The sequence below is a fragment of the Daucus carota genome, chromosome 2 (genome assembly GCF_001625215.2).
Source record: "Daucus carota subsp. sativus chromosome 2, DH1 v3.0, whole genome shotgun sequence".
NCBI classification, from domain to species: domain Eukaryota; kingdom Viridiplantae; phylum Streptophyta; class Magnoliopsida; order Apiales; family Apiaceae; genus Daucus; species Daucus carota.
Genome location: NC_030382.2, coordinates 57344045 through 57628415, shown reverse-complemented (window position 1 = coordinate 57628415; position 284371 = coordinate 57344045). Strand labels below are relative to the sequence as shown.

General features: G+C 33.1%; 41 protein-coding genes and 3 long non-coding RNA genes across 67 annotated transcripts; 22 read left to right on the top strand and 22 right to left on the bottom strand.

Moving 5' to 3' along the window:
• The first annotated feature begins 1754 nt into the window (after nucleotides 1-1754).
• On the top strand, nucleotides 1755-2905 carry LOC108208606 (uncharacterized). Its single transcript, XR_001804337.2, has 5 exons — nucleotides 1755-1901; nucleotides 2014-2134; nucleotides 2217-2414; nucleotides 2529-2600; nucleotides 2747-2905. It is a non-coding gene; the product is annotated as an uncharacterized LOC108208606 (long non-coding RNA).
• A 3503-nt stretch (nucleotides 2906-6408) lies between these two features.
• On the top strand, nucleotides 6409-7100 carry LOC108207876 (14 kDa proline-rich protein DC2.15). Its single transcript, XM_017378305.2, has one exon. It carries the CDS (start codon nucleotides 6480-6482, stop codon nucleotides 6927-6929), a length of 450 nt encoding a protein of 149 aa, XP_017233794.1. The 5' UTR covers nucleotides 6409-6479; the 3' UTR covers nucleotides 6930-7100.
• A 1230-nt stretch (nucleotides 7101-8330) lies between these two features.
• Nucleotides 8331-9015, bottom strand: LOC108207875 (14 kDa proline-rich protein DC2.15). The gene has a single exon (XM_017378304.2). It carries the CDS (start codon nucleotides 8908-8910, stop codon nucleotides 8530-8532), a length of 381 nt encoding a protein of 126 aa, XP_017233793.1. The 5' UTR covers nucleotides 8911-9015; the 3' UTR covers nucleotides 8331-8529.
• Nucleotides 9016-9695: 680 nt separating this feature from the next.
• Nucleotides 9696-10397, top strand: LOC108207874 (14 kDa proline-rich protein DC2.15). Its single transcript, XM_017378303.2, has one exon. The coding sequence runs from the start codon at nucleotides 9745-9747 to the stop codon at nucleotides 10213-10215; it is 471 nt and encodes a 156-aa protein (XP_017233792.1). The 5' UTR covers nucleotides 9696-9744; the 3' UTR covers nucleotides 10216-10397.
• A 2401-nt stretch (nucleotides 10398-12798) lies between these two features.
• Nucleotides 12799-14768, top strand: LOC108205949 (uncharacterized). 3 transcript variants are annotated; one of them, XR_010289321.1, is made up of 5 exons: nucleotides 12799-12961; nucleotides 13274-13472; nucleotides 13577-13745; nucleotides 13819-13914; nucleotides 14489-14768. It is a non-coding gene; the product is annotated as an uncharacterized LOC108205949 (long non-coding RNA). The 3 variants fall into 3 exon arrangements; XR_001804031.2 differs by having other exon boundaries at nucleotides 12800-12961; nucleotides 13819-14768; XR_001804030.2 differs by having other exon boundaries at nucleotides 12800-12961; nucleotides 13577-14768.
• An 883-nt stretch (nucleotides 14769-15651) lies between these two features.
• Nucleotides 15652-16325, bottom strand: LOC108207873 (14 kDa proline-rich protein DC2.15). The gene has a single exon (XM_017378302.2). It carries the CDS (start codon nucleotides 16217-16219, stop codon nucleotides 15836-15838), a length of 384 nt encoding a protein of 127 aa, XP_017233791.1. The 5' UTR covers nucleotides 16220-16325; the 3' UTR covers nucleotides 15652-15835.
• A 6538-nt stretch (nucleotides 16326-22863) lies between these two features.
• On the top strand, nucleotides 22864-24990 carry LOC135150872 (uncharacterized). 3 transcript variants are annotated; one of them, XR_010289319.1, is made up of 3 exons: nucleotides 22913-23735; nucleotides 24635-24707; nucleotides 24785-24990. It is a non-coding gene; the product is annotated as an uncharacterized LOC135150872 (long non-coding RNA). The 3 variants fall into 3 exon arrangements; XR_010289320.1 differs by having other exon boundaries at nucleotides 22916-23523; nucleotides 23636-23735; nucleotides 24635-24990; XR_010289318.1 differs by having other exon boundaries at nucleotides 22864-23735; nucleotides 24635-24990.
• Nucleotides 24991-25215: 225 nt separating this feature from the next.
• On the bottom strand, nucleotides 25216-26166 carry LOC108206784 (14 kDa proline-rich protein DC2.15). Its single transcript, XM_017377191.2, has one exon. The coding sequence runs from the start codon at nucleotides 25980-25982 to the stop codon at nucleotides 25599-25601; it is 384 nt and encodes a 127-aa protein (XP_017232680.1). The 5' UTR covers nucleotides 25983-26166; the 3' UTR covers nucleotides 25216-25598.
• Nucleotides 26167-26795: 629 nt separating this feature from the next.
• On the top strand, nucleotides 26796-27176 carry LOC108207872 (14 kDa proline-rich protein DC2.15). The gene has a single exon (XM_017378301.1). The coding sequence runs from the start codon at nucleotides 26796-26798 to the stop codon at nucleotides 27174-27176; it is 381 nt and encodes a 126-aa protein (XP_017233790.1).
• Nucleotides 27177-28154: 978 nt separating this feature from the next.
• On the bottom strand, nucleotides 28155-28839 carry LOC108207870 (14 kDa proline-rich protein DC2.15). Its single transcript, XM_017378300.2, has one exon. The coding sequence runs from the start codon at nucleotides 28735-28737 to the stop codon at nucleotides 28357-28359; it is 381 nt and encodes a 126-aa protein (XP_017233789.1). The 5' UTR covers nucleotides 28738-28839; the 3' UTR covers nucleotides 28155-28356.
• Nucleotides 28840-29463: 624 nt separating this feature from the next.
• On the top strand, nucleotides 29464-29841 carry LOC108207869 (14 kDa proline-rich protein DC2.15). The gene has a single exon (XM_017378299.2). The coding sequence runs from the start codon at nucleotides 29464-29466 to the stop codon at nucleotides 29839-29841; it is 378 nt and encodes a 125-aa protein (XP_017233788.1).
• Nucleotides 29842-39399: 9558 nt separating this feature from the next.
• On the top strand, nucleotides 39400-41957 carry LOC108208827 (protein NRT1/ PTR FAMILY 6.3). The gene is made up of 5 exons (XM_017379389.2): nucleotides 39400-39602; nucleotides 39709-39886; nucleotides 40026-40065; nucleotides 40154-40719; nucleotides 40813-41957. The coding sequence occupies exons 1-5, from the start codon at nucleotides 39488-39490 to the stop codon at nucleotides 41693-41695; spliced, it is 1782 nt and encodes a 593-aa protein (XP_017234878.1). The 5' UTR covers nucleotides 39400-39487; the 3' UTR covers nucleotides 41696-41957.
• A 9679-nt stretch (nucleotides 41958-51636) lies between these two features.
• On the top strand, nucleotides 51637-55718 carry LOC108208828 (protein NRT1/ PTR FAMILY 6.3). The gene is made up of 5 exons (XM_017379391.2): nucleotides 51637-51827; nucleotides 51962-52139; nucleotides 52306-52345; nucleotides 52446-53011; nucleotides 54666-55718. The coding sequence occupies exons 1-5, from the start codon at nucleotides 51713-51715 to the stop codon at nucleotides 55537-55539; spliced, it is 1773 nt and encodes a 590-aa protein (XP_017234880.1). The 5' UTR covers nucleotides 51637-51712; the 3' UTR covers nucleotides 55540-55718.
• Nucleotides 54691-64477, bottom strand: LOC108208826 (oxysterol-binding protein-related protein 2A). Of its 7 annotated transcripts, none has more exons than XM_064088424.1 (11): nucleotides 63973-64475; nucleotides 62561-62920; nucleotides 61456-61558; nucleotides 60366-60799; nucleotides 59424-59579; nucleotides 58738-58905; nucleotides 58500-58640; nucleotides 58139-58359; nucleotides 57913-58033; nucleotides 57309-57495; nucleotides 54691-56840 (listed from the first exon to the last, which is right to left on the bottom strand). In XM_064088424.1, exons 1-10 carry the CDS (start codon nucleotides 64315-64317, stop codon nucleotides 57319-57321), a joined length of 2226 nt encoding a protein of 741 aa, XP_063944494.1. In that variant the 5' UTR covers nucleotides 64318-64475; the 3' UTR covers nucleotides 54691-56840; nucleotides 57309-57318. The 7 variants fall into 7 exon arrangements, with proteins under 7 accessions (XP_063944494.1, XP_063944493.1, XP_063944496.1 ...); XM_064088423.1 differs by having other exon boundaries at nucleotides 54691-55072; nucleotides 63973-64474; XM_064088426.1 differs by having other exon boundaries at nucleotides 54691-55072; nucleotides 57913-58026; nucleotides 58138-58359; nucleotides 63973-64472.
• Nucleotides 64478-65524: 1047 nt separating this feature from the next.
• LOC135150222 (protein MAIN-LIKE 1-like) lies at nucleotides 65525-68907 on the top strand. Its single transcript, XM_064086366.1, has 3 exons — nucleotides 65525-66219; nucleotides 67656-67751; nucleotides 67838-68907. Exons 2-3 carry the CDS (start codon nucleotides 67656-67658, stop codon nucleotides 68372-68374), a joined length of 633 nt encoding a protein of 210 aa, XP_063942436.1. The 5' UTR covers nucleotides 65525-66219; the 3' UTR covers nucleotides 68375-68907.
• A 4265-nt stretch (nucleotides 68908-73172) lies between these two features.
• Nucleotides 73173-77222, top strand: LOC108208218 (beta-ketoacyl-[acyl-carrier-protein] synthase III A, chloroplastic). Its single transcript, XM_017378726.2, has 8 exons — nucleotides 73173-73463; nucleotides 74605-74753; nucleotides 75380-75516; nucleotides 75692-75797; nucleotides 75910-76028; nucleotides 76170-76234; nucleotides 76324-76546; nucleotides 76683-77222. Exons 1-8 carry the CDS (start codon nucleotides 73285-73287, stop codon nucleotides 76902-76904), a joined length of 1200 nt encoding a protein of 399 aa, XP_017234215.1. The 5' UTR covers nucleotides 73173-73284; the 3' UTR covers nucleotides 76905-77222.
• Nucleotides 77223-84950: 7728 nt separating this feature from the next.
• On the top strand, nucleotides 84951-88938 carry LOC108209529 (acid beta-fructofuranosidase). 2 transcript variants are annotated; one of them, XM_017380484.2, is made up of 7 exons: nucleotides 84951-85449; nucleotides 86013-86021; nucleotides 86945-87804; nucleotides 87894-88055; nucleotides 88158-88393; nucleotides 88479-88566; nucleotides 88673-88938. In XM_017380484.2, the coding sequence occupies exons 1-7, from the start codon at nucleotides 84999-85001 to the stop codon at nucleotides 88874-88876; spliced, it is 2010 nt and encodes a 669-aa protein (XP_017235973.1). In that variant the 5' UTR covers nucleotides 84951-84998; the 3' UTR covers nucleotides 88877-88938. The 2 variants fall into 2 exon arrangements, with proteins under 2 accessions (XP_017235973.1, XP_063944492.1); XM_064088422.1 differs by lacking the exon at nucleotides 86013-86021 and having other exon boundaries at nucleotides 84959-85449.
• A 7514-nt stretch (nucleotides 88939-96452) lies between these two features.
• On the top strand, nucleotides 96453-100810 carry LOC108209904 (monocopper oxidase-like protein SKU5). The gene is made up of 9 exons (XM_017381111.2): nucleotides 96453-96805; nucleotides 97136-97245; nucleotides 97323-97593; nucleotides 97694-97832; nucleotides 98209-98575; nucleotides 98740-99105; nucleotides 99202-99280; nucleotides 100135-100334; nucleotides 100446-100810. Exons 1-9 carry the CDS (start codon nucleotides 96668-96670, stop codon nucleotides 100546-100548), a joined length of 1773 nt encoding a protein of 590 aa, XP_017236600.1. The 5' UTR covers nucleotides 96453-96667; the 3' UTR covers nucleotides 100549-100810.
• Nucleotides 100811-101733: 923 nt separating this feature from the next.
• LOC108208139 (protein YABBY 4) lies at nucleotides 101734-104866 on the bottom strand. Its single transcript, XM_017378631.2, has 7 exons — nucleotides 104534-104866; nucleotides 104244-104414; nucleotides 103947-104070; nucleotides 103191-103239; nucleotides 103036-103111; nucleotides 102546-102644; nucleotides 101734-102403 (listed from the first exon to the last, which is right to left on the bottom strand). Exons 1-7 carry the CDS (start codon nucleotides 104651-104653, stop codon nucleotides 102347-102349), a joined length of 696 nt encoding a protein of 231 aa, XP_017234120.1. The 5' UTR covers nucleotides 104654-104866; the 3' UTR covers nucleotides 101734-102346.
• A 3468-nt stretch (nucleotides 104867-108334) lies between these two features.
• Nucleotides 108335-112168, bottom strand: LOC108209024 (hsp70-Hsp90 organizing protein 3). 2 transcript variants are annotated; one of them, XM_017379707.2, is made up of 7 exons: nucleotides 111039-112167; nucleotides 110117-110405; nucleotides 109934-110019; nucleotides 109607-109830; nucleotides 109448-109514; nucleotides 108752-108811; nucleotides 108335-108652 (listed from the first exon to the last, which is right to left on the bottom strand). In XM_017379707.2, the coding sequence occupies exons 1-7, from the start codon at nucleotides 111951-111953 to the stop codon at nucleotides 108539-108541; spliced, it is 1755 nt and encodes a 584-aa protein (XP_017235196.1). In that variant the 5' UTR covers nucleotides 111954-112167; the 3' UTR covers nucleotides 108335-108538. The 2 variants fall into 2 exon arrangements, 1 of the variants encoding a protein (XP_017235196.1); XR_010289315.1 differs by having other exon boundaries at nucleotides 108563-108652; nucleotides 108752-109347; nucleotides 111039-112168.
• A 1280-nt stretch (nucleotides 112169-113448) lies between these two features.
• LOC108209026 (FAM10 family protein At4g22670) lies at nucleotides 113449-120257 on the bottom strand. Of its 7 annotated transcripts, XM_017379712.2 has the most exons (18): nucleotides 120104-120256; nucleotides 119713-119773; nucleotides 119360-119509; nucleotides 119189-119276; nucleotides 118767-118847; nucleotides 118620-118684; nucleotides 118064-118204; nucleotides 117738-117839; nucleotides 117366-117569; nucleotides 117197-117284; nucleotides 116731-116811; nucleotides 116563-116627; nucleotides 115950-116090; nucleotides 115605-115721; nucleotides 115412-115511; nucleotides 114835-114892; nucleotides 114243-114446; nucleotides 113449-114019 (listed from the first exon to the last, which is right to left on the bottom strand). In XM_017379712.2, the coding sequence occupies exons 1-16, from the start codon at nucleotides 120142-120144 to the stop codon at nucleotides 114885-114887; spliced, it is 1533 nt and encodes a 510-aa protein (XP_017235201.1). In that variant the 5' UTR covers nucleotides 120145-120256; the 3' UTR covers nucleotides 113449-114019; nucleotides 114243-114446; nucleotides 114835-114884. The 7 variants fall into 7 exon arrangements, with proteins under 7 accessions (XP_017235201.1, XP_017235199.1, XP_017235202.1 ...); XM_017379710.2 differs by having other exon boundaries at nucleotides 114243-114892; XM_017379713.2 differs by lacking the exon at nucleotides 114243-114446.
• A 923-nt stretch (nucleotides 120258-121180) lies between these two features.
• On the bottom strand, nucleotides 121181-126669 carry LOC108209634 (plastidic glucose transporter 4). Of its 2 annotated transcripts, none has more exons than XM_017380638.2 (14): nucleotides 126437-126669; nucleotides 126088-126314; nucleotides 125575-125686; nucleotides 125330-125397; nucleotides 124969-125101; nucleotides 124783-124882; nucleotides 124596-124708; nucleotides 124338-124431; nucleotides 124046-124199; nucleotides 123269-123415; nucleotides 123114-123187; nucleotides 122379-122467; nucleotides 122184-122298; nucleotides 121181-121592 (listed from the first exon to the last, which is right to left on the bottom strand). In XM_017380638.2, the coding sequence occupies exons 2-14, from the start codon at nucleotides 126299-126301 to the stop codon at nucleotides 121410-121412; spliced, it is 1596 nt and encodes a 531-aa protein (XP_017236127.1). In that variant the 5' UTR covers nucleotides 126302-126314; nucleotides 126437-126669; the 3' UTR covers nucleotides 121181-121409. The 2 variants fall into 2 exon arrangements, with proteins under 2 accessions (XP_017236127.1, XP_017236128.1); XM_017380639.2 differs by having other exon boundaries at nucleotides 126088-126317; nucleotides 126437-126651.
• A 2154-nt stretch (nucleotides 126670-128823) lies between these two features.
• On the bottom strand, nucleotides 128824-129898 carry LOC108208669 (non-specific lipid transfer protein GPI-anchored 7). 2 transcript variants are annotated; one of them, XM_064086365.1, is made up of 3 exons: nucleotides 129522-129898; nucleotides 129212-129232; nucleotides 128824-129114 (listed from the first exon to the last, which is right to left on the bottom strand). In XM_064086365.1, the coding sequence occupies exons 1-3, from the start codon at nucleotides 129838-129840 to the stop codon at nucleotides 129032-129034; spliced, it is 423 nt and encodes a 140-aa protein (XP_063942435.1). In that variant the 5' UTR covers nucleotides 129841-129898; the 3' UTR covers nucleotides 128824-129031. The 2 variants fall into 2 exon arrangements, with proteins under 2 accessions (XP_063942435.1, XP_017234691.2); XM_017379202.2 differs by having other exon boundaries at nucleotides 129212-129229; nucleotides 129522-129895.
• Nucleotides 129899-145059: 15161 nt separating this feature from the next.
• On the top strand, nucleotides 145060-151818 carry LOC108208294 (21 kDa protein). The gene is made up of 2 exons (XM_017378813.2): nucleotides 145060-145165; nucleotides 151253-151818. Exons 1-2 carry the CDS (start codon nucleotides 145060-145062, stop codon nucleotides 151816-151818), a joined length of 672 nt encoding a protein of 223 aa, XP_017234302.2.
• A 1144-nt stretch (nucleotides 151819-152962) lies between these two features.
• LOC108206837 (geraniol 8-hydroxylase) lies at nucleotides 152963-155249 on the top strand. Its single transcript, XM_017377252.2, has 2 exons — nucleotides 152963-154104; nucleotides 154369-155249. Exons 1-2 carry the CDS (start codon nucleotides 153160-153162, stop codon nucleotides 154981-154983), a joined length of 1560 nt encoding a protein of 519 aa, XP_017232741.1. The 5' UTR covers nucleotides 152963-153159; the 3' UTR covers nucleotides 154984-155249.
• A 1848-nt stretch (nucleotides 155250-157097) lies between these two features.
• On the top strand, nucleotides 157098-157980 carry LOC108208323 (uncharacterized). The gene is made up of 2 exons (XM_017378840.2): nucleotides 157098-157250; nucleotides 157338-157980. Exons 1-2 carry the CDS (start codon nucleotides 157191-157193, stop codon nucleotides 157923-157925), a joined length of 648 nt encoding a protein of 215 aa, XP_017234329.1. The 5' UTR covers nucleotides 157098-157190; the 3' UTR covers nucleotides 157926-157980.
• Nucleotides 157981-158126: 146 nt separating this feature from the next.
• LOC108206531 (uncharacterized) lies at nucleotides 158127-161496 on the bottom strand. The gene is made up of 6 exons (XM_017376860.2): nucleotides 161296-161496; nucleotides 160268-160419; nucleotides 160040-160149; nucleotides 159858-159943; nucleotides 158739-158843; nucleotides 158127-158625 (listed from the first exon to the last, which is right to left on the bottom strand). Exons 1-6 carry the CDS (start codon nucleotides 161403-161405, stop codon nucleotides 158484-158486), a joined length of 705 nt encoding a protein of 234 aa, XP_017232349.1. The 5' UTR covers nucleotides 161406-161496; the 3' UTR covers nucleotides 158127-158483.
• A 546-nt stretch (nucleotides 161497-162042) lies between these two features.
• On the bottom strand, nucleotides 162043-168422 carry LOC108208039 (deoxyribodipyrimidine photo-lyase). 2 transcript variants are annotated; one of them, XM_017378513.2, is made up of 9 exons: nucleotides 167992-168422; nucleotides 167368-167708; nucleotides 167017-167257; nucleotides 166582-166739; nucleotides 166464-166500; nucleotides 166136-166194; nucleotides 162907-162988; nucleotides 162755-162826; nucleotides 162043-162540 (listed from the first exon to the last, which is right to left on the bottom strand). In XM_017378513.2, the coding sequence occupies exons 1-9, from the start codon at nucleotides 168301-168303 to the stop codon at nucleotides 162364-162366; spliced, it is 1479 nt and encodes a 492-aa protein (XP_017234002.1). In that variant the 5' UTR covers nucleotides 168304-168422; the 3' UTR covers nucleotides 162043-162363. The 2 variants fall into 2 exon arrangements, 1 of the variants encoding a protein (XP_017234002.1); XR_010289314.1 differs by having other exon boundaries at nucleotides 162475-162540; nucleotides 162907-162996.
• Nucleotides 168423-173649: 5227 nt separating this feature from the next.
• Nucleotides 173650-176693, bottom strand: LOC108205729 (uncharacterized). The gene has a single exon (XM_017375768.2). It carries the CDS (start codon nucleotides 176398-176400, stop codon nucleotides 173974-173976), a length of 2427 nt encoding a protein of 808 aa, XP_017231257.2. The 5' UTR covers nucleotides 176401-176693; the 3' UTR covers nucleotides 173650-173973.
• Nucleotides 176694-180894: 4201 nt separating this feature from the next.
• LOC108206019 (methylsterol monooxygenase 1-1) lies at nucleotides 180895-184221 on the bottom strand. The gene is made up of 5 exons (XM_017376178.2): nucleotides 183713-184221; nucleotides 182874-183196; nucleotides 181903-182050; nucleotides 181775-181807; nucleotides 180895-181389 (listed from the first exon to the last, which is right to left on the bottom strand). Exons 1-5 carry the CDS (start codon nucleotides 184040-184042, stop codon nucleotides 181309-181311), a joined length of 915 nt encoding a protein of 304 aa, XP_017231667.1. The 5' UTR covers nucleotides 184043-184221; the 3' UTR covers nucleotides 180895-181308.
• Nucleotides 184222-194892: 10671 nt separating this feature from the next.
• LOC108206295 (ATP-dependent Clp protease proteolytic subunit-related protein 2, chloroplastic) lies at nucleotides 194893-198529 on the top strand. Its single transcript, XM_017376543.2, has 9 exons — nucleotides 194893-195101; nucleotides 195205-195248; nucleotides 195358-195430; nucleotides 195799-195919; nucleotides 196406-196543; nucleotides 196674-196790; nucleotides 197427-197495; nucleotides 197617-197712; nucleotides 198253-198529. The coding sequence occupies exons 1-9, from the start codon at nucleotides 195019-195021 to the stop codon at nucleotides 198388-198390; spliced, it is 879 nt and encodes a 292-aa protein (XP_017232032.1). The 5' UTR covers nucleotides 194893-195018; the 3' UTR covers nucleotides 198391-198529.
• Nucleotides 198530-203398: 4869 nt separating this feature from the next.
• LOC108206340 (DEAD-box ATP-dependent RNA helicase 41) lies at nucleotides 203399-206468 on the bottom strand. 3 transcript variants are annotated; one of them, XR_001804089.2, is made up of 4 exons: nucleotides 206138-206468; nucleotides 204068-205682; nucleotides 203916-203965; nucleotides 203399-203813 (listed from the first exon to the last, which is right to left on the bottom strand). XR_001804089.2 is itself a non-coding variant. In XM_017376603.1 (2 exons), the coding sequence occupies exons 1-2, from the start codon at nucleotides 206292-206294 to the stop codon at nucleotides 204148-204150; spliced, it is 1692 nt and encodes a 563-aa protein (XP_017232092.1). In that variant the 5' UTR covers nucleotides 206295-206468; the 3' UTR covers nucleotides 203972-204147. The 3 variants fall into 3 exon arrangements, 1 of the variants encoding a protein (XP_017232092.1); XR_001804088.2 differs by having other exon boundaries at nucleotides 203399-203798; XM_017376603.1 differs by lacking the exons at nucleotides 203399-203813; nucleotides 203916-203965 and having other exon boundaries at nucleotides 203972-205682.
• Nucleotides 206469-210325: 3857 nt separating this feature from the next.
• Nucleotides 210326-211651, top strand: LOC108208480 (aspartic proteinase CDR1). Its single transcript, XM_017379014.2, has one exon. It carries the CDS (start codon nucleotides 210326-210328, stop codon nucleotides 211649-211651), a length of 1326 nt encoding a protein of 441 aa, XP_017234503.1.
• Nucleotides 211652-213219: 1568 nt separating this feature from the next.
• LOC108207022 (ACT domain-containing protein ACR8) lies at nucleotides 213220-215701 on the bottom strand. The gene is made up of 7 exons (XM_017377488.2): nucleotides 215526-215701; nucleotides 215218-215263; nucleotides 214987-215101; nucleotides 214831-214898; nucleotides 214170-214733; nucleotides 213985-214086; nucleotides 213220-213876 (listed from the first exon to the last, which is right to left on the bottom strand). The coding sequence occupies exons 1-7, from the start codon at nucleotides 215570-215572 to the stop codon at nucleotides 213505-213507; spliced, it is 1314 nt and encodes a 437-aa protein (XP_017232977.1). The 5' UTR covers nucleotides 215573-215701; the 3' UTR covers nucleotides 213220-213504.
• Nucleotides 215702-226259: 10558 nt separating this feature from the next.
• On the top strand, nucleotides 226260-229490 carry LOC108206562 (ATP-dependent Clp protease ATP-binding subunit CLPT2, chloroplastic). Its single transcript, XM_017376901.2, has 5 exons — nucleotides 226260-226550; nucleotides 226650-226688; nucleotides 226778-226887; nucleotides 228016-228195; nucleotides 229101-229490. Exons 1-5 carry the CDS (start codon nucleotides 226318-226320, stop codon nucleotides 229256-229258), a joined length of 720 nt encoding a protein of 239 aa, XP_017232390.1. The 5' UTR covers nucleotides 226260-226317; the 3' UTR covers nucleotides 229259-229490.
• Nucleotides 229491-232663: 3173 nt separating this feature from the next.
• Nucleotides 232664-233860, top strand: LOC108208096 (AT-hook motif nuclear-localized protein 26). The gene has a single exon (XM_017378579.2). It carries the CDS (start codon nucleotides 232807-232809, stop codon nucleotides 233680-233682), a length of 876 nt encoding a protein of 291 aa, XP_017234068.1. The 5' UTR covers nucleotides 232664-232806; the 3' UTR covers nucleotides 233683-233860.
• A 10161-nt stretch (nucleotides 233861-244021) lies between these two features.
• LOC108207866 (blue copper protein 1a) lies at nucleotides 244022-244861 on the bottom strand. Its single transcript, XM_017378297.2, has 2 exons — nucleotides 244632-244861; nucleotides 244022-244464 (listed from the first exon to the last, which is right to left on the bottom strand). Exons 1-2 carry the CDS (start codon nucleotides 244792-244794, stop codon nucleotides 244145-244147), a joined length of 483 nt encoding a protein of 160 aa, XP_017233786.1. The 5' UTR covers nucleotides 244795-244861; the 3' UTR covers nucleotides 244022-244144.
• Nucleotides 244862-246141: 1280 nt separating this feature from the next.
• On the bottom strand, nucleotides 246142-247043 carry LOC108207865 (blue copper protein 1a). Its single transcript, XM_017378296.2, has 2 exons — nucleotides 246791-247043; nucleotides 246142-246600 (listed from the first exon to the last, which is right to left on the bottom strand). Exons 1-2 carry the CDS (start codon nucleotides 246951-246953, stop codon nucleotides 246281-246283), a joined length of 483 nt encoding a protein of 160 aa, XP_017233785.1. The 5' UTR covers nucleotides 246954-247043; the 3' UTR covers nucleotides 246142-246280.
• A 7243-nt stretch (nucleotides 247044-254286) lies between these two features.
• LOC108208551 (blue copper protein 1a) lies at nucleotides 254287-255178 on the bottom strand. The gene is made up of 2 exons (XM_017379080.2): nucleotides 254927-255178; nucleotides 254287-254785 (listed from the first exon to the last, which is right to left on the bottom strand). The coding sequence occupies exons 1-2, from the start codon at nucleotides 255087-255089 to the stop codon at nucleotides 254466-254468; spliced, it is 483 nt and encodes a 160-aa protein (XP_017234569.1). The 5' UTR covers nucleotides 255090-255178; the 3' UTR covers nucleotides 254287-254465.
• A 2168-nt stretch (nucleotides 255179-257346) lies between these two features.
• LOC108206436 (uncharacterized) lies at nucleotides 257347-265231 on the bottom strand. Its single transcript, XM_064088418.1, has 10 exons — nucleotides 264884-265231; nucleotides 264711-264794; nucleotides 263495-263628; nucleotides 262974-263059; nucleotides 262611-262699; nucleotides 262461-262521; nucleotides 260937-261097; nucleotides 260781-260851; nucleotides 257903-258017; nucleotides 257347-257754 (listed from the first exon to the last, which is right to left on the bottom strand). Exons 1-10 carry the CDS (start codon nucleotides 265043-265045, stop codon nucleotides 257572-257574), a joined length of 1146 nt encoding a protein of 381 aa, XP_063944488.1. The 5' UTR covers nucleotides 265046-265231; the 3' UTR covers nucleotides 257347-257571.
• A 1366-nt stretch (nucleotides 265232-266597) lies between these two features.
• LOC108207864 (uncharacterized) lies at nucleotides 266598-272010 on the bottom strand. The gene is made up of 6 exons (XM_017378295.2): nucleotides 271725-272010; nucleotides 271241-271569; nucleotides 269201-269372; nucleotides 268719-269043; nucleotides 267118-267332; nucleotides 266598-266968 (listed from the first exon to the last, which is right to left on the bottom strand). The coding sequence occupies exons 1-6, from the start codon at nucleotides 271885-271887 to the stop codon at nucleotides 266655-266657; spliced, it is 1518 nt and encodes a 505-aa protein (XP_017233784.2). The 5' UTR covers nucleotides 271888-272010; the 3' UTR covers nucleotides 266598-266654.
• Nucleotides 272011-277674: 5664 nt separating this feature from the next.
• LOC108209980 (glyoxylate/hydroxypyruvate reductase HPR3) lies at nucleotides 277675-279520 on the top strand. The gene is made up of 2 exons (XM_017381206.2): nucleotides 277675-278210; nucleotides 278747-279520. The coding sequence occupies exons 1-2, from the start codon at nucleotides 277776-277778 to the stop codon at nucleotides 279269-279271; spliced, it is 960 nt and encodes a 319-aa protein (XP_017236695.1). The 5' UTR covers nucleotides 277675-277775; the 3' UTR covers nucleotides 279272-279520.
• A 143-nt stretch (nucleotides 279521-279663) lies between these two features.
• LOC108209979 (glyoxylate/hydroxypyruvate reductase HPR3) lies at nucleotides 279664-280869 on the top strand. The gene is made up of 2 exons (XM_017381205.2): nucleotides 279664-280117; nucleotides 280214-280869. The coding sequence occupies exons 1-2, from the start codon at nucleotides 279668-279670 to the stop codon at nucleotides 280736-280738; spliced, it is 975 nt and encodes a 324-aa protein (XP_017236694.1). The 5' UTR covers nucleotides 279664-279667; the 3' UTR covers nucleotides 280739-280869.
• Nucleotides 280870-280879: 10 nt separating this feature from the next.
• LOC108207862 (F-box/kelch-repeat protein At3g23880) lies at nucleotides 280880-282058 on the bottom strand. Its single transcript, XM_017378292.1, has one exon. The coding sequence runs from the start codon at nucleotides 282056-282058 to the stop codon at nucleotides 280880-280882; it is 1179 nt and encodes a 392-aa protein (XP_017233781.1).
• Nucleotides 282059-284371: the final 2313 nt, after the last annotated feature.

Here is a 284371-nt window from a genome sequence, read left to right as displayed (position 1 = left end):
TTTGTAAACGGGAAAATAAAGAAAAATCTGCTCATACACATCTGTGTTCGTGAGCTGTCGAGCACATAATTTAAGCGAAATTTGGATGTTTATCTAAAGTGGGATCAAAATATTGAAATTGCCATGTTCAATGCTCGAGAATGATTTCGAGGATTTCTTCCTTATCTTAATTTGTCTTACATACGAAACGAATATATATATAAATATTCTAAACGTGGATCTTCTGTTAATGTATACTCCCTCCGTACGCCGTGGTTGTTTACGTTCACTGTTTGCATGCATTTTGAGACTCCTATAAAGTACATTTGTATAACTTTTTTCTAAAATTTTCTTTTTTTAATAAAAATTTAAATATCAAATTTTTATTCTAGAAAAAAAATTAAAAAAAATATTATGGAACTATATTTTAAATGAGTGTGGAAAAACGTGCCGAAAAGTAACATAAAGAAATGAGAGGGACAGAAGGAGTATATATTATTATTGCAACATGAATGCTCACCGTATTTTTGTAAGTTTATAGAATGTGCGAAATTTATTCGGATACAAAATTACACATGCATGGTACAAAGTACAAGTTGATCGGGGTCTTGCTACATTACTTTTGTATACTAAGCTATATATGCATATCTTGTTTTTAATTTAAAATCCAATAAATCCAATGGACCGTAAAAATTTCTTAGCAGGATGATTTGCAAGTGAGTGACCGGCTGTATATACTTTCTCTCATGATTTTTTGAACTACATAGAAAACTCAGTTTAAGCTATACGGTTAAGATTATGTAACTTTCAATACAACAACTTACGGTTCATGTACAGGAAATAGGGTCAGAGCATCAAAATTATGACAGCCCGATCTATATATATATATTGTCTAAGAAATGAAACAGGTCCGTCTTTCTGGTTCTCTAATATTATTGTTAATATTTGCAAAAAGAGAATGTAAACCTAATATTTAGGTACGCTGCTTCTCCACACCCGATAAATGATATATATAATTGATTAATCTTTTTTCTAGGAAATCCTAAAAGTAAAGAAAATTCATAGAGCTGTTGCTGAACAGAGAAGCTACATAACACCATTTTTGAGGAAGAGTTATACACGTCACAAAAATTATGACCAATCCTTCAACAGATATGGTATTATGTTTCATAATATATAAGTTTTGTCATTTTTTTATGATTAGTTGTCTATTAATTAGGCCATTAATAAATTTGCGTATTCACCCTCTCGGAGAGGTACCAGTTAGAATTATTTTAAAACTAAATAATTAAAAACTACCTTTGTATCTCTTAATGGTACTTTTTAATGTTTTCGTTTTGTTTAATTATTGATAACTGGTATCAATAGATTCCTAATCCCGCTAGCCGCTAGCGATAACTTTTTCGATTTACAATAGATTAGGTATATCTAATGGCTATGGTTGGAAAGAAAAATGATGATTTTATGACTCATTGTGTTCCTTCATACAGCTTATGTGATTTTCACTCAGGACGAGGTTTTAAACAAGAGAGAGCCGAGAAAATATTGTGCTGTAAACAAGGATTTGGTCAGTTTTTCTTTTACTGCCTATAGCTACAATAATGAAAATAATATCTCTGTCAACTAAGTTTTACTAGGTCTTCATTTGTATCGAATTAATCCAGAAGACAAACTGCTAATCTAAAGGTCATAATCTATAAATTATATTCAGCTCTTATAGAGATAATCAAACTCCAACCATTTTAATTCATAATGTATCTCATACATGCTGAGTCACTTTATGCGTGCTGTCAAAATTACCAATGTGGAAGAAAATGAAAATTGGGGGTACATAAGCTGCATAGGATGCGTAGAAGAAGATTGTAAACAGGAGGGTAAATACAATGCAATTGTGGTTCTAACAGCCCGGTGGCAGGAAAAAGGTTTGACTTCTTAAATTTTGAAATTGGTATTGTTTCACACATGTTACTTATAGGCTGCATGATTTCTCCATCTGATATTAATGGTTCTCTGTTCTACAATTGTTTGTCTAAGGTACAAAATTGTGGTTCTCTCTGGAGATGAAATAGAAGCATTGAATTTTGTTCTTCTGGATAGGTCTGCTAGGCGCATCGTTGGACAGACAGTAACCAAGCTGATTTCTGATAATCTGCAGGTCTTTTTGTAACACTGCAAACCTGGAGATGAACTGATATTAGCTTCATTTTAAAACTAACATAGCTTTGTTGATTCTGCAGAATAGTTCAAGTTCTGGATACCCTGCAAAGATCAGAGACATGATCGGCACAGAGTACACCTTTGATATTGAGATAAGAAATAATAATGTCGTGGAGATATTCTATTTTAATGACGCTTTTGATACTTCTAATTCATCTGGAGCTTCTTTATCATAGGATGCAATAAGATCGGGTTTGAGTAATTCAAGCTTTGCTGAGGTTGGTACTGTATCGATTTGCATCCAACATGCTCTAACTTACCAATAATGCTTAAACGTTCTCTGACTCTTCCATTACATTCTGCAATCATTTCTTTGAATCTTTTCTTTGTAGAGCATGATCGACTTATCCAAATCAGGAGACACTCCAACTTCTGATAAATCAGTCTACAAAAAGATTAAGATTGTACGTGAAAACATTCATTTTGTTAAATATAGTGTTCAATAAATCAAATAAGCCACATGTCTTTACTCAAGAATGACATAGAAACTTCAAGTGCAACTGGATATTATATATCACTAACCATTTTGTAAAATCTTTTCACTTGGCAGGAAGGTTGAAGAATACTTACTGGAATGATCTACTGGAACTTTGCACTAGGATGTAATTTATTAAGGATGTTATTTAAATTCTTTTAATACGATGTAATTTATTAAGGATGTTATTTTTCCTAAAAATATAATAAAGGCGGTGAGACCGAGGAACTATTATAATATATTTTGACTTGATTTAATTAAAAATATTAAAATTAATCAATTATTATGAAGATAATATTGTCGTGAATAGCATACTTGATCTTTAATATATGATGCAAATGATCAGTTCTCCGATATCTCCTACAAAAATATAGTATACAAATTACTTTTTCATCTTAAACTTCATTACTTTTTTCTTCAACCATTTTTAACTCATCTGTAATTCGTTTCCTTCACAAAACTCAAACTGTTCATATTATAATAATGATAATATAATGTTTGAGTACATAACTATAATAATTTATGTGAAAAAACACCTGCTATAAATTCAAAAAGAAAGCACAAACATAAAAAATAAACTAATTTAATGATATTATAAACAATTAAATATAATTAAATAAATTAACATTCCCGTGTGCGAAGCACGGGCCAAATTACTAGTTACATAGAATGTGGGTTAAGAACGACCTAGCTACAGTTTGTACTTATCAAAGGTTTATCTACTGTGCGCCTCCGTGCACATGCTAAATGTTAATTTTATAAATTTGGAGCATTTTGATTGTTGTGGTTGTTGTATATGCAGGAGTCATCATTGTTGAGAAATAAAATTCAATCAAAATAAGTCAAATTTATCATTTTTGGTGCTTAGCATGTGTTCATGCATGTACACACAGTAAAAAACCGCTTATCAAATATTAAAATTACGAATCAAAGCGTGACCTAAAACATAAAACGCATAAGGCAACGATCCGGTTAAAAAGGAAAAAAGAAGAAGATGATAGTCCGCTGAAAACCTAAAACCAGTCCATTTAACACGAATGTGTCTAGAGATGAGTAAAATCGAACCGGAAACGAAAAACCGAACTTACTCACATAAATTTGATATGATTGGGTCTAAATTTTCTGAAAATTCGATCCGGACGTTACGAACCATTAAATCATTTTTGACCAATTGTTGAAGTTGCTGTGGATATTGTAGTCAGATTTTAACTCTACTTCTTGTAGTGTTTGTAGCTAGCCCGCACATGGCTCATTAAGGAATGGAACTGATTATCACACGTATCTAGTCACGTATAGTTAGTTTTGATTGCATCCGCACTGATCAATCGCTTAAACTCCCAAGCATGCCGAAACTAAATAATTAACAGACCTCGTTATGATCATTTAGAATTTTGTTTCAACAAGTTAACACTGCACAATGGGGCCACATGCCAACGGACAAATCAAAATTGTCAAGCTACGTACTGTCACTACCTATGCTGATTGATACGACCACACTCCTCTGCGAAATAATATGTAGCAGCCCATTAGCTGTATTTGGTTCGTTCTTGGTTTAAAATATGCTGTAAATTGTTTATAAATTTGTCTGGTCCGTGTCTATGAATATGTGGTAAATATCAAATTTAAAATAATATAAGATTTCATTTAAAATATGAAATTTATAATTTATAATATTTTTCTGCTTATAAATTACTCGTAAAAACCAGCATGCAATTTAGTTTCTACGATGGTAATTACACTCTGCGAAAAGGTGGCCAATACCCACTCTTGCTGGGCTTAACCGCTTAAGTCTTAACAATCAATAGGAGCCCATCTTTTTGCCGGATAATTATATTGAAATATCCCGAATAGAATCATTCTGTGAGGACTTGTTTTGCTTATTCGACATGATAATTGTTGCATAATGAGTAATTAGAGCTTAATTATTTATTTAATTATTTTGAAAATAATTTATTATTAAATGTGAGCGAATAAAGAAAATTAAACGGAATGACTTGAATCTGTCTATTTACCACATTAACGATTAACCAGATATATTCGTCTGGCTGAAACAACTACGCGTCTTCTGAACACAAAGGACCACGAACAGATAAGCGAAAATGGCATTTTTGGCTCTTTTGTTTCTCCAATTTGTTGTTTTCGCAAATTCCTATGGTTACAAGTAATTCTACTTCCTGGGTCCATTACTCCATTATATTCATATGCTCCTTTAGGACATGTCAATTTATCGTTTTAATTGCTGCAGAACAGGCACCACTCGAATTTTGTGAAAATGTATACATGATATGCTTGGCGTTTTTTGAATTTAAAAAATAATCATAAAACACTATATATAATAAACATACTATATTAAAAATGAAAATTTTAAGTTGGTATTTTGTTTGACTAATATTGAATTACGGTTGTTTTAGGAAACTAAACTATAATACTAACAATAAGTTTGATAAATTATATTAATGATGAAACTAAGTTATATAAAGAAATACAATTTTAACAAATTCTAGTTTCAGAAATGTTCTTGAAACATAAATTTGGAAAAAATATTAACAAGAAGTTTGAAGAACCACTCTTGTTAAAAAGTGCATGAGCGCTGCTACGTTTTGCCAATTTCTTATTAAAATTCCAATGTTTCGTTATTGTACTGAACAGAATTTAATTAATTAAAACCAAATTGGATTTGCTGCACAAAAGGGAATATTCGTCACTGCTTCTTCACCAGCACACATTTCAGAGTACTCAATTATGAGGTGGATGCGGTTATATAAAAAATTCTTCTTATTCGTATCATATATGTACGTTGTGTGCATGACTCGGTCTAAATAATTTCTATACATGAACCCCGCCAATATTGATTTCTTAGTGATCGATAGGACATGCAACATCGAACAAAAATGTCGTATGATCAAAAAGGAAACTAAAACCGTTGCAAAAGAGCAATGAAACATATAACGCTTACATAGTAAGCCCTCCGTTTCAATTTACATGTCCACTTTGAAGAAATTTTTTTGTTTCAAATTAGTTGTCCGCTTCAACTTTCAATGCAAAATCATATTTCCAAAGTCAATTCTACTTCACATATTTCTTGTTTATATTTCCCAAATCAATCTCATTCCACATATTATAGTCATTTAATGCCTCTAATTTGTCAATATTTACTTTTTTTAAAAGTGGACATCTATTTTGAAACGAAGGGAGTACATATTATCATTTCAAAAAAATATTTCTTCCGTTTAAATTATACGTCTTGTTTTAATTTTATTTATTGATTTAAACAAATTTTGAAATGTCATGTATTACATAAATAAGAACAATCAAATTATAATATTAAAAAAAATATACGCATTTCATCTTAAAATTTATTTTCCAAAATTTTTAAATCATACAAAAATAATTTATGAAATTCAGCCAAAATTGTGTCTATTTAATTTCAAAAAACGTCAATAAGTACATAAATTTTGAAAACGAGGAATTGTATAATTAGATTCTGCTTATGAAATAGAAGTAACAGTAAATGTATATGTTGAGCACGTCCCTCGTACGTGGTTCTTAAACTATCATTTATAACCTTGCGTTATCGCAATCTTACGATTCGGTCTTCGCAATATTACGATTCGGTCTTCGCATGCACGCATCAAATGTACTATGCATAAGACGTCGTGCTAGGGTGTTTTTCTAAACAACCCTCACCCCTAATGGCAGAATGCTGTAAAATCCTATAAGTAGTTTTAAACTCTGTAGCTAGACACCATCGGCAAGAAACATAAGCAATTCTTTCTCGTATATCGTTAATCACATTTATCCCGTAGAAATGAATTTCACGAAAAATATGGCAGTTACCTTGTTTCTATCAGCAAACCTTCTCTTCTTTAGCCTGGGCAGTGCATGTGATGACACTAACCCTAGCCCTAATGTACCGAAGTCACCTCCTCCTGCAACGCCGATTTCCAAGCCGCCGCCTCCTTCGAGTCCGGCTTCTAAGCCAATTACTCCAACTTATTCTACAGGAAAATGCCCTGATCCGCTGAAATTAGGAGTATGCGTGAATGTGCTGAATTTAGTTGATATCGTTGTTGGATCTCCTCCGACCCTTCCATGTTGCAGTCTCATCCAAGGCCTAGTTGATCTCGAGGCTGCTCTCTGTCTCTGCACTGCCATTAAGGCCAATGTTTTGGGAATAAACCTAAATGTTCCGATTGCACTCAGCTTAGTTCTAAATAACTGTGGTAAGAAAGTACCAAACGGATTCGAGTGTTACTAAAATCGTATAGTCGTCATGCGCGCATTACACCGGGGGTTTCATGATACTTCATTGTTAATTTCTTTTATTTCAATTTTCTCGCTAAGTGTAATTGTATTCATTATTTCATTCGTCCTTGCTATATGACAATAAAGAAATTTATGTTCATTATCGAGTGATATTTTAAATTAATGTTTCGTTATGGATAGCCTGCACCGTTCAAATTATAACCATAATTCTAATTGTTCTGATATATTGCGAGTAAGCTCTTATGTGTATTTAATTAGAGCTCTTAAGCCTTCTGAGGAGACCTACGAATTAAAAATCGTATTACAGAGACTTCCGCATGTAAATTTGTCGAAAAATATTGACTTATGTTACGTTCCAAATAAAACGAGCTTAATTAAGTATTATGTGATACTCTTGAAAAAAACATAATTCTTTCGTCAAAAAGAAAACCCCCCGATGATCTTCTGGCTAGCTAGCTGGTAGTGGTCGATCCGTATTTATAATGTGTCTGTTAATGATAAAATAGTGTATAGAAATATATGAGTTCAAAAGATTAATGTATCTGCCATTTATACAAAGAATAGATAGCGTATAAAAAATACTGTAACAGGACAGAAGTAACCTCTTTAAGTCGTATCATTCTTGAATTTTAACAGTGATTTTTAACCGTAGGTACATAGTTTCAAGGAGATCTTATAGTTTGGACCCTCCATGCATACTAAACTTTAGGAAGAAGATAGTCATATTAATTGTTGAAAAATAACATAATCTACATGATGTATATAAGTTGTTTAGACGTAGGAAACATTTGCAGAGAGGAAAACTAAAACTTCTTATATATATATATAAACTAATATAGACTGATTACATGCAACCTTTTAAATACTAATGCACATCAACAGTGCCTGCTACTGCATATGACCAAGTCCTAATATAAATTAAACACTACAGCTAATTTATTCAAAACTAAATAAATAAACAAATACTTAAATAAGTTAACGATTAAATTCCAACATTAATATATTTACTTTTAAAATTAGATGATTGGTAATATAGGAAAATTAAAATATCAGTGCAATAAAACTTGTCGATATCAGTCATATAAATATGATCACCAAAGATAGTAGGTGTTCCAAGTTCAAACCGTTGATTATAAGTTTAAAACCGACCAAATCGTATGCGTTACGAGGAGTTTGTCGGCATGACGAACGTAACAGGCTACAGTATAATAATAATCGGTTTCATGGTAATTCATAATTACAAATGTATATATACAATCAATGAACATCGTAAACACTACAATGTTCGCATGTAAACAATGAGTCTAGGCGACAGTTGTCTCTTGATTACGAAAACTGTGCACATTATAATTATAAGAGAGGAAGTGAATCTATTAGTTTTTCACTAAAGATAGATTATGAATATAATTTTCATTGATACCGAAACTTAGACCAAAGGCCTCACAGACCCAAACCAAGGGGATTGACGAGATGCCTTTAATGGGAAACACACAATACATTTCGTTTACAAACTGTAAACGTCGTTTAAAAAATAAATTAAGAATTTGATAAATTAGACATGCGTATGTCGCGCGAACCACCATGAAGATATCCTAGTAACATTCAAAACCACTTGGAACTTGTTTGCCGCAGTTGTTAAGAACCAAGCTGAGTGCGATAGGAATATTCAAGTCAATTCCCAGAATGTTGGCTCTAATGGCAGTACATAGACAAAGAGCAGCTTCAAGATCGACAAGTCCTTCGATGAGACTGCAGCACGGCAGCGTTGGAGGGGATCCAACAACGACATCGACCAAGTTAAGCACATTGGCACATACTCCTAACTTCAACAGATCACATTTGCCTCCAGGATAATAAGACGAAGTTGCGGAACCAGGTAAATTAGGGACAGAGTCAGTGGCACTGACCACAGCAAAGAAGAGAAGGTTGAGTGAGAGAAGAAGGGTTAATGAAGCAGTGTTCTTGGATTCCATTTTCGAAAACCTGGTTGGAATTCCTTTAATTAGCTTCTAGCTAGTAACTAAATATGTTGCTCTGAGAAGATTGTATGTTTGTTTGCTGATGACTTCGTAGCCAACCTTAAACACATATTTATAGGGTTCAAATGCAGAACACTATATGTTACTCTATTTTTGTTTGCTGATGCTAGAAGATTTTGTAAACATGGGGATCTATAAAAAGCAAAAGGTTAGCACGTCCTCTGAGTAGCAACTATAAGCAGCAGAGTATTCATTATGAAAAAGCCAGAAATGAATAACTAGTTTAATATCATGAGGAACATGTGCATTGACTAGTACTTCTTCATTAATCCTCCAAAGAATTCCATACAGAATCATACAGGACGTACTTAATTAGCCTGATAAATTAGTTAATTATCAGAAAAAGACTCTCATCAGGATATTAGCGAAGTGATGTGTGATAATATACATGCATGATTTAGTAATACGATATATAAGTAGATTATCATTAATTAATACCGGTGTGAATAGTATAATTTCAACGAATTATATAATTAGCTAGATCCTTTACAGGGAAAAAACTAATTATACATAAATGTAAATGCAGAGCACGTCACGTTGTTATTCTTGATTAAGCAGTTAAACTATCATTCGTATGATTTGGTTATCGCAGTATTATGATTCGGTCCTTACATGCACCCAATTAAGACGTGCTTGGGACTTAATTCTAAATACATAGTTTCATGGTTCTCAGAAAACCCTATAAGTATGTGTTTTAACAAAAGTAGCTAGACACATCGGCAAGAAACATAAACAGTTCTTTCTCATATAGACAATTACTTCGTAGAAATGAATTCCAAGAACAATGTTGTAGCTACCTTTTTTCTGTCAGTTAGTATTCTCTTGTTTAGCCTGGGCATTGCCTGTGACACTACCCCCAGCCCTAATGTACCAAAGCCAACACCGATTTCCAAGCCGCCTCCTCCTCCGACTCCAACTTCCAAGCCAATTCCTTCTCCCACACCAATTCCTCGTACTCCCGCTTCAACTCCAGCTTATTCTACAGGAAAATGCCCTGATCCGCTGAAATTAGGAGTATGCGTGAATGTGCTGAATTTGGTTGATATCGTTGTTGGATCTCCGCCAACCCTTCCATGTTGCAGTCTCATCCAAGGCCTAGTTGATCTCGAGGCTGCTCTCTGTCTCTGCACTGCCATTAAGGCCAATGTCTTGGGAATAAACCTAAATGTTCCGGTTGCACTCAGCTTAGTTCTAAATAACTGTGGCAAGAAAGTACCAAACGGATTCCAGTGTTACTAATATCGTATAGTCGTCATGCATTACACCGGGTGTTTCATGATACTTCATTGTTATTTTGTTTATTTCAATTTTCTCGCTACGTATAACATAATTGTATTCATTATTTCATTCCTCATTGCTATATGGCAATGCAGTAATTTATGTTCATTATCGGAGTGATATTCTAAATTAATGTTTTCCCATGTTCCAAACAGCCAAACAGGTTCGAGTGTTTCTAATATCGTATAGACCCCGTGCATTTCACCGATTGTTTTATAACATTTTGGTATTATTATTCAAAGTCTTTTATTTCATGTTCAATTATCTCGCTACGTATAATTGTGTTCATTATTTCATTCCTCTTACTATATTGCCGGTAATTATTAAGGAATAAATTAAATGTTCTCTCACGGAGTGTGATTTACACAATATTTTGCAATGCGTTAATTTATATCTTATGCACATCATTTCCTGTGACAATTAAGCTGGATGTTTGTATGCACACAATTGTGTGTTTTGTCACGATTAGCCCTGCAGCGTTAAAAACTTAAAATTGTGATGAACATATATATGGGCAACCTTTACTTACGCCTTTTGAAGAGATCTGACAAATAAAATTCGTCCTCTAACAATATAAGGCTATTGCGAATGCCAACTTGATCCGACGGAGCTCCTTTCAGCATATAACATTTGACGCACAGAAACTACCACTACAAGAATTCCCGGAATTACCAACAAAATTTCCCAACGGAACTAATTCCGTTACAATTTCCCAACGGAATGCTGACCACTTTTTGTACAGGATGAGGTCAAACAGTCAGCAACAGATTACCAACGGTTCACCAACCAATATTTACCAACGAAATATTCCGTTGGGAAATGGAGGCGTTGTGACAGAATTCTCAACGGATTACCAACGGATAATTTAGCATCCGAATACCAACAGACTTGTTACAGATTAGCAACGGAATTTTCGTTGGTAACTTGGTGCTTTGTAGTCACCATTTCCGTTGGTAATGTCCGTTGTTAACTTGTTACGGATTACCAACGGAAAATTTAGCATCCGAATATTAACAAACTTGTTATGGATTAGCGACGGAATTTCCGTTGGTAACTTGATGCTTTGTAGTCATCATTTCCGTTGGTAATTTCTGTTGTTAACTTGTTACGGTTTACCAACGGAAAAATCTAGCATCTGAATACTAACAGACTTGTTATGGATTAACAACGGAATTTCTGTCGGTAACTTGATGCTTCGTTCCGTTGGTAATTCAGTTGCTAATTTGTCCAGAGTCAATATTTGTTCCGTTGGGAAGCCGTTGCTAAAATAGAGCAACCGTTGGAAATCTGTTGGTAAAGTAGATGAGTCATCTGATTCCGTTGGCAATCCGTCAGTATTATAAACATATTAGAAGTTTTTTTTTGGCACAAAATAAAAATAATTTTCATTAACCAGAACATAATACAGTTGGACAAACCCCAACTGACCATACATGTTGGAAAATAAATAACATACTAAAAACAATTTGATAATTTGTATTCTGATCGTTTGACATAGAATTCAAAAATTCTTAAAGCTGAAAACGAAATCAACGATCTTCCGAGCGATTCAAATTGCACCAACATCACACAAAGCAGCAACATTACAATTGACTTTATCACATAATAGACATTGTTAGAGCATTCAATTTTTTCTTTCTCTCTTCAGTTTCTAAACTTCTATCATCATAATTAAAACTCGCCCACTTGTTGAATCGTGTCAAGATGAGATACCTATACACTTAAACATGATTACTACAGAAGATATTCATACACGTCTAAATGATGACGAAGAAATAATAAATTTAGATGACTGTGAATGGTTGCGAGAAGAAGAAATAGAGTTTGATTCAAGATTCGGTAGAAATATGATCATCAAGAAGTGATGTTCACTCTGATTTCAATAATGATTCTTATAATTAGGTACATATTTATTTTAAATTTTATATATCTAAATACTGATATATTTTAAATTCGTTTAAAACAACTCCAACCATTTGCATCTGTTAGGTAAATCTCCCTAGCTCGCAACAAAAAATAAAAACTATAGATATTCTTCTCCTATTATCCAACACCAATGATACTCTCTTGTTAGGTATAATTTTACCTATCGAATTCTGAGATGTTATATTTGTTGAATAAGAAATCGTTTTTTATGCCACGTCTTCTATCCCTCTCGTCTTCTTTGCTTGCATTCTACAATTTAATAATTATATAATATGTATATATTACTTTTAATTTTATATTTATATTTAAATAAATTTCTTTAAAATTTTTTTATTAAATTAGTAAATTTTTTTATTGTTTGCGCTACAATATAGATTTTTTATGATAAATTATAAGTTTATAAGTCCTTGTAAATCTGGAAAATATTGTTTATAAGTTTTTTATGATAAATTATTATTTGAGAATATAGCCATTAAAACTTGATAATAGTAATTATTAATAATTATAGATATCTCCTTTCGAGATAGTCTTATGTAATTATTTTTTGATTATAAATTATTTATATATTAAAAATTTCAGGCACCGCCAAATCAAAAAAAGAGCGGCTTGAGGGAAAAAAAGAGCGGCATTGTGAAAAAATGCAGCACAAAGCGCGAGTTAGGGTTTTATTTGTCAAAAACTCTCTTTCTCAAACGGCAACAAAGCTCTCTCTGGTTGGCCATTTTGCTTTTGGTATTCTGCTTGCAAAGCTCTCCTTGTTCCTAATTGGGGTTTCAATTAGGTATTGTTACCTGAATTTTAGTTTTGCTTTTGGTTTACATGTATTGTTCCTAATTGAGAAGAATGCAATATTCAGATCTGGGATTTGTTCAGTGTTAGGTGCAAGGATCCATCTTTGTTTCGAATGCTATGCTAGTTTTGTTCAGTCTAATTGCTATTGTGAGATTGTTATCCATCTTTTAATTTACACATGTTCATCTTATTTAGCTAGTGTTTTTTATAACCAGGTTGTGTACTTGTGTTTATTTCTTGATCTTCCTGATAATTTGCTACTGCCAACTCATTAATCTTTCTACTATGTTTGATGATGTAGTTCAATATCTGACCAATGGTGATGAACTTAATAAAACCTGAAGCAGGAGGCACTGGAATCAGGAGCTTGTGCAATGTGGAAAGTGATCATATTTCGATGACCAAATGTGTCAAAAGACGTCGAAGATCTCCTTCACTTGCTCAAGTTGTTGAACCACAACATAGTTAGCCACTTTTTCACGCAAACTGCTAAATTCTTGGTATGATGTCATCTAATTAATATTTATTGATAGTAATGTCCATCTTCCAAGATAAAACTTTTAGTAAGATTATCCATAAACACGGTGGTCTACTGATAATACAGAGGAAGGAATTATCACCCCAGAAAGAGGCTAGTAATTCCATTAATGCCATGGAAGCCTCAAAACCTGTATATCCAAGGCTCATAAAAACAACTATTAAACAATTGAGCATCGAGGAGACGAAAGAAATAAGAAGACGAGGATTAGCTGTTCCCACCTTGACAAGACTTGGTACATAGACTCTGTGTTGTTCATATTGTTATTAATTCTAGCAGAGACTCATATACTTTTTGTTGAGATGTAGCAAGGAATGGCTACTATTACAGTCTTGTAGCTACGGTCTGTGATGCTTTTCTTGTGGAAGAGCTGATTCGTGTAGACTGTAAAGGCCTTGAAATGGGTAATTATGCCTTGCTCTTGTATTGTACTTTTGTCTTAGTTTTATTGCCTTTATTCATATATATATAACTAATTAATTCCAGTCTCCCCCCTCCTACCCTCAGAACCATCTCTGTCGATTTTTCGGTTTGGACCCTTTTGACTTTACAACACAATGTATCTTCCTATTTTTTATCTTCTTAATTATGGTTTCTGCTTGCTGGAGTATCTCAATATGGTTTGTTATGCACCAGTTAAGTTCTGTTCTAAGTCCATTTAGACGTGTCTCTACAGTTTTGTTTCATAAAAGTTTAACTAGTTCATCATTACTTGTTTTGCTTGGATCAGGGGTTTTGATATGCATTAGAATGGTCAGGGATTGTCCTTTGATTATTGTTCCTATTTCATGTCTTTTGCTCAAGAATGTTATAATAATTGTCCTTTGATATCTAAAATACTTATAAGAGCTTGTTGTACTCTGATTAGACGATTTGAGATCACTGGTCATTTGCTTTTGCTGGCCTTGTGCAAGATTATTGTTTATGATAACTTATTTGCCAGTTGATCCTAATAAGTCATCTGTGTACTGCACTTAGCCTCCTTCTTAGGTCAGGGTGTTTAAAGAACTAGCGGAGAAGAATTCGAATGACGAAGCCGCACACAAGGGAAGGTGATCAGAATTCAAATGAGAAGTCAAGAATTTGAAGAGATGAGAAAGTAGATGGAAGAAATGAAGAGCTGACTTGCAAATTAGATATTGTGTACGAGACAAGCTAGCTTTTTTATATGTTATGTATGAAGTATGTGTGACCTATGAATTATAACCTCGGATGTTTGGATATTGCTTTTGCTTTTAATTTATGACTTTTTCTTTTATTTAATGAAGCAATTTATTTTATTAATTGTATAATATAAGGATGTCAAAAAGATTTAAATGTATCCATAAAAATAAAAAAAAATTATATTTATATCTTTACCAACCGTTTACCAACAGAATGGAATTATAAATAATTAAAATTTAACCTTTATTAGGAAGCAAAATCTGTAGGCATTCTGTTGGTAAAGTGCTTTACCAATGGAATGTCATTTTGTTGCTAAAGTTTTTTGCCAACGGAATGTTGGTTGGCAATTTTTGTTGGCACATTACCAACGGTTTAATGTCCGTTGGCAAGTTACCAACGGAATATCCGTTGGTAGATTGGATTTCTCCGAAAGTCAACAGCCTCCCAATCTGTTGTTAATCCGTTGTAATATTACCATCGGAATACATATTCCGTTGGAAAAATTTTACCAACGAGGTTTTTAGTAACAGTTTTTTCCGTTGGTAATTCGGTTGGCATTTGGTTTTAGCAATGGGATTTCATGTTTACCAACGGGAAATTCCGTTGGGAATATCGGATTTTCTTGTAGTGTACTGACATATCTTTAGCTAGGTGTTGTTAGAAATATACTGAATTAAAAAGATTAAAAAAGAACTGCCATTTACCCCTGACAAAGAAGAAGAACTGACATTTATATAAAAATAGCGTATAAATAATAACAGGAATGAGTAATCATGAATTTAACTTCTTTAATTATGATGATGGACAATATATAAAAGCTACAGTACACATGTATATTTTCTTTTCAATGTAAACAATACATCATTGATGTACATGTGAACAATGAGGGCAGGAGACCTTTGTCTTTCGATTATGAATCAAAACCTGCATATAGTAAAAGGAATTACTGTAGCTAGTAGTTTAATTTATAACTGAAATTTATGGAAATAATTTTATTGAAACTCACGATCAGACCAAAGGAATAGCCCAAAATGGCACCTCAGAAGGAACCGAACAAAGGGAAACAAACAATACATTTCTTTTACAAATTGTAAACTTCAAATAAAAATTAATTAAGAATTTGATAAATTAGACATGTGTGTCAGACCACCCCGAATATGTCTAGTAACACTCAAAGCCACTTGGGACTTTCTTGCCACAGTTGTTAAGTACCAAGCTGAGTGCGATAGGAACATTTAAGTCAATTCCCAGAATGTTGGCTCTAATGGCGGTACATAGACAAAGAGCAGCTTCAAGATCGACGAGGCCTTCGATCAGACTGCAGCAGGGCAGCGTTGGAGGGGATCCAACAACCACATCAACCAGGTTAAGCAGATTGGCACATACTCCTAACTTCAACAGATCACATTTGCCTCCAGGATAATAAGACGGAGTTGCGGAACCAGGTAAATTAGGGACAGAGTCAGTGGCACTCACCACAGCAAAGAAGAGAATGTTGAGTGAGAGAAGAAGGGCTAATGAAGAAGTACTGTTCTTGCATTCCATTTTCAAAAACCTGGTTGGTAGTATCGCTCTAATTTGTCACTAGTAATTATGTTGCTCTGTGAAAGATGTGTTTATGTTTTGCTGATGGACTTCGTAGCTACCTGAATCGCATATTTATAAGGTTTTGAGAAATGCAGTGCGTACTGTTGTTCGGAGATCCTAGAAAGGTATTATGAATATACTTTATGTAATTAATTATTAGCTACAATAATTAAGGCAAGGTTAGCACGTCTATATGATGGTAAATTAGCAACTGTGATATACTAAAATCCCAGGAAACATTAGTGTAAGAATCAGGAGGAACATGTGCATTGTAAAATACGTACCATACAGAACATTAGTATTAGTCTTGATTTCGCAACTGCCTTTGAATGCATGCAGCAAATGTATGTATAATGATGCATAGACGTGCTGGGGAGTAGTGTGTTTCTTGGTTATTCAAATAGCCAGCTCAATATCCCTAATCTAATAAAGGTTTTATTTTTATAGTTGAAGAGACCACTGAAATGATCTTTGTACGATGTGTTCATGAGAATTTCTTAAGTTAGTACTTCAGAAATTATTTATGGAATTACATTATGTAAGGCCAACATCCTGATATTATATAGTCCGTAATCTACTTGATAAAATACTTATTCGAGCGGGACACGGTTTTAAACAGTTTAAAAAAAAAATTTAAGTGGTGCCTAAAATAATGGGTCTTAATAAATTTTAATTAATATATTTGAATTAAGGAGCATATGAAAGCAGGGCCTTAGAGTAACTTTTATTACAATTTTTTTTTTATTTTTAGAAAATTTTAAATATAATGTTATGAAATGAAATTAAAATTAAAGAAAAAACAAATGATAGTGACAGAGCATTGAAGGGGCAAAAAATTAATTTCGTATTATTTGATGATTAGAGAAAAATTAAATACATTTATCATCTTGATATATATTTTTAAAACATATTGAGTTCTTTTTAATCGTTGGACAAATATACGTCCAACGCTTTTTAACCCTATAATTATATGATTATACAAGTCTTTTTCCATTTCAATTTATATATGTTTTATATGCTAGTTTTATATTAAAAAAAGTTTAAATTTTTATAATTCTTGTATATTTACTCCTTTTTATATTAAATATATATTTAAATTAGAGAGGACACATAATACTTAACACATATGTTTTTTTTATTAAAGGACAATTTAGATGAAAATAAGTGAGTAATTTATAATAAACTACAATAAAATGAGTATATGCATAATTTATAGTTTGGTCAATGACTTACCCTGTACTTTGTCATATTTTGGAAAAAAAACAAATGGCAAAAATTAATATGTAATTTCTTATATTTAGTAGGTTATATTAAAAGACAAACACATATTGAAACAGAATAATAATATCATTTAACTACCAAAGGACAAATAGAAATATGAATAATATGATTTGAATTTTAGTGTAAAAGACAAAAAAAAAAAAGAAGAAATAAACTATCATCATTAATACATATTAATATATGAAATAATTAATCAGTTACTAACATTCAATCAAATTTCAACACATTCTCTCATAAAACAACATGGACGTCCAATATTATTATACCACTAATAAAATGTTATTAAAATTCAAATAATTTATAATTAATTTAAAATTATATAGTTGCACATTATTTGCACAAATTTATCACATTATGTATGTTACTTATAGTCACTTGCAAGAAAAACAATATTTTTGTTTTCAGTTTTAATTACCTCTAAGAACGCAAACCTACATCTAATTTAGAGTTAAATAAATTAGAAATTTATCATTTATTATATTTTATTTTAATGTATAATGTGTGAACCAGTTACCAGATTCAGCCTCATTTCATAGCTAAATTATGATTTTTTGCAGGTGACTTGATTTATTTTGGGAATGTGTGAATACTTATCAGTAACACCAACTCAAAATAAAAAATCACAGTATGAATACTCACTTTTGATGCTTTTAAGTCGAATATTCATATTACATAATTTTTTACCGTTTCACAACATTAAAAGTCAAGTCCACCATAATTATAATGTTCAATATCAAAATAATAACAGATAAAAAAAATTAATATACACATATATATTATTTACCGTTTCACTCCTGTATAAGAATTATTTCTGTCATACTTAAATATGTCGAAGCCGGCAAGACTTATTTCCATAAACTCGATACATTCCATATCGATTCTGTAACATTCATCGTGAATCAAGAGCAAGTACATACTGTAATCATCATAATCATAATTATCAATGTCGCCCAACTCAAAGGAACTTGGAGCTACTGTTAAAAACATCGTCAATGCAGTAAGTGATCTTTTTTCGAGACAAGCTACGCAATAATAATAGAGTTTCATGACCAAGAACCATCGTCAATGCAGTAAGTGATCTTTTTTCGAGACAAGCTACACAATAATAATAGAGGTTCATGACCAAGAACCAACATTCCATTAAAATTTGGAGTTCCTGCAAATTATTGTCATGGAACACAAAAGTCTCTACACCTAGAAAGTCAAATGACTAGTTAATAATATTATCTTAACTTACTGGAAACTGACAATTATCTTCCTTTGTAGTGTCATTAAATTTTGGACTGAAAGATCATTATGTACTTAACAACTTTGTCAGTACTTGAATAGCCTGGGTTGTAGTAGTATCTTTTATGAGTAATTAACAGTTTGCATCCCCTAACTTAGGTGGTTTTTGCGATATGGTAACGTATTTATATTGTTGGCACTATGCCCCCCTCAGCTTATAAAAGTTAAACAAATTACAGCCCAGCGTGCTCTCTCCGTCAAAAGATGACGGACAACGTTATTGACCAGTGATGTAGCGTCTGTTGTAAGAATGTAATCTAATAAAAAAACAAATAACTTGCTTGATTGATCATTCCCCCGCCCAACATCATCCCTTCAACTCCCCACTACAAGAAAAACCGGGTATTTTTGACCAGCTTATTATTTTTGACCTCTAGCAGTCAAATTTAAGGTCAACTTCGTATGATATCAAGTCAAAGTTAAAATTGACCGACTATTTTTGACCGCTTTCATATTTGACCAAAAACGGTCAAATTTAGCACCGGTCAAATTTATTCGGTCATATTTAGTATGCGGGTCCCTCAAAAAATAGGAGGGAAAATTCCCTCCAAAAAAATTAGGGCTGACGTCATTAACTTTGACGGCCTTCGGTCAAAAATGAAGTCAGTCAAATTTAACTTTTGGCGGCAAAATTTCTCGCTTGAAGTGGTGGAAATTTTTTAAATATTAATTGACTAATTTCGGTCAAATTTCTGTCAAATTTATCTTTCCCATATCTAATTACTTTCATTACATGTTAAAATTTATTTGGTTTAAAATTAAAATATTTGTAAATTTTTAAATATGAATAGAAATATATTTATTTTGTGTGAAATAATTTAAAAAATTTAAAATTTTACTTGCATGACTTTGTAAAAGAAATATCCAATAAGAAGTACTACTCCTTAAAATGCGATTCATTCCTAATTAATATAATAATTTTTCGAAATAATTTAATCAACGATCGAACCGTACGAATGTTAACATATATTAATTATTAAAATGTTTTTTTCAACAATCCAACTTTACGAATGTTATGATATATTGGTTTTAGTCATGCGAAAAAATAATTAAAAGATTTGAAATTTGACTTGCATGACTTTATAAGAAAAATCCAATAAGAAGTACTATTCCTTAAAATGAGATTCATTCCTGATTAACGAAATAAATTATTAAAATTATTTTTTCAACGAACCAACTTTACGGATGTTATGATATATTAATTTTAGTCATGTGAAAAAATAATTAAAAGATTTGAAATTTGACTTGCATTACTTATTTAGCTTGCTGTCTACATTACTTATTTAGCTTGCTGTGACGAATAAGATTTGTTGTGATGGAGAAGATGAGCCACAGGGGTTGTACATAAAAATTGTTGGCTTTGTATTAACTGTATGGTACTGTATTATATATTCTATACATGAATTGCCCACTTTACCTTTGCACAATAACGTCAACCGTTACTGTCTTAACGAAGAGAGCACACTGGGTTGTAGTTTGTTTAACTTTTATAAGCTAAGGGGGGCATAGTGCCAACATTATAAATACGTTACCAAATCGCAAAAACCACCTAAATTAGGGGATGCAAACTGTTAATTACTCTATCTTTTATTTCTTGCATTACCTTCAAACCACACCAAGGAGCTGGCGATATCCACACCTAGATATTGTGCAGCACGCGGTACTGCAATATACAATTTGATAAAGTAGACGTATGTAGTGGTGGCCTAATACATTGAAACTGTTCTGAAGAACTTGGAATCTTTTAAAGAAATTTGTATAATCTTTTTAAGAAAATTTTGAAAATTTTCATTTTCGAATAACGGGACAGGAGAGCGATGCAATAATTTGAGGGACAAGTTGTTTGATTTTTTTTGCAACTTTAGCATTAGTTGATGAAGTTAAAGTTGTAGGACACATGAGTAATATTACTAATAACCCTATACCGGTTGAAAGTGGGAGAAATACTGGTTGAAAGTCGGAGAAATACAAATGACCTATACTATGAACATTTCACATATTTATAAGTATAACTGGAAGAAAGTATGGTCATAAAAAAATAGGAAGTTTTATATGGCGTGCATGTCAAGAATGTCTTCCAATCGTAACAATTCAACTATTCTTATGACATTGAGAATATCAAGTAGGATTTTATCAATTTTAATTTTGAAAAACTTCTTTTCAGTAATGCATCGGTAACCGAAAATTTGGACTTTTTTAATTTTGGACTACTTTTGAAGCCCTCCCAGAGTTCCTTTTTGATAGATAAAATTGTAAGACTATTCAATCGTTCGTGTGATATTGAGAATCTCAAGTAGGTTTTTATTAACTTTGAATTTAAAAAACTTCTTTTTGCTGATGCAACGGTAACTGAAACTTTGGATCCTTTATAATTTATTATCAATCAATTTTACTATTTTCTATCTTGACAAAAAAGATATATTATAATTATATAACAATAAAAATTTGTGATCCCTGTAGGTATGGACCATGGGTCATTGCCCCTTTAATAAGGGTATAACAACTTGTAAAAACATTGAAATTATGAAATTTCTAAAAACTAACTTTAACATTATGAAGCACCTATATTAAAAATATACTTTAACATTTGAAAATTAGTGCCGTAAAAATTTACAAATTCAAATTTATTATGAGCATCAGATAGCAAAATAAATCTGGTTCATTTTTTCATTCAATCCCAAAGTGAGTAATACTTATATATAAAAAAATATAAGAGCGTAAAATTATTTAGATATCCCATAATATTTGTTTTATAACTCACTCGGTGTAATTCACATTACTTATTTTTACGCATCGTGATACTTAATCGTAATACTTAATCATATGCATATTTATATATCTTGCTTAACACTATGTTTTACTAATAATTAATTATCAGTTGGATAATATATCGATTATTCAGTCGAACATTCATTATTTTATTATTGTTTTAACCATCAAATAGAAGAAGTTTATTTGCAATTAACAACATAATAACTTTTTCGACAATTTATACTATGATTATTTCTTCTTCTTTTCATTTATTAGATTTGCTAATCTAAAATTTAAGCGACTCGACAAATTACTCAGACCACAATATGAGTTAATTTTACATTACTAACTCGATGGGAGTCTAACTCGGGTCAAACTCGACATAACTCGGATAAAATGTAAGCCAGTTCAGATTCGAAACACATAAAAAATGAAAAAATAAATTAAAAGCTAAATATTCAATATTATAAAATAATATGCTTAATACATATAGAGTTTAATATAATATTTATGACATGGAATGCCTATAATCTATCATGTGTGTTAATAATTTACCTTCCAAAATTAATTTGTCTGATACATCTCATTTTTTTATCCGAATATTAATTATGGACACTTTCTAATTATTACTCGATAGACTAGCTAAACATCATGTTACTAAATGAGTTCTCTGCACGGTGGTCCTCTGACAATATATGCATGCTTTATTACTATTAATTTTTTATTTATGTTACTATTTGTACAAGAATTGTACGTGTCCGTGTTAAAAAAAATTCAAATAATAAATATGATCAGTCTAAAATTTCATTATGCTATCTAATTGATTAAAATTAATTTTAAAATAAAAAAAATTAATTTGTTAACGGAATATGATAAATATTAATTGACTGATTAAATGAATAGTATATTATAATAAAAGACATATAAATAATATTTATTTATTTTCAAATAATTTTTAATTTATCGGGAAAAAATTTCAACCATCCCTGTGACTCACTGAACATCAAAGTCAATGAATAATGAATATTATCGGTTTAAAATTTAGGAATTATTTCTAGTTGGTTCTAAATAATTTTCTATTTTTTGACTGGTTAAATGAATCTAGCTAAAATTTAATAAAAAGAATGTAAGAGAAAGAATATTTTTGTTGTAAAATCTACAAATAGTTTCTGATTGATACTAAAATAATTTATTTTTTTTATTGGCTAACTGAAGACCCGAATAATTCGGATATAAAGGATAAGTAGATATATCATATAATAAAATAAAAAATAATAAAAATAATTTTCTAATCCGGATTGGGTTCTTAATCATACAAATCCATTTCGGATACCTAATTGATGTTGATTGGTTTGCAGGTATATATATACCCCATCTGTTAATCGTTCCATAATATATACTCGTAGAGAGATTAGAGGGAAATCGGGCGGTGATGAATAGCAGGAGAGTAACATTGTTTTTACTACTGGTTGTCGCATGTTATGTCCATCAAGGAATAGCTTCTCTCTCTGACGCTGACCGTAAGGTGGATGAGACACAGATAGTTTACGATGAAAGCATCCATGCTTTCATCCATGAACCATTGGATTCAGAGATGACCGAGGATAAATTGCCAATCGAATATTGGATTGGTCTACCGGACAGACCTGTTCGCTGGGATGATATTGACTCATACTTCATATGGAGAGTTAATCAGACCAAAAATTTTCTATTGTTTTCAAGATTTGATCAATAACTCTTTTATTATAAGTATTAAATTTGTGGATTCTGATAAAGAAAACATATTTAAGTTCGTATTAATGATAAAAAAGAATTGTTTCTTCTTTGTATTTATCTCTATTGTTCAATATGTGCTGCGAACTTGCAGTTCTGGCTTTATTACATTATATGCTTTTGCTTACTTGAGGGAGGAAGTTGTGAATGGGTGGATTATTAGCATGGAGGTATATCTTGTTTCAGATTGATTTTTGTCAAAAAACATTGTAACGATATTGTGGCTCTCTCTTGATTTATTGTGAGTTAGCCTTTCTGACAAACAAACAATTGGTACCAAAGGTGATTTTTCGTTCAGACTTTTTGTCGAGCGGATGGTGTGCACTCCTGTCTGTGTACAATGCAGCTTCATTGGCGTTTATCGGTGTCTGCATTTGATGAGGTTTGTTGTAATTTTTTTTGAAATTTTGATGTATGCATGTGTGGTTGTGTAAAGTGATAGACAAAAGTAGGGTGTAGGAGGTCATTGGTTTATCTATTTTCGGAAGACAATGTGAATGCAAGAATGCAATTTTTATCAGTGGTCAGGCTTTGTGTATATGAAAGTGGGTTCAAGCCAATTTTTGAAATTCAGTCAGTATGTTGCCATACCATGCCATCCCAAGTTCTGCTCTGTGACTTCTGTCTAAATTATCAGCAATTGGCATAGCTGGGAATTGAGAGTACAAGCTTAGGGGGATGGTCGAATAAGGTCTTTACTTGTTTAAATGCATTCTGTAAAAATTAACCAAAACTGCAATTTTTAATTTCAACCAAATTCTGAAAACTTTGTTTCGGTGATATGGCCAGTTACTTTGGCTGGAGTTCCACTGACATGTAGTAGACTATCTTTTATGTTACTTTCCCCAATTTAAAAGAGATTAAGTTCTTTTACCTGTACAAAAGATCAGCGAATCAAAAAGAACTTATTTTTTCTTATCATTATAATTACTTGGGGTTTCGGGTACGGTAACACATCTTTCACCATTAGAGTATAAGAATAAAAAGCAATAACAAGTCAATGCATCAATAGTTTGATCTGGGTTAATTATAGACGTGTATTTTGCGTATGACGTGCACTCTATCACATATTTACATGTACAAATCACAGTCTTTTCTTGAGAGACATTAAATTGGTAAAATTCTATGAGTCACTTATCCTGCCATAAAATACCCAACACTGGTAATAACTGAGAGGATGTATCATAAATTTTACAAGTACTTCTATAATTTACTATTGTCAGGTTATTAAATGTTCTTTTGAACGATAAGCTTGCTTACGTTGTCTGAATTCATATGCAGCTATATGCTCGGAGAAACGTATATTGAAGAATACAATGATCGTGTGATGGCTGTTGTACGTTGTGAAGCTCAGGTATGCTTCACTGTTCTCAAGTTATGCAGATGTTTAACTAGAACTCAAGATTTGAAATTGTTTGCTATTTATATTAGGTTGAAGATTGCAATTCTCATTATTCTGATAGTCAGAAGATTGATGGTAGGAAGCTTTAAATTACCATTATAAAAGTCAAACAAGACAAATAAATTGGGACGGAGGGGGTATATCTTAAATAGGGCTATAATCGATATTTCACATGCAATTTCTTTGAAAACTTTTGTCCTTGGTTGCAATTGTTATTTTTTTTTTGTTTTGTTTTTGAACTCAGGTTGCAATATAATATATATAAGTAAACTAGATAGATAAGTAGATAAGTAGATTTGCTTACTGTATTCATGTGGTTCACACTGTGTAAGACCACGTACGACAATCTTATTTCCTGAGTCTTATTGTACAATGCTTGGGTGATGATAAATGATGCTATTGCCAGCAATGATAGATACAGTGAACAATGTACATCTTTCATATCCTGGCACATATATTCGACCGGATAATAGAATAATGATTTGTCAGTCATGGGGCTCAAATTGGATTCTGGCGAGGTGTAAGATGGTTAATTGTTATTTAAACAATATGAGCTTTGGATACAGTTGTCACTTGATGAGTGAAACCTTCACATTAGTAAAAGGTAGTGAAACGATTAGTTTTTTACTTAGAATTATGAACTTAAATTTTGTTGGAACTCAAACTCAGACCAAAGTAATAACCCGATGGCACCTCACAAGAACCCAAACAAAGGGAGTTGATGAGATGCCTCAATGGGAAACAAACGAACAAACCATACATTTCGTTTACAAACCATAAACATCAAATAAAAAATTTAAAGAGAATAAATTAAACATGCTTATCAGACTCCAAGAAGATGTTCTAGTAACACTCAAAGCCACTTGGAACTTCCTTGCCGCAGTTATTAAGAACCAAGCTTAGTGCGATAGGAACATTTAAGTCAATTCCCAATATGTTGGCTCTAATGGCAGTACATAGACAAAGAGCAGCTTCAAGATCGACAAGGCCTTCAATGAGGCTGCAGCATGGCAGCGTTGGAGGGGATCCAACAACGACATCAACCAGGTTAAGCACATTGGCACACACTCCTAACTTCAATAGATCACATTTGCCTCCAGAATAATAGGACGAAGTTGTAGAACCAGGTAATTTAGGGACAGGGTCAGTGGCAGTGACCACAGCAAAGAAGAGAAGGTTAAGTGAGAGAAGAAGGGCTAATGAAGAAGTACTGTTCTTGCATTCCATTTTCAGAAACCTGGTTGGGTAATGTCGCTCTAAGTCGTTTCTAGTAATTATGTTGCTCTGTGAAAGATGTGTTTGTGTCTTTGCTGATGGACTTCGTAGCTAAATTGAATTGCATATTTATAAGGTTTTAAAAAATGTAGAATATTTGCATACTGTGGTTTGTAAATCCAAGAAGGTATTATAAATATAGCTATGTGATTAGTATCTACGATAATTAAGGCAAGGTTAGCACGTCTTATATGATCTTTAGCAACTGTAAATCTGTAATATACAAAAATCCCGGAAAGTATTAGTTTAAGAAACAGGAGGAACATGTGCATATATATAATTAGATAACTACATGCAGAAGATTGATATTAATCATAATATTGGCACTCTCTCTTCAAATACATGCAGCGAATGTATAATACATGGACGTGCTGGGGACTATAGGCTGTTTCTTAATCATTCATTAAGTAATAGCCAGCTCAATATCCCTGAAACTAAAAAAGAAATGGTAATATTTCTATAGTTCTAGACAACTGAATTGATCTTTGTGTAATGTGTCAAGGAATTTCTTAAGCTAGAGAGGATTTATGATATATCAATGCACATGTCCCTCATGTTTCTATTATACTTACTATTACTTAGACGTGCCAACGTTATCCGGCCGGGCTTTCTTGCTTGGAAGACTCTAGTAAGGAAGACCATAAAGACTATAAATATGTGTTTCATCCTAACTACAAGATCCATCAGCAGAACACATACACTAATCCTTTTCTACAAATTTAATTACCAGAACCTGATAAAAGAAACATCAACCAGATTTCGGAAATGGAATCCAAGAACACTTCTTCATTAACCCTTCTTCTCTCACTCAACCTTCTCTTCTTTGCTGTGGTCAGTGCCACTGACTCTGTCCCTAATCTACCGGATTCCGCAACTTCGTCTTATTATTCTGGAGGTAAATGTGATCTATTGAAGTTAGGAGTGTGTGCCAATGTGCTTAACTTGGTTGATGTTGTGGTGGGATCACCTCCAACGCTACCATGCTGCAGTCTCATTGAAGGTCTTGTCGATCTTGAAGCTGCTCTTTGCTTGTGTACGGCCATCAGAGCCAATATTTTGGGAATTGACTTGAATATGCCTGTTGCACTCAGTTTAGTTCTTAATAATTGCGGGAAGGAAGTCCCGTCCGGCTTTGAATGTTACTAAGATAGTTCTCTGCACGGTGATCCTCCGGCAATATATGCATTCTTTATTATTATTATTTTATTATACAACTGTTTGTAAAAGATTTGTACGTACTGGGTGCGTGATCTATTATAATCGAAGTACTCTTCTCCCTGTATTTACGAAGTTCAATCCTGTTAATTTTTAATTTGTTAGAATTAATATGGTCTGGATATCAAATTAAAGACGTCGATCGATCAGGTAAAACAAGTCGAAATATAATTGAATGTCATGCCATTCCATTTAACAGCGATCCAGCCCAAGTTTCTTAAAGATTTCTGGGATCATTTTTAATCAAATAATATTTTTTTTAATTAAAACTAGATAAAATATATTCCAAATGAAAATATAAAGAATATTCACTCTAACGATACAATTTTTAATTAAAATTAAAACAAGATTTGATATTATAAATAAAAATACGAGCGAATACTATACGTAAAAAAGAATACCGACTCCGATGGATTGTTTTCTCAACTCAATTGATTGATAAAATCTATCTCGAATCTTCAGGATAGTGAACTGTTTTGAAGAAATTATGTAGTTTATTTAAACCCAAAATAATTATAATATATTCTATTTTAAATAGAGTCAGTAATTATCGTCCGGAGCAAATCAACAAATTATTTAAATTTATTATTTTAGTATTATTGTAGCCAACTTGCGACAACGTCAATGTTATTCTTACAACGCCAGAAAAGATGTTCTTATCAAACATTCAAACCATGTTTTCTTACTCCAATACTCCGGTGTTTGGGTTTTGCGGTTAGAAACTGAACTAAACTTTACTATTTCTTTTTTTTTTTTGGTAAGAAAACTTTACAATTTCTAGTTACAAACGTAAACAACAAAATGTTCGCATATAAAAAATGAGCGTAGGAGGTAGTTGTCTCTTAATGACTAAAACCTTCACTTTAGTAAGAGGAAGTGATCAAACGATTAGTTTTTTACTCGGAATCATGAATTTAAATTTTGTTGGAACTCAAACTCAACCAAAGGAATAACCCAAAATGGCACCTCAAAAGGACCCGAACAAAGGGAATTGATGAGATGCCCTCAATGGGAAACAAACCATACATTTTGTTTACAAACGGTAAACATCAAATAAAAATTATAAAGATAAAAAAATTAAACATGCTTATCAGACCACCAAGAAGATGTTCTAGTAACATTCAAAGCCACTCGGGACTTTCTTGCCGCAGTTATTAAGAACCAAGCTGAGTGCGATAGGAACATTTAAGTCAATTCCCAGAATGTTGGCTCTAATGGCGGTACATAGACAAAGAGTCGCTTCAAGATCGACAAGGCCTTCGATGAGACTGCAGCATGGCAGCGTTGGAGGGGATCCGACAACCACATCAACCAGGTTAAGCACATTGGCACATACTCCTAACTTCAAGAGATCACATTTGCCTCCAGAATAATAAGACGAAGTTGCGGAACCAGGTAATTTAGGGACAGGGTCAGTGGCAGTGACCACAGCAAAGAAGAGAAGGTTAAGTGAGAGAAGAAGGGCTAATGAAGCAGTGTTCTTGAATTCCATTTTCAAAAATCTGGTTGGTATTGCTCTAATTCGTTTATAAGTAGTTATGTTTCTCTGTGAGAGAGTGTTTATGTTTTTGCAGATGGGCTTCGTAGCTAACTTGAAGCGCATATATATAAGGCTTCGAGAAATGAAAGTATCTACAAGACAAGGTTAGCACGTCCCAGAAAATATCCTAAAATCCCAGGAAGCATTAGTTTAAGATTCAGGAGGAACATGTGCATTGTAAAACACGGACCATGCAGAAGATTGATATTAATCATGAACTGCGAATCCGTCTTTAAATGCCTGCGGCGAATGTATAACACATAGACGTGCTAGGGACTCGGGTGTTTCTTGATTATTCGAATAGCCATCACAAGATTTCTAAAACTAAAAAAAGGTAATTTTTATATAGTTCTAGACAGCTAAAAAGATCTTTGTGTGATGTGTTTAGGAATTTCCTTAGCTAGCTAGAGACGATTCAAGACATCTCAATCCACATGTCCCTCATGTTTATTAAACTTTTCTCTTCGTAAGATTTAATTATAATTATTGCGTTATACTTGCTATTTCTTAGACGTGGTAGCGTTATACACAGTTCGGCTTTCTAGCTTGCTAGGAAGTTTATAAAGACTATAAATATAAGTTTCATCTCAACTACAAGATCCATCAGCAGAAAACATACAGTCCTCTTGCACTATAATCACCCGAAGCAAATAAAAAAACATCAACCAGATTTCGGAAATGGAATCCAAGAACACTGCTTCATTTGCCCTTCTTCTCTCACTTAACCTCCTCTTTGCAGTGGTCAGTGCCACTAGCCCTATCCCTGAGATTCCTGGCTCCGCAACTTCGACGTATTATTCTGGGGGTAAATGTGATCTATTGAAGTTAGGAGTATGTGCTAATGTGCTTAACTTGGTTGATGTTGTGGTGGGATCACCTCCAACGCTGCCATGCTGCAGTCTCATCGAAGGCCTTGTCGATCTCGAAGCTGCTCTTTGCTTGTGTACTGCCATTAGAGCTAATATTTTGGGAATCGACTTGAATGTTCCTGTTGCACTCAGTTTGGTTCTTAACAATTGCGGCAAGAAAGTCCCGTCTGGCTTTGAATGTTACTAAATTATTTCTGTGCATGCTGATTCTCGGGCGGCCAGCGACGGATGCTTGCTATATTTATTTAATTTTATATTACTATTCTATTTCTACTGTGTGTAAAAGAATTGGACTGGGTGTCTGTTTTCAATTTTAATCAAGTCTCTAATGAATTTACAAAGTTCAATCCTGTGATTTTTTTTAAATTGTTAGAATATAATCTGGATATCAAATTAAATTGATCGATCGGGTGAGAGAAGTCGAAATATATTAATGAAGTTGAATTTCATGTCTTTCTTAACGTACTACATCTAATTTTATCACCGATCCAATGGTCTTAAAGAATTTCTTACGGCGTACTTTATTTTTTACCGTAATTGTTTGGGTGTTGCGGAGCTAGTAACAAATGCTAAGTTCACTTTCAATGCAACTCAACTACGACAATAAACAAAAATTAAAACATGTGTTAAAGTACTAGAAGTATATCCTAATTGCATGAAGTGGCGTGTTTTTTCGGATTTAAGCCACGTGTTTATAGATTTCGAATGTAAAAATATATATGTGCAATAAATTAGAAGTTAATTTTAAGTAAAAGCACATTTGAAATCATATGTTGGTCAAACATATTTTATTCAGCAATACATATTATCTGATTTCACAATGAAATGCAAATTATCATGCTTCATTATATTTTAATCGTTTATAAAAATTATGTACATAAATTATATTAAACTATTTTATAATGTAAATCACTATTTTATTAGTTCTAGATCGTCAACACATGTTCAGGTTTCATTCTGTTTTGCAGGGTGAAGAACAAGAGACAGCTTTTTTCAGGTCAATTCATAAAATATTTATTTTTTGCTAAATTGTCAATTCATAATTGAAGACGAAGTAGATTAACTGATTAATTAATTCAGAAAGTATTGTAGTATGGGCCTGGTGTTATGGGCCTGCTTCCCTCTCTTACTTCTCGTTGGCTTTATATTTAATGCTCAGTCGCTCCTGATGAAAAATCGATTTGGGCTGGATGGGTACTTCCTTGACATGATGATTGGGCTCATATTAATTTGTCCCCGAGTAGTAACGTCTTTCCAAAACCGGGGTGATTTTTAACTTTTATAACAGGAATGTTTGGCAGGCAATTTTTATAAAAAATAAATTTTATCCGAGAGAAATAATATAATTACATAATTAATGTTTATATAATATTTTTTCATAAATAAATACACAATTACATAATTTTTCAGAAAAAAGTAACTTATTTCAAATATATATATTAAACCAAACCTGCAGACTTTTATGTAAGTTCAACGATATATCAACTCAAATATATTTTGATCGCATATAAAAAAGATCTGAAAATAATTAATCTAATCGGTTGGATTATGTATTAATCTAAAATTTAACTTATAAAATGAAAATCAATTTAAATAATAAAAAAATATATTTGAACTGAAATAATCTAATATAATTGGAATGCATCGAGTATATATGATAACAGAAAATTGATATACATCAAATAGTCCGATTCAAAAAAATAAATTAAAATTATATTATTATATCTTTTTTCTACACTTCGTATAAGAAGCAAGTGATAACTATGAGCCGGACCGACTCTCTCACAAAACTCTTGAAACACTCGTCATTAATTTCGATTCACCCGGTTTTGGATGAGAATAGTTCATAATCCTTTACTGCTTACTGGGAATGGGAATAGTATGGTATAAATTTGAATGGTTTTAATTATATTATCTTCTTTTATAATGATGGACCTCCTGCATTTATAATAAGCACATCAATCAAAATCATCCACATCCATAGATTTTAATGCTTAACATGTGGTCATGAGCACTGGACAAACTCTTTCATTTAATGTAAGTCGACTTCTAAATTTATGATTGAAAAATTGGTTATTTTTTTATCGTGAAAATCTGGTAAAAAAAGGTATAATTTCAATCATAAACGATCGAAAATAATTACATTCAGCCTTTTCGTTACTTGTCAAAATTAAGCAAAGTCAAAAATAAATAAATGATCATCCAAAATTAGGAAAAAATTAAAATTAAATATAAAAAAAAATTCTGTGGTCGAAATAACAATTTTTCCTGTCGTGATCAATCTTATTCAGAATAATTATTATCGACATGTATTTGAGGTTAATTCGTATTTTATTCTAAAAACATTTTAGGGAGAGGTCGCAATTTACAAATTTAGAAAACATGAATTTTACATATTTTCAATAAAAATTCAACAAATTAAGTACTAAGGTATTATCATCCACTTCTTGCTCAAGTGCTCTAAACCATTCACCAACATTATGAATATAATATTATTATTATTCTGCGACGTGGACAAGAGTGTGTCAAACAGGTTAAGGATCGATAATAATGATTCTAATCTTCAAAATCTTAATTAATGCGACTGCACGACCCCTTCGTATAAATTAAGACTAAGCTATTCTACTGACACCGTCATTTTGTACAATATTATTTTCAGTTCTCACATAGCTACTAAACACTCCTACAAATTACAATGGCAGCAATAATGCAATTAAAAATATATATTTGAGCTGCGAAGGGGCAATTAGTACTTCAAGTCATACATACAGCTAGGAAAAACAAAAAGATGTCAATGTAATACGTATTATGAATGTGTTGGAAAGACTTAAGTATGATTTATATATAATCACATTAAGAAGTATATTATATGTTTAATCAAAAAAAGAAGTATATTATATGTAAAATTACAATTTTTGATTTAAATAAAAGAAATGTATATATACTTCTTTACCACAACCACATACGTTATAAGCTGTGAGGAGTAATTGTCCTGAATTTAAATTCTCTTATAAATATATATATTATTTTTATTTAGGATGTTTTGTGAATGTATGAAATGTATAAAATATATATACTATGTAGGGTTGGTCACTGTGCCAAATTATTTATATTTTTGAAAATATTTATAAAAATATTAATTTTTTAGAAAATATTTATAAAATTATGACCTGCAACCAGATGCAATTTTAGTTAATTGACCCAACGGGTTTGCAAGTATGATTGCATGTGGTTGCAAGTACACGTGATTGCAACGAGTTGCATACAGTATTTTTGCGGATATTTTCAAACGTTTGGTATTTTTACAAAATATTTAAAAAAGATGCAATATTTTTGCAAAAATATTTTGAATTTAGATATTTATAGGAAAATTCCTGAGAAGTATTATCAGTGTGTCATTTATTGCTCTTATACATAAAAATGATTTTTTATCTTAAAATATGATACTTGTTGAAAACTTTCATTTGTTCTCCGATATTTTAAATATAGAGTTTGAATTGTTGTTGAATTATAGGGTTAATTATCTAGTTGGTCATTGAAATGGGATTAATGTATGGTCACTCAACTGGAAACGGTATCAAGATCACTAAAGTCACCATAAATATCAAACAAGTACCTTGAAATATGAGTTCAATCAGTAAAATAATTATCTATAAAGTTTTACACATTATTTTTGAATGTTACCATAACCAAGTAAAATATTATGACTTATGGTATTTATGATAATATATTTAAAATTTATCAAGTTTATTTATTATTTATTTTTAATTAAAACAAAAAAATAGTTATATAATGAAAAATATATAATAAATAAACTTGATAAAATCTAAATATATTATCTTAAATACTAGAAATCATAACCTTTTAGTTGATTGTGGTAACATTTAAAAATAATGAGTATAACTTTATAAATAATATCTTTACTGCTTGAGCTCATATTTGAAGGTACTTGTTTGATATTTTTAATGACTTTAGTGACCATCTTGATACCGTTTTCAGTTCAGTGACCACCTTGATACATTAAGCTCACTTCAGTGACCAACTAGATAATTATCCTTTGAATTATATCAGGACTGTCGTGAGATTGTGATAACAAAAACACAATTTAACTTGTATTTTGAAAATTTACTCAAAAAATAAACTACAATATTTTGAAATTTTTGGACCGGCGCAAGTTATTATATTTAAAATTTAATGTACCAATTCATCTTAGATGAAGGAAAAGGAACTCCAAATTAGGTGATAACCAGATAAGCAGACATGTGCGCATAAAATAATACGAGTCCAGCATAAATGCAGACATGATCGTGTGCACTTCATATTAAATCTTGTTCTTTGTTCATGTGTGACTATATACCTTCACCGATCAAAACCTCCTTTCTCCGATAGCTGCTGTGTTTTGATCAGCTCAGAACCTTCTTTGACAAATACCACCTCTCACTCCCTCCCCTGCATGCATAATTGGTGGGTTACAAGCATGATCTATTTCTTCTTCTTTTTAATGATTTATAAATCTTAACTCATTTATTATTTATAAAATTATAATCCACATTTTCACATTAATAATTATTAATCTTTTTTAAACTTAGCAGAGAATAAAAGTTTAATATGGGAATATATGGGAGCTTAGCATGTATTTTACATATAAGCAGATATTCTCTTCACTAAAATAAATTTATTATCTGTTTCGACTTTCGAGTAATTTAACTTCATTTTTTTATACATTTTTTTTGAGGATGCTGCTCAATTTTATATTAGAAAACTTTCTAAAAATTATAAATTTATATAATATAAAAATTAAGCTCATTCTCTTTCTAATTCATTAATTGATTATTAGGAATTTTAGCATTTCACACTATTTTATATACTACTCTATATAGTACTTTTATAAATTTGTATAACCAATTTTAATATAAAGAATTGATAGGAAAGTTTAACAACATCACTCATCACTAAGTTATCGTCAAAATTTTCTTTTATTCAAATAAAAAAGATAAATTCGAAACTATCAAGAAAAATTTGTCTGGATAGTATATATACAGGAAGTCGAGTTTTACACAAATATCAAGTCCATATTTTTTCTTCCTTCAATTGTTAGATAAAACTTTTTCACTAAGAAAAATGGATATGAAAATATAAACTTGTATATGCCTATATCGAGAAAACAGAATAATTAAAGCATTAAATTAATTAAAGCACTCTAATTTCCTTTTAATTTCTTGACGCTTTGTAGACGAATCACCTAAAGATAATATATACGCCAAATGCCGTTATGCTAAGATACAAGGAGAATCAAACAAGCTGACGTGCGTTAGTTTGATTACGGTTATTAGCATAAAACAATGCGATAAAAAAATATACACCTGTCAAGTCATGTATGGTTGAAATTGTCACTTGAAGATCCCGAAAAGGCACAACAAAAATGGAAATTATAATGGGCAATAATAGACTAAAAATAGTAATACTTTATCCAAGATTCTCTTAGTTTAGTCTTCATCGGTGTTTATCTGTAACATATACTTCACGAGTATGCAATTTCGAGATTGCATGTACCGTAGTAAAATAAGCATGTCAACGCATCAATTCGTTTATAAATAGAAATGTTCTAGTTAAGTGTATATATTTAGTCCGAAGTGTGCATTCTATTATGACACTGCTAACGTTGCGATTCTGTGAAGCTCGAGATTGGGGACGCTTATCCATGATACAAAAGTGACCCTAAATTTATAATACTTTATATGTTCTCCGCATACTACAAGACTTGTGTAGAATTTTTCTGGCAATTTCCATTTCCTAGTTATCATTTTTATACAAAGCCATTTTCTGAGAAAAATATATAATATGATGATCGGTCTTTATAGAAAAAGAGGTGACATCGTTTTTTTAATGTGACATGATTTAACCCGATCATCAAGATCGTCGGTTATAAATTTAACATGATATGTTTGTTATGATTTTCGATATAAATTCTGTTTCTAAAACTTTTTGAATAGGATATTTATATTATCATTCTAAAAAAAAAGGATATTTATAAGAGTAAAGTGCAAGATGTGTACCTGAAGTTACACCTTTATGCACTTTGTGTACCTCAGTTTTTGAATATAGCAAAGTGTGTATCTCTAGTTTCAACATTCATACATTGCGTGTATTTCTGTTAAAAAATTTTAACAGAGTTAGTGGTGAGGGGCAACAGTGACAATTACCTGACTAACCGCGTGTCCATGTGGCATGTACTGCATCAGTGCATCTGCTCTATCAACCAAGTAAGCAAAGCAAAATCAAGGTTTTCTTCTTCGTTTTTATAAATATTTAAAAACTAAATTTTGTTCAGATTTTTCTTTGACATAATTTGTAAAATTATTTTTTTTATAAAAATCCTATACCAGTTAAAGCTGTCCCACTATATAAACAATTAGGATGACGGAATTATATTTTATAGAAACATTAGATTACATGTCGAGTGGTGAATAAAAAACATATAAAAATTAAAGTATGTACCAAGCAGTGAATAAAAAACGTATACAAATGAGGAGGACACAAGGAGTATATTATATTAGAACTAGAAAATGGTATATATTTATTTTATAGAATTTTTTGATAATTTTATTTTTTTAGAGTTCTGAAAATAAAAAAATCATCAAATAATATAAAATCTATTTACTTATATCTTTGACGACCTAACTTGACAAATAAATTATAATTTAAAATATAATCTTCTTTAATAATATATTTAATTAATAAATTAGTGTAAAAATTATTAGATTTAAGTGTATTCAATATTATTTTTTCAAAATTCTCTCATTAATATAATAGATATCTATATAAATTATTATCATACATTTCACAAAATAATTAATGTTTGGAATTTTTTTATGGAATACATATTTGTAATTAGTAATTGGTATCCACAAGTATAATATATATAATTATTACTCCCAATGTTCCCCTAATTGTTTATCTTGGTAGACGAGATTTAACATGCATTTTAAAACTCCTATAAAAATAATTTCACAAATTACGTTAAAAACATTTTTAATTCAATAAATTTTTTGGCTAATTATTTCATAAATATAATAGGTATTTATATACATTATTATTTATCATCATAAATTTTACAAAGAAGTTAATATTTGAAAATTTTTATGAAATAAATGTTTGTACTTAGAAATCAGGATCCAAAAATATGATATACATTATTAATTACTATTTCCTCCGTCACTCTAATTATTTATATTGTGGGGCATATTTAACACGCATTTTTAGAATTCTTATAAAAAATAATTTTACAAATTGTGTAAAAGAAAAATCTGAATAAAATTTAGTTTTTAAATATTTAAAATAAAAAAAAATGAAAACCTTGATTTTGCTTTGCTTGCTTGTTTGGGAGAGCAGAATAGCAGATACACTGATGCAGTACATGGACAGGGCGCTAGTCAATTACCACTGTTGTCTCTCACCACTAACTCTGTTAGAGATTTTTAACGGAAATACACACAATGCACGAATCTTGAAACTGTAAGTACACACTTTGCTATATTCAAAAACTGAGGTACACAAAGTGCACAAAGGTGTAACACATCTTACACTTTACTCTATTTATAATACGTTTGATCTTGGACGACTTATTTTTGTTGCATCTTTGACCCGACGGTCTAGACTGCCGATCGGTTATTTACTTTTTGTAAAAATCAGTTTTGTTATTTTGTCGTTTGACGAGAAAGGTGTAAAATTATTATTACTTTTAAGAAAGTGTGAATAAATACATTCAATATTCTCGTATATAGTAATTTTACGCATGTCACTTTTCATACAGGATATAAATAAATTAAATTAAATTAATTAACTTATAGAATCATCAATTGAAATTTAGGCAAAATCATTCGTTTCCTCGTGACTATTTGTGCTTAACATGATTCAATCATGTAGTTAGATTAAGGGCCAAATTTGTGGATTGTGATCACATTAAAATTTACGCTATAAATTATATTTAATTTGCCACTAATACAACTTAACTACGTAAGCACTCACAAGAATAATAAAACAAACACAAAGAAACAAAGTCACTATGAATAATTAAATTCCCTTTTGTAAAAAATGGCGGTGGCATCACGGGACAAAATCGATAGTGCTTATCAAGTGTGTTTAACAAGAGATTGATTTAATTAAATTAATTATCATTGGCCTGAGTTTGTCAAGGGTTTAAGAACCATATATTGCATTTGCGGATAGGGTTTCTGCATGGCCTGCGGGTTTTTTAAACTCTCGAAATTAGAAAAATATTCTAATTTTTTACTTGTAATTGTAATATTCTCAGAGTTTCTTACCATTTTTATATACATAAAAAAGAAAACTTACCATTTTAGTTTTTTTATGCGTAAAGGCATATAGCTCATTCATTTCTTCTTTTTTTTTTTTGCCACGCTCATGCATAATTTTGAGGCAACAATAATTCAACTATTCAAGGTAAAACGGATCAAGTCTGCATGGAGTAGTACTAGCAAGGAATATCTAAAATTCCCTTTACTTTATTTTTCTTGAATGTATAACTAGAAAGACTTTTTCTTGAATAAAGGAACAAATAAATTGCTTCAATTTTTTATATTTCAAAGTTATATAAAAATAGTGTAAAATAAAAACTGATCTCATCTTCTAGTTTTATATATAATTCACTATCTAATAAATTAAAGAATATTAATTTCATTATTTTATATATTTTTTGATATAATGTTCAATATCAAGTTAAGAATTTGATCGACAAAAGGATTACATGTAAGCATGTATCAACCACTCAATTTTGTGTTTTGATCTGGACTAGCCCGTTAATGAAATTCAATAATGTATACTACGCATTATTCTATGTCGTTTGAACCACCAAAGGTGAACAAACTTTCACCAGGGATTAAGACTTCTATTGTTGCTTTGTCTCAGTTAAATTTGTTTGTCAAGTTAAGAGGATAAAACTGTTACTATTGTTGCAATTATTCTATGGATAGACATCCAGTTGTTAGAAGACAACATATATGGCTGTCCATCAAACTTTCTGCAATTCTATTTTATTAGCTGTGAATTATATGATTGTGTACCCTCTATAATGCACATGGATCCTTTTAACAAGTATACAAATGGTTCTACACAGGAAACACAAACAGACTGTTTTAACAATTACACAAACCAGTTGGCTACTTACTCTCATTGTTTCCAGATATTCCTCTCTGTTCCCTCCTCTCAGAATCAAATATTTTCTAAATCGTAATCTCAGTTCCTCCTCTCTTTCCATATGTATACCAAGATACATACATGTTTATATGCATTCATGTTCCTCAATTAGTATCATGCCGCGATTAATGTTTAGTAATGTATTGTGGAACCTGATATTTATCGACAATTCTAATGGCATTTCTATCGCTCCTTTTAGAGGATGTCGAGTTTTCAGATCTTGCCGGAAACGGGAGACACACGTGAATATGTTTAGCAATAAAAAATATGACAATTCAAATAAAACGAAATTTCTAAATGTGGACGAAGCTCGAAATTGAATAAATTTGACCCTTGGAGTATTTTGAATAAGCACCGGTTTGTCAACCAGCCAGTGATGAAATTCGAAAATAGAATTGTTAGCCGAATTAGTGGAGTGGAGATGATGAATCGAGCTTAATTTTTGCTTAATATAATAGCATAGATTAATAGATAAATCAACAGGGTCACCCAGCTAGTTCCATAACCACAGTATAAAAAGCACACTTCATAAGCTCAAACGTCAAACCTTGTGACTCATTTGTCTATACCCCTTAACTACAATTTCCCACTTCTCCATAATTTCTTGAGTCCAACCGATGGCATTACCCGAAACTCAAGCAGACAAAACTCTCCAAGATGCGTGGGACTACAAAGGCCGTCCCGCCGTCCGGTCCACCACCGGTGGCTGGACCGCAGCTGCTATGATCCTAGGTTCATAATTAACCTTTTTCCATTTAGTTCTAATCCGTCATTCTTTTTTAGCAGCAATGTTGGATAAATATTTGCCTAATTTTCGATATCGTATTGTTGTTTACAGGAGTGGAAGCATGCGAAAGGCTGACGACGCTAGGCATTGCGGTGAACTTGGTGACATACTTAACAAGTACGATGCATTTAGGCAGCGCTAGCTCCGCCAACACCGTCACGAATTTCCTCGGGACTTCCTTTATGCTTTGTTTGCTTGGCGGCTTCGTTGCTGACACTTACCTCGGAAGGTAACTCGTTAATCTCACTGTTACATATTTTAGAAGTCACTTAATTATTATTTTCTAATTTAGCAAGTAGTTTATGTCTATTTGTTAATCTCGCAGATAATTAATAACATGTCTTTATACTTGTTTATATCTACGATAGGTACCTCACCGTTGCCATATTTGCCACAGTTCAAGGAATTGTAAGTCGAACTCAAATTGGACTAATTTTTATGAACTGACGAAGTTACAATATTAATTAGTTTTTTCTTTTTGGATTTAATTATTTAGGGTGTGACAGTTCTGACGATCTCAACCACAATCCCGAGTCTCCGTCCTCCTAAATGTATACCGGGTTCACCATCATGTGAATCTGCACACGGCATGCAACTAGTTGTTCTCTTCACGGCCTTGTATCTCACTGCACTCGGAACCGGTGGATTAAAATCTAGCGTTTCGGGGTTCGGTTCGGACCAGTTCGACGAAACAAACAAAGATGAGCAGAAAATAATGACAAGTTTTTTCAGCTGGTTCTTTTTCTTCATAAGTATTGGCTCGCTAGCCGCTGTGTCAGTGTTTGTTTACATCCAAGATAATCTCGGGAGGCGCTGGGGTTACGGTATTTGCGCTTGCGCAATTGTTTTGGGGATTTCGGTGTTTTTATCAGGTACGAAAAGATACAGGTTCAAGAAACTCGTTGGCAGCCCGTTAACTCAGATTGCAACCGTCTTTGTCGCTGCCTGGAGGAAGAAAAATATGGAAGTGCCTTCCGATTTATCACTTTTGTTCGATATTGATGACATCGAAAATGAAGGATCCAAGAAGAAGCAGAGGCTCCCGCATAGTAAGCAGTTTCGGTAAGCAATTATCAATAGACAACATTTTTTCGCGACAAGATATTAGATAAAATAATTCGATAGACTGAACAATATTGTGTATTCTTGATTCAGCTTCTTGGATAAGGCTGCCATCATAGACACCAACAACAAAACGAATGCAAACACGTCTAATGCGGAAGATAAATGGTCTCTTTCGACTTTAACAGACGTCGAAGAAGTAAAAATGGTGATTCGAATGTTACCAATTTGGGCTACCACAATAATGTTTTGGACAGTTCATGCCCAAATGACCACATTTTCAGTGTCACAGGCCACAACTCTAAACCGTCACATTGGGAAATCTTTCCAGATTCCCCCGGCAGCCATGACTTCTTTCTTCGTCGGTAGCACCCTCTTGACTGTCCCTATTTACGACCGCCTCATCGCTCCTTACGCCAAAAAAATGCTTAAAAATCCCCAAGGCTTAAGCCCGTTACAGAGAATCGGGGTCGGCCTCACCCTCTCAGTCCTCGGCATGGTTGCTGCAGCATTGACCGAAATAAACCGATTAAACATCGCACGAGAACATAACCTGGTTCATACTCATAACGCCGTGTTGCCCGCAACTGTTTTCTGGCTAATCCCGCAGTTCATCTTGGTGGGTGCTGGAGAGGCGTTTACGTATATCGGGCAGCTAGCTTTCTTTCTCAAGGAGTGTCCTAAAGGGATGAAGACAATGAGCACGGGTCTATTTTTGAGCACACTTTCACTAGGGTTTTTCTTCAGCTCCGTATTGGTTACGATCGTTCACAAGATTACAGGGAAAAACAAGCCGTGGCTAGCTGATAATCTGAACGAAGGAAAGCTCTATAACTTCTACTGGCTGCTGGCGGTTTTGAGTGCTTTGAACATGGTGCTATTTTTGTTTGCGGCAAATTGGTATGTGTACAAAGACAAGAGACTTGCTGAAGTGGGAATCGAACTGGAAGAGGAAGAAGCTATTGTTCACCACTAAAAATAAGTTTTAAGTTTTATTTTTGTATTCGTCATAAAAAAAGTTTTATTTTTGTATAAACTTAAAGAATTTACTGTTTGTAAGATTGTTTAGCAATATTGTACAAATAATAAGGGAGTGTAGTTGATCTCATCCACCAATGGAATGGGAAGGTGAGAGATGGAATTATGCAGGGATATACACGTACGTATCCTTGATGTAAAACTTTTGTGCCGAATAATTAGTTGGGCTTCAGGTCCAGGATTAGAGCGTGTTTCAGGAAGTTTACACTATGACATGTGCGACTTAATATATGAAATATGTAATTAAAAGTAATTTTATATTATAGATAATTTACGAGTTGTTAAAATAATAATTAAATTTATTTTTGTAGTTGAAATTAATTTTTACTACAGATACATAAAAATAAAATAAGCTAATTAATAAATTTTAACAAGTTTATAACTTGTTTGTAATTTTAAGTAGCTTATTAACACAAATAATATTTTTTTACTTAAAATAAAATAACTTAAAATCGGGATAAATAAACGTGACAAACAAGCTCTTAATCTCAATCAAGCGACTTGCTGCATTTTTCCACATCAAAGTTATGATTTAAACTAGTCTATTCTTTTTATTTTGTATGATAAATTTTAATTTTAAATAAAATAAGAAAATTGGTCTCACGTGGATTTCAAATTGTTGTAGAGCTTATTCGTCTGAGTTTAATTTTTTTGTGATTTTAAATTAAACAATATTTATTTATAAAATAAGAAGCTGAATTAAAAATAAAAATAATTCAGAAACTGAATTAAAAACGTAAGTTGTTAGGATATATTTCTTTAAACAGTTTTTTTTATTTTTATAAGTTTTAATGAAAATCAAAATCATCATTCAAATCAGTAATTTATAAAATTTATTTTTATTATTATATTTTTAATAACCTATAAATCACTAATAATACAAAATTATTGATAACTTAAGCATTACACTTTTCACATCAAATCATTATAAATAAATCCTAATTTAAATATATATCAAATGGGCTCATATTGTTTGTTCTGTTTGACGGTTGATAAATATGGGCTCATGTGGCTGTTTAGTTTACTCCTAAACTGGACTCTCAATATCGCTGGTTGCTAGGTTTCAGCATTATCAACATCACAGCAAGATTTGTTGAAATTTCTGAACAATCGGGATGTTTGTATACCTTCCGTTTTATTTCATAAATCACTTGAACTTTTGACGCATATACTTAGCACCTCCTCATAAATTTTTAGATTTATTTAATTTTATAATCAAATTAATCAAATTTTGATTAAATATTATACATAACATAAAAATTGAGATGTAAAAATCTTGTACCACTAAAAGGTTTATTTTATTTATTTTAATATGTATTTTACAAATTTTATAATTATAAATGGAAAAAATAAATTATAATCAACGGATATTCTAGTGTGGGGCACACACAAACAACCACTTTTGTTGGGGTGGAAGACTTTTATTGGCCAAAACCTCATTAATAATGATGGCCCCGCATATACACAAAACCAGTAAAAACCCTTCAACTCACCAAAAAATAGTTTTTAGCGTGCTAATGGCATACACTACAAAGACCCTATAATCAATATTCGGTTAATTAGTAAAAAAAATTAACAAAATAAAAAACTTCATTAAAACGTAGCATGATCTTGCTTACTTGATTGCCGGCTGCGTTCGTTATTATTGCCTTAATTAAAACGAATAGAAAAATATTCTGCGACGTGGATAAGAGTGTGCTAGCTGCTCAGTAATGGTAGAATATATCTTAGTATATACATTCTTCAAATTAGTGCGACTGCATCTGCAGACCATCTCTTTTTACAATATCTACTAAATAACAGCAATAATGCAATTAAAAAATGTTAAAGTAATACAATACACCAATAATACATCTCAGGAACTGGACATCTTAGCTAGGGTTACAACATTCGTTGACTAAACATCCCGATTGTGGGGTGTACTATAATTCAGTTTAACCAATCAAAACCTCTCTTCGCCGATAGGGTTTCATAAGATCCTGAGCTTCTTTCACACATATGTAGCTTATTTTATCCCAAGTGTTAGTATACGTGACAGATAATATGTGTAATCACGTCAATCAGCCGGTCTGGGTTATTTATATATTCCTTCCGCCCTATCAAATTTTTTCTCAGAGATTAAGAAACATATTAATCACAACATCATGAATAAATAAAGTGAATACAAAAATGAAACCAATATTTTTAGAAAAAATGGATAAAAGATTGAGTTTTATTGATATTTAATTAATAGAGCAGAAAATATCAGAATTTCTTTTACATGTGTAGCTTACTTGATACCAAAAATCAAACAAAGTTATTTGATATATCCCGTTTTCGGTTTAAAGCAGCTAACGAGAGAAAGATAAGATGTAAAGAGTTTCAAAAAGACCCCTGTATAGTACATTATTATAATATGCTAGTGACAAATTCACATATAATAGATAAATCGAATAAAAATATATACTTGTAATATTTATTTTACAAAGTACATATGTTCCAAAACTGTGTGAAAATATAAATGATAAAACATATTTTAAAAATCTTAAAAATAATTGTTTTATAAAATAAATATGTTCCAAATTTGAAATTAAATATATGTTCCATTCAATATTAGTTTCATTTATATATAATAAGTGAGAAGTTTGAGGAACTAGACTTCCTACATTTGCGTATAACAGGCGGACCATTTTATAGAGAGATGGTTTGTTCTGAAACCAGAGTACGTGTTCAAATTTGACTGCAATTTAAATGGAGTATCAGAATAAGTGAATGGGACAATTAGTTAAGGTTTTTGCGTAGAATTTAGAAGAATGTGGTTTTCTATTGACGTTCTTTAGACTTTAGTAATTGTTCATATATTGGGTTCTCTCTTATCGAGAGATTTAATTCAACATTTAAAAATTACACATATGACAAAGATATAAATGGTCTCCACGTTTTAAAAAAATGAACTTTACTCGTATATATATATATCTGAGAAATAATCTTTATAATCATATATCATATATCACGTCACCACTAAACTGGATCAAGTTTGAACGATCTTATTGACGTGTCATAAAAATGATGTCAATTTATGTTATGCTGCCCTGAAAATTTACTAACTATTTTTCATCAACTTTAGTTCTCACATATTAAAATGGTTAGATTATGTGTCATTGATTGTGATCTTTTTTGTCCTGCACTGTCGTACGTGTATATTTGTATTTATAACGTTGATGCAAATATAGTAATTCTTCCCCAAGGCTGGGGCCGCTTATCCCCGGTACAAAAAGTGACCCAGAGTTTATAATATTATAATCCTTGATTAATTTATAAATTATCTCGAATTTTCACCAAGACGAACGTAAGCACAGACTCAGAAAACGAGCACAAAAAAGAACAAGACAAAGTCACTGTGTATATATTCTCTTTCGTGAAATTGTGACCTCACCGGAAGTCATGATCTTTTTAAAAAATATTTTTAAAGATTAAAAAAATTTGTAAAAGAATATTAATTACCTTCATCATTAGCGTGCCCAAAGTATATGAACCATATATTACGGATAGGGTTTAAGCAACGTGTCAAGATTTTTAAGGGCCTGAAGGAAATTACAATTTTCGCACCGCCTATAAGATTGACTTAATTGTTAAATAGATCATAAATATTTTTTTTAAAGCATTTATTTTGTGTAAATTGTAATCCTTTTTCAATCATTTATTACAAACGCATGTACTTCAAGTTAAAGTGCAACCTCAAAGTTAATAATTTATAGTGTAGGATAGATGAGTCATCATCATCTTTGATTGAGCACTTGTTTAGTTCATGTTCTTATCTCGGCTTGTTGATAATTCAATAACTCATAATATTTAATTAATTGTATTTTGATGTGTAGAGAAGACAATGGTAGCCGGATGGCCAATTGATTACTTGCATGTCTCGATCCAGTTGAAATTTGCTCCACTAAAACGGAGTTTAATCATGTCATTACTTTTGTATTCATTCCGAATTCATGTGTTTTATCTCCTTTCTGTCTATATCCCGTCACTTTTACGTGAATATAAGTTGGGGAAATTTTGTGGAAACTTCTTAGAATGCATGGTTCATAATGTTAGAAAATTGAAGTGGTTGAGATTGAAAGTCTACCACCGAGGCAATTACCTCTTGTACATACTAATTATCTCGTTTTGTTACTGTATATATTTTATATAAAGAAAATGTTAGTTTTTTCAAAAATTATTTTTATTTTTTAAATTTTTTTTTAAAATTCTAGTTAACGATTTTTGGCTGTTCCATTTACATTAATAATAATGGAATCTCCTGTATGCATAATCATCTAATTAAAATTATTAATTTATTTAATACATTATTTGAGAAAAATTAGAATAATATTTGAGTACGTAGTTTTAGTCTTGGAAAATAGTAAATATCCTAAAAAGGGTTCCTAAAAATATCTTAAACCTATGACAGATGATGTTACAAATTACAATCACTAATCCGCGGTAATATTTAGAGCCTGCAAGAAATATTTTAAGCCACTTGAAAAAACCTAATATTTTTAAGAGGTAATTGCATATCGCACCCCCTAAGTATCATTCAAAAACGATAGAGTACCGATACTTTAAGAAACTCAACTCGCACCCCTTATCTTTACTTTTCAAAACCGATATGCACCCCCTGCCGTTAACTTCCGTTAACTCAGTGCACTCCGTTAAGTCAGTATATATATAATTGCAATTCGGACCCCCTAACTTACGTTCAAAAACGATATTGTAACCATATTTTTGAAAACTCGAATCGCACCACCTATTTTTACATCTCAGGAACGATACGCACTCCCTCCGTTAAATTCCGCTACCTTCCGTTAAAATTCTCCCCCGTCTCAATTTACATGTCTCTTTTGCTTTTTGAGGAGTTAAATTGACTAATTTTTTACCAACTATTTGAAAATATGTATTTATTATTTTAAAAAATAGAAATTTACATATTAAAATAGACTAGATACCTCTATTAAAACAGGCTAGAAAGTATATTTTAATATGTAAATTTCTATTTCCCAAAATAATAAATAAATATTTTTTTAATAGTTGGTAAAAAATTAGTCAATTTGACAAGGGACATGTAAATTGAGACGGAGGAGTATTTTAACGGAAGGTAACGGAATTCAACGGTGGAGGAGGTGCGTATCGTTGTAAAGATAGGTGGTGAGATTTGGGTTTCCAAAAGTACAGGTATAATATCGTTTTTGAACGTAAGTTAGTTATAATGTGCTTTTTATATAAGCCTCTTGTCGTTTAATCAAAAAGTAAATCTATCCTATTTTGATAGAGGTAAATAGTAGGGGGTCCGAATTGCAATTACCTCTATTATTTGTGAAATTCGGACCCTCTATTATTTGCGAAAACAAATAGACTAGATTTACTTTTTGATGATATTTTTTTTTAAATTTTTGTTTAATTAAGTTATCCCCAAGTCAAAATGATTTTACATATTGAATGATTTTAAATTTTTAGTGACATGTGTATTAGGTACTTAAAATATACACTATTTTAAATATAAAAAATAAATATCATGTGATATTTATTATAAATAAATACATAAATTTATTTATTGATTAAAATATATAAATTTTAATTATTTTGTTTGGAAAAATTGATCAAAAAAATTTAAAAAAATATCATCAAAAATTAAATCTAGTCTATTTTAATATGTAACTTTATATTTTCTAAAATAATAAATACATATTTTCAAATAGTTCGTAAAAAATTAGTCAATTTAACTCCTCAAAAAGCAAAAGGGACATGTAAATTGAGACGGGGGAGAATTTTAACGAAGGTAGCGGAATTTAACGGAGGGGGTGCGTATCGTTCCTGAGATGTAAAAATAGGTGGTGCGATTCGAGTTTTCAAAAATATGGATACCATATCGTTTTTGAACGTAAGTTAGGGTAGGGGTGATCGCGGTCCGGTTTGGTTCGGGTTGGAGGTAGAACCGGAACCAAACCATATATTAGCGGTTTTTTATAATCTCAAACCAACCCGCGACCCGCAAACCAATTAACCCGGACCAAGCGGTGCGGTTTTTAATGGTTCGGTTAAGCGGATTGATCGGTTTATGACTAAGGCTTATAATCAGAAATGAGAATTCATGAATAATACTAGAAAATAGAGGATCATTTTGTCTCAATTTACATAATTTCACATAGTTAAATTAAAATACAAATTTTAGTCTAATAAAATGCATAAAGTTGAACCGAAGTCGTGGAATACCAAATTGATATGACTTGTAGTTGGTATTGATAAGGTAAGCAACTAGACAACCTAGCAAGTATAAACTAAAAAATTAATATATTTATGTAAAACTAATATTTTGTATATATATAATATTAAATATTTATATTATATATATACACATGCGGTTCGGTTTTATAACGGGTTGGTTTAATATAAAACCGAAACCAACCCACAAACCACGGTTTTTTAAATTAGTCGAACCGAAACCGTAAACCTCATTTCGGTTTCGGTTTGGATCGGATTAATATCGGATTGGTTTATGTGGATTTTGCGGTTTAAACCAGACCGTGATCACCCCTAAGTTAGGGGGTCCGAATTGCAATTATATATATACTGACTTAACGGAGTGCACTGAGTTAACGGAAGTTAACGGCAGGGGGTGCATATCGGTTTTGAAAAGTAAAGATAAGGGGTGCGAGTTGAGTTTCTTAAAGTATCGGTACTCTATCGTTTTTGAACGATACTTAGAGGGTGCGATATGCAATTACCTCTATTTTTAAATTTGTGTCGGAATGTATATACAAAATGTAAATTTATGTAATAAATAAGAAAATGACGCTGTATAAAATATAGCTTAATCTCACAAGTATATTGAAAATAATTTGTTTTAATTTAATATTTATATGGTGAAAGTTAGTATCATCGCTCGGCCGCTGGACATGTGTTATTAACTTTTTATGTGATAAAATAATAGCATCGCTTTACTTAGTAATTTATCAGATTTATTTTTTAATATTTTATAAGTTTTTTTCTTGGAAATATAATATTATATAAGTTATTTATAACTTAAAATTATCTAACCAAATACAAATTTTATTTTATTTTCAAACTAATCATAATAAGCAATTATAAATCAGCTATAGATATTACTATTCTAAATTTACATCGCTGGCAAATATTTTTAACTTTGTTGATTCGATACCTAGCAAAAAGACTTTGTTGATTCAGTGCTAGTTACCTGGTAGAAATATCTGCGGTCGATCCTGCTGGTAAGAAGACAACATATATAGGCTGTCAATCATAATATCTGCAAATTGTATGTATTAGTGGGAATATATGATCGTGTACTCTGTATAATGCACATGGATCCTATAAGATTTTGCTCATGTCCCGATCATTTTTTACAATTTTTCCAATTGTCTTATCAATTTCTTTTTATTTTGAAATTTATCAAAAATAATAAATCTCATTATTTTCAATTTTTCTTCTTTTTTCACGCTATTTCTATTATAGTATCTTTTATTTTTTTTATACATTAAAAATATCAGAAGGAGGGAGTATAATTTTATACACGAAGCACAGACTGGTTTGGCAATTACAGGCACGGAGGCACCTGTTGACGGATTACCCTTTCTTTGTGGATATTTCTTTTCTGTTCCCAATCTTGATATCATAAAGTTCACTCATGTTCTCAGGTACTCATCGCACGTGCCGCAAAGATCGGATAACTGTATACATATACATACAATTATATTTTCTTTGCAGTGACCCCGAAAATTGAAATTCTTTGGACGCGATAAGATGGAGTTCGTAATCCACGTTCAACTGAAAAAAGAGATTTTAAAAGGAGATTGTGTTGAAATATAATATAAAATATATATGTGTGTGTTTTTTTAAATAATTTAAATTTTTAGATGAATTGATTTACAATAAGATCGATTGATCACTCCGCAAACAACAGGTTATGTGAAACATGTGGGTTAGTTAAAGTTAAGATGGTAAAGTTAGAATGATTGAAGAAATAACAATTATAGAAATGACAATTATATACATTTTCTTTAATCAACATTATTTTAGAGTACAAAATTCATTTCATTCACCTTCCATTCCATTCACTCCAAGTGAAGACAACCTAATAGAATATCGGTGTCACGGTGCTGTGGAAGTGTGGATGTATATATAACGGTTAAAAATAGCATAAATTTATGGGTTATCATTGAATAAGTATACGAAGAATATATTCATGTGTAATAATAATAATATATAAAAACTTCAATTAAACCAAGAGGTCAACATAATCCAAAGGAATGTAGGCACATGTCACCGTTGAAGCGCTAGTCGCGAAACGATAGCCACCTATATTTGTCATTGATTCCGTGTCTTGGAACCTTTTGAATCAAGGTTGCTGCTGATCTGTAGAACTTGAGGAAACGGAGTATACTAGGTTAAGTACGTCGCTGGTGTTGTGTGAGGGACTCTTCCTAGTTCAAAATCAATCATCAAATTTGACTCAATATCGTAAGAGGCCGTTTGGAAACATGCATTTCATTTCAAATAATAGATTTCAAATGACAGGATTTGAGTTGTCATTTCAAATTCTCAGAGTTATACCAATATTTGAATGTCTGGATTTCAAATGAAATCAAAATCTAAGTTCCCAAACAAGTTATTTAATCAAATCCAGAATTTCAAATGAAATCCTGGTTCCCAAACAGACCATAAGCGTTTTCAATATATTTGTCAAGGGGAAAAAAAGCATGATATGTAAGAATTCGGTAAATAATTTCAGTTTGTTAGTTTCTTGATAACTTAACGGATTCTTAATGAGTAATCTGCAATATTTACAAATGAATCACTTCCATGTGCCATTTCATACTTGTGTAGTTGCAAATTTTGGCTACTTAGGTGGTATCTAGACCGTTGATGAAAATGAGAACTAATAAGAACGGGAATGATATAAAATAATAAATATTATAATATAGGCGATTCAGTTATCTAATAAAAGTGAGATTTCTTTCTTACCAAAGAAATTACTCATTCGAATAATTATCACCACATTAGTATGAACCCCGCAGTTCCTTGGTTCTTCATGTTGATTTTTCATGATTGCTTGGAGGTGTAAGAACAAAAGTTCTAATTGACAAGTATAATCATCACACTAGTGAATTTTAAATTAATTACAATTATGACATGATTATCGAATACGTGTGGTGATTAAGGATTCAGACTCCATTTGATATTGCTCTTACATATAATAATAAATATATTTTTATCAGAATATGATAAAAATTGTTTGACATATCTAAAAATAATTTTTTCGACAATAGATTTCAATGATGAAAAGGTTGATTTTAGAAAAAGCGGTTCCTCCTTACTTTCGTATATAAAAAAAAAAAAAAAACTTTTTTAACTTTTACGATAAACGTATAGATTTTACTATCAAGTCTTAACAAAAGTATTATATTTTTAAAATTATAATCCAAAATATATAAATATCAGTAAAATATATTAAACAATTGAATACATTTTATAATAATACAGTAATACTTCTTTTACTAATAACTTTTATAACAGCTTTATCAACAACATGATACGAACATCACTATGTTAGTAATAGTCATCTCCGTGGGTCACGAATAATATGAGCCGAGAAGTATCTGGTTAGACTACAGTGATAGACACTGTTTTGTCAACCAGCTAATTAATAAAAAGTTTAAAGGCAACCTATGAACTAAAGTTCAAACCAAAAGAAGAAAAGAACGGCTAACTACCAAATTCGTGGAGAGGATGCATCGACAATAAGCCTGTAATTTTAATTTTATAAATAATATTATTAAAATGACAATAATAATGTATGGGGTCACCTAGTTCCACAGCCACAGTATAAAAAGCCCATTTCACAAGCTCAAATCTTGTGACACTTTTGTCTACACCCCCTTAACTACTATCCTCCCATACTCCATAATTTCTAAAAGCCAAAATGGCCCTGCCCGAAACTCAAGCCGATAAAACCCTCCAAGATGCGTGGGACTACAAAGGCCGCCCCGCCGTCCGGTCCTCCACCGGTGGCTGGACGGCGGCGGCCAAGATTCTAGGTTCGCCATTTACACATTTTCATCTAAATATTTTGTTGATCATTAAATTATTATTTTTTTGACGGGTTAATGACCCGACGAGAAATTTTTAGAAGTAAACCCCGAGTGCGGACCTAACGTATTTTCGATGACAGGAGTGGAGACATGCGAAAGGCTGACGACGCTAGGCATTGCGGTGAACTTGGTGACGTACTTAACGAGTACGATGCATCTCGGCAGCGCTAGCTCCGCCAACACCGTCACCAACTTCCTCGGGACCTCCTTTATGCTTTGTTTGCTTGGCGGTTTCGTAGCTGACACTTTCCTTGGAAGGTAGCAGCTAGTCTCAGTAACATAGACATAGTATATTTAGTTTACGTAAATTAGCTAGCTAAGTTTGTCGTTTATTTCTGTTTAGTCAGTAGATTCCTTTTCGTAAATTTAGTAATTAAGTCGCTAATTATCTATTTATCTTTCCACTTGTTATTATCCACGACAGGTACCTCACTATTGCCATTTTCGCTGCAGTCCAAGGAATTGTGAGTAGAATTTTCGGATTAATCAAATAAATGTGTCGAAAATCTCGAATCATTATTTTGACATGTTATTAATTTTATTTTTTTTGGTTGAATTATTTAGGGTGTGACAATTTTAACGATATCAACCACGATCCCGAGCCTCCGTCCCCCAAGATGCGATCCGGGTTCGCCATCGTGTGTTTCTGCAGACGGCATGCAGCTAGTTGTTCTATTTACCGCCCTGTACCTCACTGCACTCGGAACCGGTGGACTAAAATCCAGCGTGTCGGGTTTCGGTTCGGATCAGTTTGACGAAACACACAAGGAAGAGAAAATACAAATGACGAGTTTCTTCAACTGGTTCTTTTTCTTCATAAGTCTCGGGTCCCTGATCGCCGTGACAGTGCTTGTTTACATCCAGGATAATCTCGGGAGGCGCTGGGGTTACGGCGTAATTGCCTGCGCGATCGGTATAGGACTTGTGGTATTTATATCGGGGACGAAACAATACCGGTTCAAGAAACTCATGGGGAGCCCATTGACGCAGATCGCCACCGTTTTTGTCGCGGCTTGGAGGAAGAGAAATGCCGAATCACCGTCCGATTTATCACTTTTATTCGACATCGACGATATTGAAAACGAGGGATCAAAGAAGAAGCAGAAGCTGCCGCATAGTAAACAGTTCCGGTAAGTGGTTAATTTAAGTTGATTAAGCACATGATTAACCTACTAAATATGTTTAATCTTTGCATGACCTACCTTAAACCTTTTCTATAATCATGTACTCCATATACGTGTCAATTATGATAGTCAAATTATTGGAAACTACGAGAATATACGTAATTCGAGTCCTGTAGTGAACGAACTTATTAAATAGGTGGGGCCGATCGATAGGTATATCAATAGTAGTATCATGCTACTATCATCCTTAAATACAAAAATAATAATTGAAATATCGTAGAATATATATGGATAAACAGCCAATAAGATACTACTATGATTGATCTTGTGTCCCCATTTGCCAGCCTACCTCTACGAGGTGATTCATGTGGAGTCACGAGTCCCTTATATTCTTATTTCCAGATAAATATAATTTAATTATTTATAATACTACTACATATAAAATATAAATATAAATATATTTTTAAGATGTTTGTATTTTGTAATGAACATATATTTTAAATTATTATTCTCCAAAGTGCCAAATTTATTTTCATATAAACACAATTTTTTGTTATCCCGTCTAGATATTCTTACACAATTATCTATGCACGTAGCTATTTGAAGTTGACAGCACTGTACAAATTTCGAGTCCAAATATAGAGTACTTTTCTTATGTTACGAAAGCAAAGGCTTGGTCAATTGTCATGGCAATGCCAAAACAAAAATGACAGAGGCAAGTAATAAGTATTAAGTAGTACGAAGATTCAGTGTATCCAGAGTGGGGGTGCATCTGCCTGCAATAATAATTCACCGTCTTATAAGCCGACCTATTGTTACTTGTATTGATAATAGCCAACAATCATTATACGCTCCAGCTAAAACTTGGATAAACTTGTTTGGACACACAATCTATGTACACGGATCTAGGAACATGGCTTGCCACACTTATGTTTCAAATTTTGGTATTATTGAAAGGATATATTATTAATATTTATATATTATGCTGTTTAACCGTTTCGATATATTTTATTTCGTATGACTAAGCCAGGTTTAAAACTCCCAAAATAAACATATATTTTTCCAATTGTCTACTCCCTATCCGTCCCACTCAAATGTTTACATTTGAGTCGGTCATAGTAAATATATAAGATAAAAATGAAAAAAAAAATAAATAGAGTAGTGGAACTGATTTTTAATATATAAAATAAATATAAGAGAGAGAAATACTATATACTATATTTAGAAATGTAAGAATCGGAAGAGACATCCAAAAAGAAAATGGTAGAAAAATAATTAAAACAGATGGAATATATTTTACTATTTAAATAGTTAATAGTACTGAACTAGTGTTTTATATAAATGAACCTTCACTACCTCCGGCCTTATCTATGTGATCCAAAACCAAAAGGAATCAAAGATCACGAGTCATGGATCACGAGTGTATAGATCCAGACTGTCGGCAAGTGGATCTTCACGGCTCTGTGACACCTATTCAATTATTTGGAATCTTGAATGCGTACTACTTATAAACTTATATATATGATGTAATAATTGCACTATTAGTATAATATTCATCGAATATACACCCTATGTATAGAAATGTGGATGATTCCAGTTTTATTTAATTTGGCCGGTTTATCTTGCTGCTATAACGGTTATATGTTTTGTAATCTTGCAGCTTCTTGGATAAGGCTGCCATCATAGACACCAACAATAAAATGAATGCAAAAATGATACATGATAAATGGTCTCTCTCGACTTTAACCGATGTTGAAGAAGTAAAAATGGTGATCAGAATGTTACCGATTTGGGCTACCACAATAATGTTCTGGACAGTTTATGCCCAGGTGACCACATTTTCGGTTTCGCAAGCCACCACCATGGACCGTCACATGGGTAAGTCTTTCCAGATTCCGTCAGCATCGATGACAGTTTTCTTCGTTGGCAGCATCCTCTTGACTGTCCCTTTTTACGACAAAGTTGTCATTCCGATTGCCAAAAAAACGCTGAAACATCCACAAGGTTTGAGCCCGTTGCAGAGTATCGGGATCGGCCTTGTTTTGTCAATATTTGCCATGGCTGCTGCTGCATTGACAGAAATCAAAAGATTAGACGTTGCACGAGAACATAAACTGGTTCATAATCATAATGCTGTGTTACCCATAAGTGTTTTTTGGTTAGTCCCGCAGTTTTTCTTAGTGGGCGCTGGAGAGGCGTTAACTTATATCGGGCAGCTTGAATTTTTCCTCAAGGAGTGTCCTAAAGGGATGAAGACAATGAGCACAGGTCTATTCATAAGCACACTTTCACTAGGGTGTTTCTTCAGCTCCATATTAGTCACTATCATTCACAAGATTACAGGAGATCATAAGCCATGGTTAGCGGATAACCTTAACGAAGGAAAGCTCTATAACTTCTACTGGCTGCTGACAATTCTAAGTATTTTGAACCTGGTGCTATTTTTGTTTGGTGCTAAGTGGTATGTGTACAAGGACAAGAGGCTTGCTGAGGAGGGAATCGAATTGGAAGAGGAAGAAGCTGCTCACCATTAAAGACAAGCTTTTTTTGGCCTATTTACAGTTTGTGAGCAATATTGTACAAATAATATGGTAAAATGTATTAGATCTCATCCACCAATGGAACGGAAAGATGAGGTGTAATTACACGAGGATATATGCAAAAATATCCTTCTTGTAGGACTTAAAATAATAAATTAATAATTAAGCATGCAGTATTAGTGACTTCAATTAATTAGGAAATATTATATCGACACAACAAGATCTCTCAGACTCGCGCTATGAGAAATACTTTTACATAATCTCTCACCATTACTACTATTCGTGTTATATTCGAGACGCCAGCAAAGAACTACGGATGTTGGCCATGCCCGATAGGCGATAGGGGGGACCCGCTGTAAAAAGACGACATCAAAATTCTTTCTAAGACTCGAACTAATCTAGTGACTAAGGTTGTGCTGGAACCTCCAGAGGTCATACCTAATAGGGCTGTTCAATAAATTGTTGAAAATTTATAATTTGAGTATAGGACCTAAACTCACAAATCTATACCAGACGTATCTTGAGTATGAATGAGCATAGCTCTGTTGGGTATACAGGCTAACTCAAGATACAACCCATATTCAAGTCTATTTGAATTGTACATGCCAACTTTAATATATGGCCCCCAGTCAAGTCAAGTTCACTCCGGTGTTTGAAAGATTTGTTTCTGTCTTTCAAAATTAATGAATCACTGATGAGTGAAGTACATTGTGATTGTTGTTCTATGTTAAATGCAAGTACTCCCTCCCCTCCGTCCCCTCGGTTCTTTACTGGATGGATTCCACAAGCATCTTAAAACTCACATAAAATATAGTTTCATAAATTATTTTTTTTTAAAAAATCAGAATAAAAATATAATGTTTAAATTTTTTAGACGAAAATAAAGATTTTAAATTTAAGTTAGTGAAACTACATTTTATAGGAGTTATAAAATGCGTGTCAAGCGATTAAGAAAAATGGTAAAGATATGAGAGGAATGGAGGAGTACTAATTAAACTACTTGAAATGAAAGATATAAGAAAAGGTTATTCCTGTCAGAAACATATAAATGTTGTTCATCAACAGACCAAAAACAATCATTCTCCTCTATATATCTTTCCTTGCAATGTTGTAATAGCCTCTTTTGAGGGCCAAAAACATGCAAAACTTAAAAATATTGTAAAAGCTCGATACTTAGACACGTATCTGTGCTTGATATTTCCATCCAAGTCAGTGTAACACAACCCATGTATAATGTTAACAATGTTCTACAGCACAGACACAGCCAAAAAGAAATTCAAAGCCCCCAGATTTATCTGTGTTTCAGTCAATAGCAATGCAAGAAATTACAAGTTATATTATTACATAAATGAATAGCAATGGCTAATGTAGTACAAAGAACTATGATCAGTGATGGAATCAAGAAGGAAGAAAGTATACAAACATCATTGCAACAGAAACTTGTTAAAGAGATTGAACAGAATTTTGATCTCCAGTTGACCAAGTTATGTCGATCTAAGGCAAACAGTTAGGAATCATGGATAATTGGGCTCCGATATGTGAAAAGTTTGCTCTACCAACCAGACATAGGTATTTTGTTTTTCTGTGTCCTGGTTCTGGAGAATATTTATGTATATGCAACTTAGGACTCTAAAACTCTAATGGCAATGCATATAAATAATTAAATTGTCCCACATTTAGTTTTGATAAGAAGCATATGCATTCTATAGACTAGTTGCAGGTCAGCATTTAGTGATAAAAGATTGCCAAGAAATTATGTATACCTCACAAAAATTAAGACCCTTTAGTTGAACTAAGATCTTCACAGAACTGGCCAAATATATCAGCACAGTCATCCCATTTTCTTTTCTCTCTTGCTTCCCAATATCCACCTGCATAGCGGAAGGGTCCATCCTCACTTTCTCTATTGAACCATCTGGCCCTCCAACCATTTTCTTGTAACTTTCTGGACTGTAATAAATGACACAGATGTAATTCTTAACAGTAATACACATACCAATTTTACTATAATCCATCTATTGACTGAAGCAATTCTTATTGTTAGTGGCTCTGAATTAGAATGAATAAAAAGTGTTACTCAAAAAACAACATGTGTTAGGAAACAACAATATACTTCAGAAGCTACATAATAGAGGCAAACATTGACTGTGTCTTATCTAATATATTCAACCTAAGAGTTATGTGTTATCTTTTGAACATATTCACATGCCTACCTTAGCAAATAATGTCATCTTTAAACATGTACAGCTGATAATGCTGCCATGTAGTCTGTCGAGTTATAAATTTCAAAAGATGGCGTTAGGTCCTAAACTTAAAAATGCACTAAATTATCTCATCCAAATGTTTTAGAAGAGATGTTATACGTACCATCCTTTGTCGTGTCTCCAATCTTTGTTTCTCTTCGTTTGCTTTGTCGTACTCCCCGTTTTCCAGATGTCGTTGATCTGGCCTGAGTCTTGAATCCGTAGGTGGAAGCTTCTCCTTAATCCGTGATCAAATATTTGGGATCAGATAAAGCTATAGAAGACAATTAATAATGCATAAGAAGAAATTGGAGATGCATATCAAATCATTTCAATATGCCATCTCTACCTTCAGTCCTGGTGCAATCTCATTGAGAGTGATGGCAAATGGCGTCAAATTGTATCGAGTGAGATTAGGAGGCGTCTCGCTCCTTTTCCATAACAAAGATGCAGAAGAGAAATCTTTTGTCTTACTGACTCGATCTCCAAGTGTATAATACATGTGCTCATCCCACTTCCCGTATAGGGTAGCAACTTTTTCCCCTGTATCATCTTCAACAAATCCATGAACCTGTACATCAAATACGATTTCATGAATCCTTCAATCCTTTTAATTTCAAAATAACAATCCAGCAAAAAAAAAACTCACCCTACTGCAGGCAAAAGTATAACACAAAAGAATGCAAGACTACAACTGATCTCCTTACATACCTGTCGTGGATTGCGATCTAGGATAGACTGTTCTTTGAACTTGAGTGTACATGAATATTGGCGATTACCACATATTTGCATTGTTCCATGGTGATCGCAGTATAGTTTACCAAGTATGAGATTATAAATTGTGGTTGTAACCTATGGACAAAATTTAGAAGTTTAAGAGTACAGTCAACCATAGAAACGAAAACACTGCACCAGATGAATGGAACCCAGCAATGAAATGGTATAACACCTTGCTCCACTGGAAAATCTCGCCGTCGTCAAATTCCAAGGTAAGAGTTCCAAGGGGATCGAGCTGTATTGATCTTCCCCAAAATTTTGATCGCAGATTGCTGTCCCCCCAAAATTTCCACCCTTTACCTTCGCAATGGCAAGCAATGAGGGTTGGATGGTGACTTACCTATTTGTAAAAGTTAAAGTTCAATACAAATAAACAAGTTCATGACAAAATGCGAAGTAGAACATAGCTGAAGTGGTCCTTGTGGATGCTCCTCTTAGAGATTACTAAATTATACATGGTGGTACAGATATAAGATAGCGCTCCCAACTTACTAGGTTCCAGGCAAAAAGATATATTCATGAGAACAATAACGAGCAGCAACTGAATCTTCTATCTTTCAACTTTGTAAATACAGCACTTCTAACAATTTCAGGATACTACTTACATCATGTAAAAAAAATTCAAAAATTAATATCTCAATCAAAAAGCAACTAAGCAAAATTCGGTTCAAATAGTAATTCTTCAGCAAAGAGTCCATCTTAATATCACTTTCAGGTTTTGAGGGAAGAGAATATGGTGTTCTGATTAATTAACCTTAAATAGCTTCTTCGTATTTATTTATGTATTTTGCTGTATTATGTAAAGGTGGGTTGCTGCAAAGCTTTTGTTCTTGCTTGTCTAAGGCTCCAAGTACATACCTTTTCTGAGAAAAAACGCACTCCTTTTTCAGGATAGTCAGCTTCATATGTTTCCCCTAGCATAGGATTGAAAGGTTTACAATGTCGACCATCAGTGGATGCATATCCAGAAACCGCAAATGCAGCAACACTTAAAATTCTCAGGAGACTGTTGCCCTTCAATAATAATACACAACCAAACAGATAGCAAGGTTAAAAGGATGATAAAAAAAATAAAATTGGAATGATAACTCCTACATATACACAAGGAAATGCAATGTTTGCTCTTTCGTCGGGCAAAGTCTTTTCAGAACAAATGTATCACAAAATCCTTTTCAGACTAAAAGAAGCATGTATATAGCAAGTTGTGGTTTACTTTGGTAAAAACCAATGCATAGCCATTGAGATTAATAAATCAACAAAATTTAATAGAGAATTTGCTTCGGTTATTTTGTATCGATATCTTCAACTAGAAAATATGTTATAAGCGAAAAATCACATCTCTCACAAGTATTCATGCATGCAAATCTAATCACATTCAAAGACAAAAATATTAACTTGATAAAATAATATTGATGTATAATTAATATTCCAGAAACAGATACTGCTAGGTAAATAATATATAGGAAGATGGCCTTCTTTTGAGCTGTAAAATTTGTCCCCCAAAATGAGATATAAATATTTATTAAGTTTAACAGTACCAAAAAGTATTTTGTGAATTGAATGACAATGTGGTTACTTTTCAAAGAAGACCCTACTACCAGATTGTATCTTCACATGTATTCATTTTACCAGTAGTAATAGTTATGGATGTTTGATCTACAAGGCTATTATTATAAAAGAGTCTTAATTAATCATGCTCAACCAAAGCAAAGGACACAAAAGAAACAGGAAAGGTATCAGTACTTTTCTTTTTGCATCAGTTATATACAGAAGAAAGAGATGTCATTTAGATAGATATACCTCTTTCCCATACTCATATGCCTGATCTAAAAGATGAGAGTATTCTAATTCCTCAAAGCATTTCTGAAGAGTTGATATCGGCTCGTTGAAGTACACAGGCAAACAGACTCTACTAAGATCCTTTCCTACCATGTCTTTTATCATAGCCCATAAACTGACACCTTTCTCCTTTTCAACAGGATCCGGGAGCTTATTCCGCCTCCTGAACGGTGGATATCCAGAGGCATTGATATCCATTTTGCTACTCGCGCTGCCAATATTATTGATTTGACAATCGATACTCTTAGCCATGTAATCTACACCTATAGACCCAGAACTAGTTGTTGCTTCAGGAAAACACTCTTCAGTGTCAAAAAATTGAGCTTCCTCTTCATCTGACACTTCATCAAGCTCTTGCTTCCCAGCATCATCAGATGATTCGGTTGTGCTGTATCCTGTCAATTAAAATAATACATAATGAAAACTGAAAGGTCATGAGAAGAGAGGAAAAGAGTTAATGCTTAGAAGTAAAGAAGATAAGCAACCAGACCCCATCCCTGCACCCTGCCAGCATGAAAATGCTTAGAAGCTGGCTTGGAGAGTTCAATTTAATAGTTAACTGATTAACTTTTCCTTCATTCTAATCAAAACACCCATAGTCGAGAGAGTATCAATGTTGGCTAATCCTCTCCTATATACAACAGGACCGCAACTCCCTATTTATAAAACTAAGATGTGCGTGTGTGTACTAGACAACAATAAATTTGCAAGTATACATGACCTCTTTAAAGTTCCCTTTGCCTTCAACTATACAGTTCCTACACTTGTTGAGTCAAGCATGTGTAAGATTAAAACATATATGTGTTTCTGTGTTTTGTGTGTGTGTGTGTGTGTGTGTTACTTCTGTCTTCCAGTTCACTACTTAATAAAGGAGTGTGAGCAGACAGAAGAAAGGGAGGGTGTTGTGTCAGTGAGTGTGTTGATTCCATCTTCCAGTTTCAATACTTGATAAAGAAGTGTGAGCAGCCAGCAGAAAGGAAGGGGGGAACTCAGCAAACCATATAAAACATTAGCACCTAGTTAACAAACCATTAAAATATATAGCACAAACCAGCAAATTTTCCACGCCCTAGACTTGAACTTGAATATTCAAACTTTGTCAACTGATAATCACCATCAGTAGCACCTGAGGTTTCAGCTTCAAAATTAGCCGCCTGCAATTAAATATTATACATGCTTAGCTAAGTGCCATATTTAGTGTATTTAAGCATAGATTACGGATCCATTTATCATCCGCAACCATAACAAGGTAATTTAACTACTATAAGTACATGTCTATTAAGCATTTGAGCATTGTTCAGTAGGAGTCAACCATGTCTTGTAAAAATGAGAATAAATAAGGTCAAAATATCCACTCGGATGTCTACGTTAGAAGAGTCTTGTGGGTTTAACTTATTTATGTTCCACCACCTGTGTCTCGTGATATGCTTAGTTTAGTCCCTACTCTGACAATGTGACTGTTCAATATCATTTATATACCACTATCCATTTCTGATCATATATATAGTGTGGATCCAAGAAAAAACATTCTGGAGTTTGAAGTGATTTAGCAGGTCAGATACCAAACTGGCATAGGTAAGACAAGTAAATAGTAAATTTTCCCCGTCATACGGTACCCGTGTGATATAACATCATGTCTTGCATTATTTTGATTTCTGAGATTCTCTTCCTCTCTACACCTAAAAAATTAATCTGTCTTATTAGTAATTTCGCTACCAATTCATACCAAACTATCCAGTGAGCTGGTCGTATTAGCTACCATGTTACCAATGGAAAAGTATCAATAGTGGTGAAAGTTTAGCATCTCTGCTCTCTAATCCTGCATTTACAGTAAGCAGCCCATTCTCCACCTATACTTTTTCTCCAGGAAAGTACTAAACTTCTTTAATATCAAACATATTATGTTATAATACCTTTATGTGCCATGTATTCTATAGAAGATTAATTTAAGGCAAGCACACATATCGAAGTAAGAAAAGATATATACAGTCCAGTAGTATGAATAAAGCTAACCAATACCATAATATTAATTACCAAGATATGAACTAGTTGCCTCGAAAAACTTACTCTACAGTCCCTCAAAAAAAATATCTTGATATATATACCAAGTTCTACAACATTCAATTACAAATCTATTCCTTGAAGCAAGTAATTACCTCGAGCTGCCTTAATGTGTCCAGCAAATTGGAGCGCTCCTCACAAAGAACTTTAACTTGACCTTCTATATCTGAAAATTCCGAGATCATAATCTGCTCACAGTCCTTAACAAGTACCTCGCTAATGCCATTCTCAAGCAAACAATTCTTAAGTTTCGCAGTCGATAGAGATAAATTGCTCGGTACAAGTGAGAGATTATCATTCAACGGTCTTAAAGAATAGAGACATCTAGTTGAAACCAAAGCTCTTATCCAAGCCACCCTCTCTTTCTTCGAATGTGTTCTCAAGTGAAGAGTCTTAGTCGCCGTAAAAATATAAAACCTCCTATTGTCCGACCTGCTCTCCCTAAACGAAGAGATCTGGAAAAACAAAATCACCCGAAAAAACTCAGTTTCATCGCCAGCATCATCAAGAACCAAAAATCCCCACAACCCTAAACAAATCCACACAGTACATATAACCTCCCTAACATTAAAAAAAATTGATACAAAATTGACCAAACCCAGAATCCTATCCGAATATACCTTAACTCAACATATAGCAAAGCCCAACAATTCAAAAAAGTCAAAAATTTGAATAGAGCTATGAAGACTTCAGATCCACCGTCTGATCAAGATTCCACATAAACAAATACTATTCTGTATAATACTACTGTACAAACACAAGCTTAGCCAATCCCTCAACTTTAAAATTTAATAATATAAAAATTAATCTAATAAAGAATAATTAGACAGCTAAAGCTTGCAGAGGAAAATATAAAGACCAAAGGATAATAGTATAAACTAAAAGAAGGCTATATATAGATATAGGGCACCGTGGCATACAAATGCACTTGTTTGATGTGACCCACTTAAAGATAAACACCCAGTTTGAGATTATTCATAAACAGTATAAATTCAACGGAAGAAAAGGTAAAAGTTCGTTCTAATAATTACTCCCTCCGTCCCTTTTTACTTGTCCCTTAATGTTAGGTGGATATCTTGTTTTCATACATATCCCTAATAAATGTAATGATGTTAGGTGGATATCTTGTTTTCATACAAAAAGTTGCTTTGAAAAGAGAAGTGGACAAGTAATTTGGGACAAATTTTTTTTTTAAAAGGACATGTAAAAAAGGGACGGAAGGAGTAAAATTTACTGCAATTAGGTACTGCAGCTGAGTAACATAGACATCTGAAACTATTTGATAACAGCTTCATTTACAAGGTTAGGTAAAAAGATGGAACCTAGGGTTTATTTAATATTTATCACTGTTCCGTTCCTATTTACCTCCTCCGTTCCTATTTACCGTTTCAATTTGATTGCGCAACTTATTCGCCGATTTATTGCGAATAAATCGCGTCACATGTTTTAAAGTTATATAAAATATAGTTAAAATAAATTATTTTCCGTGTAAACAGTAAAGAATTACCTTGAGATGGATTATTCCAGATTGTGTATTCTTATGTCTACTAGTGGTGGTGGGATTGACGGAGGGGACGGGGCCGATGAGGCTGACGTCACTTTCCGGCGGGGGCGTGGCGAAGTTTTCGAGGCGGTGAGTCTTGGAGTAAGACAAAACGCCGTGACGTAATACGAACCACCTGGATCTCCATCCCTTACTGTAATTGGTCCACTTGGACAAAACTCCGGCGAATGAAGAGGATGATTCAGATCCGGCAATGCCGGAGGTTGAAATCTCCGGCGACTGGTTTCCGATCGCGGTGTTTTCGAGCGGTAAACAACATAGAGGATGATACATTTGCTTAACTCGCATTTAATTTAGCGCAATTAATTAAATTAAACAACCAAAAATTACAAAAAATAGTAATAATTTAAGTTGACGAGTGAGAAATTGAGAAGGAGAGGGGACTGAAGAGAGATGTGAGTTGGTTTGAAGAGGTTTGGTTTAAGAGAGATGGTATGTTGTGATTAAAATTAAATAAATGTGTTAAATGTGAGGATGGCATAAGTGTAAATTTAATGAACATACTTGTCCGCCATTAAAACTACTACGAAGATGAGACTTGAGAGAGACCAATTTATTCTCCAACAGAAGCTAAGATATTTATTCACCGGCAAATTTAGAATAAATTAGTATACAAATATGTACAGTTGTACACGCAGAAAATATTTATATATTATAATTTTAAATTATTTCTAAACATACACAATAATAAAAAAAACATATATTCAGATCTAGATCCTAAAAATTTATTTAATATTTGGAGTTCAAAGGTTATTTGATTTGGTGTTATGGGAAATTAGATATGAATATAAAATCTGCGAAATCCAAGTGAAGATGTGGGTTATCATAATTAATGTTCTTTTTTATTTTCTGAAAAAATATTAATAATTAACAAAAAAATATTCACATGTACAAATAAATGCTATTATTAATAATAAAAATATTTATAATTTATTATCTAATAAAGTAATTTAATTTAATCAATAGCATGATAATATTTTAAATTAAATAAATTCTTTCCAACATTCAACCAAACATCAGATATAAAAAATGATACCTTATTTCCGTACCAACCCGTCCGATTCTTGATTGCTACCAAATATTGTTCCACGAACTAAACGACCTTAACGGTTATTCTATTCCAAGGATAGGTTCATGTTTTGAGTGTAACCCTCCAAATATAATCATATACTTTAAATAATAAGTGTTAATCTTTAATTATTGAGATTTTGAATTAGATTATTATAAAAAAAGGGACATTTTTTTGAAAGTTGTTTAAATTCAATTATTAGAAAAAGAAATATCATACCATTTACCTGAATGCACAAATTTAAGTGAAATTGAAGACGTTTGTTTTTTCTCTCTTGATAATTTTTCTTTTCATTTATAATTATGTATAAACTCATTAAAATAAAATAATCAGTGTGCAAAATATTTTTACATATATAAAAAATAATTTATTTTATAATTTAAAAAATATAATTTATATATTAATTTAATATCGCACGGAGGTAAATTTAGGTGATCGACCAAAAATATGTCTAGACGATCTCTGTCTAAACGATATGGCAGCCTCATCTATTTCCTCAGTAAAATAATTTCAGTCAAATTCAAATAAACGGTATATGAAATTAAAATAATCAGTACTACTTCAGATTCAAATAAATAATATTACAATCGCCAGATATAAACACTACTCCCCAAAGATAATTTGTCAGCGCTTTGTGAGACAGAAACTATCTGTGTAATCAACTGCCCGGCTCCCTTACAAAAGTAACCGGTTTGAACGTAAAGTTTTCAAAACTAACCAGCCTACGTTCAACTTTTCAAAACTAACCAGCCTAAATCAAAAAAAGTCGGGCGACCCTTACCTGTTTTTTTCCCGAGCACCGGTCGCCCTCCTCAGGGGCGTCCCCCATTGGAGTTCATCAAGCACAGGTCGCCCTCCTCAGGGGCGTCCCCCCTTGAAGTTCTGTGACGTGGTCCGCCCAATCACGGGCGACCACGTGTGACACTACCCCCTTAAAACCCCCTCCCAGCCACACAAACACACAATTACACACACATTTGCACACACTCAGTTTGAAAACAACACTGCAGCAGCCACAGCAAGGAGCCGAAAGGGGAGATTTTGGTAAAGGAAGGAAGAAAAGTGGGAGAGGATCGCCCGAGCTAGCATCAAGGTCGCCCACCCTAGCAAAAAATTTGAAGGTACTACCTTATTCCTCCCCTAAATATTAGTATATAAAGCCTTGATTTGTAATTTATTATTTGATTAGTTTGTCTTGCATGTTACAAATATCGATTATGTTCATGATTATGGCTAATTTATAGACTAGTGTTATAATTACCGGCTTGAGATTAGTGTTATAATTACCGGATTGAGATTTGGTACATTATGATTTTTAAATTTGTTAAAAAATTTAAAGATTTATAATAGAAATTAAGGATAATTTATAGATTTGATATGTTGGAATTTAAGATTTTATGCTTTTTAGATTTTGTAGGTAGTAATTAAATTTAGTTGGAGAGAAAAAATATAATATAATATTCGAATTAAAAAGATATTGAGAATATAATATTCGAATTAAAAAATATTCGAATTAAAATATATTAAAATATAATATTCGAATTAAAAACATAATATAATATTCGAATTAAAATATAATATAATATATATTCGAATTAAAAAATATTCGAATTAAAATATATTAAAATATAATATTCAAATTAAAAATATAATATAATATTCGAATTAAAATATAATATAAAATAATATTCGAGTTAAAATATATTCGAATTAAAATATATTAAAATATAATATTCGAATTAAAAAATAATATAAAATATATTGAGAATTAAAAAAATTAGAAAGCAAATAAAATATTCGGATAAAAAAGATATTAATAGCTAATATTAAAAAAATCGATTTATATTAATATTATTAGCATAAAACAAAATTATATTAAAATTCGATTTATAATAATAAAAATTCGAAAAAAAGCAAAATAATCGAATTAAAATAAAATTTTCGAACATATATTAATAAAAATCTTAATTATATTAATATATAATTCGAATATATGAAATTTCGAGAATTAGAATATTTATGAAATTAAGAGAATTAAAATAAATAGGAAATTCGAACAAAAATTAATTTAAGGTACGCTCTCGATTCTCTCTAAATTAATGTGTATATATATATAATGACTTGATTTGGATTATTGTTGTTTTATTAGCTTGAGTTGCATGTTATAAGATCGGTTAGTTTATTGATTGTGGCTTGAGATTTGTTATAATTGAAATTAAGGCTAATTTATAGATTTGATATGTTGGAATTAAGGCTAATTGAAATTAAGGCTAATTTATAGATTTGATATGTTGGAATTAAGGCTAATTGAAATTAAGGCTAATTTATAGATTTGATATGTTGGAATTAAGGCTAATTGAAATTAAGGCTAATTTATAGATTTGATATGTTGGAATTTAAGATTTTGTGCATGTTAGATTTTGTAGGTAGTAATTTAATTTAGTTAGAAACAAAAGCTTTGAATTCGAATTACAAATATTATGTTGGAATGAGATTTTGTATATATACAAAAGCTTTGAATTCGAATTATAAATATATTTGAAAATTGTTGGCGCAGATGGATCCTGCAGCTTATCTTCCCGGGCCGGTCAACGGCACTTTGTTGACATTGCAGGACACGCATAGGTCCACTTTTGTGTGGAACAGTAGTACGGTAATGACTTGATGGACTGTTGTTTATTAAAGTTAATGTTTGCTTCACTATAAACTGCTGACAAGTTCCTGTATTTTTAATTGCAGGACATTCCTGATCTTAGAGTTAGGACGAACTTCGGTGAGTACTGGAATGTAGTTGACCAAACCAGGCCGCCTCAGGCGATAATAGATGCTATTAATGATGCGGGCTTTGAGTGGGTGTTCAGGTTGGGTCAGGTCAAGCATGACAGGGGCTTGATCACTGCTTTTATCGAGAGGTGGCGTCCAGAGACGCACACTTTTCATCTACCTTTCGGGGAGGCCACCATTACACTGGAGGATGTCCATCACATTCTCGGGTTACGAACCACTGGCCGGCCATTTATTCTACATGGCTTCACCACCACAGCTCGCGAGAGATTGGCCATGATACGCGATGTTCTTGGACTGACTCCCGAGGCGGCTGATGTGAGGAAGAACTGCTTGAGGGTCGGTTGGTTGATTGATAACTTTGGCGACTGTGCCCGGTTGGACGAGGCAGCGGAGGATTTTGATGAGCAGACTATCTTTCACATCAGGGCACACCTACATATGCAGGGGATGACTACGAGGGTGGTCCACGTGGCTTTACGGTCAGATTAGAGGATGACCAGGACATGTCTGCTGAGGGTCAGTCGCAGGAGTCATACCAGTTCCAGGATGCAGATGCTTATCGTCCTGACATGTCTTTCCTGAGGGATCAGTACACCACACCTCCGCCACAGGTCCCGGTGCCGTCATTTGCTAGCCAGTCCTACATCTTCGGGGCACCCGCGTTTCCATTCGCACCGCCACCAGAGAGGTCCACTCCCACTCCTATACAGATGTCCACTTTTGCTTCGTACACTGGTCAGAGTAGTCCATGGGCGCCCCCCAGCACAGCAGTAGCAGGGCACTCCGAGGCCGAGGAGCAACCTGAGGATGAGCATCGACAGCAGCCACCTAGAGCTGCGAAGGGAAAGGGTCGAAGATGTCACACTGGAAGCCACATCTTCGGCCATAAGAAGAAGTAGGATTTCCCTCGTATGTAGTTTGTTTATGGTTATGTACCTGACCATGTACTCGTACGTTTTTATTTCTTGATCTGATTATGTACTCTTAGTCTAGTAGATTCGTTGTTACGTTATTATGCAGTTCATGTGCTTTTCTTCATTCTTATGTCATAATGTTTTATAATGATTCAAACATAACATAATAAACGACAGAACACTAAAACACATACACATGTTGATTTTTCTCGAAACCAGTCAAACTGACTTTATTTTGACTAAACTTTACATATATCAAATAACTGAAAAAAATAATATAAAATTTGAATTACTTGAACAACAAAAGTTGAGACATTACATATAAGATACAATACATATAGTAATGGGGGTGATCTTTTGGAGAAAATACCTAACTCAAAGGGATTTCTTCAAATAATTTGAGATGGGTCAGAGCTTCAAGAATCTGTGTACTCTGCTTTTACAAGTACAAAGTGGGAAAAAGTGAGACATAAATAAAATGTAGTGAAGTATTTGAGATGGGAGAAAGTAAAACTAACTTAATTTCATATTAATATTGTGAAGATATTAGCATAGAATGATAAATATACATTTCTACTACCCATTTATAAAAGAAATATTATAAAATATAAAACTCTACGCTTTAAATTTAAATTGTTTTAAGTTGTTTTCTATTAAATTATTTTCCCCACAGGGGAAAATAATATTAAATTGTTTTAATATTATTGTTTTATTATTATTTGATTATTAAATTAACGAGTACATAATTTGTAAAGTTTAGTGCTAAGATATATATATTATTTTAATTTTATTAATTATATTAATTTCACAAAACAATTAAAATTTGATTTTAAATAAAATATTAAATATATAATACAATAATATTAAATGGCGTATAATCAGTGTTACAGAAATCGGGAATCGGACCTAATCGGTTGAGCTACCGATTCAGGGATTAATCGGAAATCGGAGATTAATCGGACTGAAAATCGGATTTATTTTAATATTAAAATATTATTTATTATTTAATTATTATTATATTAGGTATCTAGTAACTAATATATTTACTATATTCATAAACTCTATAATTATTCATATTTAAAGTAATATAGTATTTTAATTCTAATAATTTATCACATATACTTCTATTAGAAAATATGTTATAAGGATTAATCGGATTTTAAAAATCGAATCGGTGGACGACCTTGCAGGAGATTAATCGAGGATTAATCAGTTAAATCGGGGATTTTTAGAACATTCGGCGTATTATAATACAATTATATCAAAATTTAAAAAAAAATCAGTACCTCAGTTTGGGTATCGGTCAGCCACCTAGGACAAGTGAATGAGTGAAACCGCTACAAAAAATGTAGTAGTATGGGTCGCCCCTGTCAAGGGCGATCCTAACTGTATTTTGTAACAGTATGGGTCGCCCCTGACGAGGGCGACCTGAACGGGGAAAAACTTCAGCTTGGGTCGCCCGACTTTTTTTGATTTAGGCTGGTTAGTTTTGAAAAGTTGAACGTAGGCTGGTTAGTTTTGAAAACTTTACGTTCAAGCTGGTTAGAAATGTAAGGGAGCCTCAACTGCCCATGTGTGTCCTATGCTTGCTAGTAATATAGCGTGTACACTACATTTTCTTCTATTATAAATTTATTTTGAATTTGAATATTATCAATAACTGGCTAACTGCCATTAATAGTAGTACTACTTTTCTATAAATAACAATTAAATTTAGAAATTAGAAGGTACCATAACCTTTTCCGGTTTCCCAAGTACTACTCTATTTCAAATCTAAGCGGTCATATGATCTTCGTACCTAATTCTACTTCACGTGCATATGATAAACAAATACTCCCTCCGTCCCTCCCAATTCTTATCGTTTGGGTTGGGCACGGAGGTTAAGAAATATGTATAAAGTAGTGGAAAAGAGAAAGAAAAGTGTGTGAAGTGGTGGGACCCATTGATTTTTAATGTATAAAAAGAAGATAGTGGAGTAAAAGTAGTGGGAAAAGGAAAGAAAAATGAAGAAGTGGTGGGACCCATTAACTATTTTGGGTAAGTTTTGAAATGTAAAGAATTGGATGAGACATCCCAAAAAGGAAAGTGTAAAGAAATAAGAGGGACGGAGGGAGTGCAACTGACTTCAATTGAGCATCTGTGGAAACCGGAGTGATGATTAATTTGGTTTTGAATAAATATAAAATCGTGCGGGAAACTTTTAATTTCTGACATTTTAAAATTATTATGACTTATTTATTTATTTATTTTTCATGCATATTTTTTTCGCAAAAATTGTCATAACGTCAATTATTCTTTATTATATCAAATTATCTTAATACCGCGGGTCCTTTGTTTTAAAATATTTTGTAGCCTACTGGCACCGTATGGCACTGAATGACACAAATATAAAATCTTTGTTTCATAGGTTTATTAATATAGATTACAGAAGTGAGCTTTTGGACCATTTTAAAGGGAAAATATGAGTGGTGATCACATGATCATGTGTTGAGAAGAGAGATGCGTGGCTTAACACATGCCAGTGCAGACGGATGTCATAGCTAGCCAATCCTTCTTTTCTGGCCGCATATAATTCCTCAGTCCCAGCCCACTAGGTTTTTATGTTAATTACTTACACTATTTTGAGATTCTTTTAAAATAGTATAATTTAATAATATTTTCAAATTTTTTTATTAAAATATTAAAAGTTTAAACATCAAATTTTTTTAAAAAAAATTTTAAAAATTATATTTTATAAGAGTCTCATATACGTGGAGTATATATCAAAGTCTTTTTGGGCATATAAATGTGATCAGGTGATGCTGAATAGATTTCAGAGCAGGCTCATAAAATATTTTGGCTGCATAGTTCTCAGTAGTTTTTATAGGTTTTTAGTTTTAGCTATGCAGTGCCCTCCTTTTGGTCTTTGTAGGAACCTCCGAAACTTTATAATATATATTCGCTATTCAAAAAAAAAAAAAAAGAAAGAAATTTTCTCCTCAGTGTTGATCCAATGCTGTGCAGCTTGCTCAATAGGATGACTTTTGCTGTTTGAGACCGAAAAATCTTATTGATTTAGATAGAGAATAATTCATAAAAAAAATTTCACTAGAAACAATTATCTTTTTTTTTGAAAGATAGAAACAATTATCTTATTACCATCTATCATTTTTGACCAAACCATGGCATGATTTAGAAAAATATTAATTTACTGAGATTTTTCTATATTAGCTAGTTTGTTTTTTTTAGAATGATATTAGCTAGTTTGTTAATTTTTTTATAATAATATTAATTCAACCTGCATAATGTTTGGGTAATTTTCGAAAATATAAATTTATTTTAATAAAATAAATTATGGGCCTGAGAATTCGACATAGAGGGCAAAATTAAGAATAAATAAAAGAAACAAGGGAAGAACTCATACTTACTCTGAAATGAGATGCTGGGCACAAATATTTGAGATGGGTAATATATGTTATTATTATTAAACGTGATTCTTAAAAGGAGATTTCCTCCTTTCTCGAGCAAATTGTATGTAAATTTTAATTTCATGTTAAAATTATTTTATACAGAACATTATTATTTCTGCATACCATATTTCTGTTGTAATAGGAGGTAATAACCTAGCAAAATAATAATAATAATTGAGATGAAAGTGTATACTATTATAAAAAGTAAATTATTTCTATAAAAAGATTTCTTCTTTTTTTATACAGAATATACAAAACTCAATTCATAAATTGAATGATAACAAAATTAATTTTAATACCGAATGTTACTGTTACGTTGTACAAGGAGGCTAATACGCGACAAAGTAAACTCAAATTTATTTCATGGTACTATTTCCGAATTTGTAATATTTATTCCGTGCTTCGGTGCTTCCACAGTGCACAGCGACAACTTACCCAAGGCATTGAGTAAAAATATAAGTTTTTTTTTTGAAGAAAAGTAAAAATATAAGTTAAAACTGATCTCGAGCAAAAACAGATTAAATATATTTCATGTTATTATTTCGGAATTTGTGATATTTGTTTTATTAATGATGTGGCACACAATTTTCCTAAAACCAAAATTTGGCTAATCATTTTTTTAACATAAAATTCATTAAATTTTTATACGTAACTGATGACATAATAATAATAATAATAATAATAATAATAATAATAATAATAATAATAATAATAATAATAATAATAATAATAATAATGTAAGTAATATGATAACATAAATTTAAGACAGGAGTTTCAGTGAACGAGAAGAAAAAAAAACAGCAAGGTCTCATCTGTCTATCTGCATTGGAGTTTCCTCTGTTTGGGCTTGCCATAATCGCCATTTTGTCCGCTTATCTTCGACTTCTCCGAAGGTTTAAAAAGGTTACTTGTGATCATTTTAGTTATTATATCTACTACATTTCATACATGGCTTTGATGTCCCCTCGCTTGTCCCACGTACTAAGCTAGACATTTTATTTTCTTGTTGAAAATCTTGACACTTCTTGTTTTATACATGGCTAATGCGTATGGGCTAGTTGCGTCTCCAGCTCAGGCTGTGAGAGGGAAGAATCATGCATGTACAAGTATTTATCGATCGACGGTCATTTCTACCAGGGTGCATTGTTCAAGCAATGTTGAAGGAGCGGAGACACTTGGGGCTGGAGTTGCTGCTTCTGAATCTCGTGTGCCGAGGTAAGCCATTTTTTTATCTTCCTTTTGAGTTTTTTTGAGTTCGTTAATTGTCTCTTCTTCTTTTTTTCGTCGTGTACTATGAATATTGATTTGTTTGTGAAGTGAATGTTTAGGTGCTAATGGGGTTGAGCAAATATCGACGCATGAACCTAAACTAGAAATATTTTTTTGTTCGTATCTCCATCTTTACCGAATTTGGAGACACAGAATTGACATTTTTACGGACACAACGAGAAACCCAAAATCATAGTTAGAAGGAACTTTAGCACACAGCAGATATAAGTTGTCACTGATTATGGTTGGTATTTAGTTGTGAATTCTCGTGAAATTGCTTTTTTGGCATAACTGAACTAATTTTGTGATGTATGTATTGTTTTTGGGTTTTTTCCTGAACCATCATTCCCCGTAATAATTAGAATCCTTAGCTAGACTAGTGTGGTCAACTCTATTAGCCAGACAATACCAAATGAATATCTGGCAGTTAAGAATTTAAACTCCTACCGTCACTAATAATCAGTGGAAACGATGAAATTAAAGGTACTTTTTTGGTTTATTATTATCTTTGTGGTTTTCTGAATTTTGCAACTCAATTGCTTCGTAAGGCCTTGAATGCGGATAGATAGGAACCTCTGAGATAATTTTCGTATTTAAACACCTAACTTTGAATATCTGACTCTCACTAAGTAGAAACACAATAATCAAGAATTTTCTTGAATTGCTTGTTAGTGTGTGCTACAGAAAAGCTAAGCCGAACTACTAAATGATGGGATCTTAGAGCTCTTATAATTTTAGAAAAATGTTACCAAACACCTCAGCACCTGGATGAGGATTAATCAGGGAAAAATTGGAGAAATGAAAGAAATTTTACGCAAAGAGTTGGTGCATGTCCTTTGTACGACTTGTTATGTAATGACTGTTATCTACTCATTCAACAAAGTGTGCGTGTGTCAGTATGCGTGCATGTGTGTCGCTGTGTGCTTGCATACACAGAAGTCAGAACTGGCATGTGCTTTAGTTAGTGCTTGTACATAATGCTTTCGAAGCTAGTTTCCTGCTAGCATGATGCTGTTTAGATTTGATGATGTGCAATAGAGTATCTCTTAGATCACAGTGGTTTCAATTTAGAATATAATGTTTACAGATTACTCAGTAAAGGATGCAAGCTAGTTGGATGCGGTTCTGCAGTACCTTCCCTGAAAGTTTCGAATGACGATCTTGCAAAACTTGTTGATACAAATGATGAATGGATATCTGTTCGCACTGGAATACGCAATAGGCGAGTTCTTTCAGGTACAATTCATTATGTATGATGCTCACAGGAATTACCAGATGAACTACCCCGGTATTATCATTGCTATCAATGTGTCCTTAGACCTTGACTCTGGAGCCTACTGGAACATTTGCTAAAGAGATTTCTAGCACTTGTTTTGCATTCTTGCTAAAAAAAAAATTTGAAACACTAGATACACTTAAAAATAATTTTGTTTGCAGAACAGAAGTAAACCATGATGTTTATCTCAATAATTAAATGATACAGCCAAAACTTGGTGATCTTCGACAGCTTCCATGTTTTCTTTCTGTTACGCAGCAGATTTCAGTTGAATTTCACTTTATAGGCATATATGTTAGTTCCTGACTTTATGTAGTCGTCACAGGAGAATTTGTTCTGTCTGTCACCAGGTTCTAATTTTGTCCTTAAAATTTGATATTGGAAGTCTCTAAAACTGTGACATGGAATTGATAAATGAGATATTGAAATTAATCCATCATATATTTGGTGCTGAGGATGAAGTATGATTATTTGTGGTTGAAAGGGTATTATGCTCTAAGATATTGGTCTATATATTGTTTCAAGGAAAAGTAGACCAGCTTTATGCTACATTTATATGTTGTCAGTCTAAAAAACTAATTCACAGGGACTGATAGCTTGACAGCACTGGCTGCACAGGCAGCGAAAAATGCTCTAGAAATGGCGAAGGTTGATCCTGATGATGTGGACCTAGTCCTGTTGTGCACATCGACTCCAGAAGATCTATTTGGCAGTGCTCCTCAGGTACTTTTTTTTTCAAAGTGCTTTCACTTGTTGAAGCCAATGGTTTTTATTTATCAAGAGTATTTCGACCTTGTCTATGGTACAGAGCAATGCAATGTGGTTGGACATGAAGATATCATAAATTTGAGAATAATAATTAAGGCTTTCTTACATTTCTCTTAAAATTATATGATAGATACCGCGAGCCCTTGGTTGCACAAAGAATCCCCTGGCCTTTGATATTACTGCAGCTTGTAGTGGCTTTATCTTGGGTTTGGTCACAGGCTCTTCTTATATTCGAGGTAAAAGATTTTTTTTAATAGCTGTCTTTGACCTTAATGATGGTTGAAATTGTCAATAATTTAGTTAAGCATATTATATTTTGAACAAGTATCACAACCTTAAATGTTGCAGCAATGGGCTTTAAAAATGTTCTTGTGATTGGTGCTGATTCGCTCTCTCGTTATGTTGATTGGACTGATAGAGGAACCTGTATCCTCTTTGGAGATGCTGCTGGTGCAGTGCTGCTGCAGGTAAAAATAAAATCCGCTGATATGCTGTCTTAATAATAGTTGTGTTCATGGTATATCAGTTTAGGATAATAGAGCTTCATTAACATTCTGATAGAATAATTTTCAAAGGTAATAATTTGGGAATCATTCATGTGTACGCAGGCCTGTGACAGTGACGATGATGGTTTATTTGGTTTTGACGTGCATAGTGATGGTGATGGCCAGAGGTTTGTATCCTCACCTTGTGCAGTAGAGTTATGTATCCCTGTTCGAATGTTGAAAAAATTAATAACAAATTAGAAGCTTTTTTTGGCAGACATTTAAATGCCACAATGAAACAGAAGGAAATGGAACATGTAGCTGGTTCTAATGGTTCGGCTTTAGGGTTCCCACCAAACCGTTCGGCTTACTCATGTATTCAGATGAGTGGCAATGAGGTATTTCGGTTTGCTGTTCGTGCTGTGCCACAGTCAATTGAGTATGCGCTACAGAATGCTGGTCTTTCTGCATCTAGCATTGATTGGTTACTGCTCCATCAGGTATGCCCGGTTTTCTGTAAGTGTCACAATAAAAAGTTTAGGATAACCTGCACGGCTTCCATGCAAGCCTCAAGTATAGTTATCGGATTATGAGTGGTTGTTCTTCAGAAAAAAATGAATGATTTCTGACATGCAGGCAAATAAGAGGATCCTGGATGCAGTTGCCACGCGCTTGGAAGTTCCATCAGAACGTGTCATATCGAACTTAGCAAATTATGGTAACACAAGTGCTGCATCTATTCCATTGGCATTGGATGAAGCTGTCCGAAGTAGGAAGGTGCAACCGGGCCACACTATTGCAACAGCTGGTTTCGGAGCTGGTCTAACATGGGGTTCTGCTGTTGTGAGATGGGGATGAAAAACAAGAATTTCCTACACACCTCCATATTTCACAACTTTTTCTTGTTTTCATTTTAATTTTAAGGAAATTTTAGGAGGTCTCGATTGCATTATCTCCTGGGGTCATTTTCTCTTTATCTATTTTTTCCATTTTGTTTTGTTCTTACAGAAACTACATAAACAAGATATTCAATGTATCAAAAGTGATCACTATATGTAAAAAAGTAAACCTAGTTGGCATAAACTATGTTTCTTTACCCTTTCTGAAGCTGCAGAGAAATTGACTGTCCTAATTAGAACAATCAGTTGAATCCAAGTTCTTCATTTAAGAATCTCATTCTGTCATTCTGTGCTTTCACTGCTTCTTAATTAATCCCCCTTTTCGCTGTCGTTTGTTCCTTTAAACCAAATTTTAAATCGAAAAAGTCTATCTGCAATAGAATCAGATACAGTAAGGATAAGATTTACATACAGCTTATACTTGATTCGGTTGTCACAGTCCTGATCTGATTCAATTACAAACATTAGAGTCGAAAATGCTGACTAGGAATTTCAATGATTCGGCATTGTTTGCTGAAGTATCCTTATCTGTAATGCATGTGAGTGGTAGGCTACATCAACATGTCCACATGATTTGCTCCATTCATGTGATACTGCAGCTAGGAACATGTGTCTTTTGTACCTCTGTGACTCTGTCCACTTGTTACGTCTTCGCAAATGCAGAGAGTTTTATCAGTATTAGAGTGTTCGTGATACTAATTTTAACTTCAGCCGATTACACTTCTTCGCAAATGCTAATCATATCCAATTTTGTGTAATTGGGTCAGATCTTCTAGCCTGAACCTAGTAACCAAAGCGGGGCTAGCCAAGACTCCCGCTCGGCTGAATTCCAAAATTCAATGGAATTATTTTCTGCAAATCCTAGCTTTCAGTTCAAAATTAGTAACAAAAAATCATTATAAACCACATTTAATATGAAAAAATTGGCAATATTTAAGATTAAACTCTGTTTTTCCAATCCGGGTTCCCTCACCGAACGAGTGTTTAAATCTAGGGATTGAAGTAATAATTTTTGCATATATGTAACCATGTGGAAACATCAAACATGCATGGATGAGTAGGGTATATAAGTTGCATTATTGAGCTTACGTGGCACAGGACATAGCGAGGTAGGGTATGGGCTGCAACTGGGACAAGTGTCTGTCCGAAATTTGTTTGGTTCTATCATGTATTCTTATGATTAACCTTATAGTCAAGTGAATAATAGATGATCCTGGTTCAAATCACTTCGCTAATCTCGGCCACATGCATCTCCTAATCTCTGCAAATCAAGTGACTAATCACCTTATTCTCTTCAATTATAATGCTGCAAAATTCACAGACATGCAAGCAATCTAAGATAACTCCATCCAACCACTCCTAACCGCAACGCTTTTTAATTAAATCCCGTAAACAATATTCTCGCTATCAACGCGAATAATTAACCGAATTATCCGGATGACTCATCTGCCGTCAACTCACTGGCTCGCTACTCCCTCTCATTTCTTTACATTTATTATTTTGGGATGTCCATCTCATTTTTTACGTTATTATAAATATTAAGTTTTTTCTATCATTACGCTCACTATCTTCCCCTACTATCTCATAATTAACAATAAAAACTACTATTACACCACTTTATCCATTTTTCATCTAACTTTACTCATTTTTTATACATCGTCTTGATCTCCGTATCCCCCTCTAATGTAAACAATTGAGGGGACGGAGGGAGTATAATTCTTCAGACAAACAATCCCAATCTGAGGACTTGTAAAACTAGGATGAATTATTGTCACGAGCTACCGAAGACACGTATGACTGAGCGGGAATATAGTAATGAATTATTGCCAAATGGGCCAAAAAGCATTTCTCTTTTGCACTGATTGGAGCAAGGATTTGGAAAGTGTGGGACACTATGTGCCACATCTTGTGCCAGCTGGAACAACTGAACTGTAGAACATTCAAGTATGACTCCAATAATTGGAGTTTGGTCGGGAATAAGATAAGACTCGCTTGTCGCTGGCCAGTTAAGTTAGTTAACCAGTACACCAGGTAAGTGGAGAACTGTTTAAAGTAGACTTGTGGTTCCTAATAAATTTACATGTATACTTGTGATAAATAATTTACACGTAAGTGAAAGTTAATGATTGTGTTTTTTCTATAAACGTTTTGCGCAAGATGAATTTAAGTTTTAGTGGGAAGTGTGTGGTAGCTGGTTTGATACAGAATTCAAATATTTAAGCGTATGTGCACAGGTTCGTTGACAAATTGAGCTGTGCCGGGGTTTAATATAAAAAGGTGAATATAATATTAAAATCGATTCATACTTCGTCCCCGTGTGTAGAAGAGAAAAGTGCACTTTGTGTACATGTACTATGGTCTATACAGCACCTGCAATACTGTAGTTTCAAATCCTGCACCCGTGGTACTGGACTATCTAATTTTATGCAGTGAGTGTATTATCGTCAGTTTAACACTAACGCCGTGAGTGTAATTAGTTTAAACCATGGTTATTTCAGTCGGCGTCAGGTACACAGAAAGTAGCAGATATACACAGACACAGTCGACGCAAGAGAAAGAATTGGGGATCGAGCCAGTTAGGGTTTCTCTCGTCCCTTTCAACTCAATCAATTCGATCGATTCAAACTAGCCGCAGGGAAGAATTCGAGTTGTGTGGCATCTGTATGTATATTTATGTGTTGTTGTTGATTGAGTTGCGGTATTTCGAAACCGAAGGTTGGGGAGGCGGCGGCGTTGCAGCCATTTGGAGATGGTCTGGGGTCGAGGAGAAGGTGGCCGCCGGGGGTTGAGACGGAGAGATGAGTTGAAGCCGGGGTGGTCATATCGATCGTTGTATGGTGGGGTTGAATACGGAGGTCGCCGTTGTTGGAGGTGCGACGGTGACTGTGAAGACAGGCAGCGGTGATTGGCCGCTGGTGAGTTGGTTCCCGAGGGCTGAGAAAGTAAGGAGCCAGGCGACTGGAGCTTGTTCAAGTGGTCGCGACCTCCTGAGCAGTTGTGGGTGATGGGCGACGAATTGAAAGGGGAGTGGCTGTTTGTGGGTATGGCGACGGAGGTGCGTGGGTTGATTCAGAATTGGGGTTGTAACAGAGGTGCGTATTGTAACTACTTCTTGCTGTTGATGGAGTGTTAGTAGCTTATTGGGGCAGCATCGCCGTTGACATAGGACAAAGGGAGAAGGGGGTAAGAAGCAGTGGCAGAGGGTTGTTTTGTTGGTGATACCTAATTAAACTCACGGCGTTAGTGTTAAACTGACGGTGATACACTCACTGCATAAAATTAGATAGTCCAGTACCACGGGTGCAGGATTTGAAACTACAGTATTGCAAATGCTGTATAGGCCATAGTACAGGTACACAAAGTGCACTTTTCTCTTTGTAGAAATTAGGTTTCTTTCCATTAAAAACAAGATCCGACTGTTACTTTTCTCCACGGTTTGTATAAAGAGTTTGCACGTAATTGTGTACAGAAAATTTGTAGTGATGTGATGGGTTTTAATTGGAGTGGTTGGTGTAAATGCAAGAGCCCATCTAATTAAAACCCGCCACATGTCATTATGTACATGTTTTTGTAAGCATTTTCCTTGTATAAAAAAGTATAAGTAATTTTAAGTAATTTTTGAAAATGAGAACATTTATATTTTTTTCCCCTTTTACAACGTCCTATATCCTCTTTATTAAAACTCTATTTTTTTAAATTACGAGATATTTTAAATAAACTTATTTAAATAATTAAATAAATTATAAATTATATCATCCAAACACTTGAATAATAATAAGTCATAAATCACTTATCATTTAAAATTTATTTATTCATTTTAGAAAAATAAGTAATTTCTGTTAATATTAACTAAACGACCCCTTAACCTACCCAAATTTTCACCGAAATGTATTTTAAGTCGAGATTAACGTCGAGTCCAAATTGAATGACTTCAAATTAATACGCGCGTTTTGATGTTCAAAAGCAAGCTCAAATTTGGAATGTGCTTTAAAAAAAAATCCGCGTTCTGACAGATCTATATATCTATACTATAATATAATAAGCCAACATAGGTTTAATTGGTAGTCGTACAAAATTTTGGTTTGGTCATCTCTTTTATAACTACAAGTCTGTCACATGTAGACTTCTTTTACTCTTACAATATTAAAGAGTTTTATACCGTTCAAATTACAAACACTTGTGATGTAATACAAGATAAAAAACTCCACCATTATTCTTTTAGATGTAATTTATATATTATTTATATACTATATTATAATAAACCGATATTTGTATAATTCGTAGTCGTCCTAAAAATGTAATCAATTGATAAATATAATCCGGTTAAAATCTAATTCATTAATACTACTAATAAGATGATGTTAAAATTTAAATTATAATTAATAAATTACGATACTATACCCGTCCGTGCTTCGCACGGGTTAAAGGCTAGTATTATATTATTAGATTAAACTAGTTGAGAAGCCGCGCGCTGCGGCGGCCTATAAAAATTATATTAATGATTCAATATTAATATTTGTAGAATAAAATAATTTTGTGGCTGTCTATGAAAACTATATTAACGTTTCAAAATTAATATTTGTAGGATAAAATAAATTTTATATTATAAAGATCTTGATGTAATACCAATATTAATATATAAAATTGCAAAATTGGACTATAATTCATGAAGAAAAAATGAAAATAAATTTATATACATAATTAACAATTTAAAGCACGACGAATTTTAATTTTATTTGTGTTTTTTTGAAAAGTAATCATGTTCTTACATTGTCACCTTCCGCCAATTTTTTTGGATTGATTGTGTACAAAAATATCTAACTTAAATCCGTGAGGTTGTAGTATTGAGAGAGAGGAGGTTGTGTTTAGATGATCCAAAACCTTACTATCTATAGGGATATTCATAGGTGGAGAGAGATTTGTGTGCTACTCTTTCCCATAATTAAATAATCTGAAACAAAAACAAAATCAGATTAGAACTTTCAAACTACTATATTCCATAAATAATCTGAAACAAAAACAGATTCTGAAACTTGCTTCTAATATACCCGAAACTAAAATAGGTAGTTCCCAAATTTTGATATTTTTCATCCAAAAATTCTAGAAAATTAGAAAAATAGAACGGAGCGATGTGAGAGGTGCCACCTACACGCCCTTCGCTTCTCCACCATATTTTCCTATATACAAAGTAAATCATATAAAAATTAACAACAACAAACATGTCCGATGAACAAAACAAATATTATAAAAGAATAACCAACAAACATACATCACTAATAGTTATTTATTGGTATCACCCATCAATATCATGTCAAGACTATATTCTTTTCCCGTGTTTGAATTTGTCGACTCCCACATAGCAATCTATAACTACCTTTGTTTGCAACAATTTTTATTTTTTTTAATACTATATAAACCATCTTCACTTATCGTTGCAGAAGAACGGCACCACTGAGTTAGAAATCAAGCAAGAGAACTATCACCAGAGAGGAGGGGAGTTGTGGTATTGAGAGAGAGGAGGTTGTGTTTAGATGATCCAAAATCCTACAATCTATAGGGTTATTTATAGGTGCAGAGAGACTTGTGTGCTACTCTTTCCCATAATTAAATAATCTGAAACAAAATCAGATTAAAACTTTCAAACTATTATATTCCATAAATAATCTGAAATAAAATCAGATTCTGAAACTTGCTTCTAATATATCCGAAACTTAAAAAGGTAGTTTTAATTTTTGATATTTTTCATCCAAAAATTCCAGAAAATTAGAAAAATAGAATGGAGCGATGTGAGAGGCGCCACCTACACGCCCCTCGCTTCTCTTTTATATAAATAAATTAAATAATCTGAAACAAAATCAGATTAAAACTTTCAAACTACTATATTTCATAAATAATTTGAAATAAAATCAGATTCTGAAACTTCCTTCTAATATATCCGAAACTTAAAAAGGTAGTTATAATTTTTGATATTTTTCATCCAAAAATTCCAGAAAATTAGAAAAATAGAATGGAGCGTGTGAGAGGCGCCACCTACACGCCCCTCGCTTCTTCTTTATATAAGTATATTGATTTCAGAAAATCTTTCCCTCAAAGATGCTACATAAGGTGTGTCTAAGTTGACATAAATCCTGCTATTTCTAGTCGTGGAGAAGCCAATGTTATCTGCATAGAATAAATAATTAAAAAAAATAGCACAAATATTAATAATAATAAAATATTTATAGACTATAGTTCAAGATTATTGTCATCAGCTATCGTGGCATATTAATTTGTAACTATTGAAATCAATTACAACGGAAATCAAACCATCTGACCCTTTTTCTCCGAAACATGGAATCTGGTGTAGTAGGAATACTGTATCATATGGTGTTCATTGTAGACACAGGGTCAGTCATAGGGGCCGTTTGGGTTAGCTTAAAAGAAGTGATTTCTTACTTAAATTAGAAAAGTAGAGTAGAAGTGAGAAGTAAATAAATTAATAAAGTGTTTGGAAAAGAAGCAGAAGCTGTGAGAGAGAAGCTAGCATTCTCAACTTTTTAAAAATGCTTCTGCTTATTTACACAAACGGGTCAAGAGAAGCAGAAGACGGAAGCAGCTCCTACTTCCGGGAAACAAACACCCCCATAGTGACTATTCACTCGACGAATTAGGTGGGTTCTATTGACATAAACATGGCAAAATCAAGTGCGGAGAACTTGGAAATCATACAAATTTTAAGAACTGGTTAGAAAAATAGAATAGAATCATCTCCATTTTTTTTTAAAGAAAGAATCATCTCCGTTTAATAATTTTCTAAAAAAGAATTATAAAAAATAATAGACGATATGGAGAAGACAAATAAGCTCAAAATAAATTCCGTGTGTTAAATTTTATGATATCTGGCCTCAATTTACAGAGGTTGATTTGAAATAGTTTAAAATCCTGATTTGATTTTGATATTTTGAAAAAGGAATACTTTCTGTTTTTGATATACATCTTTCTTAAATTAGTTTAAAATCCTGATTTGATTTTGATATTTTGAAAAGGAATACTTTTTTTTTAAAAAAAGGAATACTTTTTTTAAAATATTTTTCATCCAAAAATTTCAGAAAATTAGAAAAATAGAACGGAGCTCTCTGAGAGGCGCCCCATGCTTCTCCTTTATATAAGTATATTGATGATTTGTAAGAATCTAGTAATTGATTTATAATCTGGTATAATATAATAACTGGCTTACTTAATAAGTTGATGAGGACCGTTAGATTGAATTTTCTATATTGATTATATTTTAAAATTAAATCACGTCAATAACGTATTATAATAAATTATTAATAAACACACATAATATATTATTGATTATTATATTACATATGTGCATCACATCGAGCGAAGCTAGACGCTAGTATAAATTTAATTTAATTATGACAAAAGATTAATTCGTGACAATTTAAACTACAAATAACTAAAACTAAAATATTCTAAGGAAATTTGGATCCGGAGCAGTCCCGGGTACACACCGCATATTCTTATAAGAAACTACCCCTTCCATCTCAAATTAGATGATCTCGTTGACTTTGGACACACAATTTAAGGTTCATTAACCGGATAGCTACGTGACTTATTTTTAAAATTTTAGTTTTGCAAATAAAAATTTAAATATGAAATTTTCATTTAAAAAAAATAAAAAATAAATTTCGGAAGTAGATGGTCAATGCACCTAAAGTTACTTGCCCAAAGTCAAGTAACTCATCTAATTTGGGATGGAGGTAGTATTACATAATGAAATAAACGATACTAATTACTTATTATTGATAGAATTATTGGAAGTTAATTAATTCAATTATGCCGAATACTATAGATAGCGTGAGTCTCTTTACAATTACCAAGAGGCTCTCTATAATTCACTTACGGAAATACAATGCCGACAACTTTGACGATGTAAAGATAAATTTGGCACTAACGCAAACTTAATTAACATTACTATATTAGTATTATTGGAGAACGTTGGCATGAACAAGCATGTAATAATAGGATAGTATGATCTCTACATCCACATGTACCTCTATATATATAGATGCTCTTTTGTAGTGTTAATTCACATTATCATACACACATTCTTCATATAATTAAAATGGAGCATCCAATCACCATTTCTCATTACACTCCCCTCCCGGACGGTGAGCATTCACCGTCATTAACCACCACTAATACGGCTGAGCAATCCAGTCGGCGACGGTCATTAACGTTTGTACTTTTGTTTAGTTCAATATTGGCTGCTTGTTTAGTCATGGGTACGATGGTTTTGTTTCCAAATAGCGGTAACGAGGCTGTTGAAAAATCTACGGTGGTGCCGGAGGAGACGGTGGAGGTGGCGCCACGTGGGGTGGCGGAAGGAGTGTCGATGAAGTCGTTCCGGCGGCCGGCATTGAATGCGGAGCCGCCGGCTAATTTTCCGTGGAATTCGAACGTGTTGTCTTGGCAAAGAAGTTCTTTTCATTTTCAACCAAACCAAAATTGGATGAACGGTACGTGTACAGTAACTCTACATTCTTTTGTTATTTGTGGCGTCTAAATAATGTACTTAAAATACATGTGTATGCATTCTAAATAACAATAAGGATCTTGGTCGTTCTTAACCTAATTTTAGTACTCAAATGTCTGAATGATAGCTTGGTTCATTTTCATAATCCATTTTAAGAAATTAGATTGCATGACATTAAAATTGAGTAATGTTATGTATATTAAATTTTATATTTTTATCAAAAATATAATTTGATTTTAATTGATTGATTTATGTATCAAAAATATTATCAATGTGGATGGAACCAATTATACATTAACAATTAAAATTTGAGAAAAGAATTCAGAAATAATTTTTGGAATAAATAATATTTTTCAACAGAATTTGACTATAGAATGATTTTTTTTATGTAACAAAATTTAGTAAGATATTTGTGCTAATTAATTTAATTTTGTATTAGGGTGATACAATTTATGTTTCTCAACTAATTAATTGTTTCTATGTTGGGCATGGATGATTATCTGTTTAATCTCGGTGCTAATGAATCTGCTTCATTCTGCTGGCCAGATCCTAATGGTAAGTCAACAAACTCTTGTCCCCTACAAAGATGTGACCTCCTGATTTGTTTGAATTGAATATTCCAATAATTAGTTGTGTACATATTCGAAATCCTAGTCACACTCGACGTGGATTTTGAATCCTATTGAATCTGGACTCATGTTTTTAACACATCTTTAAAACGGTACTCGAGTAGCTCAATAATAGCACTATTGTATTTGCTGCTAATATAAAATAATATTTAAGTATTTTATTGGCTTGAGAGTGTTGCCATGATATCAACGGCGCATGACCATATAAACAATAGGAGAAAGTGAACGCCTTTTTGTTATAAAAAGGTATAGGCCACAATATTCTGAATTTTAATCTAAAATAAAAATCATTTTAATTATGTACACATATTATAACATTCAATAAAATTATTTTCTAATTATTTCCTGAATAAAAGCGATATTGGACGGAGGGTGTATTTCTCGGAAAAGTGCAGCTATCACATGATTAGACTCCATTAGTCTCGATGCTTATGAGAAAGTGTTACTGTTAAAGTTGTTTATTCATGATTTAAACGTGTCACTCGTGCATGGCTAATCATCATCGAAATAGAATGCAGGTTTATTTTTAAGACTCGCAATTCGAGAAAATAGAGAACCATATATTGTAGTTTACTATATGACCCAGACATAATTTGAAATTAAACCAAAATGTTCAATATATTTTGTAAAAAAAAACATAAACTCCTCATTCCTCGGTTCCCGATTCACGTCCTTGAATCTCCTATCCTATGAGACTATACTCTGATATTATAATAAGTGATCAATTTTACTAAAATCTCGATGTGTGGGAGAAAAAATTTATCAGTATTTCATTTCATTACTTTTTATGCTACTTCATTCAAAATTTGGAAACTTAAATATGAAATGGTTCTAATTTTTGATTAACAGGACCTTTATTCTACAAGGGATGGTACCATTTATTCTATCAGTACAACCCTGATGGTGCAATATGGGGAAACAAGATTGTCTGGGGACATGCAGTTTCCAGCGATTTGATCCACTGGAAACATCTTCCAGTTGCCATGGTCACTGATCACTGGTACGATGTTAACGGGGTCTGGACCGGGTCCGCGACAATACTCCCTGATGGTCAGATTGTAATGTTGTACACAGGATCAACTAATGAATCAGTGCAGGTTCAAAATCTCGCGTATCCCGCTGACCCTTCTGATCCTCTACTCATTGAATGGGTTAAGTATCCTGGTAATCCGGTTCTGGTACCACCTCCTGGTATTGATTTTAAGGACTTTCGTGATCCGACGACAGCCTGGAGGACGCCTGAGGGCAAGTGGCGTCTGATTATTGGATCGAAACTCAACAAGACCGGCATTTCATTGGTTTATGACACGGTGGATTTTAAGAATTTTACCCTTTTAGACGGGGTGTTGCACGCGGTCCATGGGACGGGTATGTGGGAGTGTGTGGATTTTTATCCGGTTTCAAAATTCGGGGAAAATGGATTGGACACATCGTTTGATGGGGTTGGAGTGAAGCATGTTATGAAGGCTAGTCTCGATGATGATAGAAATGATTATTATGCGATTGGAACTTATGATCCTGTTTCGGGAAAATGGGTCCCTGATAATCCTGAATTGGATGTTGGTATTGGACTGAGGTACGATTATGGAATATACTATGCTTCGAAAACGTTTTATGATTCGAATAAGAAGAGGAGAGTGTTGTGGAGTTGGATCAAAGAAACTGATAGCGAAATTAGTGATGTCAGAAAGGGCTGGGCATCAGTCCAGGTACAACTTTTATCCACAATTCTGATACTACTTTTATAAAAACGCGATAATAAGAACTAACAAGAATTTATGTTGCGCTTACTTTACAGGGTATTCCAAGAACGATATTGTTTGATCCTAAAACAGGGAGCAATCTACTACAATGGCCTGTTGAAGAGGTTAATAAGTTGAGATTGAACAAAACGGTATTTGAAAATGTGGAGATCAACACTGGTGCAGTTCTGCCGCTTGAAATTGGCTCAGGAAGTCAGGTTTGTACAGTTCATGTTAAGGCATACTAATAATTACTGTGATACATTTTTCAACTATCTCGACTGTCAATTATAATTGTATGATATACAACAACATTGCAGTTGGATATTACGGCTGAATTTGAGGTCGATAAGGAAAGTCTGGAGAGAGTACAAGAAACAAACGAGGTGTATGATTGTAAAAACAATGGGGGTTCTTCTGGGCGAGGCGCTTTAGGACCATTTGGTTTGTTAATTCTTGCTGACAAAGATCTTTCGGAGCAAACCCCTGTCTACTTTTACATTGCTAAAGGTTCTGGTGGAAATCTCCGTACCTTCTTCTGTGCCGATCATTCAAGGTTTGTTTTTCAATTTCTTATCGTAACTTTTCTGTGCCCACTTATATACGATAAGATAATTTATAAATGTTGCTTGATTTTGCAGGTCTTCCAAGGCAGTCGACGTTGACAAAGAGATTTATGGTAGTGTTGTTCCAGTACTCAGAGGTGAAAAATTAACAATGCGAATTTTGGTAAGTTAAATATCTCAGTGACAGATGTCATATTAAGAAACTTATGTAGTGTTTGGTCGAGGAGAATGAAATGCGATGACTAAATAAAATTGATCTAAATACGCAGGTGGATCATTCTATTGTGGAGAGCTTTTCTCAAGGAGGAAGGACATGTATAACTTCCAGGGTTTATCCAACCAAAGCCATATACAATAACGCTAAGGTTTTCTTGTTTAATAATGCCACGGAAGCTAGAATCATTGCTTCACTGAACATCTGGCAGATGAACACTGCTCAAAGACAAACACATTTTGCAGATCTTGTTATATGACATGTATATTTTAATTTAGATTCGTATATGTTTCAATGAAAATTTTCCATTCAATTTTTCAACTTACTTCTTGTGAGTTTTTTGTCATGTTATACAAAGGCAAAAGAATCAAACCGTGTCGATGATAGAGAACAAGTCACATAGACTTCGAAGATGATGAAGAAAATTGAGAGCATCTCTCGCTTGCCGGTTTAAGAAGTAGAGCATAAATTTCATATTAGTACAACTCAGATTTTTCTTTGATAGCCTAAATGTGAACGAAACTAATACTAATTTGTAGTAACATACTTCTTTCTGAAGAATTTTTTTTAAACTAAAACTGTGTCACATATGTCATAAATGAAGATAATAAATGACATTTGAAAATTTCTTTAATTCATTGATACAATTTTCAAGCTAAAATCCGAGTCGATAGAAGTACACATATTTCTTGCCTAAAATTTTACCGGACAATTATATTATCAAACTTTCAGTAATCATTATTATAATATTAAAATAATATATTTTTCTTAATTTAGGTTTTATTATATTAATTTAATATATTATATATAAAATAACTTATAAATGATGATAAAATATTATTTTTTAAAATATAGTTATCATTATAATTAAGTACATCAGAGAACACTTATATACATTTTCACTGATTATAAAAATTCAAAATGTAATAATAAACAGGACATTACTATTACTATTACTACAATAAGTGGGGAACGCTTTGAAGAAGAAATTACTGGGCCAAGCTGCAGCAAGGATTTGAAATATTGAAATGTACATGATTGGGCTTATTTGTTTGGGGACGATTGGGCTTTTGCCAGCTAGTGGTTCCATTTCATAGCTTTTCCTGTAACGGATAATTATTAATTACTGAATTAGAAGATAAGTTATTTGGTAACAAGTATCCCATTCTTTTTTTATAATTTTTTAAATTCTAATATAGAAAATAAAATTTATATTTATAGATATGATATGTTGGAAGGAAATTTATAATGAGTTAAAAAACATGACATTGAAAAATCAAAACTATCATTTTTGTTTATGAACTTATTCATTGGAAGGAAGTCTCCGAATAGCATGAATGACAATATGAAAAAATCTAAATTACCTTTTTAACTTCGAATTTATTATGAAAAAGTATATAATTGATAGAAAAATTAATAATAAAGTAATAATAATAACTAAAAACTTATTTAAATTAAGTTTTAAATAACACTAATAGTTCATTTTAAATAACCATCGTAGAATATTTGTATGAATTTTAGTTTCGAACTTACTAGAACCAAATTTCTAAACTGTAATAAAGACAAAGAACACAGCGTAAATGGCAATTCCTGAGGCTTACAAGGGGCCATTCCGGTGTGTTTGGATTTTGTTCAACAGCCGAGCCGAAGCACCCCTTTTCCACTCATAAAGAGATCTAATTGTCAAAATTTATAAAAGCCCATCATAGAGCAAGATCCAAACGGATCAATACTCGAAAATATTTACTCAAATGAATTATATTTTCAAAAAAAAAAAATAGTATGAATTACAATATAGCAAATTTATTACTATTTTCTTGATTTGAATTTAATGAAAGAAAGTTTCAATTGATTTGTGAGTCAATAATGAAAATTAAAAGAAAGAACTCTTTAGATTAAGCTAAATAATATTTAATATTTTATCTTAAATTACACTTGTAAAATAGTTTGTCGAGTTTGGTTTACTCAAATTCGATTTCATTGTCATATTATGTTACATAAGAACAAAATTATCCACTAAAAATATATAAATATATTGAAATATATAAATATATTGAAATATATGATTTATTCATATAATGATATTTAATAATATATTATTTTGATTAATTTATGTATACTATGTATAGCATAGCATGATTTAATATTTTTTTATTTATGAATTTATTTGATAAAATTAATATGATATTGCTGCAAAGCCTGGCGCATAAACTAGTTTGTCACAAAAGTAGATATTTTTGGTACAGGCTTAATTATTATTTTTCTTGTGCGCATGCTAAACTTTGGTTGATAGGTTATTTACGATTTTGATTTGTTCGGTATTCAATAAAGAATAATAGTAAGTATTCTAAATTATTTTTCTAAAGAAATTCTCATATGAAATGAATGGGCGATTGTGTCAATAAAGGTGATCCACGATTGTGTGTCACATGCATGATTTCATGAATTATAAGTGAGTCGGCTAAAACTACTTGGGTTTTGATTTTGGTCAGTTGTGTTCATACATTATTTTCAACAAATTACAAGCGTTATTCGTTGCGTAATTCATTTCATTGATTGATCCCTAGTCACATTACAACAGCAAGTCACTGTTGTACTAATTGTCGGTCTTAGAGCGAGTTTTTATTATATCAATCATTCGTCGTTTAACATAGATCATAACGTGGGCCTACTTATAAGGGTTTTGTTCTGTAAGAACAGTTTGTTATGAAAAGTTTATTCAACGCACATTTTCAGATTTTAATAGTCAGGATGAAAATTTTTATTTTTATCGATCTGCTATAATTTTCCGTGGATCGGAATTTTTCCGTTCCGCGACGTTCCTGATAGTGTATGTTAGATAAACGATCCCGACAAATCAGGGACTAGGACACCGATTTATAAATAGTAATTTGCAAGCGAGTTTTTTATTTCTATGTACTAACATACATATATTTTTTAATATTTGATTAATTTGATTATATATATATATTATGTTATGATTGGAACAAATAAAAATATTATATCGTTGGAAAATATATTTAATCTATTTTAAAATTAACTTTCTATTTTCTAAAATAATATATATTTTTTTAATATTTAGTCAAAAATCACTTAATATGACTTACTAAAAACCGAAAAGGACATTAAACTTGGGACGGAAGAAGTATCTTTCACTATTTTCTAAATTAATAATGGATTAAATCTATATGCATCAAATACCTAAAAGTATGTATTAAAATTAAAATAATATATAGAGAAGAAAGGAAAATTGATGGAAAGCCAAATAAGATTATTATTTTGAGGAGGGAACACGTTTGTCAATCTACATCCAATCACATAATATTTTTGTTTATCAAAAAATTGAGAATTTCCAACTTATAAGAAGTAGATATATATGTGTGTTAATTCATCATTATTATTTATTTCCTAATATATATATGTATATATTTATATAAGTCATATAAGAAAATTATGCTTTTTATATATTTTATAGCATGGTTTATAATTTTGATATCATAATCTAATAAACAAATATATAATTTAACTACACAATTAAAAAAAAAATCAAATGAGTATAAAATGCGAAGGGAGCAAGCATTAAGTCTGAAATGCCAGAAATTGAGATTTTAGATCTCGAGAAACATAAATGCCTTCATTTGATTAATGTCAAATCTGTGTCACATCTTTGACCCACCCAAAATTCACTCAAAGCTCACATGATTAATTGATTCTCATCGATAGAAGTTATAAAATCCTAGAAAAATCTTAATCGAAACCTAGAATTGTGATTAGATTACTTAAAGCTGGATTGTTCTGAAAGCAAAGACTGTTTTCTTTTTGTCTCTCACGACAAATCCTACGAGGGAGAAAAGTGACGGTGTGTATGATGACTAATTGTAATTAAAGAAATCAAACAACTTTAACTTTCAATTAAAAGGATTGAGTGTTAATCCCACATTCCATAGATTTTATACTTGTCGTAATTGAGGCTTGAGGATTTCCATCACTCTGCTTTAACAGATACTCCCTCCATCTCAAATTAGATCAGTTCATTGATTTCGAGCACGCACTTTAAAATTCATTGACCGCATAGCTATATTACTTATTTTTAGAATTTTATTTTTGTAAATAAAAATTTAAATATAAAATTATCGTTTACAAAAAAATTAAAAAAATAAATTTCAGAACCAGATGATCAATTAAACTCATCGATGATGAGGTTTAAGTGTGCTGTCAGCTGTGAATTACAAATTAACATGTATTCCACCAGTTGCTTCCTATAATTTTAATACTGATTCACATTTTCAAATAGTCTAACTCGATAACCCTAGTTTTTTATAAATTAAAATTTTAGTTACATAGATTTTTTCTAAAATGAAAATTTAATTATACAATTAAATTCTAAAAGTATATATAAAGTATTAATATATTATATAATAGAAAACAATAAAAATACTGATCAATAAATATAATTTTACGAATTTTTACTACTTGTCATGATGTCACTTTGTCAAAGTTGAATTTGAAATTTAGGGGCTGGTATTGTATCAGGATTTTTAATGATTTTTATTGACTTTTAAAATCTTGGTGTATTCAATTAAGACTTTTAAATACTCCTTAAAAGTAAAGAGGTATTGTATCAGGATTTTTAAAAAGTCTTTCAAAGTTTGAGGTATTGAATTACAACTTTTAAAGAGTTATTAAAAGTCAGTTGTTATTCAATATATCAATGACTTCGGTGGAAAAATATAATTGATAGACTTTTAATGACTTTCTATAGAAAATTGCATATATTTTTTCAGAAAATTGTCAGGCCATTCTTGAAAAGATTTGACATGACTTTTTCTTCCCTCAATTAACCGGTCGCTCCAACCTAGGGTTCAACCTCTGCGAAAAGTCTCCCCAATTCATCCTCTGTGAAAAAGGTTCCTTTTCTTCTCTATTATGATTCTCTATTATCATTATGTGTTTTTAGATATATATAGATCTACTTGCTTCAGCTAATAATAATATGTATATGTTACTTGTTTTTTATTTTTTCTGCATATACACATATATGTATCAATATGCACAGAAAAATGGGCGATGCATGTCAAGAGAACGACAATCCGAAAGGAAAAACTGCTGGGTATAAGACTTGGACAATTGAGGAAAGTAATGAGTTATTGAATCTCATGGTTGATGCCGCAAAACGTGGTTGGCGAGATAGTAATGGTTTATTCACGAAGGTTACCGTGGAGAAAAAGATTCTTCCTGTTCTGAATGAAAAGCTTGGTTGTCAAAGAACTCATCTCCAATATGTTAGTCGTTTGAAGTGGTTTAAAGCTAGATACACCAACTATTCAAAATTGATGCTGTTTAATTCTGGATTTGGATGAGATCCTATAACAAAAAAATTTACTGCTCCAGATGAAGTTTGGGAGGAGTATTTTAAGGTTATTTATTTATTTATTAATTTATTAAAAATTGAGTTTTCGAAAGTGTTCAGGATCCTCATTTAAAACACCATGAATATATTCATATCCTCTTGAATTGACAGGTCGCCTAGTTAGTGAATGTGGGATGCTTTGATTAGACAAGGTTACCGTGTGCTTATTGAGCACACGAAGCACTTCTTCATGTACTGTCAACGAAGTTTTTAAAATTTCCTGTCGTTGTTCTTTCCTTTCTTCCTCTTCAGCCATCTCTTTTTCATCCTCTTCTTGGTTTTCCATATCCATATTTATGTTCATTTTAATAAGTAACTTTGGTGAGGGTAGCTGATCTTCTACAAATTAATAAAGCTAGATCAAAAAACACAAAGTGAAATAAAAAACACATAAGATATTATAGTAATGGAAGGGCTGCAAAACAGAGAGAGATTATGTAAACATAGCATGATAATAATAGTGGTTACTGATATAGCTCTTATAGCTCTGCATCATTATTAAATATGAAGAGTGAAAAACACATAATTCTCGAACCCTAAAATCCGTTAATTTATGGTATCAAAAGTGAATACAAAAATCTGATACAAGGTCACAATTAACATTTATGTTTATAAATATGATTTAGTAAACAGTATTACAATATCATTGTATATATAATACAGCAATAATACCTTGTACTCGATTTTGTAGTCGCCAGATTTGTGAACATACACCCAACTTGGGTATAGCAGAAGATCGAGAGGGTATAGCAGAAGATCGAGAGGGTTTCAGATAGGCTATTTATGATTTTTTAAAAAAGTCTATTAAAGTATTTCAAAGTCATGAATTTGTAAAAAAAAGTCTGTTAAAGTTTTTAAAAGTCATTGTCTCGGGAGTCATGAATTGTTTTTGGAATCTTTAAGAAGTCAACGAGAGTCATTAAAAGTCTATAAAATCCATCAAAGTCATCCTCCCAAAATTTGTCATTAAAAGTCATGATACAATACCAGCCCCTTATTTTTCAAAATACAAAAGTATCTCTAATAATACTAAAACACCGCCGGTAGTAATATTAGTTAAAGTAATATAAAATACCAATCACCTTATATTTATAAACTTGTTGGACACATGTAATGATGAGACTGATTATAATCGTATTTTAAAATATTGAAAAAACTGATATGTGTTATTTAATATAAAATATTACTAAGGAGAAATTCTATATTCGACTTTTTATCAAAATATATAATATCAATTATATACTCCCTCCGTCCCCTTCAATTGTTTACATTGGAGGGGGACATAAAAAAAAAAGTAAAGTTAGATGAAAAATGGGTAAAGTGGTTAAACCTATCAATATTTAATAATAGATTTGAGACAACGGAGGAAAGTAGTGAGTGTAATAGTAGTTTTTATTGTTAAATATGAGATAGTAGAGGAAGATAGTAGGTGTGATGATCAGAAAAACTTACTATTTATAATAACATAAAGAAATGAGAGGGACATCTCAAAATAATAATGGTAAAGAAATGAGAGGCACATAGAAGGATTTTATATTTCAAAAAACAAAAACATACTCTAAATTCAATTCCGTTTGCATTTTTTTTTTTTTAATGGAATTCCGTTTGCATTTCAATCACACGTATTCCTGTTGGCATTTCAATCACACGTAAAAGTGGGTCCAACTATGGTGCTGGCAGCTGGCAGTCATGTGGTTTCCAGGGAATCATCATATGTAGAGTGGTTATTTGCCTTCATTTTATATCTGTCATTTATCCTCACTCACACTATCTAAATACCAGTAGGTGAATCATTCATGGCTGTAATAATTAATACAGTATAACGCGAAAGGAGGACAGAATATAAGTATTGAACACTTGATACTCCAATGTGAATATAAACTTTTAAAATATATTTTAAATTATATACTTCATCCTATAATTTCAGTCTTCTTTTCAAAAATAAATTATACATAATTAGTTTAAGTTTTAAAAAATATGTCATCAAAAACTTTACAGAATCAGCTATAAGAATTTAATTTATTAATTAATAAAATTATAATCAAATATTTTTAATTATCAATCAAAAATAAAATAATTTAACTTATAAAAATCAAATAAAGACAAAAATAATGGAACAGAGCGAATATACTCGTGTATACATCTTTTGAATATTATCAAATTCAATAAAAACAAATATTGAGCCCTTTTTAGTAGATTTTGATTAAAATATTTTGATTAAAATCTTATTATAAAAAGACCCGAGACAGCGGTTTTCCTCCTCTTTGCTGGATTAAAGTATTTTGATTAAAATATTATTTTCTGAAAAAGTAAAAACAACACTCTTCCTGTCCTTCTGTAATCGCATGCTCTTAATGATGCCGCTGGTCCACACAGACAAAAAGTTTAAAATATTAAAAAAACCCTTTTTCTTTTCCTTTATCTCTTTTAACCTGCGTGCCTCACAAAAATTAAAAAAAAGAAACTGTTACAAATCCAAACAAACTGAGCTGTTCTGCCCCATCTCTCTCCTCAACTTTCCAGACACATATTCATCTCTCTCTCTCTCTCTCTCTGCTGAATGCTGATAATGTAAACACAAAAAAGCTACTACATTTTTGCTTATTTATCTTCCTCAACTGTCAAATTTAAACTACTTTCATGGCTTCTTTTACCTCTCTCTCACTTCTCCTCTGCATTTCTCTCTTCTTGAGCTACTCTCTTGCTGAAGATGATACTATTACTTACAATTTTGAGGTCTCTTACATAACTGCTTCTCCTCTTGGTGTTCCCCAACAGGTATATAATCACTTCTCTAAGTTTCTCTCTGTATGTACATTTGTGTATATGTTAATGTGTGTGTATATCTTGTACTTTGTTGAGTTGGGTCTGCTTAATTTTCAAGAAAATCAGATGGGTTAGTGTTAGATTCTTGAAATTGTTAGTCTTCAAGTTCAGATCTGTGAAATGTACTTAGATCTTTGTTAAAGGTGCTTACATGTTGAGTTGTTTGTGTTCAATGTACTGGGCTAGTGGGCTTTATGGCTATAACTAATTTTGAGTAGTTTTCACACTATATGTGATTTTATTTTGTGGATTCTTGTTGGAAGTTGATTTTTTGATTTGCAGGTGATTGCTATTAATGGCAAATTTCCAGGGCCTGTTATTAATGTTACTACAAACAACAATGTTGAAGTTAATGTTAGGAACAAGTTAGATGAGGAGCTACTAATGACTTGGTAACTATTATACCGAAAGTTTTTTGTAAGTGTTTGCCATAGTAAATAATTTAATTTGTGTTTGGATGGTGTGACAGGGATGGTGTTCAGCAGCGGCGAACATCTTGGCAAGATGGAGTGCTGGGCACTACCTGTCCAATTCCTCCAAAGTGGAATTGGACTTACAATTTTCAAGTGAAAGACCAGATTGGGAGTTTCTTTTACTTCCCTTCGCTCAATTTTCAAAGGGCGTCGGGCGGTTTTGGTGGCATTATAATTAATAACCGGGCTGTTATCCCAATCCCTTTTGCCACCCCACATGGAGATATTCCAATTATGATTGGTGATTGGTACACTAGCAACCACACGGTTAGTGGCTGGTGATTTGTCTATATCAGCTACTCAAACATGTGTGCTCGGTATAAAGAAGTTGTGATATGATTTATTCTTTGTTTTGTTTGGATTATAGGCACTGAGAAGGACTCTTAACGGTGGGAAAGATCTTGGCATGCCAGACGGTGTACTTATTAATGGAAAAGGACCCTATAGATATAATGATTCACTAGTGCCTGAGGATATTGACTATCTAACAATCGACGTTCACCCTGGTTAGTGGATACAGAAGTTATTATATGTTATTGCTGTTCTTGTTTATTCTGTTAAAGACCATACTTGTTTTAGAGATTTTGACATTGATGTTGTTAAATGAGACATTGAGACTAGTATGTTCATTTAACTTGGTTTGTAAAGCACCAGAGCTTGTTTAATTATTTTTTCCACCGGAGGTGTGAGGAAGATCCGTCATTTGAATTGGATAAAAAAAAAGAAAGTTATATTTGAGTTTTCTTCAGACTACATCTTATAAAAGCTTCAAAATACCATGGAAAAAGTCAAAACTTAGCCTTGACATATGTTTTTTGTTTGATATGAAAGTGCTTGTGTCAATCTTTTCTTATAAGCTAATAAGTATATGTTTTTGGGCAGGTAAAACTTATCGACTTCGTGTCAGCAATGTCGGGATATCAACTAGTTTGAACTTCAGAATTCAGGGCCATAACCTGTTATTAGCTGAAACTGAGGGATCATATACAGTACAACAGAATTACACTAGCTTAGATATTCATGTCGGACAAACATACTCTTTCTTGTTAACTACTGATCAGAATGCAAGTACTGATTATTACATAGTGGCAAGTGCAAGATTCGTAAATGAATCCGTTTGGAGAAGAGTTACTGGTGTTGGCATTTTACGCTATTCAAATTCGAAAGGAAAGGCATCTGGGCCCCTCCCGGAAGCTCCACAGGATCAGTTTGATAAAACATTCTCGATGAACCAAGCTAGGTCCATCAGGTTCGTTCGAGGCTCCTAAATGATTTATCACATGAAACTATATCTTGTTTCTATGTACTTCATTTGTCAAACATGTTAACAAATTCAAGAAATTTTTTAGCCACTTTTTAGTGGTAACGAATCTTCCCAAATTAATTAGCCCATTTTGTCACATGCATATATAGGTGGAATGTGTCTGCCAGTGGTGCTCGTCCAAACCCACAAGGTTCATTCAGATATGGCTCGATCAGTGTGACAGACGTCTACGTACTGAAAAATAAGCCACCTGTGACCATTGATGGAAAACGACGTACAACACTCAATGGACTCTCATTTGAAAATCCTCATACACCAATCAGACTTGCTGACCGATACAAAGTGAAGAATGTTTACACGGCTGATTTTCCCACTGGGCCAATTACAGGACCACCGAAGATGGAAACAAAGATTATTAATGGCACATTTAGAGGTTTTATGGAAATAATTTTTCAGAACAATGATACTAAGATGCAAACTTACCACATGGATGGATATGCCTTTTTTGTGGTTGGGTAGGCCCTGCTTCTTAGTAGCAACATCTGTCTGCTTATTTTTGCCCTGATTCTTCGCTAGTAGTCATAACATATCAATTGATTACTCAAATGCAGGATGGATTACGGTGAGTGGTCAAATAGCAGTAGGGGAACATATAATAAGTGGGATGGAATTGCTCGCTCAACGACACAGGTACCTTTTGTAAATTTTTGCCATTATTGTGATAGGCTTTGAGAATGCCTACGTAAGTACGTATCAATGCTTATATTTCTTTTCTAGCTTGTTAAGCTTATTAAGTTGACTAAGTTCATTGATTTGAATAATTTAGGCAATTGTAGCAAATGTTGGATATGGACATCGTGTACAATGCTGACCGGCATGCTGCAATATTTTAGCAGCATTTTTCTTATTGTTTAGATCTAGACAGCCTTAAATATCCACTGTCGTCATATTCAGATATTATCGATTTCATCAAATATATCATAAATCTCAAATATATGACCTGTAAAGTGTTAACAAACAAGTATGACCTGCATTGGCATCCTAACAAGGTGATTAGACATACACTTGTTGCAACAAGAATTTTTTTTTTTCCTGCATCTTTATTAACTAAGATTTAGTTGTCAATGTCATAGTCTGTATCTAGAAACTAGCTCCTATGCCTAATAATCATTGTCAAAATTATTGACTCTGCTGCTTGCTTGATATGCCCTGGGTCTTTCCTTAGTGACAAATAAAACACAAAGTTTCCATCAGAATATATATATTTTTAAAATTTTCATTGCCTTGCTTTGCACCCATATAGGAGCAAGTTATTTTTCTTTCAAGTGTTGCAGTCTTGGTGTAATTAAGTACCTCCGAAACATTTCGAGTAAAAAGAGTAGAAATTTCTGAACATGATACTAATCCATGTCACTAGCTTAGGGTCAATGTGACGTAGAGTTGAATGAGTTGTTTTACTCCTTTCTAATAAATTTCTGTTGTGAACATTGTTGGTACTATGTATATATATGCTATTAGATCTATTTTTTCTTGTGATATGATAGGTTTTTCCTGGCGCATGGACAGCTGTTTTAGTCTCACTTGACAATGTTGGAATTTGGAATTTAAGAGCAGAGAACCTGGATACATGGTATCTAGGCCAAGAAACGTATGTAAAGGTTGTCAATCCGGAACCTACTAACAAAACAGAGTTGCCCATCCCAGAGAATGCCCTATTTTGTGGTGCTCTTAGCAAACGACAAAAGTATGTTATATGTACTTCAGGAAACTTTATTCTTTACGTTCCTTTCAAATGTCCTTTTGATATAGTTTTAGAGATTAGCATTAATTTTTGCACTACCACTTGATTTTTCAGGCCACAAGACATTTCTTCTGCAACATCAGTCACAAGCACCGAGTCAAAGATTCTGATCACTCTGCTGCTGTTGATATGCACATTTGTATCCATGTTCCAGTAAGCATTTTCGTGCATTATGCAAATTTTAAGTAGCCGCGGGAGCATCACTTGCTTATTTTGTACTTGTGAGTGTCATTTAGGTTTTCAAACTTCTGGCTTGTTGATAGCAAACTTAAATTAGTTCTTTTTTGTTCCCATGCACTAACAGCTCCCGGGAATCTGTCTATTTATTTGGATGATCATTCTTTTGTTGCCCTATTTATTTATTTATTCTTGTAATGGCTATTCACCAAATATTTATTACAATTTCAAATTGTGTATCATTGTATGATCCTCATCCTCAGTGGCGGAGCCACGCTAGGGCCCAGGGGGACACGTGCCCCCGTGGCATTGGAGAAACTAGTGTGGGTCCTACAAATATTATCACAATCATACTCGAGACTGACCTGTAATTACTTGCCTATTTGCCAATTCTCAAAACAATGACAAAGTCAGCCAGTGTACTATTTTTTATTGAAATTAATTAGACTGGAAACTAACACCAGTACTTCAATACCAATACAATCATACATGCATAGAACTTAAAATAGTCCACCAGGTCTGCAAATAAAACCTGTATACATTGTTGTGGAGAAATTTAATTGTATCCCTCTTATACTTGCTGCAACATTTTCAAAACATGAAATCCTGTTACAAAATGTTACCCAGCAATTACATAGTATTATTTCCTATTTCATCATAGTTCATGAAGTGCCCCCCTAAGTTTTTGACTCTGGCTCCGCCACTGCTCATCCTCATTACATCTACATCTTTCTTCGAAGTCATTACAACTACTCGATGTTTATATATATATTTGATTTCGAGAGTCTTGTCATTCACTTTATACAGAAGCTGTTGTGTTGCACAGCTGCTGCAGTTTCTTAACTTCTAAATTTATATTATGTGACCATATATAATTTATGTAAGATCACGGCCTTAGCTGAAAACAGAATGATGCGGAATTAGACTAGACACCGGTTAAACAATAATGATGCGGAAATTGAAATTTAAAGCTTTTCCAAGTTTCTTTTCCCGGAAATTGCTTGATAGCTATGAGCCTATCGTGTAAGATGTTGGATTGTTTATAAATTATATATGGCCAAGTTATAGACAAAAAATTGCAATAATAATTAAAATTTGTATGAAAGATGAATAAACAAAAAAGTTATTGACAGAAGTGCATAATTGATCGGAATTAATTCTTAAAATTGTTCACTGAGACATCAAAGCTAACAACATTCTTAACCCAAAAATCTGGGACTTTGGTTGGGCCAAGCTTGACGAGAAGGAGAAAACTCACTATGCACGCACTAAAACAACTCCTAGGCCGAATATAATATCTGAATATTTGTAAAATTAGGCCTCATTTTGATATTCGCCTAAAACCACAAAACTTCTTGAGCCCGCCCTGTGTAGTGAGCATGCTTAATGGTAATATGGGTATTTGAAAGATAAATGACAATATGCATGGGGATGATTTTTCCAAGATCCAAGGGATCAGAGACAAGTATAGTCATGCCAAAGACGGAAGCTCAAGAACTTAATCAGCAACCTTTGGTCGACCTCAGCTCTGAAAAATAGTTAAAATAACAAGAGAAGTAATTAATATGCAAAGAAATTTTAGACGTGCATTTAGCGCTAGCTCTTCAAAATATAAGTGAAAAATACTACCGCTAGTATACACTTAATACAAAGCATCTAATTAAGATTTTAGCAAATTTTGAACTTTTTCACTTCTGCATAATTCTGAAACTCAACAACTGAAATTGAAACTTGACAGCTTCATTGTTGTCGACTAGTAATAAGGAGAGACACCGATGCTATATAGCTGGTGTTGGGAAGCAATCCTTTGCAAGAGTAGTATCATCTGCATTACCCTACATTATACAAATCCACAAGTCATTCATATATATATATATATTAACCGCGGATCAAAATAACTAATTAAGGATCATATTCTAAATCATGTTTAGTTACATGGACTTAGCAGCAATCCATCGAGAATTCGTATATATGTACCTGCTGACGCACGGTTGAGGTCGCTGTAGTCTTCTTGAAAGTAGCCTGATCAGAATGCATGAGGTTGATACCGAATTGAATGTGTGGAAAGTGTGCCCACTGCATCCAGACATATAACAGTAAAACTAAAACCCCAAAATTTTGACAAGTGTATATTAGCTAATTATACATGTAGGAAAATATTGAAATATAACATAAGATCTATTTGAAACTTTTTTCTAACACTTTAAGGCGTACGTGATCCCCTCTTCAACCCAAAAAAAGGGATTTCAAGCGAGGGAGAGTGTTGAAATATAACATAATCAATCTGGAACCTTCCTCCAACACTTGTTTTTGTTGAAATATAAGTATAAGATCCATAAAAAACCTTCCTCTGACACCTTAAGGTTTTAGATGGAATGGTTCTCTACATGATATCAGGTATCAGAGCTACAGTTTTTAGTTTTAGATGGCCCAGTTCTCAAAAAAAAAATCTAATCAAGTGACTTACATTCTTGGCAGCAGTACTGAAAGCTTCTCGGTGGCTGATATCCGGATTTCCAGCTTTGATGCGTTGGATTTCATCCCTGCACATACAGCTATATAAGAGCGAACTTGCAGGAAACTATATATACATTAATATTGGTAAGAGCTTGGCCAACTGACTTGATGAATCTGTTGTAGGCCGAGGGAACTCGTTGTCTCTTCTCCGGAGCTGAATCAAATAGATCAACATCAGTAGATCCACTAGACATATATCTTTAAGTAGTGTAATTAACTGCAACATACTCAACTTCACTAGCTAATTAAGGTTTACAGCTGGTTCAAGACAGCTACATAAATTTAAGTCAGCAATTAAGCAGAGCAATATCTAGGGTTTCATCAAGTGCACGTACATGCACATATATATATAAAAGTGGACGGTTGATTAAGAATGTAAGTACGTGATTTGATGTGATGGTGAACTCATATGCATCCATTATACAATATAATAATATATTTATAGAACAATTCATGAAAGTACAATAAAGTCGGAAATTGGAAGCACGCTCTAAAATGTCTTTAATTGCTCAAAAAAGATTAGCTACCATTCTTCTTCTTTCTGGTCTTGCTTAGCTAAGCTGAATGTGTACTAATTAGTTTACTACTCCTTGTTTCTCATTTTATTGTTTTCTCGACTTCTTTTACATATATCTTATGATGTTAAAAATCGGATGAACATAAACAATTATTTTTAATAAATTTTATATCAAATAAAAGTTTAAATCTAAACTTTAATTTAATATAAGAACCGTGCAACTATTATTTTCTTACATCTCTATATACATGTCAAAAAGTAAAAACATCAGTTAAAGAGAGAAGATGTATGTCTTTTGAGGCTGATGACAGTTAATTAACTACGAAAGGATATAATGAACTCACGTCTGTTAATGGCTGGAGGTCTTGGATGCTCGTCAAATCCTAATCCAATTCCAGATGACGGAGAAAAGTCACTGATCGCCAGCTGATTGCTAACAAGGTCTGGAGCCGTGTTCCTAATCTCGTCCTGCAAACGTACATAAAATCATCATATATACCCTAGGTATAGAAAATCAGAAACAATTCATTTTTCATGTTATAAGTACTTGCAAATTTTCTACATTAAATAATTATCATAAGGCCATATAATATTTAAATTTCTCGACAGATACTTTGTGTGTGTGTGTGTGTAAACTGTACCAGGAAATTGTGATGAGTGGAAGGAGGAAAGAAGAAAGAATGAGGAAACTGAAGCTGATCAGGTGCTGCAGCTGGTAGCAGCAGCCCTCGCATATTAGCTGGGAGGAGATTGCTGCAGTGGCCGCATCGTACTGTCACCGTCTTAAACAAGCTTGAACACGGAACACTCACCTACAATTACGACCTCAAAAAAAATTAAATTTTAATCAATGCTCAAATTTAAAGCTGATTAAAATGTAGAAATGTGGAAATTGATTAGAGAGACTGGACGTAAAAATGTGCATATGTACCGCGAGGACGGTGTCACAGATGTTGCAGTGGACATAGCAGAGCTGCTCGGAAGAGGAAGAGGGGAGGTGGTGGTTTAGTGATGAGGGTACACTAGGAGAATTGGAGTTGGGAGAAAACATGATTTTTTTTGAACTTATTAGCTGCGTTCTGATGTGGTGGTAGCACTTGAAGCTCTGAGATTGATTTTTATGTGATTGAATGATAGGTACATATGATTTGACAGTTCATCGAACACCAACTTTTGGATGTACTTCACTAAGCTACTTTTCTTGTTTATTCACATTTTTTTGGTATTTATTTTGTAAGTTAAAATTATGTTTATTGTGTTATGTATGTGAGAGAGGGAAAAGAGACCTTTGCATGGGTTTAAACTTTAAATTTCCAAAACTCAGAATTCAGAATGATGGAGCTCTGCCAGAATCATTTCTTGCATCTTTTAGTTGATGCTTGGCAATTAGCGGTTACTGAATTAGAATGACGAACCGTTTTGACTAGCGGATTGAGTTACTTCTTTTATTTAATTGATTTTGTTAGTTATTTTGAATGAATTTTTTTGATAAAAACTGTATGTATTTTTATCAATACAGGTTAATACTGAAAAGTCTCTTCCAACCACTATTTCAAAACTTAATTCAGTTCGATTCTCTGCCTTCTTTTCAAACCACAATCTTCCAAACATGAACTATATATATCAAGTATTTTACATAACTAAATTAATACTTTTTTCTAATTGCAAGAAACAAAATAGAGAGTTTTCTGTGAATTGGTAAGAGAATTGCATAGCTATAATGATTTGACTACTCATTATCGATCTCCCGTCTTTATAACATATAGCAGATACGGTTTATAAGTCAGTGCCCAGTAAAACATCTCAGTTTCGCAGAATGATTCCTCGTGCTTACCACCTTCGTCTTTTTGCAGATAGTTTTCTCTAACTTTTTCGTACGCATAGGAACATATTTCTCTATGTTATGTATAATCCAGTTCCACCGCACATTTTCACTCTCCGTGCCCTCGGAGAGTACCTGATAACTTAACATGATATCAAGAGAGGTCGGATATAAATAAGTTAAACAAACACCATCTATCTTTTTAAAGCAAATTTGCTTTAAGGCTACCGTGCGAAGACCACTTCTTGACTGATGTATTAATTTTTCACCTATACAGTACTCATTGAATTGAATCACATAGAGGGCTTTTGAGCAGTGGGGGAACTGTGCAAGTCTTGTGAAAATAGTATGCTGTGTTTCCAAAATAGAAAAAGGTGACAATAGTTTGTTTGCCTTTAACAGACCATCAAAATGGCAATTTTTACATCTTAAAAGATACCTCAACTTTCATGTCATGGAGCAAAAGTGAATCGAGAGCAGACATATTTGACCTAGACCTAGACAGCGGACCAAGTATTATCAATTTATCATACCGAGTTCAACTTTTCAAATTATAATGCAACTTTTCCCAAGATGTCTATGTAGTGATATGTTTGGTCGGAAAAATATATAATTCGAAAAAAATCCAATTTGGATCACTGACTAATAATCTAATATTACTGTAATTAAGGGGATCCAGGTATACAGTGCATGTACGTTGAGTTCACAGCACATCTAAGGAGTGATCAGAGAGATTAAGGCTGCTGTGTGCTGCAACATAGTGAACAGTGTTTTCATACGGACGAAACTTTAAAGTTGCGACTAGGACAAAACTGCAGTGCCCACGCTCACATGGGGATAGGGTTTTGTAGTAACTTTAACCACTTATTCTCATCCCTCTCGCCAAAAGATTGCCATTCAACGGACCAGCGAAAATTCACTGTCAACTCATTCGTACTACTTGTAAAAGTGCCGGGGTTAGATTTTGTTTATTTTAATATTTTCGATTCGATGATAAATTGAGGGCAGCAATAATGTTTCTAGTGTTCTCTATTTGCCCTAGTTTTCCTGTTTAATATCTCAGAGGCAGACAGGGATGCGCATACTGTTAAAATTGAGCGTTTACGTTTGGGAAATAGGGTTTTATAACCTGGCCATGCGTTATTATTAACGGTTTGTCTAGTGTGTGCCCATGGGCACATGCTAAGCGCGGAAATTTTTGTATTTGAGAGATTTTGATTGGTGTGGTTGGTGTATTTGCAGGGGGGTCCACCATTATCAAGAGAGAGGAGCCAATCAAAATCTTCCAAACACAAAATTTTCCGCGCTTAGCATGTGCCCATGGGCACACCATAGAAAAACCGTATTATTAATTATTCTCTACGTTTTCAAATATTGTTTTCACACGTGTTTAATTGTATTGAACATATATTTTAAACTAGTACTCTTAATCTTTTTTTCCGAATAAAAATATCAATCATATATTTTAGTTCACAAAAAAGTTTTAGAATTATCAATTTTGAACTATAGGATGCACTTAATATATGTGTCAAAAAAACAGACGTCAAATATTTAAAAACAGAAAAAATAGTTTATAAGCCACATTTCTCAGCAGTATTTTAATGTTTTTCTAAAATAAATTCGCAAATATATGAATATTATATGATACTATACTATATATAAACTATATATTGATTAATCAGAACTAATCAGAATAATATATTACAAAATCTTATTATATGAATAAATCATATAATTCACTGTATTTGTGTTTTTAGTGAATAATCATATTTTTATGTAATATAACATGAACTTTGAAAATGGAATTGAATTGGAATAATCCAAACTCATAAAAAATATTCTAGAACTGAAATTTAAAATAAAGTATTAAATATTATTACAACTTAAGTATTAAAAATTAAAAATAAGAAGAGGTTCATGAATTAACTATAAATAAATACTCTATAAGTAAATCTTAAGATATGCGAGCAACGACAACTAATTTTCTGCAGATGCTTCTGAGAAGATCCAAGCGATCAGCTTACCTTTTCAGTGATCCCATTTGCAATGTCAGAAGAGAGATCCTTTGCAGACATAATTATACAAGGGAGCAGTAGAGTGTAACGGAAAAAATTATCGCGAAATTCTACGTAGTAGGAAGAAGGAATTTGAACAATTTAACAATCAACATAATTTGAAATTTCGTCACACTTATATATTGATTTCTTTTACCAAATATTTTACATATAAACATGTTGTTCACAATATATTGTTTATTAACTAATGTTAATAGCGATAATGAATTAAAGTTCAAATGAGAACCGAATTTATTCATTTTGAAGAAATTTCTCTAAAAAAAGTCCAACTCACCTTAGGCAGCTAGGCCCGACCTAATAATAAAAACGAAAAAGAGTATGTGACCTTTCAACAGTATACTAGCCCAGCCCAGTCCATTTGATAACACATTCACGTTGCTATGAGATATGAACTTATTTGAGAATTAGCGTTGCTATGAGTTATGACCTTTGAGAATTAGCGGTTAGCGGATTAAATTAGATGTTTTGACTAGCTGATTCAAATAAATGTTTTGACTAGCTGATTAAATTAGTGCTTTCTTGTAAAACTGTTTGGTAAATAGCTGTTTGATGAGTTTTTTTTGACACATACCAAACTGCTAACCCAAAAAGCTCCTCAAACTAGCTTTTTGAAAATTAACTTTTTGAGTTCAAACATCTGTTTCAATCCGCTAACTACCAAACACTAACATTAGCGGATTGAAATGGTCAAACCTCTAAACCACCCCAAACCTCTAACTTCCAAACACCCCCTATATAATCCAATAAAAAAACATGTTGAAAAGTCCAATAAAAAAACATGTTGAAAAGCATGTGTAACATAAACTAATAAAATAAATTTAACTGGAGACAAGACTAAAAACAAGCTGAGAAAACAGATTAAATATAAGTCTCTTAGGACACTGTCTGAATTACAGCGCAAGACAGAAACTCTCAAGTCCAAACACAAGCCAACAAGAAGCTCATGCCGCCACGAGGCAAAAGCTAAAAAAACTACATTTCAACTTGTTCCACAAGAAGTCAAGAAAAAAATCCTCAAATCTCTTTGACTAATGTGTATCTACCTGATCTGCACAATTCCTGAACTTATCAACTTCTGAATCTTGTTCATCACAAGTGGATTCTTCATGTGCTCCTGTGATGCTTTGGGATTCTCTTGCAAGTCTGTCAATACCTGTCAAGAAAACATTCATTATGCAAACTGAAGAATGAAAATAAACAGAACCCAAATGGGTTCAACTAACAATACTCTTCAATCCTCATTATATCTTACCTGTCCCATAACTGGGTCTTGGAGAATGTTTTGAATCTCTGGGTCTTGCATTGCCTTGGCCTGCACAAATTTTTAAAGGGTTAATAATCAAGTGAGTCACTAGAGTGGGCTCAAAATATCAAGTTGGTCACTGAACTCAAAACAGTGTCAAATTGATCACTCAAGTCAAGTTATATGTATCTGTAAATATAAGTTGAAGGGGTAAATATATTATTTATAGAGGTTTACATATTATTTTTGAATGTTACCAGAACTAAATATAAGATCATGACTTCTGATATTTATGGTAATATATTCAGATTTATCAAGTTTATTTATTATATATTTATAATTAAAATAAAGAAAATAACTATATAATAAAAAATAAATAGTAAATAAACTTGATAAAATCTAAATATATTTTCATAAATACGAGAAGTCATAATCTTGTATTTAGTTGTGGTAACATTCAAAAATAATATTTAAACCTCTATAAATAATATCTTTACTCTTTGAATTCATATTTACAGATACATATAACTAACTTGAGTGACCAATTTGAGACCGTTTTGAGTTCGGTGACCAACTTGATATATCAAGCCCAATTTGGTGACTCACTTGATTATTAACCCAATTTTTAAATATTGACATGAGATTCCTAATTTATAAAAAACAGACATGCACAATCTGTGTAACATAACAAAATTAGGCATATACCTGCCGCTCCTTCAATTCCTCAGGAGTTAAATCACCGCGGCTGGCCTTATTAATTTGAGCGACACACCTGGGAAACAATTGATGCAGCAATCAGTAAATGTTCAATACAGTTAAAAAATGATGATGCACTTTCATCAATAGCCAAATACGATAATATACCTCTTAACACCATCCAACAATTCTTGGTTGTGTGGATCGTGTTTCAACCCTGCTTGATATGTTTCCAAAGCTTTATCATAATCTTTCATGAGAAACTGTGCAGCACCTTTTCTGGTATATCCCTTGGCAAATGTGGGATCAAGCTCAATACACTTTTCTGCATCCTTCAATCCCTCAGGCAGTGCGCCAAGTTTTGTATAGCAAGCTGCTCTGTTACTGTAAGCCTGCACAAATCAGTAACATGTTGGGGTCAAACATACATCAAAATTATTTCACATACTCCATAACTCATGAACAAGAGTAATAATGGAATTCGTTATGACAAACCTTGTGATCCTTTGGATTTCTTCTCAGTGATTCTGTGTACTGCTTAATTGCTTCAGGATACTTCTGCTGTTTGAAAAATTCGTTGCCTGGTAAAACATGTAATCCGTTAACCACATGCAACAGATCATAATTAAAAGTAGTATACTGTGAGTAACCCCACGGTAAACAGAAATATAATAGTACCTTTCTCACGCTCCTCGTCTGCTATTTTCGGATCAAAGTACTCCTGTTGCTCTAGATCTTTCTTTGCTTTCTCAGCATCATTAAGTTTTTTTAGAGTATCTGGGTTACGATGCTCTGTCAAAGCTTTCTGAAATGTCTCAATAGCAGGTTCGTAGTCCTTGGAGCATTTAGCCATTTTCACCAAGGCAGTTCCTTTCCTTGTCAAAGCCTTTGCAACCATCTTGAAGTCTGATCTGAGTTCTCTTCCCCTTTCAACAGCAGTGTCACAATCTTTAATGCACTCCTCAAACTGGTGGCATTAGTTACCAACTAGTTAGATACAGATCTTAATTGTAAAGTGAAATATATGCTCTAATATCAGCACATAAATGAATATGTCATATTGAAAAATAAGATATATAGCATATAAATATATATATAATATAATAGTAGACAATAATCAAACAAAAATAAAATGCACAACTTAATCATATATATAAGACAAAAGAATTGGATCCAAAATTTTCATTATGTAGTAAAGCGATCAAAAGCATCAACTTCTTTTGCAAATGACCTACTCATATGTTATGTCGTAATCTAGCTACAAAGAAAAACTTGTATATCAGGATGGTCCCTGTAAAAGTCATGCTAAATTATAATTCTTCCCCAACATTCCTAACCTTTTAAAATTCAGCTACTTTTACCATTATCCTAAATTACACCTCTGCATACATGAACACAACAGAAGAGAAAATAATCCTACGCTAAAGACAACAGGCATCACAATCGCAAAATAAACATCAAATTAACCTGTGGAACTTATATTAACTTGAATTATCTCAATATCAAGTAAAGGATAGCACCAAAACACATTCAACAAAAACATGCTGTACAATTTTTAATACATAATGTATAAATAAAGATTGAAGCATTAGCAACATACCTTCCCCATCTCCAGATAAACCGCAGCCCTATTAGTAACAAACGAAATATCCTCATCATCCAACTCAATCGCCTCACTATAACACCTAATCGCCGTCTCGAAATCCTTCTTCTTATACGCCACATTACCCTCCTCTTTCGCCTTCCGCGCCTTCTCCTTCCTCTCCTTTTTCTCCCTCTCCTCCTCTGAAACCTCCACCTCCTCCTGCATTGGCTCCGCCTCGCGCTTCTTCTCCTTCACATTCACCGGTTCCTCCTCCGCAGGCCTCTTCCTCTCCGAGGATACGTCATACATCTCTACACCCTTATCATCACTTCCTCGTGTCGAAAGCTTGATATTAAGCAAAACTCCTAGCGCTTGCATAACCCTGGGATCCTTCAAGTACAAATTCAAATTGCTCGGGTTCTTCTGAAGCTCTTTCATCATGTTCACGAAATCAGGCTGCTGGAGGAACGCTCTCGTCGTCGGATCCGCCGTCAATTTCGCCCACATCTCCGGCCCGAACGCGTCCCCGAACGGACTCGCCCCGGGCCGGGTCGGATTGCCAAAACCGGGTCGGGTCCTAACCCGGGTCTCCGCGTCGGATAACCCGGATTTCAAAGCCTCATTATTCGGATCCAATTCAAGACCTTTCTTGTACGCCTCGATAGCTTCGACATAATTGTGGAGTCCGAGATGAGCCGAGCCGAGCCGAGAGTATCCCTTAGCCCAGTCCGGTTTGATCTCCACCGTTTTTTTCGCATCCACTAAAGCTTCGGAGAAATTGTTAATCGAAGCGTAAGCAGCCGATCGGTTGGAGTAGAGAACATGATTGGCCGGAGACAAGGTGATCGCGTCGGAGAAGTGCTTGATCGCGTCAGAATAGTTGCCGGCGGCGAAAGCGGCGTTGCCTTTGGCTTTAGCTTCATCAGCCATCGATGATTAATCAGTAAAATTGTTGCCGAGCGTGGTTTATTATTTGGATTTTAATTGATTTCGTGGGGAAGATGAAGATAAGTGTTTTTATAGTGAGGGACTGAGGGGCTAGAGGGTTTTATTTCTGGAATGTTCTAGTTGTGTTTAGATTTTGGAATTAGAATTCAAATTGGAAAAGGTAAAACTACTAAACAAAGAGAATAGAGAGAAGAATGTTCTAGGGAGAGAAAGCACAGTGATAAGTTTGTAAGGTTATTTATATACAAAAATTATATTGATATAATATTAAAATTAAATTTTCTAACGATGAATGCGCTTAATAATGAAAATATTAATATGAAGAAATAACAAATCTATATGTAGTTGAAATTATAAGAAAATTATAAATTGTGATAATAGTAAAATTTAGTTTTAAATTCAACAGGAATTCATATGTAGTATTATATCAATAAGATATAAGTATTGATCTCATATAAAATATATTAAAATTTACATGATTGGATTACTTAAATAGTATCGAAATTTGGAAATAAGATGGATTTATTGGTAAGTATTGTGGAAGCTCTCGTTCGATTAATAATCAACAAATTTTGTATATTGAATTCTTTATGTTTAGATATTATTTTATATTATAAAATTTTAATCTAATTTTTAATGTAATAATGAAAAAAAATCGGCGTTAAGATCATTAACAAAAAACCATGGTTAAGAGAAATATATTGGATTAGCTTCTTTTCTGAAAAAAATAAAAATGTTCGCTTAAATTTTGTAAAATAGGTTCTCTATGCTAAAATTTAAGTGGGCAAATCCTGACAAGAGAAAATTTTAGGCGGGAAATATGGAAGATGCATCTCGCATATAATCAACTTTTATCACTTACGTGTTTAAAAAAAAAAAAAAACTTTTATCACTTACGAGTTGCAATTTCATGTCCTATTTGCTTACTACAAACACCTTTGCATGTTACAATTCCAAGTCAGTTCTCATATTCTCAGAAGAGTGCAAAGGTTTCATAAAGAAAAAGTATTGCACTGCTATCTAAACCAGTCTTTTTAAACCTATGGGGTGATCGTATTGTAGAAAAAGGTCGAGCTATTTGGATGTTTTATCGAGCCGAGCTCGAGCTCTATTATTTTTTAATTTTTTTATTATAAATATATTTTTACAAATATATTTAATATTTTATTTATAATTTATATATTTAATCGAATCGAACTCAAGTCGAACCGATCATATTTCGAATTTTTGTCAATATTTGATGACTCGATTCGAGCTTTCGAGCCGAATTCGAGCCTACCAAACTATTTAGGAGTCGAGTTTCGAACTTGAAATTAAAGGCTCGGTCGAACTTGAATTCGAGCTCGAGCTCCGAACTTTTCAGTCGAACTCGAGCCGAGCCTAACAGTGTTCGACTTGGCTCGGCTCGATTACACCGTAGTCCCATGCACACTTGAGTTGAGTATCAGCCGTGTGTTGCCACTTATTCAGAAACTGCTAGCAAACCAAAGACTATCGAACAAAGATTTAGGATACAGGAACTTTTAATGGGATCTTCTAGTATCTACTCAAGACTACCACATTTTTATTAATTTTTCTTTCTACTACCAGTTTACCATGTCACTGTGACAGTTCACAATAATGAAGCACAAGTGCATGATATAACAGACTGTAATGTGCGTCTCACTTTAACATAAAAACAGACAAGCAGCATCAATGCATCATGCACCCATTTTCTCCCTCTCCTTTCCAAGAAAAACCAGGGATCACACAGAATTACGGCAAGGAAGATCTCGATAGAGTATAAACATGACTTCAAAGACAATCCACTGTATGACAAAAACTACATGCCACAAGTAACTTGTTCGATCAAACTTAACAGAGAAGTTTTGAAAGAGAACCACTATCCCTGTTTAACTTTTCTCCCAAAGATTGGACTCATCATTAACCAATGTATCTGAGTCTGAAAAAACTGATCATATTAGGCCTGTAAACAAGTTAACAAATTTCCTAAGCACTGTACCCACGATTATGGTAATGGTCCTCAAAATCCCCTGAACCGTTCGCAACTGCAAGGAAAAATTGCAGAAGTTAGAGGACATTTGCACAACTTTCAACAAATGTAACCAAGACAATTGAGACATGCAACAAATTAGACGTTAACATTATAATTTGGAAAAAACAAGGTATCAATCTTGCTGATTTAATCAATATAGTGACACACCATAGTTCCATACTAAATATTCTAAAAGGGAACATCAATGGTCAAGGTTGACATATTATTCACATTACCTGAGACTCCTTACATCCACATTGTTAGTACCCAAAATTAATGCTGCATCTGAAATGATACTATAAACAACAATCACTTCTGACCCTCTTTTTGATAACAAAGTGTTCCATTTAAATATTAAAATAGTTTGAGAGTATGGTCAACAGCTTGTTGCTTAAAGTGCATCCCCTTTCCAATAGTTGCACTTGCACCACAAAATGATACTGTAATAGACATGAAAAAGATATACTCCCTCTGTTTTCAAATACTTGACGTTTGACTTTTTGGTACACAATTTTAAGAACTTTGACTGCATACTTAAAATTATTATATTTAAAATTTTCTTTTTCTGAATAAAATATTAATCTTATACTTTAATTCACAAAAAGAAAATTTTAAAAATATTAATTCTAGCTATGCACTCAACGCACTTAAAAGTATGTGCACAAAATTCAAACGTCAAGTATTTGAAAACAGAGGGAGTAGTTAGATCTTCGGGCACAGATCCGATTCGAAACCACTGAAAAGAAACGTTGTCCGGGACTTGACGACGTCTCAGTTCATTAATGACTTGGATGACATTCAAAAATTATTCAGAAGTATAAAATGTACCTTGTTGAGTAACACCAATGAATTCTGGGTTCTTCATTGTCGCCATTATCTCAGGATCCTAGTCGAATATTAAACAAAACAAAAAAAGAAAAAGAAATTCATGTTAGCAATAGAGAGTAGACAATTCTGCAATACAGTTCAATAAACATGTAATATCGTGTTCTAAACCATGTTATATAATCAATCCGACTTGCATTGTCAATTGCAGGGAATATTTTGCAGTAGTCAATGACACCTGCCCCACCCAGGGACGGAGCGAGGCTAGGGGCAGTGGGGGCACTTGCCTCCAGTAGCTTTTCTAGTGGTTAATATTTTCTGTTATATAGATTTTATCAAGTATAGTCTTGTCTCAATGGTCGAAGCATAAGATTTTTGCTGAGTTGGCTTACTTTTGATGCATGCCTACTGCACTTTTGTTTTTGATTTTTTTTTATTTGTTACCCTTTTTGATTGTTTTTGATTTATTACCCCAGGCTTGTGTGATTTAGGAGCCATTTTTTTTTTTTTTAATTTGTTGCCCCGGACTTGCCCCTGTCCCTGGCCCCACCCCCAGCTCCAGACATGCCTCCTTGCATACCCCCTGCCCCAGGCATGTTACCAGGAAAGCCTCCGCGCATTCCACCAGATCTCTTACTTGATGATGCCTTCTCTTGCCTCTTAGCCTTTTTATAAGCAGCCTGTTCAATTAGTGAAATTTCTTAGCCACAAGAAGTAATTAAACAAACGAACCTTAAAACTTGACAAATAAATCCAAATGTAAAGACAGTTACCTGAGCTTCAGCTTTGCGGCGTTTTCTTTCACTTTCGGCCTTTCTCTCCTCTCGCTCTTTGTGCAGCCTGTCATATTTCTGTCGGTGCTCCTCGATTTTGTGAGCATTGGGTTCCACCTGCATGGACCAAAATTGAGTTTTATAAACATCAATAAAATTACTGTTAACTGTCTGTTAGGTGTAAAACAATATACAATTAAGTAACCTATTAATATACATATACACACACGAGAGAGCGAGATGAAGTATTGATCTTCTGTTGACATCTCATTTAGAAGATAGAAGCTGCACAAGCCACAAGTATTTAAAAATAGGTAAATCTGAATTGATGTTACATGAGCCAACCTTCTTCAATGCGGCACTTATCTCCTCATCATGGTCTATGCTGGAAGCTACATGAAGATCCTTTACAGCCTCCTCCCACTGGCCAAGCATTGCTCGTGCCATTCCTCGAGATTTGTGGCCTTTAGCAGAATCAGGATTAATCTGCAACACAAAATTTCTAATTCAAAATGGTCCTCGGATAAAAGTGAAGTATCTCAACCTGCATTTTTTTTCATATAGAAAATGAAAGACCTGGTAATCAAACATTGTTGTTGAAGAAGTGAAAGTACACAACACTGTATGCATTTGAAAAAGGATTTTCATATCATTCATAATTAGGAAGGTTTAAGCTTTTATGTAAAATGGATAAACTAAGATAAGACAACTACAAAAAGAAGTATAGTTGTAAGGACAAATGGTAACAAGGACACGGATAATTACCAATGAGTTTAATATCTCATGAAAACTGATACAGAGAAATTTGTATAAATTAAGCATACAAAATATAAGAACCAGTTTGCAGCGGAAATCTTCATCAACAATTTCAATTTAGAGAGATTAGGCCTGTCATGATATTGATTATATTATAATGGTGGTGGTGACCACAGAGCACATCAAGAAAGCTAGGAACTACCTCTAGAGCAGCATGGGCATCTTGAATAGCAGCATTTGGTTTCTTCATCTTTATATACACAGTGGCTATAAAAATGGTTAACAGGGTGGGGTGGGGGGGGGGGGGGGGGGGGGTAAGAAGCTAGTAAAGATGACATAATCACAGTTTTCAAGCAATCAAGATATGTACCTCTTGTAGCGTACATCATAGCTGATGTAGGGTTGAGCAAGATAGCCTGTGTAAGGAGTTCAATTGCTTCCTCGTGATTGCCTGGGCCAACACATAACCATATTAGATTTCTTGATTGAATGTCCAAATTTCTAGAGTTCTGATCATTACTCAGCTGCATGTGTAACTAATTAATATATATCAACAACAAAATATTTAAATTCTATCTACTACAGCATATTTTGATGATTTTTCGTTTCACATATATTACAAAATTTTATCCTTCGTCATTTGAAAAAACTATAATTGACCTTTTTAATTACAGTCAATACACAACAACTATAGAGATACTCGTTAGATTCGGAATTTTCTTAAATTAAATGATGAAGTCTAATATTACAAATATTCGGCAGCTACAAACAGATATAATTTCCATAGCTTGTCTGAATTTGCTCAACTCACAAACACAAAACCAAAAGCAGTATACCTTCACAGACTGCTTCCATTGCCTTCCGCTTGGCTTCTTGAGCAGCATCACGGTTTTCCTCATTGACCTCAATAGAAGGATCTCCCATCTGCAACAACAAAAACTTTAATCTCAACATCTAAAAACAAAATAAGCAATTAAAAAAAAACAATATTAGTAAGCAAATTACCTTCTGCAGAGGATCATCATCAGGCTCGACAGTTTCACCTTCGAGCTCAATATCGGATTCAACTATCTCTTCCTCCTCCTCTGCATTCAGTGTCTTATGTGTAGCTTCTTCAACCTCCTCCACTTCATCGATGTCATTCTCATCACTATCATCCTCATCAGCATCATCCTGATCCTCATTACTATCATATCCCTCACAAGCCTTCTGTAGACCACATTCAGTATATATACACAAAGAGTCGGTCAAACTACAGACTTACAGAACTTTCTGACTATTCACACACCATATAATATGGGCACAAAAATATTTATCAAAAATAAAGATAAATATATTGTTATCGACGTGTCATACTATAATAGTAAAGACATTTACCTGAGCTTCAGCGTGACGTTCAGACTTTCTGTCCTCACTCTCTTTACGCAGCCTGGCATATCTCCGCTGGTGCTCCTTGATTTTCAGAACAATGGGTTCAACCTGCATGGAAAAAAAGAACACGCAAGACACATAAAAATTAATAAAATAGTGTCATGATATTCATCCTCTAAAAAGTAATGATAGTATCTAATTTCGTGTATCAAACAATATACTATTAAGTATTGCTTTGTTGTTGCCTGCTGACACCTTATTTTGAAGATACAAGCAGAAACAAAGTAACTACATATTAGTAGTGGATGACAACTCAAGTTGCCTGAGCCAACCTTCTTGAGTACAGAACTTATCTCCTCATCATAATCTATGTTGGAAGCCACATGAAGATCATTTGCAGCCACCTCCCACTGGCCAAGCATTGCTCGTGCCATTCCTCGTGATTTGTAGCCTTTTGCAGAATCAGGATTAATCTGCAACATGAATTGCCAATTCATTTGATCTTCGGATAATTATGTAACATCTTGACTTGCGCCATTTTTTTCTTTTAGCATAGCAACTGAAAGTCCAAGTAAAGGTATATATTTCATACATAGTTCTGGAACAAGTAGAATTGCACAATCCCATATAAGCCCCTTTAAGTTTTTATGAGAAATTGGAAAAATTAAGAAAGGGCAGCTACATATAGCAGTATAGTTGCAAGGACAAGTAATATTAAGGACAGTGATGATTGTCAATGAATCTAAAAAACAAATAACATTACTACCGGGAATTTGTTAACTATGTATATCATGCATACTGACCAGTCTGTAAGGGGTGAACTTCATCAACAAAATTGCCTTGAGAGAAAATTACAGTGGTGAGCACATTTAGAAAACTAAGAACTACCTCTAAAGCAGCATTGGCATCTCGTATAGCAGCATTTGGTTTCTTCATCATAATGTACACAGCGGCTGCAAAACATGTGGAAAGTGAAAAGTAGGCAATGGGACACAATCCGGGTCATCTGAGATAAAGCTTCAGCTTGGCACATACCTCTAGTGGCGTACATCATAGCTGATGCAGGATTTAGGAGGATAGCCTGTGTAAGGTGCTCAATCGCTTCCTCATATTTACCTTGCCAACACGGTACCATATTTAGATACTAAAATGTATTCAACCTAGCATAGAACTTCAATTGCTAATTTCAGTTTGGCATTTCCGTAAAAATAAGAATATGTTCTATCCTTATTAGGAGAAGGTATTAAGCAATGCTTTCCAATTAATTATAGTCAATACCAAAACATAGATACTTTTTAGATTTGGATTATTTTCAAATTAAATTCTCATATAGCAGAAATAATTCTCATACAACATCTGAATCTGCTCTGCTCATAAAATTCTCATGTCAAACACTCCACTCTACACAACACAACACAACACACTCACACACAAACGCAAAACCAAAAGCAAGATACCTTCAGAAGTTGCTTCTACAGCCTTCCCCTTGGCCTCCTGAGCAGCAATGCGATTCTCCTCACTAACCTCAACAGAAAGATCTCCCATCTACAACAACATAAACCACAATCTCAACTTCCAAACACAAATTTCACTCAACAATAGGAAACATAATGTCATAAACAAAATACCCTATGCGGAGGATCATTATCAGGCTCAACACTTCCGCCTTCGACCTCAACATCAGATTCAACTATCTCTTCATCCATATCATCCTCCACGTCATCCATATCATCTTCATCACTATCATCCACCTCACAAGCCTTCCGTAAAACGTATATCTATCGAGTCATGTACACCAAGTACATACACATATAGATAACATTTGACATGTATTTCGGAACAATAATCTGGCTCAAAATTCATGAACTCATCAAACAAAATTCATTAAAATGCAAAAACTAATAATTACTACAAATAAGTTCAACAAATATGCAAAAAAATGCATATATCACACTTAGATTCCAAAATATATAAGAATTACCGATTCGCAGTCTCCAAATTTGGAAGCAGACTGAGGAAGCTCACCACCAATAGGTCTAGTACTGATACAAAAGAAGAAAATTAGGCAAAAACAACTCAACAAAATCTCAAAATTTTCCGTACCAAAATATTTCTCGAAACAATATTACGGCAAAAAATCGACACAAAAAGTCAGAAATCAACGATATCAAGTTAACATTCTATTTTTATTTTTCGTATCTGATATTTTCGATATACAATATTTTACCGCAAACAAAAGAAACATGAAGTCAAAATCATGAAAATGAACACATTATATTTATATTTTCGATATCAAATATTTCCGAGAGACAATATTTTGTGACGAACAAACAAAACGAAAAGTCGTAAACCAGTAGAATGGAATGACAGACCTTTGGACCGAGTCGTTTACATCTTTTCTTTTTGCTTCCATGGCTGCTACAGTAGGGTTTCACTTCTACAAGTTTTTTGTGTAGCAGTGTAAGAAAGGGGTTTAAATACAGAATGATTTATTGTTACTCTATCTTGTTGCCCAAGTTTTTTTATTTGATACAGTACAGAGAGGTGTGGAGTCTAGAATGTTCGATATCAGTAGACTCTTGTTTTTTCTTTACAACGGTAAGTTAACGGACTCATTTTTACTTTTTACTGCTGCTGTTGGTCGAAAGTAACGTTCAACAGGGATGCAAGACTTCACTTATCTCCCTGCAAGCTCCCGTTCCCGTTTGGGCTGGTATACAACTAATACAAGTGAGTAGTTAATAAGTTTTAATTTTTTTAAACTAAATTCATTAATAATTAAAAAAAACCCGCTCTTACAAGTTACACCCAACCTCGAACCTGGACCTAGTTTTCAAAAGGATCCACTTTTAAGTTTTAACATTTCACTTAAACATAGAAGGGCAGAAATTACCTGAAAAATAACTCAGCTAGGTGATTCATGTAATTTTTGTCAACTTATAGCGGCTTATAAGCCGTTCCAAACAAATATTTTATCAAATTCACAATTTGTTAGACTAATTTAAAGATGCTTAACTTTCAAATTGTAATGCAGGATTTTAGTTCTAATTATGTCATTATTTTACGAATTATAATATGGTCCATTATTTAGCGACTCAAAATATGTTTGAACTCATGGAACGAGGAATCAGGAGTTGGGACAAACGAACTGATACGATAATTGTAGATTTGATTATTAAAATAATTCATCGCACAGTAATTTTTTTTAGGGGGCGTTTGGATTGAGGTCGGGAATGGGAATCGGGAATGGGAATGGGGGGTATGGGAATGGGGGTTAATGGGAATAGGAATGGTATGGTAACCCAAGGGGTGGGAGGGACATGATTTAACCATCCAAAAGGATTGGGGTTCCCATTCCATCGCACCAAATAACTAATCCAAACACTTGTTATGGGATTAAGGTTCCGATTCCCGTTAACCGGGCTCATTAACCATGAACCAAACACCCCTAGTGCGATTACCCGAAGACAACCATCATACTGATTTTTCCCCACTAATATGACGCAATTCACAGTGATGAATAATGGTGGAAACGTGCGAGATTTCAGTATAACTTGTTCCAAAGAAACAAGATCTGCTACATATATTTAACAAATAGACAAACATCCTCAGATCAAAATTCCCAACCAGAAAGCTACAAACAATCTCCGTCTTTGCAGGCATTGTACTTTAATATCTTCATACTGCTGGGTTTAGTTCACGTTCAATCTCCTCCAGTGATCTGCCTTTAGTCTCTACAACATTACCGGATATATACAAGACAGCAAGTAGACAGACGGATGCAAATCCAAGGTACACTTTGCTGATCCCAAACTTAGTTACAACACTCAAGAAATAGAGGCCAATAACGAAGTTTGATACCTGTTCATAAGTAGGAAGACAGATATATTGTAAGATGAACATATAACATGCAGCATGCCCGAAACCGAAAATAACATGCCTTCAGTGTGCTAAGCAGGTTTCCAAGTTGAAGAGGGTGTTCTGTGCTAAAATATAATATGGTTTTAGGAAAACCTCCACCAAACACCTTGAGGTCAGAGCTCTTGATCTGGAGAGGTCTCGAGTTCTTATTGTCACACCCCCAATAATCTCAAAAAATTTTATGGAAACAAAGGGAAACTATTGCCCCAAAGATTGGAGCCTGTGATCCACTCTTCAACTTAAAAATGGTGTATCATATGTCCATGCATGTATATATCTACTAAATAAACTACATGCATAATTATTCAGAATGCAGCGGACGAAGTCGGGTTATGATAACTGTGGAGGTGAAAATTGCCCAATGCTGTTCCGGATTATGGAGGTGCAGTCACCCCCCCTCTAATTTTTAATAATATAATACCTCGGGGTAAAGAGCCTATGAAATATTGACCTTGCAATATTTTGATTTAGTGCCATAACAATTGCCATGGTAAATTCTTAGAAATCTAATATTACTTCATCACAGCTTACCCAGTGCATGCCTAATGACAAGGCAACTGCTTTCGCTCTGATTCGGGAAGCAAATATCTCCGGAAGTAATAGGGCAGGGACAGGACCAGCACCAAGAGAAAAGGACAACACATATCTAAAACATATACAGCAAAGCACAGATTAGCTGTTGCACCTAAGAAAATCCATGAAGTATAAGAGAGTTGCACAACTTACAGAACAGTGCCAACAACAGCTAGTGTGCCAGAGTATGGTGCAAGAACATTCCAGGAGAAGGAGAGTGAAAGCAGCAACATTGAAGCAGCCTTCAAAATAAAATTAGAAAGTAAATTACCATAAATATGTGGTGTATCATTGAAGTTGAACTACAGTTGCAGAACTAGCGAAATGCAAGACCAAAGGGCAATGTTCATCAATAGAGATATATTGACCCTTTAGGGAAATACTAGTAGAATTACACTTTCGTGACCAACAAATGAGGAAAAATATATAAGCATCATCACAAAAAATTTATCTACTTTAGTCTCGTTGCATTTGTAGACTATCTGAAACAACACAGGACATTTTATCTATAAATAGACACACATGATATGATATAAGCCATTTTCCCCAAAGTTGCAATTGAAGCCTGATTTGACCATGACAGAGAAAAAATTGCAAGGAACCTTCCCCCAGAGCAGAGGGTGGACCTAGGCTAGTATTATCAATTCTAGCTTCCCCATATTGATAAAAATTGTGTACACCAAGTAAACGTTAAATCAATAATAGCAGTTGGGCACAATACTAATCAAGGAACATAGAGTAGATGCTAAAAATACAATGTCTGTCCGAAGTTAAATATAAACATTCTTTTAACAAACCAGATTGAAAAGCAAAGACTGTGTCACTTTTTATTAACTTATAAAGGCTTATCCTAAATATGTAAAATTGATGCTTGATAGGCAACAATACCATTCCTGTGAAGCTTATAAGAAGTAGACTTTTTCTTCCTTGCTTGTCCATCAGAGAAGATGCCACAGTCGTGCCTGCAACATCATTGCATATCAATCTCATTAATCATTAAATCATTACCACTTATTTTTAGGAAAAAACTTGCAGAAACTGACCGAAAACGTTTGATGCCCCAACCAGAGCACTGGCTGCAACATCAGAGACTATTCCAGCACTCCGAAACACAGAGGTAGAGTAATATACGACAGCATTTATGCCAGCCAACTGTTGGAACAGGAAAAGAGCAGCACCAACATTGACAACTGCATTAAGACATTTAGGTCAGAAAGGTGTCTTCTTAACCTAGTAGGCTAGTACGAGATACTAAGGAACATTCTAGATTGAGAATCTAGAATCAGAGAGTCACCTACTACTTAGTCCTATTATGCTATATTGCTCAAGTTTACTTTAAGTGGAATTCTCTCCCTATTCTTTCTTTTCTGCTCCATTCATCCCATATTACACGTTCTAATTGATTTTAAGAAAATGTAAAAACATACTTGTAAACATTTCTTTATGTTTTTTTTTGTATAAAAAACAGGAAGTTCAATATTTAAATGAAACAAAAAACATGAGAAAAATAACATCTACAAGAATGTTCAATATATGCATAGACATGCATGAAAAAAACTTGAAATATTAGGACGCTTTTTGTGGGACTGAAAGAGTATTTAATTTGGAAGAATGAGATAGGGTGCAGCGGTAATTTGGGGGGGGGGGGGGGGGGGGGGCTGTATCGGGGAGGCGAACTACTTTTTTATGTTCATTATGCTTTTATACATATGCCTCAATATCGATTAGGGCCTATGATGTCAATAAGCAGTATTAAGGTCTGATTCCCAATATTCCCACCATACTCTAATACGTCAAGCTTCCATTCTCTGATCTTTTACCTTTCCAGTATCGGCTACTGAACAGATCAAACCAGCCAGCTTCTGGTTCCGTAGTACCTCGACTAGATGCATCTAAGTCATCCATAACCTCCCTGACCTTTTCTTTTCCAAATAATCTTTTTATAGCTACTTCAGCTTCAGCGATTCTTCCTTGCTGGAATGCCAAAGCAACGTAGTCACATTTCAATCATCTAATGTTGTTCAGTTAACATGCTAAAGTGAGACTAGCAGCTGATCACACAATCTGCTTGTATCAGAAAACCATACATGAATAGAATTTTGTGAACAAAACCTGATAAAGCCACCGCGGACTTTCTGGAGAGACTGCCATACCTACTGCCAATAGAACAGAGGGAATGCCTGCGATACCAAACATAGTCCTCCACCTGACACAAAAATCATAATGTCAACAAGAAGGAAATGTCAGTAGAAGTTTAATGCAGCAGGTTTAAATAATTGATTAATAACGTCATGTTTCAGCATAATCCCATCACCAGGCGAAGATTTCTATGTCATCTGAAACTTATATAACACATGCAACAGGAAATACCATAGAGGGTTTGATGCTAATGGTAATCCAGCAACCAACGCTGCAAGAATTCCCACACAGATAAACAGCTGGTTCACTGATCCAAGTGTGCCACGTATCTCGGTTGGTGAGATCTGACCCAATATTGAGAGGTTAAAGAACCAAAATATTATAGGCAAGATAGAAAATGCTCCTAAGAAGTTATTACCTCAGATATGTAAAGTGGCACAATGGCAGATGAGATGCCGATACCAATTCCAGCAAGTAAGCGGCCTACTATCATTGTCTGAACACTCTGAGCTGTGGCACTGAAAAGTTGGATCATCTAAGACAAGTGATCTACATTAAGTAAAAAAAAAAAACCCAAATTCAATTTGCAAGAAAAGGAACAGACCACAGAAATGCTCCAACTGCAAGTGGGATTGCATCCAATTGAAAGGTCTTTGTTCTGCCAAATTTGTCAGCCAATGCTCCTCCAGTAAATGAGCCCACGGTGGCACCAGCAAGAAGTGTGCTGACAACCCATCCTGTTCATTCATCAAATATTATCTCAGAATCTTATTCATATCTCATGTGGGTGTGGGTGTGGGTGTGGCCTTACAGTTCAAGACTTAATAAAGGGAACTTTTGCATAGCTGTAAGACCTTATTCTGGTCTCAGAAAAGGTACTAAAAATTTGCACATGGTGCTGTAATGGTAGAAAGTGTCCCTTATCCTTCAAACAAAGGGCCCATAACAAGCCAAGAAATACTTACCTTGTAAAACAGCATTTTCAGCAATCCCAAGATCCTTAGAGAGGTACTCAAGAGCGCCATTAACCACCCTGAAGCGAATATGGAACTTTCTTAGGGAAACTTATGCTTGTTTACAATATGAAACTGGAAAAAGTGGACAAGGAGAAGGTAATATGAATCATCGAATTCAGACACTGGAAATGCAAATGAGCAGTTGCAAGCATATAGAGAATTCAAGTCTAGACAGCACGGAAGAGTGTTATTACCCTAAATGATATCCAAACAAAATGGCTCCCAAACAAGCAACTCCCACATAAGGCAGTACTGAACTAGAGGATTTCTCTTGAACTTTTGTAGGAGCAACATCCTCCGAGTCTCCTTGTACAATTAAAATTTTGACGTCAGATGAATATATAGCCGGATATGTAAATGTATCAATTGCTGGTAAACAAGAAACCGGCATAATTGTTTGATTCGCTAAAGGATGAAAATGATTGCAATTACATAAATAGTGTGTTTCATGTTTTAATAATGCTCACTACGACTACAATCTACCAGGCCAAAGCAATCATATCTATTCAGACCAAACATTAATACAACACAAACAAAAGCATCCCATAACTAGTAACACGCATCTACCAAAAAATTGACGGTTTCACCAAATTAGAACAAGTCAAAGTCAACCAAAGCCTATACAAGTCAATTAGCAAACTAACAATTCAATGCTCACAAAAATTGTAACAGCAGCATCTCAAAAATATTCGAAAAGCGGAAACAACCTGCAGCTTGAGCTCTAACTAATCTCGACTTGACCGATGTTGAGAGCAATGAGTTACTAGACTTCATCGCAACAGAATTGAAACGCAGTCCAAACAAAGCCTTTCTCGAAAGCACAACACGAGAGTTTGTTAAGTTTGTTATTGTTCTGTTAGTTGAATTTGTTACAAGTCGAAAGTCAACGCCGGAACGACCGATACAACTTGTAGCCTGCATTTTGATAACCTGCCTGCTTCATAGACAATACATACATACACAATTACAACAGCAGATCCATTATTCTTTATGCATTGCAAACAAATCAACAATAAAATTAATAATCAAAATCATGATGAGATTCAGCGAACTTACGAGTGAATTTTATTAAGTAGAGTGAGTAATCATGGTTTTGTGATGATTTTGATTTGTATGGAGATTGTACTGTACGGAGCTTTGGAGGAGGAGGTACCGAGAGTATCGAATGAGGTGTCTTCGTAGAGTACAAAGCACCAGGTGGAGATCTCAATCTCTTTCTGTGTATTATTATTTTCCCAAAACCTCATCTATCTGCTCACGTTCAAGATGATTTGGATAAAACCTTGCTGAAAATGATTAATTAAATACGTTAGGAATATTTTATTTCAAAATAAATATAACAAAACCGGCGAGAGATAGATTAAGAGGGTGGTATTGTATTATGATTTTTAATGATTTTTATTGATTTTTAAAATGCAGGTGTATTCAATTAAAATTTTTAAATACTCTTTAAAAGTAAGCAGGTATTGTATCAGGATTTTTAAAAAGTCTTTCAAAATTTGAGGTATTGAATTACAACTTTTAAAGAGTTATCAAAAGTCGGTTGTTATTCAATGTATCAATGATTTTGGTGGAAAAATACAATTGATAGACTTTTAATGACTTTTCATGACAAACTATATATATTTTTTCAGAAAATTATCAGGCTATTATTGAAAAGATTTGACATGACTTTATCTTATCTCAATAAACCAGTCGTTTTTCCTTTAAACAAAATCAAACCCAGAAACCCGTCCTTGTTTATCTTCTTTTGTTTCCTTAACTCCTTTCTTCTTTTACTGAAACTCTACACCACCACATCAGTAGCCTGGGAACTCTTACTTCTAGCTTCTCAAGATTAACTACTTGGACATGATATTCATCAAAAAAAATGCAATCTTATTTTATTGGTCATTTTCGATCTGAACAATTGCTTGTATCTGATATTAGTTACCTGATCACAAAAATCTAAAGTATCTGTATTATGCAAGAATCAACAATTAAATAACACAACAACTTGATCCACATGAAATAATCACTGAAGTACCAAAAAAGTTACTAGTAAAACAAGGACATCCAGCTTTATAATTATATCAGATTATGCAGCATAAAAATTCTGTAAATTACAACACGAGCAGTCACAAAGATATAGAAAATATAGAGTACATGAAACACAAATTAGCCAATAAAAAGTATAACAAAAGGTCGAGAGAGGTTATTTATGATTTTAATAAAAGTCTATTAAAGTATTTGAAAGTCATGAATTTGTAAAAAAAAAAGTCCGTTAAAATTTTTAAAAGTCATAGTCTTAGGAGTCATAAATTTTTTTTGAAATCTTAAGAAGTCGACAAGAGTCATTAAAAGTCTATAAAATCTATTAAAGTCATCCTCGCAAAATTTGTTATTAAAAGTCATGATACAATACCAGCCCCTAAATATATACACAAATATAATTATGATCATGTAATTTGTTTCAACTTTTAAATGAAATTCAGATATAATTTGATTCTTATATATATCTTTTTAACTAAAATTTAAGGTCCTAAGTTTTAGTTATCGATTATTATTCTAAATATCATTAGCATAAAAAGATCATAACTAAATTACTAATATTATGATTGATGATAAATATTTCTTTTAAGTCATGTGAGGGTATCATCAAATCTTAAATTATATTATGAATATTTGAATATTATTAAAACAAAATTTAATTTATTTTTATTTGAAAGAAAATTAAAAACATTGTTATTTGAAATTTCAAAAAAAATTATTCAACATGAATCAAACATATCACATAATTTAATATAAGAAAAATATCCAAAATATTTGTTGTGATTGTTAACTTATCCAAAATATTTATTTTCAAAATATTATCCAAAATAACTGTAAATTACAATACTGAACTATCGACTCCAAAATAACACATGTTTAGATGACTCACTGAGAGTATCTAGTGGTTATTTCGGTGAATATCGATGTTTTGATCAAATATTTGTATTTTGGATATTCATCTTTTCATATATTTAATATATTTCAAATTATTAAATAAATTGTAATATTTTTATAAGAGATATATTAAAACACCAAAATATTTTTTAAATTTATGTCACTTAAATATTGATTTTTCTCCAATAAATATTATATTATGAGACATTTTGAGAAATTTAAAGAAAATAATTTAAGAGGTATGTAATAAATCTTGGTTTAGCTAAAAGCTGAGTGGGGCACTTCTCCGTACTAAACATGTGTGTCCGCCCATGCGTTTTTCTGTAATATTGTAATTTTGCTAGAAGTGTATCTATATTCTTCAGACGGGATGAAGTTAGACTTTGCAAGAATTTTGCTGGACCGAGCCGCGGAATCAAGCGACTAGAGAGGGTCGGTCTAGAATAAAGTACCAGTTGATCTTAGAAAATTAAAATCATATTTTGGTGATATATTGTTTACTGGGCTCGGACTACAAATTTAACACTAAAATCACAGATGCGTGCTGAAAATTAAAGAGGTTAACAGAGATTACATGAGATTAGATAGGAAAACATGATATTACTTGAATAACTTGACACATGTAAATAATACAACAAAAACATGAAAACATCGAAGCTGATCCATATCTTATGCTTCCGCTACGAGTACTCAAACTGAAGAATTCTCAGATTGCGAAAGTGTTACTCAAAAGAGCATTGCAGAGACCAATATCATTACTGAGCTAAAGAATCCTGTAGCCGCGATCTTGCCGACACTGCTTGAAGGTCCTGCGAAGCGAAAAAAAGAGAGAGTGAGTGGAAATTATTAGCTCGGATCAGATTGTAAAGACATTGCAGAATCGAATAATGAAACCACATTATTTACCTGGAGACGGAGCTGATGCTGCTAGAAAAGAACAAAAAATAAATTAGAAATCTTCGGACAACCCAAATTAATCGAAACAACAATAATGATTTCGAAATATAGTGTACCGAATAATAACGTCACAAAAGACCATTTGATAAACGAGTTTATCCATGTATACATGGTCCAATGTTGCACAATATATATTTATCCGGTAATATTATCTGATTTGGGATATTGATTTATTTTCATAAATAATGAAACAATACTCACACACAAGCGAAATTCTTAAATATATTTATATTAGGATTTAATTTTTCGAATTACTAACCCGTGCATACATCGAAACTGACACTGATGCCACACCGACCAGGCATCTCCATAGCCTGCGTAACATTAATATTAAAAGACTTGAGCAAATCAGTGTTAGTGTAGAGTTTACACAGACAAGGAAGCTCATTAGTTAAAGCTTCTTTCAACGGTGCACAACAAGTCTCCGGTGGCGTGGTTGTCGTGTTGAGAGAATCAGCGCAGCCCATCAGCTTCTGAACACACGGTGGAAGGGTCTGAGCTTCTGTTACGAAACTCGCCGTCATGGCCACCACTATCACAGCCACAACCAAGCTGTTCATTCTTGTTAAACCAGCCATTACTGAGTTTAATTAATTAGTTTTGCTGATGTTTATCTTGATTTGAAAGATGTTTAAGCAATGTACAACAAGTGCAGGTGTATATATAAGTTCTTGCTGCGGTCTCTACTATAGGTGATTTGTCACTTTCTTGCATGTGTTTATTCTTATGCTGCAGCCTGCCGCAAACAAAATGCCAACACTCTACTTCATAAATTATACAGTAAAGAACAATCATTGCTCCCGTTAAAAACAGCTTTTTTTCGGTGATATATGTTTGATAAATTTGAAAATAAATTTGTACAAACTTTTTTTCTTAAAAGAGTATGTTCGTATATATTTACAAAAACTTCAATTGTCAAGAATTTCATTATTAAATTTATCAAAATTATTATTTTTTGCAAGAATTATTTTTTAAATTATATTTTAGTCTATTCATTCCAGTTTTTGATTATGCGTTTAAAAAAGAGGTTCAGAATACTATTAATATTATGAAATTTTAAGATTTACCATCTGCTAGCCTCTGACCGTATGATGAACGAGTGATTTTTAATTATTAATAAAAAAATTTATATTTAAATTAATAATTTATTTTATTATATTACTGACGAGATACGAACTTAATAGTATCATATTGAAATATAAAAAATCAATTTAGCGATTTTAATCAAATTTAAGTAGTCTAATGATAATAAATAAAAACAAAGGATTAAATTTTTAAATATTTATTTTTAATAATATAATATAAATTTCTAATACGGCAAAAATTTTGTGAAATATTATTATGAATGAATCAGACTAAAAACAGAATACATAGAGACCGTTAGGTTGCTACAAAACCAAAGAATATACTATTATAGTTTGCTCCGCTGACAACCGAAAGATGAACTAGCAACAATCTTGTAGAAATCGATATTATAAAATGGATTAGTTTTCTGAGTTTGTGCTGATTGATTAATTGACAGTAACAGCTGATTCACAACGTTAGTGCAATTACACAATGAAAGAAATATAAAATACAGTAAGGAAAATTCTAGGGACCCCAAATATTTATCCCAAAATTTTTTCCCAAATGATGTGGCGAAATTTCATTGGTTGCATTCATTCTCATAATAATGAGGCCCCCCTGCAGATTCATCAATCACCCAATCAAATATCGCCACTTGTTATCCACGTCATTTGGTAACAAATTTTGGGGAAAAAAATTTGGTGCCTCTAGCATTGCTCATACAGTAATATGCTTTCGGCTAAATTTAGTGCAGCAAAAATTTATAACTCCTATAAATATCCGAAATTGAAGAACAGTCTAATTAAGTTACTTGAACGGGTATCCTCAAATTTAATAAATCATTACATTTTAATATGATAAAAATTAAAAAACCAATTTTAAAATTAATTAGGTCAGATTAATCGATTTTTTCAACAATCAACAAATGATTAGAGCAAAAAAAGTTGGTTAGAGGAAGCGAAAAGCTTTTCTCTCATAAATTATCTTTTTCCAAATATTTTAGAAAAATCACATTTTTAAGTTTAACCAAACGATTTCAGAAACTTTCCCGTGAAAACACTAAGTTGATAAATAATTACTCCCTCCGTCCCCTTCAATTATTTACATTGGAGGAGGACACGGAGACAAGACAATGTATGAAAAATGAGTAAAGTTAGATGAAAAGTGGGTAAAGTGGTGGGACCTATCAATATTTAATAATAGATTTGAGATAGTGGAGGAAATATTTAATAATAGATTTGAGATTGGGATGCCTCCTTATGAAGCTCTTTACGGACGTAAATGTCGATCACCAGTATATTGGGATGAAGTCGGAGAACGCAAGGTATTGGGACCGGAATTAGTACAGCAAACAAAGGAAGTCGTTGAAATTATTCAGAAACGACTAATTGCAGCACAGAGTCGTCAACGAAATTATGCAGATCAATTCCGGAAGAACGTAGAATTTGAAGACGGAGAAGCAGTGTTACTGAAGGTGTCACCATGGAAAGGACTATCCAGATTCGGAAAGAAAGGCAAGCTTAGTCCCCGATACGTGGGGCCATTTGTAATCTTGAGACGTGTAGGCAAAGTAGCGTACGAATTGGCGTTACCCCCGCAAATGGAGCACATTCATAACGTCTTTCATGTATCGATGCTTAAGAAGTATAATCCAGATTCGAAACATGTGATAGAGTATGAGCCGGTAGAACTCGAGGCAGATTTATCGTATGTGGAGAGACCAGTGGAAATTTTAGATAGAAAAGAGAAGGTGTTAAGAAACAAGGTAGTGAAATTAGTAAGAGTGTTGTGGAGAAACCCAAAGGTTGAAGAGTCAACCTGGGAATTAGAAAGTGATATGCGTGAAAAGTACCCTCAATTGTTCACCTAAGTGATTCTGAGGACAGAATCCTTTTAAGGGGGGAAGGATGTAACATCTGGGATTATCCGTGTAATTATCTGAATGATTAATGAATATTATATGAATTTTATATGAATTTCTGTGAATTAATTGGTTCCTGTTCTATTAATTTAGTTAAGTATTGTTGATTAAATTTGAGGAATATCAATTTTTATATGTTTAGTACAAAATATAGTTTATTTAGATATTTTCATATCGATTTATGTATTGTCAGATGATTTTATATTGGATTTACGGATTTAATTATGTATATTTTAATTAATTATTAATTATTTTGATTTCTTCAAAAACCGTCAACCTACAACGGTACCGAGATTTTACTTCCCGAAAATTTCAACAAAATTCACCTTTAGCTTAATTTGAACATTCCGGACATTTTTCATGTTTTGACTTTTTCGATCCGGAGTACGGTTTGTTCCGGAGTCGGTCCGGCGGAGTTTTTCGGTATTAGATAATTATCTAGTTGTCTCGATAAACGTGAAACACAATATTTTATTCTCATCCTTATCTTGTAATAATGACGGTGGGACCCGCGTATTAATGACGGATTAAAAAGCCCCGTTTGATGATTATCTCGAAAACCGGTACCGATTGGACCCGTTTTATTAGTATAAAGCTATTAAACAGTGTATTTTCCTGCCATATATGATCCAAAGGGGTATTAATTATTCTTAAGTATAAATATACTTAACTGTACTTTATTTTATTACGAAAATCATAAAACCAGTTAAAACCGAGAAATTCCCGAGAGAGTTCTTCGTGTTCTTGAGATTCAAACGAGGATTTGGACGCGTTATCGGACTCGGATTTTGGTGTTCAAGGGCTCAAATTGAAGGTTTTAACAAGTAGAATCATAATCTAGCATCAAAATCAGTGCAGCAACATCAGGTGGGTATGGATTTTGAGATTTAAATTCGAACTAAATAGGCTTAAATTAGGGCTCTTTGATTTTGAAGTTGTTTGTGTGATTTGATGATTGTATGTTGTAGATAATGTTCTCCTGATCATTTTGGTATATCATATGCTTGATTTGGAGTTCAATAACATGTTCAAAATTGAGTTTAATTGTTCGAATTAGAAACTAGGGTTTATAGCCGTTTGAATGTTTTCAATTGGAAATTGGGGGTTTGTTATTCTGGAGGTACATGGGTAAATTGAAGTGTGGAATGGATTGGGGAGGTTTAGAGGAGTCGAATGGTGGTCTCAAAAGTAGGGTGAGGTTCATGGTTTGGACGAATCGACGAGGAGAAGTTTCGCCGGCGACGGCGAACTTCTTCGAGTTATTCCGGCCAAATCACGAACCTATTGCTTAATTGGTTGGTTGTAACAAGTTCCTGGCATCGAGTAGGTCTGATCTGCAGTTTATGGTGAAGTTCTGGCATCCCTGGGGTGTTTTCCGGCGATCGGGGGTGACAACGGCGGCAAATTGCCGTTTAGTCACCCAAGTTATGGGGGTGGTAAAGTTTTCCCACCGTAGTTTCGTTTCTGACATTCTGAACCTTCTATTTTCAAAACTTTGCAGTTTAAACCCTGAAGTTTTAAAACTTTTAAAAACTGATTTATTTTAAATTATTTTTATTTCGAAAATGATTTAATTATTTTCAAAAATAGTTTTTAAATATTTATTAATTCAAAAATAAATCTGATTTAATTTATTAATTAATTTTAATTAGTAATTAATTATTATAATTAGTCAATTAATTTAATTATTAATTGATTAATTGTTTTAATTAATTATTAATTGATTTTAATTGATTTATTAATTAGATTTAATTATTTTAAATAATTTTAAATGATTTTAAAATTCTGAAAAATAGTTTCGAGCTTTAAAATATTATTCTAAAATATGATTGAAGCTCGTTAATTGATTTCAAATGATTTCGGACGTGATTTCGAGTATCCAGAAATGGATTGTTTATTTATAAATGGTTCTTTGACCCGTTTTAATTCCGAAAAATGTTTAAAAATTCATAATAAATACCAGAAAAGTCCGTTTGACTTCAAACCTCTTTTGAAAAATATATTTTATTAAATATTTTATGTGATATGTGCTATGTGCTATCTAATTGACATGTTATGTGTCTACGTGATTGATATAAAATTGTTTTTGACATATCTTTTGATCCGTAAATCGGATTTGGGTGAAACGAAGGGTAGATAGAAGCTTGTTTCGAATAAAGGATGATGAGAATAGTATGAGATCACATATTGATAATTAGTTGTGATGATTAGCAGAGAAGCGAGGCGTAATAAAAGGGAAAGCAAGTGGATATAGAATAGTATATCGAGCAGGAGCGATTGAAATTTGAAATCGTCAGTATAAGGCAAGTTTCCTTGATACTTTCCTTCAATTATATATATATATGATCCTTGATGTGATTGCTTTGCTAGCTTTCTAATTCACTCATGGCATTTCTTGAGCCATATCATGAATTGTTTAATTCACCGATTCTTAAACCATCAACCAGATTCTTTGACTATCAATTGAACTATTCATTCATTAATTCTTGAGCCATTAACTTGATTCTTTGATATTTATTTTGGAAACCTTATTCAATTGTAAACCTTCAAACCTTGAGATTCTTGGATAACTACCATATAAACCTTATTTCAATGTTTTGACACACCTTTGATCTTCAAACCAATCGACTGGAAGTCAATCATACCTGGGATATCATACACCCCACAATTGTTGTTCCTTTTCAATAACTTAATTTCCTTGGATTTGAAAATACCCTTTTTACCTGTGAATTCTTTAATAAAACCAGAGACCTTCTTTCATACAAACCATGATTATTGTTCACTTGAAATCCAGATATGCTATATCTGATTCCTTGACTCGTGGAATTATTCCTGATTCTTATTTTGGAATATCCTTAAAATACTTCTGAAATGAATACGGTTTCTGCTCCAAAATTTAATTATGTTCTTAATGATTCTGTTTATTGCATTATATTGTTATTCATCCTGATTTATAATAGAATTGGATAGTTTTTTTAAATGGACCAAATGAATGGTCAGACCAGATGAGTGGTCGCTTTAGGCCAATGTGTGCCTTGGATCCAGTAAACGAGCATGGCGGGGCCTGCTCGGGGTTAGTGTCTGACTGATCAGCAGCCTAACCTTTGGTTTTTAAAAATAAAATTTAATATCCAATTCTAATCGAAATTCTAAAAAGAAACTGGATATTGAGATTGATTCTCTTAAATACTGATTTCCATCATCTTTTGATAAATGTTTAAATGGATATTGTTATACTTGCTGAGCTTGTTAGCTCATTCTTGCGAAACTCTATGTTCTTTCCAGTGAAAGCAGAGAAGGTTGGTAACGATGATCCGCAGGCTAGTGGTAAGGCCAGGATTCCATGTTGAGAGATGGAGAGAGCTATCGGCAGCACTTGGCTTTTGATATATGTATTAGTTTGAATAATGAGACACAAATGACGTGTAAGCTTGTAAGATTTAAGATTATATTTTGGGATTTGGGTTTGTAATAATTAAAGTTATGTTGTGGCTTGTTTTATACTTTAACCTGTTGCGATCCATGGACAGTTAAGGGTCACTGCATATTTTATATTATTAATTACAGGTAATGTTATGGTGTGGACCCCAAACTTCTGACCCGGGTTTGGAGGGCGCCACAGGTTGGTATCAGAGCGACAGGTTTAAGTCAATGAAACAAGCCTAGATTGTTAGGTTGGGTAGAAGTTTAGGACTAGAAATGAGTGATAGGTAGATAGAACGTTGAGAGGTTGAGGATTATTCGTAATAGATTTAGGGTTGATGTTGGTAGCGGATACAGATTCTCATACGAGTTTGTTCATGTGATTCTCAGACTATCAGGTATGTCAGGCCCCAGTACCCCGGTTCATTCTGATCATTCAGAGTCGACAGTGGAGGGACTTCCACCCCGTCCAGGAGTTGTACCTATATCCCCACCCAGGGCACTTACACCCCCACCTGTAGCTGGACCTTCACGTCCACCTGGATACCCTCGTAGTGGACAGACCCCTATTGCAGCTGTACCGCTTAGGGCTATACCCCCACCTGCACCTGAGATGCCCCCACCTGCTCCTATTATGCGACCTCCTATCCGTGGACCCCCACCAGAGCATGAGTCTTCAGGATTTTCAGGCGTTGGACCCTCTTATCCGTGTTCCCCTCTTTCAGTACCCTATCACTACTATCAGGCACTCTTGATGGAGAGAGATGAGTTGTTGGGCCAGATTGGAGAGCTGACACAGGCGATGGGGGATTTAGACCCTAACAGGGCGGAGCGACAGTTGAGAGAGGAGATACGTGCTTTTAGGACAGAGGCAGTAGAGAGGTTATGTGGGATCACCGCACCACTTGGTACCCCTGGAGATATTATAGACTGGGCTCGTTGGGTCTTGGAGCGGCTGGATGTTATCGGAGGACCAGACTTTCCATAGGTCTGGAGTGTATTAGATGTTGGAGATGATCAGTACTATAGTGAGTAGTGTGTATGATGCAGCATAGTGAGTAGTTGTATCAGGTCAGCAGATTTTGACATGTACATATAGACTAGCGGAGCTGGCCAGATGATGTGTATGTTATGGTCATCAGCCGATTTTGACATGTATATATAGACTAGCCGAGCGGACTAGAGGATAGTCTTGCTGTTGCTGTTGTTGTACTTTACTTTTGATAAAGCGCTTGACGCTTGTATCTCCAGCACTGACTTATATATATCAGCATCTTTTACTTTTCAGTCTTGTCCTTTACTTTATCGCACTTGTTTTACTTTACTTTACTTTCAGTACCAATCATAAACTCTTGTAATAGTATTACAATCTTTCTTTCAATGTTTTACATTCTGTAAAGAAGCATGCAATTTATTTAGTTAAATAATCTCAAAAATGTTTTCAAAAATGTATAAATCTGTTTTCTTAAAAACCTTTTATAAAAAGAGAATTTGATTTAAAACGACTAAGTAAATTGTTTCTTCTTTACAGAATGCCTCCAACAAGACATACTCGTGCCAACAGTGATCCTGAAGGCACCAACAGCATCAATGATAACAATGATAACCAGAATGTCAACATAGGCCCAGTAGATCCTGCTGTGGCCCAACTAATTCAAATTTTGGCTCAGCAAACTGCTCATCTTACCCGACAACAGCAACATCAAGAGAATCCTAGGGTAACTTTTAAAACTTTTCAGGCAGTTAATCCTCCAGAGTTTAAGGGCTCAGCAGATCCTGTTGCAGCCCAAACATGGTTAAAAGAAATGGAGAAGTGTTTTGAATTAGTTCCAGCAAGTGAGGAGCAGAAAACAAAGTTTGCCAGTCATTACTTAAAGAATGAAGCAACGTATTGGTGGGAATCTGTGAAGAATATGGAAGGTACAGTTGAGATCACTTGGGAGAGATTTAAGGAAGTGTTTTTAGAAAAGTATTTTCCTAGGTTTCTTCAAGATCAAATGGAGTTGAACTTTTTAGAGCTGAAACAAGGAAATATGTCTGTGGTGGAATATGAGAATAAGTTTGCGGAATTGGCTAGGTTTGTGCCAACTTATGTAGAGACAGATAGGCAGAAAGCAAAAAGGTTCCAACAAGGTCTGAAGCCTTGGATTAGAAGCAAGTTAGCTATTTTGCAATTAGAGACGTATGCGGCAGTGGTTGAGAAGGCAATGATTGCGGAGGCTGAGAATGAGTTGTTTCAGAAATCTAAAGAGGATAAGAAGAGAAGAGGAGGATCATCTCATCAAGGAAAATTTCCGAAGAAAGGGAAATTTCAAGCAGGAGGAAGTTCTAATTTTAAGAAAATAGGCAGTGGTGGACAGGGAGGACGTTTTCTTACGGGAAGTCAGGCCAATCAGCAAAGGTCTTCAATGCCGGAATGTCAAACGTGTGGCAAGAGACATGGAGGAGTATGTAACAAACTGAATGTGGTATGTTTTAAATGCAACCAGAAAGGACACTACTCTAGAGAATGTCAGAACCAGCCAGCAATAAAAGATCAGACCAATAGAGGCTCAACAAGTAAGACTCCAGCCATAGGATATACATGTTTTAAATGTGGAAAGCCAGGACATATGGCTAAGGACTGCAAGACACCAGCCCCTGCTAGCAATGCACTTAGAATCATGGGAACTGTTCCAGAAGTGAATGAACCTCCTAGGGCAAGAGTTTTTGATATGTCAGTGAAGGATGCTATTCAGGATGCAGATGTGGTGACAGGTACGCTTAATGTAAACTCTATAAATGCCAAGGTGTTAATTGATTCCGGAGCTACTAGATCATTTATTTCTCAAGCTTTTGTTGATAAGTTGAATTGTCCAGTTGAATTGTTGAATGAGGTTATGAATGTAGAACTAGCTAATCAGGATCGTATCTCTGTTAATCGAGTTTGCCCTGATTGTGAAATTGAGATTTTAGGAAATAAGTTTTGTGCCGACTTGATACCTTTCAAGTTGGGGGAGTTTGATGTAATCCTAGGGATGGATTGGTTGTCTAAACATAGTGCGCAGATAGATTGTAAAAATAAAAAGGTAATATTAATATCACCAGACGACGAGGTAATAACATTTAGAGGACAGAAGCAAGTAAAGAAATTTTTAACCATGATCCAAGCAAGGAGGATGTTACGACAAGGATGCGAAGCCTATATTGCTTATGTAATTGATAAAAGTCAAGAACCATTAAAACTTGAAAATATTCCGGTAGTGAATGAATTTCCAGACGTGTTTCCGGATGAGTTACCAGGACTTCCTCCAGATAGAGAGATAGAATTTGCAATTGACTTAGCACCTGGAACCGAGCCAATATCCAAAGCCCCGTATAGGATGGCACCAGTAGAGATGAAAGAATTGGCAAAACAATTACAAGAGTTATTGGAGAAAGGAGTGATCAGACCTAGTGTATCCCCATGGGGAGCACCAGTGTTGTTTGTGAAGAAGAAAGATGGAAGTATGAGGTTATGTATAGATTACAGAGAGCTTAATAAGCTTACCATCAAGAATAAATATCCTTTACCCCGTATTGACGACTTGTTTGACCAGTTGAAAGGAGCAGAGTATTTCTCTAAGATTGACCTTAGGTCGGGATACCATCAGCTCAAAATCAAATCTGAGGATATACCTAAGACAGCTTTTAGAACAAGGTATGGTCATTATGAATTTCTAGTAATGGCTTTTGGATTAACGAATGCACCAGCAGCTTTTATGGACTTAATGAATAGAGTCTTTAAGAAGTATTTGGACAAGTTTGTGATTGTTTTTATAGATGATATTCTGATATATTCTAAGACAGCGGAGGAGCATGCAGAACATTTAAGAACAGCCTTAGAGATATTAAGAAAGGAGAAGTTGTATGCAAAGTTTTCTAAATGTGAATTTTGGTTACAAGAAGTTCAATTTCTAGGGCACATAGTGAGTCGTGAAGGAATCAAAGTAGATCCAGCAAAGATTGAAGCTATAATGAATTGGGAAAGACCAAAGACCCCCACAGATATCAGGAGTTTCTTGGGGTTAGTAGGTTATTATAGAAGATTTGTACAGGATTTTTCAAGAATTGCAACCCCACTGACTAAGTTAACTAGAAAGAATGAGAAGTTCATATGGAATGAGAAATGTGAGGAAAGTTTTCAGGAGTTGAAGAAGAGATTAGTGTCAGCACCAGTATTGTCCCTTCCAGATGAGCAAGGAAATTTTGTGATTTATAGTGATGCCTCGTATAAAGGATTAGGATGTGTATTGATGCAACATGATAAAGTTATTGCGTATGCGTCTAGACAACTTAAACCTCATGAACAGAAGTACCCCACTCATGACTTGGAGTTAGCAGCTATTGTATTTGCATTAAAAATATGGAGACATTATTTGTACGGAGAAAAATGTGAGATTTATACAGACCATAAAAGTTTAAAGTATATCTTTACTCAGAAGGAGCTGAACATGAGACAAAGGAGATGGTTGGAGTTGATTAAGGATTATGATTGTACGATTAAGTATCATCCAGGAAAAGCCAATGTTGTAGCGGATGCTTTAAGTAGAAAGGAAAGATTAAATGTATTGACTGTGCCAGAGGAGTTATATAAAGAGTTCCAAAAGTTGGAAATTGAGGTAAGAATTCATGAATCATCAAAGATAGCAATGTATACCATGACCTTTCAACCAGAGCTATTAGAGAAGATTAAGAAGTGCCAGGAAGAGGTAATGGATCAGGATGTAAACAAGTTAGTGGGAGAAGAGTTGTGTACACAGAAAGATGATCAAGGTATTCTTAGATTTTCTTCCAGGATATGGATTCCACCAGTGACAGAGTTAAAGAATGATATATTGCAGGAAGCACACAATTCTAGGTATTCCATTCATCCAGGCAGCACTAAGATGTATAGAGATTTAAAGGAGCACTATTGGTGGCCAGACATGAAAAGAGAAATTGCAGAATGGGTAAGTAAATGTTATACGTGTCAAAGAGTGAAAGCAGAACACCAAAGACCAAGTGGATTATTGCAACCTTTAGAGATTCCAGAATGGAAGTGGGAACATATTGCTATGGATTTTATTGTAGGATTACCAAGGACTAAAGCAAACCATGATGCCATTTGGGTTATAGTGGATAGACTAACCAAGTCAGCGCATTTTCTTCCGATCAACGAGAGATTCTCTTTGGATAAATTAGTTCATATGTACCTGAAAGAGATTGTAGTTCGTCATGGAGTTCCTGTATCCATTGTATCAGATAGAGATCCACGATTTAATTCGAGATTTTGGAAAAGTTTTCAGGAATGCTTGGGCACTAAATTGAATATGAGTACGGCATATCATCCACAAACAGACGGCCAAAGTGAGAGAACTATTCAAACGATCGAGGACATGCTACGTGTTTGTGCAATCGATTTCAAAGGCAATTGGGACGAGCATCTACCTTTAGTGGAATTTGCATACAATAATAGTTATCACGCAAGTATTGGGATGCCTCCTTATGAAGCTCTTTACGGACGTAAATGTCGATCACCAGTATATTGGGATGAAGTCGGAGAACGCAAGGTATTGGGACCGGAATTAGTACAGCAAACAAAGGAAGTCGTTGAAATTATTCAGAAACGACTAATTGCAGCACAGAGTCGTCAACGAAATTATGCAGATCAATTCCGGAAGAACGTAGAATTTGAAGACGGAGAAGCAGTGTTACTGAAGGTGTCACCATGGAAAGGACTATCCAGATTCGGAAAGAAAGGCAAGCTTAGTCCCCGATACGTGGGGCCATTTGTAATCTTGAGACGTGTAGGCAAAGTAGCGTACGAATTGGCGTTACCCCCGCAAATGGAGCACATTCATAACGTCTTTCATGTATCGATGCTTAAGAAGTATAATCCAGATTCGAAACATGTGATAGAGTATGAGCCGGTAGAACTCGAGGCAGATTTATCGTATGTGGAGAGACCAGTGGAAATTTTAGATAGAAAAGAGAAGGTGTTAAGAAACAAGGTAGTGAAATTAGTAAGAGTGTTGTGGAGAAACCCAAAGGTTGAAGAGTCAACCTGGGAATTAGAAAGTGATATGCGTGAAAAGTACCCTCAATTGTTCACCTAAGTGATTCTGAGGACAGAATCCTTTTAAGGGGGGAAGGATGTAACATCTGGGATTATCCGTGTAATTATCTGAATGATTAATGAATATTATATGAATTTTATATGAATTTCTGTGAATTAATTGGTTCCTGTTCTATTAATTTAGTTAAGTATTGTTGATTAAATTTGAGGAATATCAATTTTTATATGTTTAGTACAAAATATAGTTTATTTAGATATTTTCATATCGATTTATGTATTGTCAGATGATTTTATATTGGATTTACGGATTTAATTATGTATATTTTAATTAATTATTAATTATTTTGATTTCTTCAAAAACCGTCAACCTACAACGGTACCGAGATTTTACTTCCCGAAAATTTCAACAAAATTCACCTTTAGCTTAATTTGAACATTCCGGACATTTTTCATGTTTTGACTTTTTCGATCCGGAGTACGGTTTGTTCCGGAGTCGGTCCGGCGGAGTTTTTCGGTATTAGATAATTATCTAGTTGTCTCGATAAACGTGAAACACAATATTTTATTCTCATCCTTATCTTGTAATAATGACGGTGGGACCCGCGTATTAATGACGGATTAAAAAGCCCCGTTTGATGATTATCTCGAAAACCGGTACCGATTGGACCCGTTTTATTAGTATAAAGCTATTAAACAGTGTATTTTCCTGCCATATATGATCCAAAGGGGTATTAATTATTCTTAAGTATAAATATACTTAACTGTACTTTATTTTATTACGAAAATCATAAAACCAGTTAAAACCGAGAAATTCCCGAGAGAGTTCTTCGTGTTCTTGAGATTCAAACGAGGATTTGGACGCGTTATCGGACTCGGATTTTGGTGTTCAAGGGCTCAAATTGAAGGTTTTAACAAGTAGAATCATAATCTAGCATCAAAATCAGTGCAGCAACATCAGGTGGGTATGGATTTTGAGATTTAAATTCGAACTAAATAGGCTTAAATTAGGGCTCTTTGATTTTGAAGTTGTTTGTGTGATTTGATGATTGTATGTTGTAGATAATGTTCTCCTGATCATTTTGGTATATCATATGCTTGATTTGGAGTTCAATAACATGTTCAAAATTGAGTTTAATTGTTCGAATTAGAAACTAGGGTTTATAGCCGTTTGAATGTTTTCAATTGGAAATTGGGGGTTTGTTATTCTGGAGGTACATGGGTAAATTGAAGTGTGGAATGGATTGGGGAGGTTTAGAGGAGTCGAATGGTGGTCTCAAAAGTAGGGTGAGGTTCATGGTTTGGACGAATCGACGAGGAGAAGTTTCGCCGGCGACGGCGAACTTCTTCGAGTTATTCCGGCCAAATCACGAACCTATTGCTTAATTGGTTGGTTGTAACAAGTTCCTGGCATCGAGTAGGTCTGATCTGCAGTTTATGGTGAAGTTCTGGCATCCCTGGGGTGTTTTCCGGCGATCGGGGGTGACAACGGCGGCAAATTGCCGTTTAGTCACCCAAGTTATGGGGGTGGTAAAGTTTTCCCACCGTAGTTTCGTTTCTGACATTCTGAACCTTCTATTTTCAAAACTTTGCAGTTTAAACCCTGAAGTTTTAAAACTTTTAAAAACTGATTTATTTTAAATTATTTTTATTTCGAAAATGATTTAATTATTTTCAAAAATAGTTTTTAAATATTTATTAATTCAAAAATAAATCTGATTTAATTTATTAATTAATTTTAATTAGTAATTAATTATTATAATTAGTCAATTAATTTAATTATTAATTGATTAATTGTTTTAATTAATTATTAATTGATTTTAATTGATTTATTAATTAGATTTAATTATTTTAAATAATTTTAAATGATTTTAAAATTCTGAAAAATAGTTTCGAGCTTTAAAATATTATTCTAAAATATGATTGAAGCTCGTTAATTGATTTCAAATGATTTCGGACGTGATTTCGAGTATCCAGAAATGGATTGTTTATTTATAAATGGTTCTTTGACCCGTTTTAATTCCGAAAAATGTTTAAAAATTCATAATAAATACCAGAAAAGTCCGTTTGACTTCAAACCTCTTTTGAAAAATATATTTTATTAAATATTTTATGTGATATGTGCTATGTGCTATCTAATTGACATGTTATGTGTCTACGTGATTGATATAAAATTGTTTTTGACATATCTTTTGATCCGTAAATCGGATTTGGGTGAAACGAAGGGTAGATAGAAGCTTGTTTCGAATAAAGGATGATGAGAATAGTATGAGATCACATATTGATAATTAGTTGTGATGATTAGCAGAGAAGCGAGGCGTAATAAAAGGGAAAGCAAGTGGATATAGAATAGTATATCGAGCAGGAGCGATTGAAATTTGAAATCGTCAGTATAAGGCAAGTTTCCTTGATACTTTCCTTCAATTATATATATATATGATCCTTGATGTGATTGCTTTGCTAGCTTTCTAATTCACTCATGGCATTTCTTGAGCCATATCATGAATTGTTTAATTCACCGATTCTTAAACCATCAACCAGATTCTTTGACTATCAATTGAACTATTCATTCATTAATTCTTGAGCCATTAACTTGATTCTTTGATATTTATTTTGGAAACCTTATTCAATTGTAAACCTTCAAACCTTGAGATTCTTGGATAACTACCATATAAACCTTATTTCAATGTTTTGACACACCTTTGATCTTCAAACCAATCGACTGGAAGTCAATCATACCTGGGATATCATACACCCCACAATTGTTGTTCCTTTTCAATAACTTAATTTCCTTGGATTTGAAAATACCCTTTTTACCTGTGAATTCTTTAATAAAACCAGAGACCTTCTTTCATACAAACCATGATTATTGTTCACTTGAAATCCAGATATGCTATATCTGATTCCTTGACTCGTGGAATTATTCCTGATTCTTATTTTGGAATATCCTTAAAATACTTCTGAAATGAATACGGTTTCTGCTCCAAAATTTAATTATGTTCTTAATGATTCTGTTTATTGCATTATATTGTTATTCATCCTGATTTATAATAGAATTGGATAGTTTTTTTAAATGGACCAAATGAATGGTCAGACCAGATGAGTGGTCGCTTTAGGCCAATGTGTGCCTTGGATCCAGTAAACGAGCATGGCGGGGCCTGCTCGGGGTTAGTGTCTGACTGATCAGCAGCCTAACCTTTGGTTTTTAAAAATAAAATTTAATATCCAATTCTAATCGAAATTCTAAAAAGAAACTGGATATTGAGATTGATTCTCTTAAATACTGATTTCCATCATCTTTTGATAAATGTTTAAATGGATATTGTTATACTTGCTGAGCTTGTTAGCTCATTCTTGCGAAACTCTATGTTCTTTCCAGTGAAAGCAGAGAAGGTTGGTAACGATGATCCGCAGGCTAGTGGTAAGGCCAGGATTCCATGTTGAGAGATGGAGAGAGCTATCGGCAGCACTTGGCTTTTGATATATGTATTAGTTTGAATAATGAGACACAAATGACGTGTAAGCTTGTAAGATTTAAGATTATATTTTGGGATTTGGGTTTGTAATAATTAAAGTTATGTTGTGGCTTGTTTTATACTTTAACCTGTTGCGATCCATGGACAGTTAAGGGTCACTGCATATTTTATATTATTAATTACAGGTAATGTTATGGTGTGGACCCCAAACTTCTGACCCGGGTTTGGAGGGCGCCACATTAAATATGAGATAGTGGGGGAAGATAGTGGGTGTAATGATGATAAAAACTTACTATTTATGGTAACGTAAAGAAATGAGAGGGACATCCGAAAATAGTAACCGTAAAGAAATGAGAGGGACAGAGGGAGTATATAATTTGAGGTTAAAAATTACTCGTTTCAGCGTATTTGGCTAACCTTAAACATCTAAAACAAGGATTATTTCAAAAAAATAAACTTCATATAAATTTATATCTATATAATATTTTTAAATATCAAATATTTAATAAGTATTTAATAGTTTTTATTTACATTAAATCACTTATTTCTCATTTCAAAATAATATATTTACATTTTTTTAAAAAATCAAACCAAACAAGAATTGATCGAAAAAGTACTAATTTGGACTAGAGGGTTGTAAGTTTGGGTTGAGATCACGAGTTGCGGGTAAATTATGAGGGTTTACGGTGAGTATATTAATAATTAAAATTTTGGATAGAGTTTGATTTTAGACATAAGGACCTATTACGAAGACCCAATACTCCAAATCGCGAGCACGAATTGAAGAGATTGTAAAAATAATTGAAATTATATCTATCAAGTTTCAAATGAGTAACAAAAATGTTACTCCGTATTTTCTACTTAGGAAAAGAAATAAAGTCAAGAATTTATAAGTATTGAGCAGGTCTCTGTCACCTACTGAGATTTGAAGCTAAAGTTTGATTAGTTGAAGTTTGATTTAACATTAAAAATATATACAATTTTCTTTAAACTAAAAATATATACAATTAAAAGGCTCAATAAGAATAAACTGATGGCGTGGGCTAACCGCTATAGGCTATAAACTCACACTTTCTTTATTAAATCTTTTCGGCCCAGGCTATTTTCAAAGCCCAAACGGGTAGGTGGCTGGCTTTGGTGAGAAACGAGAATATCCTAAACTAGTGTCCTAAACTACAATTTTAAGACATTTTATATAGATAAATACTCTAACTATACGGTGTCTTAAAACATTAGCTCTTTCCCTCATTTTCAAGGCATCTCTATTTCACTTCTATGGCATATATTCTCTTTCATCTTTTCACCTCCCGATATATTATTGAAATTCATATATAAAAATCATGTGTCACTATATTATATTATATTTATAATTTATAAGATATACTCTCTTCGTCCCTCTAGATTGTTTACGTTCACTCTGTTTACACGTATTTTGATAATCCTATAAAGTATAGTTTCATAATATCTTTTTCAAAAAAATTTTTGAATAAAAATTCAAACATTAAACTTTATTCAAGAAAAAAAATTCTTAAAAATATATTATGAAATTACACTTTAAACGAGTTTTAAAAAACGTGTCGAAAAGCAACGTAAAGAAACGAGGGGAGGGGAAGAGGAAGTGTACAGTAGGATGTTGTACTTGCTCACAGTCACACATCATATCTCAATTCTCAACTCAACTTTATAACATGGAGCTGGTTTGAGCTTGTACAACAATAAAACCGCATAAGTTTTAAATTAAACAAAATAAAGTCGGGGAAAATTATGCTAAGATCTGATAGCATAGATATATTTAAGTCAAATCAATATAAATAATTCTGATAGCTATATAATTTAACAGATCAATAAAAAGTGCACGTCATGACAATAATTTTTAATAAATTTATGTAGGGTCCTGGTCCCCAGCAAGTGACTGCTGGGAGACCTTTATCTAACATATGGTTTTTCCACCATTAGATCTTGTCATGGACGGTCTAGATTAGAAATCAGATTTTATATGTCTAGCGGTTTTTAAGCGCTAAACGCTACACGTCTAGCAGTTAAAAAGAGCTAGACGGTTCCGACGCTTAAAAAGCGCTTGATAACATACATACTTTAAACACAACGGGTCAAAAACAACAACACATCACACGATCAAAATACTCCCCACGTTTACACTGCAAAACTCTGTGATTTTAACTTTCCAGCTGGTTTGTGCGATCCATTAACACTATTCAATGGAATACAGACTTTTGTCGAGCTTTATTTTTTATAAGATCATGATTTTGATAAATGATTTTCATTATATGATTTGGATGGTTTAATATGCATTATTGTGGGTCTTTAAACATTGTGTAATCACGGCAAAAGAATTAGAGGAATTATGAATAACTGGGATCAAGCTTGTTTTATTTGTTGCGGCTAACATATTTGATGAAATGCCGAAATGAGTCATGTCCTACCAAAGAATTTTAAGCGCTAGATATGTAAAATTTGATTTCTAATCCAGATCGTCCATGACAAGATCTGACGGTGGATAAATCATATGCCAGATAACGGTTCCCCAGCAGTCACTTGCTGGGGACAGGACCCATTTATGTAAGTGTTTTTAGTCTCATCGATCATGACAACGATTTGCATCAAATTTCTAAAGTATTATAAATTTTGACCGATTTAAGTGGGTATCTCAAGTAAGATAATATTATAAATTTAGTGTTTTTTAAAAAAATATCAAATTATAATGTATTTTATAAAAACTCAATGAAATGCTATAAAATAATTTATTTAGTTACTTATCTACAGATTTTGGAAATAATTTATTTAATTGAACATCTTAAAATTATAAAATCTTCAGAATTCTAATTTAGTTCCCTTATATTCTGATATATTATTCATAATCCATTTAAATACATTTAAAATTGTAAAAGTCAAATATTGTTTTTAAAGTCGGGTTAAATACACACCACAAATATATACTTCTCGATTGTCCTAGTGCTCAAATAGTATCATATTTTCTTCAAGAAAAAATAGTATTATATTGGACTATAAAGTCAAGTCAGTTATTCCGCAAAACTGAACTTAAATTTCATTTATTAGAACCTAATAAATCACACTGGTGTTCGTTCATTATTGACATAAAAATTCCCATTTTTTCCTGAAGGAATACGGTTGACTATGAGTTTTTTTCGTTAATTTTGTTTTCTTGTTGACTAAAGTGGAATTTAACAATCATGCCAATGTTCTTTGTGAGCCGATTTTCTAATGATTTGTCCAGTTTGACAAAGCTTTCCTACAGCCCAGATTATTTCGCTACTTATGGGGTTTGTTTAAAAAAAAAAAAAAAAAAAAAAAACTTACGTATGGGGTCCATTGATAATATTATATTACGCGGAAGCAATAATTAAAAATAGTAAAGAGGGTGATCGACTTAACGATATTTGCACATCCAAATGTGGACCTAAGAGCTAATTAACCAATGTTTAAAGATAAGATTTCATGAATTAGAATATTGTTATATGTTATCGTAACCCTCCTAGTACGAAAACAATAATACAAAAATCCAGCAACTAGCAAGCATGGTATATAAAATTATAATTTAAATGACGAATAAAATATCATATTATTATAATGGGCATAAGATTTGGATTTGCACAACATGGTCAAATGTATTGTGCATCAGTGTATGTACATGAACATGTTATAGTCAATAGTTTTGAATTATTTTGTTAAGGGAATTCTACATTTAAAAACTTGTTTTTCTTGTTGCCCATAATTCATCGAAAAGGATAGTCTGCCGCCTCCCAGTAACGATATTTTTATATATAATACTCCCTCCGTCCCAGCCAATTCTTTACGTTTGGTTTGGGCACGGAGGTTAAGAAATATGGATAAAGTAGTGGGAAAGAGAAAGAAAAGTGGGTGAAGTGGTGGGGCCCATTAATTTTTAATGTATAAAAGAGAGTTAGTGGAGTAAAAGTAGTGTGAAAATGAAGTAAAAGTAGTGTGAAAAGGGAAGAAAAGTTGGGAAGTGGTGGGACCCATTTACTATTTTTGGTAAGTTTTGAAATGTAAAGAATTGGATGGGACATCCCAAAGAGGAAACCGTAAAGAATCTGCTGGGACGGAGGGAGTATATTTTTAAATTATCTTGGTTACAAAATATATTTCACAAAGAAATTAAAAATTTAAAATATTTTATCTAATCAAAATATGTTTAAATTATGTATCACAAAATCAAAACAAACGGAAAATTGATTTTATTATAAAACATTTTTTGTAATAATATTTATGAATTATTTTTTAAAGTGAGAACCCCGGAATCCAACCCAGAAGCAAGTAGAAGAATTGAATGTAATGTCACTGAAGAAAACGAAAGACCTGGACTGTAGTTCATTAAAACATAATTATAAGTAACTGGATGACAAAACTTATTTATTCGTTCATGTGTCTATCTAGCCTATTCTCTTGGTTCTTTCTTGTATGTGGTTGGATATTAAATCGACTTTTGAAATTACGGTTTTTCTCTGGTGTGCTTAAGCACAAAATTTGATGATTTTCTTTTGTTTTGATTGGCTTACACTCTTTTAATAATGATGGCCTCCCTGCATTTATACCAACCACACCAATCAAAACACACCAAATTTATGAGTTTTCGTGCTTAGCATGTGCCCATGAGCACACACTAGACAAACTCTTGAAATTAAAGCTTTTAGAGAGTGATAGATAATGATGTAGTCGTAGATTATGTGCAGGCAAGTCATTTACTTTGCATTTGTCTGTAATTAAGAGCAGGATCTATCGCACACTTTTCTGAGTTAAATCACCTGTAAATATTCTTGTCTGGCCTCCAAACTCAATAAATTGTGGTTGCATAGAGCCAGAGGTGGCTGGACGCAGTCGGGTTTGAAAGAGTACGACCCAAATTGTAAATTATTAAATACTAATTGTTGATCAATTTTTCAATTTTAAATAAAAATAATTAATATTAATATTAATCAGACTTATAAGTATCGATAGCTGAGGGGCTCGTGTGGCGTTTTGAAGTCTTAAACGCTATTTTATAAAAACATTTCACTCAAAAATGTCATATTGTATTATGTTTTGTAGTAATTTTTAGAGCTAAACATAATATTGTTTAATGTTTTTTCAGAAAAATCAAATTATTAGATTAATTAATAACATTTGAAGCTATTTTAACAATTCTGATATTTTAAATATGATCGAAGAAATTGTGACACAGGAAACTTCTCTATTCCACGCCCACCCAAGAAAAACTAACGTGCACATAAATACATAATGTATGTCGACCATCCCCGTAAAATAGTGTACAATGCATGTCGACCTTTGTACTCTCAAGTCTCTGCCATCGATAGACAATGATTTTCTCTGATTATTTTGAAAAACAGGATTTTCTAATGTAAACGCCGAAACTTCTAGTTTAAAGTTTAACGATAAAAATTCCCCCCCGCTGCAACTAGTCCTGCAATTGTAGGACCATTACCCTCGAGAAATTTTGTTCAAGCTTTGTAAGGTTCACACCTAGATGTAATAACTCCACTAGTGACCAATCGAAAATTTCTAATTTGTGCTTTTGAACGTAGAATATAGCTTATAAGCTTGGAAGATCGAAACGAATTAAATTACATCACTTAGTATTTGGGAACAAATTCGAGAACAATTTTTCTTATATAGATAACACAAAATTCCGGGAACAAAAGATGTAAACTGCCTCACTAAAATGAGGTAGGATAAGATTTTACAGGCTACAAATTTCTTGACAGCTATCTCAACACATTAGCTTCTACGTAACACCAAGTTCTTTTGCTTTCAAACTTAGATTTTTGTCTTTCCTATTATCTGTTTGGCTTCATGGGAGCCACTGCCTTAGTTAATAGTTTTCCCCATAAATTCAGACCTTTTTTCCTCTTTAAATTTGCTCTCAACAATCCCCAATTATTCCCACCACCTCATCAAGCAACCAAATAAGCTGAAATCATCCATGGTTTCCCATGCAACAATGCTGAAATCTCTACTTATTTTTCTCTACTTGACAGCATATTTGAGTACCTGTCAAGCCACCAGCTTTGCTTCCCCAGGAACAAGCAAGAACAACTACACTGAATTCATCAGAGTCTCATGCAACTCCACCTTGTATCCCCAGCTTTGTTACAAATCAATGTCGAAATTCGCGGAAAAAGTCCAGGCCAGTCCCAAACTCCTGGCAAATACTTCTATTTCTGTGACACTCAAGGAAGCTAAGTCAACTTTCATGACAATGAAAAATATGTCAAAGTACAAGGGCTTGAGTGTAGGCGAGAGGGCAGCATTGCGCGATTGTGTTGAGGTGACGGATGACTCGGTTTACGAGCTTCAGAGATCGATGGACCAGATGGATCATATGGATGATGGAACCACACATTTTAATTTCGAAATAAGTAATGTCCAGACATGGGTGAGTGCAGCTTTGACAGACTATACTACTTGCATGGATGGCTTCTATAATGTAAATGAAGGATATGTTAAGGCCAAAGCCCGGAAGTATGCGATGAATGTTTCGCAATTGACTAGCATTTCCTTGGCGTTTATCAACAGATATGCTAATTCAGGCTATAAACCTTAGATTGTAACTAAAAAAGTATACGAATGCACTATAAAAACACATACGATTTGCAGAAAACAGTTTGGCCTGCGGTTAGATCTGGTTGGCCTTTCAGAAATGTGAAACTGTCTATGATAACATACACCATTTTATGTTTGTATTCGATTGTTTAGGTTGCAGAACAAGGGTTTCCAAGAAAAATTATAGGATACTCCCTCCGTCTCAATTTATAGGTCCACTTTGGGAAAAAAATTTGTCCCAAAATACTTGTCCCTCTCTTCTTTCAATACAAATTTATCTACATATTAATTGTGACTTTTTTGAAACTCATATTCTCATTTTTCAATGCACTAAATCCCTATATTTATTGTGATTTTTTTGAAAATCAACTATATTCTCACTTTTCAATGCATTAATTAATGATACATGAGATAAGATTCTATCTAACCAACTTTTTTCTTAATATGCGTGTTTATTCCAAAATGGACCTATAAATTGAGACGGAGGGAGTAATTATTTTGAATCAGTTAAATAAATTTGAGCTGGCCTTAGCTGGTGTATCTGATGAAATATGCAGAATATTTTTCCTACTTAAATGCATACTTCAACTTTAATAAAATAAGGGTGTTTTCAGGGGTTTGAACCCGTGAACTAAAGAATATTATGATTAGTTGACCGTCTCACCAAACACAACCTTCAAGCTGCATAAATCTCGTCTTCAAAAAATATATGGATCACTCAGTTGTCATCTCTGTTCTGAGATCCATGAAAAAGTCTTAGCAATTGATGCCGAATTTGCAACAAGATTATATGAAAATAAGTAGTCAGTTTTATCGGATGTCTTCAATATGTGAAGGAGAAATTATATAAAAATAAGCAGTTGAAACTTTGATGTCGAGCTTTTATATAAATTTGGTATCTTCTATATTTTATATCGGTTTTTCTAGTGTGTGCCCATGGGCACATGCTAAGCACTAAAACACATAAATTTGGAGAGTTTTGATTGGCTTATTCTCTTTAATAATAGTGGACCCCCTGCAGTTACAACAACCACACCAATCAAAACCCTCCAAATTAATGAATTTTTGTGCTTAGCATGTGCCCATGGGCACACACTAGACAAACCCATTTTATATACAAATATTTACTGTTTCATTTATGAAGTGAGGCACTCGGTCAACTCCTCTGGTGCTCTTCGACCTAGAATACAAAAACAAGTACAAAAAAGCATCTGGGTACTAGAAGAGAAAAGAGATGCTTTCAGCCACACTACAAATGCGAAACAATTAAGCTATATCGACAAATCCCACTGTCTTTGAGATTTCAGATCAACAACCTATTACAGTACTAATTCGTCGAAATATGAGTATTTTTTCTTATGATTATTGGTCTTTCTGGTGGCAAAGCAATGATCAAAATGATAACATTGCTCTAATTATGTTCAGTCTCTCCCTTGTTTTGTTCACCGTTTCATGGTACTCTTGGATGCTCAATAAACCGAAACACCTGCTATTGCCACCAGGGCCACGAGGTCTCCCTGTGGTAGGAAGTCTCCCCTTCCTCAAACCCGAGTTCCACTCATATCTTGAGAGCCTGGCTCGGACCTATGGTCCAATTCTGACGCTCAGGCTCGGTCAAAAGATAAGCATAGTGATCACCTCACCAGCCTTGGCGCGTGAGGTCCTCAAAGACAACGATGTCAATTTTGCAAATCGTGACGTTCCAGCTGTCACAAAAGCCATGGAAACTGGTGCTTGTGATATTGTGTGGACACCGTATGGTCCAGAATGGCGGATGCTGAGAAAAGTTTGTGTCCGTGAGATGCTTGGACATTCGATCCTTGATACTGTGTACCACATCAGACAGCAGGAGATAAAGAATACTTGTAAATATTTGTATGATCAGGCAAATTGTCCTGTTAACTTGGGTGAACAAATGTTCTTAACAGTGCTAAATGTGATTACAAATATGTTGTGGGGTGGATCGGTCAAGGGCAAAGAGAGGGCTGCAATTGCGATGGAGTTCAGGCAAGCGGTGGCTGAGGTATCTTCCAGCCTTGCAAAGCCAAATATATCTGATTTTTTCCCAGTTCTGGCCAGGTTTGATTTGCAAGGGGTCAAGAAGAAGGCAGAAGGTGCAAATAAGAAACTTGATCTGATATTTGATGCTGTAATCGATCAACGTTTGAAAATGAAGGAGGGTGGTGGTGCAGAGAGCAAAGACTTTTTGCAGGTTCTGTTGCAACTGAAGGATGATCAAGATGCCAAAGTACCTCTGACCATGAATCACCTCAAAGCACTCTTGCTGGTATGTTTTCTTATATTTTCCGAAACTTTTACTGCTCTAGATACAATTAACACTTTAACGAGCACGATTGGATAGCTCAGTGGTTAAGGTTTTATACTCTGAACAGATACTCAATTGTAAGGCTATAAGCCATATTAGTAAAAATAAGAAAAACACTTTAAAACAACATAATTTAAAAATAACTTAGATAATCTATCTTCTTGTTAATGAGTGGTTGCAATTGAATAAAGCCAGTTGCTTGCATCTGATGTATCTTTTGGACAGGACATGGTTGTTGGCGGGACAGACACAGCCTCTAACACGATTGAGTTTGCGATGGCAGAGCTTATGAACAGTCCTGAGATCCTGAAGAAAGCCCAGGAAGAGATTGATTTAGTAGTGGGAAATGACAGCACAGTGGAAGAGTCACACCTTCCAAAACTACACTACTTAAATGACATTATGAAAGAAGTTCTGCGTTTGCACCCTGCTCTTCCACTCTTAGTGCCACATTCTCCAAATGAATCCTGCATAATTGGAGGCTACACGGTTCCTAAAGGATCTCGGGTCTTTATCAACGCATGGGCAATACAGAGAGATCCATCAATCTGGGAAAATCCACTGGAGTTCCGTCCAGAACGATTTGCAGATGGTAAATTAGACTACAGTGGCCATGACTTCAGTTATTTCCCTTTTGGCTCTGGCAGAAGAATTTGTGCAGGATTGCCGATGGCTGAGAGAACAGTAATGTACTTCCTTGCCTCTCTTCTGCATTCTTTTAACTGGGAATTACCAGCAGGAGAGAAGCTGGATGTTTCTGAGAAGTTTGGGATCGTGTTGAAGAAGAGAGTTCCTTTAGTTGTAGTGCCAACTCCAAGGCTCTCAGTTTCCTCATACTAGCTTCCTGATAAGAAGGCTATTTTCCAAGGTTTGAACTTGTGAACTCACAGATAGCAAGCAGACATTTGACGGTCACACCAAACACAACTTTTAAGCTGCATAAAAATGTGATTCTTACTCTTTCGTTTGTATTTAAGAATGAGTGAATTAGTCAAGTTCGTTGCATATTAATGTCACTATATGTAACAAAGAAATTATATGAAAATATACAACTGAAACCTTGATGTTGATCTTTATAAAAAATAATTAGAGGATTGCTTGTTTCATATGTAAATTCAGGCATCAAGTCAACTCCTCTGTTGCCTTACAGGAGTACAATCACTTGAAACATGAGCATATTTTCTAATGATTATGGTCTTTATGGTCGCGAAGCAATGATCAGAATGATAACATCGCTCAAATTATGTTCGGTCTCTCACTTGTTTTATTATGAAAGAGGTTCTGGTTTTGCACCTGCTCTAGCATCTCCAATGGGGCATCTCCAATGGGGTTGCTAACTAAAATTGCTTAAAATGACACATCATCAAAAGTACTATTATTTTATCTTCTCTCTCTTTATTTGTACTTTTAGCAACTCTTACACAAAAATTTGCTCCAATGGTTGGCAACCAAAATTGCCACATAACTGTACAATATAGTCTTTTTTATATAAACCAAACAAAATACATTCAATTAATTTATGCTAATATAATTAATTTTAAATTTGAATAAATACTAGAGTCAAATATGATCTCTAAATTTGACCAAATATGCTCCACTAAAGCCGCTTGAAGATCACTAACTACTCGAATAAATTCACGCCCAATAAATTCACTCGAAATTATTACTAACTACTCACTGTACATCACATTCATATATATATATATATATATATATATATATATATATTATATATATAAAATTTATAATTTCACTATATATTGAACATTTTATAACTTAATTTGAAAAATTAAATAAAACAAATATAAGTATAAAAAGATAAGAAACCATATGCTTTAGGGTGATATATACACTTCTTTCCATTTTAGGAGGGTGCCAAAAATTGGCGACTTTACTTGACACCCCTTCCTTTCCAATGGAGAGCCAACAAGAGTGTCATGCCACGTCACGCCACATATGATATTTTGGCACTCTTTTTGGCACCCATTGGAGTTGCTATTTTTTTTAAAAAGCTCCAACGGTCCTTTAGGAGTTGGGTTTGACTTATCTTATTTTATCAAAATAAGTTTTTATTTATTTAAGAAAAGTAAAATAATATTTATATTTTCTGAAAATAAGTACTTTTTATTAAATGACGAATCTAAACCATCTTTTTAATAATTTCTTCAAAAAACTTTATAAAATATAATTTTTTTAATAAAAATAAATCTTTATTCCCTAATTTTTCTTTTTGCTAAATATCTTTATTCCCTATTTACCAAACGGCACCTAGGTCACTAACTAATCCTTAGCTTATTATCTCAATTCCACGAAAAAAAAGGTACGATTTATAATTATACTCTGTTTCTCCCTACGGGAAATAAGACAGAAATATCCTAAAATGGATTAAAAAAAATCGATATTGTTAGAAAAGTAATATTAATTAAAATTAAATTGGTGCAATTCTCAGTTTTTGTTAAACCACCATTCCGTATTCTTATTAAAAAGAAAATCAGTGTAACGAAAAAAAGTCTATAGTAAAATTACGTTAAAATTATAAATATTATTGTTGATTTAATATTAAATACTTCTGGATAGATCTAATCCGGTTATATTCAATTAAACTTCGAATTTTTTGTTATCGGGCATATAATTAGAATATCCATCGAAGATAAAATTGTAATATTATAATTTCTGAATTTTAATTGATTTTATAAAAGATGACTGCATGCACAACGAACAACTTGAGAAAATCAGTTATAGTGTAAAATTGTTGACTTGAGTCTTCTCCTTTCTTTGTAAGTGTTGACTTAATAACTAGAATAATTGAATAAATATGACTAAAAGCAAACCCAACAATATTAAAGCCGTATGGACATGTATTCGAGTCTATTCGTGCCAATCACACACGTTAGTTGACACGTTGGAATTACGCGGATTCATGTTTGTTAATCTTACGACATCTTCAAGAACACAACCTCCTATATTAGAACACTCTTCTTCAAATCCAAAACTCAATCTTACTAAATAATCCCCCACAGGACAAAAAATTAACAACATCAACCACAATGCAGCTAGTTTGGTCCCCAGAGACAGCTTCAAAAGCTTACATCGACACCGTAAAATCTGTAAGAATAAATTGAGGAATCGTTTTTACATATGATCTTTGATGGTTCTAAACATTTTTCTTGATGATATTTCGTATTTGTGTGCAGTGTGAGATTTTTCAAGAATCAAGCGTCGCGGAGTTCATCTCAGCCATGGCTGCGGGATGGAATGCTAAATTAATAGTAGAAACCTGGTCACAGGGTGAAGCAACAACGAGTAGCATTGGCCTAGCTATTGCGAGTTACCATACTAATGGAAGACATGTATGTTTTGTTCCTGACAATCTTTCGAGAACAGAGTATCTTAAAGCCATGGAAATTTCAGGACACTCGCCCGAAGTTATTGTTGGAGATCCTGAAGAAGCATTGCAGAATTTGATAGGCATTGATTTTTTGGTATTGAATTGTGAAAACGACGACTTTACAAGAATGCTGAGGTTGGTTAGATTGAGCCGTGAGGGCGCGGTGTTAGTTGGAAAGGGTGCTGGAAGCTCCAGGGGATCATCACAAGAGTCTAGATGGCGCGATGTCGTTGAGGGTGGTTTAGAACTAGTTCGAACTGTGATTTTGCCGGTGGGGGAAGGGCTGGATATAGCGCATGTCGGAGGGGTAAAACGTTCAGCTAGGAATATTAAGAGTAGGTGGATTAGCCGGATCAATAGACAATCTGGTGAAGAGTTTGTTTTTAGGATATAACTCTGTAAACAGCATTGCAGAATCGAAATGTTTGAATTGAACAAGGCTTTTAATATACATGTTCTGCAGTATCAAGTAACAAGCTATCATAATCTTTTTCAAAAAATAAAAATAAATTGTTAGTACATTAAATTGAATAAAATCCTCAGTCACTGATGATCTAAGAATTTTAATGATGGCAAATTTCCATAAAGAAAATAATAACAGCAAATTGACAAATTCATATTACTCAACATAACCAACTTTCAAAAAATTTCAATATTACATGGTAATCAAATGTTACATTACAAATCTCGAAACCTGGATCTTTTTTACCCATAGAACTTCATTTCAGTCTAGACATGCTCACTTTGAAAGAACAATGATATTTGAGAATCTGAGAGAGACGAATCAGGACTACACAACAAAAGAGTAAAGTATTGTGCTTACTTCATATTTAACTAAATCCAAAACATATAATGTACTTCCTCCACCCACAAGTAATGAAAGGCAAATTTGCAGGAATCCTATATGGAGCTCTACCAGTCAAATTTGATCAACTGCCGTTAGTACAAACCTTCATGAATCATAACTTCTCCTTTTCTTTGACTTCTTGGTTTGTCGATCACTGTTTAAGGAAACTATTTCCCCATTACTAGCTCCTTTATTATGTTCCATACTTTCAAGTCTATCCTCACCAACTCTCAGCTTCTTCGAGTTACTGCATAATTATTCCCGGTTATAGATAATTGTACATTAGTTCAGTTCTCCAATTAGCATGTGTATCTGAAGAACTATAAGTGAAATCGATTCGCAAGAGGCATAGACTGCTACCTGTCATCCAGTGACCTATCTCCTGAATTTGTATGTAGCCATGATACACTTCCCGTGTTAGAAGAAAGCAAAGACCCAGATATATGTAGTATCTCCTCGTCAAAACTACATATATATTTCACACAAAAGTGGTTAAGGTACTCTACTCAACATGAAAGTCAGAACATAAAGGTGACACTATCATCAATGTAGATAATCTATTGTAAAATATACAACAATATACAACATTCAGTACCTGCCTAAGATACATAGCAATAAAATTAAAGAGGAAACAACGGGAATGCTGAATTTTAAACAGAAAACAGTAGTAAAACACCATAATACAGTGTACTAAACCTAAAGATTTGTTAATAATTAGTGTACTTTTAATTCCGCGAGCCAGGGTACTTCAAAATCTGTTAACAATTCAGAGGACTTCTAATAAGATACTCCACAAACTCAAACTGGCTCACTCTGTTATTAATGTTTTGGTACAACCTACCCATCAAAATATTGTATTGGCCTCCAAATCAGGAAACTATTAGTCTATTTCAGATATAGATAGGATACAAATACCCAAATTACGATCCAAATATGAAACCAAATACAAAACAAAACATTTATGTTATATAAAGTTTCTATTACCTATAGGCTATATACAATGAAGTATAGATATTATATTTATTTCATCCGTCCTGTTTACGTTGACCGAATTTCTAATCTTATCTGTCCCAAAAAAAATTCCACAGTCAACTTAAGTCAGATTACATGCCTTTATTCCTTTTAAACCCTTGGAAGTTCTACATAAATAAATTAAAGTATAACTAATATAAGGGCAACCTTGCAAAAGAAAATATATTTTAGGTTATAATCAATTTGTTTAATGTGATTGAATATAGGGTGGATGTGGTTAATGGACAAGAAAAAGGACACAGGTAGTATATAGATATATTTCTAGGTTTTCGACTGGATTTGGTTGGTTTACATTAAGAAACAAATCCAAACTGAAACCTCATGACTTTAGGTAAGAAAACACATCTGAATCGGACTTAATTCAGTACAACCAGTTAATAACTAACTGACTATCCATCAATTTAGTTATTGTCATCACTAGCACAACATATATTAACAATATATCACCTCTTGACTGCGAAGCGTATAATTGTGTCAACTTTGATCTTGTGTTGCTTATGCAATCTGCTCACGTAATATCCTTTCCCACTTTTCTGCAACCAAACATATTTAGTTAAAAATTTTAAAATTTAACAAAATCTTTAGAAGGATACAGAAAATTGTAAATTACAATCCCTCAAGGTACTTACAATCTTGTATCTGAAGTCTTTTGGGATATCTTCTTCTATTATGACAGCAGCTGAAAAACCAAGCACGATGACGTGAATTGCCTGTTGGCTAAGTTTGACCACCTGTCCTTCTGAAGAACATAAAATATTAGAAATATTAGCAGCGAACAAGAAAGTATACAACTAGTATGAAATGAAATAATGTACACATGTCATAAAGATAAACTTAAAAGATTAGCATAAATCCACCTAAAAGCATCTCGGGCTTTGGATTAAACAGCAGAAGCTTTGATTTGAGTTTAACACCAAAATATGGATGAATTCCTGTAAGAATTTTCGCCAACACACCAAGGATTTCTACATCATAAGCCAATAGAACACCATCCAAATTCTCGTTAAACCTGTAAGATAATATAACACAAAGGACGCGTGTATGAGTGCAATGCTCGCAAATAAATAACAAAAACCATATTTTCACATAGTATCATGAATCCCAAACAACAAGCATAACTCAAAGAAGATAATTTACATAAACATTAGCTCTTCTATCCTTTTGATTGCAATAGCATGTAACTGGATATTATTTCTTCGCATGTGACCTTTTGTAATGCAATAAGACGTATTACTCGCCAGTAAAGTCAACAATAACTTAAACAACCTAGAACATCGATCACATTTAAGAACTCAACACATCTCCTAAAGGTTTCAGCTTTTGGGAGGGAATCAACTAAATCATGTCAAGCCTTCACATAACAATGCTTACATTTAAAATACAATTTTGTGCATATGTTTGTGTTTTTGTGTGGTGTGATCAAGATAGAAGTTGAAAATCAGAATGAAGGCATAGGACTTCCAAAATTTCCATCCTTGATGCAAAATTCTAGATGATCAATACATATAAATGTACTTGTGCTGGAAAAAAAATTCAAAAGTAGGTCACACATTTACCAAAAGTCTCGACCTTAATCAAAAATTATCCAGACAATTGAATCAAATTCTCATATAAATAAGTATATACATACATCTATATACATATAATTGTGCGACAAAGATGGAAGCGAAAAAACAAGAACAGGGACTCTAAAAAAAACAATTAGGGAATTTTCCAATATAAGTATACGTGAGTGGGGGAGAGAGGGAGGGGGGAGAGAGATAGATAGATAGATAGATAGATAGAGAGAGAGAGAGAGAGAGAGAGAGAGAGAGAGAGAGAGAGAGAGAGAGAGAGAGAGAGAGAGAGAGAGAGAGAGAGAGAGAGAGAGAGAGAGAGAGATTACTTGAAAAGCTGAGAACTGAGCTCAGTAAGAATGGCATCAGAGACATTCTTCGACTTGGATGGGGGCAAATATACCACCAAATTCCCATCAGCTACTTTCAGTCCCTCCATTTTCGTATTAGGCTTAGCCCCCTTCTATACTTCACAAATAAAAATTGGGGTTTTCATAAACCCTGGACAAAACCCTAATTTCAAGAATTGAAGTCAATGGGTTTGATCGATAGTTAAAGTATGTACGAGAGCTAACGTGGGCTAGAATGCCATCCTTACTTAGCATCATGCTGGGCCTTTCTATTAGGACAAGTCCAGTTTACAAGCCCAAGGCCACCGGCCTTACTCCTTTGAAGGCCACCTCGTCAAAAGGGTGAGCCCGTTAAAAAATTGGGCAACTAACCCGGTACAAAGCCCATATCCAACTTCTTGGATATCCAAGTGTCATACTTAATTTATTTTAATCATTTAATAATATTTGATTAGTAATATAATTTTTCCACAATTTTTTATTTTTGATAAAATGATTAAAATTTATAAGATAAAAATAATTTAAACTGAAATATAATTTAAAGTAGAATTAAAACATACGTGAAGAATTAATATTTTAATGTTGCATCAGTCAAACAAATTAAATTTACAACAGAGAAGATACAAAATAAAAAAGTTATTAAAATTTGCGAGAGTTGGCCGAGTATGGCCTGCTAATTCATTTTGCTTCGACTACAAATAAATAGAAGCCTTCATTTATCAAATATTTAAAAAAATGACTTTTCATTAAATTGCACTGAGTAATGACGTCAAAATGTGGAATTTAATTTACATCGCAATTCATAATACCCACAATAATTATGTAGGGGTTGTTTCTTAGGCCTGTGAAAGACCATTGTCCTGGGTTCATATAATCTTTAGAAATTATACATTTGTGAATACAGTTGAATTTTGTCTTGGAGAAAACTTCACAAAAACATACAATTACGACTTAAACACCCCCAGTGTTCAGAATATTTCAGGTAACTGAAGTTTTAGTCTTTTAGCCAACACTATAAAAATGGTTTTATGTAAGTTTTAAAGAAGGTTATTGCCCGCGGAGTTCCTTTGCCTTCTCATTTAGCAAATCTTCTCCTTTCCTTTTCTTGATATCACCAACCAGACGCTTAACGTAAGCAATGTACCCATCAACATCGAATTTCCTTTTGCATCCTGCATAGTTCATGTACCGAATCTTCCCAAATACAGGGCGCTCTTTCCAACCCTGTGCAGGAGGAATGTAAGCTTAGTACTTTAAGCATCGACTTGAAATAAAATAATTTGCAGGTACAAAGACGTTCATCTGTGTGGTGCAGGGGCCATGATCGGATATGTAAGCATGAAGAACTAGTGTTGATGTTTGCAACTGCTTCTGAATGAATGAACCAATTTTCAGAAAAAAAATTGTGCGGGTTTAAACAAGAGTTAGACATCCTTGCCTGATCATGTATTCCACAGATTGACCACATACATCCAACGTATCCGCTTGGATCTCTCCCATCAAGTTCATACTACATGTAAATGAACTAAATTAAGTAAATTAGATGAGTTTTAAGTTTATTGTTCCCAACAGAAAACTGAAGTTGGATACCTTGTCATTCAAATATATTGATATAGCTAGAGCTTCTATAGGGCCAGCAGTCCACTCGAGAATCTTTTTTGCCCAATACATCCTGACATTCTTTTAATCATTTGAGAATCAAAAAACAAAAACTCAAATGAAGCCAATGTACAAGAGACCAGTGTAAGAGCATGTTCAGGATGCACTTATGTATTAGACAACTTACAAGAGCACTATTAAGGTTAATAAAAAGAGAAAACAGTGTTAAATATAATTTAAATCAAGTGCATTTTGTTAGACTGAACATTTCACTGGACACGTGTCAACTATATGTCGGTAAACTACAGCTTTGTAGTTAAGGTTGTAGGCTTTCATAAAACAAGCACACTAATTGACAGATCAGTTACTGATCCTACCTTAGCACTTGTCTGCTGAAACATGACACAACCAATGCCTTGACAGTGAGTTGAATACTCGTAAACAAACATGAACATCATGTGTTTAATTTTTAGAGCAATGATAGTAAAAGCAAAGTAGTATGCTAATTAATCATGTAACTTATTTAAGCAATATATGGATACTTTCTGAAATTTAAAAATATATACATACATATATACATACATACATATATATATATATATATATATATATATATATATATATATATATATAATATAGGCGGAAGATCCTAAGAAAACCCAGCTTATCAAGAAAACTGAGAAACCCTTCTCATCACCGTTGATCACGTATTCTTGTTTGATAATATACTGTATTCTAATATTTAATTATGTCAATCAAATCTAGCGTATAAATGGTAATTTTCTAACATAAATATAACCAAATCAATCAGACATTAACACATTCTCCATATCTTAATCAATCATTTAATGTCTATTCAATTTGAATTTCAAATTTTAAAGATTCACCTTGAAAAGATTTAAAAACTACTATTTCACATCTTACTTTTTACATTTTACATTTAACATATAATATTTATAATAAAATATCTTAGAGAATCTTGTAATATATTCTAGAGAATCTTCTATATATATTAATAAAATATTTTAGAGAAACTCCTATATATATTAATAATATTAAGATTCTATTAAGTGTTTCACCTATAACTTTTAATATTTGAAGGATTCTTGAAGTGTTCTTTTAAATATTTCTATAAATTTTAAATTAGGATTCTTTAATATTAATTATTTTGAAATTCTTCAAAGAAAATATTAATTTAAAAATATTTGAAGAGTCAAAAGAATATTATAGGGTGTATAATTTATACAAGAAAAATTAAATATTCTAAAAGAATCTTGCACAATACAGATATTTATTACTAGAAATAATAAAATATTTTTAGAATAACCTCTATATATATTACCGATATTAAGATTCTATTAAGTGTTTCACCTATAACTTTTAACATTTGAAGGATTCTTGAAGTGTTCTTTTGAATATTATTATAATTTTTAAATTAGAATTCTTTAATATTAATTAGTTTGAAATTTTTCAAAATAATATTATTTTAAAAATATTTGAAGAGTCAAAATAATATTATAGAGTGAATAATTTATACAAGAATTAAATATTCTAAAAGAATCTTGCACGATACAAATATATATTACTAGAAATAATAAAATATTTTAGAGAATCTTCAATATATATTGATAATATTAAGATTCCATTAAGTGTTTCACCTATAACTTTTAAACATTTGAATGTTTCTTGAAGTATTCTTTTAAATAATATTATAATTTTTAAATTAGGATTCTATAATATTAATTAGTTTAAATTCTTCAAAAGAATATTAATTTAAAAATATTTGAAGAGTCAAAAGAATATTACAATGTGAATAATTTATACAAGAAAAATTAAATATTCTAAAAGAATCTTGCACGATACAAATATTTATTACTAGAAATAATAAAATATTTTAGAGAATCTTCTATATATATTAATAATATTAAGATTCTATTAAGTGATTCGCCTATAACTTAATATAAATGTTAGAATAAATATATCGACTATTAAAATAATAAAAATCTAGTGTCATTAGGAAATTACTTAGTGGAATCTTAATAATATTGATATGACATTTTGTAAAATATTAATAAATTTTTTAATAGAATCTCAATGTATTTATTAGTATGACGTTTAGTAGAATCTTATGTTTGCTAAATTTATTATTTAGTTGATTCCACTGAGTGTTTTATTAGAAGTTAATATATTTATTAAGAAATCAAGTTAATTGATTGAATTTTGGAAATATAATTCACATTAATTGATATACATAATTGAATTTTGGAAATACCATAAATAGAAGATATGTTATTATTCACCAGATTCTGTCTAGGATTGTCCTCATATTTATGATTGCAATTAAAAAAGGAATACGGTACAATATACGTAATTAATACAGGTTTTCTCGGTTTTCTCCATACTTTGGTTTTCTCTGGAACCTCACTCAAATATATATATATATATATATATATATATAACTGTTATTTTTATAGTCCTAAATTTAGCATCAATTGTGTTTCTTAGTGTCTTACATTGATAATTTTACATGAAACTTGTTACGGAAAAGGACAAATTAATTTATAGGTCCTTGAACTATTGACGTTTTATTGTCTAGGTCCCTGAACTAAAGATTCCGTATTTTAGGTCACTTAACTTTTCTATTTTCTGATCTAAGTCCTTCCGTCGAAAAATTCTAACGGTGTTAACTAGGGTTCTTGAGTTTCATACAGATCAAAGCAATTTTGAAGGTGTTAGTGATATCCAAACTCAAAGTTCAAGTAGTCAAATTGAAGCTTGAATCACTAGCGACACTTATATGACAACAATTTTCACAAATTAGATTTAATTTAAAAAAACCCCAAATTGGACCATAAATTTAGGGTTCTTTATCGAATTTAGTGACCTAAATTTATAAAATTTTAACTTGAACATAATTTTTGAAAATTGGTATCATATGAGTGTCGCCAGCGACTCAAGCTTCAATTTGACTACTTGAACTTTGAATTTGGATTTTGCTAACACCTTCAAAATTGCTTTAATCTGTATGAAACTCAAGAACCCTAGTTAACACCGTTAGAATCTTTTTGACGGAAGGACTTAGATCAGAAAACAGAAAAGTTAAGTGACCTGAAATACGGAATCTTTAGTTCAGGGATCTAGACAATAAAACGTCAATAGTTGAGGGACCTGCAATTTAATTTTCCCTACGGAAAATGGGGGTAATTAAGAAGTTACTTACCGCATGAAACCATGCATCTTTCCATAGTGAACCATCTCCAACTGAGAAGCATTCCAAAGCTGAAAGTTGGAATAGAAGCTCCATAAGTGAAAGACACTATCAGTAGCACACACCAACTTACACATTAAAATTTTAAGGAATTGCTGTTTAGTGACTAGGAATTTAAAATTAATACAAGTATGAATAGTAGGCATACATCAAGTCAATACCAAATTATGTGACTGATATAATAATTAATAACAAATGAAAACTGTGCCTAATTCCAATATTTAAGTACCATTACAGATCTAACAGTATTAATCACAATAATCAACTGAAAATAGCTTACAGGATCTGCTGTCTGCGCCTTCTCCAATTGCTCTTTCCTGTAACGGATGTTCAAAACAGAAAATGATCAATCACCCAATAATTGCTAAAAAAACCTTATATATGAGCAATGCACTCACGTGTATATGTGTTCACGTTTATCTGATGTATGATCCATCAGGGTCTTACGAGCCCATTCCCAAGCCCCTTCAATCGAATCATATTTAGGTTGGTAGAAGCAAAAGTTATCAGCAAGTTCCCTCCGTACAATTAACTCCTCCAAGAATGAATCAACCGCCTTCATGTGGAAAAAAATGATACTATTTTATACTCATTAACCATATCGAATATGAGGTATAGAAATAAAATAGAAAACTAGAGCTGGAAAGCAGCAATCAACAGAAACAAAGTCAAAAGGTGATACATAAGCTGGCATGTTGTATTGTTTGTGTTTCTGTATTCAGTGACATCAATATATATACTTATTTTGGTCAAAATGCAAAATTAAAATTTGAGTTAAGCTCACACCATAACTTATATAATATCTTAAATTAAGTGTATACATAGTTACCAACCTGGGGAAAAACCTTCCTTACTTTATTTGCCTCAAAGGCACACCTCTGTGCTGCTATCTGTCCAAAATGCAAATATGGAGAAAGACCAGAGAGTCCTTTGGGCTTTAAAGGGTTATTGCGATCTGAAGAATAGTTTTTCAATCTAGTTGTTAAGAACCCGTTTGTGGTCCCCTTTAATGCTTCCAGGGCAGCGTGTTCTCCTGGTTCACACCAACCGATTTCAGGAACTTCAGCCCCTTTACTGAACATTATGATACAGGATAAATGCATTAAAGTGGCGTTGGCCTAAACTAAATCAATGCCAAAATATGAATTATGAAACAGATTTCAACAAAATTGATCCAATTTTACCTCACAACATCTGAAATAAGATTCTCCCAATCTACTGACGGAGTTGAGCCAACCCAATTTTCATTAGGAGGTCCAAGAGTTGGAAAATCAATCAGATATTGAGGGAGCAATTTAGTTATCTTTCCCCTTATAGTCCTAGCACCATATTCCAATTTATCCGACGCCACCCATAGTGGTACTATATTGTGAGCATCAACTTCATGGATCGACACTGAATCACTCACCCTCTTGCAAATATCCTCTTTCCAACTCCTCACTTGCCTCAATGGGGAAAAATCAGTAACCAAAAGTGAAGCCCCACTTTCTCTTAAAAATTTAGGAATCGTCTCTACAGCTTCACCCTGCATATGCCAACCCTCAAAACATAAACCTAAAAATCAAAAGACCGGAATCTCTCAACAAAGCAGAGCAGATAATCAATGCACATATAAGGGTGATATTTCACCCTACACAGACGTCGTCTATGAGTTTAAGCTTTACAATGTCCCAAAACATAAACACACAAAATAAATCACTTCTTACTACATCCAATAAAATTAAAATATTCCCATATAAGCAATTACTCATAATCAACAAATTAACATACAAAAATCAATCAAGAAACGCAAACAGCTCGATCTTTACCTGAAACAAGAAAAACGGAACACGAAGAGTTTCCTCAATTTCTCCACACAATTTCTCCAAACCCCTCAACATAAACCCCAATTGCCTAGCTTTGGCTCCCAAGAACTGATCAAACAAGTTAAATGCTATCGCTATCGGAACATTGGCCTTATTGGCTTGATCAACAGCGTGTATCAAAGCCCAATTGTCTTTCAATCTTTGATCCCTGAACATCCAGTAAACAACAGGCCCCACAAGGTGATCGGATCCTTTCTTGAGGACCCGAATTCGACCCGATTGCACGGGTGTTGATGAGGGTAGAGTGATTGTCATTGATTAGAAGGGGTTAACGTACGCTGAATTGTGAGGGGCAATGCTAACTTGAGAGAGAGAGAGAGAGAGAGAGAGAGATTAGGGTTTAGACAATGGGGGAGAAAAGGGAGGGAAAAATGTAGCGGTTAAGGGCATGGTTTGAAATTGGACACGTGTTCGCCTTATAGCCAGTTATAAGTTATTGGGCCTTGAAGTATTACGGGCCTGAAAGAGGGTTGTAGTTGGACTCGTGAATTTAAACTAGGCCTCAATCTATAGATTTCGACTTCGGCCTTCCTTTTGTTTTTTTCGTTTCACAGATTTTGTGAAGCTTTTTTCCTTTGTTTTAAACTGATTAATAATCATGTAGAATAAGCGTTCAAAAAAAATTAAAAAAATCATGTAGAATAAGGACATCTCCGGTAAAAAATAAATCATGCACTGCTATAAAAATAATTTAAAATTAATAAAAATATATAGTAAATAATATATCTCAAGAATTTATCAATAAAGTCACTATTGTCGAGTAGATTTTGATATATCCTTTATTATAATACCTGAGTCTATCGCATATCAGTTAACCAATCAGAAAACTTGAATTATTTTAGGACCAATCAGGGGAGACTCCTAAATTTTAGACCAATCAAATTAAGACAAAATAGTTAACTCAAGGTAAACTACATATCAGTTAACCAATCAAAAATTTTGAATTATTTTTAAACCAACCAAATTAAAACAAAATTTTACCTCAACCTTTTTATCACGTAAAACCTCCACATATCAGTATCTGATCATCCACAATTGCAATTAACTTTAACTTGGACACTCTGTCAAAAAAACAAAACGTTAACTTGGACACAAAATATATGTCAGTATATTTGTAATACAAATAACATATTTCATTTATTTGTGTCATAAATTTTTCATTAACAAAGGAGTAATATATCTGAGGAGAAAGTACTATGCTTCCATCACTAAAGTAATTAATTCTTATAAAAGATCTATTAAAATTTTTCTTTGATATGCTTATTATATATTTATTTTTTGATTTATTTAATAAATTATCTTACGAATATTTAATACGCTTATTTATAAGCGATTAGAATCAACTTTTTTATATGTGTAAAAATAAAAGAATTTATTTATTTTTGGAAGACGATTTCACTGATATAAGATAAACTCTCCATGATAAAATAAACAACGGGAAATTATGGAACCACCTATATCTTGAACTGGCTTATATCATGAATCATGATTGGCTATTCATAAGTTGTCGTTTAGTTGGCGTTGCTTCTCCGGCTTATACTCATGCTCGGTTATCTACAAGGAGTGGTTTGGTTTAAGGTTAATGTATATGGATTTTCTTCGTGCTAAACTTAAATCATACTAGGATTTAGATTTGACACTAGCTAAATTTTGGATCAAATAAAAAAAATTTATCAAACTACGTGGGTGTATTCGATTGGGATTTTAATAGATTGTTTGTAGTCTATGGATTTTAATGGATTGTATGTGATTTTGATTTTGTGCGAATTCTTGATAAAATGTTATAGAGTTGATAGGATTTAGGTATAATGCTTCAAAATCTCATTGATTTTGGTGGGATTTCAAAAAACTTAAAATACACTGAAGAATGCCACAAAATCCATCATTTTATGAAATGAAAAAAATCCATCAGCATTTAAATACCATCAGATTTTAATGAATTTTAAACAATCCTAATTGAATACCATCGGATTGTAAAGCATAATTTAAAATCCCAATTGAATACCACCAAATTTTGTAGCTAATTCAAAATCCCAATTGAACACCTCATGATTTTAATAGATTTCAAATAATCCCAATAGAATACTTTCGGATTTCATGAATGCAAAAAAATGCTTTAAAATCCCAATCCAATACGCCCCTGTAAGAGATACCCTCAAGCAGAATATATCTGTTGGTTCTTCTTCATGCCATAACTATGAGAATCAAGTATTGAGATTCACCGGTTAAAGTTCGGGAGTCGGGACCGAGAAGAAAATTATTTTATGATGAAAATTTTATCATAGAAGAAAAATATAAATTTATATTTGTTTAAATGGGTTTTAGAATCGAGGTGGATTCAGCCCGGACTTCGAATTCTGAAATCAGAAACATGGGTTGTACTCCCCAATACTAAAATGACATAATAGGTCGATTTTGGTAAAAAATAAAAAATTATTATATAAATATTAGCTTCGAGAAAATTTATCGAAGATTTGTTTGAATTTTTAATAAAATTAGAGTGTAATCGGCAAATGGGTGAATTGTTTTAAGAATTACTCAGAAATAAATTGATAATTTATATCAATAAATCGGAGATTTCCGCAACATCAAGTTGAGCTATATGTTAACAAAAAATTTTTATTGAAAAATAACAGTAGCACAGTTTGAAAAAAGAATTATTTTAGCAGCAATAAGACGTCATACCTAAATTTTAGACCATTGATATTCATTCTCCAACTTTACTTTTATGAAATTTTAACCAATGTGTTAACCACGTACAAATTATAGCTAACCAATACAATTTTTTTAAAATAAAATATAATTAATATTTCATATATTAAATTAATAATTCACATAATATGAATTTGATTATTCTTTTAAATTCTTATATTTATAAATAATGAAAAAAAGAATTGATTTTCTAAAATATATTGTAATATATATATTAGTCAGTTTTATATTATTTAGGATTTTCACAAATTCTTGCGGGATCTTTATCTCCGTTCGAACGGGGATCGAAAAGTAAATTAATACATGATAGGTGTTGGTACAAATTCAGAAATCATAATGAAACTGAATTGAATCCAAATTATTCAGATTTTTGGTTCTGAAATTGGGAGCATGCATTATGTGATGTTTGAACTTTGAACTGATAATTGATTTTTATGTAATATTTATTTGAAATGAAAATATGAGTTTCAATTTATTTCAGTTAATATAATAATGAGATATTTATAGTTTATCAAATCTGGAGTATTAAGAAATAAAATTAGTTTTAAAAAAATTTATATCTATGTTTATGTAAAAAAAGTTGTGTAAATGATGACAACATAGTATATAATTGAAATTTTATATATTAACAAAATTATTTTTATTTTAAAAATAAATATTCGGTGCGTAGCACGGGTAAAACGCTAGTACTCTTATAAGAAGTGGGTTGAAAATAATGAAATTTTAGTTGAGAAAGCCCCAGGTGTACTATAAATTGGTGAAGTGTTTACACGATGAAAAATTTGTACCAACCATAGCAAAATAATGATGAACAACTTATCTAGAAAAGTGTGTTATAGTCGGATATGATGATGAAAATACAGAAAAGGTTTTTATTCTTTGGGCTTTTAGGGCTTTCATAATTCAAAAAGGCCCACATTGTATAAACATGAACATGTCTGCTGCTTTTTACCATCTCTTGTATCCGGACACAGTAAGTTATCATCGTATGACAATACAATGGAATCTCAAACAGGTGAGCATATATTTTGTACAGTGTATTAATTTGCTTTGTACTTGCATCACTCAACTACAAGTGATCCAACAACCAGGTAAAACATTTCTTTTTCATCTACACTTTTTACTGAACATGAATAAGTAAGTTTCTGAAAAGGCCATGAACTTGAGTATGTAATATCTTGTACAGCTATAAGAAATGATAAAGTTTGCTTTTAACCACTTGCTCTGGCCTCTGCATGATGAATAATGCAGCACATAAAAGTCAATGAACTTTATTAAGTTTCTGCTTCTAAAGAAATGGTTCTGTGATTCTCATTTAGGCAGAGTAATTTAGCAAAGGAAAAATATGTTTTACTCCGATGAATTACATGCATGACTCGTGGAGATCTTTACGCGAAGAGGCTGTTTGGCTGAACTTAAAACCTGTTTCCGCTTCAGAAAGTACTATTTGCCTGCATTACATGCATGAATATACTTATAAGATTGTTGTTGAATTTTCCTCCTCTTTGTCTATGCTTTAAATGCATGATTGATTGTACCTAAAATTAGTTATAATGATGTGAAAGCGAAACCATAGCAACTTCACAGGAGTACTAGTACAAAGACAACACATGTTAAAACCGACCTATTCAAATTTAATTTGGCCTAATGATGTGAGAGATTATCATAATGTCATGTGTCATTTTTCAACTTTTCAATATTCTGGCAGTTAAGAGCAGCTCATATTCAAGAAAGGACTATCATGCATTTTCCCCAAACTAAGAAACATCCATTTCAAGAAATTTCTGACCATTATTCATGGAAAAACAAACACAGGATATAGGAACTTAGGCTCAGGGGCGGCTTGGGTTTATATTTTGATATTCCTGCATTTATCAGATAGTAGAATTTATAAATCTAACTTTATTCAAGTGCACAGAACTTAGGTGAAAACTGAGAATATTATTTCACATACGCAAAAACTTGGTCCACTGCTGGCTAGTGGCTGCTTGTAAACTTTCCTTAGTCCTGAGCTGTCTGAGACCATCAAAATTAATTAAAATCTGTTGTCTGATCACTATCAAGCATCTTGTGTGCTATTTGCCGGCATTCTTCATCTCCTTCGGGACCTCTTGTGACCATCACTGCAATCACAGGGAGCATCATCAAGTGACTTTGTAATTTGTATGGATGCCACGAGTTTCAAAAGTTCCAGAAGAGTAGCGTAAAATAATTTCTACTTATTTGTTCACATCTCCATAAAAACCAGAAGCTGAAAATACTCTCCCTTCTGTGCATGTAGCCTGCAGGGCTCAATCCTTCAAAAGATAGGATCTTCTGTCTTCGTAAAATTTCCAGATTCCAGTCACAATTTGTAAACTCTCATCTTTGTCCATGTAACAAACTTGAAACTGGTTCACCAAATAATACTCAAATCAAAAATCCAATCTTGGATTTTCTGCACAATCTGGTGTCATTGTCTAACAGTTCTGCTAAAAATAGTAAAAAGAATTGAAAGATGAGTAATTCTGGCATCCAACTTGGCTCTGTACACATAACTGGCAAAGATGATTACTAACAACAAACAAAAATAACTAACAGTCTATAAACATACATACATCTCTACATTTTCTACTCAGCTGAAACATTTATTTAATTATATCCAAGGAAACAACAAATTATTTTTGTGAAGAATGAACATAACTAATTCATGTATATCAGTAAAAGCTTTGTAACTTGTGTTCTATGTTAAACAGTGTACACAAAATTGTGCGATGATGTGCTTCATAGGTGTATGCTGCTGCAGTGTGGCAGCTATAAAGCTTCCAGAAAACGAGCATCGACAACATAATTACAGTCTTACAGATGAGTGCATCTAAACCACTTCTGTAAATAATTAGTTAAATGCAGTAAAAATATAAATCTCATATGCATTTGGTAAATAATCACCAGGAAAAAATAATTATGTATAAACAACAATTTTAGCAATGTATGTGTCACTGCATTTGTTGCTTTCACAAACATTAAAAAAGAATACCAGCACACTTATAATGAGATAAGCAGTTGCTTTAGGCTGTGCAGCAACTGAATATAGAATGTTCCTACTATATTTCACTTCCAGATAATCTGAAGTTAGAGATTAACAAGTACTAAGTACCTACCACAACTTTTGTCTTTTCAAACCCTAAATTTAAAATTCAAAATTAGGCGGGGATAGCGATAGGGGTATGAACGCTAAACGGTGGATGTATCAATGTAAACATCATTTTGCATCTCATCCTCACCATTTGCCATGGTAAAAAGCTCAGCATTCTTATCTTCTTCCTGTGAAAGGTCCCGCTTCTCCAGCTTTGAATGAGCAGCAATAAATAAAAGTTTCTGAGCCCTCTCTATTCCTTCCCTAGAATGTGCATTGCTACTTGCCCATTTTGATAGAGATATATTGCATTTGAACCCAAATGAGGTTGCATGGAGAAAGATAAGTCTTACTGCGACCTTTCCCAGTGATTTGAACTCGGATAGGTAAGTTTCCCACACAAGTCTGCTGCTATGGGGGTTAACGATTTTCATTTTTCCAGTTATCGGGTCTCTCTGCTTCAATTGTACAGCCTGAGCATACACCGGGTCAAGTCCTTCTGTTCTCCATTTCATAAGCTCCATCAGTGCAATGTGAGCCTCCTCTCGAGAAACAAGTCGGATTATGAGCTTGTCCACATCCTTCTCTTGTTCCGGTGTCAAGTATTTGAATGGCGGCAAGTACTTCCCACTTGATTCCCTGATCAAGTACAATGGATCAAGTATAAATGCAGCAGCCCAAGCTGGGTGATAATTCTTTCTGAATCTCCTCTCGATCACTCTTTCCACCAATCCTTCACCAATTTTAAAAGTAGAACACCAATCCTTCACTTTAATCCTAAGTTCATCCCAAAGTGGAAGACACTGTCCTACTCTCAGTCTCTCCGTTTCAATTTCCTGAGCCATTGCTTTAATAAGTTTGACTAACGAATGCACTGCATTCATTTCATTCCAAAACTGGGGATTCCTCATCATCTTCTCAATTTCTCGAGCAAGTGGCTCTTCCATAGAAATTATTTTATATGATTCATCATCCAACATTAACTCAAGTGCCCTAGCAGAACTTAGTATGTCTTCAACCATGGTGTATACAGGTCCAAAATCCAATCTTTCATATCCTTGATAGGGTACCCTCAATCGACCAACATGTCCATATACCTGCAACTGATATTTGTAAAAAATATTCCGAACTTGAGACTTGCTATTGATAAAAATAGCTAATCGTGAACAATTCTCGGACACATTTTTAAATATCGGAAGTTCCTTGCTCAAGTCCTTAATCAAACTATTAAACCCTTGAAACTGGCAAGTAAGGTTAACCATCCAATGATGTTGATTCTCTAAATTCCTCAAGGCCTTGGCCTTAAACTTGTCAGCAACTATACCTACACACTGCTGCACATTATTAGCACAAATTTCTAAAATCGCTTTCCATAAAACCTCCTCAGCAAACTTAGACGATACATACCCACTAGTAAAAACTGATTTACGAAACACACTAGTCCCATTCGGAAGATTCAAAGCCAAATTAACCAAATTTTCATTTCCAACACTGCCATAACTCTTTGATTTCCAACCATTAGAAGCAATCTGAAAGAACATAGCATCACGAATTCTTGCCTCAGATTCTGCCTTAGCTGCCTCATATTTAGCATCTAACCTCTCCCCACTCAATTCTTGTTGGGAAATCGGTGGTAAACCAACATGATTAAGAAATGCCTTAAACTTAGGATGGTCTAAACATGAAAATGAAACTGACCCACAACATTCATAGACCCAATCAGCTAAATAATCAAATGCTGACTCAATTTGAATCTTACTTACACCAGGAGATGCTTTTGGACTCTTGAGCTTTTTTACACTATCCTCAAACATAGCCAATGCACTCAAATCCTCCTTCCCGCCCGACAATGCCGAATGCTGATGAGGCTGCTGATTGTACAACACAATACTACTACCACCAGTCGCCGCCACTGTCACCGGAGAATACCCCAACTCAACTGACAGCCTTGCAGGATCAACAATATCAACAGGCGACACTTGATATGCACCAGCATTACTGCCACTACCACTACCGCTGGCACCGCCGCCTCGAGCACCCGAACGCCCCCCGGAAAAACAAGAATTACGCTTCCGGGGCTTAGTCTGAGGCGGTGGTGAAGGCAACCCAACAGGGGTCGGACCCGGAATTTTGACCCGACCCGGATCCAGACCCGAACTCTGACCCGGGTCGGACGTAGAAACCGACGAAATGGGCTTCGGAAGCAGATTATAATTAGGGCAAGTGCCTCTTTTGAGATGCTCAGAAGCAGTTCTTGATGGGTTTGAAGCAGAAAAAAAAGAATCACAAAGCAAACACCTCAGCTTAGCTGCTTTGGGCAGACCCGAATCCGAATTATGAACCAAAACGGGTTCTAAGTGGGCCCAATACCAAGCTCCTTTCCCTTTAATAGCTTTAGTCCTCACCATTACCAACCCTTCATACCTTTTATGCACAGCTTTAGCAGCCATTTCCTCTTTAGAAGCCTGCACCGAGTTCGACTCAGTGGGCTCATTTTCTTGACTCACTGTAGTTGTACTAGCCATTAACAACACAAAAGGCAAGTAAAGTTTTGATCTTTAAGCAAAAAGACTGTAAAGCTTTGATTTTTACTTAATGGGTTTGGCCGGAGATGTTAAACCGGTTGGTGGGTGCCAGAATTTGGACAAATGACGGCGGTTCATGGCGGTTTTCCGGCGAGTTGGGGAGGTTTATGGTGGCGGGTCGTTGAAATAGGAGAGATTCTTGAAAAAAGAGTGATGAGGGAGACAAATGTGTGTGTATGTGTGTGTAATAGAATACTACTTGAAGTGCTACTGCCTACTTATGTGGTTGTGGAATTCTAACTACAAACCTTAATTCACGCGCTTCTTGTTCCCCTCTTTCATCTTCTGGTTTTTGAATTTTGTTTCTAAAAATATGATTTTAGTAACTATGCAAAACTAAATATTTCCAATTAATAATGAATTACTGTTTTGCGAAGAAAATATTCTTATTATATTTGTCATACACATCTATACTATACTATTAAAGCCGAAACATTAAAAGTTTGGTCGGTCGGTCGGTACTTGGGCCAAAATACGGGCCTATCTATATAACCAATTATTCTGGGCCTATTTATATAAATAATTTATCTATATAACCAATTAATAATAATCCTTTTAAAACTGAAACATTAAAAGTTTGGTAGGTCAGTACTTGGGTCAAAATACGGGCCTATCTATATAACCAATTATTCTGGGTCTATCTATATAACCAATTATTCTTTTTAATTTGGGCCATAGTACGGGCCTATCTATATAACCAGATAATCCTTTTTATTGAAATATATTACTTTTTTATATTTTTGACTAAAAAACTCAATCTTCTAAAATAACATTGAGAAACATGGTAATTACTTTTTTAACTAAAATATATTATCTTTTTATAAATTTTCCAACTAAAAAGTTAATCTTTTACAATTAATACGGACATGAGCGACATATTTATACGTAAAGATGTGTGCCAAAAGTCTAAAAGTCAAATAATAAAAAATAGAGGGAATATTATTATATTGGTCGGGCGGTCGGTACTTGGGCCGAAGTACGGGCCTATCTATATATATAACCAATTATTCTTTTTAACAAAATCAAATTATCTTTTATATATTTTTTAGATAAAAAAAAAAATCAATCTTCTAAAATAATATCGAGCAGCATAGTAATTGTCTTTTTAATCAAAACGCTTTATCTTTTTTAGATTTTCTAACTAAAAAAACCGAGTTTTTACAATCAACACGGGCGTCATATATATAAAAATATAATATCATTAAATATAATTATTAATAAATAACATGTGATATTATTCAACCAAAATACATTAATAACATTATTTTTAAATACTCTAATGATCTCATATTAAAAGAAATATTACAAATCTGTCATATACTATATATTATTACACTATTAAAGCCAAAAATAAAAATTCACTTGGTTGGTCAGTTAGTTGAGTTTGGTGAATCGTTTGGTATTCGACCCACGGAGCTCTTAAATTTATAACATGTTATAGTATATTTTTTATTATCAATTAAACCAAAACATCAAATTTAGGTTAGTATGATGGGGAGGTATTTGGTTCATGCGTATGTTTTATACCATATTATTAATTATTATTAACTAAATATCAAAGGTTGATTGGTTAGTTTATATTTGAGTTTATAGGCCACCTTAAATTATAACATGTAAAAGAAAATATTTTAACATTCTCATTAAAATATATATGTTCGACCTAATTTTCAATTAGCCATTTAACGGACTTAACTATGAAGAATTTATCCAACTGTTAAGTAAAAAATTTATTAAACCATGTTATTCTATCATAATTTTATTTTTACAATAAAATTAGGTAACTTTAAAATATATATAATAAAATAACAAATAAGTTAACCGCCCATGCATTGCACGGGTTATAAGCTAGTGTATATAAAATTAGTTTTATTGATAGTTTGAAATCTCGGCTACATTGAAAAATTTCCAAGTTATTTTAATTAATCTATTTCTTTTTTAAAAATATCCATGTCTTAGGAAAAACTAAACAAAAAACATCAGTATATTTGATATATTTTAAAGAATATGGCCAAAATATTCAACGTTAATTGAAAGCTGTTGATTTTGGATTATAATTATTGTAATTGAAGTTGAATATAAAATTATAATATATTTTTACAAAGAAAAAAAATTACAACTTAAATATATTTTTAAAAGAAAATTATTTATTTAAATACCGTGTATCTTACACAAAATTTTAATTTACCCGTCCTGATATCTAGTTCATGTTATCTGCTCTGTAATCTATATTCAATAGTATCATATTCGTCTCTCATAACAGGACAATACTGTGTTTCAAAGATTAGACCAGATTTGCACCGCTTACGTCTCACAAAAATTCAGTTTTGGACTGATTTGGACTTAGTATAGTATGTATGTTAAATTAGATACAACGAATTTATCGGTAAAAAATGCCACGGTTTTATAGATATTAAAATATGAGAGTGAAGAAGAGAAGGAAGCAAACGGAGTGCCAGAGGCAGTGGGCATAGTCAGAGTCTTGAAAGTGTACTATATAGAAGTATGTATCGATGCCTTTTACTTTAATGTTATTGGGGTCTTGTTGTGGGCCTCTGCGTTAGACATTGAGAGCTTTTCTTTTGTTTGCTTCCTCTTCATTTGTACATTTATTTTGCAATAACCTATGACCCAAGAGGTAGCATACAAATTTAAATTTGCTTTCAATCATTATTTTCGTATCTTCATTTTCTTTCTCGTTATAATATTATTGTATTATCCAGCAAAGCGTTAATCGACCTACCCCATTTCTTGTTTGAAAATTTTCAAATTTGATCGGATATTACTTTGGTGCTCTTTATTTTTTAACCTCGAGTTGATTTGTTGGTCATCATAAGGGCTATTTATTTGCTCAATAAAAAAAATAATTATTTAGTACCTCAGTTTAGTTATGATAGATTATAATAGAAAATACACATTTCATCATCAAATGCATTTAATTTTGTCTAAAAATTTAAAAAATATTCTAATGTAATTTTTATATTTTAAAATACTAAAATTAGGTTTATATTTAGAGGATTACAGCCATTGAATTCAATTGATTTATGTGCGGGCATAAACACGTCAACTGTGAGAATATTTTTGAATCGGTCAACTGCTTGTTTAAGAATATTTTTAAATTTTTTTAAAGATAAGCAGCCCTCAAGCTCATTCGTAACTGTATGATGATAAATTCGTTCTTCAGTTATCTATTACAATAATTATAGAACAAATTGCTAGGCTGAAACTGTAATATTCATATTCGGACAGATGACGTTAAATTGATGATACAAGTATATCATAAAAGTGTAACTCAGAGAGTAAAGATTCCCCACACACATGTTTCACGTATAAAATATTTTTATATTTTAATCTTTATTTTAAGTGGGTGTACTAAAGTTGGACAACCACTTTGTTTGTGAACTAAGCAAATAATACAGTGATAATTCATTTATTAATAAAAAAACAAATTGATCATAACATGAGAGTTCACTTTCTGATCCTCTTTTCTCACGAGTTTTCTGTTCAAATGTATATAATCTCACATTATAACGCAATTTTCTTTCTTTAGTTGTCATGTTATCTGAGTCTCTGTGAAATAACACGGCTATGCATAAATTTTGAATTTTTTGTAAAATAAAGATATATAATTAGGAGAAAAGTAACAGCAATTCACTTAAATTCATAAATATCGCCATCAGCAGTATAAATTACCCGTCCAAAATTATTTGTTTCAACTTTTGTGCGATCACATTGATCATAAATTAATAGTTATTTTCTTTTTGACAAATATGACTTATAACCTTACAAATAATTGTTTTCTTACATTACTTCAAACTAAAATTTAATTTTAGAAAAGAAAATAGATATATTTTAAAATAATGTAATTGTTTTGATCATATTGAATGCATAATATTTAGTCACATTTTGGTCATTTGATCACCTGACCATTTGGGTATCTGCTGGTGAATCAGAATATTTAACCCATACCCAACTCACACTACTCACAACTAATCGGATCCAATCCATAATATTATAAATTTTATTTATAAATATATATATTAAACGAAAAATATACAACTAAATATCATTTCAATCTTATAACTTAATTTATATTAAATTAAAATAAAACATTTATTATTTTAAATTACAGATACAAAAATAATATAGACCTCTCTTGTTTACAAACATATAATATTTTATATTATATATAAATAATTCCAGATAATTTCTGGTAATGTTCAAATTACCCAAATTCGACTTGAAAACAATTATCTTTTTCGAATTAATTTGGATCAACCCGAAATCACCAAACCCCGACCTAAATTTGTATTTTGCGAATCCAACTGTGTCATGTAAGTTTTTTTTTTTTTTTTTTTTTTTTTGAGTAATGTCACGTAAGGTTAGTTATCGAGTATGATTTTCCAACCTCTCCGGCCAAAGCCAAAACATCGCATGTAATTTGGAATGACGGAATGAGTAATAAATATAGATGGAAACCTCATATTTGGGCCTGTACAACGAAAAAGAAGCATTGGGCCTCTACTGAGATTCGAGTTCAGCTAAAAATGAAAGGCTCAGTTCACAACCCAGAGAAACGTGATATTCTAGGAATCCTCATGCCACACCTCAGTAGGCATATGTGCAATGTGCTCAAGGGGTTGGGCAGAACTACAACTCAAGATACAAAGAACCCCGAGCTCATCGTCACCAGAACTAGAAAATACAATGCCTACAACTCTACATACCTGACTAGTAACCAGCACAAAGAAGCAACAGGAAATATCCTATAAATCCTACATGCTATGTGATAGTGCTTGAGAAGCATGCTAAATAACAACCTTCTGGAGAAGGATTCCCACGTCACGAGAACTACTCAGCTTTAGGATTTTGACCGAGGAAATTCTGTAAGCCTTGATTCTTTCCTTCATTGTTCCTTGTTCCCTCTTTCAACTGGATCAAAGAAATCGAGAAAAAATGGTTAAAAACTATGTAAACATCAATAATGATCAATAAGGTAGAGTAATTCCAGGTTTTCAGATGCTAAAGGCTTTATCATTTTAGGGTTAGTTTGACCAGAACATACCCAATAGTCATAAACCAAAACAAATACGGAATGTCAGGATATTTGGATAACCGGAAAGCAATAACCAACCACACCATATAATATGACCAGAAATTATATTGTTTGTTACATTACATTCTGATTCTACGCAAGTAGACCTGTAATCTAAGGATTTTATGGATAACTCATGCTAAAACTTTGACCCTTCGATCATCCTATCCTTTCCTAACCTGTAATGCATAGGTACAGTAACAAAGCTACTTATAGTATTACCTGCTGAAGAAGTCTCTTTTGATACCGGTAGCCCTGATGGATTCATACAATCAGAATAACATAAATCAGTCCATAGCGAGTCTATATCTGAACACAAGCAACAAAAGATAGCTGCTGGTTTATAATACCTTGTCTGTTCCATAGATGTAATCACAGTATGTGAACACTGAAGCAAAGTTGCTGTGACTTTGCCCACCAACATAATGATGATAGTCATGGTGGTCCGCACCACCATAAAAGGGAATGAATTTTGTGGGATTCCAAGGAATATCGTACCTGTATATTGACATCACCCCATAGCATAATGTCATCACAAGATAGAGAAGCACAATATTTGGAAGACTCATTTATTATCTGGTTCCATGGACATCTAATCTAATAGTTAAAACTTATAGGTAAACAAAATAAGATGAAAAAGACGATACTGCACACTAGAATATATAGTTTAGTTTGCACAATATTTTAGCAAGAGGTGAAAATAGATTAATGAAACTTAAGTAGAAAGATTGCGATCACAATATAAGTTCTCATGGTAGCAGAAAGTATAGATAGGTAATGAATATGCCAAACAAAATTACCAAGCTTCCACAAAATACTTTACTTCAAAATAAAGCCCTTTAAATATGTGATATATAAAATTCCATCTTTTCCTTCCAGGAAAACAGAAATAATAAATTAAAAACATGGCCATTGGCATTAAATACTTTACATATGTAGGTAAGCAGCTTTATGGTGATTTAAGCTATTGTTAGCAAGAGTACGGTGCATTTATCCGGTACATGACCAGAAGCCCAAGTATATTTTGGGCATTGAGCCAAAAAAATCCACAGCATGCAGTCACATAATAGAATTCATATGTATGTGCACAGGAAGATGGAAACATGACAAGTATATCCTTGAGAAAGAAATTAATAAAACACCAACACATAAAGGTCTAAAGCGATATATTTAGTGATTACTAGTAATGATTATACCAATTCAAGTAACTCAATGACATTAACACAGTTATCATTTTACATTGGCAAAAGTAGACAATGACACTAACATAATAAACTAAATCAATAATGAAAAACAAGTAGGGTCAATAAAGAGATCATACCCACTATGAGTCTCAATAGCCTCCATCTGTCTCAACGCAATCCACAACCAGAAAGTAATCATATGCCCCGGAACCATTGCTGGTCCAAGAGCTGATGGAATCCCTAGAATCAACACCTCAGCCCAATGCGCATATGGAGCTGCAAACGCGATAGGAGCAGTATATTCATGGTGAACCTTGTGAATCTTCTCATACCCCCATTTACAGTGCAGAAATCTATGGATCCAATAATTTGTATAATCCTCCACAACAAAATATACAGTCAATTGTGCAACAATCTCATAAATTGAAGGTAAGGGCAAACTTGTCCTTATTCCAATCATCTACAAAATCACATCATAAAGCAATCAAATTAATACTCGACCAAAATAGAACAATACCATGTTTCATACTATAAAAAAAATATTATTGCATTTCTATAATCCCTAGCAACAAATCACAAAGCCATCCGAGTTATCTGAATGCCATATTCAAAACCAATATACCGAAACACACACACAACACAAAGTCAAAATTGTCATCAGTAATCTACAAGTCTACAGCTCACAAATACACTTCTACTTTTTTATCAACAAATCATCAACAAAGACATAATATCAATCGAATAATCTACAAAGTACAGATTCAATCTTACATCTACGGATCACTACTTCAGTTCAAATCATTATTTTCAATCCGCATCCACCTCACTAAATCACAGTCCCTACACACGTACACACCACTAAAATCTATCACATCATTCCCATATAACATCGCAATTTAAATCACATCATAACCCATAAACATCAACCAAAACACCGAAATTAAAACCAAAACAGCTCAAATTCACGAAAAATTACTTGAATCGAAGGATACGAAACGAGCTGCAGCGGACCGACAACCAGCACGAACATCCTCATCACATCTCGATAACACTTCATCTTCTCCCCAAACGAAAGTTGCACTTTCGGCTGAATCTTATAAACACCAACACTATTTCCGAACAAATATTCAATTAACACGTAATATAAAGGACATAGCGAGAATATAATGAACAGGAATAGAATATTGTAACAGTATAGCAAGTAATCCGATTTGTTCGCTGTGTGATTGAGCCAGAGTGTCTCCGCCGTGGTTAGGGTTCTGCCGAGGGCGGATTCCGCCGCGGAGACGGTGGTGTACGGCAGCATCGCCGGCGGAGTGACCGGAGAAGATGATGTGGAGTGAGATTGATGTGGAGAGTAATTACAAACACTAGTGTGCGTCAGTGTGTAGATGACAGCGTGGATGTGTGTGTGATGTGTGATTATTTATGCTATACTCGTTGAATGAATCCAATTAGTACTTCTCCACCTTTTTTTTTTGACATATTGGACTGACGTTTGTCCCCGTTTGGGTAAATAATAAGAAGAAATCACTTATTTTAAGTTATTCATAATTTATTTTAGTTAGGAAAATTTTAGGTGTTTCCGGATTCTTTTTAAAATTTGAAGTAATAACGTCTCATGTTATATGCATAATGATAATAATAAAATTTTATATGAATATAAAATTTTCAATTGAAGTTAGTTATTTTATCATATTGAGATAAAAATTTAAGATAAAATTTAGAATATATCGTTTAATGTAAACTTTGTTTTGGATATACACGAGTCACATAATCAATGAAATCATAATTTATAATAAACAAATTTATATAAATTATAATATGAATGATATATAAGTGTGAAGAAAAAATGAAATTTCAATAATAAATTATTTGAGTTATTTGAATTTAATTTAGCCATTTTAGTGTTATTTTTAAATATAATAATATATTTATTATATAATTATTTTTTTGTTTTAATTAAAATAAATAATAAATAAACTTGATAAAATCTAAATACATTGTCATAAATATCAGAATTCATCACCTTGGCTATGATAACATTAATAATAATGTGTAAAATTCTATAAATAATTTTTTTAGTGCTTAAACTTCATACGTAGACTTTAAATATCGATTTTCAGTTCAGTAACTCACTTATACATTAAGCCAAAAATCAAAAGTCAAATTGTAGCAGAGAGCTACTCCATCTTGCTAAGGTAAACATCAGCTCATACACCTACATGTAATCGGGTAAAAATGAGGTCTTCTTATACATAAAGTTTTCCATTCTCTCTAAAAGGTTTTATCTTTCAAGTTTGCTCATACCAACCCTCTACATCTGTATGTCTTCCAAAGTGTGGTACTGTTTCAGTCTGAAATGGTTGCAAACTTGCAATGACAGCTGCATTACTAGGAAGTAAGGAAGAAAAATGTTCAGGAGGACAAATTTGTGGTAACCCAAACACCAAAGCTCAAATCTCCCAGTTGAGAGCATGCAGATAAAATGCTAGACAATGTCATTTTATCAGGTTGAATATTTGGGGTTGAATTATATCATTGAATAACTGAAGTGCCTCCCAGGCCTTGCTATTTTGGGAAAAACAAGCTATCGTGGCATTGTACAAGACTTGATCTTTCTCATCCATTTTACGGAACATCTCATTGGCACATTCAACGTTCCCACATCCCGAGTACCTGGCAATCATAATAATACAAGAAACATTGTTCTCTTGGGCAGTAAATCATAAAAGGCTCTTGCTAGTTCAATTTTCTAGCAGTTTACATATCCACCGATAATTGCATTCCAAGAAGCTGTATTTCTTTCATGCATCTTCTGGAACAGAGAATATGCGTGATCTATATTCCCTGTCCTCGAATATCCTGTAATCATCGAATTCCAAGATATAACATCCTTCTCTGGAATCTCATCAAAGTTCTGAGCCATTCATAAGTTCCCATTTTTCAGATACCGTAACCCAATTAGTGATGAATTCCAAGAAACCACTTTTTATCTTTTCATATCATCGAAAACCTTGCGTGATGTCTCAATATCATTAAGTTTTGAATAGGAATCCACAAGAGCTGTTTGAACATAAAAATCATCAGAAAATTCATATTTGTGAATTTGACCATGACTGAGATCCCACCCCAAATATCTTTTAGCCTTGCACATGCCTTAAGAGCAGATGACACGGCAAAAGTGCTTGGTAATAGTCCTGATCTCTGCATATGTACATACTGAGAAAAAGCCTCAACAAATTGCCCAATTAGAGATAAATCGCATGATGTACACCCACAAAGAAACATCTGGATTTTGCATGTGCCGAAGGAATAACTCAACATACCTAGACGTATCTTTACTGTAACTACATGAAGAATTGAGAAGTCTGTGGAGCACCAATCTCTCTAGATAATTAAGACTATTGATGAGTACTACTGCCTGAATTTGCTTTACTTGTTTATCAGTCAGAGTCTTCTCCAACAATCTGATACTTTGGGAACCAGAGTCACCATTATATGTTATGTACTTAAGTCTAATCTACTCCATCATGAGCTATATAACCATACACTTCAAATCATTGTTGGTGGCACAGGTTGTTAGTATCAGATACAAATGGCAAGCGTGTCTGCAGAATTCTGGTTCCACATGAAGTGTCAAGACAAGCAATCTAAATACAGAACTCCAAATGTAAGTGAACGAGACTAAAAGTTCAAACTGATAACCAAATATGATTGACCAATATATGATTGTACATTTGTAGAGAGATTTTGGGTCTATACGGCATCCAAAGCACATAAGATAGCAGAAACCGCACTACCCTTCTTGAAATTACGAAGTTTTTGACAAAAGAGAAGAAGATCTCTGATTCATGGTCCGAAATGAAGAACGCTGCCAGTACAGTCTCAGATAAATACAATATCACTTCTCTTAATAGCCGCTTCTCAGAGAACTCGATCCCATGCAAGTCCTGGATCAAGCATTCTTTAAAGACACTGCTTAGATTTATTGTATCAATTTCGGTAAAAAATATATAAACAGAAAACTCTTTTTTATGGCATTGACTATAATTGATTGTTGAATTTTAAATTTTTATTGCATTCTTGTTAATGTTGATGGTTTAGGATTATGGATTATGGTTTTATCAGTTTTAATGCATCAAGTTGGAATAATTTGAGGCAGGGTTCAAGTCAAGGAGAGAGTTGGGTAATTCACGATAATTTACCAGAAGCCTTATTTGTTAAAGATTAGCAATGCAATTACACAGCACATATATGATTGGTGATTTACCAACATATCAAACTGAATTTAACAACTAGCAAATAGAATATTAGATCATTAACTAAAATAGTGAAGCATCATTCTATGGCGTTCCCAAATTCCGTCAGTTCATAATTTTGAGTTGAAGTTTCTACGGCATCAGCATCATCAAGTAGGACTAACATCTCGATAAAAGGTCGTGCATGCTGCAGTTGACGGCTATTATAGTACACAATGCCGTCGTATTCTCTACTAAATGTCGTCACGTTGTAGTCAAGCTCTTTTACAAACTCCTTGCAATATTTAGTCTGGGGACTCCATGAGACTATCCCTGTATCATTAGGCTGGATGTGCTTATTATGCCTGTCCGGCTTGGGGAAAAGAACTTCACCATTATTTCTCAAACCTACGACATGTTCAAGATTGAAACATATATCCTTTTCCAGATCAACTGTATATAACTTGTTTAGACTTTGATCATATACTTGGACCATACAACAACGATAGATATCCTTTGAGCCCGTAAATCTGGATCCGAAAACAGCAAGAGTGTGTTCACCAAGAGCTGTCAAGTAGAAATTTGACAGCTTCGTATCTGGAGCCTGATTATGTCCTCTGCAGAAGGTATTTTGTTTACTAATATCGTGTTTTTTTTAATTGCCTATCTTGTTTTTAGATGTTGAGATTAAGAGGGGTGTATTGGATTGGGATTTTAAAGCATTTTTTTGCATTCATGAAATCCGAGGGTATTCGATTGGGATTGTTTGAAATCCATTAAAATCTTGAGGTATTCGATTGGGATTTTAAACTATGCTACAAAATCTGGTGGTATTCAATTGGGATTTTAAATTATGCTTTAAAATCCGAAGGTATTCAATTGGGATTGTTTAAAATCCATTAAAATCTGATGGTATTCAAATGCTGATGGATTTTTTTTCATTTCATAAAATGATGGATTTTGTGGCATTCTTCAGTGTATTTTAAGTTTTTTGAAATCCCACCAAATTCAATGGGATTTCGAAGCATTGTACCTAAATCCTATCAACTCTGCGACATTTCATCAAGAATCCGCAAAAAATCAAAATCCCATACAATCCATTAAAATCCATAGACTAAAAACAATGCATTAAAATCCCAATCGAATACACCCCCGTAAGGTTTTTGTTGTTGCAGATGGAAGATCCTTTTGTTGAGGTCAATGAGGAAAGATGCTGCTCAAGAAGCCAAGCGGAAGGCAATGGAAGCAGTCTGTGAAGGTATTCTACTTTTTTTTTTATAATTTGTCAGTTGAGCAGATTCAGACAATCTATGAAGATTATATCTGTTTGTAGCTGCCGAATATTTGTAATAAGTTAGACTTCATTATTTAATTTAAGAAAAATCTGAATCTAACGAGTATCTCTATAGTTGTTCTGGTATGACTGCTTGAAAATGGTACTCGGGGCTCGGGGTGGGGAGGAGGATGTCCTCGAGGAACATACTTCTAGGCACTAGTTCCAGTTAACATTACATTGAACAGCATGAAAAAATCAAGTTCTGTCAATCACATAACTTTTCCGTTCAAGTTTTTAATGTATAAAATTGAAGCTGGACATTCATTAATCTGTGATGCCTTATTACAAGAGTAAAATCACACGAAACATGAGCAGTGCAGGTAAAAAAAGTACTAGTAAAACCTATGCAGAAGATACTAGTAATAGTTCCTAGACAGTGCTTGTAAAAATATTCTTCTTACTAAGAGATTGTCTTCCAAAGTTTCCAAACCTCTAAGTATCAATATGACCGTCGTCGACGAGGCAAGTGATCATTTCATCTTCGGTGATAGTGTCATTAAGGAACGGATGATCCAGAGCTTGCATTGGGGTGGGTTGTTTTTTGAAATCCGCAAAACAAAAGCCAAGAAATGATACGAACTCCTTTGAGAAACGATCTTTGTTGCTGGTAAGTGCAGAGGCAGCAGGAGTCATCATCGCAGACCATGAGTTGTGCATCTTCTTTTCTTTTGTTAGGAACCTTGTGAGTTCAAGAAGGGTAGCGTGCCATCTTAAATCAGAAGTGATTTCAATTCCGTACGCCATCCGTAGACCCAAGATACCAACACGCTAAGTAAAGGCTTTATCCTGATCCAGGTTTTCCTGATCAACTTTTCATCAGCCTTGCTGGTGGAGAATGGCTTATAACTGAAGGTGCAACCGCGATTCTGATGAGCTTTGCTTCCGTGTCCAGATAAATTTGATCGGCTTCCAGCATTGTATGCACAAAGTTTTTAAAGCCCGCCGTGGAACAAATTAAGACCTGTTTGATAACAACTTTCAAGAATTTCTCTGGCCAGCTGCCGTCCAAAAACTTTACCTTAGCGAGACGTGTGTATTCAATTGGAAACACAATGCAGTTAAAGTCTGATTCGTCATCATGAAAACTGTGTCTAGATTCAAGTCCAGATTCAAGAAAGTGGCAGTCAAAATCATGGGCATTTGGGACAGTCATAGCCCTTATTCTGTCAACTCCTTCGAATGCAGGGGAAGTAAAATCAGAGGCGGATCCTGATATAGGCAAGAGGGGTCGTTGACCCCCTTAAATTTTTGTTATTAATTTTATATAATTACATAATGTCTTGAAACGGTAAAAAATTACATAATCTGAATATTAAATTTTTGTTATCTATTTAATCATTTTGATATCCACCATTCTGATCAAGGTGGACATGACTTATTTATGTTGTGCAACGGTAACATAATTTGAATATTAAATTTTTTCATGTGTTTATTCTGATTAATCATCGTTACAAAAGATTGTATACGACCTCCCTTACTTTCGGAGCTGAATCTGCCCATGAGTAAAATCACACCGTAACGTCTGTCTTCATCATCGATAGCTTCACGGACGTAGAGGGGATCCTGATATTGTACGTCGTAACACCATCATGGATATTTAAGAGACTGAAGAGATGAAAAGAGAGGGAGAGGCAGGGAGGGAGTTGTAATGTTCTGGATAGTAGAGAATCAAGATTTGGAAATATGGAAATAGCGAGTTCTTGGTTGATGGACTGAAAAGAGAGGGAGAAAGAGGGAGGGAGTTGTAATGTTGTGGATAGCAAGGATTAAGATTTGGAGATGGCAAGTTCTTGGATTAAATCAAAGGGAGGGGAGGGCGGAGTTTGGGTACCAGAGATGTGTTGTAGAAGGAGAGGGAGGGAGGGATAGAGATGAAGATTGTGTGTTAGTTAGGTATGAAGAATAATCAGACGGAGAGAGAGCGAGAGGGAAGGGAGGGAGTTTGAGTTTAATTTGTGTTCGGGAGAGAGACGGAGAGACTGTTGTTGCAGCTTTTTGTATTTATAAGATCAACCGCCAATCTTCCGAATATTCGAAAAACGGTTAGTTGCAGGGTTAAAAATGGGGTGGGGAAAATGAAGAACCCGCCACGAATGGGGCAGATCCGCCCCGCTAATATGAGGAATGGGGTAGTGACGGGGAATGATTTTCTACCCCGTCAAAATATGGGGGCAAATATGGTATTTGTTGAATCCCCGCGGGGATTCCCCGCCCCGCCCCGCATATATTTAATATAAATAAATAGTTATATTTAATATAATATATTTATTATATTTAATATAATATATTTATTATATTTAATATTATTATTTTATAATATACAAAATTATAATTTTACAATGTATAACATGTCTCTTTAATTTCTATTATATTTAGTTTTTTGCTTTTAATATACATGTCTCGTATATTTTTATTAAATTTTGAAGAAAATTTCACTAAATTTTAAAGTAATTATTTAAAGTGTAATATTATAACGGCGGGACGGGGTGGGGCGAAATTATATTAAATCCCCGGTGGGGCGGGGATGGAGATTAAAAATAAATCCCCGCGGAGAATGGGGCGGGGACGAGATAGGAAAAATATATATGGGGCGGGTCTGGGAAATGAAATCCCCGCCCCATTTTTAACCCTAGTTAGTTGGGCTGTGCCATATTCATTATCTACTCAATTCACTCGAAACTCTTTTTTTATTTATTTATTTTAATATATTACGTATTAGAAATATAACTTTTTTAATCTATTTATTCAAATTATTAATTATTGTTGAGATATTAAATTTATCATGCTTTAACATATTAACATTTAATCCTATTTAAATTTTATTTTCTAAAAAAATTATTCTTAAACTACATGTTATAATATGAATTTATTTCATAATGGTACGTTTTATTTTAATAAATTTAGGAAATTATAATTTGAAGATACATATCAAAATTTAAAATGAGTACAGTATCAAAGTATTTGTTTCTTTTTAAAATGTAAGCGAACAGAGTTAGGTCCCATTGGTTTGATTAATTAAGAAATTTCACGAATTTAAACTTAAAGTGGGATTTACTTGTCAAAAGCATTAACTAAAAAGAATTTTGGGATTTACTTATCAAAGACATAAATTAAAAAATTTCATGGTGTGCTGCCATTCGTACCAAGTTCAAGTTCAGTGAGGAACTAAAAAGTTGCAGCCTTTTTCCGAGTGGGAAAAAACCTGCTCTTGGTCCAAATTACCAGGACAAATATTCATCAGAGAAAGTCAGAAAGAAAAGCCAGTTTGCATCACATAGACCAGTGTTTTTAACATGGTCACAAACTGGCATGCGACTATTTTCTTCCCCTGAAATAATTATTCAAACCGACAGATAAAAAACCAGAGCAAGAATTTAATTAGAAAATGGAGCTCAAAGTAACAAAATAATTATTCTCTAGTGTCGCCGCATAAGTAAATCCATTACTATATGATAAGTCAACAATTGCCAGCTAGTAATCAGATATTTAGGCAAGAACAATTATAGTACTAGGAGAAGCTTTTCGACAAGTTGACAACAAATTCGAGAGCTTCAGAAGTTCAGCAAACGAAGTAGAGCTGTAGACATTAAAATTTCTAATAAGTACTATCTCCATTCTGTCCAAAACAACAGCATTCTCGAGCAAAAACTCGACCAGATGGAGAGAACAATTTGATATGCGAGCTCCGGATATACGAACAGTTCTCAAGTGGTTAATAAGACACTTAATTTTGTTAGTCAAACACCCACGTAATATTATATATTATAAAATAGTTATAAATTTGAAAACAGTATATTTTATATCATTCTACAAAGACGCAAATATATATGTGGCGCCTCTCACATCGCTCCATTCTATTTTTCTAATTTTCTGGAATTTTTGGATGAAAAATATCAAAAATTAGAACTACCTTTTTTAGTTTCGGGTATATTAGAAGCAAGTTTCAGAATCTGATTTTGTTTCAGATTATTTATGGAATATAGTAGCTTAGAACTACCTTTTTTAGTTTCGAGTATATTAGAAGCAAGTTTCAGAATCTGATTTTGTTTCAGATTATTTATGGAATATAGTAGCTTGAAAATTTTAATCTAATTTTGTTTCAGATTATTTAATTATTGGAAAGAGTAGCACGCAAGTCTCTCTGCACCTATAAATACCCGTATAGATTGTAGATTGTAGGGTTTTGATCATCTGAACACAACCTCCTCTCCCTCAATACTACAACCCTACCTCTCTCTGGTGATAGTTCTCTTGCTCGATTTCTAACTCGGTGGTACCGTTCTTCTGCAACGATAAGTGAATGCTGTTTATACAGTATTAAAAAAATAAAAGTTGTTGCAAGAAAGGTAGTTATAGACCACTATGTTAGAATCGACAAATCCAAACACGAGAAAAGAATATAGTCTTAACATGATATTGATGGATGATATCTATAAATTAATTGTTAGTGATGTATGTTTGTTGGTTATTATTTTATAATATTTGTTTTGTTCTTCAGATATGTTTGTTGTTATTAATTTTTATATGATTTACTTTGCATACAGAAAAAAAAATTATTCCTGCATTATTTGTTTGCTCCGTTCAAACAATTTTTAAGTGAAGGCTGTTTATACAGTATTAAAATATAAAGGTTGTTACAAGTAAGGATAGTTATAAACCGCTATCTCACGGATTTAAGTTACATGTTTTTTTGCACAAACAATAAAAAAATTGGAGTAAGTTGACAATGTAAGAACATGATTACTTTAAAAAAAAAAAACACAAATAAAATTAAGATTAATCGTGTTGTAAATTGTTAATTACATGTATGAATTTATTTTCATTTTTTCATCATGAATTATAATCCAATTCTACAATTATATATATTAGTATTAGTATTACATCAAGATTTTTATAATATAAAATTTATTTAATCCTACAAATATTAATTTTGAAACATTAATATAGTTTTTATAGACAGCCACAAAATTATTTTATTCTAAAAATAGTAATATTAAATAATTAATATAATTTTTATAGACCGCCGCAACGCGCGGCTTATAGTATCTTGAAAGTTTTAATCTGATTTTGTTTCAGATTATTCAATTATGGGAAAGACAGATTATTTATGGAATATAGTAGCTTGAAAATTTTAATCTGATTTTGCTCAGATGGAGAAGCAAGGGGCGTGTAGGTGGCGCCTCTCACATCGCTCCGTTTTATTTTTTAATTTTCTTGAATTTTTAGATGAAAAATATTAAAAATTAGAACTACCTTTTTTAGTTTCGGGTATATTAGAAGCAAGTTTCAGAATCTGATTTTGTTTCAGATTATTTATGGAATATAGTATCTTGAAAGTTTTAATCTGATTTTGTTTCAGATTATTCAATTATGGGAAAGACAGATTATTTATGGAATATAGTAGCTTGAAAATTTTAATCTGATTTTGCTCAGATTATTTAATTATGGGAAAGAGTAGCAAACAAGTCTATCTCCACCTATAAATACCCGTATAGATCGTAGTATTTTGGATCATCAAAACACAACCTCCCCTCTCAATACCACAAATCTACGCGATAGTTCTCTTACTCAATTTTTAAAAGAGAAGCGAGGGGCGTGTAGGTGGTGCCTCTCACATCGCTCCGTTTTATTTTTTAATTTTCTAAAATTTTTGGATGAAAAATATCAAAAATTAGAAATACCTTTCTCTTGCTCGATTTTTAACTCGGAGGTGTCGTTATTCTGCAACGATAAGTGAAGGCTGTTACAGTAAAGGTTGTTGCAAGCAAATGTGGTCATAGACCGTTATATTGGAGTCGACAAATCCAAACACGGGACAAGAATATAGTCTTGACATGATATCGATGGTTGATGTCAATAAATTAACTATTAATGATGTATGTTTGTTGGTTATTCTTTTATAATATTTGTTTTGTTCATCGGACGTCTGTTGTTGTTAATTTTTATATTATTTACTTTGTATACATGAAAAAATTATTCATGCGTTATATGTTTGCTCCGTTCAAGCAACTTTTAAGAGGGTAGTTATATTTAAGTTAAATGTTTTTGTGCACAATCAATCTAAAAAAATTAGAGAAAGGTGACAATGTAAGAACATGATTACTTTTCCAAAAAAAATAAAATTTTAAGATTCGTCACGCTTTAAATTGTTATTTACGTGTATAAATTTATTGTCATTTTTTCACCATGAATTATAGTCCAATTTTGCAATTTTATATATTAGTATTTGTATTACATCAAGATTTTTATAATATAAATTTATTTAATCGTACAAATATTAACTTGAAACATTAATATACTTTTTATAGACAGTCATAAAATTATTTTATTATATAAATATTAATATTGGATCATTAATTTAATTTTTATAGGCCGCCGCAACGCGCGGATTCTCAACTAGTATATTAATATTATATTCATATATAATATTATAAAAATGTGTTAATCATAATATATATAATAAAATATTTGTTATAGATTTTATTATTTAAACATAAATTTATTTATGCTTAAGTACACCCATCATATAGCCCGGGGACTTCCGACTTGTTAAAATGAGAAAACAAACGGTAATTTTTTGTGTCATTTTCCTGTATAAAACTCCAACAATAATAGTGGATACGGGTCGGGTACGCAATTGGATCCGGCTCCTGATTCTAACAATCTCACCCATTCTATCTCAGCTGTGTTTTCTGACTTGGGTAAATGCAAATGGCGCTCTCTCTCCAAACATCAAGCACTTCTTCATGTCTCTACTCTCGCTCTACAGTTTCTCACTCCTCTTTAAGGTGCCTCTCCTCTCTCTCTCTAAAACCATGTATATGTATGTTATCTTTCATCTTGTTGTACAGATTCTTGGTTCAATTGTGTATAATATTGTCTTATTGGCAGCTGTGCAACCAAAGTTTTTGTGGGTCTGAGGCTACAATCTCCAAGTTTGTATCCCTTTTACAATTTCTATCTTTTTTACTGGATTTCATTTGATGGGTGTCTCGTTGTTGGTTGAAATAGTGTTGTTTTTGAGTTTTCTTGATTCTTGGGCAGCTTCTTATGGAATATCAAGACCTAATTTGAATGTTGAATTTCATAACAAGGTGCATAAGAGTATTGAATCAAGGTGTGTTTCAGACCCTTTTTTCGATTTTGGTATATAATTTCACCTCATCCGTAATCTGGTAAATTGTTTAGTTTATGATTTCAGGGCATGTATCGCTTAACTTCAAATAAATTGCTTATTACTCAAAACTTATTAAGCATCACGTGTTTGAATTTTGAGCCTTGAAATATTGTAAAGAAACTTTTTAGTGCGTTTTGTTAACCATTGTATCGGATTTTGGTTTGTTGTTAAAGTTTTACAGCAATTATGTCAAATAAGTCACTGTGATATCTGATATCTGATATCATCATGACTATTGGAACTTGAGGATTCTCTGGGGATAGAAGGGCTCTAATTCAGATGTATATGTATACATTCTTTGATTTCAGGACTTGTAATGGTAAAGCAAATCGATCACGTGCTAGAATGATGCCCATAGGAACACCAAGAGTGCCCTACAGAACACCTGGTGAGGGAAGTTGGCAGTGGGTTGATCTATGGAATGCCCTGGTAAGTTGTAATGGCATGAAAACTTACTCTCTGACCTGAGAAACCTTGTAAGCTAAGATAGTTACTGCACATGATAAATAAACAGTGGTCTATATATTTTGCTGGAACTAAATTAATACTCCCTCCTTCCCTCTCATTTCTTTACAGTTTTTTTTTAACTATTTGGCATGCATTTTAAGGTGTATATAAAGTATAGTTTCATAACTTATTTTTAAAACCTTGTTTTTTTTGAATAAAAAGCTACATTAAATTTTTATTCAAAAAAGAACTAAATTAAATAATTTATGAAACTATACTTTATAAGAGCATTAAAATGTGTGGCGAGTCCTTGGTCCTCTGTCCCAAATGTAAACAACCCACTGGGACAGAGTGAGTAATAATTTAGACGAATTATATTTTCCTCCATGTTAAAGATATAGTTATGATTCGATAAACTTATGCAAGTGACTAGTAGTTTTTTAGTTATAAACTGAACTCTTGTTGCAGTACCGGGAACGAGTTATATTTATCGGGCAAAATATAGACGAAGAATTTAGCAACCAAATACTGGCAACCATGTTATATCTCGATAGTATCGAATCTTCCAAGATGATGTATATGTACATCAATGGTCCTGGTGGAGATGTGAGTTATTCTTAATCTATTTGTGACATTTAAAAATATTTGCACACTTTCTTTACATTTAAAATTTTGTCACAAATTAACTTCTTTTTTTTTCTATACCTCTTTGCTGGATTGTTGTGTACTTTTTCAGCTCACGCCAAGTATGGCTATATATGACACAATGCAAAGCTTGAAAAGTCCTGTTGGTACCCACTGTGTGGGCTACGCGTACAATCTGGCTGGTTTTCTTCTTGCTGCTGGAGAAAAGGTACTTACCTCAGAGCACAGTATTAGATTGAATGCGGATAGAATATAGCTAGGAAATATTTATTCTGTGATAACGAAGGGATCAGGTTAAACAGTTAAATGGCACATAATCTTTATATTTGAAACCACAAGATCCTTCTAATTTTTTGATTCTTTAACAGCTATATGTCTCAAAACCATTTTCTTTGGGTTTTACTTTTGTAATGTTGCATTCATATTTTCAAAGCTTATAGATAATCACGTGTCACTAATACTACTCGGGCACTATTTAGTGCACACTGATGATTAATCCATTTTGCCTGTGTACTGACTGCAAATCCATATTGAGTTGATGGATTATTTTTTATACTTGTGAGATGTATAATGTCCTTGTTTAACTGTCATATCCTTTTCTGATTGTGAAATGTGAAAACCTAGAGTTAGCATTACCAATTGTTTTTTAAAATGCTATAGTTTTTACAACTTACATTTGACAAAATTTAATTAATCCAATATTCAGCAAACAAAATCATACACTTAACTGTCATATGAGATAGACAAGTCGTAAGCTGTCGAAGTTCTAATGAATATGTGTTTTTTTATTCTTTTGTATAAGCTCTATCACTAAATTCTTCTCTTCTATTGTTGTATTATGAAGGGCAATCGCAATGCAATGCCTCTTTCAAGAGTTGCGTTACAATCCCCTGCAGGGGCAGCTCGTGGTCAGGTTTGAATATGTCTTGGCTGTTTAGGATTAGTTACATTGAATATGTATTTCCACCACCGTTGTTCTATGTCTCCTATATGCGGGCATGTAATCAAATTTTAATAATTAGTGATAATGGCAGGCTGATGACATCCGCAATGAAGCAAATGAGCTTCTCAGGATTAGAAATTATCTTTTCAAAGAGCTGTCTCAGAAGACTGGCCAGCCTGAAGAGAAGGTATTCTTGATATTATTGCGAAATTATATTAGTTTGCAAATAGACGTCCCTCCTTGCCTCCTTTGATTCTTGAATAGAATATGGTATTAGAACATGTTAATAGGGGCCTTGTGTTATAGAAGCCTGACCAGATAGTTGATGCTATTTAAGTCATTGTTTCCTTACTATCTTATTGACAGAGTCCATTTTTTGTTTATAATAACTGTAGCTGGTCCATAATGATTTGAAAACTACAACTCAGTAGTTACACTACCACCTTTGAATTCTATTGAAAAGCAATTAGGACCTGACAACCTTAATTAGAACATGGACTCTGTAATTAATGCACTTTTCAATATTTTGTTAGTCTGTTTCTAAATCTTTTTCTTTACATCTCAAGGCTGCCTGATTTGTTCGAGGCAAGTAGTTTAGGGTATTATTTCTTAAATTTGGATAAAGTAATCAGTTTTTTAGCATGTGAATATGTTTCTCTAAATTATTTTGCTACTATAACTGTTATCTCTAATATCACAAGTTTTGTGATTTTTCTGCAAAACACAGATCTATAACGACTTAAGCCGGATGAAACGGTTTAATGCTCAAGAAGCTTTGGAATATGGGCTGATTGATCGCATAGTCAGGCCTCCCAGAATCAAGGCAGATGCTGTATCTAGAAATGCTGGAACTGGTCTCGGTTAGTGTACTTGTTGTTTTTTTGTGTATACCATATTGGCTGGTATCTTCTATGTAGTTCAAATTGTTTCCTTGAAGAAACTGTATAACTTTGATGATATTCAAAATTTAAAGAAGATTGCATATAAGTGTTTATGTTTCAAAATCCTTTGTCTGGCTTAACCATCATTTTTGTCTTCTCGGTATCTATGTAACTGGTAACAGTCAGAATTAGTTATATTCTGTGGTAATGATTATCATGATTTTGGTAACTTTTCACTTTAATCAATATTGTCCTTCAGTTTTTGTTTGTGGTCTTCGGACTCTCCTGCTTCACTTATTTATGTATTAGGAAGGTGAGTGGGTGTTCCATATGGTGTGTCGTAGACAAATTTATGCTTTCAAGATTTAAAAAAATTACACCAGTATGGATAAAAAGAACACATCAAGCAACTGATAATATACAGGTGGGCATAGAGATGTTGTAGAGTGTATACGCCGTGTTTGGCAATTAGGGATTAGCGGTTAGTTGTTAGCGGATTGAATTAACTGTATTGACTAACTGATTGCGCTAGGTATTTTGACTAGAGGATTGAATTAACTATTTTGCATGAAACTGTTTGGTAACTAGCTGTTTACGTAGCTTTGTGCAGCTCAAATAAACACATATCAAACCTCTAATTGAGAAAGCTCCTTAAAGTAGTTTTTGAAAATTAGATTTTTGAGTCCTAACCGCTATTTCAATCCGCTAACTATCAAACACCAAAATTAGATGATTCTCTTCGGTCAAACCTCTACTTTCTCTTCAAACCTCTAACTTCCAACCAGGGCCATAGTTTCTATAGCTTTTACCTTGTTCCCTTCATCACATGTGTTTTTTGTTGATATCCTCTCAAATGCATGTACATTTTTTTTTAATTTTACCAATCATTAAATTTCAATATTTTCTATCTCAAGATCTTGCAGCTACACCAGTTTTTGCCATATCTATCTCAAGTGTTATTGTAGCTAACTTCTTTTATATAACCTTTCTAGAACATCTGGTACTTGAAAGTTATACTCCCTCCATCCCAATTTTTCTAGTCTTGTTTGACTTTTTGTGGTCAAATTGACCAAACTCTGACTGGTAATTAGTAATTATTCTTACATGATCTTGAAAATCGAAAAAAAAAACATTTTAAAGTAGAATAGATGCGGATTCTAGTAATATATTTTTCATAATTTTTTTTAATTATTTTATATAAGTAAATTTCAGTCAAAATTTGGTCAATTTGACCATAAAAAGTCAACAAGACAAATAAATTAAGACAGGGGGAGTAGCTCATAAATTTCTGAAATAAGTGAGGATCCCTACTTTCCAGATTATAGTAGTTGTTTTAGGGCTAAGATTAAATCACCTACTCGGAAGTGCAAAATGGAAGTGGAAGACAGGAGAAGAGATTAACATCCTCAACCAAGATATATAGGCTATTGTGTGAACCACTTACAGTAGGCAACATAGAAGTGAATATTTAACAAACTTGAGCCAAGAGTCTTCACGGATAAAAATTCTCTGCTTGGAGCAGGGATAACGTATACATTGAAGATCCTACTTCCGAGTGACTAGGATATAATGTGTTATCGTGTATGTTTTGTTAGGTTAGAATTTATTCAACAAACTTCAGAGCTATATGTTGCTTTTAAGATTGTTAGGAAATTAGTGTGTAAAATATATTAACAAGTGGTATATTAAAATATATAAACAAGAATAAAATAAAACAGAGTGATGAACAAGAACAGAGTAAAACAGAACCATATATTTACTCTAGATGCAAATATGTTATAACCCTAATTACATTAAATTAAATGGGTCATGTTCTAGAGAGAACCATTAGAGAGAGAACCATAGAACCCTTACCTTATTAAGTAAGGGTTCTGCAGCAGAACTTAAGTATTAGTTGGGGTTCTGCAGCAGAACTTCACAAAAAATGTCAATATCTATGGATTATATTTTTAAATTATTTTTGAACACACACAACGATGAAAAAAACATGTATTTTAGATTTAGATCCTAAAAATCTATTTAAAATTTAGGGTTCTGCAGTAGAACCCTAGTGGTTCTATGGTTCTATTTTAAGGAGTGGTTCTCTCTTGAGCGCGACCCTAAATGAATATGTAAAAACAAAATTATAAGTAAACATAAGTATTACACATATATACACACATAATATATCATGCAAATTATGATGTAGTTTACAACAGAGAGAAAGAACCTGTTTATTATGAAGTATGTTGCAGAAAGAATCCGATCCCAGTTTTGCAAACAGTGTCCTTAAAAGCAACTATGCCTCCCCACCGGTGCTTCAGGGAAAGATGGCAGTGGCTTCCCAAGATTGAGCGGATTAACGTTATAAGAATCGTAAGCACTACAAATTCTTAGACACCAGCGAACTAAAAACTAAGAGAATTGTATGTATTGTGACTATTGTTTGTGTTTTCAGTATGTATTCAAGATATGTCTAATATCTGTGGCCATCAGATATATATACACTATGAAAAGAAACTTGATACCCTTTCATATTCCAACAGACACTACTATTCTTTCAACAGACACCACTATTCGAATAGTCACAACCATTCAAGTTTATATTCACTTAAATTATAAGAATAATACTACTATTATTCTAACACTATAAACCCTAGCTTTCTTTACAAGTTTCTCTACTCTCTAGAATTCTCTCAATTCTATCTGTTATCTTGCTAATCTCTAGTAGCAAACACTGCTTCTTACTTGTTTTGTTTTTATACACTCCTAGCCTACGAACACAGAAAATCACAAAAACATTTACAAATCAGTATCAAAGATCAATTCCTGACATTTTCTCAGTCAATAGTTCCTCCTTCCATCCTTGTATAACCTTAGAGATGAATGCCTCAACTCTGTTCTCCAAGTCATTGTCAGTTTCTTCGTGATCCTCAACTGAGTCTATCTCGCCGTCACTATGAATATCATCATTGTCCTCCTCATAACCACTTGAGCCACAGTGAGAGTCATAATCATTGGAACCATCTGTTTCACCGTCTTCACTGGCATACCCTATATCCTCAATTTGCTCCTCTGATATTCCGTCAGAAAATTGAAGACAGGGTAATAATTCATCAACTCCACCACCAGATGATCCAGAACTCCTGACTAGAATAGCAAATATGATACCGTTGAACACAGAATATCGTAATATACTTGTATATGAAAAGATCAAAAGTTTGTCATACATCACGGAGAAATTTAGCAGCAGCAGCAAAATGAACGCGCACAGAACTGGAAACAGAAGCATCGGAAGTACAGATACTCTCATCATCTTGTATTATATGATAACAAGTAGGTAAGGTCTGTCTTTCTTATCAGACGTTCGGGTTGTTATTCTTTTATACTTGGTGTAAGTTGTTCTTAGAAGTCTTAAGAGGTAGAGCTTTTAAGTAAAAACGGCTTAGTTGTGTGTTGTGTCATGCATGCTTACAACTTTGCTATGTAACTTCAAAATTCAAGGCTTCATTGCCAAATGTCCAAAAAACACACGGGGCTGTATAACTTTGTATTACTGTTCTCACTGCACAAAACCACGAGTGCAAGGAATTCAGAAAAGAAGTTCCCTGGAAAGCATGTTTGCCAATATAATTGCATCTGATTGACTTGAGTGATGTTTGGCTTAGTTTATAGGAAACCCGTTTCTTAAATAATGCAGTAATCTATCTGTTTTCAAATATAGGTGGTTTGACTTGCTGACATACATTTTTAAGTAAAATATAGATCGTTTGACTTTTTGACATATTTTTTTAAGTCCTTTGATCATATAGTAAGGATCATTATATTTTAAATTTTATGATTTTGAATAAAAATATCTGATTACTATTGTAATTCAGCAAAAGAAATTTTAAAAATAATAAGTTTTACTAGACGGTTAAAAAAACTTAGAAATGTGCTAAAAAATCAAACTACTTAAGTATATTTCAATATAATCTTGTATTTTTCACAGAGGAAGCTACTTAATTTGTTTTTTAGTCGGACACGGTTAGAAAGTTTCTAGATTGTTGTGTTCGAATTGCTCGTGTTGTGCAAGTGGAAATGAGAAATGCAATTATCCCCCCCAAAAAAATTATTATTTTTTCACCAGACTGTCTTTAAAATATATTTTTATTCAACACAGCTCTGCAAAATAATTTGTTTTGGAGGCTTAATATTTGTACAAACTGCAATCTGTTGTCGATATAATATAAACTTAAGCTGTTAGACATAAATATTATTAAAGAACTACTACATAATAATATGTTATAATTAAAAAACCATAATATAGTACTTTGCCGTTGAATAATTTGAATATTAATTATTATTGGTAAAAAGGATGATGATGATGAGTTGCACTTGCATTACAAGTCAGCAAGTTGCAATGAAATTTCCAGGCAAAGGAAATATTTTGCATGGAAGTTTCACAGCGGAAATCTCGCGCCCAATTCATAAGAATAATCAGATTTAGGTACCAGTAATACTCTTTTCATTTTACAAAACTAACGGTGATATTCATGGACACGGATATTAAAGATTTTGAATTAGGGTAGCTGAATCAAACAGAAGATATTCATGGACATCTTCAAAATCTAAATTTTAGCAACATAAATGGGAACTAAAGATTCAATACATCAACTTTTGATTTTTTTTTTGAATATTAGAGGAACATATAGGGGTATCATATACTAAGAGTCTTTGCACACATAATGATGGAATTGAAGAATGACGGATAGGAATTGAGAGCGATGCTGCAGATTGAAATCAAGATAGTGAAAATATAGAGTTTGAGAATAAAATGGCTTTGCACCAGTGATATGAAATGAATGAATTCTAGCAAAATTTGCTCATTTGCTGAAATATAAAAAGGCCATGCATATAGATATAGATAAAAATCGGCATCGGAATTAACATTCTCAAACCACAACGTTCCATTCGAACCAAGCAACACAGAATATGTTGACAGATAGGAGTCAGAGAGTGGACAAGATGATGCAGCTCAAAACCAAAATTATCAACTGAAAATATATTGGCATCGCACAACTGATAGGGGACAAAATAGCATAATCTGCTGAATTGTAACAAGGGCACACATATAGATAAAGACGAGATTAATGTTTCTATTTGTTCCATTCTCAACTACTCCGTTCTATTCCAACCTATCGACACAAAGTATGTTGGGATGTATTTCTGACCTGTTTAGAATATATATACATGATACTCATTCTTCCAGCAAGTACAAGCCTTATCCAAAGCTACAGTTACCCTGTGCTTGTTTTCTACCTCTGACACAGGCGTCTCTCTAACACATGATACTCTAGCATCTGGCAGTGATGAGCCTAACTAAAAATGATAATATCCTGCTATTGCGTTTTAGCTCTGATAGAGGCATATCCTGGAAAGTAAATGGCTGACAAAAGTCACATACAAATTAATACAACTAAAGAATCTCGGTGACCCATAATATCTGAAATATGCAGGGGAAAAAAGAGCTACTAATATTTTTAACTACCTGACAGCCTCCATGACTCAGGACGGACAAATATTTGCATTCCTGAAGACCTAAAAGACATATTCGAAGTTAAAATTTGAAATTAAAAAAAATAGTCAGTCCATCACGTTTCCATTACTCAATTCAAGATTAAAACATAAAGCTAAAGTTACCATGCTAAAACTTGCATCAGATACTATATATTCCTTTCTATGACGTCTTTAATGTAAACAACAATCAGAAGTTGTAAACCTCAGAGACCATGCTTCCTCTTCTTGTTTCCCGAACTAGATGAGAAAGATCTCATCATGTACCGCGAATTAGCCAGCTCTCTTGGGATAGGAGCCCCAGAAGATTTTAAGAATTCAACCAACTCAGGAAATATCTTTTTGTCTTCCTCGTTTATGAAAACTATTGATGTACCCTCCTCTCCCATCCGCGATGTCCTTCCAATCTGGTGAATATACTCCTTAATGGAATTTGGCATATCAAACATAATAACCTGTCTTACACCGAAGAGATTTACTCCTCGACCCAAAATGCTGGTGGCCACAAGCACAGGTACCTCACCCATCAGAAATGACTTTAAAATTTGTCTTCTATCCTTCATCGGCTTCTCTCCATGTATTGATAGAGCTTTCACTCCAGTAGTGGCTGTTATTGCTTCAGAAAGGAGATCCGCACCAAGTCTTGAACCAACAAAAACTACTGCGGGCGGCAAGAAGTGCTGCTGGCTTGTCAATATGTCAAAAAGTTTTTTCTTCTTTTGCTTTGATTCCACCCAGATTGTTACCTGTTTTACAGAAGAATTTTGATTGCCAGGTTTTCCGACAGTGGCTATAACCAAATCATTTGTCATTAACCTTGCCAATTTCTCAACTTCCCTCGAGATTGTTGCTGAATACATTAAAACTTGGGGTTGTGATAGAGCTCTATATATTTGCATCACCTGCTCATGGAAGCCCTTCTGAAGCATGCAATCCACTTCATCAAGGACCAACATAGAAACACTATCCAATTCCATATCATGCTTAGTTAAAAGATCTATTAGCCTACCGGGGGTTCCTACAATCAGAGACACACCCTCCTGGATGCGATAAAGTTGTCTCGCCATGGGATCACCACCAACAACAAGAGCCGTCTTAAAAGGCAGTCCCTTTCCAAGCAACTTGGCTTGTTCCTCCACCTGTATGCAGAGTTCCCTGGTTGGGGCAAGAACCATTGCTGATGGTTTTTTCATCTTTGAAGACTGCTCATGTTTAAACTGAGCACAATAAGACACAACAGGAATCATATAGGATGCAGTTTTCCCCGAACCTGTCTCAGCTGAGACAAGAAGGCTTTGACCCTTTAAAGCAATCGGGATTGCTTGCATTTGGACAGGGGTTGGCATTTCATATCCCGCAACTTCTATATTTTCCAGAAGTTTACGAGGAATGTTGCAAGAAGCAAAGGACAATATAGGAGCAGGTACGCAGTTCCCTTTCACAGAAATATCAAGCTTTAGTCTAAGCAATTCAGTCTGGTTCTCTTCCAAAGACTGGCAGTCCGCTTTGGTGCCAGTATCTCTTACATAATAACATTCATCAGATGTGGGTAGTCTAGCGGGAGGTGGAACAGTGTCTGACTGTTCTGATTTATTAATCTTAGAAAGAAGTAACTGTTTACATTCCAGACTACAAACATCATCATCAGTTTCATCACATATATATTCACCATAGCGCCCGCATATAACACATCGAGGCTCTCCTGGCAGAGCTTCTCTTTGTTCACAATACCTCTCCTTAACTGCAGCACAATAACTCAATGAGTAAAACCTATCCTAAACAAACCAATGTGCCTTACAATTCAAGTCTCTCTTATGTACAAAAATTACAATGTACACAAAACAGCCTTTACAAAGACACCTAATTGCACTTATATCTCGAAAATAGATCAAACTATCACAATCATAACCCTAAATCACAACATAATTTAATCAGGTCATCAAGTAATATCTTCTATAACAATCGAATATCTACATATAACCTCCCTTGAAATCTTATACATTCATTATAAATTATAATTCATTCCACACAGACACTAAAATTTAAGTCACGTTTTTTTCGAAGTTTCGAACCACCCGGGCTTAGAATAACATGACATACTAACATATGATACACAAAAATTGTCCCCAATTTACAAGAACTTCAAGATTTCAAAGCTGTAAAAATTAATAATTTGACAAGGGTTAAATTTTTTACCTCTATCCTCTGTGGCAGCTGTTGAATCCCCACCTGCCGGAGAAACCACCGGCGCCGGAGAAAAACCCACGTCAGGGACTGATCCAGTGACAAGGGTTTCAGTTCTTAGAGTACCATGATAATCAGATGAAGCATCATTCATATCTTTGTACACCATCAATTCTATTTAAACGAATAATAAAAATTCCTATTGAGATTTTCTTGAATACCCAGTTCAAAAATTACAGAAGGGAGTCGTCGGAAAATGGGACGAGGTCGGCGGAGGGGTGAGGTAAAAATTTGGATTTTCAACCAAAGTATTGTGGGAAATTTAGGGATGGGCACGGGGCCACTTCGGGGGCGGGAGTGCTATCCCCAATTCAGATCCCCGAATTTAATACCACTACCCGATCCCGTCCCGAACCTCGAACGGGGATTATTTTCCTCCCCGATCCCCTCCCCGAACGGGGATCCCGCAGGATTTCGGGGAATTTTTTTTAATAAAAAAATAATAATTTTATAATATATAATATACTTTCTAGTTAAAAAACAAACTACTAACTCCTAATATAATAATAAAATTAATATTATCTTATATTTTCAACATCAAATCATATTAAAATTGATTTCTAATATAAATAAACAACAATTTAAATAATAAAATATATTATACTACAATATATTTATAATCAATCAATAAAAATAAAGATTATTTTTTACTTTTAATTATATTATAAAGTTCATCTATTTCTAGTAATATATTTAGTATAATATATATAAATATATATTTTATATATATATATATATATATAATCGGGGTCGGGATCGGGGCGGTGAGACACCAATCCCCGACCCCGCCCCGCCCCCGAAAAATTCCCCGAATCCCCGACCCGAACAGGGCGGGGATCAAGTCGGGATCGAGCGGGGCGGTGTAAATGTCCATCCCTAGGAAAATTAGATAATAAATCAATTTAAATTGACCTTACAAAAAAAAAATCAATTTAAATTGAAATCGTCGGAACTACTACCTCCATCCCAAATTAGATGAGTTCAGCTAACTTTAGGTGCATTAACCGTCTACTTCCGAAATTTATTTTTTTGTTTTTTCTTTTATAAATGAAAATTTTATATTTTAATTTTTATTTGAAAAATAAAATTTTAAAAATAAGTCATGTACCTATGCGGTCAATGAAACTTAAACTGTGTGCCCAAAATCAACGAGGTCATGTAATTTGGGATGGAAGGACTAATATGTTCATCCACCCATCTATTGATAATCATATCGATATCGATTTTTTTTCCGGAAAATCAGAAACTTTTACTCAGAACGATTACTAATCGATAAAATATATTTTAAAATTTAATTGAAATCAATCGAAGATTTTTAAATAAATAAGAAATTCTAAAATAAATCAAATAATTTAATTGAACCGACCCTCGGAAAATACTATTACTAAATTTCGATCTTTATTATAATTCATCCTGTAAATTAAACAAGCTTTTAGCCTTTAAAATCAAATAATCCTATTTAACCCATCATCAAATAGTTTTGTTAAACTACATCTACATAATAATATTTTAAAATTCAATCTCCTATCACTGTTATCCACCACGCAAATTAAACAAATCTTTAATCCGAAAAATCAAATTATTTCATTGAACAAAACATACAATAATATTATTAAGTTTGAATCTCCATCGTAATAGTCCAACCTGCAAATCAAACAAATCTTTATTCATTAAAAAACCTGGAACAGGGGCAAATTGATGGTGCAAGTGTTTGGCCTCTGGAACAAAACAGTATCACAAAATGCTGGGATTGGGAGTGCGCTGGACTCACTGTTCAGTTAGATGCATGTAATAAGAGGAGAATCCGAGAATGAAATATAAATTATATAAAAATTTTATGAAAAAAGAAGAAAGTATGAGATAATATTAACTAAATATGAATAATTCATCTTAAAATATATATTATATATGAATGACTTTAAATTTCTTGTGATAGATATTGTATGAAAATATCATGTAGAAATGAAATGAATATTTATTTCCAAAACATGTGAATTAAAATTTTAGTTCAAATAAACAATGGAATGATTGAAGAAATAAAATTTATAAACATTTTTCTAATCAACATATGTTAAAGTATGCCTTCAAAAAAAAACATATGTTAAAGTAAAAAATTCATTTCATTAGGACTAAATTTCATTCCAAGTGAACAAAACTATAGAGTTTGCTAGTATACCTTTTTTTTTTTTTTTTTTTTTTTTTTTTTTTTGTGGCCAAGTTAGTATACTTGTTATATACGAATATACGATATAGGCACAATCTCTTCTGCAGTTCAAAATGTTTCCGAGATTTAACTGTGCAATTTATTAACTTGCATGATTCTCAAATAATTCAAGTTAACAATGCAGATTGTCTGTGTTTCCACATCTTTTGTGAAGCTTAACCATCATTTTAGTCTTTACAATCTTTCCAATATTCACTGTAGTTTAATAATTTATCCATCATTAGTTCTTCCTTCCATCCTGCTATGACCCTAGAGATGAATGCCTCAGCTTTGTTCTCCAAGTCACTATCAGTTTCATTGTCATCATCCTCAATATAGCCCATCTCGCTGTCATGACTATCGTCTTCATAGTCATCCTCGTACCCGCCTGATCCACAGTGAGAGTCATCATCATCCGAACCATGACCACTGCTGTCCTCACTAGCATACTCTCGTCCTTCAGTTTGCTCCTCCATTTCTTGACTAAGCAATTCAGCAAAATGTAAGAACTCATCAGCTTCACCAGCAGATGACCGAAAACTCCTGGCTAGAATGACAAATATAATGCTGTTGAACACAGAGTATCGAAAGATATGTGTAGATGAAAGCATAAGAAGATTGTCATACGACACAGAGAAATTAAGGAGCAGCAGAGAAGCGAATGCAGATAGAAGTAGAATTAGAAGTAACGGATAAACTAGAGCAGCTTTCATCGCGTATTACATACTAATAAACAAACGGGAAAGATGTGCATTTCTTCATCAGACTTCAGGGATATCTTTTTATACTTTTACAGAGTAATTCGATAGACATTGTTGTGCTTTTTAAGAAAGAAAGTCTTTTTCAAGACTCTTTTGAAAGGTCAGGCTTGGAAGCAAAAATCATAGAGTTTCCTTGTGGATTTACGCCTACAGGCTACAACTTTGCTATACAACTTCAGTATTCAGGGCTTAATTCTGGGCTGCATGACTGTATTATTGTTCTCATTGCACGAAAACATTTCTAGTGCAAGGAATTCAGGGAAGCAACAATAAAAAATACTTGCAAACTATGTTTTGACTTAACATGACTGAATGTAATAAGTTTATAGTTTAAAATATTTGTTTTGGTAATTTTGACTTATTAATGACTTATGTGTTACTAAAAATATGATAATGAAAATGAAAGCAATCTTTCGGTAACCCATGACTTATGGTTAGTTTTTTATTAAAAAAAAGTTTAAAAATATTAAACTAGATATAGATATGAGAGCATGAGCTGCTGGTACAAAAAGTTTGTTTGCATTCGATCCTGGCGACTGCAAGCTTAGAAGCTGCAAGTATCTGATATTCTTCAATAACAAGGGAGAACATCCAAATATTACAGAAACCTAATACAATATAATCTTGTAAAGTGATATCTCTGAGACCGGAAAAATTATCACTTTATCACATCAGAGTTCTTGAATACTGATCATTACACGAACTAGACTTTTTACCACTTTAAAAAAATAAAAATAATAAGGGGTTCTACCCAAACATCCAATATTGTTCGTCCTTGTGCATATAGCTAGGCACATAGATAAATTCAAAATACTAATCCTGTATTAATTCCGAAGCAATCTCGGGACAATCATCAACTAATCAATTAAATATGATTAGAAAATAAAGGAAAATGCATCACTTACATGCACAAATTAGTATCCAATCAATAAATCAATAAATAAGTACATGGAATGATATGCAGAAAAAAAGTTGCACATAAATAAGTTAATCATGTGAATGCTTTACAATAATTAGAGTAATTAATTTTAAACAGCTTTTTTCTTTGAAAAGGAAATATTAATCTCGCCCTGATCATACAGTACCAATTAATCCATGATTTCCTCTTGTCATTTCCTTTAAATTGCTACTTCTCCACAACCTCACTTCCCACACTTTTCTTGCAAAATTCAAATCATGGAGGCCACTAAAACTCTCTTTCTCATCATCACTCTCAACTTCTTCTGTTCTTGCATAGAAGCCAAATCTTTCGGCTTGAGTGTCGACTTGATCCACCGCGATTCCCAGTTTTCGCCATACTTCAATCCATCAAACACTCACTATGAAAATCTCCGAAACTCAATTCGCCATGCAAAGGCTCGATCAACTTACTTGTACACACCCAAACTCTCTTCATCCAAACAAACAATACAATCTCCCCTCACCCCCGTCCCCTCCACGTACCTCATGAAAATCTCCGTCGGTACTCCACCGCTAGACCTCCTCGCAGTGGCGGATACCAGCAGCGCTTTGGTCTGGACGCAATGCAAGCCATGCATAAGATGTTACAAGCAAGACAGCCCTTTATTCGACCCGAGTAATTCTTCGACTTACGAAACCCAATCGTGCCAATCGAAAGCTTGCGAATCTTATCCGCAAACTTCTTGTGTCCAAAGCAAGTGTGGGTACGAGGCCTCGTACGGAGACAAGTCATTTAGTAGGGGCGATCTTTCTTCGGAGTCATTCACATTCGAATCAACTTCGGGCAATTCGGTCACTCTGCCGAATATTACATTCGGCTGTGGCCACACAAATGGTGGCACATTCGGCAAATTCACAACCGGCATTGTCGGCCTCGGCAATGGCAAGCTGTCACTCGTCAATCAGTTGAGCGACACAATAACCACAAAATTTTCATATTGTCTTGTGCCGTTGGGCGCAAACGTGACTAGCAAAGTCAGTTTCGGAAGCAATGCAGTTGTGTCGGGACCCGGAGTCGTCTCGACTCCGTTTTACACCAAAGATCCCGACACATTTTACTATCTCAACCTCCAGAGCATTAGTGTCGGAAATGCATATATAAAATACGAGTCGAATATTTATTCGAATAAACTTAACGCGGATGAAGGCAACATAATCATCGATTCGGGTACTACACTATCCTTCCTCCCAAGCGATTTCTACCAAAAAATCGAAGACGAATTCAAGGCTAGTATATCTTCTCCACCGCTAAAGCCGCCACAAGGAGACTTGAGCGACTTCAGCTTGTGTTACAAGAAGGATCAAGGATTCGAAAAGGAGGTGCCGACTGTTACGCTTCATTTTAGCGGAGCTGATGTCGAATTGGATGCATCAAACACCATCCTAGAAGTCGCAGAGGGTGTTGGTTGCCTCTCTTTGCTACCAGCACGTACAGCTCGGGGCCCTGTATTCGGAAACTTGCTGCAGATGAATCATTTGGTTGGTTTTGACTTGGTTAGTAAGACCGTGTCCTTTAAGAAATCTGATTGCACGGTGCAGTAGATGGATGTTTAGGATCACGGATGGTTTTTTGTTTCGTATCAGTATTATTTTTAGTGGTCTGTTAAGCTTTATATATAATGGTTTTTTTATGGTGTCTTAATGAGTACACACTACCTATCATATTTGGTATATTTAATTCTTATATACAAAACTCCGTCTTTCAAAACAAATTAAATATATTAAATTTAATAATTAACATGTGCCTACACGCTAAGTTAAACGATGCAATATATAATCAAGCTCATGTTTTAGATTGTATGTTTCCTCTGTGTTCCCAGTCTACGGTAACAAGGAATACTAAAAATGAACACACTGATTAACAAAATCAGTTAATAAAATAGGGGGGTGTGAAATTTCGGTAGTATAGGCTGATCACAGCTGTAAAAGATTATTACCAGCCTGGTTTTAACGGCAAATTAAGGATGATATGGGACAGGCTATACCGATTAAGGTATGAAATATTTTTAAGATTCAAATCAGTGAAATGTTTTTAAATAAATTGGTTGAAGAATAACTATCTTCAAAATAATGATTATTATTTTGTATTTTTGGTAAATATTATATAATTATGTAGATGTTGTATTCGGTTATTTATATATTTATTTATGTTTGACAAAAAGGTAGAAACCATGAAATAAAAGTTGATATTTTCAACTTTCTATAAATATTTTTTATTTTTTACTCAAGCGGTATGGATAAATACTTCTAATTTATATATCGAAAATTGAGTTTTTAAATTCGGTCACACACTCCAATTTCTCTATTGTGACACAGTATATATCAAGAGAGACCTTTATTTCTGTTTCTAGACAAAGTTGTTGAAGGTGCATTATGCAGCGAATTAAACATGTATGAAAGAGGAGTTAAATAACACGCACACAAATATTCTGATATTCCCTCAAGTGGAACTTGCTTTCACGTTTATAAAAAGATGCAACTTCTAGTCCTCCGTGGCTAGCTATTTCCCGTTACTCGTTTTTACTTTATTACAAAAGTGAAGTAAATCATATTTATATTTTGATCGTAGTTTTTATTGTATTTTGGCTGATTGTCCGGTCTAATATATCTCCATTTTCGTCAAAAAAAAATAATTCTAATTTGCTTCTAAATATAATATAAAAAATATAACTCTTAGCAATTTACTAAAAAGTTAAGAGTATGAACTCTAACAATACTCACTGTATTTCTTCCTTATATCATATTCTATTTATGTTGGGCTCCATTATAACAAAGATCTAAATTCAAAAGTGGGGATGAATTAGAGGAAAATAATTTTTTATTGATAAAAATAAGTTAAGGACCAAGTTGTGGCTTCTAAAAAAGAGTAGAGAGGATGAGCTCTTAACTTTTTAAAGAGTCTTTAAGAGTCTCTTGAGACTCTATTTTGGACATGACTCCTTACTTTTCCACTTAAGAGTTCAATTAGAGAGTCTCTTGAAGATGCTCTTACAATATGATATCTTATATATACTATATACTTGTATATTTCATGCATGTGTCATTTTCAACAATATACATGTTAAATAAATATAAAAATTTAACATAAATAAATAACCCATCTTGAAAAATATATTCACAAGTCAGCCACCAAAATTTATATTAACAAGGGCCGCTATTCACAGATGCAAATTTGTAATATATTGGTGATTCGGTGACATAAGTAATCTCTTCTGATTTTAGAAACCTACCTAATCTAGTAAAGCTAAATACACTTTCATAACTATTTTCGTTGTACCACATTTCCAAGTTGTTATCACAATTAACAGTTCTCACCCTTTTAATCTTTTCCTAATCTATTTACAAAATCTCACTCTTGAAGCAAAGTATTTGCCAACAAAGTTGCCTCTAATCATTCAAGAATATGACCTGATCAGTAATCCCAAATAGTGTAGATTCCTTCTCACTAGGCTCCCGAGTGATACCAGCAATGCCCCACTAAAGCTAGTAGAAGGTGGTTCATCATCCATTTCTGCCTTACAATGATATATCAAAGGCAGTTCCTTCACTTTAAGCCTACTATGTCCGATTTTCTGTCTGACGGATTCAATAATCTTCGTATCAGCAGCATTCCCTATCGCGTCTGTTACATAGAAGACGTTTTGAGCTGTTTCACATGTTGTCGAGATCTCAGCCCTTGTAACATTGAGACCGCCTTCTCTGAAGGTTCTCATTACATCAGCTAGTAATCCTGGTCTGTCATCTGCACTTAGCTCTAACCGCACGCCCTGTTAACAAATTACAAAACATGTTAGCAAATGATGAAGATTGGAAATTTGACAGTGACTGATATCATATAATGAATTTATAACAGAACATTACAAAGTAGCTAGTACCTCAGATGCTCTTCTTTCAATAGCAGCACGTAAGCAAAGAATGAATCGCCTTTCAACTTCTGAGCTAATCAGTGTTCCATTTGTATGTCTAACAAAGAATTCCTGAAACACAATTAACATTAGATCAAACTACATTGCATAAAAGGTATTACTGTAAAATTGTAAATGCTGATAAAAAGATATACCATATTAGCTCTGTCCCCAGTTGTGTTGAGAGTCGCATGGAAGACAACGATATCCATATCAGTTAAAGTGCAGACTACATCAAACAGGAGCTTAGGTCGATCCTCACAATAAACATTGATGCCAGAATAACCCCGCTCCAAGTTTTGGATGATCACAATTGGGGAATCGCCATTAGTCCTCATTATCGGTTTACATTCATAATCACGGTCAGCAAACATCATCTGATGAAGTCTTCTTTCTGTATGAGTAACTTCCAAAGAAACCAAAGTTTTAACACTTCTAATATCTGTATCCCCCTTGAGCACATTCCTCAACCGCGCTTCAACCCCATCAATCTTGAATTCATCCTCAATTGTAAACCCCGAATCACAATCCTTAACATAAATTAAAGAAGCAATTCTGCCATTGTGTGTCCACACCTTAGACTCAACCACATTAACTTGCAGATCAGATAAGACTGCAAAAACCTCCGAGAGTAAACCGACCCTATCTGTTCCTGTCAGCTCTAATGCTGTTAAACCCTCGATGCTTTTGGAATCAACACAATGGATTTTACCTAGAGACTGTAAAAACAGAACAAGCAACACAAATTCAATAACCAGAAATCCTAATTTTGATTAATACGATACACAAAAAAAAGAATCAGACATTGAGAATCACCTTTTCGATGTAGTTGATCACACTCTCATCGCTTATCTTGTTTCCATCCAAATCAGTCACATGAAAAACTGTAATTACATAACATGATCAGTAAAAATATCCAGAAAAAATAAAATTATTTGACCAAAAGGATTGCTTAAGTATGCTTAACCTTACCATCCATGAACCATTTTCCATCAGCAGAAATATAAGCTTTCTTGATCAACAAGTCCAGATCTGTGAGAACTTGAATTGCTTCTAGAAGAGTTTCATGTTTTCTTGCACTGTCAATCTTTGAAAAAACACGAGAAAATTAGTCCCAAAAAATTGACCTTTTAACAAATTTATTTTCACATGTGTAGAAATAAAAACTTGGGTGCTTCTTAAATCTTAGATGGTATTGCTTACCATAACACGAGTGGCATTAGCACAACCAGCATTGTCGACCCTGACCCTGCAACAAGCCAACAAGATCAAAAGTGTTAAAAAGTTAGTTTTCGACAGAAACCTATGATCGGAAAAATTGAAAATCAATTAAATCTTGTTGATAAAATTCGAGTACTCGTTCGAATTTTCGAATAATCGTTTGAAAATTGAAACCAAGTATCCTGTTAAATTCAATTAATTTGGTCTCTGATTTTCTAACTGATTTATATCCGAAATCGAAACCGAAACCGGTTGAAATCGAAACATAGAAATTTAGTTTTGAGACTAACCTGGGAGTGGTCATTCGCATGACATATTCATCTAAATAAGCAGCCATCTTCTTCAACTTCTTCGAGAACAGATGATCAAGTATACAGAAACTTGAGTTAAGCTTCAAGAACTATGATCAACTAAAGATGGGTTGTTTTTTCTCGAAAGCACGCTTTCGTTAGTTTCACTCTCTATGTCCGAACCTTTGGATATATATAGAGAGTGGAGGCGGCAGAGAAGTGGTTGATTAATTAGCTAATTAAATAATTAAGATTAATGTACGTACAATATTGTTGTTATCCAATGAAATCTTCACCGGATTTTGGTAAATCAAAGTTTCCTTGTAGGATTGTTTGTGTCAAATCCGATATTTAATAGATATCCTACTTGTAAAATTCGATTTGGTGTAGGTTTTGAGATTAAAAAGGATGAGATAGCATACCGTTTTTATTCTTTAATCAGGTCTAACAAAAATAAAAGATTATATTATTTGAGTAAAGTTTTATCGAGACCATTTTTATTCGCAACTGTGTAGACCACTTATGTTCTGCAAGTGAAATATTGCATAAAAACATTACAAAATATATAGTTTTGCACATCATATTGTACAAAATTATTATTTCACTTTAAAATCCTGAATATCATATAAGTTTCGCATGTAGAACATTACAAAATATTATATTCTACGAAATATATTTAGTTTGCAGGACATTGTTCAATTTGCAAAACATACATTATATACTTATGAAACATAGATGATATTCAACGATTTTTATGAATACATGATATTGTTGAACATACTTCACAAAATAATGTATTTTATAGTGTTTTGATTCCAGAACATAAGTGGTCTCCATGGTCTCCAATAAAAATGGTCTCAATAGAACTTTACTCTTTAGGCGTAATTAAATTAGATTTTAAAAAATATACCAAAATAATGGTATAATTAATTAAGATTTAAAACTATACTGGAAAAGTTAGCGATACTCAATTAAGGATTATCAATTATCTTTAAATACTTGATGATATTCGATTAAGATTGTCTAAATTCACTAAATTTTATGGTATTTAAATGTTAATAATTTTTTTTTAACTTCATAAGATGATAAATTTTATGCAATTTTTAGTGAATTTTGTATATTTTAAAATCTTAACATAATTCATACAACAGATTTTCTGGTGTGCGTCCATGAGCACATATTAACAACCATTTTTTGAATAGGTGGAGGTATTCAATTGGCTAAAGAACCCTTACGTATGCACAATAATCATGACTAGTAAAGGTCTTCTACTTCCAACAAAATTAGTTGTTAGTGTATGCCCTAAAAAGACCCTACATATGATTTTAAAACATCATACTTAAATCGTAAAGACTATACATAAATTTAATACTTAGAACAGAAAATCTGGTTAAAAATATTATATTTGATACTCGGTATCACGTGTTTAACTATATGTTGCAATCAATATATTAAATTTTTTGAAAAATTAGTTACTAATGTAGTTAATCAAAAATATTAATAAAATTATTATTATGATATATCTGTTTCATTAGTTTAATTTTAAATTAAAATTTTATATTTAATTATTTAGAAAGAATTCATCGTATTGTGAGGATTTGAGATATGAAATTTAAAATTAATCTTTTTTTTTTTTTTTTGTATGGTCTACATAATCGTAGATGAATTGTATCGAAATACAATAAACCGCAACTGGGATTTCTTTCTTTCAAGAAAGTTTATCATCTAACCGAAAGCCATGCAAGCATAACTCCGGACGTTTAGACAATAAAGCTTAAATGAATGAGAAAAGAATACCCATACAGCTCGCTTCCACAATATCCTGAGAAAAAACAATCAAACAAAATATAAATTAATATACAAGAAAATCTAATAAAACAAAAACAAAAGAGTTTATATATAAAAAAATAGAGAGGAAATATATATATATATATATATATATATATATATATATATATAATATAGAATTATTAATAAATATCTAACCAAAGGAAAATCCTTTGGTTAGACACATTAAAATTTAATAATTTAGAGTTTAACACGTAATTAAATATATTAAATGCAATGACCATCAAAATGGTAAAATAAGCCATAAAAATGGCACTAAAAGCCATTAAAGGCATAAAATGTCATCAATAATGACCCCCATAAATGGTACTAAATATTCATAAAGAATATTTATTCAATCACAATTTAAAACGTAACTGATACAATTAAAACTAATAAAGATAAATAAAGAACAGCCAATAAGAGAGATCCCGTAATTAAAGTCAGTCCAAATTAAAATTAAATTATTGCCTAAAAATCATACAATCATGATAAATTATGAATTCATAAAATTTAAAATTTAAACCTTAAGAAGATAAATAAAGACCATCATAAATGTTATTAAATATTCATAAAGAATATTTATCAAGATATATTCCTTTCCAAAATTAACCGAAAAAATTGAATACTTGCATTTTAAAAAATTTGCACATAAATATACAAACAAATATAATATATAAAAGCAACGCCATAATTCAAAATAAATTGATATCGAAACACTCAACAATATTACATGCACCTAAAAACATGTTAAAAAACTAAAAAGATTAATGTAGAAGATCAAATCACACACTTACAAACACATACAATCAAGAACACCTATCGAAAATCTATATCAAGAATCTATAACAGACCTAATTTCAAATCGATATTCCGGTCAACCATCACAAATCCGGCTAAGATAAAACATGTCAGAAAAACGGGGAAAAAATGGATACATAACTCGACTTGATCTACAAAACTAATCAAACACAAATATAGTTTCGAAAAACATTATTCTAACAGGTTTTATGCGCATAACATAAAAATGGTAACTTGCATAGTCATCGTCCATCTTTCTAAATTAACTGCGACAATGGTGCGGGTCCAGGTCATGTCGGTTTCACTTTCACAGCTGGCCAGCTGCCAGCTGGTGTAAGGTCAGTAACTAAAATATCATCTTTCTATAGAACTTCAAAATTTTCACTTCTCGCAAAAAAAATAAAAATGAGGTGCTTGAAAAATTTAACGCTTCAAAGTGTTTTACTAAAGAAATTGATTTTTTTAATATATTTTAATACATAATTATACGGGAAAAAAAAAACGGGCACTATTTTTTCGTAGTGAAGTACTACCTCTTTTTCGGTAGCTTTGCGTTAATTTTTGACACGCATTCTGAGGTTGTTATGAAATATAGTTTCATAACATTTTCTTTTTTTTAGTTTTTTTTCTAAATAAACATTTGACGTTTAAATTTTTATTCAAAAAAATTATATAACTATATTTTATAGAAAACTCAGAATACGTGCATTAGTGAACGTAAAGAACCTGGAACGGGGGCCGGGAGTACATACAATGAAACATCTTTTATTTAAGAGTCTTAACGATTATACCATTAGGGCGGTGGCCGTGCTTGGAAATTAGAATTTTGGCGTAAAATTAGAGATTTGAGACATTTTAAAAGTTTGATCATTTCAATATGTTAATGTTAGTATTTGATAGTTAACGGTTTGAAATGAAGGTTTAGACTCAAAAAACTACTTTGACAAGTTTTTTGTGTTATGAATTTTGGTATGTTTTATAAAAAGATAATCAAATAGTTATATATCAAACAAATTTACAAGAAACTGTTAATCCAACTCGCTAGTCAAAATATCTATTTCGATAAGCTACTCAAAACATATAATTCAACCAGTTAACAATTAACCGTTAATTCTCAAAAAAGACGATGTATTCGTAGTATTTGGTATCCTTTGGACATCAATTTTAATTCTGTTTTCTGAATTAATTGTCCGCCTTTCACGTGCCGGGAGCCATGAAACACTATCGCATGTTTGCTTATTGTTTCTGCCTTTACTTCTGACGTGGTATACATCAGCTCACCAACTCCGACTAGGTACCCATTTATTTCAGGCCGCAAGATCGTTTATTTGTCCAAGGGCATCTCCGAATTCGGGTACAAGACACCTACTTTTCACATTATTTCTGTGGAGAATTTATACTCGCTCCGTCCCACCAGGTTCTTTACAGTTTCCTTTTTTGGACGTCCCACCCAATTCTTTACATTACAAAACTTTTCCAAAATAGTTAATGGGTCCCACCACTTTATCATTTTTTCTTCCTTTTCACACCACTTTTACTCCACTATCTCTCTTTTATATATTAAAAATCGATGGGTCCCACCACTTCACCCACTTTTCTTCCTCTTTTTCACTACTTTATACATATTTTTTAACCTCCGTGCCCAAACCCAATGTAAACAAATGGGTGGGACGGAGGGAGTATCATTCACAAAATTACTTCAACTAATTTGTACTCCCTCCGTCCCCCTGAGTTGTATACATTGGGGGACGGGGACGCGGCACGGACTTTAATGCTCCTGTTTTACATAGTTCTATAATTTATTTTTAAGATTTTTCTTTTCTGAATAAAAGTTTGAATGTTATATTTTTATTCAGAAAAAGAAAATTTTAAAAATAAATTATAGAACTATATTTTACAAGAGCACTGAAGTGCGTGTCGAGCAGTGAAAAAGAAACGTATAGAATTAAATGGGACAGAGGGAGTACTATCTATTGTATAAAAAATACAAATAACTTTTTAACCATATTTAGATATATTTCTACTAAATTGTTTTTGTTTAATTCTGATATGAGATAGAAATGGGTGGATAAAAAAAGGACTTAGTTGGGACAAAGGTGATATACATTTATATTAACTTATTAAGGTGGTGTTTGACAAACACTTTTAACCCCCAAGCATGGGTTTATAATTTAAAAACACTTATTCGTGTCATTTGTGTAATAAGTCGAGAAATACTTAAAAAAAATTAGGGGACCGTTTGAGTGAATTTAAAATAAGTGCTTCTTACTTAAAATAAAAAAGTGGAGTAGAATTTAGAAGCAAGTTAAGACTTATAAATTATTAAAGTGTTTGGAAAATAAGTAGAAGTTTTGAAACAAAAGCTAGCATTCCTAGCTTTTTATAAGTATTTCTTGACTTTTTACACAAACGATACGAAATAAGTGCTTCTAACTTATAAACCCAGAAGCCGGCTTTTAAGCCATCGCCAAACAGCCCCTAGGAATACTAGTTTCTATTTCATGACTTTTACTTATTTCCCAAACATTTTAATCACTTATAAGTCTGAATTTGTTTTTAACTTCTACTCCACTTTTTTGTTTTAAGCGATAAGCATTTATTTTAAACTCATCCAAACACCTGCTAAATATGTACGTTCAATTCTAATTACAAAGTTTATGTTTTTATTAAAGACAAAATCACATGCATGTAAAATTCTAATTACATAATTGACGATATTGAGTTTCTAATCGAACATGAAGTTCTCTCAAAAAAAAAAAAAAAATCGAACACGAAGAAAAATCGCTAGTTGTTGACCGTTTAAGAAGTATACTTCGATATATAGGATATGTTCGAATGCTTTTTAATGAAAATAATAATTATTTTGTAAAAATGTTCTATTTACATAACACCTTTTAGGATATTTCAATATTGTGTATTTGTATAAATAAATTATTTATTTTCGAAACAAATACACATTTATATATTTTTGTCAAAATTAATAAATTACATATTTATAAAAAAATATTTAAACCAATGGAGCCATTATATAAATTTCACAGTGGTAAATTTCAGAATTTTCACATTTTCTTTTTCAACCAATAAAATTGATATGTCAAGTTCCGTCCTTTGGCAAACTGGAAGGGGTCCACGTGTCGGTCGGCTATGGGTCAGCTTCTACATTTTGGCTTTGCGGTCCAAATCATGGCGCCAAATTTGTGATAATTACCTTCTAAACGTGACTCAAAATGTGGGACAAAATCATCTTATGATAATATAAAATCGAATATATCTTGCGAATCTGGATCAGGTTATTAATTGCAAAACAAAAGTATCAATGGAAAGATTGCCATAACGTGAACTCTAAGTCAAACAATACCTATGAGAGCATGAGTCAATCATCACCCGAAGTGATTAAATTAAATATTGCAAGAGATGATAAAATAAGCGGATAAAAACTGTATTTCTGGATTTTGAATCCTGATTTTTCAGATTTGATTTTAAATATAATACAACATAATAACATAATATTAAATATATAATTTAAATATATATTATAGTATTAGAATATTAAATATATAATATTATATTATTTCAGATATGAAATCTATATTAAATATATAAGAATTAAAATTATAAAATAATTAGTTTAAGATTGATTATTATTTATTAAAAAAAAATATAAGTATAAAATTTATTATAAACTCAAATATTTTCAATATCAGTGATATAATATATGCGTGTACGAAGAAAGATCACTGTATATGACAAAAGAAAAGAATATCACTATATATATATAAGTTGCTGTCTTTGACGATTATAACTAAATATTGATAAAGTAGTAAATTTTCGAACTATACAAAATGATAATGTTCTTAAGATAGCAGTATTTTTCACACTTTAGCTGAGTTCAATTTCCTTTTGGGTAAAATAATTCTGTTTCATCTGCATCAGTCTAAAAATGAAAAAAAAGGATGCAGCTTAGGGTTTCTTCCAAGTTTACCGAACAAAAGATTTGAAGTTGACATGAAATCAACATCATGACAATTTTCCTTAAAGCTATCAAAATAATCAAATATTGAGACGACGTAGGCTCCTTATCAAATAAAAATAGCTCCTTTTTTCTTTTCTCGTAAATGCCGATTACAACATTTTACCAGCTTCCATCACCAAACTCGTCGCTTAAACTCATCTAATTATTCGACGATATACTACAAATCTAAGATGTATACTACAGAAGCGTGGCATGCAGAGGTTCATAAAATAATTAATTATACGATACGGCATGAGTACATGCATGTACCCGAATCGGGGCCAGAAAAATATAAGCAGCAGCTACAACTTACAAGCTTGCAGGATCTGAGTATAGTTGACTTGTAGTTGTATATCGTAGTCGTGCAGGCATGGGTTACCATGTACGAGTATCAACTTCTCGCATGCGGCATGCACTGCACTGAACTTTAATTTTATAATATAATTCATGTTTTTCTCAATGTCTATGAAAAGTCTTATTTTTTAATCGCATTATCTCGGTGCGGAGCATGTGTATGAACAGCCTTTTGAAATCTAACAACTCGGTACACCAAAAGTGGGAAATCGGAGGCCGGAAATATATCCGGGCCGGACAACGTACGGTTATCGAAAGTGTGTTTGAATAAATTTAAAAACAAATTATTTATTATTTAAAAGTAAAAATAAAATTTAAGTGATAGTTTTATATTATGGTCTATAAATTATTAAAGTGTCGGGATTTGTGATCTTATAAAAGTTTTAAATAAATATAATTCACAAGTTATTTAAATATTGAAATAATTTCATTTAAAATATTTGGTAAATACAAAGAAGTAGAGTATTATTTATAAAAAAATATCGAAAATAAGTAAGTGTATATAAAAAAGCTAGCAATTTTAATTTTCAACTTCATGAATTTTTTAAACGTGTTCCAAATTTTCTGCACAGACATGTAAAAAAAAAAAGAAGTAAAAATCAACTTTTTGTGAAATTCATTGTGTACAAACATGCACATAATTTTATGATTAAAATTGGTACTCCCTCCGTCCCATTTTAGTTGTCCCATTTCTATTTTTGTTGGTCAAATTGACTAATCTTTGATCAGAGATTATAAATCATTCTTTCATTATTTTAAAAAATTAAAAATTACATCTTAAAATAGATTAAAAATTATTTCTGGTGACATATATTTTTTACTTTTTAAATTGATAAAATATTAATAAATTTTAGTTAAATTTTGGTCAATTTGACCGGCACAAAACCAAAAGTCACAACTAAAATGGGAAGTATATGAGAATTATCACTTGAGCTATCATCACTTCTTGCTATTTAACTTTATGTATAAAAAATAATTTATAAGTCTAGAGGGGTCGTTTGATGGGTATGTGGAATCAGGTATGGGGTTTGTCCATTCCAAACCCATACCTGGTGTTTGGTTGGTAAAAATATAATCTCAAACCCATACCTTAAACCCCCAAGGTATGAGTTTTTGATACCTAGGTGGGGAGGTGGGTATGAGATGGAGGTATGAGTATCCATTCATTTTTGATTTTTCTGTCTCTATTTAAGTAATCAAATATTAATGTTTTATACAAAATTAAATCAATGATGCAAAAATATATAACAATAATAATTTTATTAATTTTTTCAATTAATATAAATTAATAACTTATTTTTTACAAAAATTGCATATATTGATTCCAGCATTCAACCAAACACATGATATCATATATGATACCTCAAACTCATACCAGCTTAACCCGATTCCTCATTCCAACCCGATACCACTCTTCGAACCAAACGACCCCAAGATTTTGAAGATCTCATGCGCTATTATCGGGGTATTAATGCATTGATTATGGGATTAGAAGCGAACCTTGAACCCTTTTTTTTGAAGAGAGCGAAACATGAACGTAACAGTGTACAGTGCGATCCATTCCTGACAAGAAATTGCACATGACAATGGACCAGTGAGCCTTTACTCAACGTGACTCCAAACCACAAACTGGTTTATTGTACCAATTAATTCATTCTAATTACTCGTGTTTTAGAATCTAATCCATCGTTACTGTATTTTGTTTGCTGCAGCCTCGAAGGTACTAACCAACAATATCCATGTGTTTTACCTACCTGATGAAATGACTAATAATTTATTCATCAAGAAATGACATGTAGGGTCATATTAATCACATGGCATCTAATATTACAGCTAATCTGTGTTCACCAACTCTTTTTTTTTTAAAACTTGTGCTCACCAACTTAATTGAGTAATTTTCTGTGGAGGGTATCAAAAACCATGTAAAATTCTGAATTAAAAATTATTAATATATATTATAAATAAAAATTATGTAAAAAATGTTGAGTTCCATGACACATTTCTTTTATTTTTAAATATAATAAACATCTTCATGTTGATTTAGTTATATTTGTTGAATATCTACATGTTCGTGATATATTTGTAAGAGATTCCATAGCATACTATATTGAAAATTCTATATGATCACGCCCGTTTTACTCATTATATTTTTAAGATTTAAATTTGTTTTACATAAAAATATTTTCAATCAAACAATAAATATTTATTTATGTAAATAAATTAATTGAATGCTCTTGGCCAAACATGTTTTTTAAGTTTCATGAGCAACAACCTAACAATAATTAATTTAAAATATTTGGGAGGCAGTTACTTTTAGATCTTCTAAACATGGGAAATAAGTTGACATTGGATGGACCTGAGCCTGCACATCTAATTATGGACCAACTTATACCTAAATGGCACATCTAAGATATTAAAGGAGGCCCATTTTTAAGGATTATATCTGGGTCCAATATATAGGCCTAATTTACTAAAACAGCCCCATATAACTAATCTAATTTTTCGGCAGAATACAGATCTACCACTTGTACTACTGATTAGGCCTGGCAATTTGACACGTGACACGCTAACACGAAACGAAACGACACGAAAAAAATGGATATGAGTTTTGATTTTCGATACACGAAACACGAAAGTACACGAACACGAAATTACACGATAGATTTCGTGTCGGATATGGGTTTTCATTTGGGGTACACGAAATACACGAAAGTACACGAAATATTTGTAGATAATATTTATTATATATATGTTATGATATATTAAATATATAATTGAGTAAAAAGTATATATTTATATGTATGTGTGGATATATATTGTAGATACATTAACAAATTTATAGAAAATTGTATACAAGTATAAATATATCATTCACATTTAATAAATTATAAAGGAAAATATATATTAAATCCAATTTTTGATTAAAAAATATATTAATATTTTTTATATATAATATACACGAAAAGTACACGAAATATACACGAAACGATTCGGATCGGATACGGGTTTCATATTAGGTACACGAAATTAATAACGGGCGGATACGGGTTTCACCTTCGAGTACACGAAACACGAAAATACACGAAACGAAAGTATACGAAACGAAACGATTGCCACCCCTACTACTGATCTAGGTGCTTCGCATGCTACGGCGCTACCGCTATCTCTCATGTCAAGAAAATATAAGGAAAATGCTAAGTACCCCAAATTTTGTTCCCAAAATTTTTTCCCAAATCTATGTGGCAAGTTGTGATTGGTTATACTCATACTAATAAATAATGGGACCCCCTGTATGCACATAAACCACCCAACCAAATTCCGCCATGTGTTTGCCACGTCATTTGGGAAAATAATTTGGGACAAATTTTGGGGTCCCTAGCATTGCTCAAAATATAATATATGTATATATTTTATTTAATTGAATTATTTATTTTTACTTTGATTTTTCTGGCATCACGGGCCAATTGAACTTTGGGCTGGATTGATGACCGAACTACAAGTCCACTCACTACAATGAAGAAGGTTTGCCCATTTCATAAAGAGACAGCCCAAATACGATAAGTTAATTATTCCAAGTAAGAAGAACATTATTATATAGAATTTATTATTTTATCAATGGTAAAACATAAACTATTTTTATTATATAAAATCTGAAAAAAATAATATTAATTTACAAAATTACTTTACAAATTGCAACTTAATGCAATATCATAATACGACGTCGTTTTACCAGTTACATTTGCTGCGACTTCTATCCATAGAGCTCTCCGCACCAAGAAGTCATTTTTATTCTCAAAAATGGCTGCAACTCAATCCTTCTGTAAAACCTCTAATGCAACCCGATTCTCCCGACCAGATTGCACAAAATTCGACCCGTTTTCACCCACATTGACCCAAAGTCTCAAACCCCATAGCTTAAAGAACTCATGGCTAGGCACAACAAAGCTCTCTCTCCACTCCTCAAATTTAAGGCCACTAACTTTAAAGCAATCACCCATTACTGCTACTGTGGTGTCTAGTCTTCCAACTAAGTAAGTTTTTATTGCACCCTTTTTGATTTTATGATTGCGTGTTAGGTAAACTGGTGGTAATTAGGCCTTAATTTTTTATCTATATGATGTTTTGTGCAGGAAATCAGATGGGGTTTCATCTGCTGTTAAGGTTCCCAAGTGAGTTTTGATTGTATTTGGTTTTCTTGAAATTTTTCTGTTGGGTTTTTTGGGAAAGGTTTGGTTGAAGTTAGTTGAGTGGAATGTAGGTGGTCTTCGAAGGCGATTAAGTCTTTTGCTATGGGTGAATTGGAAGCAAGGAAACTGAAGTATCCGAATACTGGGACAGAAGCACTTCTTATGGGCATTTTGATTGAGGGTTGGTCTATATTTGTGTATATGTATACGGTTGTTAAATTTAGTTACTTGGATAGTTGGATTTTCTCTTTGCTGATGCACATTGTTAATTAGTGTGTTGCTGCTGCTATTGTTAGCTTGGTAATATTTTGGTAGTATTGTTGGTATTCATTTAGGCCTTTAAAATTTTATTATGGACATGAAGATTGAAAGAGATCACTTAGTTATCATGTATTAATGTTGCCTCATGGACATGGTGGCGAAGTGGAGACACCAATGTATTTACTTTACTGCTACCTCAAAATTTCCAGATTTTGGCTGCATAAGACTGATTTTATTAGAGAGAAGTAATCGAATTTGACTTTTAAATTTTAATCGTGCTAGATGGACAGGTTACCATGTTGTTAAATAGAAGAATGCCACAGTATGTAACTTAAATGTTACCCTTTTTTTTTCCTCATGATCTCTGAGGTGCTTATCAGCTGCACCAATGAGCGAACATTACCAACATATGACCTTTATGGCAGTGCTGCCTAGTTCACCTAAGTATTGTATTCAGATACCATGATATTTAGTGAATGTGTATATTCTCGTGTGTGGGCTTTGCCGTATATCTTCCCCCTTTCCGATTGCTAGGATAATTATAGAAAAGAGAGTGGTTATAATGTTTCGTGGGAAGAAGTTTGTGTGTTTGTTAGTCTGTTGTAATGTGAGCCTCTTCTGTGTTAAGTTCTATTATGGGTTTTTGGCCAATTGGCTATGAAGTCTGCTGTGGTGGGGACAGAACTTTTCAGATTTTTTTTCTTTCTAAAATGGCTTTTAAGCCTGATAAACTGACATGCCACAATTTGGTTGAATGCGGAAATGCGAGCATTTAACATAAATGTTCCCGATTGTAGGTTTCTCATCACATTCTGAAAAAATTTGGGCCTAAAAAAGGGATCATTTTGACAGGGCTGAACACGTATCATGAATGCTAACTTAAGCTATTGGCCTATTGCATCCAAGTTTCTATATATGTGGAATCAGTAGTATTTCTCCCACGTTTTAATTAATGCATATCTGCAGATTGGGTCTTTTGCTATTGGCATTTGAATATAAATATCATCCAGATGAGTGTAATTGAATTACAATTTTTTTAATTCTCAAGGAACAAATCAGGCTTCAAAAATTTTGCGAGCAAATGGCATAACACTTATGAAAGTGCGGGAAGAAATTGTGAAGTTGCTTGGAAAAGCCGATATGTACTTCTTCAGTCCTGAGCATCCTCCTCTAACCGAAGAAGCTCAGAGGGCACTTGACTGGGCTATTGAGCAAAAGCTAAAATCTGGTAAGTATTAACTTCACCTTCTTGGAGTTGTTTTAAGTTTACTTGCCGGTGTTTGAATTATTTCTTTTAAGCGGGCAGGAGCTGTTCATTTCTTTTGTCTCTTATAAGGTACTTTTAGTTAACGTACTACTTTGTAGAAATATATGAAGAAATAGTTGGATATCGAGTATGCATAATTTATCCCACATATAGGCTCTTCACCTTCCCTTGAATCTTTTCTCGAGTGCACCGACTACTTTTACATCTAATGGCATTGTAACATGTAACTCTGATTTCTATTTCTACGGTTCCTTGAACAATATGATAACTCAGACCGGGAAAATCCCTAACCCTATCAAACCTTAACAGCTATAAAAACATTCCAAAGGGCAGTTGTAGCAAGTAGAACCCCCAGATGTTGGCATTTATTCCTGATGACAAACTAGTTATTCTACCTGCTTCTATCAAACTGTTGGAAGCACCGCACCGTTACCGCTACACATGTCACAGTTTTGTGGCTGAGCTAAGTTCCCCAAATTCCTGCCAACAACTTAGATATGCAGTGTGAGATACTGAGATCTATCATAGGAGTATAGGACCTACTTCAACTAGTGGGTATTTGCTATATACATTATCTGGCTCTTAGAAATTTCACAAACTTTTGTTTGAAATTTAAGGTGTATATTGCCCTTATTTATTGTACTGAACTTTGTTTAACTGGACACTTATAACTGTTCATTGCTTTTAGCTAATAAATAATTCTTGGACTTTTGTTTTTCTTCATCAAAATTTCACTATAGATAGTTTTGTGACTTTTGCCTAGATGATATGATAAGCAGATTAGATAACATTAGAAAGGGATTTCGTGTACTCCCTGACTCAATGTATTATCAAACTGGAATTTAACATCCTTCTATAAAATGCAGGTGAAGATGGGGAAGTCACCACAGTACATCAGCTTCTTGGAATATGGTCTGAAGAAGAATCACCTGGTCACAAGGTAATGGCTACCCTAGGCTTTAATAGTGAAATAGCCCAACAACTTCTTTCTTTGATTTCAGAACCTGGATATGTTGAAAGTTAACCGCATTAACCTCATTTGACTTGCAAATATAATGTTCTCCGAAGCCGGTATCCTGTCTTTTTTGTCTGCCATTATGAGAGAATTTTTGTAATATGCAACTTTGCAAAGCTGCACAAGAGTAACCAGCTGTAATTGGTCTCTTGTCCAGTTCATTTACCTATTTCTATATAAACTACAATTTTCTTGTACACTGTTGATATGGACCCTATAATCGTAGAGTTTTCTTATTTAATCAGTTGCAAAGTCAATGGGTAATATCGTGTGTCTTTACCCAATGCAAAATGCTCTCGATCTTGTAATAATAAGCAAAGAAATGAATAATATGATGCTAAATCAATTTTCGTATAAGATTCCACCTCCGTTTCCCTTCTAAACTCATTACGGGACTGTTTAAATTTGTTGACTTCAAGCTTAACCTTTACGATAAAATTAGTCCGAGGAGTATATAAATTGCTCTAAATTTGTCTTTAGCACTCAATTGAAAGGACAACTATGCCAACCTATACTCACCAAGAACCTCAAGTACTTAATAAAAAAACAGGAATATGTTAGCTTAAATTTCAACCAATACAAATAAAGTACTAAGCAAATAATGTACTTCTGGATATTTTCTTTAATCTGAAAACCGTGGTTAATATAATAATTTGTTCCCCTATAAATGGGAGCTTGTACATATGGAGATACCAGAAGAGTTGAGAATCTTGCTGTTTTTTTTTGTCATAAGAATCTTGCTGTTAAGTATGTTATACACAACTATCAATCAACTCTAAGCTTCATTAGGGTTATTTAAATACGAGGTTGGGGTCTGTTTCACAGTTAATTATAACAGCAGATCTATCTAGTACAGGCTGATATTTAGATGAAAGATTACTGAATTTCAGATTTTCGTAAATATTGTGTTTTAATATTTACTGTCTTTTACTATCAACATCAATGTTCTATTCATGTTCATATCTGGCGTGTCTATAATACTTTTATGTAAACAGAGTTAATTAGTTTTAGCAAATACCTGTATAGGAAGAAAGTCAAGAATTAAAGCAGAGATTAATCATTAATTAGATGACTAAGACATAAAACACAGCTGCTAAGTAATCAGTCCAATAATCCATATTGATCGGAATCATACACATGCGCGCCTCAAATATATTTGTCGTTAGCTTAGTCTTTATCGTGAAGATAATGCAGGCTGTCAATATTATAATACAAGATAATCGAAAAATTTAGTTAGAAAGCTAAGATAATGAAATCCCTGGATCAAGTAGCTAGTATTCCCAGAAGGATAAGCAAATGAGGATGCAGTGTTATAGCGCAAACAGTGGGGGCTTGTGAGAAAGGAGAAACATGCAGCAGCATTATATGCTTATAAGATTCCCATGCTTTGTGTGCCCTTTCACATGGGACTTCATTAACCTTTCCTTTCTGTTCCTCTTTATATTTTATATATCCTTTTGAGCTGATCTAAAACTCTTGTTGGATTGTAGTTTTTTTTTTATATGGTGATTAGAGTTGAATTTTTAATGAATGTGTGCCCACATAGACACTTGTATGCCACTGATAATGATGCTGACTTTGTAGTTAGTTTTGTTTTCGCCTTTCCATCACCATCATTATGTTGTATCGTTTCAGTTGCAAGCCTTTTATATGAGCAATTAATTATTTGAAAGTTCATGTTTTTGCAGTTTCACTTTACTTGTCGAGTAAGTGATTGTGAATTTAGGTTATGTAATCTCCGTTTTCTCTCTAGCAAGAACTCAAAATAAGGCATTAGGTGTAGCCCCCCTTACATTATATTCCAGTATTGCGCGGTTTTTCTCTCCAGCAAGAACTCGAATATAAGGCATGAGTAATACTGCTAGGGAGTTGTGAATTGTGATAGCTGGTGGGGAGGGGGTGGAGGATGCTTAGAATATAGAAATATAAGCAGCATGATGCATGCAAGTAATTAAGATTTCATCAAGTCAAGAAAGAGAGAAAGAGGGAGGCGACAGAGGGCATCTTTATTGCATAGGACTTCACCCCAGAGTGTCATGCGAGCGATGCTTAGCTTGAGAAACTAAAAGAAGAAACCAAGACTGTAGGAAAAAGGGACACATGTATGCCTCTATGTAAGATGCTAGTAATGTATTAATCATAAATTCATAATGTCCTTTTCACGTACAATGTTATCCCAAAATACTGTACTCCAATGTACCGTAAGATTAGCAGAAGAACTTAACAGGATCTTAAGGCTGGTCACATAAATATATTAATTGTTCTGAAAATCGGTTATTAATCATGATTAATTATCGATTATTCCTGTTTTGTAATTCACGGGACTGATTAAATTTCTGATTAATTCTTATTCCATTTCTTTATTAATTAAATTCGATTCTCGTCTTTTACGACACTGAAATATATCTATAATATCGAACTTCGGATAGAGGGGTTTTCTCTGGCTTGTTACGGGCTGTTGAGTCTGTCTTTTTCTCTGTCTGTGTCTCTCTAATGTCAGCGCTGCATCCGCGTCGTTTCTCCCTCCCTCACCCACCCACACCAGCTCAACTATTCTTAACGGAAAGTATCAGAAGAAAATGTGATTAGGAATATACACGGCGCACACGCGCATTACAATTTATTATCGAACAACAAACTTATTGTTTGTACAAGAAAAGGTCACTTTACAACCAAACATAGAAAGCTACTCATAGATTACCTTAACTCAATTATGCATGGTACCAGACCTTAGACAGATAATATAGGTCTAGAGGGCTTTGACTCTCTTAGTCTCTTTCATCAACTTCGTCTAGTTCGTAGGAGTATTGGATATGAAATTTTAAAAATTAGGTTTTTGTTGCTCGATTTAGCTTCTTGATTCAATGATATCTCTTGCTCCATTTAGAGTGTTTGAACATTACCTGTCATTGACTTCAAGTCTTTGCCATCAATTAAGCATCGCTAATCTCCAAGAAACAAATGGCAATTTATCAGAACAGGAGGGAAAAGGACAAATTACAAATGATTATCTTATTTCTGTGTGGTTGTAAAAGAGATTAGGACCATCTTGATGACCAGAAAAACCGGATTAGATATAGATTAAATAACATATCTTTGTGGATGAAAGAGCTTAGAAGTAAACACATGAAAGAGAAAGCAAAGGGATTAGTCCATTCATAAACCGCCCATATACGCAAGCCATCTTTACCTTAACCCACATCCCATCACATCAATCCCCTTCTTCTCATCTCTATCCATTTTGCTTCCTCCAAACCCTAGCTAACCCCATTTCCCTTCCCTAATTCTTCATTAACCCTAATTACTTTCTTAAACCCTACACTAAACCCCTAACTATATGTTTATCCATCATGATCTCCATCATTTTGATTCATGCTAGCCCTTAATTGCCTAAAAAATCAATAATTTCTTGATTCTAGAAGCAATTAAGCTTATATTTCTATCCTTTTATTCCACTACAGCAACGAAACAGGACAAAACTGACCGCTACACGTTCTTAACTTACTCATAAATTTTAGGGTTTTTCATTTTTCTTGGAGAAAATTTGGAGATTAGGAATGGATCCAGGAAGTGCATCAGGGCTTGGCCATAATTCTCTCCCACCGGCTTTCCACACCAGAGACTTCAATCTCCAACAACACCACCACCAACAGCAACAACAACAGCAATTCCACCACCAGCTGCAGCAGCAGCAAAACTCCGAAGAGGAACAAATTAGTGACACAAGTGGCCTCAAACGCCTCCGAGACGAAAAAAATGACGACCTAAATGGAGGCGGTAGCCAAGGAAAGGAAGGAGAAAACCTAAGACGCCCCAAAGGCCGCCCCGCAGGATCGAAAAATAAACCCCAACAGCCCATCATCATCTCCCGGGACAGCGCTAACGCATTCCGCACCCACGTGATGGAAATCTCCGATGGATGCGACATCATGGACAGTGTAGCCACATTCGCACGAAGACGTCAACGGGGCGTTTGCATCCTGAGTGGGAACGGAACGGTCACTAACGTGACACTCCGTCAGCCAGCTTCCCCTGGCGCAATTATGACACTTCAAGGCCGTTTCGAAATACTATCACTCTCAGGATCATTCCTGCCCCCGCCAGCCCCGCCCGAGACCATCGGGCTAACAATATACCTGGCTGGCGGTCAAGGCCAGGTTGTTGGAGGAAGCGTGGTAGGTGTACTTATAGCATCGGGTCCGGTTGTCGTGATGGCAGCTTCTTTTAGTAATGCCGAGTATGAGAGGCTGCCGTTGGAGGAGGACGTCGGTCCAGGGCATCCGTTAGGATCTCCTGGAGGACAGAATGCGCAACAGAATCAGCAGCAGTTGCTGGCTGATCCGTCGATGTTTCATGGAATGCCACCGAATCTTCTGAACTCTATACAATTGCCAACGGAAGCGTTCTGGGCTACGGGTAGGCCTCCTTATTAAGCGACAATTTAATTGTTTTTGTTAAGTCGGTGAACTAAATTACTTTGAATGTTGATTTAGGAAAGGTTGATTAGAGATAATGATAGTTGTATTATTCGAAATTCCGCTTTGTTTATTTTACTTAGGTGTTGGTTTAAGTGAGTTATGTGATGATTAATTGAGTTGAGATTAATGGGCAGCGGTGCTGTTCTTTTTTTTTTTTTATATCGAATATTGCAAGACAAAATTGTGTGAATTTCATGATTAATTACGATGAATTTAATTTATGATAATGAAACCCTAGCTAAAACCTAATTAATTAGTATATGTTTCTTGATCACGGTATCATTATTAGTTTCTCCAAAGTATAAATTCAGCTAATCAGAGTTGCGAGACGTGGAAAAACAAATTTCTTACAAGTTGGTTCGTAAATATTTCATGTTCATTTAGCATTTTCAAATTATGAGTGATAAGTTGTTTATGGGATAAGTCAGACACTCCGGTGAGCATCATACTTATTTTTTTGCTTCCGGGAAATTTCTAAACTTTCGAGCTTGCATGAAAAGATCATTGAGCATGCTAAATATTGCAGTGCGATAAAGTTTCTCCATTAAAAATTACTCCCTCCGTCCCTAAGGAATAATTGATTGTATAAATTTTTTCATTAAATACCTCTAATTAATATCTTGAAAATGGTGTAATACCCCTACTTTATGACTTGAAAACATGAATTCAACTAAGTTTTAAATAAGTCAAGGCTTGAAAATTGAAATTATGGAGATATATTTGAAAAACTATCATTAAATTAGTTTTGAAAGTATAAATGGACAGATAAATAAGGACAAATTTTTACTTCCAAAGTAGACAGATAAATAGGGACGGAGAGAGTACTAAAGAGAGAAAGTACCGGAATGGTACGATTTGTGAAATTGTTGTACTTTGTGCGATGAAATTGAGATAAGCGATAGGGGTTTACAAAACGGGAAGAGATCGAGTCCAGTGTGTTTAAACGGAGGAGACATGGAGAAGTAGGCATTAATGAGGCACTGGCTTACACGTGCAGTGCTGTGAAGAAGCTCCCTTTCGAGGCCTTAAAACTAGGAGTCAGCCCCTCAGTCCCCTCCACACCCAAGCTTGCATTTAAAGCCGACCACTCTCCCCCTTAATTCACATTTGACTCCCTTTTCGAGACTCTAGACAGCAACTGAATTTATCACTTTGAGCTATTCAATCCCGTTGATAAAATATACTCTCAATATACTTTTCCTGTATTCTTTTACATGTTAATTTTAGTTTTTAAAAAATTAAATTGATCAATTTTTAATTAATTAGATATTATAAATTATTTATACATTATTTTTAAAATAAAAAAAATTGCATATTAAAATAATCTAAGAATATTTTCTAATTATATAATTTTTTTATTATTTTTAATTATATGATACATATAAATTTTAACCAAACTATAATCAATTTGATTAGGTAAAAATTAAAATGAACATGTAAAAGAGGAGTAGAGGTAAATCTGCGTGTCTGAATAATACAGAGTGCCAGAGGGAGCGTGCTAGCCATTCTAGAAACTGAGGTGAGAAGTAGAAAGCTAAATCCCAGCTCAGACTGGTTTCTTCAGCTGGATCATCAATGTTATTACACACACATTTACATTACACACGCACCATGTCCATCTGCACCAACAGCCTGCTCACAATAATATTATCCGCCTACGTTCGTTTCTTCCATATTTAACTTTAATCTTTTGCTTTTCTCCCGATGGGACACACTCGTTGGTGTTACAATTCATTTTTTAACATACGAAATAATTTATAAAGCTATGCGAGGTCTTCTCAGGCTCAGACTCTACGTAGATCTTAAATATATTTTCACATTTTTTTGGCTATTTCGTTTTCAAGGGAGTTCCAATTCTCAAATTATATTTACATTATTTATTGATTACATTTAATTAAAAAAAATCAAAAAATACCCCTGCAGCCATGCATTCATATCTCTGGAGTCTGGACTCTGATGACTGATATATATAAAAGTTGGGCTGCTTTAATCAAACCTTAGAGCAGAGTATACCATAAGTCCAGCCCAGACGAGCCAGATGTTTATATGATCGTTTCTTCAGATATGGTGTTCTTTTCGAACTTTTAATGAAAATAAAATTTAATTTACGTAATAATTTAATTTATCAGAACATTTCACTTTATAAGGAAAAAGAAAATCTAAAGCAAGAAATACTGTAGACGAGCAGAGAATAACAGTAATGATCAGATATATATTTGTAGAAGACCAGAAGGTACAAACTAATGGGACATATATCACGAGCCCAATAGAAGGCATAGACTATTCTAAAATTCATCGTACACATATGTTTTAAAAATATACTTATAACTTCCGTATAAATAAGAGTAAAATAGTTAATATTTTTAATACTCCTTCCATTTTTAAATTGACCTTTTAACATGTATGTTAAAATACTTTGATTTTGCACTTAAAAGTACTTTTTTCTGAATAAAAATATTATATTAATATTTTTATTCATAAAATATATATAAAAATAATATTTTCAGCTTTGTAGTCAAAATATTTTAAAATATGTGCCAAGAGAATAATGAATAAACAAATATTCAAAAAGGGAGGGAGTAACAAATTATATCAAATAACGGTTGAAACGGATTGGCGGGATTTGATGAACAGAAATATTTTAAGTGAAGTTCCATTCCGACCGGAAGGACGAACTTGTGAACATTTGAATTCACGTAATAAATTTTGAAATGATATTTTTTGAGAAGTCACAAGAGCACTCGATGGAAACATGGTCCCAAAATTAAGAGATGAGGTACCAAGTGACAGGTATATGTATCTACTAGTTGTTAAATATAATTATGATGTACATATACAGGTGCCAGCAGGAGCAAATAATTTCCGGTATCATAATTTACAAGTTGAATATAGGCAACATGGCGAATATGAATTCCATGAAACTCAATTAAAATGAACACCATGATTATTATTATGATTTTAGGTGGTGGCCATCATGCTGATGAAGAAGCTAATTGCTCACAATGCAATTTTCAAAATTTAATTTATGGAGGTAAATTTGTAATTTTATATGCAAGAATTTATGTACGCTAACATTATTGTGTATATGTCTACACAAGTGGATTAGTGTATATTATACATGTATGTGTAAATTGGATATATTGAATTATTTGAATCTTTTTGTACAAGAGAAATAGAATGTGGAGTAGGAGTATTATGTTTCTATCAGCTCACATGATGAAGGTACAAGACTAAACATTATTTCCTTCATATACTGAAGTACTAGCTGGAATTGGGTGTAGAGAATAAGTACTAATAATTTCGTTTCAAAGTTGACTTCTATTGCATAATATAGATGTATAATGTATACAGTAGTATATATTATGGTTTATCTATTGTATGTTCATGGACATGTATGAAACACCACTTTTTAAATATAATTAATGCAGTTTTTGTACATGCAGAGTCCACCCAAATGTTTACATTGAGCACAAAGATTAAGAAAATGAGTAAAATAATGATAAAAAGGTAAGACAAGTGAGGATAAATTGGATGAGACGTTTAAAAAAAAAAGTGTAAAAAAATAATTGATATAGAGGAGTTTAGAAAAGAAAAGTGTAAAGAAATGATTGCCATGGAGGAGTATGTCTGTTTTTTTCGAATTTTTATAATTTTTAAAGCCAATGCAAATACATACTGCTAACATAAAATGTCCATGTATCAGTGGCAGTAGTAAGAGAAGACATAATGGAAGGTTTTGAGTGGTTTCAACATGGCACATTATTAACCACGACCATTATTGAGGAAGAGATATACATGGTATTATTATGATTATACGTACGTTATAGCAGCTTGCGTCCAACACAAAAATCAACATTTTATTTATACCTATGCAGCTACGTGCCTACAAGGAAATAAAATCTATCATTACAGACTGAGATGTCAAGAAAGGTATCATAAAATTTTTAGCCAAACACTAAGCATTGAGCACTCAGAATTGATACAATTTGTTGTATGCATGGATCATGGATGTATGTACTTCTCAGTCCCTCTTAAAGTAGATACACAAGCAGAGGTGAACCCACACTGGGATCAACAGTGAAAGTTTCAAATTTTAGTGCTAATAAATCTATTTCTCAAAGAACGCAATTGAATAGCCTAAAACGGCTTATTCTCTGTCGTCTCAGGTCCCAAAGTGAGCAATTGGTATAACAGGTTTATCCACGTTTGAATCTTGACAGATATTTTCTAGTTCCGCCCTAGTACAGAAGTATGTGCATTAATATTCTCAGAATTATGAGCCATGAAGTGCAGGTAGATTTTAGAGGGGTTTACAGGGTCCTCAAAATAACATTCACTCTTAAATTTGTGTTCAGACTAGATATAATGAGGAATCAGCAAGGAGGGTACCACAATAGGGAGATGAATAATAAATCTATTGAATATGATAGCCACCTTCTCTTCCACTGGCCAACAAAATACAAAAAAGAAAAAGAGAACTCTTTCAACCTGAATTGGACATTAACAAAAAAATCAGCAAAATAACAGATACAGTTGTTAGACATACTAATTAGATTGAAGTGGTGGTTATTATTCCCGCAAGCCATATGGCATGGATGGTCAAGACGCTAATTAAATATGAAGACGAAATGGTGACAGGGTTTGGTCAATTTCAAGTACCTGTTAACTGTAATTATGTTATCTTAAATTCTTAATTAAGTAGCAATCATGTAAAACTCCTTTAACTATCAGATAGACCTAACTCATCTCCACTATGATAAAGACATCCACAACAAAAGGCTAAGATAAAATTAAGTTTTAACTTGCTTCGAATATGACTGAACCCATTATGCATGCACAAAAGTGAAGCTTGTACCAACACTGAAAAGGTAAAACGATCTAAAACTTAATAATTATTTTTTTACTTTCTACTCAAAGTGAAGGGCTATAGTCTCATTTTTAAAGATTTATTTCTCTGTTTATAAATCGGGGCATGCGTTTTATGACAACACTTCACGTATAGTTTGTATTTGCATGACCGTAAAAAGGGTCCACGCAACTTAGTACAAGTCTGTCTTAGGCTCTTAGCTCACACAGAATGAGTACCATTCACGTTTATGAAAATTTCTTAGGTGAATTTAACAAACAAGGACTGGGATGAGAAAAGGCTATAGGGACACAAGTACAAAGCTGTGTATTTCCCTTTCTATCCATGGCTATGTATATATAATAAGTATATATCATAATAATCTTAGGATGCTCTACCTTGAAAAGAAAGTGCCAGAAGGTCTTTTACCATATCATTCTGGAGCATCAGACATCCTCCTTGCCATCTGTATCTGATCAACAATGACAACTGGGGTGCGTAAGGCACAGGAAAAGCAAATTTGCAGAACTATAACATAAGTATTCATTTAATATACTGACCAGTGACCAGATACCTATACAACTTTACTTATTAATTCCGATGCAACAAAAACATGCCTATTAGATTGGCAAGCTGATCACCTATAAAATTTCACTTATTTACACGTCAATGTGATTATATATTTTTAGGCATAAGCCAAGAATGTGGAAATATTCTAGGCAACCATATGAGACTAAGGAGAAATATTCTGTTGTATTTTTGACAGGAAGGGTAAATTGATGGTTCACTAATTTACCCAAGATAATAACCGACATTACTCATGAAATAATAAGAAGGAGATATTAGTTTCATAGGAAGGACATCTTTCTTGTCTTTTATCTTCATGAACATGCATGGCTTTAATGTAATTTGAGCTCCATGTAATCATGAGTTCATTCGTCATCATTACCTATATTGACATTAAACATTTGCACATACACTTGCAAAGGCAGGGAACCACATGGGTGTGTATGCATATCACATAGTCATAGAGGGTTGATAAGAATCAGATCCCACCTATATATAGGAACACAACAAGCTCTTCTACCAGATTTAACTCAATACATTTAGAAGCTTTTCTGCATTTCATTTTTCTGGTAGAAGACTCAAAACCTCACAAAAAAGAAAAGAACATGTGCATCAGTACCTCAAAATCGACTTCATCAGAAGCCATCCACATCCCTAAACAAAACCGAAGAAGATCAATGCGAAACAAGATTCAAATCCATGGGCTTAACAGGTATGCTAGATCAGATACAGAAACTTATCATATTATTAAGATATAATCCAAGTGTTATCTAGTGTACAGGTCATAAGATACTGGAAAATTGTGTATCGCCTTTTATGTAGGCACATAGGCTTTCAGGTGCTTACTGAGTGCCTCACTGTATCTGACATCTATGCAGCATATGCACACATATTATTGTATATCAATTTCGCATAAATACGCACATCGAAAGTTCTTTCTATATTAATGCATGGGACTGTGTGCATGGATAACAGAAGGAAAGCAAGTGAAGAAAAGTCTGAAACAGAAATCGAAGTACAGAACCTGAAGCTGTACATGGAGAACATTAGTATCTTTGAAGAGAATGAGAAGTTAAGGAAGAAAGCTACTCTTCTACACCAGGAGAATCTTTATTTGATGTCTGAGTTCCAGAAGAGGGTAATTTTAAAGGGTGATGGCATCTCCACCACCCTTTCTCAGCTTCTCCACGATCAATAATATCAGTGAACAAATGTATTATATAGCTTTACTTCTCAGTCCTGTGTGTAAGTTACTAATGAAGTGCAATAAGTAATCACCGAATTATGCAAATGGCACCATAAATAATTTATGGACTAGGAATATATATAATAAAATGTCTATGCATACTTAATAGTCTATTTACTGTTATCAATTAAATCAATACAGAGAAGTTTCCTTCATACCATCATTAATACATAGAAGTCATTTTAATGAAATTTATATTAATTAGAGGGTATCCATGGATTGGTTGAATCCTTCGTTGAGATAAAACTCAAAAGGCATAGGTGATTGGGTTCACAGCATAGTATGCTTCACTTGAAAACATCCCTAAATATCAAATGTGAGATGTCACATAGCCTTTTCATTTGCGTGACTGCAAATCTACCCTTTATGTACAGTTACTTGGCTATATAACTTGATGTGCATAACCTTAATAAAAAATTTGGGTATTCTGATCTACTAGACATGAGGTTTGGTACAACTAAACAAGCTACAGTAGTAACTTAATCTGAGTCACTGAGGATAGTATAAGGAAATCAATTAATAGGAAGGGCAAAATCAAAAGTTCTCAAAAAAGTTTGCCATCTTTTTTCTTCTCACTTGTGTTGAGGTTCTGGAATGTTTTCGAGAGTCTCCTTTAAGCCTTAATCCTATCAACTAAAAGTCTCGTGACATTTAAATTAGTTATATATGTCATATTCTTATTACGCAGGTAGATATTACATTTACATTGTGCTGCAAGAGCACGAATTGTTATGATTTTTTTGATATTTTTACAAAACCACTATCAAAGGCAGAGCTTAGAATTCTCATGAACAAACTTTGCATACATAAGAAGTTGAGAAGTGTTACATAATATTTACTCAGATATTCTGAACTTTTTTTATTGCCATTCTAACTAGTTGATGACCAATCCTCATCAAAGCTTTATCAGAAACTGGTATTAAGTGTAATGTAGAATATACTATACCCGGTACATATTCACAGCCATACTGTTGAAAACAGTGACAATTTTCATTAACTGAGGGAGCACAAAATAACTTCCGGAACCATTTCACCCTTTTAAATAAGTTTTATACAGGAGGCTCCAGATTGGCCAACCATTGCATAGATCTATTTGAGGTTTTATAGTATAAAGGAATCTGTTGGTGAACCATGTGAACAGAGTTAGATAGATAAGGGCCTAACACTATACTAGCAAGGGCTACATGAGGCATAATAGAACTTGCACTGCTCAAAATGTTTAAACGAGAAATCTTCTCTTGCTTAAGCATATGATATAAAAACAAGCAAACAAGTTTTATCAATTTACACGTTGCAAATGCCTGTAGGCTATAGATATTCAACATGCTGTAAGAAAGCAGTTTCGGTTGCTAATCCAATGCTCTATGTACAAGAAACTGCTTACCAATCTTTTTCTTACAACATATTACTAGATGAAACACGTAAAACATGTTCAATTCATGTTATTATGCATGACAAAATGTACTGAAATTCAGCATCACAATTTCATATTAGTGGTCTAGCGGGGTTAATTTGTTAAAGTCCCTACAACTGTGGCTAAAACTTATACCTAGCATGTAAAACGTATGGCCAGGGGACTTAATCTGTCGTCACGGTAAAGTAGCCAATACTAACAAGTGCTCGTCTCTTAGGGAACAGCCTTTATACTCTATTAGAATAGAGGTAAGTTCCGCATACACCCTTATCCTCTATACTGCTTTAGGTTTACCAACAAATTTTCATGCAACAGCTCAAGCACTCATGCCTTTGGTAATTGGGTCGAAAATTACCCCGAAAGACAGGGCACTAACTTTTTTTCTAAAATCTAACACACTCACGCACGTGTCTTTTCTTCGACGAGGATCGAACCCTTGACACCCCGTGAATTGACCCCGACAATCAATTTTCTCAATAGAACAACTCAAAATCATTCAACACAAGAAATAAGTATAGGAAAACAATACCCACATGAAGAATCACAGTGAAGATTATCCTAATCCTCGATAATATGCCATTCTGCAAACCAAAAAAAAAAACCCTTAATTATCCAAAGAAATTCAAGAATTAGCAGAAATTATACACAAATCAAATCTTAATATCACAACAACATTATGTAGACAGAGAAAAGATACCCGCGTGTTCTTTTCAGAGATGACCGGCCGGCTAATCGGCGGCGCTCGAGAAGAGTAAGTAATTGAATTCCCAGAATTTAGGAAAGTGCAAAAAAGGGCAAGATCATGTGGGACTTTTGAGTCCTCGACTGCACTTTAAATAGAAAGGTTTTTTCTCATAAAGAAAAGGAAAACTTACCGTTGAGCTGCTAATTTATATATTTAATTTTAACTTTTATTTTAGTGTCCGAATAAAATTGTGCGGATTAGTCGGCAGGAGTTGAATTAATTTTTATTTTTGATATGAGGAGTTGATTAAAATAATTAATTTACTAGATATTATAATAAATTCCAAGTTCAGTTTCTTAAAAGGTAATATGTCTTATGAAATTTGTACATTAAAGATTGTGCGCAGAACAAAAAAAATGACCCTAAATCTCAAATATTATTGAACGGATTCTCAAACTAACAGAATCGGAAAAAATGTTCACAAATATTTAGAATTTAAAGCCATTTTTTGAACCATATAATTTATTCGAACCATAATTTAAATCTTCTTCATATAAAATTATAAAAATAAAATATATTATAATGAAATGAAAGTATATTTAAAAATACATCATGAATTGAAAATTATAGATATTTTAAATTATTCACTTAAATATTATAAGAATAGATAATGTAACTCTTTAAATTTATTTATTTATATATTTTATATTCATCTTTCATACTCTTTATATTTTATATAATATTTTGAATTTTTTCATTTATGAGATCTGATCATATAAATAAAAATATATATATTTCTTGATAAATATATATAACTATTGATGATTCATAAAAACATAATTAAAATAATGCCTTTATTATTAGACTAAGAATTAAAACTTCATATAACCGTAAAGAATGAAACTTTATTTATTTTTAAAAATTATTAAAAAAATAAAAGTGAATAAATAAAAGTTAAATACACATCGTGTGAATATTTTTTCAATACAGCATGTTGTTTTTTTTTTTTGAAATAACCGATACAGGTTTATACTAGCACAACGAGAACATATGATTCAAAATAAAAAATGAAAACAGGCACATAAATGACAGGATGAGTAATTAATGCTTACGCATCCATCAAAAAAAAAATTAATGGTTACGCATTACAAGTCATATACATGTCATCTGAGAGATAACCATAACAAGGACTAAATAGTAAATTAGACGAACTGCATTAAGCAATTTTGAACTGCATTTAGCAATTATGAAAAAGGGTTTCCAATTTAGCTACTATCTTCCAATTTATTCTGGAGCATGAGTTAAAATCTTTAAGAAACTTTGGGCTGAGCCTCCGCGGCGGTTGAACAGGATTTTTCAATTATAATATTTTTTAATAAATAATTTAAGGAGATTATTAAATAATTATGAAAAGAGATTTCTTGGGATCTCATGCGTGTATAAACTAGATTGGATATATTTTTCGATGATATTTTTTTTAATTTTTTTTAGTTATATATAATATATAAATTTTAGTTAAAATATAATCAATTTGACTAATCAAAAATTAAAAGGAGCATGTATATTGAGACGGAGTATAATAAAAAGTACCAAAATTTAATAATAAATACAAAACAGCAATGTAAAATTAAATGTCACTGAACTCTCTGTTCCTCTTAATCAAATCATCATCATTAGTGTTGTGAATGCTGCACCAATCCATAACGTAAGTGCAGAGCTTCCAAATCCAGTAGCCGCAGAAACTTCAGGTGCTGGTGCAGGAGATTCAACCTGAGGTAACACTGTTATTGCAAGTTTCATGTTTCCAGAGGCACAGTGAGAAGCTATGCTGCATAAGTACCATTTTTTGCCTTCACTTGCAAGAGTAATCACATCACTCCCGGTAGTGAGGGCCACACTTGTCGAGGATGGTGTGCAACTCTGAAATGAAGCTAAATCTGCTTTGTGAACATTGTGAACTCCTGCAGGGTAGTTAAAAACTGCACACCAAAGAAGTAAATGATTTAGATACAAAGGCTACACCAAGGATAAATGCGATTAAATCAAGCAAGTGGCAAATGCAAGTAAATTGTAAAATTTTGTGTCGAATTAAAACAAATGGCCATGCTGCTAACAAATTATTAGAGATGCAAGTAATTTGACGTACTGAGTTTATCGCCCACATGAAACTCTTTGCCAGCAGCCCATGTTTTGTAATCGAAATTGGTTTTCCAGCCAGCCTCATCTCCAACCACAAAGTCTGTTGCCAAAGCTGGGGCAATGATTGCGGAAATAAGTGCAAATGCGACGAAAAAATTAACTGAAGCCATCTAGAAAGTAGATTAATCTGGAATGCTAAAATTTTCTCGTCTTTTTTAAACTCTGGTATGCTTTGATTGTGGTAGTCTAAGATTCAATTTATAGAAATTCTTAAGCGAGTAGACAGCCGGCTTCAGAAACTTGTTCTGCCATATGTAACTAACCAACAGCCTCCTAAAATTCTTTTTAGCATGATCAGTTAAGCATTAAAGACAAATCTTTGTTCCCTGTATAAGTGTTTGTACGTAGACTAGATCAACCATGATTTTAAATTTTCTGAACACTGATTACTTTTCCTGACAGAGGAATGACGAGAAATTTCTTTGATGATAGTCAAATGCCGAACATATATCCTGGAATTTATGAAATTCAATTACAAAATAATTATTTAAAAATATATTTTACAATCAAGTCATTTTTAACTGATCAGACACGGTCTGTTATATAATCTGAAGACTCGGCCTATTCTCAACATTTTGATTAAAGAAAAAAAAAATGTTAATTGATATTGTAAGATAACATATTTCTTTCTAATTAAAAAAAATAATTGAGTAGATTTGATTAAAGGAAAAAAATGTGTTAATTTAAGGTTTGTTCTAGTAAAAATGATATAGCTGTTTGGTAATAATTTTTTGGTATATTTTAAATTATAATATTGGAAAATAATATTTTTGATAAGGTTTCACATTGAAATCTATAAGAGCCGCAAAAAGCTGCTTTTCGGATTTACCGAACACTAGCATTAATGCTAAACAGTATCATAATTTAATTTCACAGTTTTGAAATTTTTAGCTTTGATAGATTTAAATCTGTATTTTACATAATCAAGTTTAAAATATAATTTCCTATAACTAAAAAAAATTGTTTTAATTTACAATAATTTAACTGACCCAAACTTGATCATGTAATTATAGGCGGGAACTTACTTTAGAAAAATAAGGGCTTAAATTTTTTTTGAATATAAATATTAAAAAGGTATTTTATATTCGTTATTTGATAAAATAATGACTTATATGAAAAAAAAAAAAAAGAAGAAGTCGGCTTGTGTAAAAAATCACAAACACTTATAAAAGCTGAGAATGATAGTTTTTGCTTTAAGTTGCACTTTTTTTAATTTTACCCAAACGGCTCCATAATTACTTTTGAATGTATGTTAATATATGTATTGATCTATAATTTTTGTAAAATATTTGTTTATATCAACAGGTAAATTTAAAAATATATTTGCAGAAGCACGTGGTCAGTGTACTTAATTTACGTGTAAATCATAATTAACAAATAATGTGCTGAGATTTTTGAATAAAATATTTTCTTTTACACGATGATAATTTTTTTCTAGCAAATAATAAACTTGTACATCTGTAAATGTAAGCTCTTGCCGCATATCATTAATTTACTGATCATCCACAAATATTATAATAATAATCCGTAATAAAAGAAAATTGTCATAATACAAATCATAATTAGAAAAATTACTGAACTCTCTCCTGGTCTTAATTAAATCATCGTCATTAGTGTTGCCAATGCTGCAGCAATCCATAACATATGTGTAGAGCCCCCAAATCCAGAAGCTGCAGAAACTTCAGGAGCTGGAGCAGGAGATTCTCCCTGAGGTAACACTGTTATTGCAAGCTTCATGTTTCCAGAGGCACAGTGAGAAGCTATGCTGCATAAGTACCATTTTTTGCCTTCACTTGCAAGAGTAATCACATCACTTCCGGTAGTGAGGGCCACACTTGTTGCGGATGGTGTGCAACTCTGAAATGAAGCTAAATCCGCTTTGTGAACATTGTGAACTCCAACAGGGTAATTGAAAACTGCACACCAAAGAAGTATACGATTAGATACCAAGGTCACAGAGGTCAAGGGATGAATGTGATTAAATCATGCAAGTGGCAAATGTAACTCATCTGTGAAAATGTTGTGTAAAATTAAGCAATATGTCGAATTAGAACATTTGACCATGCTGCTTCATAATAATTAGATAGATGCAAGTAATTGACGTACTGAGTTTATCGCCAACGTGAAACTCTTTGCCAGCAGCCCATGTCTTGTAATCGAAATTGGTTTTCCAGCCAGCGGCATCTCCAACCACAAAGTCTGTTGCCAAAGCCGGAGCAATGATTGCTGAAACAAGAGCTAATACAACAAAAATATTAATTGAGGCCATTGGGTAAAAGATTAGTATGGGAGAAAAAAGCTAGATCCTAGATATTCTCTTCGTTCTTCAACTCTGTTTTGATTGTGATATGCTTTAGTTGTAGTCAAGTTACAATTTATAGAGATTTCAAACGAGTGAACAACCGGCTTTGAAAACCTTTTGTGTGCCATATGTAATTAACAGCCTCCAGAAATTCTTTTTGGCATGATTAGTTAAACATTAAAGACAATCTATGTAACCTAGTTAAGTGTTTGTATGCAGACTACGTCAACTGATCATTTTAAACTCCTCTGGACTACATTCAACTTAATCATTGGACTCAGTGTGAAGTGTCTACATCAAGAAACATTGCCAAATTAAGGTTCTACCAAGGCAATATAAGCCTGTATACTGCAACTTGGCAGATATTCTGAACTTGTTTTATTGCAATTCTAGGATTGAACAAAAAGACAGCAGAAAATTAATTAAACAGACCCCTTGCCGTCCCTGCAGCGATACCATGTCAAGAAGTAGCTCATCTAAAACCAGAGGAAGGCCAAGCAAGATAACAGAAACAAGAAACTTCTCTTGCTTAAGGATCTAATTTAATATATTGGATCATTTTATTGTTGCAATGCAGTAAGAAAACAGTTGAGATTGCAAATCCACTGCACTATGTAGTATGTACAAGGAACTGAACAATAACAATTTTCTTACAAAAATGATCCCAACTAGGTGTAGTAGATGAAACTGTTGATCAATCTCGTAAAATCTTGGATAATCACGAATAGCGATAAATAACCGATTCATGTAACAATCATACGAATTACCCAATTATAGAATTAACTATAATTTAAAGAGGAGGGTTTAAGAAAACAAACAAAGATCAGAATTAATCCTCGAGTCCAATTGAAATTGTCTCCTTAAAGCTATTTCGCCTCTCACCGTGTGTGTTGAGTCGATAGCCTCCCAGGATAAAACGAGGTTGCGGTGTCGTTAGCAAGAACGACGCCTTCGGCGAGCTTGAATCGGGCAAGAAAAAGCTATCACCAGAGAAAGAGGTAAGAGAGGTAAGGTTGTGGTATTGTTAGAGAGGGAAGCTGTGTTTTTATGTATATTAAAACCCTACAACCTATAGGAATATATATAGGTGTAGAGAGAGTTGTGCGCTACTCTATTCCATAAAATAATCTGAAACAAAATCAGATTATAATATATCAAATTAATTTACGCCATAATATTTGAGCCAAATTCTATTGGAAAAATAATTTCCATCATTAAAAAGATATCATCATATCTCACACATAATGCTCAAAATATTACTTACTAATATGGGACTTATACCCATATTTTCCAACAATCCCCCACATGGGTGAGATTGGTGATCTTAGTAGTAGCACACACCAGACAGACAGACAGACAGAAAGACTAAAGGTTTGACTCGGTGATAGTTTTCTTCGATCAGATATAGCATACGACAGGTAGAGAATGCTCCTTGAACCTTCGCTTGAGTAAGTATACCGACTTTACTGGTAGACAGTAGACGTGCTTGTCCTTGAACTGTTCGACCGTTTGTGTAAACGATGATATACTTATCACTATATCCTTTCTGACTCGTTCAGCTCTCATGATTATGTCCATTTTGGCCATGGAACATCGTCCTGGTTCTGCAGGAGTTTCTAAAGAATCGTGCCTCGCAATTCTCCTTTGAAGCGGCCCCACTTCTCTCCCACATAGGTGATCTTTATCTTAAAGAGTAACCCGCGTTTACTCAACTGAATGCCGTTTGTGTACAACTCCATGTATTCACTAAAGATCATTAAAAGCTCAAGGCTTAACCTCTTACCTTACGGGTCTCACTGTTTCTTCATCATAGGAACAGGCCAGGGGTTAACCCCATAGTGATTTGGTCATCATGATTTGGTTGTCCCATTGAACCAAGTTCTTGGGATCTCCAGTCAGCAATGGTTGGGTGTCCACCATGATGCCGTTAAGCAATAGGCTATGACCCATCCCTCTTGATGATTTTTTACAACCCTCTCAGTTTAACCATCTGGTTAGTGGATCCACAACATTATCATTTGACTTTACTCGGTCAATCTTGATAATCCACGTTGAGAGTAGTTGTTTAATGATATTATGTCCTTGTCATTAAGACATGACATACCATAATAATGTGACCTTCCAAACGTATTGAGTGTACGCTATTTACTTATGGAAGGCACATTCCCTTGTCATTTAGGAACATCCTTTATAAAGAAGCATAAAACAACTTGCCTCTTATCTACATATGTTATAGTCCCACATTCCATAATGAAATGAGTTATATCGGCATACTCCTTATGCAATATTCTCATATTCCATCATGAGGAGCTATAATAAAATCGTCTATTTTAGGATTTCCATGACATGGTTGTCTGCTTTTGTTATTGTGAATTATATTCACCAATGACTTTTAAATTATTAAAGTCAAACATCTAATTTTAATACTATGTCCATATAGTACAATTAGATACATCATGCAAAGCAGTCCCAACTCATGAGTACATAGCATAAACTTGATTTCATTCAGTCACTTCCTAGTGACCAATTTCCATTATGCTCATGCATCTACTCAGTTTATCAACTGTGTAGTCCATGTCTAATTTTGTACAACTTTCACAAGTACAATAGACTTCCAATTGATCCTTGAGAGATCATCTCGTTGTACTAGGATTTATACAAAATCCATACTAGCATGATTCTAATCAAATTAGAAATCAACTAAGCGATCATCTCAAGATTCAAGTCATCATTGTCTGACACTTGTCCTCTAAGACTCAATAGAGTTTTTAAGATTTTAATTATACAAAATTAAAACTTAAAGTCTCGTTCAAGTTGCTCGAGATAATCCTTTCTTCATTACTTTTAGTAATGATCAGATCACTCACGGGCAATTACATACGACTACCATTTCATTCGTAAATGGTGTAAACTCATATGTCAATCTATTGATTATCTAACAATTTGACATCTCAACATTGGCATATTTCACATTTTTTGATAATAATTTTACCAATTATCAGAGGCTTCAATTCGTTATATTGATATTACCAATTTTTAGCGTCCCAAAAATTAGCAATTTCAATTTGCCTTATTACCAAGTTTAAGCGTCCCCAAACTGGTAATGCACATCATCTATTTACCAAATTTGAGCGTCCTCAAAGTGGAAAATTAAGTCATTTAATTTGAAGCCATTGCTTATCATAGCAATATCAAATTCCGTATGCCACTGTTTGTGTGTCTATTTTGATTTACAATATTTCACCTGGTTGTAGTCTTTTGCCTTAGCAACAACCCCTCAGGTTGTCTCATGTAGATTTATTTTAAATCTCTATTTAGAAAGACTATCTCAACGTTCATTTGATTTACTTCTCAATTTCGCAAAGCGACAATTTTAAAGTATCATCTTAATGAACCTTATTCTCATAAATCAAGAATATATCTCAAACAATATCAGGTCTTCACTTTGACTGTAAACCAAATTGTCAGTTTGACCTTGTATTTCCTTTAACCCACATATCTATTTTTAATTTAAAAAATTCACTTGGGTCCTAATGGCATCTTTACAAGAAGATCCACATAATTTTAAATATGATTCTACAAAGTAGAACCACTCTCTCTATTCTTTTAACACCGTTTTCCCCCACAGAGGATATAGAGAGTTCAAATTATACGTATAAGGTACATCGCAGTCTATTTTCTAGCGTACATGTCAGAAAATTTTGACTCATTGATTTCTTGACTTTAGTCAATTCTCCCCTTAATGTATTCTTTCATCAAAGAATTACTGGACGAACACATAGCTTCTTACAAGCTTTGCGGTTCTCCATTGAACAAATCTTCAGACATTCGAGGCTACCATATGTATGTCTTAAGTCTGTTATTCAATCTCATATTTATCCGAGAGCTTACAAGCTCACTTGGATTAATTATGGATCTACAAAAAATTGCATAATTCTTATCAAAGTATCTCGAGACTCTGAAATTTCCAGTATCGTATATCTCGATTTAGATTCACATGCAGTATTTAATAGACACACCATTGTCTATATTCATCCAAAATATCTCATTGTCTTGGATCTCCTTTTACCTTTATAGGTAATGGTATCAAGACATCTTCTAGATACCCCCACATTTTAAAATATTTAAGAATGTTTTCGAACATTCGAAAACTCGCAGAAAATTCTACAATTTTCTCATCAAGATACCCCCACAACTTCATCATTCTTAAGAATGTTTCATACATTCTAGAACTAATAGGAGATCAAGTTATTTCCTTTCAGGATATCTTATTTAATATGATTAGTGTCCATACGACTAATATCTTCATATTCAGTGATATTCTGAATTGATCAAAATCACTTTCTTGTTCTCATTAAAGCACGAAGCAAACTTGCAGTTACTTCACTAAAATAAAGCGAGTAATTTGTAGTTGCCGAATGCACTTACAGTGAACAACAGTTCACCCAGTGATTATTCAACTCCTTAATCATTCTTAACCAACTTAATTTCATATTAAGTTTGTTTTCAACCTCAAGCATAACGAGCTTAAGTTTTTCTATATAATTTTGTTCTTACTCTTTGACGAGTAATCTGTGTTATTGTAATTCAATACAGTAAGCACGTTTCTTTTACTACCTCTCGTTAGAGCAGGTTTCCTTAATTGTTCGTTAATAACCTCACAAGGTTTAATGTTATCACATCAAACAACATTTTTTCTAATCAGTCATAAATTCAACCGCTGAATTTCTCTGAAATTCCATCATGGTTAATAAAAGAACCAAAATTTCTGGGCACAACCAGATGAACTGGTAACCGTGGAGTAAAATAAGTCTCTAATAACCCCCATTCAGTGATTCTCAATCAACTGATGCGTTAGGGTTAATAACGTCTCATATTTCTCCCAATTTCAGCATAAAAGCTGACAACAATATTTTGCCGTATTAGGTATTACGTGGATCACCTTAATAGGCTCATGTGTCACTGCCGCAGCAAATGGACACCAGTCTGAGAAATAACAATTTAACTAGATGAAAAATCAACTAGAAAATTATAAATCTCGTTCTGACCCATAACCTGTACTTAATACAGGCCCGTTAGGTTTTTAACGAACCAAAAATCCACCAAATCTTAGTCCCCATAATTATTTTCCACAAGTAATTAGCTCATAATTAAATAAATTTAATTATCGAACTAACACTATCAAATAATTATCCATGCGACTTAAATATTAAATTAACACAATACAAATACTACAATTCCCGCAACTAGAATGGTATATAATAGTATCATGTAAATTCAATAACCAATAATATGATCAAATAGCATGAATATCATTCACCGATAAATCATAATAGAGATTGCCTTAAAACATATTACTCCAAAGCCCGTGAATCCATCGATCCATACAATCTATTTAGCTCAAGATTTAATCTCGTAAGAAAATGATTAATCAACAATTTAATTAAACCAGTGCATCAACTCCATCACACATGCATATATGTCATTAAATTAATGACGAAAAACGGAGTAAAAGATTATTGTTTTACGACCACAAAATACACATACCACATTGAACAACCAGACCACTATTAAAGATATAAACTTTAATCAGAAGATTACAAACATACAAATATGCACGCAATATTTATTTAGCCAAAAAGTTCACAATCTCCAAATGGCTCACGGATTGGTTAACTGGTCCCATAAAAGAAAATTACAGTTTTAATATGACACATAAATTGTCATAGACTAAAAACATGATCACATGACTTTAAACATATAAACTGTGTTATTCTCGGATATATCAAATAAACCAAAGAGTTACAAGGCTCGGTTCCATGCACGGATTTTAATATCATATTATCCTAATAGTCAATCATCATTATTGTAATAAATCCCCAAAACAGATTTTACAAGATACATAAATCTCAACCAGAAATTAGCTTTAAGACTGTTGATCAATCTCGTAAAATCTTGGATAATCACGAATAGCGATAAATAACCGATTCATGTAACAATCATACGAATTACCCAATTATAGAATTAACTATAATTTAAAGAGGAGGGTTTAAGAAAACAAACAAAGATCAGAATTAATCCTCGAGTCCAATTGAAATTGTCTCCTTAGAGCTATTTCGCCTCTCACCGTGTGTGTTGAGTCGATAGCCTCCCAGGATAAAACGAGGTTGCGGTGTCGTTAGCAAGAACGACGCCTTCGGCGAGCTTGAATCGGGCAAGAAAAAGCTATCACCAGAGAAAGAGGTAAGAGAGGTAAGGTTGTGGTATTGTTAGAGAGGGAAGCTGTGTTTTTATGTATATTAAAACCCTACAACCTATAGGAATATATATAGGTGTAGAGAGAGTTGTGCGCTACTCTATTCCATAAAATAATCTGAAACAAAATCAGATTATAATATATCAAATTAATTTACGCGATAATATTTGAGCCAAATTCTATTGGAAAAATAATTTCCATCATTAAAAAGATATCATCATATCTCACACATAATGCTCAAAATATTACTTACTAATATGGGACTTATACCCATATTTTCCAACAGAAACACCTACACAAATTCATACTGGTACTGTAATCGGTTTTTTTTCCTGCATAAGAAGTCTTCTTTCAGTTCATTTGTATTATAATACATACACAAAGTTCTGAAATTTACAAAGCCATGTGCCATGTATTAGGTATTTCTGAAGGAGATTCGAATGGGACATTATTTTACAGGGCTATGATAATTTTTTTGATAGGCATACAAATAGTTCAAGAGTGGCAGATATGGAGTGTTTACACATGAAGCTCTTATAGATTAGCATGTTAGAGATTTGCTATTCATCAACAAACAAAAAGAATTGTCATAATATAGATCTAACATAACTCAAGAGTAAAGCTTCCAAATCCAGTAGCCGCAGAAACTTCAGGTGCTGGTGCAGGAGATTCAAACTGATGTTCTGATATATGAAATATATACTATTGCAAACAGGGACGGAGCTACACTGGCCCCAGTAGCTTCTGTAGTGTTTACTAGTTTCTACTATAAATATTGTCTCAATTACAGCTTTGCCCCAGTGATTCAAGCATGACTATGGTTGAGAGTTGGTTTAGGTTTGATTCCTGTCCACTACAACTTTCTGTTCCCTCATTCTCGGAAACATGGCTCTGTCCCTGATTGCAAAAAAATATTGTTTTATGGATATGACTTTTCCAAAATTTTAATAATATTATCTTCATTTAATTATTATTAGATATTTAATTATCTAATACTAAGATATATCTGTAATGAAAGCTCTTTAATAAATAGGCACAAGGATATAAGCCTGTAATATCTGGCGGGAATGCAAAACTCTTCGATTATCATTCATTAATTACATCAAGAAATATTGTTATGATAATACTTAACAAAAAGAAATTGTAATGAAACAAACCATAATTTGACCGTAAATACCACATAGTAATATAAAATTAAACATCACTCAACTCTCTGTTTGTAATTAAATCATCATCATTAATGTTGCGAATGCTGCACCAATCCATAACATATGTGTAGAGCCTCCAAATCCGGTAGCTGCAGAAACTTCAGGAGCTGGAGCAGGAGATTCTCCCTGAGGTAACACTGTTATTGCAAGCTTCATGTTTCCGGAGGCACAGTGAGAAGCTATACTGCATAAGTACCATTTTTTGCCTTCACTTGCAAGGGTAATCACATCACTCCCAGTAGTGAGGGCAACACTTGTTGCCGCTGGTGTGCAACTCTGAAATGAAGCTAAATCCGCTTTGTGAACATTGTGAACTCCAGCAGGATAGTTAAAAACTGCACGCCAAAGAAATAAATGATTAAGATACAAAGGCTACAAGGGCTTCATTCTCTTTATAATAATGAGTGACTATATGAATTAGAACAATTGACCATGCTGCTTTAAAATAATTAGATAAATGCAAGTAATTGACATACTGAGTTTATCGCCAACATGAAACTCTTTGTCAGCAGCCCATGTCTTGTAATCGAAATTGGTTTTCCAGCCAGCGTCATCTCCAACCACAAAGTCTGTTGCCAAAGCCGGAGCAATGATTGCTGAAACAAGAGCTAAAGCGACGAAAATTTTAATAGAGGCCATTGAAAAATGGTTAATACTAAAGATATAGGCCGTAGCTAGATCTCTTCTTTGTTGAACTCTGTTTGGTTGTGATATGCTTTGGTGGTGGTATTCAAGTTAAATTTATAGAGATTTCTAACCGAGTGAACAGCCGGCTTCCAAAACTCAGTGTGCCATATGTAATTAACACCTCATGAAATTTATTTTGGCATGATTAGGTAACCACTAAAGACAATCTGTATCCCTTAATTAAGTGGCTGTTCTTAGACCAAGTCAATTAATCTGATTTTAAAGTCCTTGAGACTATATTTAACTTATTGAGGACACACAGTGTAAAGTGTGTAAATTTAGAAACATTGCCAAAATAGGATTCTACCAAGGCAATATAAGCCTGCATATTGCAACTTACCTGATATTCTGAACTTATTTTATTGCCGTTCTCCCTACCTGATGACCAATTCTCATCAAGCTTAATCAGAAACTGTTATCAAGTATTATACTCATTACACATTTACAGCCATACTGTTAAAAGAAGTTGCATCAATTCACCAACTTAAGGAGCATGTGCGGGTTGGTTAGAGGTTTTATGAAAAAACCGCACCGCCAACACATATCTGTTGATTTTTTATTTTTTTTGGAAACGCAGCTTGCATTACTTAGAGCAAGTCCAATGGTGAGCTAAAAATAGGTGTAGCTATTGCTATAATATAGCACCAAAAAGTGGTTTTTAGTGCTAAAATAATATCACATCTCCAATGGTAGGTGCTATATCTTGTGCCAAATGAATATATATGCATTCATGTACTTGAATAAGTTGAGATATAAATCTATTTTTTATTCATTTCCCTCCACTTTTTTACTTTTTGATGAGGTGGCAATTATAGCTATTGCTATAGTTTGTGCTAAATATAGCACCAACTATAGCAATATGCTATTTTAGCACCAAGTTTAGCACACCATTGGAGTTGAAATTTTTTGATTTAGAGCTATAATATAGATATAGCACAAGATATAGCTCACCATTGGACTTGCTCTTAAGAAGGCAGGAAAAAAGCACCCCATTTATAGTAGGGGGAGATAGTTACAGCAAGGAAACAGATAAAAGAACCTAGCCAAATACTTGGGATAACTACGAAACCCAGTGACAAAAAAGACTAAAACCCACAACCTGCAACTACACCTTTTCTAATACCTGGGGTAACAAGGACCATAGATAACCTATTAGAACTACTAAAACATAGAGACGAACTTTAACACAAGCCAACAACTACCGCAGAGATCACCCCAAGAGAACCACAACATCATCCTCTTCCACTTCTTCTATTTCTTCTTCCAAGATAAAGTCATGGATTTCCAGCTCCTCCCGCATCTGGCCATTGTTTTGACTACCGTGTAACCTTAATTTTATGCAAATCTAGTGAATTTTATTTTTATTATTTATAACATATAACATATTAATTTAAATCATTTTCAATATTCAATTTAAAATATTTAACTACTCTTTAAATAGAATATTATAATAGTAAAACATGTTTTAATTATGATTAATATTTATTTTTAATTTAAAATATTAATATAAATATTAAATTTCTATAATATATTATCATTAAATATCTTTTTAATAGATATATTATATTATTTTTATTAATATAAAATAAATTTTGTTAAAAATATAACTAATTATAAAATTTGTTAAAATTTATTTTAATTGTATATTTAAAATTAATAACAAATATCATATTTTAAATATAACTAATGGTATAGCTAATACCAGCAGAGGATCAATAATTATTAAAATAGTTTCAAAAAATTATAAAATTTATGAAACATGACGAATAAGCAAGAACTATACAGTAAAACATTATAAAAAAATTAAATTAAATATATATACCTACTTTAATATTAAAATTTATAATAAAAATATAACAATAGTATCATACAAGTACAAAACTAGTATAGTAAAATTAACTTAAGAGGGCAAATATACTTTTAGGATGAGTTTAAATTTTATAAATTTCAAATTGAATGAATTAAGTTGGGTTGGTTAACTGCATGTTATCCCATCATTTTATAAATTCCAAATTGGATGGATTAAATTGGGTTGGTTAATTGCATGTTATCTCATCTGCAAGCATCCCCAACTCCCCTAACTCTGTGCATGTGCATCGCTAATATTGACCAAATGTTTTGTTTCCCAATAATATGGTTCTCCCGAGAATTCAACTAAATGCATATATACTGCAAACTATATCATGTCAATTAGTAGATTAACACAAGGTAAAATTAATTTAAATACTTCTTGAAATCTGCTATTTCAAAAGATTGCACACTCTCCAACACAAACTCATATCTTTTGGTGCAAACATGTATTCAAAAAAGAAAGTAAATGACATTCAAGTGCACTATTGCAGTCTAGTCTAGGTTCCGGCAATAAAGACACATCAGAATCCGACTCCAGTCTAAAAGAAACAAAAAGGGGATATAGGAAAAATCCAAGAACATATCATCTCAGTGTAGCAAGTTCAGGAGGTTGAACCCAAGCAAATTCCTCTTTGTAAGCCACGCTTCCATCACAAGAGGCGCTACCATCACAAGAGGCTTCACATGTATAAATGACCACGGTTGACCAATCAAGAGAATCTGCATCATTTTTCACGCCAAAGTGGTATAGTAGCTGTGGCATAATCTGTAAGAAGAAAGACAGCTTATTCATACACAAAAGAACATGTACACAGTAGGTAGTTGTAAGGTAGAGTCCGCTCACACATTATCAACTTAAATTCCAAGTAAGAAAAAAAAAAAAAAAGAAGAAGAGGTAAGATAGCTCTCACTACCTGAACCTCAAAGCAGCGAGGTCCCCCACAGTAGCAGCATGTAGGAATGTCAGTCTCTGATGGCCGGCCACCTGACATGGGCCATAGAGGTTTGGCTCCAGCATCCCTGCAATACCTGTTACATGTTTGAATATTAACAACCGCTTGCTTATATCCCATGCAATGCGTTGCACATTTTCTTTTTCAATATTTGTTATCTTATTAGTTATATTTTAGTATCTTATTTCATTTTATTTATTCTGAAGAGGTGTTTATATATATATATATATATATATATAGGCCAACATTCCAGAGAGTTACTCCTTATATGGAGTTACATAGTGCGCTATTGTAAATTATTAATTTTATTATAAATTCTATTATAGAATACATATAAAACGTGATTCTAATATAGAATACTATAAAATATATCTATTTTAAGTAATTTAACACTTAAAATTTGATGAAAAAAGTATATTTTCGAAACTGATTCTACAACAGAATAATTCTTGATGATTATTATTCTGTTATAGAATAATGTTGAGATATTGCATAATTTTAGATGATCTTTGGAATAAAAAAAATTGTATAACTTCGTTTGCTGTTTAATAATCAAAATTTGCAATTATATTCCATAAAAAATATACTAGAATATATATTATGTATATATTTATAATGGTGTGCTACGTAACTCCATATAAGAGGGTATGCTATGGAGTGCTGCCCTATATATATATAAATTTACAGCAGTACGTGTGTTTTACTCAGAATAGGTATTCGAAAGAAAAGGGTTCATAGTATTTATAAAAAGTTCATAACTTCATTTTAAACAGATAGTTATTCTACTCTATGTATTATAAATTCCACCAAGCCTAATAGAATTCTAAGAAAGATCAAAAAGCCTTTAGCCTTTGTACAAAGTTCATATTAAATGAGTCTACTCTATTTCTTAACAAGGCCCGTAGTAACGACCAATGTATGAACATATTATCTTTAGTTCGGCTTCAATATAATAGTATAAATTAAAAATACAGCAACTAGTAGATATGTGAACTATAGGTGGAGCACATGTTTATATGTAGTCAATAACCTTAGATACCATATACAGCAACAACAATTATAACAATAATTATGATGACAGCAAATACCATGTAGAACACAATGACAATAATAACAATACCATGTAGAGCATTCACTAGGCTGAATCCAACTTAGTACTGTTTTTAAGTTTCAGAGTAGTTGAACATATACCTCAGATCAAAACAACAAAGACATAATACTCGCATCAACATTGAGTACACGTATATAACCGGGAGACTACACTTTCATCAAAAATGCGAGATACACTATGATGTAGGTGGGGCTGGCGATTTCGGGTTTCGGGTCGGGGTCGGGTCGGGTTGACAGTCGCGGGTCAAAATTTTTACCCAACCCCGAACCCGACCCGCACTACCCGTGGGTAACACGAACCCGACTCGAAAAATATTATTTATTAATAAATATATTTTTAAATAATAAATAAATAACATTTTAATTCAAATAAGTTATATTAAATTAAATATTTTTTATTGAATTTAACTAATAAATATTACAAAATAATATAAATATATGTATTTTATATAAATATAATAATGTTTATATCATATATTAATTTCGGGTCAATTTCAGGTAACCCGAATTCAACCCGAAAATGACCCGATTTTTTCGGGTTGATTTTGGGTCAACCCGAATTCAACCCGAACCCGAAAAACCCCAACCCGAATTCGTATTTTACGGGTCGTCAGGTCGGGTCCAATATTGTCACCCCTAGATGTAGGACAAGATAACAAAATCCAAGATCAAACACTATCATGTGATTAAATTGTAATTCCCGAGAACAATTGATCACAACCAATATTATTTCCTGAGAAAAGTCTGCTTACATCCAAGATGAATAAAAGTACGCGCAAGTGCTATAAGTACCAAAAAAATAACCCTGCATACTCGGTAGAATACACTATAATAAAAGATGCGAGATACACACTATGATGCAGTACAAGATAACAAAAGCAAGATCAAACACTATTGGGCGATTAAATTCCAACCCAATCACTAGACCAAAATAATTCCCGAGAACAACTGATCACAACCAATATAATTTCATGAGAAAAGTCGGATTATAATCAAAGATATATAAAAGAATGTACACAAGTCCTAGGAGTGCTATAGGTACCGTGAATATAATCCTAATGGGCTACCGAACAAAAGCCCAGAACATGCAGGCTATATAAACAAACCAAACAATATAAAACATGTCTACTAATAAAAACCCAATATAATAATATGTCTAAAAAACTATAGAACAAGACCGATCCTCATCACTCTAAGTATGTCCGGTGTGGTACTATTGTTCATACTATTAATTAAATCATTGTTTAAAATTGAAAATTAACCTTTTAAATGTAATTAGCTAGGGACAAGTGTTTAGAAATATCTGACCCGAGTATGATGTACATCTTGATGCAGGACTGATTAATTAAACAGAAACTTAACAATTTATTTATTCCTAATAAACTACTTAATTACTAAACTCTTAGCCCCACATATAAAACAGATAGATAAATACATTATTTATCTCTACACTAAACAAATATAAACTAATTATTACACATAGATAAATACATTATTTATCTCTAAACTAAAAATATATAAACTAATTATAGCTATTTATCTCGTTATACAAAATTACAAACATATTCAAATCAGATTTTCCACGGTTCCACCACATTTTAAAATTATAACTAGAAAATTAAAGTTTTTTCTAATCATATTTAGCTTTTATATTGAAGTTTTTTTAATCATATTTTGCTTTTGTTTGATGGCAAAAAAAAGGGTACATATTTTACGGTAAACCAATTACCTTAAAACTTGAAGAGGGGCCCTTAAAACTCGCTCCTCAAAAGTGGCCCAACTTTTTTGGTCTGCATCTGCCTATTTTCCGAAAATAAAAGCAACCTATTAAAATAAGGCCATATAATCATGTACTTGACAAATGGGTTCAGGACAGAACTCAAACCTTAAAAACCTTAATACTGAATAGCGCTGGATCAAATTCTTCATCCTCATTGCATGCTGATGCCAACCGAGTAGCATAACCACCATTTTCAAACATCAGATTCTCTTTAGGTTCAACGCCAATACCAATTTTAAATTGTGGCCAAATAGTATAACTCGAAACTGTTTGAGAAATAGAAATAACAATTAGCTGGTTGATGCATATTACACCAGTATCACCACAAGTGAATGTCAAGTGAAATGAATTGTTACATTCGTAAACTTCATTTACAAGGTTCAAAACTTTATATACAAGCAACAATTTAGGGAGAGGAAGCAATGCAGAAATAAAAAATAAGGATAACAATGAAAACAATTTCACACATTTAGTATCTATGACTAAGAAACTGCGCAATAGATCTTCAAAAATGTAAATTTTAGACAAAATGCCTCACTATTACCGTCAAGACTAAATGTCGATTCTTTTCTAAAATCAGCTTCAGTAAAAATTGTATACTTTTTAGGGATATTCTCGATAGTAGCACTGTAGAATTGGCTTTTGCCAATAATATTCTCGATGGTACCACTCTAGAATTGGCTTTTGCCAATAGTAACATGGTGTACCCTTGGACTTTTATATTTTATCTATGGTACCCTTGTACTATCAGCCAAAAAGTTAAACATAATGATCCAAAAAGTTAAACAGAATTAGAAAAGGCGTAATCCCTTTTGAAAATTGCAATTTTGTTTACTTTTTATTTTGTTTTTCGTAAAATTCTAAGTAAAATCATTTGTAAAATATATAATATATAATATTAGGATAATGGTTTGGAAAAATAAAAATGATTCTCCAATAATATAAAGAATAAAGTTGCTTATCTTCTGGTATTTTTAAAATATTTTTAGGATCAATGTATAATTAAATTTATATTTTTATTGAAATATTAAAGATAAATGCATTGATACCAGTAAAATTATTTAAAAATGACTAACATGAAAGTTGCATTTATTGCATTTATTTTTCAAGCATTACTGTATTTAATTTTATATTTTTTTAAAACTCTACATTCAATTATTCATTAATCCTAAAAATATTAAAAAAACCAAGGGAGAGCTTATTTTATTTTTTATATTATCGAGGGATCATCTTAATTTTTCCAGTAGAACTTCTAGTGTTGGGAAAGTCATCCTTGGAAAAAGCTCTACTTCAACTGACCATTATCCCATTATTATATATTCTACAAATGATTTTAATTAGAATTTTACCCAAAAAAAAAAGAGAACAAAATTGCAATTTTAAAAAGGATTTGATGCTTTTTTCCCTCATTCTTAACGTTTGTTTAAAGTCTTGAACGACAGAAAGTGTATATATAAGAAAGAAATAAGAGTATAACGGTACCATGGATACTAAAAAAAGACTAGAATGGTACCGGGGATATAAGTCAATAATGTAATGGTACCACTGGTATGCCAATTCTCCAGTGGTACCATCAAGAATATCCCTAATTTTTATGCTAAAGTATCTTCATTTCTACTTAACTCTTACCAGGCTTAGATCTAATGTGCTGAGGATCCACAGCCAACTCTCGACATTCAGATTGAGCAACCTGTGTTAAGCATAATTTACAAAATCTAATAATAAGCCAATTTCCATTAAAATATTAAAAAAATTGATTAAATAACTGACTTAGAAAACCTGATGCTTCTCAGAACAGTAATGTGCACTTCCACAATTGCCACAAACATTGCATCCTTTCCAGGTCCTGCACCAACTGCATAATCTAGCTATAAAAAGAAGGAATTCTATATAAGATCAGAATGATGATATAAGAATGTAATATATATCACTGATGATAAGCATATGCGTCAATTCGTTTCAATGAGACATTATTTCATATTCTTTTCCTATAAATACAGTAGGAGAATTATACATTAAGTTGAAACTGCAAAAAAATAAAATTAAAAAAAACCACTACATGGAGAAAAACTGAAATGATTGTACATTTATTAAGACGGAGAATATAGATGATAAATTAATAAGAGATCAAAGCTGCAGTACCTTTGACATTCTCATAATGATGTGAGACTTCATAAGTGTAAAACTGATTGGAGCGGGCCAACTGGCAACGGAACACCTTCACACTTCTAAAAAGGTTCAGAGAAATTAGTTAAGACAGCGATGCAAGACAACATATTCAAGCAAAAGATTATATGATACCACAAGTATAATCAATAAATATTATTCGCAAGAGGCATTTATAAGTGAACCGAGACAATATGTATAATAATGTATAAATAGTGGAACAAAACCCTAAGGTGATAAAAAACCAAAGCCCCAAAAACTGTGGGCTACCTTGAAATCCAATATTAGACTAAAGTACTAAACAATTAGATATAAAAGTCTAACAGTAAACCCCTCTAGATCCCCATAAGACAAACTATGAACTGATGTTGCAGAACTGCAAGTATTTTTGGTACTTAAGTGTATAGAAAGAATGAATTATAACATGAATGAGAAAAAAAAAAGAATGTAAAAATAAAATAAGAATGAAGGGGATTAACATCTGAATTAGCAAATACCTTCTAGATGGATTATCTGAAGGATGCTTCCGCTGCTCATGTTGGTCTTGCAAAAGACACTTCATAGAGGGACACATGAATATAAATAAAGCTCTGTGAAATGCTGACTCCATCTCACATAAGGGGGCATATAGCTACAAGACAATGAAGATAAATGCTATCAAGAAACAAACACACAGAAATCAATGAAGAATAGATCGCCCAAGAATCGAGATGATTATCTCTTCAACTATACATGCAAAACAGTTGGAGACACTGAACAATGTTATAGAAGTAGTAAGTAGAGTTCAATTCTAAACTTAATCCTTCAAAATAAACATAAGATAAGATTATTTAATCCATAGGATTAATATTGATGGGACTAGTTATCCTAAATTATTATCTAGGGATTATAATCCCGTGAAACAAACATGGAAACAAATACAAGCTATGTTTGTGTATGTTTGCAAACTAATGTCCAGTTTCGCTTGTATTGTAACTAATGTGCTCATGTGTTATAACATATATGTTTGAAATGCTTGTATTGAAACAAGCATCCACATAGCAGATAAAGGAAATAATATGCAACACATATTCACAAGCAAACAAATTAACAAAAAAGGTCAATTATAAAAAGTAGAAAAAATGACAACAACATCCGTTTTTTTAAGTTTCTAAACAAAAATAACCATTTTTAAATCAGTGGACAATCATGATCGTTCTATTAAATAAGTCTGAAATGCACATACTAATTACCTACCAACTCATGTGGATCGTTGTCTGGGGTGCAAGGTGGGAGGCAATAACACTGAAGTACATGTAGGATGGCCTGTGGGCTTACTCGCTGATATATAATTGCAATACGCATTTATAAAATGCATATTAGGTTCAATACCCAGATATAGGATGCATATTTTGTTATAAATATTTCATAATACTTGAGCCTGAAATGCATATTACACATTACTCCAACCTAGAATGTGTATTCCACCGGTTAAAATTGACCACTTTTTTGAAAGCAGTTATTTTTGTGATTCTCATACCCAAAATAGGTTATTCTTGTCACTCACCCTAAAACAATAACACGTAACATAAAATTTCCTTCCCTTTCCCAACATATGCCCGAAGATAATCTCTTTCAAGAAGTAGTAGTTTGTAATCTGTGGATAACCTAAATAATATATACAATACAACCTTAACAAATTTAAAAAGTAATTTATGAATCAAAATGGCATACCTGAACCAAAAACTGTAATGGATCGCCACAAATACCACAATTAATAGAGGTACCGGATGGTAAATTAAGCGGATCCAACCAAGCCTATAATCCAAAAAGATAACAATAATAACTCAAGCAATTCAACAATTTAAACTAAAAATCAATACATGTGTGAGAATTTTAAAAATTACTGGAAAGCCTCCCGCTAGGGGTTTGAATGGAGAAGGAAACCGATCAAGTTTAATTTTTTTTATCAATCCTAGCCAAACAACTTCTTCGTCGTCTTCGTACTCTTCTTCACTGCTGCTGATTTCTAAAGTTTTCATTAGATTCTCTGCCTTTCCTCCTGACATTTTCTGGCTATTGAATTACTCAGGGAAGGCGGCAGCTATTTAGGGTTTATACGGTTATGAATAATAATAAGGGTTTTGTAAATTTTTTATATACATATGTTGGCTTTGAGTTTTAGCCCAGGCAGGAAGCATAGACGCAGCGATTCGCCAAACCCTCGCCTCTGTTGTCCTCTGTTCTTCTTCTATTTATATACACGTCTATTTGATATATAGAATATATTGGGTGATTTTCCTTGTAAATATTTTGTCGATTTATTGTTTGAGCTAAACATCTGAGATCTGAAATTCCAAAAATAAAATTATACTTTTTTTTTGACAAAAATCAATGAAATACTTATCTACAATTTTTCAAAAAAAATATATCGTTTTACGGGATATACTTATAATTTTTGCCCATTTTTCTGAATATATATATATATATATATATATATATATATATATTATTTTCTTTTCTTTTTGTACGTTTGTGTTACATAAATAAAATAAAATAAGTGATCCAAAATATATTCGGGAATTGGTAAGAATGATTTTTCACAGTATTAATCGAAATTATATTAAAATAATAACCAATATTTGATTATTGTAATAATCGCCGAAACTATTGATTATTGTAATATCTCGTACGTTACTCTTAAAGACAAACGCAGTAGTATGATCACTGAAGCCTTTTAAGCTCCTGGAGATGCCAGTTGATCACACCGTTGTGCCTTTTTTTTTTTTTTTTTTTACCTTTTTAATAAAGATTTAAATATTAAATAATATTTTCACTAAAATATTTAAGAAATAATTTACAAAACTTTGAGATCAAAAGGGGAAGTGTAATTTATGATAGAGAATCAGAGATTGTCAAATAATTTTTTAGATATGGGGCGTGGTGAAAGTAAGCTTGTACTTTTTAGCTGAGTTAGGGGCAGATATGGTCCATATGGAGTATCCGTGTCTATAAATGAAAGCTTTTATATTATCTTGTCAGTAATTTGCTAATCATCAAAGAACGAAAAGAAATACAAGGTCATGGTAGTGATTGCACAGCCGTTTGGAAGAGTATTTGATCTCTGGAGCCTCGATATGGGGCTTGGCTCTGGTGACCCTCGTTTTATGGCTGTCAACGAGGAGGATCTTGGACCTGGAGTTGTTAATGATGCTGATGATCAGGAAGATGCTGTGGTGAATGATCAGGAGGAACATGTTCAGGCAGGAAGTCGCAGCAAACTATGATGAAGTGGAGGTTGTGGAGAACTGGAGATTATGGACTAAAGGTGTGAGCTGGTTGCTTGGGAATAGTAGAAACTATTAGGTATTATCTATGTTGTTTTGTTTGGTGTACTGGGAGGGTCTTTTGTGAGGTTCTAGGCTAATGAAGGAGAAAGTAGTGCTGGGGAAAAGCTTATGTTTGGCTAGATAGTTATTATGATGCTTATTCTATCGGGATGATAATTATTCTCTAGAGGTCTGCAAATCTTTTGATTTGCACTGATGTACTCTTTATTATATCTAATGAATCTTTTGCTTTTCAAAAAAAAAAAAGAAATTGTCATAATAGAAATCATAATTCAATCACACATACACTACATAATTTGAATAATTTCTGGACTCTGTGTTCTCTCAATTAAATCATCATCATTACAGCTCCGAATGCTGCACCGATCCATAAGAATTGTGTTCCAAATTCAGCAGCTGCAGAAACTTCAGGTGCTGGAGCAGGAGATTCAACCTGAGGTAACACTGTTATTGCAAGCTTCATGTTTCCGGAGGCACAGTGAGAAGCTATGCTGCATAAGTACCATTTTTTGCCTTCACTTGCAAGAGTAATCACATCACTCCCGGTAGTGAGGGCAACACTTGTTGCGGAGGGTGTGCAACTCTGAAATGAAGCTAAATCTGCTTTGTGAACATTGTGAACTCCAGCAGGGTAGTTAAAAACTGCACACCAAAGAAGTAATGATTAGATACCAATGTCACAATGGCTTCGTGTTCTTTATAATATTAAGTGACTACTTTTAAAATGTTGAATGAGAAAATTTTAACATGCTGCATTAAATTAATTAGATAGATGTAAGTAATTGACGTACTGAGTTTATCGCCAACATGAAACTCTTTGCCAGCAGCCCATGTTTTGTAATCGAAATTCGTTTTCCAGCCAGCTTCATCTCCAACCACAAAGTCTGTAGCCAAAGCTGGAGCAATAATTGCTGAAATAAGAGCTACTGCGACGAAAAAATTAACTGATGCCATTAAAAGAAATGAAAGATTAGTATCAAAGATATAGCTAGATCTTCTCTTCTTTCTTTAACCCTGATTGCTTGTGATATGCTTCTGGTAGTCAAGTTCCAATTTATAGAGATTGTTAACCGAGTGAACAGCCGGCTGTCAAAAATTTTCGTGTGCCATATGGAACTAACAGCCTCATGATATTCTTTTTGGCATGATTTGTTCATCATTAAGACAATCTAAGTCCGCTAATTAAGTGTTTGTTGCAGACTAAGTCAACTAATACTACTTTAAATTCCCTAAGACTACATTCAACTGAATCAGGGACACAAAGTGTGGAGTGTACATTTAGAACTTAGAAGCATTGCCAAAATAAGATTCTACCAAGGCAATATAAGCCTATATATTGCAACTCACCAGATATTCTGAACTTGTTTTATTACGATTCTCATTAGTTGATGATCAATCCTCATCAAGCTTAATCAGAAACTGTTATCCATACATTTTTACAGTCATACTGTTAAAAAAGCTGCCTCAGTTCACTATCATAAAGAGCATACCAGATCTTCCATACACAATTCATACTTTTTAAGGGGTTTTATATGAATGTTAACAAGTCCTCTTTCAATTCATATTATGATACATGACACAATGTTCTGAAATTCGATATCACAAGTTGATCCCAGTGGCATTGATTTCTTAAAGACCCTTCACCCGGGGCCAAAACTAGTACTTAGCACGTAAAAGTCATTAATTATAAATTACAAAACTAACAATTTTCTCAACAAAACAAATTATAATCATTCAAAACTGAAAATATGCATAACAATAAGAGGAAAATAATGATGAAAAGGTTACCCACATGAGGAATCACAGTGAAGATCCCATCAAAATGCAATGCTGCAGACAAGATAATATATTCTCAGCTATCCAAAAAAAATAATATAAACACAAAAAACTCCTAATAGGTTATTTTTGGGAGGATTTGAGAAATGGGTAACGATGAAAATTATTTTAGCTTCTATTAAGTGGTCAATAACCTCTTCTAAAAACTTTTAAGTACGGAAAGTAATACAAATATATATGAAGAAATGAGAGATTCTTCCTATTAAATAATTGAGTTAAATATGTTAATGTGTTTTTCGGTTAAAGAAATGTTATTGAACTTTTGAACCCGGATTATCGTTTCATATGATCAAAATTTTGAGAATAGTGTTTTAAAATTGACAGTTTTTCTCTTTCTTTATATGAGTGGTATTTTACAATATGATAATTTTTTTTGATAGGCAAACAGATTGCTGGTACTTCTTAGAGGCTGATATGGAGTGTCTGTAAATGAAAGCTCTTATTTTCCATTGATCAACAAACAAAATGCAATTGTAATAAATAAAATCATAATCAACACAAATAGCAATACATAACTAGAGTAATCACTGAACTCTCTGTTTCTCTTAATTAAATCATCATCATTACTGGTCCCAATGCTGCACCGATCCATAACAATTGTGTTCCAAATCCAACAGCTGCAGATTCCTCTCTGTGTCCCATTACTTGAGGTGCTGGAGCAGGAGATTCTCCCTGAGGCAACACTGTTATTGCAAGCTTCATGTTCCCGGAGGCACAGTGAGAAGCTATGCTACATAAGTACCATTTTTTGCCTTCACTTGCAAGGGTAATCACATCATTTCCGGTAGTGAGGGCGACACTTGTTGCCGATGGTTTGCAGCTCTGAAATGAAGCTAAATCCGCTCTGTGAACATTGTGAACTCCAGCAGAGTACTTAAAAACTGCACACCAAAGAAATAAATGATTACTTTGCATTCTCTTTTTACAGAGAGAAAATGCGATTAAATCATGCAAGTGGCAAATGTAAGTGATATGAAACAATGTGTGTGGAATTAGGCATTCTATTGAATCAGAACAATTAACAAGTAATTGACGTACTGAGTTTATCACCAACATGAAACTCTTTGCCAGCAGCCCATGTTTTGTAATCGAAATTGGTTTTCCAGCCAGCCTCATCTCCAATAACAAAGTCTGTTGCCAAAGCTGGAGCAATGATTGCGGAAATAAGTGCTAATGTGACAAATATATTAATTGAAGCCATTGTAACAAAAGATTAATATCGAAATGATATAGCTAGATCTTCTCTGCTTTCTTGAACTCTGTTTGGTTGTGATATGCTTTGGTACTCAAATTTTAATTTATACAGATTTTCAACCGAGTGACAGCCGGCTTCCAAAACATCTTATGCGCCATATGTAATTAACAGCCTCAGAATATTTTTTTCGAGCATGATTAGTCAACCATTAAAGACACAATCTATGTCGATTGACTAATGTTTGTTGTTAGACTGAGTCAATAATCATTTTAAGGTTGCAATGCCGATTAAGGTTAGCCGGCTCTCACTCTCTCAGAATCGGTATAAATTACAGACACCGTCGAGAGTATCCTCATCAAGCAGAACATATGAACAATTCCTCCTGACTTAATTTGTTCCTCAAAATCAAAAGGCCTCTAACAGTACTTTTTGTTTTTTTGGCCTAGAGGATTTGTGAAATGGGTAATGACGAAAATTATTTTAACAGTAGTCATAATCTTCTGTCCTGTTCCAAAAAATTTTAAGGACAACAAACTATAAATTTACATGAAACATAGGTTTTTTCCAATGAATAATTGAGTTAAAATATTAATAAGTTTTTCGGTCTGTTTCAAAAAAAATAATAAGTTTTTCGGTCAAATTTTTTTTTAATGAATTTTTGAAGTGATTTTTGCAACTCATCTTTAAATGTAGTTTGATTTTGCATGGTTAAGAGTTTTGGAAGTGCTGCAGCTCGTCTTTAAACGTGATTTAATTTTACATATAACCAAAGTTGATCAAATAGTTTTATATGTTATCTTTAAAATAATTTTCTAATAACAATTTGAATATCAAAATTTTATTATATAAGTATTATGAAAAATTATTTACAAAATTATGCGATCAATACATTCTAGAATCCGTGTTAATGTCAAAATAAATAAATAATTTATGATGGAGATCATGAAAAATAAAATTACTTTTTTCCTTATTTTATAAGAATTTGTTATTATAAATTATGATCAACTTTTTTATAGACAACTGGTACTTCCTCGATGCAAAATGGAGTGTCAATAAGAGCATCTGAATGATGGCGGCTCTGTTGTTGATTGTCACAAATCTTATACTCAATTTTATTTTTGTTATTTATGACATGTAACATATTAATTTAAATTATTTTCAATATTCAATTTAAAATATTTAAATTACTCTTTAAACATATAATATTATATTGTAACATATATAAATGTATTGTTTATTATTTTAATTTTTAAAGTTGTAATATTATTAAGTGTAAAAATGTCATTTCATTGTTAACTAAATTTTTGAAAATTTTAATAAAGTAAAATATGTTTAAATTCGATTAATATTTATTTTTAATTTAAAATTTTATTTTAAAATATTAACATAAATATAAAATTGTTATAAAATTATCATTTAATATCTTTTTATTAAATATATTATATTATTTTCACAAATATATAATAAATTTTTTTTAAATTTATTTTCATTGTATATTTAAAATTTTAAACAAATATAATATTTTAAATATAACTAATGGTTATAGCTAATACCAACGGAAGATTAATATATACTTATTTTTAATTTAGAATGTTTACTTCAAAATATTAACAAAAATATAAAAATGTTATAATATTATCATTAAATATATTATTTTATTTTCACTAATATAGATCAAATTTAGTTAAATTTATTTTTATTATATATTAAATTTTATAAAAAATCAATATTTTACACGTTCACTAAAATTTACATTGATCAAGGAACAATAAGAAATTGTAATAAGTAAAATCATGATCAACACATTACACAAATACACAGTAGCAATACATAAATACATAAATAGAATGATTACTAGAGCTCTCTGTTTCTCTTAATTAAATCATCATCATTACTGTTCCGAATGCTGCACCGATCCATAACAATTGTGTTCCAAATCCAGCAGCTGCAGAAAATTCATTCCTGTCTCCCATCACTTGAGGTGCTGGAGCAAGAGATTCTATCTGAGGCAACACTGTTATTGCAAGTTTCATGTTACCGGAGGCACAATGACTAGCTATGCTGCATAAGTACCATTTTTTGCCTTCACTTGCAAGAGTAATCACATCATTTCCGGTTGTGAGGGCGACACTTGTTGCAGGCGGTGTGCAACTCTGAAATGAAGCTAAATCCGCTTTGTGAACATTGTGAACTCCAGCAGAGTACTTGAAAACTGCACCCCAAAGAAATAAATGATTACTTTGCATTCTCTTTTTACAGGGTAAATGCCATTAAATCATGCAAGTGGCAAATGTAAGTGATATGAAATAATATGTGTGGAATTAGGCAATGTGTTGAATGAGAACAATTAACAAGTAATTGACGTACCGAGTTTATCGCCAACGTGAAACTCTTTGCCAGCAGCCCATGTTTTGTAATCGAAATTGGTTTTCCAGCCAGCGTCATCTCCAACCACAAAGTCTGTTGCCAAAGCTGGAGCAATGATGACGGAAATAAGAGCTAATGTGACAAAAATATTAGTGGAAGCCATTGGAAAAAAAGATTAATTTCAAACTGATATTAGCTAGATCTTCTCTTCTTTACTGAACTCTGTTTGGTTGTGATATGCTTTGGTGGTGGTACTCAATTTTAATTTATAAAGATTTCTAACTGAGTGATAGCCGGCTTCCAAAACATTTTCGTGTGCCAGATGTAATTAATAGCCTCAGAAAATTCTTTCTGGCATGATTAGTTAACCATTAAAGACATAATACATGTCGACTGATTAAACGTTTGTAGTCAGACTCGGTCAAATAATCATTTTAAGGTTGCTATGCCGATTAAGGTTAGCCAGCTCTCACTCTCTCAGAATCTGTATAAATTACAGACACTGTCAAAAAGTATCCTCATCAAACAGTTTAAGACAACAGAACATTTGAACAGTTCATCCTGACTTGATTTGTTCTTCAAATGGCAACTATCTTTTAGTTACATTAGCTATTATTTCAGCGATTGTAGCTCCAGCTTTGGCAACAGACTTTGTGGTTGGAGACGACAGTGGTTGGACAATCAATTTCCATTACAAAACTTTGTGGTTGCAGTTTACAAGTATCCCGCCGGAGTCTATAATGTTCACGGGGCAGATTTAATTTCATTCCAAAACTGTACACAATCTTCAACCAGACTTGTTTTGCAGTATGCATATAGACAGTACTCTTTCGAATTTCATTTGAAACTGAGTTAAGAAGCCATGAAATAACCATATCGTTGCTTCGTTTTCAGCAGGTCCCGATTGTGTGCCATCAACAAAACCGAGTTTAAGCTTTGCAGATAGTGCAATCCGTACGTATCGACTCTAGTGATGATAGTTTTGATGTGTGAGAACTTCAGTTACTAAAGAAATGCCAGGATGATCATACGAACTCAAGAAGTATGGATGATTGATGTCAATAACAGTTGAATTTGCCATTGAAGATGGTACAGAATTCTGTTAAACTGACAGGCTGGACATTGCTGGACATTATGAGCTATCATAACAGAATTCTGTTAAACTGACAGCCTGGACAGCACATTATGAGCTGGCGATAACGGTATTACTTCAGCTAGGCTCCCCTGCACCAGCACCTACTGTATCTGCACTCTGCAACTTCGGAACAGTAGCTTCTAGATATTTGGCATGCATGGACTTCTGCAGCATTTGGAACACTGATGATATTGATTCTTTAACTCATGAGTTCATTGCTATCAACAGGAGTAAATTATGATTTTTTTTTTCATTTTTTATTATATACTTTTGATCATTTTTTTACTTAACAATTAATTGGTAAGATTTCTTTTGTTTGCCATATATATAAAATCTTCGGGATGTGATTTTTGTACTCTTGTGTTTATTTCTAGATATATATTATGATTTGATTTAGTTATAAAATACTCGTATTATTTGTTATATTAACAATTAAATAATATTTATATGAATTTCACTATTTGACATATAAAATCGGAATTAAAATAATATAAATTACCTTCATCCTTTTTAGTTGTCAAATTTTGATTTTTAATGATCAAATTGACCAAATTTTGACTTAAATTTATATATAATATATAATTAAAGATATTATAAAATTAAATCACTATAAATAAATATATTTTTTTAAATTTTCATTTTTGATTTTTAAAATAATAAAAAGTTTTACTTAATTCTTGATAAAAATGATTATTTTGATCATAAAATATGAAAGGCCGATAGCTAGAAAACCGGAAGAACTATTTCTCTTTAAATTACCTTTTATGAAAATTATATCATAATATACGTTCACTGTATAATATTTTTATTTCTCTTTAAATTACTTTTTATGAAAATTATATCATAAAATATACGTTCACTGTATAATATTTTCATACGAACTTATCAATATATATATATAAAGGAGGATGCGGACGTCTCTAGAATTGTTCCATTCAGTCTTCTGATTTTTCTTAAATTTCGGATAGAAAATATAGTTATAATTCAAAAAATAAGGTTCAAGAATTCTAAAAGTAATACAACTCTTTTCTTATATATAAAGGAGGATGCGTCTCTAGAATTGTTCGATTCAGTCTTCTAATTTTTCTTAAATTTCAGATAAAAAATATAATTATAATTCAAAAAATAAGGTTCAAGAATTCTAAAAATAATAAAATTCCTTTTTTACTGGATTCAGTGTCTCTACAAACTCTCCGTTTAATTTTTCTAATTTTTGAGAGAAAATAGATAAAATAGATAAAAAATAACAATCATAAGAGAGATATAATTCTAAGTAGTTAAGAAGTAGTAATCTTAACAAAAATATAATAGCTAAGATTTGTGAAATTCTAAGCAGTTAACAAATAGGATTCTTAAAAAAAAGAGAAAGAATTCTAAACAACTAAAAAATAGGAATCTTAAGAAAAATCTAATCTATATTATAATATTTAATTTTATCATAATTATAATAATTATTGATTAATATTGTCTTTGATTCCATTCAGTCTTCTGATTTTTCTTAAATTTCGGATAGAAAATATAGTTATAATTCAAAAAATAAGGTTCAAGAATTCTAAAAGTAATACAACTCTTTTCTTATATATAAAGGAGGATGCGTCTCTAGAATTGTTCGATTCAGTCTTCTAATTTTTCTTAAATTTCAGATAAAAAATATAATTATAATTCAAAAAATAAGGTTCAAGAATTCTAAAAATAATAAAATTCCTTTTTTACTGGATTCAGTGTCTCTACAAACTCTCCGTTTAATTTTTCTAATTTTTGAGAGAAAATAGATAAAATAGATAAAAAATAACAATCATAAGAGAGATATAATTCTAAGTAGTTAAGAAGTAGTAATCTTAACAAAAATATAATAGCTAAAATTTGTGAAATTCTAAGCAGTTAACAAATAGGATTCTTAAAAAAAAGAGAAAGAATTCTAAACAACTAAAAAATAGGAATCTTAAGAAAAATCTAATCTATATTATAATATTTAATTTTATCATAATTATAATAATTATTGATTAATATTGTCTTTGATTGGAGGGCGGGTCAAACAATTTTTTTATTACTATTGTGTTTGACATGGAGGGCCACTTAAACAAATTTTTATATTAATTATAATTTTTTTTATTAATGATATGTTTAACGGAAACATGACTCAAAATAACTTTTATGCAATTTTAATATTAATTCGTATCAAAATTTATAAAAAAAATTCTTAATTAGTATTGTGTTTGAGGGGAGGGCGACCCAAATTAATTTTTATCAAAATAATAATAAATTTTCCATTAACATTATGTTTGACAGGAAAGCGGCTAAAACAAATTTTTATTTAAGTTATAATGTATTTTTTTTATTAAAACGGGACCATGACTTAAAATAATTTTTATCCAATTATAATCTTTAACTTTATCATAATTATAATATTTTTTTTATTGAAAGGGGCCAATGCATATTCCTTAATTATATACGCCTGTGATAAGGCCGTAGCACGGTAGCAGTTGTTGCAGCACTGAATATGTTAACGGAACATGAGTCAAAATAACTTTTATACAATTATAACATTAATTTGTATCAAAATTTATAAAAAAATTTATAACATTCAGTCTTCTAATTTTATTAAATTTCGAATAGAAAATATAATTAGAATCCAAAAAATCAGTTTCAAGAATTCTAAAAATAATACAATTCTTTTTTTACTGGATTCACTGTCTCTAGAAACTCTCCGTTTAATTTTTCTAATTTTTGAGAGAAAATAGATAAAGTAGATAAAAAATAACAATCATAAGAGAGATATAATTCTAAGTAGTTAGTAAGTAGGAATCTTAATAATAAAATTTGTGAAATTCTAAGCAGTTAACTAATAGGATTCTTAAAAAAAAGAGAAAGAATTCTAAACAATTAAAAAATAGGAATCTTAAGAAAAATCTAATCTATATTATAATATTCAATTTTATGATAATTATAATAATCATTGATTAATATTGTCTTTGATTGGAGGGCGGGTCAAACAATTTTTTTATTAGTATTGTGTTTGACAGGAGGGCCACTTAAACAAATTTTTATATTAATTATAATGTTTTTTATTAATGATATGTTTAACGGAAACATGACTCAAAATAAATTTTATGCAATTTTAATATTAATTCGTATCAAAATTTATAAAAAAATTCTTAATTAGTATTGTGTTTGAGGGGAGGGCGGCCCAAATTAATTTTTATCAAAATAATAATAAATTTTCCATTAACATTATGTTTGACAGGAAAGCGGCTAAAACAAATTTTTATTTAAGTTATAATGTATTTTTTTATTAAAACGGGATCATGACTTAAAATAATTTTTATCCAATTATAATCTCTAACTTTATCATAATTATAATATTTTTTTTATTTGTATTGTGGTTGATGGTAGGACGACTCAAACTAATATCTATATTATAATTTTTTTTATTAGTATTGTGTTTGACAAGAGAACGGCTCAAACTAATTTTTATCTATATTATTATATTTAATTTTATCATAATTATAATAATTATTGATTAATATTATCTTTGATGAGAGGACCACTCAAACAAATTTATATTAATTATAATGATATATTAACGGGAACATGAGTCAAAATAACTTTTATACAATTATAACATTAATTCGTATCAAAATTTATAAAAAAATTTATAACACCGCCGCGAAGCGCGGCTTTATAAACTAGTTACTATTATAATGGGTTAAATGGCGTTTTGGTCACTCAACTGATCGGAAACTTGCAATTGGGTCATCCAACTCAAAAAACTGTCAGTCACATCATTATACTCTTAAAAATTTTCATTCAGGTCACTGGCCGTTACACTCCGTTAAAAATTTGACGGAAAGCTGACTAAGCGTCGTGACTTGGCTTAAATAAATCCACCGTGGCATGTACAGTCAGCTGAAGTGGCATTTTGGTCACTCAACTGACTACAAACTTGCAATCGGGTCATCAAACTCAAAAAATTTTCATTTAGGTTACTTATCATAATATTCGTTAGAAATTGAAAAAAGAAAGAATTGAAAGCTATCATGCAGCACCTTTTTTGATCTCTTGAAAATTTCGAAACTTATTAGCAAATGAAACCAATAAACACACATAAAATCATTAAATTTCTTATGGAATTTTCCACAATGACCAAAAATTAATAAAAATGACAATAGATTTTTAAGTTTGAAGTTTTTCGAAAATGGCCTTAAAATAGGATTAAATATCAAAGTGGTCACTGAAGTGAAGGTCATATATCATTTTGCTCATTAATCTTAACGGGATCACATTTCAATTATTAAAGTCATAATAAATATCAATCAAGTAACTCCAAATTTTAGTCCAAGGAGTAAAAATATTATTTATAGAGTTTGACACATTATTTTTGATAATATATTTATATTTTATCAATTTATTTACTATTTATTTTTAAGAGAGAAAAAAAAGGTGCTGCATGATAACTTTTAATTCTTTCTTTTTTTTCAATTTCTAACGGATATTATGATAGTGACCTAAATGAAAGTTTTTTGAGTTTGATGACCCGATTGCAAATTTGTAGTCAGTTGAGTGACCAAAATGCCACTTTAGCTGACTGTACATACCACCGTGGATTTATTTAAGCCAAGTCACGACGCTTAGTCAGCTTTCCGTCAAATTTTTAACGGAGTGTAACGGCCAGTGATCTGAATGAAAATTTTTAAGAGTTTAATGATGTGACTGACAGCTTTTTGAGTTGGATGACCCAATTGCAAGTTTTCAGTCAGTTGAGTGACCAAAACGCCATTTAACCCCTATTATAATCAGGGATGATCATTGATCCATCCTAATTTTATCCGATTAAAATAGTCCACCTTATACAAAAGTTGCAATAAAACCTAGATTCTTTCATTACAGAACATAGATGCACCTTGTACGTAACCTCAATGACCACTGTCCAAACCGAATCTCTCCCACTAGTTTTCCACCATAGATCACCCCAATTCAGCTACACCTTAACCGATTGGCTCCAAACCCGTTTCCAACTACTCGAACCCGACGACCCGAACTTCCCTAACCTGTCCCACTCCGTGCGGGCCCTCGCAGTCGCGGGGCCCTCCCCCCTCACTGCCGAAAATATCCGCCAGTTCCCGTCGCTGGAGCTGGTGGTATGCGGCGGCGTGGGCGTTGACCATGTTGACCTGGCCGAGTGTAAGAGACGTGGGGTAAAAGTTACTAACGCGGGGGATGCTTTTACTGCTGACGTGGCGGATTATGCTGTTGGGTTGTTGATTGATGTTTGGAGACGAGTTTCTGCGGCTGATCGGTTCGTTCGGGCCGGCTTGTGGCCGGTCCATGAAATTTTTCCTCTAGCTTCGAAGGTTGATATCTTCGATTCTTAACCTTATTTAGTAGTCAGTGATTGATTCGTTAAATTGAATATGTAAAATTTTAAGTTAAGGCAACCAATATATACTCCTAGTCCTCACATGAAATTTGCTTGACACCACTATATCGAAATCTTGCCTTGCAACTGTACAGTTGCAGGGTTTTTTATGCTGGACAAGATTAAAAGCAATAAAAAGATAAAAGAATATCCGCTAGGCAGTCGTTTTCTATTTGTTAACTTGTGTATTTTTAAATGGACAATTCATGTGGTATTTTAGATTCTCTGGTTCCCGATAGCAGAACCAGGACTAAAATTTCTAATACTTAACAAACTAGTACAGTAATTTGGTGTATAACCGTTTAATTGGGATGTGGTAGTATCTATTTCTTCCTGTTTGTAAGCTCTTCTCTTTGTTATGTCTAAGATGGTTATGTAACTTGCTCACTGTTCTAATATGATCTGTTATTATCTTTATCAACTTGCTTTTATGCGTCCCAAAAAAAAGCATTGAAATTGTTACGTGCGCAGCTAGGGGGTAAGCATGTTGGAATTGTGGGACTGGGAAGAATTGGATTTGAGGTTGCTAAAAGGCTCGAAGCATTTGGCTGTGAAATTGCATACAATTCAAGAAGGAAGAGGACACAGGTTCCGTATTCTTATTACGCCAATGTCAGTGATCTTGCAACCAACAGTGATGCTCTAATTGTCTGTTGCGCATCAACCAAGGAGACCTACCACTTGATCAACAAAGATGTTTTGACTGCTTTAGGAAAGAATGGTGTTGTAATAAATGTTGGTCGTGGAGCTCTCGTTGATGAGAAGGAACTAGTCAAATTTCTGGTGCAAGGTGAGATTGGAGGAGCAGGTCTTGATGTGTATGAGAACGAACCTCATGTGCCTGAAGAGCTGTTTGGACTAGACAATGTTGTTTTATCTAATCATACTGCTGTTTGCACACCAGAATCCATGGCAGCATTAAAAAGTGTAGTTATTGGAAACTTGGAGGCATTCTTTGCAAATAAGCCCTTGCTGTCTCAAATCGTGATCGAGTAAGACACTATAAAATCCAGCCTATTATATTGGTCTTGCAAAATAAGTAAACAGTCGGACCTCCAGATTAACAGGTGGCTAAAATTCTACTATCGATTTTATACTTCTTCGATTCTGTGTGGTTTGTACTCTAAACACTGGATTGAGACAGCAAAGGCTTTTTTTCTTTGTTGTTTTGTTACCTGGTGATTTGCTAGTGATAAATTTCCAACAAACATCTAGTGCTGCATTCATTACTGCAGTCTGCATTCATTTCTTTGCTGTTTTGTTAGCTGGTGATTTGCTAGTGATGTTACAGTTTGCCTCCTGTATCTCTAATATTGTCAGCTAGTAGTTTGCAAGAGCAATATCTTTTACTTTCCATAAAAGAAGAACAAAATTCCAAAGGAAAACATTTGAATGGCTTCCTTGCAAGGATCTAACATAGCCTGTGAAACTCGTCCATTGGTTCTAATTCATCAATGGTCAAGTTCAAACCTCAACTTCAATGACTGGCTCCAGGCTCGTTTCCGTCTTCTGGAGCCCAACCACCCTGCATTTCCTTTCTTGTCTAAGTCCTGCAGGGCTCTTGTTTGTGTAGGTGCTGCTCCACTCACCAGTGAAAACCTCAGGCAGTATCCTTCGCTTGAGCTGGTGGTTGGTACCAGCACTGGCTTAGACCATATTGACATTGCTTTGTGTCACCGTAGTGGTGTCAAAGTCACTAATGTAGGAAATGCCTTCTCTGAAGATGTTGCTGACTATGCCGTTGGTCTGTATATGGATGTTCTTCGTCGAATCTCTGCTGCAGATAGGTTTAGCCGGACTGGAATGTGGCCGGTCATGGGAAGTTATGCTCTAGGTTCTAAGGTTGACTCTCTCTATATAATCATGAGTTTTTCCTTTTATTAAATAAATCAATTTTGTCATTATAAATTAATAGCTGGGAAGTTTCTAACAATGCAGTTAGGAGGCAAACGTGTCGGAATTGTGGGACTGGGAAATATTGGCTTGTTGATTGCCAAAAGGCTCGAAGCATGTGGCTGCATAATCAAGTACACCTCAAGGAAGAAGAAACCAGATATTCCGCATCTTTTTTATGCTAATGTTAGTGATCTTGCAGCCGACAGTGATGCTCTCATTGTCTGCTGTGCCTTAACAAAAGAAACCCGCCATTTGATCAACAAGGATGTTATGACATCCTTGGGGAAGAATGGCGTGATCATCAACATTGGTCGCGGAGCTCTTATTAACGAGAAGGAACTAGTTGATTTTCTGGTGCGAGGTGAGATTGGAGGAGCAGGTCTTGATGTGTACGAGGACGAACCAAGCGTCCCAGAAGAGCTTTTTGGATCAGACAATGTTGTTCTATCTCCTCATAGGGCTATTTGCACCCCAGAATCTATGGCGGCATTGCAGAATGTAGTAATCGGGAATTTAGAGGCATTCTTTGCAAATAAGCCTTTGCTGTCTGAGATCAAATTTGAGTGATGATATTCTACCTTTGTTCTTCAATTGTATGGTAAGCATATCTACCTATTTGCATCAATGATGCGGAATGTTAAAAATACAATATGATGCAATAATTTTTCTTCGTGTTAAATTGTTAAAGCTAAATAAAATTGTGTCATATTAATAGAAGTTAAATACAACACTCAAGACAAGGAAAACTGGAGCTGAACAGAACAAAAAATAAGGTAGAAGACACAGCCACAACCGGCTAAGATTCGGAGTTATAGATTCCTCAGCATCCTCATCATCAAGCAGGATTAGCGTCTCAATAAATGGCCTTACGCGCTGCAGTTTATAGTACTGGAGCCTCGAAACAAACCTCTTGGAAACTTTAGTTGTCGTATTACAGCAAACCAGTCCTGAATCATCGCTGTCGAGCTCCAGAAACAGAGCTTCACCGTTATTTCTCAAACCTACGACACGATGGAGGTTATAAGAAGTGGCCCTTTCCAAATCAATGGCATATAACTTGTTCATATTTTGATCATATGCTTGTGCCATACAACAGCGCCGCGCTGCCCATCCTTCTGAGTCACTTGCATCTGTGGATCCGAAAACAGCAAGAGAGTGTTCACCGAGAGGCGTCAAGTAGAGATCTGACAGCTTCTTGTTCCATGAAATCAACGTTTCCCTCAAAATCCCAGTTTTTAAATCCAAAGAACAAATCATCCAGCTTCCACTACTTCCTTTTCTTCCTACAGGCCAATGCAATTTCCCATCTACATACGCTAAATCGCGATCAGCAGACACGGACTTAGCAGGGACTCTTTCGGTGATGGTCTTCCAAGAATTAGTCCTCAAACTATAAACATCAACAGACAAGCCCTGCCCTGTAGAAATCTTGGCAACCATATGATCATTCACTTTTTTGTCAAACCACAACCCGAAACACGAACGACCATGATCTTTATACCTTGGAAGCTCCTTCACCCTTCGAATAGCAGGGTTCCAGAGCCATATTGGACCATTGTAGGTCTTTGTATAACAAACTAGCCCATTACAACATCCGTGTACAACCATTCCATAACTCTGCTCCCCCGGAAACAACAACCTGTTACGTTCAGCTAATGATTCAGTGTCATTATTTATCGACACGTACCGGTCCCTACCACTAGGTGACTTGAAGTCACACAAGAGATACTGATCATTATTTTTACGACGTAGATGAAGAGTAATGAAAACAGGGGATTTGATACAAGAATACCATGACTTAGAAACAGAGGTGCATCGAAGAATAGACTTATTGCAGGGTATTTTAACAAGAATTTGCATTAAGAGATCTTCAGGTAAGCAATCCATTGTTGAATGCTGCATTGTGAATGAAAACAGAGAGGCTTGTATCGATATTTATTGTATTTTTCCCACCTTTCTTTTCTTTTCCTATTCGACTTATGTTTGTTCTCTGTTCTAATCTCCTGGAAGCAAACATAATTTCCTTCTTCTACTCGCCCTTTATTAATGACTCTTCTTTTTCTTATTCCAATATCCAGTAATATTAAAAATCAATAACATTTTATTTTTGTAGCAAAAAATAAAATAATATTGTATCATTTACAAAAGACCACTCTGCTTTATAAATATAGACAAAAAATATAGAAAAAGAGAGATTCGTGAAATTAAAAAAATATGAAGGTGACCGGTGCAGGGATTTGAGTGTCACTATATATGTGTATCTAATTTAACAGTTATATTTGCATTTAAAATTAAATAATCAAATATATAAATTGATTTTTAATAATTTATTTAGATGATAATTATTTAATAATATAATTGTTGAGTGATTAAGAGCACCTCGAAAAAGAAATAAAGTATATCAATCCATATACTAATTTTCTACAAAAAAATTTATTCTTCTTCGCCTCCGTTTTTCTCTTATTTGGAGTAAAATAGAGAAACACGATAGAAATTGACACTTTTTTTTTTTTAAAATTAAGAAATTGACACTCTTGAAATAGAGTTACATAACTTGTATTATATTGAATAAATCTTGATACACATCTTTAAACACTACAAAGTCACTAACGACTAGTATATTATAGCATCTCCAAGGTTGTTATGTATACTTGTTAGCTATAATATAATATAATATATGGATAATCATCTAAAATTATAGCTAAGAGGTTCTAGGTTCACTCCAATGGTGTTATGCATAATTATTTTATCTAAATTATACATAATAGCTTTAGAGGTTTTACAAATGTAGCTACCCCAATTTTAGTTATCTATAATTTTTTGCTAAGGGGTAATGGTTGGAGTGTTGAATTTTTACATATTATCTAAAATGTGCCACATAGATGCCATGTAGGTGCCACATAAGCAGTTTTACCTAACAGGTCTAATGCCTTGGAGGTGCTCTTATATTATAAATAATTGTTTTTCTTTTTATTTTCTTAAAATGAGCTCCGTCAGGAGCATTCTTTTAATACTCCATGTAGTAAGGATGTGTGCCAAGATTTACTCTATATTGAATAAATGATTGAGAGACGATATCTAAACTTGAGAAATGCGTATCTGTACTTCAGATTGCGTGGCACAGTTGGTACCCAGTTAAGGTTTTTTGTGAGCCACCGACCACCGGAGTTCGACTCCTCTGGGGCTCCACGTGGATATATTGAATAATGGACATTCTTTTTGCAGAATACACAAATTGAATTTAGAGTTCAGAATTTATGCGTTGTTTCTTGTTTGAACCTAACAACGGAACAAAAACATAAATTTAATATCATAAATATCTGACATTATATTATTAATTAGGAATAACAAAAACACAAATTGAATTAATATAATAAGTAAATAAATAAAACACTACTCTGGAACTTGGCCTGACAAATAAATAAGACGCGTTTTGTTTTTGACAGAAACCGCGTTACCATATTTAAAAACCATAAGACGAAAACAAAATACTTCTATGATTGAAATATATGATTAGCACAAAATATTTCTTTTACAATCCGATTTGAAATATGATTACCGCTCCCTGTTACATATGGCCACTTAACTGTCCTTCACACTTGTCCTCTTTGCTTACTCTGCTTAATTTCTCCTGCGCCATGAATTCGACATCGTCCAATGTTGTCGCGCCATCACTTTCTCGTACTATCTACAGCCATCGTTTTATTCCTAGTAGAACAAGTTCAAATTTCTCTCTTTTCAGTCTCTCTGCTCCTACTTCTGATTACACTGCGAGAATACAGGCTGCATTGTTTAGCCCGAAACACCCAAGAGTCTAGATAATAAGTTGGGTGCTGGATGAAACATGTTTAAGTTCAAGACCGGGACTAGACAACCTTTGCATTCTCTGTTGCCTTTTAGCTCGGATGATCACTTGCAGAAACTCCCTGTTAAGGCTCCTAGGAAGTTCCCCGCACGCCGTTTTAAGGCTACGTGTCATATTTATTCGTAGTTGTGTTTTGATGTGTATTTGATTTTTTGCTTTCGAGTGATTGTGTGTGCATGTTTTGGATTTGGTTTGCAGGTTCTGAATGCACCTGGATTAGAGGATGATTTTTATTCGAACCTTGTTGATTTGATTTGTAATCTGGCTTCGTCGAAAAATGTTAATCAACTTTTCAGCACCCATGGATATTCCCAAAACCAGATAATAGTTTGGAG

Coding starts and splice junctions, on each gene's coding strand:
- LOC108208551 (XM_017379080.2), bottom strand. CDS start 255,089: ATGGCCTCTATTAAAATTTTCGTCGCTTTAGCTCTTGTTTCAGCAATC. Junction 254,786..254,926: donor TCATGTTGGCGATAAACTCA/GTATGTCAATTA, acceptor TTTGGCGTGCAG/TTTTTAACTATCCTGCTGGA.
- LOC108209979 (XM_017381205.2), top strand. CDS start 279,668: ATGGCTTCCTTGCAAGGATCTAACATAGCCTGTGAAACTCGTCCATTG. Junction 280,118..280,213: donor GTTATGCTCTAGGTTCTAAG/GTTGACTCTCTC, acceptor CTAACAATGCAG/TTAGGAGGCAAACGTGTCGG.
- LOC108208218 (XM_017378726.2), top strand. CDS start 73,285: ATGGCTAATGCGTATGGGCTAGTTGCGTCTCCAGCTCAGGCTGTGAGA. Junction 74,754..75,379: donor CAATAGGCGAGTTCTTTCAG/GTACAATTCATT, acceptor ACTAATTCACAG/GGACTGATAGCTTGACAGCA. Junction 76,547..76,682: donor ATTGGTTACTGCTCCATCAG/GTATGCCCGGTT, acceptor TCTGACATGCAG/GCAAATAAGAGGATCCTGGA.
- LOC108207022 (XM_017377488.2), bottom strand. CDS start 215,572: ATGGCTGCTTATTTAGATGAATATGTCATGCGAATGACCACTCCCAG. Junction 215,102..215,217: donor CTAATGCCACTCGTGTTATG/GTAAGCAATACC, acceptor GTTTTTTCAAAG/ATTGACAGTGCAAGAAAACA. Junction 214,087..214,169: donor CTGGGGACAGAGCTAATATG/GTATATCTTTTT, acceptor ATTGTGTTTCAG/GAATTCTTTGTTAGACATAC.
- LOC108207872 (XM_017378301.1), top strand. CDS start 26,796: ATGGAATCCAAGAACACTTCTTCATTAACCCTTCTTCTCTCACTCAAC.
- LOC108207864 (XM_017378295.2), bottom strand. CDS start 271,887: ATGGCTTCCACTAATATTTTTGTCACATTAGCTCTTATTTCCGTCATC. Junction 269,373..271,240: donor TCGGAACAGTAATGATGATG/ATTTAATTAAGA, acceptor CGATATTAATCT/TTTGTTACAATGGCTTCAAT. Junction 267,333..268,718: donor TTGGGACCAGTAATGATGAT/GATTTAATTAAG, acceptor TCAGGGTTAAAG/AAAGAAGAGAAGATCTAGCT.
- LOC108207875 (XM_017378304.2), bottom strand. CDS start 8,910: ATGGAATCCAAGAACACTGCTTCATTAACCCTTCTTCTCTCACTCAAC.
- LOC108207873 (XM_017378302.2), bottom strand. CDS start 16,219: ATGGAATGCAAGAACAGTACTTCTTCATTAGCCCTTCTTCTCTCACTC.
- LOC108207876 (XM_017378305.2), top strand. CDS start 6,480: ATGAATTTCACGAAAAATATGGCAGTTACCTTGTTTCTATCAGCAAAC.
- LOC108208139 (XM_017378631.2), bottom strand. CDS start 104,653: ATGTTTTCTCCCAACTCCAATTCTCCTAGTGTACCCTCATCACTAAAC. Junction 104,071..104,243: donor CCACTCATCACAATTTCCTG/GTACAGTTTACA, acceptor GTACGTTTGCAG/GACGAGATTAGGAACACGGC. Junction 103,240..103,946: donor ACCTCCAGCCATTAACAGAC/GTGAGTTCATTA, acceptor TATTTGATTCAG/CTCCGGAGAAGAGACAACGA.
- LOC108208827 (XM_017379389.2), top strand. CDS start 39,488: ATGGCATTACCCGAAACTCAAGCAGACAAAACTCTCCAAGATGCGTGG. Junction 39,603..39,708: donor CGCAGCTGCTATGATCCTAG/GTTCATAATTAA, acceptor TGTTGTTTACAG/GAGTGGAAGCATGCGAAAGG. Junction 39,887..40,025: donor GCTGACACTTACCTCGGAAG/GTAACTCGTTAA, acceptor TATCTACGATAG/GTACCTCACCGTTGCCATAT.
- LOC108206295 (XM_017376543.2), top strand. CDS start 195,019: ATGCAAATGGCGCTCTCTCTCCAAACATCAAGCACTTCTTCATGTCTC. Junction 195,920..196,405: donor TTGATCTATGGAATGCCCTG/GTAAGTTGTAAT, acceptor CTCTTGTTGCAG/TACCGGGAACGAGTTATATT. Junction 196,791..197,426: donor TTCTTGCTGCTGGAGAAAAG/GTACTTACCTCA, acceptor TGTATTATGAAG/GGCAATCGCAATGCAATGCC.
- LOC108205729 (XM_017375768.2), bottom strand. CDS start 176,400: ATGGCTAGTACAACTACAGTGAGTCAAGAAAATGAGCCCACTGAGTCG.
- LOC108206436 (XM_064088418.1), bottom strand. CDS start 265,045: ATGTCAGGAGGAAAGGCAGAGAATCTAATGAAAACTTTAGAAATCAGC. Junction 263,060..263,494: donor TCAGATAATCCATCTAGAAG/GTATTTGCTAAT, acceptor GAACCTTTTTAG/AAGTGTGAAGGTGTTCCGTT. Junction 262,522..262,610: donor ACTGTTCTGAGAAGCATCAG/GTTTTCTAAGTC, acceptor TGCTTAACACAG/GTTGCTCAATCTGAATGTCG.
- LOC108208096 (XM_017378579.2), top strand. CDS start 232,807: ATGGATCCAGGAAGTGCATCAGGGCTTGGCCATAATTCTCTCCCACCG.
- LOC108207869 (XM_017378299.2), top strand. CDS start 29,464: ATGGAATCCAAGAACACTGCTTCATTTGCCCTTCTTCTCTCACTTAAC.
- LOC108207874 (XM_017378303.2), top strand. CDS start 9,745: ATGAATTCCAAGAACAATGTTGTAGCTACCTTTTTTCTGTCAGTTAGT.
- LOC108206562 (XM_017376901.2), top strand. CDS start 226,318: ATGGCTGCAACTCAATCCTTCTGTAAAACCTCTAATGCAACCCGATTC. Junction 226,551..226,649: donor GTGTCTAGTCTTCCAACTAA/GTAAGTTTTTAT, acceptor TGTTTTGTGCAG/GAAATCAGATGGGGTTTCAT. Junction 226,888..228,015: donor TATGGGCATTTTGATTGAGG/GTTGGTCTATAT, acceptor TTAATTCTCAAG/GAACAAATCAGGCTTCAAAA.
- LOC108207866 (XM_017378297.2), bottom strand. CDS start 244,794: ATGGCTTCAGTTAATTTTTTCGTCGCATTTGCACTTATTTCCGCAATC. Junction 244,465..244,631: donor TCATGTGGGCGATAAACTCA/GTACGTCAAATT, acceptor TTTGGTGTGCAG/TTTTTAACTACCCTGCAGGA.
- LOC108206837 (XM_017377252.2), top strand. CDS start 153,160: ATGAGTATTTTTTCTTATGATTATTGGTCTTTCTGGTGGCAAAGCAAT. Junction 154,105..154,368: donor ACCTCAAAGCACTCTTGCTG/GTATGTTTTCTT, acceptor TCTTTTGGACAG/GACATGGTTGTTGGCGGGAC.
- LOC108209634 (XM_017380638.2), bottom strand. CDS start 126,301: ATGCAGGCTACAAGTTGTATCGGTCGTTCCGGCGTTGACTTTCGACTT. Junction 124,200..124,337: donor GTCCGCGGTGGCTTTATCAG/GTTTTGTTCACA, acceptor TTGGCATTCCAG/CAAGGAAGAATCGCTGAAGC. Junction 122,468..123,113: donor TTATAAGCTTCACAGGAATG/GTATTGTTGCCT, acceptor TTTATTTTGAAG/GCTGCTTCAATGTTGCTGCT.
- LOC108208323 (XM_017378840.2), top strand. CDS start 157,191: ATGCAGCTAGTTTGGTCCCCAGAGACAGCTTCAAAAGCTTACATCGAC. Junction 157,251..157,337: donor ACATCGACACCGTAAAATCT/GTAAGAATAAAT, acceptor ATTTGTGTGCAG/TGTGAGATTTTTCAAGAATC.
- LOC108209980 (XM_017381206.2), top strand. CDS start 277,776: ATGACCACTGTCCAAACCGAATCTCTCCCACTAGTTTTCCACCATAGA. Junction 278,211..278,746: donor TTTTTCCTCTAGCTTCGAAG/GTTGATATCTTC, acceptor TTACGTGCGCAG/CTAGGGGGTAAGCATGTTGG.
- LOC108207862 (XM_017378292.1), bottom strand. CDS start 282,058: ATGGATTGCTTACCTGAAGATCTCTTAATGCAAATTCTTGTTAAAATA.
- LOC108208294 (XM_017378813.2), top strand. CDS start 145,060: ATGGATATTGTTATACTTGCTGAGCTTGTTAGCTCATTCTTGCGAAAC. Junction 145,166..151,252: donor CGATGATCCGCAGGCTAGTG/GTAAGGCCAGGA, acceptor TCTACTTGACAG/CATATTTGAGTACCTGTCAA.
- LOC108208039 (XM_017378513.2), bottom strand. CDS start 168,303: ATGACAATCACTCTACCCTCATCAACACCCGTGCAATCGGGTCGAATT. Junction 167,258..167,367: donor CTTATTTCAGATGTTGTGAG/GTAAAATTGGAT, acceptor CATAATGTTCAG/TAAAGGGGCTGAAGTTCCTG. Junction 162,989..166,135: donor AAGATGCATGGTTTCATGCG/GTAAGTAACTTC, acceptor AAAGAATGTCAG/GATGTATTGGGCAAAAAAGA.
- LOC135150222 (XM_064086366.1), top strand. CDS start 67,656: ATGGATCCTGCAGCTTATCTTCCCGGGCCGGTCAACGGCACTTTGTTG. Junction 67,752..67,837: donor TTGTGTGGAACAGTAGTACG/GTAATGACTTGA, acceptor TTTTAATTGCAG/GACATTCCTGATCTTAGAGT.
- LOC108208669 (XM_064086365.1), bottom strand. CDS start 129,840: ATGGCTGGTTTAACAAGAATGAACAGCTTGGTTGTGGCTGTGATAGTG. Junction 129,233..129,521: donor CAGTTTCGATGTATGCACGG/GTTAGTAATTCG, acceptor GTTCTTTTCTAG/CAGCATCAGCTCCGTCTCCA. Junction 129,115..129,211: donor AGCATCAGCTCCGTCTCCAG/GTAAATAATGTG, acceptor TTCGCTTCGCAG/GACCTTCAAGCAGTGTCGGC.
- LOC108209529 (XM_017380484.2), top strand. CDS start 84,999: ATGCTCTTTTGTAGTGTTAATTCACATTATCATACACACATTCTTCAT. Junction 87,805..87,893: donor AGGGCTGGGCATCAGTCCAG/GTACAACTTTTA, acceptor CTTACTTTACAG/GGTATTCCAAGAACGATATT. Junction 88,567..88,672: donor AATTAACAATGCGAATTTTG/GTAAGTTAAATA, acceptor CTAAATACGCAG/GTGGATCATTCTATTGTGGA.
- LOC108206340 (XM_017376603.1), bottom strand. CDS start 206,294: ATGGTGTACAAAGATATGAATGATGCTTCATCTGATTATCATGGTACT. Junction 205,683..206,137: donor AGCTGCCACAGAGGATAGAG/GTAAAAAATTTA, acceptor ATTGTGCTGCAG/TTAAGGAGAGGTATTGTGAA.
- LOC108208828 (XM_017379391.2), top strand. CDS start 51,713: ATGGCCCTGCCCGAAACTCAAGCCGATAAAACCCTCCAAGATGCGTGG. Junction 51,828..51,961: donor GGCGGCGGCCAAGATTCTAG/GTTCGCCATTTA, acceptor TTTCGATGACAG/GAGTGGAGACATGCGAAAGG. Junction 52,140..52,305: donor GCTGACACTTTCCTTGGAAG/GTAGCAGCTAGT, acceptor TATCCACGACAG/GTACCTCACTATTGCCATTT.
- LOC108209024 (XM_017379707.2), bottom strand. CDS start 111,953: ATGGCTGATGAAGCTAAAGCCAAAGGCAACGCCGCTTTCGCCGCCGGC. Junction 110,020..110,116: donor AGACGAGGAGCGTGAGAAAG/GTACTATTATAT, acceptor ATGTTTTACCAG/GCAACGAATTTTTCAAACAG. Junction 109,515..109,606: donor TTGTTGGATGGTGTTAAGAG/GTATATTATCGT, acceptor ATTGTTTCCCAG/GTGTGTCGCTCAAATTAATA.
- LOC108206531 (XM_017376860.2), bottom strand. CDS start 161,405: ATGGAGGGACTGAAAGTAGCTGATGGGAATTTGGTGGTATATTTGCCC. Junction 159,944..160,039: donor AAGACTTCAGATACAAGATT/GTAAGTACCTTG, acceptor GTTTGGTTGCAG/AAAAGTGGGAAAGGATATTA. Junction 158,844..159,857: donor ATACGCTTCGCAGTCAAGAG/GTGATATATTGT, acceptor ATATATATGTAG/TTTTGACGAGGAGATACTAC.
- LOC108206784 (XM_017377191.2), bottom strand. CDS start 25,982: ATGGAATGCAAGAACAGTACTTCTTCATTAGCCCTTCTTCTCTCACTT.
- LOC108207865 (XM_017378296.2), bottom strand. CDS start 246,953: ATGGCCTCAATTAATATTTTTGTTGTATTAGCTCTTGTTTCAGCAATC. Junction 246,601..246,790: donor TCACGTTGGCGATAAACTCA/GTACGTCAATTA, acceptor TTTGGTGTGCAG/TTTTCAATTACCCTGTTGGA.
- LOC108209026 (XM_017379710.2), bottom strand. CDS start 120,144: ATGGAAGCAAAAAGAAAAGATGTAAACGACTCGGTCCAAAG. Junction 117,570..117,737: donor AACGTCACGCTGAAGCTCAG/GTAAATGTCTTT, acceptor TGTGGTCTACAG/AAGGCTTGTGAGGGATATGA. Junction 116,628..116,730: donor TATGATGTACGCTACAAGAG/GTACATATCTTG, acceptor CCATTTTTATAG/CCACTGTGTATATAAAGATG.
- LOC108209904 (XM_017381111.2), top strand. CDS start 96,668: ATGGCTTCTTTTACCTCTCTCTCACTTCTCCTCTGCATTTCTCTCTTC. Junction 96,806..97,135: donor CTCTTGGTGTTCCCCAACAG/GTATATAATCAC, acceptor TTTGATTTGCAG/GTGATTGCTATTAATGGCAA. Junction 99,281..100,134: donor TTGCTCGCTCAACGACACAG/GTACCTTTTGTA, acceptor GTGATATGATAG/GTTTTTCCTGGCGCATGGAC.
- LOC108208826 (XM_064088424.1), bottom strand. CDS start 64,317: ATGCGAGTTAAGCAAATGTATCATCCTCTATGTTGTTTACCGCTCGAA. Junction 59,580..60,365: donor CATATGAGTATGGGAAAGAG/GTATATCTATCT, acceptor TTATTATTGAAG/GGCAACAGTCTCCTGAGAAT. Junction 58,360..58,499: donor TAGATCGCAATCCACGACAG/GTATGTAAGGAG, acceptor TTTGATGTACAG/GTTCATGGATTTGTTGAAGA.
- LOC108208480 (XM_017379014.2), top strand. CDS start 210,326: ATGGAGGCCACTAAAACTCTCTTTCTCATCATCACTCTCAACTTCTTC.
- LOC108207870 (XM_017378300.2), bottom strand. CDS start 28,737: ATGGAATTCAAGAACACTGCTTCATTAGCCCTTCTTCTCTCACTTAAC.
- LOC108206019 (XM_017376178.2), bottom strand. CDS start 184,042: ATGCTGCCGTACACCACCGTCTCCGCGGCGGAATCCGCCCTCGGCAGA. Junction 181,808..181,902: donor ACATCTATGGAACAGACAAG/GTATTATAAACC, acceptor TGAATCCATCAG/GGCTACCGGTATCAAAAGAG. Junction 181,390..181,774: donor AAAAGAGACTTCTTCAGCAG/GTAATACTATAA, acceptor TCTTTGATCCAG/TTGAAAGAGGGAACAAGGAA.